The 288,358-nt window shown below is 37.1% G+C and overlaps 11 protein-coding genes, 2 long non-coding RNA genes, 1 other non-coding gene and 1 pseudogene across 30 annotated transcripts; 7 read left to right on the top strand and 8 right to left on the bottom strand.

Moving 5' to 3' along the window:
* The first annotated feature begins 5,764 nt into the window (after positions 1-5,764).
* LOC139967673 (anaphase-promoting complex subunit 4-like) lies at positions 5,765-49,418 on the top strand. Of its 6 annotated transcripts, none has more exons than XR_011793073.1 (22): positions 5,836-6,119; positions 8,037-8,203; positions 9,027-9,138; positions 15,334-15,571; positions 16,220-16,285; positions 18,243-18,351; positions 19,664-19,771; positions 23,622-23,705; positions 24,873-24,959; positions 28,052-28,236; positions 29,393-29,493; positions 30,168-30,219; positions 40,763-40,865; positions 41,653-41,709; positions 42,693-42,926; positions 43,697-43,800; positions 44,645-44,743; positions 45,544-45,630; positions 46,497-46,685; positions 47,760-47,862; positions 48,229-48,463; positions 48,624-49,418. XR_011793073.1 is itself a non-coding variant. In XM_071971664.1 (21 exons), the coding sequence occupies exons 2-21, from the start codon at positions 8,093-8,095 to the stop codon at positions 48,373-48,375; spliced, it is 2,376 nt and encodes a 791-aa protein (XP_071827765.1). In that variant the 5' UTR covers positions 5,765-5,917; positions 8,037-8,092; the 3' UTR covers positions 48,376-49,418. The 6 variants fall into 6 exon arrangements, 4 of the variants coding, with proteins under 4 accessions (XP_071827765.1, XP_071827767.1, XP_071827766.1 ...); XR_011793074.1 differs by having other exon boundaries at positions 48,229-48,728; positions 48,809-49,418; XM_071971664.1 differs by having other exon boundaries at positions 5,765-5,917; positions 48,229-49,418.
* Positions 49,419-77,620: 28,202 nt separating this feature from the next.
* On the top strand, positions 77,621-104,580 carry LOC139967671 (uncharacterized). The gene is made up of 3 exons (XM_071971660.1): positions 77,621-78,869; positions 92,248-92,429; positions 101,140-104,580. Exons 1-3 carry the CDS (start codon positions 78,128-78,130, stop codon positions 101,269-101,271), a joined length of 1,056 nt encoding a protein of 351 aa, XP_071827761.1. The 5' UTR covers positions 77,621-78,127; the 3' UTR covers positions 101,272-104,580.
* Positions 102,105-176,424, bottom strand: LOC139967669 (CCA tRNA nucleotidyltransferase 1, mitochondrial-like). Of its 4 annotated transcripts, none has more exons than XM_071971658.1 (9): positions 175,909-176,423; positions 174,052-174,334; positions 173,298-173,565; positions 172,221-172,347; positions 171,711-171,904; positions 170,567-170,808; positions 127,927-128,040; positions 124,087-124,139; positions 102,105-102,759 (listed from the first exon to the last, which is right to left on the bottom strand). In XM_071971658.1, exons 1-9 carry the CDS (start codon positions 175,911-175,913, stop codon positions 102,663-102,665), a joined length of 1,383 nt encoding a protein of 460 aa, XP_071827759.1. In that variant the 5' UTR covers positions 175,914-176,423; the 3' UTR covers positions 102,105-102,662. The 4 variants fall into 4 exon arrangements, with proteins under 4 accessions (XP_071827759.1, XP_071827760.1, XP_071827757.1 ...); XM_071971656.1 differs by lacking the exon at positions 102,105-102,759 and adding an exon at positions 119,126-119,270 and having other exon boundaries at positions 175,909-176,424; XM_071971659.1 differs by lacking the exon at positions 124,087-124,139.
* Positions 110,985-111,061, bottom strand: LOC139968273 (U2 spliceosomal RNA; annotated as a pseudogene).
* Trnac-aca (transfer RNA cysteine (anticodon ACA)) lies at positions 113,590-113,662 on the top strand. The gene has a single exon. It is a non-coding gene; the product is annotated as a tRNA-Cys (tRNA).
* On the top strand, positions 138,405-149,771 carry LOC139967663 (uncharacterized). Its single transcript, XM_071971647.1, has 3 exons — positions 138,405-139,625; positions 145,602-145,783; positions 147,248-149,771. Exons 1-3 carry the CDS (start codon positions 138,809-138,811, stop codon positions 147,410-147,412), a joined length of 1,164 nt encoding a protein of 387 aa, XP_071827748.1. The 5' UTR covers positions 138,405-138,808; the 3' UTR covers positions 147,413-149,771.
* A 4,847-nt stretch (positions 176,425-181,271) lies between the features above and the next one.
* LOC139967668 (uncharacterized) lies at positions 181,272-197,060 on the top strand. The gene is made up of 4 exons (XM_071971655.1): positions 181,272-182,049; positions 184,251-184,337; positions 195,175-195,227; positions 196,117-197,060. Exons 1-4 carry the CDS (start codon positions 181,944-181,946, stop codon positions 196,183-196,185), a joined length of 315 nt encoding a protein of 104 aa, XP_071827756.1. The 5' UTR covers positions 181,272-181,943; the 3' UTR covers positions 196,186-197,060.
* A 7,593-nt stretch (positions 197,061-204,653) lies between these two features.
* LOC139967664 (4-hydroxyphenylpyruvate dioxygenase-like protein) lies at positions 204,654-218,819 on the top strand. 2 transcript variants are annotated; one of them, XM_071971648.1, is made up of 6 exons: positions 204,654-204,804; positions 207,671-208,339; positions 211,337-211,506; positions 212,998-213,149; positions 214,027-214,148; positions 214,380-218,819. In XM_071971648.1, the coding sequence occupies exons 1-6, from the start codon at positions 204,794-204,796 to the stop codon at positions 214,546-214,548; spliced, it is 1,293 nt and encodes a 430-aa protein (XP_071827749.1). In that variant the 5' UTR covers positions 204,654-204,793; the 3' UTR covers positions 214,549-218,819. The 2 variants fall into 2 exon arrangements, with proteins under 2 accessions (XP_071827749.1, XP_071827750.1); XM_071971649.1 differs by lacking the exon at positions 204,654-204,804 and adding an exon at positions 204,840-204,997.
* Positions 218,365-236,730, bottom strand: LOC139967667 (ras-related protein Rab-24-like). Of its 4 annotated transcripts, none has more exons than XM_071971652.1 (9): positions 236,579-236,730; positions 234,283-234,499; positions 232,785-232,853; positions 231,757-231,835; positions 230,405-230,475; positions 227,433-227,532; positions 224,518-224,568; positions 222,830-222,892; positions 218,365-221,923 (listed from the first exon to the last, which is right to left on the bottom strand). In XM_071971652.1, the coding sequence occupies exons 2-9, from the start codon at positions 234,412-234,414 to the stop codon at positions 221,811-221,813; spliced, it is 678 nt and encodes a 225-aa protein (XP_071827753.1). In that variant the 5' UTR covers positions 234,415-234,499; positions 236,579-236,730; the 3' UTR covers positions 218,365-221,810. The 4 variants fall into 4 exon arrangements, with proteins under 4 accessions (XP_071827753.1, XP_071827754.1, XP_071827752.1 ...); XM_071971653.1 differs by having other exon boundaries at positions 236,570-236,722; XM_071971651.1 differs by having other exon boundaries at positions 236,546-236,693.
* Positions 236,731-237,505: 775 nt separating this feature from the next.
* Positions 237,506-245,343, bottom strand: LOC139967666 (DDRGK domain-containing protein 1-like). The gene is made up of 7 exons (XM_071971650.1): positions 245,120-245,343; positions 242,435-242,569; positions 242,228-242,331; positions 241,819-241,920; positions 240,231-240,353; positions 239,675-239,770; positions 237,506-238,663 (listed from the first exon to the last, which is right to left on the bottom strand). Exons 1-7 carry the CDS (start codon positions 245,226-245,228, stop codon positions 238,439-238,441), a joined length of 894 nt encoding a protein of 297 aa, XP_071827751.1. The 5' UTR covers positions 245,229-245,343; the 3' UTR covers positions 237,506-238,438.
* Positions 245,344-249,688: 4,345 nt separating this feature from the next.
* LOC139967660 (uncharacterized) lies at positions 249,689-269,383 on the top strand. Of its 3 annotated transcripts, none has more exons than XM_071971644.1 (6): positions 249,689-250,957; positions 264,383-264,529; positions 265,156-265,255; positions 266,196-266,481; positions 267,202-267,444; positions 268,260-269,383. In XM_071971644.1, exons 1-6 carry the CDS (start codon positions 250,801-250,803, stop codon positions 268,377-268,379), a joined length of 1,053 nt encoding a protein of 350 aa, XP_071827745.1. In that variant the 5' UTR covers positions 249,689-250,800; the 3' UTR covers positions 268,380-269,383. The 3 variants fall into 3 exon arrangements, with proteins under 3 accessions (XP_071827745.1, XP_071827747.1, XP_071827746.1); XM_071971646.1 differs by lacking the exon at positions 249,689-250,957 and adding an exon at positions 263,143-263,591; XM_071971645.1 differs by lacking the exon at positions 249,689-250,957 and adding an exon at positions 263,143-263,600.
* Positions 253,890-256,107, bottom strand: LOC139967662 (uncharacterized). The gene is made up of 2 exons (XR_011793070.1): positions 255,368-256,107; positions 253,890-254,944 (listed from the first exon to the last, which is right to left on the bottom strand). It is a non-coding gene; the product is annotated as an uncharacterized lncRNA (long non-coding RNA).
* LOC139967661 (uncharacterized) lies at positions 257,234-262,093 on the bottom strand. Its single transcript, XR_011793069.1, has 4 exons — positions 261,126-262,093; positions 258,902-259,020; positions 258,278-258,439; positions 257,234-257,452 (listed from the first exon to the last, which is right to left on the bottom strand). It is a non-coding gene; the product is annotated as an uncharacterized lncRNA (long non-coding RNA).
* Positions 269,384-273,967: 4,584 nt separating the features above from the next.
* LOC139968207 (G2/M phase-specific E3 ubiquitin-protein ligase-like) lies at positions 273,968-275,535 on the bottom strand. Its single transcript, XM_071972600.1, has 3 exons — positions 275,405-275,535; positions 274,544-274,725; positions 273,968-274,303 (listed from the first exon to the last, which is right to left on the bottom strand). Exons 1-3 carry the CDS (start codon positions 275,481-275,483, stop codon positions 274,106-274,108), a joined length of 459 nt encoding a protein of 152 aa, XP_071828701.1. The 5' UTR covers positions 275,484-275,535; the 3' UTR covers positions 273,968-274,105.
* Positions 275,536-275,550: 15 nt separating this feature from the next.
* LOC139968206 (uncharacterized) lies at positions 275,551-280,601 on the bottom strand. 3 transcript variants are annotated; one of them, XM_071972599.1, is made up of 5 exons: positions 280,292-280,601; positions 279,414-279,538; positions 278,671-278,692; positions 278,264-278,336; positions 276,501-276,728 (listed from the first exon to the last, which is right to left on the bottom strand). In XM_071972599.1, the coding sequence occupies exons 1-4, from the start codon at positions 280,409-280,411 to the stop codon at positions 278,286-278,288; spliced, it is 318 nt and encodes a 105-aa protein (XP_071828700.1). In that variant the 5' UTR covers positions 280,412-280,601; the 3' UTR covers positions 276,501-276,728; positions 278,264-278,285. The 3 variants fall into 3 exon arrangements, with proteins under 3 accessions (XP_071828699.1, XP_071828700.1, XP_071828697.1); XM_071972598.1 differs by lacking the exons at positions 278,264-278,336; positions 278,671-278,692 and adding an exon at positions 275,551-275,609 and having other exon boundaries at positions 276,621-276,728; XM_071972596.1 differs by lacking the exon at positions 278,671-278,692.
* Positions 280,602-288,358: the final 7,757 nt, after the last annotated feature.

The following is a 288,358-nucleotide window of genomic DNA, read 5'->3' as shown; positions in this document are numbered from 1 at the left end:
TGCTTGTCCAGCATAAATGCGAGATTACTAAGAAATGTTACTGCCATTTTTAAATGGTGCAAGGCTTATAAAGTTTACATTTCATTAATGCTCTATATATAAACATAAGTCGTTGACCTATGGACTGTAGGAAACTGCATTATGTTTTGAGTGTTATAAACACTTGTGGTTTTATTGCTAAATGATATTGGTTTGCTAATGCCTTGGGATTGCAGAGATAATACCCGAAATAATACTTGAACGGAAAATCAAATTTATTGATGATGCTATCATAACTCATTACCGCACTATCGTTAGACTAAGAAGGCTTTTATTTCTTGTCTCAAGATATTATACTGTTAGTGACTTTGTGTCCAATTTTAATGAGGAGTTGTTTAAAACATAATGGTTACCATCATCTATTTTCGGGGTTAACCAAATTAAAACATGACCAGGCGTCACATACCTGTCTAATAAACGTATTGAAGTTTTGATGTCACCTTTTGCAAAATGACATTTAAACAGAAAGTTATCACCTAACTGTTTTAGAAAATACCCAACGAGAGCTTTCCATGGTCTTTATGATCTCCATGAAACATTTAAACCCTGCATGTCGTTTTGAGACTTACAGCGAACGTTACTACGTATATTATATACTCAAACCTCCATTACACTCTTACAGTCACATAACACAGTCCGTTTAACATTGTCACGCTTATTACTCCAGACAAGGGCGTAGGAACCGGGGGGGGGGGGGGGGGGGCTGGGGGGAGGGGGGCGCCAGCCCCCAGTGAAAAATGTGGAGGGGCGGAAGTATCATTCCGCCCCCCGGTTCGCAAGTCAGAAAACCCCTTTTTCATTTCCAAATGAGAAAAAAAAATCTCATTTGGAGCACCAAATTGCATCTAAGGCCAGGTGAAAATACAAAATTAAGTTTACAAAATACAGTGGGTGTTGAAGTGTGCTTTATTGCACCAAATTGCATCTGAGGCCACCTGGATATGCAAAAAATTCCAAAGGGGAGGGGGAAACCCCCTCCCCTTAGACCCCTCCCCAGGCCGGCCATTAGTCTTCAGCCCCCACTCAAAAGTACCTTCCTACGCCACTCACTCCAGATAAAATTGAAAAATAACATAATGAAATGTTTTAGAAAATTGTCGGGGGGGGGGGGGGGGGGGGTAATAGAGTATATAGAGGCTATACAAGTTGAGAGATTGCAAACTTGTCTTTGATTGTTAAAATTTTGCCTATATAAGAGGAGTTAGATCACGTCAAGATGAACTTTGAAGGATACCCCTTTGGTCTCGAGAGTTTTGGAGCATCATTAAAACAGAAAAAAAAATCATGTTTTATGATGTCACCAAAATACGCGTCAAATACTAAAAGTTAAAGTTAGGAAATTAATCTGGATAGATGAATACAATAAAGGGGTCATATCGGGGATAAAAACGATTTCAAACTTCACCTTCAGCCCTGACACCTGAAAGAACCTTTTCAATACTTTGACAACTTCCTGACTGGATATAATCACGGTGTCGTCTGCATACTGTTATGTGTTAAAAGTTTGTCGAACTATAGAGAAGGAAATCCATTCGAATATTGATAATAAAAGTAAACATTTTCGTACCAGGTTGCAAACTGCATATATGTAAATAGCTTACCGTATGACATACACACAGATAAACAACTATATAAATATTACAATTCAAGGGCGTAGGAACCGGGGGGGGGGGGGGCTGGGGGGGGGGGGGCGCCAGCCCCCCAGTGAAAAATGTGGAGGGGCGGAAGTATCATTCCGCCCCCCCCCCCCGGTTCGCAAGTCAGAAAACCCCTTTTTCATTTTCAAATGAGAAAAAAAATCTCATTTGGAGCACCAAATTGCATCTAAGGCCAGGTGAAAATACAAAATTAAGTTTACAAATTGGAGTGGGTGTTGAAGTGTGCTATATTGCACCAAATTGCATCTGAGGCCACCTGGAAATGCAAAAAAAATCCAAAGGGGAGGGGGACACCCGCTCCCCTTAGACCCCTCCCCCAGGCCGGTCATCAGTCTTCAGCCCCCCCCCCCCACTCAAAAGTACCTTCCTACGCCACTGTTACAATTAATGTGGTATAATGCAACGAAAGAATCGAGATAAGTTTTGTGAATTTTTCATCGATATCGTTCAGCAGAACAATGGGCACGTCTGTTAGGCCTAGGCCTATATGTCATTCATATCACACACAGGCTGATTGGGTTCACCCAACGGGCAAAAAACATGAATATAACATAATCATGACCTTCCCGATAACATACATGCAGGGAGAAACACCACCTGTCATGCATGTGTTTCTCCAATTACAGGTCCTCGGATATGAACGCGGTGGTGTGTGAATTCGTGGGAGTGTATACATAGTTGAATGATATCACTCTATTTATAAATATTTGATTTGTTTGGGGAAAGTTTTTACTTATACACTGGTTATAACATTCTGTTGTTTGTGTGTTTTTGATGGATGTCAAGAGAAATTCAAACAAACAGACATCAATCCGAGATGAATAATTTACCCTGGTTTCTGTCGGTGCACCATGAACTCAAACATGAAAATTGTTTTCTGGATTTTGTTTAAAAAGAAAATTCAGAGGTCATCGCTAGTCCTATAATAAGATGAATTCACGAAATATATACTTATAGGTAAGGTGACTATATCTTCTAAATAGGAATCTGGGACCAAATGTTGACGGTGGATTTGTTTTTTGAACAGAGGTCATCGATGGGCCTATAATAAAATGTTGACGGTGGATTTTTTTAACAGAGGTCATCTGTGGGCCTATAATAAAATGTTGACGGTGGATTTTTTTTTAACAGAACTCTTCGGTAGGTCTATTATAAAATGAATACTTTCTGAATTCACCAACTTAAAGGTAAGGTGACCATAGTTCTTAAATAGGAATCTTGGACAAAATGTTGACGGGGCCTGGGAAGGGGTCTAAGGGGAAAGGGATTCCTCTCCCCTTTGGGAGAAACGTGTTAGTCTGGTCGAGCACTAACATGACATAATAAGTAGTAGGCCTATATAGGTCAGTATTGCAGGAGTAACAGGACTAATTCTATGTCGTATGAAACACGACTAATTCCTATGTCGTATGAAACACTCCGGCTTGTACATCATTCCTCGTATATAGTAGGATAGGCCAACCTACATTATAGTAGGATAGGCCAATTACATCATAGTAGGATCGGCTTAACCCACATTATAGTACAATAGGCCTAACCTACATTATAGTAATTCATTATTCAATCTCTGCGATCGTCTGTGCGGGGTATTTGTGTAAATTTGTGGTGTTTTTAATGTGTTGTTAAATATAATGGGCAGGAAGGTTGACTCTTTTTTTTTGCAACAGTGCTCTGTCTGTTGCGAATAAAATGTCGTATTTTAACAATTTCAGGGACCTCTTGTAAAATCTGCATGGGACATTCTCGGGACACTTGTTAATCGTTGACGAAACATTGGAATCGGTTACTGTCGCCCCGAAACTTGGGGACGTCTGGTCACCTTACCTATAGGGCCTACCAAATTTGGGACGAGATTGAAATGTATCTGCACCCATTTATGCATTACTTCCGGGGTAAGTGACACAGCGACAAAAATTAAGTTCTATGAGTCATAAAAGCTGCTCTGAAATGTTCTATATATTAATTGATGCATTTTAATGTGTACATTTTATTGAGAAAGTATAATTGATATGACGTCATAACTTCGTGTCCCATTCTCCGCCTTATATTTTAATTCCTTGTTCGTTTTAGCGTCATGAATTATCAGCTTTCGTTTTAAGAAAAATTGCTCACATCCTTATCATTCTTAGTCATGAATTTATACTTTTAGCCACATTTATAAACATGGTTCAGTTTACCATTTCCTTTCAAATTCCAGCTAAAATAGCTCTTCTGTTATTGTTTACTGTATTACATCATGCAATGTTTATCTTAATTCGTATACTGTCTCTGAAAATGCACCGAAACTTTTCAGTCATTGGCATCGCCCTTTCATACCCCTGTTGAAAGCTTGAAATTCGATGCATTAGGGATCCTTAAAACCATCACTTGTCAAACATGTCATACATTCTCGGCAAATAACAATCCGATAAAACGTTGAACATATATTAAGAAACTTTCTCCTGTGCGGTTATTTTACCGAAGAGAAAGGGATGTTTGCCACCCTCAAAATATACAAATCATTTTAAAGCAGCGTGTACTGGGCTATACCATTTGTATATATCGGTTTTGCATTAGGCCTACTTGACACTTGGGCCATCGGACTTAAAATATCTGCATATTTAAAACATTATGGATTGATAAAAGAATTGTTACCCAGCAGCAAACATCGTGGTCAAGATTACGTTCGGGGTGAACAAATAAGCGGACGGTAAACTTCAGAAGTTATACTGATTCTAATTGCGCATGCGTGTCTGAGTTCCAATCAATTTACATAATGCAAACAGATAAGGTTTGGTGTTACTGGGTTAACAAAAAGCCAAAGCAAAAAGGTAGTGCATTATATACGAGTATGGATACATCCTATATACCTTTATATCGCTTTAAACAATTGAAAGAAAGACGTCCGTACATTTATATAACCGAATGTCTCACTTTCAATAGAAATCATTGTATTTTATAACCGAATGTCCCACCTTTAATAGAAATCATGAAATGTCGACACCAGCTGTATTAAATCGTCGTGTTTCGGAAGGAGAGAACTCTGAATTACATTTTATTAATTGTTCTTTTATTTTAGGTTGTATTGAATATTCGTTATGTAAAGGCATGCATGCACATAAAGCCAGTATTTAATCTATATTGTTTGTGACTCTCCATCCCCCACCCCCCCACTCCCCCTCGACTGCGTGTGACCTTTGACATGAGACTATACCAGTCACTATAATGACGTCATGGCCTTTTTTGGTAACATACTAACTGGTAAGGGGACTTGCCACCCCAGGTCAACAGTTTAACCTCAGAGGAGATGTTCACGGTATTCCACATCCCCCCGCCCGTTCCCCTCCCCTAGTACATGTGCAGATGTTTATCATTAAAACATGAATTATTCTGATTCTGCAAAGCTAGGTATTAATTATTTCATATTTACTCAGGTTTTGCAGTTTTTGACTATTTTACCACAAAATTTTCACTTCAATCTGGTTGAAAAACTACTTGTAAAATATTTACATCTCAAGGGGTGGGTTGGGGTTGGGGGAGGCTGAACCTTTAACACTGCCGAATGGAATTTCCCATGCACATTGTATAACTTTTATAACGTGGGTGATGTATGTTATTATTTGTCTCCTTCCTGCCCCTTACCTAACCTTGTCTTAACAAAAGCCATTTTTTCTGAATGATATAGTTTAACAAACCACTTTATCGGAGCCAGTGGGGTAGGAATTCGGTACTTTTGAGTGGGGGGGGGGGGCTGAAGACTGATGGCCGGGCCTGGGGGAGGGTTTAAGGGGAGGGGCTGTGGAACTTTTTGCATTTCCAGGTGGCCTCAGATGCAATTTGGTGCAATATAGCACACTTCAACCCACCCACTCCATTTTGTATATAATTTTGCATTTTCACCTGGCCTTAGATGCAATTTGGTGCTCCAAATGAGATTTTTTTTCTCTTCTCTTTTCTACATTTGGAAATGAAAAAGGGGTTTCTGACTTGCGAAGCGGGGGGGGGGGCGGAATGATACTTCCGCCCCTCCACATTTACGCCCTTGATCGGAGCAACATCGTATACGTTAGCCATCAAAACATGTGTGGTGTAAACTTAGGTTATAGTTACGCTTACCCCATGTCTATTTGTTGAAACATTGAAACGACTGAAGACTGAAGTCTATCCAATTGACATGGCGGCCTCCATGGTACGCGGGACTTCGAAAAACTTGTGCTGGAATGTGGTTTACTGCACCGATGGTTGAGTAAAATAATACGTGAAACTAGACTGCGTTACAAATTTTGATCAAAACCAATTACACCTCCCTTCTGTTACTCATAGTAGTAAATGTAACATCATCATACGGCTTAAGTGTAGCTAGGCTAGACCTACTGAATTCAGCCTACATTAGACAGGGCTAGTCAATAGCTGGGCCTACCGTACAGTTGCAGGATACAGTAGGTAACGCAAGCGAACTGCAGATACTGTGAACTGTCGTTGTTTGATCAAATTCTCAGTCAATCAGGAATTAATAAACTTATCCTTTAGAACAAACAAAATAAATAATAAGATTAAAATTTCCTGAAATTTTAATCAAACTCAATCCAAGAGAAGCAAAATCACAGATTATAGTCTGATATTTTTTAAATGGCCGTGGCTATTCTTACGACGAGTCGTAACAATTATTTATAAACTATTCTTACGACAAAGGCAAATTCAAGAGCAGTAAAGTAAATAAAGCAACTGCGCATGTAGTAGGGGTAACCCTAAACATAACCCTAAACCTCGATCCTAACCCTAACCGGAAATTATTGTTACTCCTCGTCGTAAAAATAGTACTCCTGGTCATGAAAACAGCAACTGCGCATGCGTAGTCGGAAATTATTCTTACGACTAGTCGTAACAATAGCCACTTTGTTTTTAAATAGGCCTCCTAGACATGAGTATGACTGAGTATGAACTGCAAATACTGCTGAAAGAATGGTAGTCAAATGCCTAAAACAATTCACAAGCAATTCAATGTCAAGTATAAACCAAGAAATTGTTCATTTCTTACTTGTGATTAAAATGATGTATGACATTTCAACCTCAGGTCACTTATTTCCCCCAAAATGAAAGAAAACAAAGTTAACAACATTAATTTTGCATGAAAGAATGTTTCATTGTGCTCATTTTTAACCATACACAGCAAGAACACTGAACGGTATTGACTTGTGGCAATGTTTCAGTGTTGTTAATTTTGGTTTGCTATATCTATCTTGCTATTGTAGCCTTTTGCTTAGTAACTAAGGCTACGTCATATGACAACTGTCATAACTAACCAAAGAATTAATCATCATTAGTCTCTCATATTAAGTGAGTAGGCCTAGTCAACGATGATGTTCTTCCATACAGTAGATAAAGTTGCATTAATGTGATTGAGTGTGTGGAACACTTACTAGGCCTAACGGTAACAGTTTAGTTTTTAGGTTAAACCCAAATCCTAAGCTAAAAGTAAAACTGAGGGAGTGAGGGATATGTGCCAGGCTTAAGTTGGTCTTTATGAACCACTTGCATCAAGAATGGGGGTAGGCTTTCCAACCCCAAACTATTCAAGCAATGTATGCACAGAGAGCATCCATCCAAATCATGCAAAAGTCAAATATGTGGCATACAAGTCTCTAGTTGAAGAAATAATATGCCCATTTAATATTCACCTTTGGTTATCCATGCAAAAAGTAACATTTGATTTATTTCTTTAAGCAAAGCAGGAAAGATACCCACACTTTCCTCTCCACAGTTATGAAGATTATCTCTGCTTTGCTTTGGCAGAGCTGAGTGTGCTATATATCAGAGAGCATTTTACCAATATCTTCCCCTAAGCTTCCCATTACCCTTGGTTCACCTTTACAAGCTCAGTAGGTAGAGTAGTAGCACAGGCAGGAAGTCCACCTATGTCACACTTCCCATAAAGATTACTAACAGTTTGTATTTACAAGCCATATATAACATTATATAACATAATCATAATAACATACATTTCCAACTTCTAAGTCCCAATAGATCACTTACAATTTGACCTCCACAATAACTCTCTACAACAGAAACCTTACACCTGTCTCTACTCAGATTCTCAAGAAAGTAATCTTCAGTTTCTCAATGATGTTTTCTATTACTTGGGCATTTATTTTGTGGAAACATCAATCTTATTGTCTGGCATTCAGTGACTTCTCTCTTTAGTTGACTATATAAATATTCATAAGGGGTCTTTCAACTTCAAAAACAGAACTGATTTTAAAACTGTTTAGTTTGCTTCTCTCTAAACTTGCATGGGTTCTATACTGTACGTGTAGACCGTGGACTGTTTTATTTTATATATGTTTCGCTGTGGTCTTGCAGATGAAACCCTGTAGATATATCTCAAGATACTGAAGTGTTCGTTAACTGTGTCCAAGATGCAACAAGCTTTCCGGCAGCTCGAAGAGCGATCTGTCTCTTCAGAGATTGTCCTCATGGAATGGTCTCCAAAGATGGACCTTATTGCTCTAGCCAATAAAAATGGAGAAGTAAGTACAGAAGGGCACAAATGTCATGTAAACGAAGAAGAATCAGCAGATTTTCAACTGAACTATTTGAACCATTGACAGATTCAAATGTATCAGAATTATACTGTAAGAGAGATTTCAGACAATTTATAGTTAGTCACTTAGTCAGTTTCACCTGTATTGGTGTACTTGACATCTCATCTATATTCATTCAAACATGATACATTAAATATATATTTCCTTTGGAGCTAGTGCTATTCTTGCTGGCATAGGCTCAACAACTGCCAAAGAGATGGTGTATGAGAGATGGCTGGAGCTATAACTGCATAATATGTTATAACTTGTCATAATATACGACTGGAGCTATAACTGCATAATATGTTATAAACTTTACATAATCTATGGCTGGAACTTTAAATAGTATGATAAAACTTGTAGTACAGTATTATATAAGAACACACAGATTATGTATATTAAACCACATATCCCATTACGTTGCTGTGTCCAATGATCAATAAACATAAAAGTCAGTGAAATAATTGTTTGCTCCCAAAGATCTTAGTCTATTCAACTGGGATTTTCTTTGAAAATATACCTCCAAGTGTCTATTATCATATTATGATATATGCAAATGTAATGATCTACCCAGGCACAATGTAGTATTAAATACGACTCAACCAATTAAAACTACAAGCAAACAGAGTAAAAAACTTCTGTGTCAATGATCATATTTATATTTTCATGGACTCCAGTACTTCTCTATACTTGGTTTTACTTTCAGAATGCTAGGTGAAGGCAGCATCTACTGTAAATATAATTCATTGTCATCAATTTCTCTGTAAAGGTTCTTCTCCAAAGGTTGACTTGGCAGAAACAGCCAATTTGGGTCCTTTCACCTTGCGTGGACGATGATGCAAAATCTGTGACAGCCCTGGCTTGGAGGCCTGATGGCAAAGGTAGGGTGAACATATGCCAAGGAACACACATTGGTAAACGGCACTGACTTCTATGTATTTTCCCTCCCCCCCCCCTTCTTTTATTCCCAACATTGCACACCTTATGAAACTACAAGACATTTAAAGGTCAAGCGACTTGTGTAACAAATTTTTTTAACACTGGAAGCATACATTCCTCTTCATGTCAGAAATTAAACAACTAAAAGCTCAAGCCTTCTATACAGTACTTTTATGCAAGTATTTATGAGCCATTAGCCTAGCATTCTTGCTTGGATTTGTGATGTCTTAATAGGTAAATAGATTCTTTACCATACATGTTATGTGCTACAAGTAAACAGTACGTCATTAACTTAAAGCCTTTGCCTCAGTCAGGTCTTCTGTAGGATTAATTTGTGTTTTAATTTCGGTCATAGGATCACATGTTTTTCCCAACCATGGTTTCTTCTATATTTTCATATCCACTCTGGTGTCAGTTCTGGTAATCCTAACCATTGTTGGTTGTAAGATCTCATGCCTCTGGTGTTAGTACTGGTAATCCTAACCATTGTTGGTTGTATTTCCTCTGGTGTCAGTACTGATATTCCTAACCATTGTTGGTAGTATGATCTCATGCCTCTAGTGTCAGAACTGGTAATCCTAACCATTGTTGGTTGTATGATCATAAGCCTCTTGTGTCAGTAATGGTAATCCTAACCATTGTTGGTTGTATGATCTCATGCCTCTGGTGTCAGTACTGATATTCCTAACCATTGTTGGTTGTATGATCTCATGCCTCTGGTGTCAGAACTGGTAATCCTAACCATTGTTGGTTGTATGATCTCATGCCTCTGGTGTCAGTACTGGTAATCCTAACCATTGTTGGTTGTATGATCATAAGCCTCTGGTGTCAGTACTGGTAATCCTAACCATTGTTGGTTGTATGATCTCATGCCTCTGGTGTCAGTACTGATATTCCTAACCATTGTTGGTTGTATGATCTCATGCCTCTGGTGTCAGAACTGGTAATCCTAACCATTGTTGGTTGTATGATCTCATGCCTCTGGTGTCAGTACTGATATTCCTAACCATTTTTGGTTGTATGATCTCATGCCTCTGGTGTCAGAACTGGTAATCCTAACCATTGTTGGTTGTATGATCTCATGCCTCTGGTGTCAGTACTGGTATTCCTAACCATTGTTGGTTGTATGATCATAAGCCTCTGGTGTCAGTACTGGTAATCTTAACCATTGTTGGTTGTATGATCTCATGCCTCTGGTGTCAGTACTGATATTCCTAACCATTGTTGGTTGTATGATCTCATGCCTCTGGTGTCAGAACTGGTAATCCTAACCATTGTTGGTTGTATGATCTCATGCCTCTGGTGTCAGTACTGATATTCCTAACCATTGTTGGTTGTATGATCTCATGCCTCTGGTGTCAGAACTGGTAATCCTAACCATTGTTGGTTGTATGATCTCATGCCTCTGGTGTCAGAACTGGTATTCCTAACCATTGTTGGTTGTATGATCTCATGCCTCTGGTGTCAGAACTGGTAATCCTAACCATTGTTGGTTGTATGATCATAAGCCTCTGGTGTCAGTACTGATATTCCTAACCATTGTTGGTTGTATGATCTCATGCCTCTGGTGTCAGAACTGGTAATCCTAACCATTGTTGGTTGTATGATCTCATGCCTCTGGTGTCAGTACTGGTATTCCTAACCATTGTTGGTTGTATGATCATAAGCCTCTGGTGTTAGTACTGCTATTCCTAACTATTGTTGGTTGTATGATCTCATGCCTCTGGTGTTAGTACTGATATTCCTAACCATTGTTGGTTGTAAGATCTCATGCCCCTGGTGTTAGTACTGGTATTCCTAATCATTGTTGGTTGTAAGATCTCATGCCTCTGGTGTCAGTACTGGTATTCCTAACGTATTGGATTTATTGCCTCTGGTGTTAGTACTGGTATTCCTAACCGTTATTGGTTGTATTGCCTCTGGTTTTAGTACTAGTATTCCTAGCCATTGTTGGTTGTATGATGCCATACCTCTGTTTTGTTGGCAGTGGTAATTCCCATCTGCTGATGTTTTATTTCTTAAATTATGATCATATTTGTCTCCTGTGTTGGGAATAGTAATTCCCAAACCCGGAAATTAGACTGTTGTTTACATGGCCAAATGCCAGTTGATTTTACTGTTTGCAAATAAAAAAAAAAAGAAAGAAAGAAGGAAAGAAAAGACACTGGCATTCTTCTGCCAGTAGATTGAGAACACAAACAAGTAAATCAGGAAATGATGGTTCATAGTCCAAAATTCACATGATATGAAAAACCTCACTTGGGGCCCATATTACTGTTTATATAAGGCAAAATATTATGGGACTGCTCCCATAAGTATCATGTGCAGAATTTAAACTGATGTGTGCTCTAATTCAAGAAAATGTCTCTGAGAATTTAATTTTACACCTGTGAGTTCATTGAAAACTCCCATGTAGGTAGGTCTGTTTCAGCGCTCCCCCAGAAGAAGGTGTTTTTTTTTTATAGACCTCAAATTTTATGCATTCGTAGGCATACAGCATTTAGACCAATAATTGGGTTAAGGTTATGCTAATACAAAATGAATTTTGGAGGAAAAAAATGCACCAACTGAATGTATTCCCCCCCCCAAATGACAATGGAAGTTGGGGCCTTATCCCCCCTCCCTCACCCTTTGCGCATGCCACTGCAAAAGCCCTCATCAAGTAGAACCCCTCAACTTGGTTAATGCACATGGAAAACATCCCCCAACTGAACGTTCCCCCCCCCTCCCAACTGACGATGGAAGTGGGTGCCTTACCCCCTCTCCTCCCTTTTGCAACTGCAAAAGCCCTCATCAAGTAGAACCTGTTAACTTGGTTAATGTATATGAGAAAAGATCCCCAACTGAATGTTCCCCCCCCCAACTGACGATGGAAGTGGGTGCCTAATCCCCTCTCCCCCCTTGTGCATGCCACTGCAAAAGCCCTCCTCAAGTAGAACCCTCAACTTGGTTAATGTACATGGAAAAAGATCCCCCAACTGAACGTTCCACCCCCCCCGTCTCCTATGGAAGTGGGTGCCTTATCCCCTCTCCTCCTTTGTGCAACTGCCAAAGCCCTCATCAAGCAGAACCCATTAACTTGGACAATGTACATGAAAAAAGATCCCCAACAGAATGTTCCCCCCCAACTGACGATGGAGGTGGGTGGGTGCCTTATCCCCTCTCCCCCCCCCCCCTTGTGCATGCCACTACCAAAATCCTCATCAAACTAGAACCCTTTAACTTGGTCAATGCACATGGAAAAAGATCCCCCAGCTGAAAGTTTCCTGCCCCCCCAACTGATGATGGAAGTGGGGGCCCTATCCCACCCCTTCCCCTTTGTGCATGCCACAAGTAGAACGCCTTAACTTGGTTAATATACATGGTTTAAGAATCTTGATGCTGTATTAGTATGTCTGTGTAACATATTCGTCAGTTGCCACTCTTACCTGAATGACAAACCCATACAGGTGTCTATCTAGGGTTTTATGACCACTACCGTGTATCAGTTTGTATGCTCTACCAACACAGACCTCTCTATATTTAGCCGGGTAAAGCTAGTTCAGAGAAAAGTCAAGTAAGAGAGGAAGGTTAATTACACAAAACAAGTGTTTGAAAGGGTTAAACTTGGTACCATTGACCTGTGAAACACCCTTCCTTGACAGTCAGATAACAAGATCAAAGTCCTGCTGTGCAAAACAGCTTGACAATTACACTCATCATCCAACATCCCCTGCCTTCCCATATGCCCTCTTTGGAAGCTTATTGCTTAATAGTTTAAAGCAGCTGCCTGTGTTTATAATCTCCCACTGCACAAAATGTATTCAAATGATTTGAGGCTCTAGCATCTATGACCAATTATGGTTGCAAAATTTTTTTTTTCTTGTGGGGTGTGTGTTCATGGGCGGGGGATTGGGGGAGGGGTGGTCATGGTAGCTTTAGGCAAGCTTGAGGTTAAATTTGCCACATGTTATATGAAAGGAATGTTAAAGTCTCTGAAAATCGAATATCGTTTCTTTAAGCCTTGTATTGTACTTATGGTTTGTTATGGTTTGATACACTGATGAAAATCTAGTTCTAGATATGCAGTAGACTAATTGTGTGTTTATAGACCTACTGTAAAAATGAACTTTACTGCTTCACACTCAAAGGTAATGTCAATGATACAGCGTGTTTACTAGCAGTCACAGAGACCTTCTTTGTCTGATTCTATGCCATTGTCATGGAGATATATTAACGAATTAGACCACCTTTTTGTAGAATGTTTGGTCTGTGTTTTTTTTTTTGTCGTCAACGTGTTTACAAAGAGCAAGTACATATTTAATTAATTTAAAGGATTGGTTCAGGTGTTTGACATGTCTATTTTGTAAGAAAGAGCACAACAAGACAAAAAGAACAGTGAAGAAACTACCATGATAGCATGCTCTGTTGAGGAGATATGACACTTTGAAGATATCAAAATTTATTTGAAAACGACTGGTGTAGAAAGACTTACCGTGAGGGTGTGACGTCACATCCTCACTTCCTTAACATTTGTGAATATATTTCTTTCAAAATTATTTACATTTTTTAACACATTTGAAAATAATATAATCACAACTTCTTCAGATGTTTAATCTCAAATACTTCGTTTGACAAATATGAGATCTCCTGACATATCTTTTGGTTGAAAGTCATGAAATCTCACAAAATATTTAGAGAAAAAAAACAAAGACTTTTTAGGAATGTGAGGATGTGACATCACAGCTAGTCAGATTTCAGTAGTTTCTACACAATCTGATAAAACTTTACACTTGAATATCTCTTTAACCGAAAAAGAAATTTGAACAGTTTTTTTCTCACCATTGTGTGTCTTTTATTGTCTTCTTTCATATAACATAAACATGTATGACAACTGAACCCAATCCTTTAAGCACAGATTTATAGGACAGTGCCCGTTGGTACAGTTCAGTAGATCCAAATGGATAGTTTGTGTCAGTATCAGGTTGGGGAAGGATTGAGAGGGGTGTAGTGAATATCCTTCAATGTTGTAGGCAAGCCCCTGATTGGTTCATATATATTATTCAATTGGATTAATTATTTTCTTTTTGTTCCTTTTTTTCCAATCACTGCCATAGTGGAAGGTTCCTTTTGTGAGAAAAGTTAGCTTTTGCCACATACTCTGAAAAACAACACGTGAAAGAAGTAGTGAGTTAAAAAAAAAAATAATAAAAAAATAGCCTTGTTCCATATATTTACTGTACATAGTAAAATATCAAAAGATTGGATTTACACTGTTAAGTGCAATGCTGTATGGGTACATTAGCATACTGCAACACAAATGTGAAACAGTTATACTTATAAAAAGAACCATATGTGGCCTTTTTGTGTGTATTTTTCTCCTTCTTTTATCAGAAATAAAAATCTCAAAGCTGCTTAGAACAATATTCTGACGGAAAGAACAATATTCTAACAAGTTAATGACTCGAAATGAGACACAAACCATCATCACTGATCTGTTTGGATAGAGAGAACTGCCATAAACCAAAGAGCTAAGGCAACATCTTCTTCCATGTGAGACATATCACGGACATTATTTTCCGTCACAAACAAGGCCGAAGACTTGATCAAGTTTAAATGTGTCATCAAACAAACAAACAGGGAAAGTCAAAAGTTCCAGATACTGGTGTTGATATGACATCACAGATTAACATACTGATAGCTCCCAGACACGAGCTTAAAACACTAAAGACATCTCCCATTACAGAACAGGATTTTTTTCTTCACTGTTTGGAAGGGGCTTATTCTTCGCAAAAATCTTGTAGTGATTTAAGCCAGATATGATGGTTGGGTTTGTGTACGCTTTAAATCTTCGTTCTTTATGAGAGTGAGAGTATCTTACTTTCAAGCCATTCCATTCACCATGTTAAAGGTGACATAAATGACACTACAGATTAACATAATGACAGCTCCCAAAGACAAGTTGGAAATTCAAATATGGACAGAAACCCAGGTGAGAATAGATGAGGTTTATATGAAAGGTTTTGGCTTTTGTATTCTTGTATTTGGTTATTCAACTCCGTCTTAATGATGTAGTCTAATTTTAAACCGTCTGCCTTTGAAACCTGAAGATATTTGACGATTGACATTCTCTCCTGTATGGTCTCATTCTTCTCTAGTCCTAGCTGTTGGTTACAGCAGTGGGAAGGTTGTATTATGCAGTGTTGAAGGAGCTGGTGTCATACATTCCTCTAACTTTCGCCACGGTGTCAGAAGCATGAAGTGGTCCTCGACGTCACTCTGTGAGAAGGAGGAGGAGGAGGATGAGGAGACTGCTCCTCAGGAAGATAAACACGGTGGAATCTTTCCGGATGCATCAGATCTCTACTTACCTAAGCTCCCTCCTCTTTCTAAACAGTTAGTCCTTTTCTTTCCGTTTTGTTTTCTTCGGTTTTTTTATGACAATCCTGCAGCCTACAGAATTCTTTCCATAAGGGTTTCTAAGTTAACCCTGTATGTATCTCTATGTTTCTAAGTTAACCTGTATGAATCTGTCGTAGAGGTGAAATTAAAGGTTCCAATACCAGTATAAACCACCATCTGTTTGGATAATATCACATGCAAACTATTAAACTTGGCTTTTAAATAGGGAATAATCTAAATTGAATTGAATTTGCTCAAATTTTGTGTAGCACTTGGATTTAATCTCAAGTTATGAAATACGGTATACACCGTTCCTGTGTAAAGAATTGCTATGCCATCCTTTGGACTTGTATAGCAAATTTAACCATTCTGCATAACATTTTGCAATGCGATACTGGATAAATGATTCCCCGATCATTACAGTGATGTCCAGTTTTTCTCAATGTTTCATCCTTGATTCCATAATCGTTCTGTATAAACTTTCTGTTTTTTTTTTTTTCTCTCTCTCCATCGACAAACAGTCTTCATGGTAGAGTCCCTTGCATAAATATTAATCTCTTATTTTCACATCACAATTAAATTTGGAAGTTTGCTAACAGGGATTTCTCTCTCTTTCTCTCCTATTTTGTTTTCTGTCGATAGTTCTTCCTTAAAAGATCAAGACGATGAAGGCCTGGAAGATCTGATGCAACTGAAAGACCAAATAGGGTAAGATTGCCAAATAAACTCGACACAGATTTGGGAATTTGACAGGGGTATAATTTTTTGCGTTTCGAGTTTGCCTTTACTGGTTTGAAGACTTGGAACTCTGTCTCTTTCATATATATCGTTGGTTGCCTGCGTACAAAAAACTGCTATACATCTTTGGACTTGTACAGCAGCAATTTTGCTCATTTTTCAAAGCCTTTTTGCAATAAGATACTGGATAAATTATTATTCCGTGTGAATACCGCCCCTCGAATACTATATTTAATTTTGAATGTGTGAGGCATATATATTTTAACAGACAAAGCTGCAAAATGTTTAATACTCCCTTTTTTTGGAATGGAATTGGCTTGAACTCCCAAGTTTTTTTAAGACCATACAGCGAACTCTTCATGAACTACTGCATTCATAGCAATTTTAAATAAAAAAAAATAAAAAAAAGTAACAGTTAAAACCAACCAAGCGATACATACTGCAAACGTTTGAACCTTTTCAAAATTTTTTTGAATCGTTATTGTGTGACTTATTGGAGGCAAATACTTTAAAACAGGAAGGACTTGAAACTGTGACTGTAGACCAAAAGATTGATCCTTGTACCAGGGTATTTGCTACAATCTTTTATACTGCCAGTATCAGTACATAGCAATATAATATTGCTAATATCAGAAAGTCATTTATCTGTGTTCTGGGTTATCAAGATTACCGACGTTCATTTTCAAGGTTGTAAATCAAGGACAGAGACACTACACAAACAAACAGATAAGCTCATTGTTAGGCAATGAAAACAACACCATTGTTTGTTTTAGTGTGTTTTGTTTTTATCCTATTCACAGCAATTTATATCTTATTTTCAATGATTGATGTAAGTTTCATTTCATCCCGATGGTCATAAACTTTAGTTGAACCCAACGATATAAGAAAGCTAATCCATTCAACTGTTCAGGCTTTGCGTTCCTTTGGTTTTAAATCATGCTGAAATTGCAAGACTTTTGAGAAATAATTGACTGTACTTTCTTTTCATTTCCTGAATGAATGAAAACCAAGGTTGAACCTGGGTTTTTCAAGTTCAATGTGGCTAACTTCACCAAGTTGAGAGTGACCAAATTATCGTAAACAAAAGAGTATATAAACCTGTGTTTATTTAAGGGTGTGATGAATTTGTTGCAAACATGATAAACATGATAGATTGGCTGAAGTTCATACTTTGTATGTGACAAGACTCATGTGGGTGTAACTGGGGAGTACAAGATAAATAATATTTTTTATGGTTGGGGGGGGGTAGGATGAGGTTTAAGATCAATTGAGTGAAACAGGAGTCAAGTGTCTTTAAACTTCAAGTTATATACATGTATATGTATATAAATATTGTATTTTTTTAATGGGGGGGGGGGAGTCACTTTGGGTTCAAGCTATAGTACACCTACAGTAGCAATAGATTTTTTAACCAAGCACAATCATTATTTTCAAATCAACCAGAATTTCTCTTGTTCCTCATGGTTTCTCATCCCAATGAAATATACATCATTTCACACTACCCTAACGAGTTACGACCATATCGGTTGATGATAATTGTTAAATTATCCTCATCCCAGACATATGTTTCTTATGGTTACAACGAAACTGAGTCTTTTCGAGAGTCCAACATTTCTCTCTATTTAAACTTTGGGTTCAACAGTCATCAGAACAGTGCGTAAAAAACACAGTAATTGCGGGAAAAAATAATCCCAGTTTCAGTAAAATACCGGAATGCTTAATTTATTATTTTGAGATCAATGTCACTACAGATCAATAGAGACCAAAATAAATTTAAAAAAAAACATTGTATAAACATAAAATTCAATGTCACAATTGCTGAGGGATCTTACTCTCTCTCCCTTCCCCACCGACCTTCTCCTCTCTCATCAAGGTTCTCTCCTAAGCAAAGGACTCATTAAGCGTCTTCTTTCTTGTTACCCAACAGGCTGAACCTCCTTGTAGTTTGCTTCGACAATGGCTTGCTGTACATCCTGGCATTTGGTATTGCTCCAATCGCAGAAGTTAACTTAAAGAGCCAAGAGAAGACAGCTGATGTAAGTTTTCTTTTGAAAGAAGTCTGGGATAAAATTTATCATTTTAAGTTCCTTATTGTACTGGGATTGCCACTCTGTCCCAGAAAGCCCATTATTCGACCCCCCTCCCCTCCCCTCCCAACAAACTTTTCTAATACGTGTGGTGCTCCTTTTAATAGGCACATGGCAGTATAGATCTGATTGAGTTTGGCAATGAATCACTGCATTGGCAACCCACTTGAAAGGTTTACTCAATAGACATGGACCATATGGGGTGTCAACTGGGAGAGTGTGAAAATGTACACAATAATTAGAAGTAAGGTCCATCGTTGGGGTTACTAGCAATTTAAAGAAAACAGGCAACACACGTTAGCCAAAAAATTAGAGTAATGTCATGATGGCACAAATCAGTGCACTACCTGATGTATTATCTCACAATGTGTGCAAAGATCAATGAAGACATACAAGTGGTCATTAGGGAAATTAAAACAATTAAATCTTGGGTGCCAAAACTAACATGTCAGGTGTGTACCAGCTGTCCCCATGATAAAAAAAGAGGGTCGTCCTTCTGGTATCGTTTATACAAGCTGGTTAACAAGAGCAATTAGTAATGCTTTTTTATTGGAACAAAATGTACTATTCAACAATTTTGATTCAGGTATTCAACAGAATGGGCATCAAAAGCAAAACGGCATTGCAGCAATTTTCTGCCATCGGTAGGGAGTCTTGAGGGGCATGACAAATGTACATTTTCACACACTTATTGCTTGAACAGAAAGGGCATTGGTAACACACACACAGAGGCATTGCAGCACTCAGTGCCTTAGAAACACTCAGTTTTTTGAGGGGCATTTTTCTGAAAGAGAGAAATACACTAATGTCAAAGGCCATTGGTGCCATCGCTCTGTCGGCATATGTATGTATGTACGTCAAGTAAGGGTGTGTCTGTATGTGTATTTACCTTGGCATAAAACCACGAGAACTTCAAAAGTACCCTGTGGTAAAACTTAGATTTGGGTGTACTTTTACTGTTACTCCCCAGCTGTATTCATAACTTTGTTGTCATGGAAATGTCTGGTATTTGGGTGTACTTTTACCACACGGCAGAATGTCTTGGGAGCAGATGTATATGAGTTATTGACAAAAGCCAACTTTGTGTTTATTCTTTAGTGTGGTGCCGTTCTAGGAGCTGTCGTTACTCCCCATCTACATTCATTACTTATGGTCATGGAAATGTCTGGTAATTGGGTGTACTTTTACTGCACGGCAGAATGTCTTGCGAGCAAATGTATATGAGATATTGACAAAAGCCATGTTTGTGTTTATTCTTTAGTGTGGTGCCGTTCTAGGAGCTGTTGTTACTCCCCGTCTGTATTCATTGCTTGTCGTCATGGAAGCGTCTAAAGACAAACCGGAGAGGAAGGAGGTAGTTTTAGTGAAGGTTAGTATATATATATGCTTATGTTAAACAAACGTTTTGACTTTCTTCAAGATGAAATCCTAAATAGGTGGTCAAATATCTGCCATCTGAATGTTGCAGTCAAATCCTTAGCTAACTTTCCTTCCAGCCGTCCAAATATTACAGTTTCCAAATGATACCCGATTAACAAAACAGTTATGAAATTTTCTGACAGACTGGTTAAAAACTTTTGATGCATGCAAGATAAGTTTCTGGTGCAGATAATGTAATGTTTACATATCTCGGTGTCTGTGTGTTAAATAAACTTATTGAGGAAACAAGTTAACTAATGAGGCTTAATAAAAGTGTGATGAAAGGAATCAATTTTCCATTTAAACCGTAGTGTTACCTTTCAGTCTACAAGGGGGAGGGGTTAATGTTTGGTGGGGTTTGAAGGAGGGTCTCAGAAAAGGACAGTAGGGAGGAGGAGGAGGAGGAGGAGGAGGAGGAGGAGGAGGAGGAGGAGGAGGAGGAGGATGTTTTGATTTCCAATTTACTGCAGTGATAACATTTGTACGTGCTCTTGTGTGTGAAAAAGGATAGTCCAATCAAATGTGTAGTTAACATGTAGCATTTGCATATCATAGTATAAAATGTTATATCTAACTATTCATAGGGTATGAAAGAATGTTAATTCTTAATAATGCATCAGTAATTATAGTAAAAGAAATAAACTTTGATCCAATCAACAACACAGTTAAAAAAAAAAAAGAGTAAGTCCCCTATTTAATAAAAATTACTCACTGGACTAGGACTAATTTAATTGTAGTGTTAAAACTCTCCTAGTTATGATTGTAATGATAATAAATACCATTATTCAGCATATAGCTGAGTCTTTGAGAATTAAAGTGAAACTAAACTATTGGCTAACAGCACTAAGTACGTCTGTGGCAGCCCAACCCTTACAAACAGACTTATTTCATGTAATATGTAAACCTCTGAATATCCATGGTAAACCTTAGTGTTTGCACGGGTTATCCGGTTACCAGGGTACCCGCCCGACGCAATACTACCTGGTTCCTAATTTATTACCTGAATCCTACGCAAAGTGTGATTTAAAAAAAAAAAAAATTGCAAATCTACAATTAGGCAGATTTCCCATTGACTTAGTGTAGTATTAGGCTAAAATATGTGGTCGAAGATAACAGCAATAACGAAGGTACCCGCCCGATGCTATACTACCCGGTTCCTTATTTATTACTCGAATCCTACGCAAAGTGTGATTTAAAAAAAATGCAAACCGATGGTTAGGCAGATTTCCCATTGACCAAGTTAGTGTGGTGTAAGGCTACCATGTGGTTGAAGATAACAGCAATAACGAAAGTATTCCATGGATATCTTATAACTGCGTCACAATTTCAGCTAATAAAAAAATGGCTATGCAACACTACCCCATTGACTTAGTGTGGTGTTAGGCAACCATGTGGTTGAACATAACAGCAATAATGAATGTGTTCCATGGATATCTTATAACTGCGTCACAATTTCAGCAAATAAACAGATGGTTAGGCTTTGCTAGATTTCACATGCATTGACTTAGTGTGGTGTAAGGCTACCATGTGGAAGAAATTATTATTTATTCATTCGTTTATTTCATAGAAGAAAAGGCTGACAAGGAATTTTACGACATGTTTATGGATTATAGACGGGATAATTAAAAAATAATAATCGCAAGTGAATTTTTACTAATCGTGTATTCCCATTGATCAAATTGCGCGAATCGCGTAATCTCGCGGCTAATGCGAACTCCGGGCCTGGATAATAGATAGTAGTAGTAACAACTGAGCTAGAGTAAAGGGATATTTTATGGTCTGATCCAATAGACGTGGAGAACAAGCATAAGCAGCGGCGGCAGTGCGATGTTAACAACATTACTACTAATTAGTAGTAATGTTAATTATATTAAGTAATTATCAAGTTTATGACAGAAAAAAAAGCAAATAGAAATTATTGAGGAATGTTTTATACATTTTAACATGAAAACATTGTCAGTAGAGAATATAATTCATTTATTATAGCATCTAATATGTAATTTCTTGAAAATCGTGATACACAAGGGTAAACAATTTTTTCCCCGGGTACCTGGATATCCGACGGGTAACGGCTCTCAGGTACCCGGTTCCCGATTTTTGGACCCGTGTCAACACTAGTAAACCCCCACCCCCCCCCCCCCATGGAACTGTGACTGAAAATGTGTGATTTTGAGAGAGATTTGCCAGTATTCACCCTAAATTTGTCACACATTAGCAAACTCAGATTATTTTGCTGGGAAGAAAGTGTGACAATGTCAGAACACAGGTTGAGGCAAGAAATGTAATGTGTGAAAATGTGTGAACTAGCAGGGTGTTACCAACTTGTGTACATGTCTGCAGACATGTTCACTTGTTTGAGGAACACGTGAATTCGCATGAAAACGAGTGTTCCAAACACCTGATATCTCAAAGTTACTGAAGGGGAACTGCTTTTGTCATTGTACCAAACACGGAACCTGTTTTATCGCGTCTGTGGTTCCCTCTAAAGAAACACAGCATTTAGTGGTCAACACGAGAGCAAACATACACCATTCAGTTCAAGACCAAGTTTTGCGTATTTGTATCAGTTTTGGCTTCCTTGAGGCTAAATAGTCCGGGAAACAAAACAATTTGTCTGACATCAGATCAGGAAATCCAGTCATTAGTTGTCATGCAATGTCAAAGATGTATAGTGAGTGTTTTACCACAGAAACCATAGTTCTACTTTGTTAAGTTCCTTTATATTTAACCAAATTCAGAGATACCTTGTCGACATGCAGAAGACATTTCCTTTTCAAAACCAATGCCCACTGTACACTCACTATACAAAGGTGTACAGTGAGTGTTTTACCACAGAAACCATAGTACTACTTCCGTTCCTTTATATTTAACCAAATTCAGAGATACCCTGTCAATTTGCAAAAGACATTTCCTTTTCAAAACCAACGCCCACCGTACCAAGTTCTTCCATTATTACTGATGATCATGTTGAGGTTTTAGAGTAGCCCCTATCTGATAGTAACGTGTTCAGCATTGTTTACTCGAGTTCTCTCGCAGTCTGTATGAACTCCAAATTCACCTTATAGCATTGAATGTCATATAACACCGTGCTGTTACTGTCTCGTACCTGTTTAAATGGTCTTCAAGCATTTGTTTTATCGTCTTCCTAAATTCAAGGTTCCACGTTTCTAAGACAGGTATATTTTCAAAATATTTGCCCTTCATGATGTATAGTTTTTTTTATTTGAATTCAGAAATTTATCTTTGTTGTCCTAACAAGCTGCAGTTAAGAAGTGCTCACACTAGGCTTTCCATTATACAAGAATTTTTTACGGGGGGGGGGGGGGGGGGGGCTGCGCAGGCAGATATAGTCTATCAATTTTGCCTGGTTGCTTTATTCAGTCCTGAATTAGTTTTGTTATAGTTCATTGAATCTCAACAATGAGAAGAAAGAACTATAGCAAAGCAAATATCCCACAAAGATTAAAAAACCTGTTTCTGTACCAACTTTTACACTTCAACGACAAAAGCATCTCCTGTTGTTTACCCGGGGGGCCATTAAAAGTTCTTAGAATAATATAGCTGTTGGGTCAAATTGAAATGAAAACAAACAAAACGAAAGCCGTCTGCAGGGAGTGGCATTTTGAAAAAATGGAGAGGGGAATACAAAAGCGTTTAAATAAGAGACGTGATTTTGTTTTGGAGTTGAGTGACCTGCGTGAACGGAATATGTTAGACATGTTTCTCTTATATGTCGGACTGGAAATTGGTTTTCAGTTTTAATTGTTCGTATTTTCTCCTTCTTTATGTTTCTTTTTTAGCTCAGTTCAGTCCTGCTTGCTTCTAGAAGTCGAGAAATAGCCAAATATGCCAAGAAATATGCCAAAATATCAGCGTTAATGGAGGTACGTCTTTATTAATAATGTACGTCTATGCTGCATCTTATTTTATATAGTTGTCTACAATATGTCGACGTCATGCTTTGGATGTTCAAGGAAGCGATGAAAGTCAGTGCAAAACAACGTTTCATTTATTGGTTGAAACTATTTAATAACTCATTATATTAGTCACTGTAAAAAAGTGATTATGACTACAATAGTCAAAATGATTGGCTTCCTATTGGGTAAATATTACCTAATATTGGTCGCTGAGTCCCACAGAATTACAAGCAAGATGCTGCACACATTTTGAACTTATGACCTCTAGTGACCAGATTGCCTTTGACCTTTAATTCTATCTAATCACTGAATGTCAATTTGTCCTAGATGTGAGTGTAACACTACCAGCAATTTTGTCATTCCCACATAATTTAGCCATTTTCTTTTTGGTTTTAATTTCCTTGAAAAAGCGCCTTGCTAAAATAAAGTTCATTCTCACTGGCATTTTCTTGAATACCTGTATGCAAGACACACATCAGCTTGTTGTGCAGGGCTCTGAGAGCAGTCCAATAATAAATATCTTTTGATAATATGCTTATGCTTGGATACGTAAATCATGCCAGTGCCTCGACTGTCTATCCGTAACGGACTGATCATGTGGTTAAAATTCTCAATGTCTGTTGGAAGAAACTTGTCGGTTTTGTTTACTGGCAAACGGCCAAATCCACTGGCATTTAGCCAGTAAATAGCCCAGAATTTTTAGGGCTGCGGTTATTGGCTGTGATGACTTTTGATGACCTCTATGATGTCATTACTCCCAGCGTCACCACAGCCTATTGCCCATGAATGGACCAGTAACTTGTATAGTCCATTTTGCATCGTTCAAAAGAGAATCCAAAGATTAATACCACCGTTGTAAAATAAGTGGCATTGAAACGTTAAATTTAATTGGTTTGGTTTAAAAGTCTTTTATCTGCCTCATGAGTCTCACCGTATCAAAGATAGAATTCATTTTGTGAAAATACGTAGCATTGAGCTCTGTTGAATTTGTCGGTTTGGGTTTAGTCCTGTGATTCTGGCTAATAAGTCTCACTGAATCAGGGATAGAATTCAATTTGTGTAACCCCTAGGTTGTTGCATTTACAGGGGTTGCAGTTTATAAAATGTGACCATTTTTGATCTGTTTTCTGACAGTATCTAGAAGGGACACTGAAGGCCATAACAGAAGCCAAAGAAGACATTTTACTGGAAATCGAAGCCAAGTTAACCAAATATGCCGAGGTACAGAATTATATATATTAAGGGGTTTTGACAGTACACCTTAAAGAGTTCTTTTAAGCTCCCTGGTTTGAATTTTTTTGCAATGTAGCCGAAACTCTTTAAAAAGTTTGTAGACAATTCCTAGTCAGCCTTTGAAAATTTTACTTAAAATAAAATGTATGGGAAAGCTGCAGTTATGATGGTATATGGTTATGGTCATGTCACTTCCCTTCCCTCACATCAGTGTCTTTATGCAGCAAACTTAGGGGCTCTCGTTGTTGCCACCGAATGCTCTATTAATTCATTGCAGCGCTTTGGTTTCCGAGACTAAAATAATCTGTTAGCTTTCGACAAAAAGATCGAGCTGGCGCCGCTCCAGAAAAATAAGCGAATCCATTGAGGTATGGATTGAAGATTTGATTGTGGAACCGACGGTTGGGCTCTTGGCAGAGATTCTGTGGTCACGCAATGCTATAAATAAATAAGTGTGAAATCAATCCACTACAAAGGTTTGCTGAATTTTTGGCTCTGGTCCCACTGAGAGCTGTGTTTTGAGATCATTTGTGCAAGATTTCATGGTTACCAAGCTATAGATTGTTGCCACAGTTCCTTGTTTTGATGCCATCTTGATGGCGGAAGAGATTCTACGTGGCGGTTTGTGATTGTATAGTGGGCATGCATTTCATATCCAGCTGCAGTGTCTCAAGAAATGTCAACTTTTTTAACAGAAGAAATCTGTCTGGCTTTTGGGTGTGATATCAAAGTGGTCAGGCAATAATCTTGATGTTCTTGATTTCCCAATATGAGCTTACCCGTTTGAGCACAGCATACTCGTATTCACATCTATATTAAAGAAACATACATCGCAAGGCCAGTGAGAATATTTTCTCTCACAATGCTTGTTGTTTTTTTTTGATGTTTTTTTCTTTCATTTTATGACACAACATTTGCAGAAACATAAGACCATATCTGCGGATGCAAGATTTTGTCAAGCAAGGAAAAATCTGTAAGCTAGTTTGCCACTTATTTGGGAACTTGCAAAACAGACAGTTTAAGTCTGTGAGTGGTCAGAAGGTTTCAAGTTTAACAACTTGCTGGCGCTATTCATGAATGTAGAGTAGCTTTAGTTTTGAACTGACTGCCTTACATGTGTGGTGATCCTTGTGCAAGTACTAAGTTACTCTCATAAGTTAAGTGTTACGAGGTAGTACTGAATACTATGTGCTGCGGCGTGACGTAGCATGTTATGCAAATAGGCAATCTATGTTGGAGTTTCATTGGAATAGTAAGCAGATACGAATATTTGTGAGTTTTATCATTTGGAATATAAAAAATAAAAAAAACTCGGTGAAAAGGTGGTAGACAGATTGCTGTTGTAGTTGTGGTATGTATCCCACATCTGTTACAGTAGTCATTGACTCATTGCCGTCTGTTCGGTGACTACTCTGAGCAAGAGAGAAAGAAAATTGTAAAGATTTTGGATCAAGTCGACTTACTCCAAACATCCTGTTCCTGAGGTAGTTTCCTCGTTCTTTGTTCCCCGTTTGTTTGCCGATCAATTCAACCAATCAGACAACCAGTATTACTATTGGTAACAAAAATACAGAAACTATAAACAGAAATAAGAACTTAAAACGTATGGTCACGAACAGTTCAAGGCTGTTTCAACGGAATTATATGAAACTAGCTTTGGTTCATTTTGTTTTAGTGACAAGAATTTTAATACCACAGTTTCAATGAAATCAACCGCAGTGCTTTGTATCAGTTTCCCCCTAAAGAAATATTACTGCTTAGTAATTGAGTACACACGTACACAATGACATTGTTAATAGCAAGGTATTGATATGGCTTGCTAAAAATAATAATATCGAAGGAGGATCTTAGACATGTATTATATGATTTCTTTTAAACCTATTTTCCAAAGATTTAAACTTCTTCGGTACACCCTCAAAAGTCTTTACAATTTTGTAGCATTGTTCTGCAATTGGTAAATATTTAAAATGCCTGTGGTGAATAAAAGTTGATAACAGGAAATGGGAACCTCATGAGTCTCATAACAACTAATATGGTGATTGCATTGCAATTGGGAAGTTTATTCAAGCTTATAAGTGAATAGGTATAAACAATTGCAATATCTCAACCCAGAATATGTAATGTTTCTAATTTCTAATCCCCAACACAAACTCTGTTCATTTGAATGATTTTTTTCCCATTTCAGTATTGGTCCAATCCTTCCCATCTCTTTAACCTCCTTTTCATCTCACCCTCTGTATACAAGAGAAGAAGAAATTACAGATGCTAAATATACTCTCCTTTGAAGGTCTACAAGCTAAGACCTTATCACACCTGGAATTGTTAAATGTATATGCTGCCATTATAAGCAAGCCATTGAGTTTCATCTTTAATCTGTCTATAGCTCAGAGGAAGCAGGGAATAGAATCGCAAGAGAAAACTGAGTTTGTATAAAAACCCAGTTGATAGAATCAGTATCTGTTGCAGTGTATCACAAAACAGAGAAACGGTGACCATATTATCTCCCGTAAATCCGAGGACGTGATACTGACGTTGAGTCGATCTTGTTGACATCGAGAGTTTAGTTTACCTGCAGGCTGTATGGTTAAAGGAAATGGTGGAAATTTTGAGGGCTGCTCAAGAGTTTTTGGTGGTTCTATGAAAGTCTTGAATAAATCTGTTCTGGGTTGCCTTTTTTTTTACATTTGTAAATTGTGCACAATCACAGCTTCACTTCATGCTCTTCCTACGAAACGAGAGGAGGAACAAGTTAAAATTGACACTTATTCACGGCCTTTCTACAAGTGCGGGGCTATTACCATAAAATCCAGGGACACTCATGTGATCCAGGGAAAGGCAAATGAAATCCGGTGAATGCCTGAAAATAGAAGACATCCCGTCACATTAATACAAATTTGCTTTATTTTGTTAAGTCTCTATGTTTCCAAAAATGTATATAAATTCAGTTGTGCTAGAGTTGGTCATTGTTTTCCCAGTACGGTTGAAGAGACTGTATTTGTCGAGTCAGTATCTGTGTCACAAAACAAGATGTCCTTTTTCAGTATTTACAGGAAGCGGTGTTTAAATTTGCTTGATTTCAGCAAAAAGGCACGGAAGGTACAGTCGGGGATGAGTTTCTAGATCTCTTAGTCTGGGGCAAAGCTAGCTTAGAGCTGCAGACGTTCCTCTTACAAGAACTGACCGCTAAGGGTTTGAAGAAGCTCGGCCACAGCGTGGAGAGTTCCTACTCGAGCATACAGAAGCTCATCCTGAAACAAGTGCACAGGTAAAGAATCGCAGAATTTACTCGTTGACTTGACAACCGTAGTCTTTCAAAATATAGTCTATGAAGCTGCACGCAATCATATCATGAGAATTGCAAAGACTATTAATTACTGTAGAAACCAGGCTAACCGCTCTGTGTAAATAACACAAAGTACAATGTAAAGAAATCCTACTTTCAATTTACATCTTTTAAAAAACTCATTTATATACCCAGTCGGCCCTCTTCATCCAATTTTGAGCATTAGAGCCTCTGTTAAAATCTTTGCACTCTGTTAACCTTGATGTTTTTCTTACAATTGTTTTTGCATAATTATGACCTTACTTTCTCATTAAATTGTTATTGCTTTATTTTCCTTTCTTTATTTTTCATTCTTTTGCTGATTAAAAGGAATCTATGCGATGGTGATGGCGTGCGAGTGTGTGACTGCGTGCGTACTTGTTTTGCATTCAGACTACACATGTACATTTACACGGATAACTCTTAGGAGCAAACAATGTGAATTGTTTCAACACTTTTGCGATTACTGTGTGTGTATGACACTGAAGCAATGTCACAATTAAAAGTAGCAGCTGGTCCTGTTTGCAGCTTAATTTCTCTTATCAATTAAACAAGGACTTACCTTCTTAGTTTTTGTTTTAATATCTTTGAGAAAGTCAAAATAAATCAGCAATTAATACCTAGATATACTACACTTAGAAGATGTACCAACCTGTTTAGATTACTTGTAGTAATGAAGACTGAACCTTGTTATTGACATGAACTTTTCATGCTCACTGACAGCTAAATGTGCCTTTGTTGGTGGGTGGGGGAGAAGGGGGGCAGGTGGGGGTAAAATCTAGGTAGACCTTTGCAGTAACATTGCTCAAGCAGCTTGAGTGAATCTGGTGTGGTGTGGATTATGGTTTATACTTAAGGCAACTAAGGAGGCCAAGTGTTTTCTTTCCATGGCTACATTTTTTTGCTTTATCGACGGTTACACATTGTAGAATTCTTCGCCTAGCCTTAACAAAACAGAAATTCTTCTATAATGATTGGGGAATTGAGGATAGGTTTAATACAAGGCTATTGGAGGTTGTGTCTAATGTATGCAATTATCCTGTCCTAGTTGGTTTTTTTGATACAATTTGGATGCTTCTTTTGTTGTTTTCTCTGGCAGAGTTGGCAAAACATTGCTATTTGAACTCAGTGAATTGTACGGCATGGCCAGATGGTATGATAAGTTTGGCATTCTGGGACTATCACCGGAGGCTATACAAGGTGAGGCAGGTCTATTCTTATAACACTTGGCACGGTGTCAGAATCCGCAGACAGCATTTATTTACTCTTCTCTTACAATTCGCTTGAGGCTTTTGTTTTGTCAGTCTTTGGAAGTGAGCCAAATATCTCATAAAAACCATATAATTTGTTACAATACTCAGTTCTGCTGTATACATGTAAGCTGTACTCAACTGTAAACTGATCATGCAGTTTATCAAAAGTATCAGCTTCTTGTTCTTTTTGTTGAGGCAAAGAGTAATATCATAGGTTCCCCATCCCCTCTCCTCTACCCCCTCCCCCCACCCTCTTTCTTCAGTCTATTGATTCTGGAATTATAAAAGGATTTGTTCAAAACTCAAATTGATTCTTTATTTTTCATATACATCTCTCATTTCACACATGAAGTCTGTTGTATGTTTATGTTTAAACTGTGCCATTGGTTCAGTAGTGCGCCCGTCGTAGCCAAAGGTCGGAAAATTTCCAGCTACCCATTCTCACCAAGGTTCCAGGTAAAAACTAAACAAATCTCACACATACCAATTCTTATCAGTGTTTCCAATCTGTTCTCAACACTTTTCCAGGACTCCCAGATACCCTAGTCTATACAGGGGCTGATACACGCTTTAGACTGTTTGCGAGATTATAACATTGTCTTTTCATTCTCTCTCCCACAGATGCGATGTCTTCCGTTGGCTCGTTCTTGCTCAAATCAAATGAATTGTTGCAGTAAGTGTTTTCAAGGGTAAAAATTGTCGTCAAAGCATTCACATATAATAAAGTAACTACAAGTTTCTCTCAAAGCTGATGTGTGAACAGCATAGCAGTCAGTTCACATATTGAGAATCCATACAGATGTGTGAACAGCATAACAGTCAGTTCACATATTGAGAATCCATACAGATGTGTGAACAGCTAAGCAGTCAGTTCACATATTGGGAATCGATACAGATGTGTCAACAGCATAACAGTCAGTTCACATATTGAGAATCCATACAGATGTGTGAACAGCATAACAGTCAGTTCACATATTGAGAATCCATACAGATGTGTGAACAGCTAAGCAGTCAGTTCACATATTGGGAATCGATACAGATGTGTGAACAGCATAGCAGTCAGTTCACATATTGAGAATCCATACAGATGTGTGAACAGCATAACAGTCAGTTCACATATTGAGAATCCATACAGATGTGTGAACAGCTAAGCAGTCAGTTCACATATTGGGAATCGATACAGATGTGTGAACAGCATAGAAGTCAGTTCACATATTGAGAATCCATACAGATGTGTGAACAGCATAACAGTCAGTTCACATATTGAGAATCCATACAGATGTGTGAACAGCATAGCAGTCAGTTCACATATTGGGAATCGATACAGATGTGTGAACAGCTAAGCAGTCAGTTCACATATTGGGAATCGATACAGATGTGTGAACAGCATAGAAGTCAGTTCACATATTGAGAATCCATACAGATGTGTGAACAGCATAACAGTCAGTTCACATATTGAGAATCCATACAGATGTGTGAACAGCATAGCAGTCAGTTCACATATTGAGAATCCATACAGATGTGTGAACAGCTAAGCAGTCAGTTCACATATTGGGAATCGATACAGATGTGTGAACAGCATAACAGTCAGTTCACATATTGAGAATCCATACAGATGTGTGAACAGCATAGCAGTAAGTTCACATATTGAGAATCCATACAGATGTGTCAACAGCTAAGCAGTCAGTTCACATATTGGGAATCCATACAGATGTGTGAACAGCATAGAAGTCAGTTCACATATTGAGAATCCATACAGATGTGTGAACAGCATAACAGTCAGTTCACATATTGGGAATCCATACAGATGTGTGAACAGCTTAGTAGTCAGTTCACATATTGGGAATCGATACAGATGTGTGAACAGCATAACAGTCAGTTCACATGTTGAGAATCCATACAGATGTGTGAACAGCATAGCAGTCAGTTCACATATTGAGAATCCATACAGATGTGTGAACAGCATAACAGTCAGTTCACATATTGAGAATCGATACAGATGTGTGAACAGCATAACAGTCAGTTCACATTTTGAGAATCCATACAGATGTGTGAACAGCATAGCAGTCAGTTCACATATTGAGAATCCATACAGATGTGTGAACAGCATAACAGTCAGTTCACATATTGAGAATCCATACAGATGTGTGAACAGCATAACAGTCAGTTCACATATTGAGAATCCATACAGATGTGTCAACAGCTAAGCAGTCAGTTCACATATTGGGAATCGATACAGATGTGGGAACAGCTTAGTAGTCAGTTCACATATTGGGAATCGATACAGATGTGTGAACAGCATAACAGTCAGTTCACATATTGAGAATCCATACAGATGTGTGAACAGCTAAGCAGTCAGTTCACATATTGGGAATCGATACAGATGTGTGAACAGCATAACAGTCAGTTCACATATTGAGAATCCATACAGATGTGTGAACAGCATAACAGTCAGTTCACATATTGAGAATCCATACAGATGTGTGAACAGCTAAGCAGTCAGTTCACATATTGAGAATCCATACAGATGTGTGAACAGCATAGCAGTCAGTTCACATATTGAGAATCCATACAGATGTGTGAACAGCTAAGCAGTCAGTTCACATATTGGGAATCGATACAGATGTGTGAACAGCATAACAGTCAGTTCACATATTGAGAATCGATACAGATGTGTGAACAGCATAACAGTCAGTTCACATATTGAGAATCCATACAGATGTGTGAACAGCATAGCAGTCAGTTCACATATTGAGAATCCATACAGATGTGTGAACAGCTAAGCAGTCAGTTCACATATTGGGAATCGATACAGATGTGTGAACAGCATAGAAGTCAGTTCACATATTGAGAATCCATACAGATGTGTGAACAGCATAACAGTCAGTTCACATATTGAGAATCCATACAGATGTGTGAACAGCATAGCAGGCAGTTCACATATTGAGAATCCATACAGATGTGTGAACAGCTAAGCAGTCAGTTCACATATTGGGAATCGATACAGATGTGTGAACAGCATAGAAGTCAGTTCACATATTGAGAATCCATACAGATGTGTGAACAGCATAGCAGTCAGTTCACATATTAAGAATCCATACAGATGTGTGAACAGCATAACAGTCAGTTCACATATTGAGAATCCATACAGATGTGTGAACAGCTAAGCAGTCAGTTCACATATTGGGAATCCATACAGATGTGTGAACAGCATAGAAGTCAGTTCACATATTGAGAATCCATACAGATGTGTGAACAGCATAACAGTCAGTTCACATATTGGGAATCCATACAGATGTGTGAACAGCTTAGTAGTCAGTTCACATATTGGGAATCGATACAGATGTGTGAACAGCATAACAGTCAGTTCACATATTGAGAATCCATACAGATGTGTGAACAGCATAACAGTCAGTTCACATATTGAGAATCGATACAGATGTGTGAACAGCATAGCAGTCAGTTCACATATTGGGAATCCATACAGATGTGTGAACAGCTAAGCAGTCAGTTCACATATTGGGAATCGATACAGATGTGTGAACAGCATAGAAGTCAGTTCACATATTGAGAATCCATACAGATGTGTGAACAGCTAAGCAGTCAGTTCACATATTGAGAATCCATACAGATGTGTGAACAGCATAACAGTCAGTTCACATATTGAGAATCCATACAGATGTGTGAACAGCATAGCAGTAAGTTCACATATTGAGAATCCATACAGATGTGTCAACAGCTAAGCAGTCAGTTCACATATTGGGAATCCATACAGATGTGTGAACAGCATAGAAGTCAGTTCACATATTGAGAATCCATACAGATGTGTGAACAGCATAACAGTCAGTTCACATATTGGGAATCCATACAGATGTGTGAACAGCTTAGTAGTCAGTTCACATATTGGGAATCGATACAGATGTGTGAACAGCATAACAGTCAGTTCACATATTGAGAATCCATACAGATGTGTGAACAGCTTAGCAGTCAGTTCACATATTGGGAATCGATACAGATGTGTGAACAGCTAAGCAGTCAGTTCACATATTGAGAATCCATACAGATGTGTGAACAGCATAGAAGTCAGTTCACATATTGGGAATCGATACAGATGTGTGAACAGCTAAGCAGTCAGTTCACATATTGGGAATCGATACAGATGTGTGAACAGCATAGAAGTCAGTTCACATATTGAGAATCCATACAGATGTGTGAACAGCATAACAGTCAGTTCACATATTGAGAATCCATACAGATGTGTGAACAGCATAGCAGTCAGTTCACATATTGAGAATCCATACAGATGTGTGAACAGCATAGCAGTCAGTTCACATATTGAGAATCCATACAGATGTGTGAACAGCATAACAGTCAGTTCACATATTGAGAATCCATACAGATGTGTGAACAGCATAACAGTCAGTTCACATTTTGAGAATCCATACAGATGTGTGAACAGCATAGCAGTCAGTTCACATATTGAGAATCCATACAGATGTGTGAACAGCATAACAGTCAGTTCACATATTGAGAATCCATACAGATGTGTGAACAGCATAGAAGTCAGTTCACATATTGAGAATCCATACAGATGTGTCAACAGCTAAGCAGTCAGTTCACATATTGGGAATCGATACAGATGTGGGAACAGCTTAGTAGTCAGTTCACATATTGGGAATCGATACAGATGTGTGAACAGCATAACAGTCAGTTCACATATTGAGAATCCATACAGATGTGTGAACAGCTAAGCAGTCAGTTCACATATTGGGAATCGATACAGATGTGTGAACAGCATAACAGTCAGTTCACATATTGAGAATCCATACAGATGTGTGAACAGCATAACAGTCAGTTCACATATTGAGAATCCATACAGATGTGTGAACAGCTAAGCAGTCAGTTCACATATTGGGAATCCATACAGATGTGTGAACAGCATAGCAGTCAGTTCACATATTGAGAATCCATACAGATGTGTGAACAGCATAACAGTCAGTTCACATATTGAGAATCCATACAGATGTGTGAACAGCTAATTATTTATTTATTATTTATTTATTATACAAAATTTCTATAGCGCCTTATCCAATCAGAAATTGCTCTAAGGCGCTTTACAGTAAAATACAAACAATCATGATATACAAATATATAAATCGATAATGTAAGGTACAAAAAGGGTAGAAAATTTGTTAAATACCAACTGACAATAAATTGTATAAAAACTGCAAATGTAAAAGCGAAAATGATACAAACAAATTCTTAAAATTTAAAATATATATAAATCTGACAACAATTTTAAATTTAAAAGCGCTATAAACGCAAAAACGCAAAATGGAAAATGCGTAGTAATAATGTGACAATAAATAGTATAGAAAACACAGTTAATGGAATGCAGATCTAAATAGAAAGGTTTTGACTAGTTTTTTAAATTCATCTATATTTTTGGCACACTTAGCTTCCTCCGATAAACTGTTCCATAATGTCGCAGATGAGTAATCGAAACGCCTGTTTCCGTATGTAGAAGTTTTAATGACAGGTTTGGTAAGTAAGGACTTGGATTCTGAGCGTAGAGATCGAGTAGGCTTGTATTTATGCATTAATTCAGAGAGGTAGATAGGGGCTAAACCATTAAGTGACTTATATGTATATAACAGAATCTTATAATTGAACCTGCAATGAATCGGCAACCAATGTAAGTCACGTAATACGGGTGTAATATGCTCATGTCTACGAGTGCGACTCACAAGCCGTGCAGCGCGATTCTGAACTCGCTGAAGGCGATCGGTTAGCTTGTGAGGCAGGCCATATAGCAGGGCATTGCAGTAGTCCAGTTTTGATGTCACAAGGGCATGGATTAAAGTCTTACATGCATCATCTGAGATATACCTTCTAATTTTGCCAATATTCCGGATCTGCCAATAACAGGACTTACAGATAGAGTCAACTTGATTATCCATGGTAAGATTGTGATCAAGATATACACCTAAATTCTTTACTTTAGGAACTGAACATATGGTGTTAGGTCCCATATTTATATACAAGTCTTGAATAGCATTACCCTGAAATTTTGGTGAAAATACAATGAACTCAGTTTTGTCCTGGTTAAGTTTCAAGCAATTAACCCGCATCCACCTGACTATATCTGAAAGGCATGCTTGGACCTTTAAAGATACATCATTCCAGGACTCAAGGGCACCAAAATTCAAATACAATTGTGTATCATCAGCATAACAGTGATGGTTGATGTTATGGCGCTGAATTATTTCTCCAACTGGACGGGTAAACATACAATATATCAAAGGACCAAGTACAGATCCTTGTGGCACCCCAAATCTTAGCTGTTTCTCGTCAGATATAACATTATCAATTTGTATACATTGCATTCTGTCCCTAAAATATGATTTAAACCATTTTAATGAGTTTGACGCAATTCCAAAAGTATGTTGGAGACGATTAAATAAGATCTCATGATCAATAAGATCGAAGGCTGCCGATAGGTCCAACATGACCATCATTGTTTGGGACCTCTTGTCAAGAGCTGCAGCAATATCGTTATGTACTCTTAGTAAAGCTGACTCAGTTGAATGGTACTGGCGATATGCAGATTGGAGATTATCATGCAAAGCATTGGCATTTAAGTGATGTTGAAGGCGTATTGCAACAACTTTTTCTAAAAGTTTGGATATAAAAGGTAAATTTGATACAGGTCGGTAGTTTTTAAACACTTCTTTATTCATACCAGGCTTTTTGAGCAGTGGTTTAACAATAGAACGCTTAAAACAAGACGGCACCTTTGATTCAATCAGTGATTGGTTTATGATGGCGGTTATAATTGGCAGGAGTGCATCGACACATTGCTTCAATAGCCAGGTAGGTATAGGATCCAAGTTGCAGGACTTTGTTGGGGAGCTTGTAATTAGCTTCCGTACCTCTTCTTCGGTGGCAGGAGAGAAAGATTCTAGAGGACAACCACCAAAAATACTATCGTCTGCCATTACGTCTACACTGGCCGTGGCATCACAAGTATCATATTCCTCACGAATAGCTGCTACCTTGTTTATAAAGAACTCACCAAATTGATTAGCAAGACTTTCAACACATGTGTCTGATGGCAATGTGGCATCATTTGGTTCACCCATTAAGTCTTTGGTTAGACTGAAAAGTCGTCTTTGATCACTGCCACATTCCGCAATTTTGTTGCAATAATAGTTCCGTTTTTCTTGAACTAGAAGTTTATTAACAACTTTACATTGGTTTCTATAAATTTGCCAGTGGACAGTAAGACGAGTCGTCCTCCATTTTCTTTCAGCCTTTCTTCGTTCATGTTTTGCATGTCTGAGTGTGTCTGTGTACCATGGGGTATTGGGTCGTAAAGTAATTGTCTTGGTACATTCTGGTGCATGGCGATCAACTAATTTGCTCAAATGATTAATGTAGGCAGCCACTAGCTCCTCAACCGACTGATTGACATTCATTAAGGTTTCACAATGTTTGATGTCATCGATAAAATCAGGAACATTGATATCACGAAACTTTCTGAACGTTGTAACTTTGCGAATGTGATCTGGTTTATGCGTATTGATGTTGAGACTTACAGCGTAATGATCACAAGTCAAATTTCCATTCATATTACCAAGACATGCGTCAACAATAGATGGTGAACCATACAGTATGTCACTGTGTTCTCGGGTTATCACTACATCCAGGGTATGTCCAGCACGATGAGTTGCACCAACGACATGTTGTTTTAAACCATGGACATTTAAAAGTCTAGAAAACTTCTGTGAATCAACATCATTAGGGTTATCCAGGTGAAAGTTCAAATCACCAACGATGGTCACACGATCTTTCATGGCTGTAATACTTTCTAGATAAAGTGCCCATTCATCAAAAAATATAGAATTCTTGAATCCATTTTTAGAAGAGGGAGGGGGTCGGTAGATAACACTTAATGCAAATTGTAAATCACCAGTGCTGATACAGCAATCCATATGCTCAAAATGCGTGTAGAGATTATCCTTAGTCGAGGTGTTAATCTTTAGTGATAATCCAGATTTAAACAGCAACCCAACCCCTCCTCCAGTCTTTCCGGTGGAACGGGGGACATGCTCAAATTCATAACCCGTAGGGACAAGGTTACCTATTACAGAGCTGTCAGTCACATTTCCCAGCCATGTTTCAGTTAGTGCTAAAATGTCAATATCATTCGATACAACAAAGTCAGAAACAGCTAAGCAGTCAGTTCACATATTGGGAATCGATACAGATGTGTGAACAGCATAACAGTCAGTTCACATATTGAGAATCGATACAGATGTGTCAACAGCATAACAGTCAGTTCACATATTGAGAATCCATACAGATGTGTGAACAGCATAGCAGTCAGTTCACATATTGAGAATCCATACAGATGTGTGAACAGCTAAGCAGTCAGTTCACATATTGGGAATCGATACAGATGTGTGAACAGCATAGAAGTCAGTTCACATATTGAGAATCCATACAGATGTGTGAACAGCATAACAGTCAGTTCACATATTGAGAATCCATACAGATGTGTGAACAGCATAGAAGTCAGTTCACATATTGAGAATCCATACAGATGTGTGAACAGCATAACAGTCAGTTCACATATTGAGAATCCATACAGATGTGTGAACAGCATAGCAGGCAGTTCACATATTGAGAATCCATACAGATGTGTGAACAGCTAAGCAGTCAGTTCACATATTGGGAATCGATACAGATGTGTGAACAGCATAGAAGTCAGTTCACATATTGAGAATCCATACAGATGTGTGAACAGCATAGCAGTCAGTTCACATATTAAGAATCCATACAGATGTGTGAACAGCATAACAGTCAGTTCACATATTGAGAATCCATACAGATGTGTGAACAGCATAGCAGTCAGTTCACATATTGAGAATCCATACAGATGTGTGAACAGCTAAGCAGTCAGTTCACATATTGGGAATCGATACAGATGTGTGAACAGCATAGAAGTCAGTTCACATATTGAGAATCCATACAGATGTGTGAACAGCATAACAGTCAGTTCACATATTGAGAATCCATACAGATGTGTCAACAGCTAAGCAGTCAGTTCACATATTGGGAATCCATACTGATGTGTGAACAGCATAGAAGTCAGTTCACATATTGAGAATCCATACAGATGTGTGAACAGCATAACAGTCAGTTCACATATTGGGAATCCATACAGATGTGTGAACAGCTTAGTAGTCAGTTCACATATTGGGAATCGATACAGATGTGTGAACAGCATAACAGTCAGTTCACATATTGAGAATCCATACAGATGTGTGAACAGCATAGCAGTCAGTTCACATATTGAGAATCCATACAGATGTGTGAACAGCATAACAGTCAGTTCACATATTGAGAATCGATACAGATGTGTGAACAGCATAACAGTCAGTTCACATATTGAGAATCCATACAGATGTGTGAACAGCATAGCAGTCAGTTCACATATTGAGAATCCATACAGATGTGTGAACAGCTAAGCAGTCAGTTCAGATATTGGGAGTCAATACAGATGTGTGAACAGCATAGAAGTCAGTTCACATATTGAGAATCCATACAGATGTGTGAACAGCATAACAGTCAGTTCACATATTGAGAATCCATACAGATGTGTCAACAGCTAAGCAGTCAGTTCACATATTGGGAATCCATACAGATGTGTGAACAGCATAGAAGTCAGTTCACATATTGAGAATCCATACAGATGTGTGAACAGCATAACAGTCAGTTCACATATTGGGAATCCATACAGATGTGTGAACAGCTTAGTAGTCAGTTCACATATTGGGAATCGATACAGATGTGTGAACAGCATAACAGTCAGTTCACATATTGAGAATCCATACAGATGTGTGAACAGCATAGCAGTCAGTTCACATATTGAGAATCCATACAGATGTGTGAACAGCATAACAGTCAGTTCACATATTGAGAATCGATACAGATGTGTGAACAGCATAACAGTCAGTTCACATATTGAGAATCCATACAGATGTGTGAACAGCATAGCAGTCAGTTCACATATTGAGAATCCATACAGATGTGTGAACAGCTAAGCAGTCAGTTCAGATATTGGGAGTCAATACAGATGTGTGAACAGCATAGCAGTCAGTTCACATATTGAGAATCCATACAGATGTGTGAACAGCATAGCAGTCAGTTCACATATTGAGAATCCATACAGATAGGTGAACAGCATAATAGTCAGTTCACATATTGAGAATCCATACAGATGTGTGAACAGCTAAGCAGTTAGTTCACATATCAACTCAAGGCAGGATGAGAGGTTAAGATCCTTGTTCAGATGTATTCACTGAACAGAACTCTCCAGCATTTGTACAGAGGGTTTCGTCGTATCAGTCCTGATGTGCCCAATATGTAACGTTTTACTGGTCTCTAATTCAAAGTAACCGCAATCGCATGAAACAGCTCACAAGCATGCAAACACGCCGGATGAAAAGGCGTACAGACACCCTGGGTGATTGGCTAGTTCAAGTTTCCACTTGAGCAGAAGGAAAAGAGTTGCCTCCTAAAACATAAGCTAAGGTGCCTATATACAAATTTGTTTGACTCAAAACCTCGAGGACATGTCTCATAGGATCCCTTCTTCAATAATCACAAACGAAATTGTAGGTGCGATCAACTCACAGTACCGTATAATCTGGAGCCAGAGATTGCAATTTGACAAGTTTTGCAGAACTAGATAGGAGTGATATGACAGCAACCCTCTGTCTAAAATTGGGTGTAGCTGTGGAGCAACATTGGTAAGAGAGGTATTGGCACTGTCATTATTACCCCCCTCCCCCATTCCCCCTCCCCAACTCCTCCCCTCATCCCCAATGGAGTAGGCAAAGGGTTTGATTCTGGAGCAGATTCAACAGGTTTGGTCAAAACCACACAGCATCAAACTTAGCGGAATTAGCTGTGAGGTCATGCTTGGTATAGAATTTGTGGCAAATCATGTGAAAATACAGGATTATAAAGAACAATTGCTGCAGGATAAGCACTTTGAAACGTACCTTTCTATAACAACGGATTTTCATGGAAAAATGAGGGCAGTAGTTCATATTAACCTTGTATCATTTTTAAACTACTGGATGAAAAACAAACATACGAAACAGTTTTGATAAAATGAAAACTCATCATTTTTTTTTCTTCTTCAGAGTCATCGAAAATAGTCTGAAGAATTTTAAAGCGTTTTTCAGATGGTTATTTGTCCAGATGATGAGAATGATGGAAGAACCAGTTATCCCAGCAGTCAGTAAGGTTAGAAGATTTTATTTGGTGATCTGTGTTTTATATTTCTAAATTTTGTTGTATTTTGGGTAGGTAGCATAGGCGTAGGAGCTCAATTTGATTTGGGGGGCTGTAATGCCTGAAAAATATAACCAAACTTTTTCGGGCGGTTCGCATCGGTTCAACATCTTAATATACATATCATATAGGCATGCATCGGTTATTATATCGCATGCCAATTACATACAATCATATGCTGTGTTATTACCCTTCCATATTGGTTATAACTTTTGGGGAAGCAGGTACAATAATAATAATAATAAGTTTGACCATTGAAAAACACATTGCAATTTATTTTTCTTTCAGTAGGTGCCCAAAACATTCTCAGCATATTGCCCAAATTTTCACAATAATATTTGGTTGGGATGGCTGCAGCCCCCCCAGTCTCCCCGCCTCCTACGCCTATGGTAGGTAGGTAATTAGGTAGGTGGCCCCCAGCATGTCATTGGCTTTATAGGAATCGCTACCAACTAAGTGCTAGTTAGCTCAGGTGGTAGAGCACTGGGTCTGTAACCCAGAGGTCACTGGTTCAAATCCTTATTCTAGCCATAAATTTCTGTGCTCTTTTCCAAGTTTTAAAGTGATTTACAGTATTTTTAGGTGAGCCAGTTTCAAAAATGGGTGTGTGCTTTTTTTTGTAAAAGTGTCTTGAAAACACAACAGGAGTTTTTACACACTCGTCACGGAAACCTATTGACAAAACTAGGCTTTGTGAGAAGAAAAATTCATGTTTCGCTATTCGTTTGTTCGTTAACAGATGTATCAGAAAGACATTAACTTTGTGGCTGACTTCCTGGAAGAAAATTTTTCTCAGGTGATGAAACATTTTCAATTAATATAATGGTTGATACATTTAGAAACATAGCAGTGGGTATTATTGAAGATGTTTGTTAATGAACCGGCAAATATAACTTTATTAATTTCTCTTGTCTTTGGCAATGCTGTAAATCGTTTTTGTGTGATAGTCTATTCTATAGAGGGATATTCCGATGGCTAAGGTTGATTGATTAATTAACAAACACTGGTAATTTTCTGCATCTTTCGGTCAAAGACCACGTCCTGGTAGCAACTTTACGGCAAAGATGCAAATTTTCAGTTGCTGGTATTTTGTGAATGCATCTGGCAACAGTAGATTAAATGTTGTTATGAGTGAAATTCAGCTGAAAAAGGTTTTTGTTAATTTCTTCTTCAATACCTTTAGCCCACTTAATTTCACAGAGGCAAACAATATTTCCACAAGAAAGGTTGCTTTTTTGATCAAATTCCAAATACATGGACAGCTAAGAGCACATCCCAAATGTATCAAGTTTTCAATGGATAAATCAATAAGACAAGTTACAATAGGAAAGTCAAAGCTTTTGAAGCACATTTGCTGTAGGTACGTCATAGACAACCTACTGTGATAAACTCCAGAGAAGAATCGTGGGATTAGTCAGTTAAAATAGGTTCCATTCAGTTCCTTGAGTTAGAGACAAGCTTCTTGAGATTGGGTTTTTAACTAACCGTGTACAATATGTTTCTTCTCCATATTAGCATCACGTTCTCTGCCACCGAATATCCGTTTAACTTTGATCAAGAGCAGGAAAGGGATAATGTTTTAAGTAAAATAATTCTTAATAGTGGATGCTTCATTTGCTCCATAATTTATTCAGTAATTTTATTAATAATTCATTAATAAGAAGGTGAAGGTGTAGTGATGTAGCCCTTAAAATTGTTGTATTTTTGTTTTTAAATTTCATGATGTACTGTTTTTTCATAAAGATCTATAACTTACTCTTGCTTTTTGCAAATTTCTAGGATTTCTCAGAGACCAAGTCTGGTTTTACTCTTGAACATGTTGGTCAATATTTTAAGAAAGAGGACCTCTCTCACCCTTTCACTGGGTCTTCGAACCCCTGGCTGGACTTCCTAGAGGCACATCCAGAGGTCAAATCTAGCATGTTTATATTTCCCAACCATCGAGAGAAGTCCTTGCTTCAACTCCACGATGCTCTCATAGAAACTGTCAGTGAAGTCCTTATAAAGACAGGGGTGAGTATTTTTTTATATTTTTAATCGAATTTCTTATTTAGTATTTGTTTGTCTGTATTAGGCCGTATTAAACAAAAAGTAAGACTTCACGTCTGCCAATAGATGTTAATGGAGATATTGTTCGGTATGACTAGAACTACCAAATTTCATCTTGTGTTTAATCAAGGGTGGTAGATTCTTATGTTGCAATAAAGAGGTACCAACGAACATTTAAATATGTGTATGGAGACAAAACCAGAAATATTGCTACATGGGGTGAAATGATTTTATTCTTAGCTACAGTAATGTACCTTATTCTTTCAGCCCTGCATTGCACTATTTCATCTTCTCTTAGAACTCTAACATGTACATTTCGTGTTCCACATGGCTTCAAATTATTTTGAAAGTTTACAATCAATGTTGTAATATTTGGTCCAGCAATGGTTCCATATTAGTGATCACTGTTAGCAGGGGGTGGATTGGCAAGAAGAAGCTGGCTCCAATAGTTGAAGGGCTGGACAGCTCAGTTGGAAACACATGGCATGTCCATTAAGCACTGCTTTAGCCAAGCAAGTCCTCCACTCTTCAAAACTTGTTAATGATTTGCTTTAGTCAGATTGGTTTTGTTTTAATAAAAACAACAGAAGTAACAATTTGTTGTGACTGTAGAACCTTTGACTTTTAATTCTTTGTTTTTTATATTGTCTAGTTCTATTGTCCTTGAATGTTATTGTTTCATTGTTATTAATATTATTATGATTATTTTTGTGGATGGTATTTTGTTCTTCCAGCATATGTGTGGTCAGTCTGTCATTGTCAAGGACGTCTATCCACTTTATAAATCCGTGGAAACTCCAGAGAGCCTGAGCAGTAAATACCAGCAATTTATGGTCCAGTAAGAATATAAATTTAGTTATTACAAATATGCAATACATGCAAGGACCAACAATAGAAATTTAAGGAGTGGAAAGATATGTGTGGGGAAGACTATTGGTTGATGGGAGGGTAGGAGAGAAATAGGGGGGAGGGCAATGATGAGCTAGAATTAATGTAGAAATGTTTTAGAGAGTGCTGAATGAAATGACTAAGTAAGCAAATGTTAATATTGCAACTGTGTTCAAGTTTGGCTTACTACACAGAATGCTTAAATATTCTGTAACATGAACATGATGTGATGAAACACATTTATAGTGAAGTGTAACAACTAATACCCAAGTAATTTCACATAACTAGAGTAAACTTGCCATGGTGTTAAGCACAAACCTGAATTGGATTTCCAAATTATTCAGTGAATATTCTTGTCCATATTGCCAACTGAAATGACTTTTACTAACATTTTTCTACTTAACACTAGGAACAATTTTTACTCAGGAGGATCATTAAAACTTTTGGAGGAATAAAAACACTGTTGAAATTTTGTAAAGGATAGGAGTAAAATCTTGAACATATATTACTTCAAAAGTTGCAAAAGATAACACCATTTTGCTACTAAGCACCCTTATTCATATAATTCTCGTTTGTGAGGGGAATACCTCCTCCCCTTCCGTCCCTTCCCCAGGCCACAACATTCACCACTTGAAGGTCCCCAACATGATCAAGGTGGAAATTGGGTTCACCAAGCAAAAAAGTTTGAATATTAGGGAGCAAAGCCTAAACTGTGTTCATAGATAGGATTGGGTGGGAATCATTATTACGGCATTTTTTTTCATGTAAATGCTTGGTTTCCATTTTCTTTCCAGACACATTCCTTCTGATGGTAATCTAGTGTACACGGTATTCATCGATAGTAAACCTCCAGTTGATAGTCTGTACTTCATGAAGCATTCATTAACTCAAAGGTTTGTCAATAACATCTGGTTTTTCTGTAGTACTATTACAAGTGTCTCCAGATGCAGGATATTTAAAAAAGAAAAATTCATCGTTTAAAGTAGTGTATCGTCATGTTGCGATCAGGTTTGAAATCACCCATTTCTTCAACTTTCCATTGATATTTGTAATGCTGTAGAAGAAAATATGCCCCTGAATTTCACTAAAGCTTTTATGAATAAATCCCCCCCCCCCCAAAGAAAAGTTCCTGTTTCTGTAAAGAGGTTTAAAGCTGAAACCATTAAAAGACACTTAGCCAAAATCACCTGATTTACTTATCTTAATCAAGAAATATCCAATATCCTGAAATATTTGGTTTTGTTAACATTGTGTGTACGAGTTAAGAAAAGTGCAGTATAGTCTCGCCAGAATAATATATCGACTCGTTCAGCTGTTCCGGATGAAAAGTGTCAGAGGTTTGATTAACTATTGTTCAACGTTTCACACAAAACGTTATATAAGTTTGCTAAAAATACTGAGAAAGAATTATCACCGTCTTTTGAAATTCTGAAGAATAATATGGCGTGAATGAAGCTGTCAGTGTGTGTCAGAAAGTGAGCTTCAAATGGGATAAGTTTATCTAGGAACAAATAGCGTTGCATCTATAGTCTTAATCACAACATTTTTTTGCCTCTCCTCTTCCCCCCCTTGCCACCCCCCTCTCCTATCAAGTGCAGTGATTACCAGAAACGTTTGTGACAGCCTGTTTATGAGAAATGTTATCAGGTATTGTTATTTAATAGTTTTGTGTTGTTTTCTTTTACTTTTCTAGTCCAAATCTTCAGCTAGTCCGGTTACAATTTGGTGTACTTGGCAGTTCTCTGAACCAGTCGACTGTTTCGCAGTCATCAGTGAACAGGTAAAGCCTCTCTCTTTAATTTTTGTATTTTGTGATGTGTGGTTGGTTCTCCTTTTGCAATTTTCAATTTTACAATATTAAGGAACAGGTCCGTAGCCATTGGTGCCATGGTTGCACGTGCCCCCTCGTCCCCCCCCCTTCCCCATCACCCCAAGCTTCCTTCCAAATGGCTTACATTTTAAAAACACAAGCATGCAAAATGGGATACACAAGCAACAGTTTAAGTTGCACTACAAAACTTTAGTCAAAATGACATGACCATTTTCAACACAAATATGATCGATGGCCGCATATTTAGCCCCACAAGCTCGGCAAGAACAGCTGAATAGCCATTAAGAGTCCAAATTTTTCTTCAAATGCACAGGATACTTAACAAATCACATGAGTAACTTGTTTGACTAAAATCATGTTATTTACTGCTGCAGAGAAAGCAAATACAAACTTACAATAGCCGTAGCTGTGATAATTACTGTTGTCATTAATTATGCAATTACTCGTTTGTGAGTTAGTTGTCTTAACTGGCACAACAAATGTTTCGAATCATAATTGGACGGTGCTTGTCAATAGCAATATCCACACATAGCTAGACCTATCATACATCCATTGCAGATGTACCAACTATCACCCTACTTTGCATAAAAAGAATTAGGGCTGAATTTGCTCTTGGCGTTAAATCTTTTTGGGAAGAGAAAAGCCTTTCTAGAGCTTTATTCAGGATATCAGACTCCGATAGTCGAGTGTATCTCATGGTAGTGGAATATGGTTATCAAAAGTAATCAGCTGCATCAGGTATTGCTTAATTTTCTTTTGTAAAAATCTCTGTTTGAAATTGTTAGATAATATCAATTTTGTCTTTTTACCGGTAGATGTCAGAAGCACCGGGTACTGGACGCTGCTTTTTACGATGATACAACCTTGTCCATCCTTCTACAAGAGGCCGATGACACCGTTCAGGATTCTGTCCTCTGCCAACTCCCAATATGTAGTCTGGACGATAAAACTTCATCGTTACCAACGAATAGCCAAGGAACCGTCCTCACAGAAAGTCAAGACATGTGAGTGAACTTGAACTGGGGTAATTTACAGAGAGATTGGGTGGGGGCTAGGAGGTGTGGGGGAGGGGGGGGAAGGGGTTGAGGGAGTTGATTTAAAGGAACATGGACTGAGTAATGACATCGATGAGCAGGGGCATTGATTTAAAGGAGACATAAAGCCAACTATCATCATTAGCTTATGACGAGAGATCTTTGTGAGAACAACTCCCCCCAAACAGCTAGGAAGCATCTTGTATGTTTAAGGAGCTTGTGTGCTGCCCTCTGTAACATCACAAGAATGATTAGCTCTATGTTGGGTCCTTTCTGAGCCAAACTCTTCATTGATTTCTTGCTACTCTGTTGTTAGAGTTTGTGTAAAATGCAGAATCAAACCAATATAAAATAGAATATACATTCCATGCTAAAAACATGTTTTATTTCACATTTTGTCCCCCTGTGTACAAACATGGATGTTATCTATTAATTTTAATATTGAGTGCAGACATATTCACGGATAACGATGCTCAAGGAGCATCACAATATTACCCCGGTCAGCGATAACCTGTCAAAGATAGAGGCAATCCCTCCACATGGCAGCAGCTAAACAGCGCCCGGCTGACAGTTTTATCTCACAGGTCCCCATTTATACACCTGGGTGAAGAGAGACAATGGAGATAAAGTGTCTTACCCAAGGACACAATGTAATGATCTGGCCCGGACTCAAGCCTGCAAGCCTTAGACTAGAAGTCCACTGCCTTAACCACTTTTAAACACGATGCTCTCCATTGAATAAGTTCTGTCAGTATTACTAGCTTTACTCTACATTTTGAAATATTTTGAAGCATATAACATAAATTACTTAGGAATCTATTAACAATTATAATTTAAAAGCTCTTTAGGAGGCTAGGTACAACAATCAAGTAACTTCTTAAACCATTAACAGGGTAGTCGGTTCAGAGACGCAGAATTTCAATCACAACTCCCATTCGTTGCTAGATGATGCGATGAAAATGGCGTGGTACAGGTCTGTGTGGATAAGTTCTTTAATATTTGCTCTTTAAATTTGGTCACAGTTTCTTTTCTTTCTTTCGTCAGATTGACGGTAGATGCCGGAGAGTTGGTGAGTCACTATCACAGGCTGGAAAACTTGAGAGCTTTAAAGTTTGCTGTCAGTGGATCTAGGAAAGTGTCAAGCGTGGTAAGCATTCTTAAAAATCCTTGATTGGAAAAAAGTGGTTAAAAGTACAGCGTGCGATGAAGATGTTTTGTACCCATTGCCCGCGATTTTACTTTGGAGTGTGAACAGGACTTTTACAGTGTTGTGGTTTACAGAGAATCCCCTAGAAGTGCTATGTTTCTACATATCTATGGAATGCTAACTGGAATTATATATTACAAAATATGTATGAATCAATCAACAGATTTATGTGATCCTGGTAAAGTTTGTTGGGTAGGGACTGCTGACAATTCTTCAAGTTGAACGTATCATTTAGTAGTTGTCTGGAAGTCACCCTGATTAGTGTTGTCAATTTATCTGAGGTATCATCTTCTTTTTGTCATCTAGTTGTTCCTCAACGGTCGACGGATCCGTCTCTTCGATATGGACACAGAGGAGGAAGAAGACCCTTCAACAATGGACAGCTCCATGAATCTGACCCAATCAGAGAGTGACATTAGTCAGAACATTACCACTGAAAGCATTGATATATGAGAGACAGGCAGCTCCATGAATCTGACCCAATCAGAGAGTGACATTAGTCAGAACATTACCACTGAAAGCATTGATATATGAGAGACAGGCAGCTCCATGAATCTGACCCAATCAGAGGGTGACATTAGTCAGAACATTACCACTGAAAGCATTGATATATGAGAGACAGGCAGCTCCATGAATCTGACCCAATCAGAGGGTGACATTAGTCAGAACATTACCAATGCAAGCATTGATATGATACACAGCCTGATTGGACCATGATATCAGTAACAGCTGCATTAGCTCTGGAAGCATTGATATATGGAAGACAGGCAACATTGTGAATGTGACACTGTCAGAGAGTAAAATAGGTCAGAAAGTTACCATTGGAAGCATTGATCTATGAAGGAAGGTAGCTGTTTGAATGCGACCCAGTCAGATAGTACAATAGGTCAGAATGTTACCATTGGAAGCATTGATCTATGAAAGAAGGTAGCTGTTTGAATGCGACCCAGTCAGATAGTACAATAGGTCAGAATGTTACCATTGGAAGCATTGGTCTATGAAAGAAGGTAGCTGTTTGAATGCGACCCAGTCAGATAGTACAATAGGTCTGATCCTGTCAGATGTTAAAAGTCAAAATCGTTAACAAATGGAAGCGTTGATATATGACTACCAATTCCTAATCTAAGAAAACCTAGATATGTACTGTGGTCCCATATAAGTGAGCAGGCCTCACTTTGAAGACATTGAGTTAAATACCGATGTCACTGGAAGTTAACATAGTTTGTCGTTGTGGTCTCGATACATTTGCAAACAGAACATGGTATTACTTTGACTTGTGTAGTAATGTGATGAGGATTGTATTAGGAATATATGCTATATCTTGACAAAGCAGGCATATGTTGAGCATTGGCTCCCTTCAGAGGCAGCTTGGTGAGCTTCATGTAAATTTGAGGACAATTTGTGAGCATAATGTTTGCTTTAAAGCACTTTCTATCAGTCTCATAATGTAATGAAATAGAGTATGAAATACATAACTGTTTCTATTCAACAGTTTTCACACTGCCTTCCAGGGATTGTTCTTTGCCTGATGTGTAAATAGAAGAAATCATGTTGACTCTTGAGTCTTTAAACACATTTCTGTACAAATTGAAGAAGCAATATAGGTCTTAATTACTCATTCTCACCAAATTTGGACTGTTTTTATTAAAACCTTTATCAGATAAAAACATGCTATTCATACTGCTCGTACTGTCAGTATGAGTGCTTTGAAAAGGGAACATGAAAATCCAAATAGTAACAACTGGTTGTGACAAGAATAAGACACATTTTAAAGAATCATTCAACACTTACAAAAGTAAAGCGTTTCGTTGAAGGGAACGACACCATCATGTTGGTTCTGATCTGACAGTTTTGCCCGAGCAAGACTTTCTCGCTGTTTACTGCAAGAGGAGGTTCATCTATTTATGAAATTAGAGAAGAGACAAGACCATCTAGGAGGGCAGCCATTAACTCCAGAGTGGACACAGCTTTTATGTACCATTCATGATCACGTAACGTGTCTGATCTAATCTGGGGCTACAGATTGAAGGATGGAGAATCTTATGTCTCATACATAACAAAGAAAGTATCCCAGCAGTAACCAAAAGAGAGAGATCAGAGCCATGTCGACAGGGAAGACCCTCCCCAACCCCACCCCCCCTCCCACCCCCATCCGCTTATCGCGCAAAATCACTAGTACTAACCAGTTATAACGAACACAATGACAAACCAAATTGTTAGAGGAGACTTTTTGTGATGTTTGATTTGTACCACCGTTAACATCCCTACGGTAGTTTTGTAACCCTTGTCAAGGGGGGGGGTGCCGGCGAATTCCCTTGGCCGCTTGGGAACCTTGTCAGGGGAAGGGGTGCCGGGCAAAGACCGTTTCCAGCTATCACTCACCCTAGACTTGAACCGTGCCGATCAGAAATGTCTAATCGCATATGGAACTACCGATTACACCATTTTGGTTCCCAATGAATAAACTTTGTTTCTTACCATCATACTTCCCACGTCCTCCAAAGAACAGAAAATTAAAAGACTCTGGCTGGACTTGAACCATAGACATGCATTCTGTGGGAATTGAACCCTAGACAAGGAGTATAAGGCTATATATATATTGCCTTACCAAATTTGGGGATAAAGATCTAGAAGTTAGATCTTTATCCTCAAAATTGGTAAGGCAATACATATATAGCCTTGTGATTTCTTCAATCTTTGATCCAAACTCGATTCTTGCCAAAATCATGCATATGGATCAGGGGTTCCTTCTGATTCTACAGAAGGGATAAAATCGTTACTATTCATCCAGGCATGCTTTTGCCTCCGAAGGCCAATTTCTATGAGGTGCCTATAAAATTGTAACACTAAATCCTTGTTTTACAAAACTACGGGTAAGAGGTAAGCAAAATTTTACCCCCCCTATCTATATATAACGGCTTTTTGCCTCAGTTTATAGAGTTTCACGAAATATTTCGATGGTATTAATTCCATAACAATATAGCAAAGATAATTTACGATCGTTTTAGAGGCTAAAGGTGGAAATAATCGGATTTTCAAATTTCCGGGGAAAATGGGAAACTTGGTCAAAGCTGTCACTGGGCGTTTTATCAAACCTTGTAAAAGAGGGCGCTCGACGCATCTTGCCAGTGATACGTGATTTCAAAGCTGTAGTCAAATCAAACCTTTGTTGTTCATAAATGTATTCCGGTTTTGTATTGTTCCTCGGAAGTTGCATGCTAAGCGATAGAAGTGTTTAGAGAGGGCGCTCGACGCATCTTGCCAGTGATACGTGATTTCAAAGCATTCAAATCAAACCTTTGTTATTCATAAATGTTTTCCGGTTTTGTGTTGTTCCTCGGAAGATGTATGCTAAACGATAGAAGTGTTCAATGTTTAATCTTAATTTTTTCTTCAAAAATGGAACGGAGGGTGATAAAATACTGCCCGATACTGTTGTTTTAACTGGTTGTTGTATATTAATACTTTTCAACCGCGCAGCGAAATGAGCTAAGCAGATTCAGGAAACGTTGCCTTGAGTTACTTTAGCAACTAGGCAATCAAAGAATTTAGATCATTTATAAAAATAGTTACTCTACCCACTTCGGTACAGAAAATTGGTTATATTTTATCAAAACCGTTGGGTAATGACATCTTCAACTGTTGTGGAAATGAAAACGATATATTTCTCAACAGATACAGTGGTGCAGTGGTAGTGCTTTGTGCCTGAATAGCAAGACAAACTCCTTGTTTTGGGTTCAAACCCCAGTGAGGGCAATTTTCCTTTTTATATTCTTATACCTCTTTCCTTCCATTATGAACCTTAAATATTAGAATTGAGCATTATTTCTCAACAGTTACATTGGCGAAGTGGTTAGTTCTCAAGACAAACTCATGTCTAGGGTTCCAACCTTATTCATAGTCTTATGATATTAGAATTTTCAATTCTACCAAAAATCATACCAATGGGATAGAGCGCTTTTCTCTTTGTATATCAGGTATAATTATGCTCATATATTGTTTCCCGTTTAAAAGAAAATACCATAAAATCTTATTCATAGTCTTATGATATTAATAAGGCGAAATGAAGCTTAAAATTCCCTGGAAATCCACTTGACACTCGAGGAAAATTCATAACTATGCTGTAAGAATCCACATAAGCACACTGAAGGAAATTTGAGAAATTCCATATTTGGTCCAAATTTGACTATTTTGTAAGGCTATACCCTTATCATTTTTTCAAATTTTGGCCAAAATCGCGACTTTTTCAATTCTACCCAAAATCATACCAATGGGGTAGTGCGCTTTTCTCTTTGTATATCAGGTATAATTATGCTCATATATTGTTTCCCGTTTAAAAGAAAATACCATAAAATCTTATTCATAGTCTTATGATATTAATAAGGCGAAATGAAGCTTAAAATTCCATGGATATCCACTTGACACTCGAGGAAAATCCATAACTAAGCTGTAAGAATCCACATAAGCACCCTGAGGGAAATTTGAGAAATTCCATATTTGGTCCAAAATTTGACTATTTTGTAAGGCTATACTCTTATCATTTTTTCAAATTTTGGCCAAAATCGCGACTTTTTCAATTCTACCCAAAATCATACCAATGGGGTAGTGCGCTTTTCTCTTTGTATATCAGGTATAATTATGCTCATATTGTTTCCCGTTTAAAAGAAAATACCATAAAAATCTTATTCATAGTCTTATGATATTAATAAGGCGAAATGAAGCTTAAAATTCCATGGATATTCACTTGACACTCGAGGAAAATCCACAACTAAGCTGTAAGAATCCACATAAGCACCCTGAAGGAAATTTGAGATATTCCATTTTTGGTCCAAATTTGACTATTTTGTAAGGCAATATACCCTTATCATTTTTTCAAATTTTGGCCAAAATCGCGACTTTTTCAATTCTACCCAAAATCATACCAATGGGGTAGTGCGCTTTTCTCTTTGTATATCAGGTATAATTATGCTCATATATTGTTTCCCGTTTAAAAGAAAATACCATAAAATCTTATTCATAGTCTTATGATATTAATAAGGCGAAATGAAGCTTAAAATTCCATGGATATCCACTTGACACTCGAGGAAAATCCATAACTAAGCTGTAAGAATCCACATAAGCACCCTGAGGGAAATTTGAGAAATTCCATATTTGGTCCAAAATTTGACTATTTTGTAAGGCTATACTCTTATCATTTTTTCAAATTTTGGCCAAAATCGCGACTTTTTCAATTCTACCCAAAATCATACCAATGGGGTAGTGCGCTTTTCTCTTTGTATATCAGGTATAATTATGCTCATATTGTTTCCCGTTTAAAAGAAAATACCATAAAAATCTTATTCATAGTCTTATGATATTAATAAGGCGAAATGAAGCTTAAAATTCCATGGATATTCACTTGACACTCGAGGAAAATCCACAACTAAGCTGTAAGAATCCACATAAGCACCCTGAAGGAAATTTGAGATATTCCATTTTTGGTCCAAATTTGACTATTTTGTAAGGCAATATACCCTTATCATTTTTTCAAATTTTGGCCAAAATCGCGACTTTTTCAATTCTACCCAAAATCATACCAATGGGGTAGTGCGCTTTTCTCTTTGTATATCAGGTATTATTATGCTCATATTGTTTCCCGTTTAAAAGAAATTACCATAAAATCTTATTCATAGTCTTATGATATTAATAAGGCGAAATGAAGCTTAAAATTCCATGGATATTCACTTGACACTCGAGGAAAATCCACAACTAAGCTGTAAGAATCCACATAAGCACCCTGAAGGAAATTTGAGATATTCCATTTTTGGTCCAAATTTGACTATTTTGTAAGGCAATATACCCTTATCATTTTTTCAAATTTTGGCCAAAATCGCGACTTTTTCAATTCTACCCAAAATCATACCAATGGGGTAGTGCGCTTTTCTCTTTGTATATCAGGTATTATTATGCTCATATTGTTTCCCGTTTAAAAGAAATTACCATAAAATCTTATTCATAGTCTTATGATATTAATAAGGCGAAATGAAGCTTAAAATTCCATGGATATTCACTTGACACTCGAGGAAAATCCATAACTAAGCTGTAAGAATCCACATAAGCACACTGAAAGAAATTTGAGAAATTCCATATTTGGTCCAAATTTGACTATTTTGTAAGGCTATACCCTTATCATTTTTTCAAATTTTGGCCAAAATCGCGACTTTTTCAATTCTACCCAAAATCATACCAATGGGGGTAGAGCGCTTTTCTCTTTGTATATGAGGTATAATTATGTTCATTAACTCCAGATTGGACACAGCTTTTATATACCATTCATGATCACATAACGTATCTGATCTAATCTGGGTCTACATGCGTAACAAAGAAAATATCCCAAAAGTAACGAAAAGAAAAGAATCAGGGAAGACCCTCCCACCCCCATCCCCACCCCCATCCCCACCCCATCCTCTTATTGCGAAAATCACCAGTTCTAACCAGTTTTATCGAACACAAAGACAAAATCAAATTGTTAGGGGAAACTTTTTGTGATGTTTGATGTGTACTACCGTTAACATCCCTACGGTATTTTTGTAACAGGGCCTCATTCCCAGTTAAAATAATAGTCCAGAGGTTTCGCATAATATTAACTCGAAAAATACTAAACAACACTTCACCGAACCATATACATATCAATTTTACAGATTAGGAGAAAATGACATTTGAAACTTACTACAGGGCCCCCAAATGTCTCACAGTACAAACATGGCTGTTACGTCACATATTACTTTGTTCAGACAGCCAAAATTATTTCAAGGGGCCTTTATCGGTGGGTCTTGTTTCCAAGAAACCTCTTCTTATCCATTACAGTATTTCAGGCCAAATGCAACATAAGTCAAATATGTTGTATTTTGACTTAAAACGGAGGGTTTAGAGAGAAGTCGAGTAAATAATAATTAACTAAACGAAGAGAAATATCGATGCTAAAACTGAACTGTGAGGCCCACTCATCTTTACTTCAAGTTTTTGACCGCTAATCCGTGAAGAAGTCATCTTTCGGCATAAAGAGTAAATCGTAACAATACAATACATGATTTACATACAACGACTGAAATCCCTAACCTATGACAACCTATTATCCAATGATGGAAGTCCAAATTATAACACCCCCTGGTATGAGAGAGACTCGATCCCAGTACAACTTTTAATTAGTGTAATGAATTGAGAAATGGCAAAAAAATCTTTCTTAGGGTGTTTTAAAGTCTAATTTCAATACTTTTAGGCTACGTTTGGCAAATACGTATCAGGGCTCTGTGTGGTACGAGGTCTACTGAGGTTGGATGCAGTGATTCTGTGACGTCATAACTAGAAATAGTGGTTACGAAACTGGTTGCCAGCCTGTTTAATAGTATCGCTTGAAGTAGCATGGCCTTGGTTATAACGTGCTTAGGTTTGCTCGAAAAGAAGATATGAACTGTCGACTACAGACTAATTTTATTTTGTGACGTCATAACTAGAAATAGTGGTTACGAAACTCAATAGTATCGCTTGAAGTAGCATCGCCTTGGTTATAACGTGTTTAGGTTAGCTTGAAAATAAGTTATGAAATGTCGACTACAGACTAATTTTATTCTGTGACGTCATAACTAGAAATATTGGATACGAAACTGGTTGCCAGCCTGCTCAATAATATCGCTTGAAGTAGCATCGCCTTGGTTATAACATGTTTAGGTTTACTTGAAAAAAAACATATGAAATGTCGTCTACAGACTAGTTTTATTCCGCTAATAACATGTTAGTTTACGGTATGTCTGATGTCATTAGGCCAACACTTTTAGCAAGACGTCTCCACGTGCACAGTGCATATGTATGTATTCCACTACATTTCTTAAATTAGTATCGTGATTATGTGTGTCTCATGACATGAGATCAGGAAAACAAGTGTGTATAATCGTACTGATGAGAGGCAGTAACAACGTGCTGCCTAAAAACTAAGTGCAAGAAAATAAGAGTTTATTCAGTTAGAAACTAGGAAAAGACAAGGAATTTGTTCATGGTGTTCCCTAAACTGCTAAAGAACAGTACTAATGTTGCCCATATAGGCCTGAATGAACCATGACATCGTTATGGCGACAAATAACTCCTATAGCAATTACCTTCGTGATGTCATCGTAATGTAATAACGGTATCCCCCCCCCCCCCCCCGTAGCTATGCAACCCATGGACAGTTGTAAGCGATGCCTCCGTCTTATTTCGGAACGGTAACAATGTGAACTATAAAATGGTTTGCATTTTCTTTATTTCCTTTCTTTCTTTCTTTCCATTTGTTTATTTGTTTGTATGTTGTTGTTTTGTTCTTTTTTAACATATAATATCTCTGTACAGTGGTTTCTTATATGTACTTTGCTAGCAAGCTTCATTTTAAATGATACTGTTCGTATCAGAGGTTGCTACAGAATATGCCACAACCTCGCTGTCTAGTTTTGTCAAACTATTTTAACGATTGGATATTTCCGGATATTGTCTTCACAGAGGTAAGTTACGCCTCAGTTGATATAACAGTCAGAATAGCAACAAATGACTTCTTAATTCCGTCTGGTTGATTCCATTCACGAGTAGCCTTCCGTTCTTTTTGTACGTCGAACTATAAATGTCGATTTGAGTTACAATGACATGAGCATTAGCTACTGTATACTTTACTACGGAATATAAGCATTAAAACCTTGTCCATCTCAAGAGGGCTTAACATTTAGCGACAATCATGCAATTTTAAAGAAACAGTATACAGTGTGAGCTTAAAATTTTGACCTATATATGTTTGTCAAATATCGTTTGCTAACTCTGAATTCGTAACTTCACTATAAAGCCAACTTGGAAATAAAAAGTATATATGCTGCTGGAAATTACAGTCAAACGTTGAACTATTTCCTCCTTCTACCCCCCCCCCCAGCTCCGATCCCCTTACCCTCCCACCTCTCCCTCAGCGCCTTCTTGCCATTCTCAATAAATATCTGTCTACTCGAAATTATACTCATTATTAACAGATATAAATGTGCTACCGGCTTATATTTAAAGGCCAGATATCGTGATTTTTGGTGGGAGGCGTACAATTAATTCACTGCCCATGCGCGGTTATTGGACTACCAAGCTCGGAAAACCGTTGCCGAAAAGTTTACACATGTATGTTGCACACGGACCTGTGCATGGTTAAAATACGCAATGACAATTCATTTTGTGGGATTTCTAGCATGAAATGTTGATATTTTACTCTTCTAAGCACCGAAGACTATATATATAGGCAAACTTTAGAGCATTACACTGATCCATCGGCCATATAACACATCACCAGTAAGTTGCTTTAAGTTTGTACCAATTCACTAGGGCGAGGAGAAAATGACATAACCATTGAGACAAAAAGTAATTTGTTGTTCCCATTTACGCCGGCGTGAATAAGTCCAATGCGATGTTTGAATATGAACCCATTGATTCTATTCAAATTTGAAACGCGTAAGTAAAAGTAAACTAAGGCAAGGACTGAATGAGTTATTAGGCTAACTACCTATCAGTAAGATTGAATGTGTTAATACTTCTTATAGTCAAGGACACCAATGGTTCGCACTATCAGATCTGTTTTCCCCTCCTCTCTCTATGTTCACGGACTTTCAATATAGTTATCGAGCGGTAACTGGTACAGCGAATCTGGTTGCTAGGGTTGTTCCTGTCGGCCCACAAACAGGTCATGCAAAAAACAAACAACCGTAACATGTAACCATTCATGAGAAAGTGACTTATGTAACGGACCACATATCCATGTAGCAGGACTGCAGCATGACTGTAGCAGGTTTGTAGGATCGCTCTATATCAGTGCCTGAAGCAGCTTCCTGATCCACCTGTCCATTTGTTATACAACGAGACGTTAATAATGTTTTATTCTGTTTAATTAACGGATTTCGTTCATTCAAAAGAACACATGTTGCCAAACAGTATACTTTTGTTTCATTTCCACATAAAGTATATTCAGATAATAAGAGCGGTGGCGGAGTGAAGAAGGGAGGGTAAGATTTCGAACATGTATAGTAATTGTACCGGGGGTAAGATTGAATGCACCAATGATTATCTGGAATCATTAATACTCGGTGTTTATTCATGCTTATCATTAGGAAGGGGTCTCATGGATTAGCCGACATACGTAGTATATAGCTTTGTACCCAGCCTCCTCCCGTAGTATACGTGGTTGCGCCACAGCTTTCAATCCAAGTACATTGAATTCATTGAAAGTCAGTTACTAATAACTGAGTGACTGATATAGATTCATTGAAAAATTATCGACCAAACAGATTTGACAACATTTACCACAAAATTATACCTTCCGTTTCACACCCGGAACGTACTACACCGATTTAAAGAATTCGGATATTTCAAAACCTTCCCAGATTTAGTGACCATACACATTTTTGGAAAGGTTATCATTTCTATTATTTCATGTATTTAAGAAAGTTTAATATAACTTAAAAAATGTCATCACAAATGAGGAAAGCAAATAAATAATGCAGAGTCCTGTTTTAAAAAACAAAGCATTCCTTCAAATTAAAAAAAAGAAACGCACATTTAAACGATAAACCACATTCCGGATTTTGAGTCTCTTTTGCCCTCTTCCATTTCTTATATAATCGGAAAATGCACGGTGACGCACTCAACACGTGACATATCCGTATCACGTATGATGTCATTTACATGCGCACTGTGACTCGTCAATGAGGCGACGTACCACCTAACGCTTATGTAGGCATAATGCATGTGGGAATAAAATGTTCCATCTCTTTCTCTGTTATAGCACCGACCTCCTTCATACATGGGGTGGTGTACATATTGCCCTTATGTATGACCCATTTTGTAAGTGTCCCTTTGATAAAGACATACCCTCTTATCAAAGCCATTATCCCTGCTTTCCATCCCATGTCAAACGTTCTTTGAAAGTCAAATGTAACAACACAAAATGTACAAATATACACACCATAATCTTATATGCTATGTTGAATCAGAAATGATTTCACATATATTAAAGTATAATCAGACCAATAATTATTATTTAACCCCCCCCCCCTCTAAAGCAGGGTATATATATATTAGGTATTGTAAGCTGCAACTTTATTGTATCATGCATGTTTCACTTAGTCTAATTCTGATGACAACTCCAAGACGTTAACAGAGAGAAAAATTTTTAGATTCGACTGTTCCTCTCGTAAGGTCTGATTCGAACCGGTAAATGTCTTCTAAAATCTGTTAAATTTCTTAACGTGCAGACAATCTGGCGAATTGGTTGACTGATAATTAAAGGAAGAGAGATAAAGGTTTTGTTTTCCGCGGCCGTTCCATTCCCGCAATTAGTCTGTTTGTAAACCTCGAATGTTTTATATGATGTATTCCATGGTTATATATGTTTAAAAGATTTTTGGTTGTAAAAATTTTGGGAGGTAAAATATTCAACCATTTAATACGACGAACACACACACATACACATACACACAAAGTTTCCCTTTAGGTATGGATCAAAAGTACGGATATTCATAACGCATTAAATACAGTCACAGATACGATCCGAAGACAAAGAAGACCGTGTTGACGTAAAATAAACAGATATGTTATAATAAATCAGGGAGAAATTGAGAACGAGAAGGTTTGGACTCTGCCCTCTATTTTTTGGTTGTTGATGAAAGAAACGCAGAAAACAACCTTTTTCCTTTAACAAACTCGGATGAGGATTAATTTGATAAGACATGTGTCTTGTGACCTAAACGTGAGAGTTGTACCGATTGTAGTAAATAATTTACAATTTAATGTCTAAACTGGTTTCATTTTACAACAAAGAAAAATGACACCAAAATAGGAAAAAGTTTCTTTTTTTATCTAAACTGTTTGCAATATTAGTCTATGTCTGTTTGCCGATATACCCTGTGCTTGATTCTGAACAACGAAATAACATTTCAGTCGAACGGGGAGGGGGAGGGGGGGGGGGTTGACGGAAAGAAAAACGGAGGGATAGGAAGAGGTAACCAGGCGAACATCTTACACAAAATTGTCTTTTTTCACATAGCTGCAAGTAACCTTAGCAGGTTTGTGAAGTGTGAGTTAACCATTGATTAAGGGTGGGGGTGGGTTGGGGTGGGTTGGAGGATGAAATAATGTCCTGCTAACAACTGTCGTTTTAACGACATCGACATTACTTTTTTTCTTCATGCTTTTGTTTTCTTAACCAATCGCACAGATATTGAATGAACAAATCCATGTGGACAATGCGCTGATCGATGAGAGGAGGGGGACAATGGGATGATCGATGAGAGGGGGGAGGGGGTATCTTCAAATAACATAAAGAAAAGTTACCGATACCTGTCTGTAACAGAAAAGACGATCCACATCAAGAAGAAAAGTTACATCGCCACTGTTGTATATATGCAATCAAAGCATTGTCGGTGATTTTCAAGCTGGAGCGTACAAACTCAACGGCTCATTTTAAATATAATAAAAACAGCAAACTTTACTTCAGATACACAGCTATGGCGTGCGCAAAGGGTCTCGGGAAGGGGCATCCCCTATCCCCCTATCCTCCCTCTATCATCGGTCGCTGAAAAAAATATACAAGATGGGAATTTCCTTCTTTCATAATTCAAAAGTATTAATTAGCGCAACCTTGCGGTTAGAGCAAATTATAGACCTAATTTATAGTCTAAATACACCTCAAAATGCACGATCGGACGTTTAACCTTTCAGTATTTCTGGGGGAGGACCACTACCCAACCCCCCAGCCCCGTTACAAGGGAGCTGCATTCGACGACCCCACAGACATACCCCTAATTCCATAACATTTTGATCTACCTACAGTCCGTCCATAAAGGTTCGTACCCCTACCAAAAACCGGTATGGGGAATTCGATTTTGTTACCCCCCCCTCCACCCCCACACCCCACACACACACACCTTTGAAATCCAAAGGTCACGAAATATACGTTCCATAAGAACCCAACTTCTGAGAAAACAAACATTCATTCGTTAAAGAAAAACATAACATTTTGACACTCTCCGGCAATGAACAACCTTTGGACTTCTTTACTTTCTGTGAAAGTTGAGATTTGTCTTCACAACTTTCCTGAAAATTTATCCCTTTGAATATTTAAAAATGATATTAAATAATGAAAGAAAAATTTCCATATCTTAAAAAAAATCGCTTTCGTGAAGATATATTCCTCTGTATCTCAAGGACGGATGCTACTTTGATTTCGTCAATTCTTGTTCTTGCGCAATGTTTATAGAAAACTTATTTGAAAGTTATTAAAACTTTTAATCTTCTTCGTGAATAAAAGTTAGGACCATCGTAAACTCTTTAAGGTGAGATGAAAGCAATTTTCTTGCTATGATCTGTCCGACTGTTGAATCGAGATGTACGAACCCTTGATTTTTGTTTTTAAAATACTACACATTTATCCTCCAAACAGACTTACAGGCCAACATATTTCTATTCTTGTTAGAGTTTACAGTACAGGTCACAATTAAACGTGTCACTGTGGCATATTTTCAATTTCAAAAGAGTCTACCGATATTAAAGACAAATTTATGAAGGCTTGATCCTTCTTACTTTTCTTTTCTTTTTTGTCCTATTTCTTGCAGCATTAACAGGTCTCCTGCTTCTCCCATCATTTTTTCCCCTTTTCTTTCCATTTTTTTTTTTTTTTTTTTTTGTGGCTAAGATACTTTTTTTTTATGAACCATTTTACTCAAATGTCGCCAAAACACTTTTCGATCAAGGATCGAATTTCCAAACGTTTAACACGAGAACCAGAAAATTGCGTGCTGGTGCTTACTTCGTTGGCTATTAGTAAAATCGTAAAGCCTGCGTAACAGATTGCCGCGCAAATCATCAACGAAACTCCAGCTTTCAACAAATTAGGCACAATTTAAGGATTTCTCATGCGACCGTTTATGGCCAATATACATATCCGTCATTCGTGCCTTTTATGACCGCTCTCAATTCGTGGTTTAAAAGGCAAATTCACCGTTAAGTACTTTTTATGTGTTTATATTTTGGAGTAAAACACGGATGAATTTTTGGAGACGCATCATACCGACTTTACGCGCAATGTTTGGAATTGAGGCTTTAGTTACAAAAACCCAGGCAAGCAAGTAGTAAACCTGATAGCTTTTTAAGATGTTTACAAAAGACTTTCATGAGCCGGTGGCCTATTTGGCGCTCGAACGATTTTTCCCAATTTAAGTATTTTTTTCCCTTCTTTTTTTTTTGGCTTTTTTTTGAGAGACCATGTTCCACCAATTAGCCACCATCCAGGATAGGATAAACATGCCATTATTCATTTAATTGAATGATTTTTGTTGTTAAATTGTTAAATTTGTAACGTTATTCATTGTTTGTGGCAGAAATTACAAGAGGTGGTTGTAATGTTGGTGTAAATAAATAAACTGTAATTGATGGGGAATGCTTAAAAACGGAGAGGTTCATTTTAACCCTTAGTATCCGGAAATAACTTGATAGACAAAAAAAAAGAACCGTTTTAAGCTTGACGAAGTAAAGAATCTAATGGGTTGTACTCGTCAGAACGGGAGACTTAGTTACAACTAATACGTCAGCAGGATTCTGCTTTTAAATGATCTAGATAATTGATATAAATCTCTTCAAGTTTATAATCGCCTTTCCAAGAGGAGATGGTCAATCTGCTTATTATTTTCATCCTTTTGTTCTAATCTGTTTTCATTTGCGTCAATTGGTTAAAAGGGGCAAAGATTTCGAATTTGGGGGGTAAATTCACATCTTGGGCATACTACAGAAACGGTTACTAAGAATGACGTCAGAGAGGTTGCCTTTTTGTTTTTTTCTCTTAAGTTTCTGTACAGAGCGGTTCAGTAATTACATTAGAGAATAGTGGAAAGGGACATATTGGCTATACATTAGCACTGAAGAGGGTGTTATTTCCAAAGGGAAGATCAGGGAAGTATGTGTGGGGGAGGGGGGTTGCAGCGATGGAACCACAGTAGAGGAGAGAGCAGCAGAACTTTTACTAAACTCAAGGTCGTGTGTCATTTCTACGCCGTGACCTTAGACCTGTGTTACACATTTTTCTTGTTAAAGTATAATTTGTTAAAGTCTCTTTGAGCGACGTTTTTGTCTATGCCCTACACAGACTTACTAACATTAAGTCATTGAAAATTATTAACATAGATAGACCTGTGCAATGAATATGTCCTCTCCTCTGGGTTGCGGCATGCCTAGGGTGTCTGTATGTATTTACAGAGAGAGAGCAATACACTAAACAACAACACATCTTTGAAGATTAAAAGATTTAAAAAAAATTCCGAACAGAATCAGCAGTCTATACAAAGGCGTTGCATGTGGTGGTATACATTGTGATCTTTTATTGTTGTTGTTTTTGCTTTGTTTTTTCTCACTGAAACAATTGTTTGTAATTGAAGTATCGTTATTATTTTTGAAAGCTTTGGCGGAGATCCTCAGTGAATCCCCAGGTAACGGTACTTTTGAAACTTTAGGAAAACATTATTCCGACTTAAAGACTTGAGACCAGTACCGATTATCAATTTAAGATATATAATATATATTCCAAACATTCTTCGTTGACTATAATTCGACGTATTATTATTTTTCTGGGTTTTTAACACAAATGCGTAAGAAAATGACAGTTTCTAGTTAGGAGGGAGGTGGGAAGGGCGGGGGGGGGGTGGGGGGGGGGGCTGATGAATTGGAATATAGAGCGGACATCCTACTAAATGTCTCCTAGGGGTAAGCAATACTTGCTATCAAAAAATACGATGCTTCAAAAGATGTTACATGAAACCTGAAAAAAGGGGGAAGGGCGGGGAGTGGGGGTGGTGATGATTACAGTGACAGATGAGGTTGCAAACAACTCATTGTTCTTGCGTGCACGATATCTCAGGAATAATTTATGTTTTATCGAATTTACTAACGTTACGGTTGCTATCGATTTTACGTAAAAATGGTTGCAACTTTAACCCAAGAATATTTTAATTGGCAAACGATTTTACCGTTATGATAACTTCCAGCTCGTGAAAAGTCTTTACAAAGTCTATCAATTTTTTTAATTTCTTCAGCAATATTCTTCTGAGATAAAATATAGGCCTTTTTTCGTGACAGGAAGTAAACAAGTGTCCCGTATAATTGGGAACCCTAATTAATCACGCACTAGTATATACAGATTAAATAAGTGACGTGGTTGGTTAGTGTGAGAAGAGAAACCGTATACTACCAGGGAGTTCCATAACAACTCCCTGATACTACATACACAAATGAGTGAAAGGTATATAACACAACGAAGGGTTTTTTAATACAGGTAGAGTTACATAAACTAAAATGGTTTATAATACGCTTACCTGATGCCACGTGGTAAAATATAGATGGTAAAGAAACCGTATACAGACAAGCAGTAAAAAATCGCCTGCACACTCCTCCCACCCCCTCCCCTCTCCCTTTCTCTCTCTCTTAAAAAAGTAATCATAATAATAATTAAAAAACATGTACCCTGATGTCACGCAGTGTGATGTCATAAAATGAAACGACCAACCATCTTCAGTTATTTGTCAAGCTGTATATCATATCTTTTCTATATTTGAATATATGCATTCTGAATTTTAACTTAACTTTATAATGAGAAAGCGTAAGATGGACCAAACGGTGAAATCAAAATTATATGCAGCTGCTTGATATTATTGTGGATAGTTGCTCTAAGTTTTGTTTAATCATATAATCATAATCATATTTTTAATTAATATTATAATATATGTACATCTTTAATATTTATACCAATAATAACAATTATATAATATTATTATATTATAATTATAAATATTTATCATTTCAAAAAGGTGAATTAAGAAACGCCGAAATTTATAAGAGTTCTTTATTTTTAGCTTTCATTAATTATTATTATTATTGCTATTAACATTATTGTTGTTTTATTGGGATGGGAGGGGTCTTTTTAGAGACAGATAGAAGTTTCACATCCTTCCTAATTAAGATTAATTTTAAGTCATTTCTGACTTAATGACTTAATTATTAATTCATTTCTTGTTATCATTATAATCACCACATGCGGTTATACTATATATGCAGTTTATACGTTGTGTATATACATATACCTGTATATACAGTCGTTCATCGTGTTGCATATTATGTGTAACAGTTTTCATTGCTAAGTGACCGAGTAAAATGTATGCCATCTCACTTTAACCCATTTTTTATACCAAGCTACAGTATGTATTATACACTTTGACACCCTTTTCTTTGTATTTTGATGACCTATTATTTTCTTCTTCTTTTGCAATAAAAAGCCAACGTGAATTGAATGAAGTCTTCGGTTTCTTTGTAAACATTGATATGAAAGCATACAAAATTCATTAGATTCATCGCGCCGACCCAAACACCGCCATCAGCTTCACACAGGGTTGTCCGTATAAAGGAAAGATCGATGCCTTGCCAAAATCTTTCAAACAAGCGTATTTTTTTTCCGTTCGGTATAGCGTAACCAATCTTAGGGGTAAAGGGTGATGGGGTGATGGAAGGATAGGGTGGGGTTGGGTAGGGCAGTTGGAGAGTTTATGAACAGAATGAGATCACGTATTTTATCTCCCCACCCAGGGACGTACACAGGACTGCAAGGGGGTGGGAAAGTTCATATTTTCCTCGACTATAACTTTGGTAGGGGCATGATCCTTTATGGACGTGCTGCAGAGGATCTATTCTTTTTCAATCAGGGTTGTAGGTTTTGGGAGTGGGGTGGGGTCGTTGAATGCGGCTCCCTTTGAGGGGGGTTCTCCTCAAGACAAATTCCCCGACTAACAATGGAGGTGGAGGCCATGACTACCCTCTCCCCCTCCATTGTCACGCCATTGTTCCCATCCCATCACCATGGATAACTGCGTACGGTGGGCCTAATTCGGTATATGCCTATATGGTTGATGTTCTTGAAATTACAGAGATTTGGTTATGAATTAGTTTGAACTTGACTATATAGTTATGAGACTGACTTCGGTCAGCTTGCGGCTTTGATAAGCCAATGATGGCTTCTCGCGAGTTCCTGCTTGCAGGAGGTTTTAAAATACGTGCATGTAATGGTTTATGGTACTACTTTGAAAACGGCGCATGAACAATGAATCACACATGTTAGGTCTATAGAATTTCTTAATAGTAACATGAAGTAATCTCTAAAGCAAGAAAGTAAAACTACCTTCACCTTGAAAATTAAATGTTGACCTTTGACAGACGGAAAGGCCGATTCACTAGATGTATTCTTTCGTCAGACGTTTCTGCAAGACCTGTACCAAAAATATTGACTTACGGTAGGCCTTTTATTCTAAAGCAAACTGTGACCTAATTAACCATAATGGACTGCACCAATTCAATACCCTGATAGCCGGCTTTCGCGAGTTGGGGTCTTTACAACGGCCTACTTTAACACGACGTTTGTCGATTTGACAACAATTTGTCGATAAACTCACACTTTCTTGGTGTTAGTTAGGTTGGACCCGCTCATTTTGTAGGTGAATATGACACCGTACGTTTTAGTGAAAATCTAATAAATATCAAATCTTCAAGTTTACACTTCAGTTCAAAAGGAATATTGTTTTTTCTCACTTTTGCTTCAATGAGCGAGTTTTTAATTGACTGTTAGCTTAGATTTTTTTTTTATTGTCGTCGTTTGAAATCTCAAATCTTTGTTATATTTCATCCGAGTTCACACAGTGTTTCGAATGAATAACGAAGTCATTGAAAGTTAAATATTATTATTACGTCAAATATTTCAAAAAAAAATTACTTTCAGGCAGATCTCTGAGTCACAGAATGTAAACATCGAGTGGCATATTCAGTAGGGAGGGGCGGTATGGGCAGGTGGGTATAAGGGGTAATGAGTTTCACCAGCGTCCCACCCCAACAACAACGATCAGAATGTTTGTCCCAGTGAAAAGTCTTTAGATTGATTATACAGGCTTATGTATGTATATGATACTATTCTACGAAGGTTGGAGCGGTGTTTGGGAAGGAAAGATATATAGAGGCTCTATATATATATAATATATATATATATATATATTTATATATATATATATATATATATATATATATATATATATATATATATATATATATATTTATATATATATGTATATATGTATATGTATATATATATATTTATATATATATATATATATTTATATATATATATATATATATATAGCCTCCATAGTAGTAGTTATAAATAGTATGAAAATTCTTTCTGCGGACATTTTGGTCATATAAATACGAGATGATGGTCCTACTTCTTTGCTTCTATCCCATAATGATAGTTATGTAATAAATGTATACCACAGTTTTACACTAGGTGCGCAATGACGTAAACTTAGTGTGTACGTGTTGGGGGGGGGGGTGGATTTAGCTTAAGAATAAAATCAAGGTGGGCTGAAGTTCAATTCCCCCCCCCCCCACACACACCGGCAGACAGAATGTTACATAAAATAGTACGTAAAAGAACAATATCTACCGGAAAGTGCGGTAAACCCTAAGCAGTAGAACATTCTTCAACAATGCTATTTTTAAAAAGTTTGCATCACGTATTAAGCAGTCTCCATTTTAACAGAGTGGAATAGGCCCCTTCCCTTAGACCCTTCACCGGACGATATAAAATCTTCATCTCTCCCCCCACTACAAAAATGATGGTTGTGCCCCTGGTTTACACATACTTTTTTTCAGAAATGTATTACCTTTTTCTGCAAACCTTTTCAATTGGGGTTTTCACTTTCATCCAATAAATAAAGTTTTCGTCTCGACAGATCGTTTTTTTTTTAAATTTTAAGTGAACTTGATGCCGATCAATTAAAAAGCATTCTTCAAAAGCAATATGTCCACTTAACAGAAATTAACCTCGAACAAATAGAGAATTGGTTATTAGGTTAACGTGACAGCCGTCCTCTTTATTTTATGTATACAGGTAAGAATTAAACCGTCGAAGGTAAGAGGGTTGTATAGCCCATCGATATTTGTCGAAAACGTTTGGGATTGTTTGAGTTATAACACCTAATGACACAATTAGTTCAATCATAATGCCATTTAAAATACAGTCTGCTTACATCACAATACAGAATGGTGCAAAGACCCAATTTCTGTTCAAAAGGCACGCACGCGGTTAGCTATAGCATTGTTTCTTTGTTAGTCTGTTGCGGACTTTCTGAAATTTATTTGCCTTTCGTGTCTTTTTTTCAGCTGTTCTAACTAATATTTGCCAGTGATAACTGAGAAGGTTACATTTTGTATGTAAAGTATCCAATATAGAGGTCAAATATAGGCCTACAACTGACAAACAACAAGGCGTATTATAGCATTTTCTTAGGTGCTAAGGTAGTCTTTAATATATTTCGACCAAAAGTTAATTGAACTTTACAGCACATTTTATACAATATCAAATGTGACCCTTCTGTTGTTGTGGATTTTTTTAGCAATATTTTATCTGATATCTTATTGATATACAAAGAAATTAGCAACATGATATGTAACACATAGGCCATACATGTGTAATTCTAGCAGATGTACCACTTTCGCGAGACTGAGGCTTAGTTTGTTTTTCATATGTCACACCACGTATAAATAGTCCGTACAGGCTCACAAAATCATTACAAAGCTACACTTTAAAATCAGTGAAGTTAGCATTATGTACGTTGCTATAAGGAACAACATGTGTTTGCTCCCATGTGAAGATGATGTTGAAAAGAAAAACAAATTCTAGGGAAATTTAAAACTGAAGTAATGTCATCTCAAATTGCCAAAAAAAAAAAACATTGGGGGGGGGAGGCTTTTGTTACACCTCTCCCTTTTGACGTGCTTAAGTTGCACAACTGCTTGGCAGGCAAATAGTTGCCCATGTTCGACCCCTCTTTTTCTTTATGTTGTTTTTTTTTCTAATGTAATCCTTCTTACGTATGTATTTGTAAGCCATCACCAGATTTCACAATTTTACACATTCAACATTGACGGCATTTTTTTCAAGTAAGTAATATGACAGTAGTTTGATATCATCTCAAATTATAAAACAACAAGGAAAGCCTCGTTTACAACCTTGCCCCTTTGACGTGTTAGTAATATATAGGCACATCCCCGTTACAGGTAAATTATTGCCCATGCCCACACCCACCCACCCCCCCCCCCCTCCCCCAATAGAAAATTAATATGTTACAGTATCAATATTGTTCTGTAAGAGATTGCATGTGGTTGTAATCGTATAAATATTAATTTAACCTCTGAATATATCTGTTAAATCTAACTATGCTGGAAATATAACTATAACATCGGTTATCAACAAGATTTGCAGACTTCCATTAGGCCTACTGACATAGAATTGATATTTTACTCTCGCGTTGCCATTTATTATTCCTAAAAGTCGCCTCAAAATTATTTGGAAGTTTTTACATTTGAATTAAAAATTGCTGCAATTTCTGTTTTTCAGCCTACTAAATTTGAAGTCAACGCTAATATACAGGGGTTATGCCTGCTATAGAGTTGTACATAGTACATACATGGCACATCTCAATCAGACGCTGAAATGTAAAAAATAATAATAATAAAAAACAGATAGATTTAAAATATGGCAAGGCAAAACAAGTAAATTTCTTCAATTGGAACTTCGGTATATGAACAAAGCAAGAACCAATAGTCTAAGGTGACGACCTATGTGTATGCTAACTCCACCATAAGGGCAGTGCTAGACATGCTGGTTTTGCTGTTCACCACACATGTGGTGAGACCTTACAAGCACTCTATCGCCATCACAAGGTTCTACCTATAGGGGTCACCCCTACCCCTCTATCTGAGGCGCTACCTTCTCCCAGTTTACGAACAGTAACAAGTGGCGTGCACAGGAGGTGAAAAGTAGGGACTTTAAGTTTCCCCCGTCTGTTTTAGGTAAGGAACAATGAACCTTTGGAACTAGCCAGAAGCGAATCAATGATTTTCTAAGTTAGAGAGTGTCGTTGCGTGTCCCCCCCCACCCTCTCCCCTCCTCGAATAATAAGACTTTAATACGTCAAATGGTGCATTCTGAGGAATACTTAGACGATAAAGTAGGTCCACAATTATAGGTCTAAACGCAAGGTTGTGCTAACAGATACCCTTGAATGTTTGTGTGAGGCTGAAAAAAAGGGAGTTCACACCCGCCGGAGGAGTGGCTTAAATTCTTCTCCGACTGAATAGAAAAGATTCCCGAAAACTAAACGAATTTCTACGACTGAGGTTGGAAAGTGACCCCTCGCTTCGCACGTCACCAGATATGTAACATGCCAAGGGATATGAAATTATGTTTAACTAGCAGCCGGTCCAATTTAGGATTTTCGATTTCTGTATTAAGTTGTTGTTGTTGTTGCTTCTGTCTCTTTTCTTTTGTTAGATGTGTTTCTTTGTTCTTGTTGCTGCTGTTTTCTTACATATCTTCTTTTTCATTCTAACCTTAAACATAGATATGACACTCTTTCTAGTACCACTAACTTCTTTTATTTTTCAACGTACATTCTGGACTTATGACTACGATCGATCTCTACTGTGTAGGTGGGGGGGGGGGGGGTAATCATGCACACAACACTATAAATGCACATAATACCCGATACCGGAAAAGCTATAGTCACATTTAAAGGGGGGGGGGGTAGGGAATGTCCATCAACATAAAAGTGAATTTTCTGTTCATTAAGTCTATTCAAGTAACGTTTTTCTTAGAGGTGAAATTAACCAAAGGGCTTGCAATCAATTACATTAAGTGGCTACATTAAACCACAGAGGTATGAAAACAATAGGACTAAGGGTCCGGAACAGTTCCTGGGGCTACTAACTCCCGTCAATTTAAAACTCGAAATTTGCTTTGTTTGCCGTTAAGAGACCACTGTATACCTTTATGAACAATTGGTTTTAAGCTGACATTAAGGGTGTTTGAGAGGACCGGGCCCTTACACCCTTGCTCAACCGTGAGTAACCGTATCTGACAAGTTGGAACCCCCTAAAGTACACTTTTATTCTAGACGGTTTACTTAAATGTAAAGTACACCTCACTAATTCATTTTAATCCCATCAGTTAGGCCAACCGTGCCACTATTTAAGTTTATCTTTCTTTTCTCTTCTCTCTATTTTACCTCTTCGTTGCTTCACATACTCTTCAAAGACTGGGACTCTTGTCGGAAATCGATAATTGCCATACCAACTCTATTCATAGCGATTGTCCATCTGTAGAGACTGATCTAGGTAAATTAATGTTAAAGAGCTTTAAACTCGACTAAATGTAAAGTGACATCAAGAGATTTTGAATTGTGAATAAAAAAGCTCCAAGATTTTATACGATTTGCAATTTTCATCTTCGGAGGATTTTCGGTTTCTCAGTTCGTAGCCCAATCAAGAATGCAAACACACAAACCATTACAAAGAGGAAAAGAATTTAAGCAAGAAAATGAACGCATTACTGTACATTGTATGCATGTATGTATGTATATTATATGTTAAACTAAGCAGAGCTCGTTTTAACCGACGCAATTTGCTTCACCGCTCGCCGTAATTCACTAAAAATCGTCATAATTACCATCAAATTTCATATTATCAAAGCGAATCAAGGCTCAAAAGTTTATACCAAAGCTCCAGTGATATTTGCACGTGTACTATAACAGCAGCTTAACGGTTTCACAAACGTTGGTTGGCATGAATCGTTATATATGTCATTTCTGTACGTTAAAATTCTGTTTAAAATTGTCCTGGTGCCCTTTTGAAAGCTGAATAAAATGGTTTTCGGCCATTTCAAGGGAAGGTCGAGGCAATTTGTAAATTGCCCTCAAAATAAGTTGGTAAGGTCCTCTTTATCCTTAATTTAGAGCACTGGTTTGAAGGTACGTACAAGTGGCTGATCCAAAATTGTTATAAAGGAGAGGAGTGGCACTAGGGTTGTTCCCATGTAGGGTGTGTGTGTGTGGGGGGGGGGGCAAGAAAAGCAATAGACGTGAAATAGTGTATTCTGAGTCATATTATGTAGGCTATGAATTAGGTCTATAATTAGGTTTAAACGCAAGGTTGTACTAATAAATACTCTTCAATTTTTGGGCCAGGTTGATAGGGAAGGAGAACCCCATCCCCACCCCTGGATACACACCTGATGTTATCATACATCGTACTGAGAGAGGACCATGTAACCAATATAGTAAGAACACAATGTAAAGTACCCTGGTAAATCACAAGTCACATAGGCCTATAGGAAGAGCTCGTATCATTCACGTAACATTCACGAACATAATCCCAAGTGAATGTGGATCCTAACAGGCCTGTCGGGAGGGGGTCAGACCAGTCGGGAGGGGGTCAGGCCTGTCGGGAGGGGGATCAGGCCTGTCGGGAGGGGATCAGGCCTGTCGGGAGGAGGTAAGGCAAGGGGCCTGATGCCTCAAATAGCGGGGTCAATTAGGTGGCCCGGGGAGATATTGGATAAAGGCAAATGTAGTCTCATTTCATAGTATTAATTACAAAAACATAAAGACCGATCCGAAGAGATTTTTGCCTCCGTGGCCCAAACTGTCTTTCGGTGGACTCTATAGTAAACCATACCCGGTCGATCCCGACGTGTTATTTCTTGCGGTGTGCGGCAATTGCCACAGCGGTGATTGGAATACAACAAAAACTGAAATACGTTTACTCATTCAAAGGGACAACAGGAAACTTAATGTGTGGAAAGTTAATCAATTGTTCAATAAATGCAACAATGGAAATGTATGGAAGGGAAACTCTCTCATAATACGCCCGGCCGGAGCACAGCGGTACGCAGGTACGCATTACCCAACTGAACTGATAGTAGCTTTGAGGGGAGGGGGATACGTGTAAGGAAGAGCCCCAGTCCTTTTGTCAATACAAACAAATACTACAATGTTCTCATGTATTGTGTTACTTCCTTTGAGATACTTCTGTCATTAATTTCTTGATATATCAGGTGATTGCTGCGCATGCCCTTTTACTTACTAAATCATTTTCTTTTATTATTTTAATCAAAGCACTTTGTACTCAGCTGTTTTTTTCTATATTCAAAATAACAATTATTAATAAGTTGGTTATAAAATTAACCTAATGTCTACTCATATAGATACTTCTTGGTTTTAAAATATTGAGGAAAATTAATTAATTTTGGGAAAGGAAATAATTTAAATAAATATATAATAAAAATTCGAGTTTATTGAAAATTAATTTAGTTGAAAATTAGTTGGCTGATTCCATCAAGCTATACATCCACAGGTTAACTTGAAGTTAAATGAAACCAAGTAATTATTGAAACAGCTTTTATGGTTTACTTTTGATCAATTTACAATAACTGCAAATAGTATAAGAAAAAAATAATACTGAAAAAAATCAACAAATTTGAAGACATCCGATTTTGCATGACAATAGTACTAAAAGAAGAAAGAAGTGTCTGAGTGCTTCATCAATACTCGCTTATTGAATTTCTTTCGATGAAGACAAAACAAATGCAATTATATTATAAAACAGTGTTTTTGCTCGATCCTACAATATAAATTTATCAATACTCAGTTGGCATGGTAACATAGTCGACGAATCTAAAGAAGAAAATCGGTTCTTCAAAGTCAGGAATTAGGTCATTTCCATGCATCAACATAACATAATGGTTCCTGTTTACTTTTAGGAACAACAGGAGCTAAACAAGAATGCTGTTATTCTTTTCATCACTTGTAAAGAAAGTTCGTGTCAATGACAAAATCTGGGAACTTAACTAGCTCTCTGTATACAAGTCCTATGCACAGGTATATTATGAAAGTGTTCACAGTTCTGCTATATTTTTTATATACAACCATAGGCGTAGGAGGCGCGGGGGGGGGGGGCTGCAGCCCCCAACCAACATTTTTTTTGGTGAATATTCGGGCAATATGCTGAGAATTTTTTGGGCACCTACTGAAAGAAAAATAATTTGCAATGTGTTTTTCAATGGTATCATTATTGTCATTATTACAGTAACGATTTCCCCAATAATTATAACCAATATGGAAGGGGAAATGACTGTATGTATTGGCATGCGATGTAATAACCGATGAATGCCTATATGATATGCACATTAACATGTTGAAAAATTTTGGTTATATTTTTCGGGCAAGTCGTTACAGCCCCCCAAATCAAATTGGGCTCCTACGCCTATGTATACAATTAAGATTAAGCAAGCGTTGTCCCATTTTGGCAAAGATTTATCAAAGTTTAGTAGGCTTGTATAGGCATAGTTTCATCTTCACCCTACATAGGTTGTCTGTCAGATTTCTACTCCGTATACCGACCATAAAACATATTACATCACAAAAATGTATAACGCGCAATTGCAATGCTGAAATTATTCCCTGATATTGACCTACTTTGATACCGCGGAGGGATACATATAGCATGACTGCAATTCGTCTGGCATATGTGGATGTATAGATCTATACGCAGGTATAAGAAAGGGTATTGTTTTTCCCCTTCCCTTTGTTCTTTTGTTTTATGTTTATATATAACCCTTGTTCGGTTGACGTCATTGTGCTGAAGTGAAACGCATTTAGGAGTATCTCGGTAATTTGGTATCGCTTCGTAAAGTGCAGTTTGTTGTCGGCAGGGGCGCAGCCACGTATACTTGATGGGGTGGGGTAGCTTTATGCCCCAGATACAAAATCAAGGGGGGCGTCAGCCTCCCCTCACTGGCAGACAGAATAATATAATAATTCCTAGTGTACGGTAAAAAAGTATAACACTGTTTCAAGAGTTGCAACATATCAGGAGCACCTTTTTGTATCTTTAGACAGCTTTTATTTTACCAAAAACTCTCTAAGGGAAAGAAAACACCCTTACAACCATGTCAACCTAAAAATGTCAAATGTTCCGTTCCACCCACGATGATAATGCGCATGCATGATATTTTTCTCTACACTAACACCCCCTCTCCCCCCACCCCCTCCACACACACAATTTTAGCTTGACACAGAGAAGATAATTTGATCTTTCGTCAGACTGTCCTTTCCAAGAACAGTTGGATTATTCTCTTTAAACATTTCCTCACATCGCAATGACATTGACACATCTTTGAATAAATTAAAGTGAACCTCCAGATTCGCAAAGAAGATAAAACAGGAAAACAGGAACACAAAGTGAACAGAATAGTTACAAAGAGGAAGTGTTAAAATCATGAAAAAAAGTGTAAATAGATACAAAACTTAAAAAATTAAAGTCCCATAAACATACGTTATGTCAGATGAGAAGATTTGAGGGCGTCTTCTTACCGAGTGAATTCATCAGAATGTGAATGTTGATATGCTCCAGCTTTCCAATAGATCAACACGTTGATAGACATTGCAAAATGTTTAAAAGGCTTAGCGCCCTCAATATTATTCATCTCTGATTTTTCTCTGGCCTAAACTATTTGTTTACCTATAATGCATTTAAGATTTTCTTTTACGAACACTTATTATACCGTACGTCACTAACACAAACATTTGCAATACTGAAAACTGAAGCATTATGTTGCAATGGATGTGATCAATAAGAGGTCATCAATGGACAATTCATTAGCCCAATCAATTAAGGACTTCTTAGCCACACCTTATTGTTAGTTGACTTTAATCACAGGAATTAATCGTATTGTCAATGCAGGTTGTATGTATACACGTAGTACAGTGTTATCAGGACCCACTGTATGCTAATATGCGTATTTAAATTACACACCTGCTACTCTCGGCGGCAATAAATAAAATAGGAGTCTATGAGAGCTGGGGCGATAGTTAGACATATTTTAGGCTGCCCAATACTTGGATAGAGGCAGGCAGAGTCATATTCGAACCGTTGAAAAATTCATATCATTGTTATTTTTAAATCCTGATTTTCGCCATGCTCCAGAGGGGCCCGTTGACAATTACCGCAGAGAACTAACGATCCATCCGATGACGCCTTCGTAATACTAGGCCGGAGAGGCAGCTAGAATTACGGTACATATTAAACGTGTATTTTACACCAAAAGGACCCCATCACGTACTAAAAAGGGCCTAAAAACGCCACATGCGGACATCTGGAGTTCCCAGATAGAGATAGAACCTGTAGATGCTCATTTGGAATGAATCCTATATTGCTAAGACGGGGCCCCTCCTTACTACGTCAACGAAATATATTCGAGAAATGGTGGACTTGTACATGAGTACAGTTGTCATGCTTGGGTATATATACTTCTTAAGTTTCTACTTTTATTCACTTCCTTACATTAGAAAACGTTTTAAACTTACCGTATTAATGTCAGTACGGAAAATACACTATACAGTGTCAGTACGGATAATACATTATACAGTGTCAGTACGCATAATACACTATACAGTGTCAGTACGGAAAATACACTATACAGTGGTCCCATTGAAGGAAAGTCATAATGACACAAATCTCGTTCATATACTTCTGCTCCTCCAACTTATCCTACCCCTTCTTGTCTGCATCAATGACCCCCCACTAGTAACCTATGGGCCCCAGAAAAGACCACCTACTATCATCCATATTCTCGATTGAACGCGTTTGGTTTTTGTATTCCACTTGGAAGAGAAAATGAAAATTCAGCTATGTTGCAGCTTCAAATCAAAATGATAATGATAATTGGAAATACTGGGGTGAGGTGGGATGAGGCTGGGGATGAGGCTGGGGATGAGGCTGGGTATGTGGAGATTCCAAAGGGAAACCGGTATAGACTGAAGCACCCCCAATCCTCACATCATTGGTGGGGTGGGGTGGGGTGGTTCGGGGTATGTTTTACATTCTGACGGGACGAATTACACCAATAATATAGGGGTTCACCCCAACCCCCCCCCCCCTCCCCACCTCAGAACCTTGTTTGAGAGCTAACTATGGACCTAATCTATATTCTAAATATGAATGTACCATTAGACGCGCTAACTTTACAAAGAATTTTACGGGGAGGACCCCCAGACCCTAGGTCCCCCTACATGGGAATCAGTCAGTTACAAGGGCCAGGCCCACACCCGCTCTTTTATAAATTCATTCCTTCTCCTCTGACCCTGTCATACAGGTTCAGGCTCTTCCACAGGATCAGTCATAAGAAATGTACAATTTTCTTCTTTTCCTCCTTCGCCCCCCCCCCACCCCTTCCCAGCTTTGAAATCCGGTGTACACCACTGCAAAAATATAGGCCTTTAAGCTCATGCATGTACTGAAGGTTAACCATCCTATGATTAGCTTGATTAGCACAAAAACGTAAACCATTGTTTTCATTATCGCCATTAAAGTATCAAGTGGTTTGACATTCTGGACAACTCAATCATCATTTTTCCCCAAAAAGTTTGCTATAGAGCAAGCAAGGTTAAATTTTTCTTTGGTTAGACCAAGCTAGTTTACCACGCTGTGCGATTATCAACACTATTCTTACTCCATATACACAACGCACAGTTACAAGTATATTGTATGTATGTATGCACGTGTTTGATTGACAGCTACCAGCAGACACGGCAGGTATCTTTACCGCAGTCACTGATTGGTCAAAGCATTTTCTGTTTAGATCTTACAGCCAATCAAAAACACAGAGAGGGAAAACATGACTTACTATTCAATTTCTGTGTGTATCAGTTTGACGTGGGGGAAAAACTTTTGTACAAAGTTTTCTTGTGTTGGTGAGTGAGGCGTTACATGCGGTTTTGAACTGGGTACTCTAGTCCTATGTTATGCTTAGATGACACAAGCACAGAGTCGTGTCAAAGAGGCCTTTGATAGCGACAAAATATATTCACATGGGAAAGAGGTGAATTGATTTGAAGCAAATCTCGAACCAAGCTTCGGGAAAACTTATTTAGCATATTACTCAAATATTTTTAGCGTCTTCTTGTTTCAAGCGGATGTATTACGGAACAGTCTTTTATTTTAAATAAGTTTAATATTTAACAGGAAAACTTTTTCATCTGGCTTGAAAATGTCTCTTGGGAACAAACTACAGAGAATTCCTATGGATGAAATAGAGTCACATCGGCGTTGATACTTGGTGTGTGTGTTTTTTGTGTGTTCATTACGTCATCGAAAAATTCATTGTGATATCTTTTCTTTTTCGACTATACTTCAAAACATTGAAGAGACAACGTTTGATTCCCACTCTTTTGTTTTAACTTCCGTCTGAATTGATAAAAGAATGAAGATGCAGACGAAACCGCCATCTCCACATCATCCTGCGTCTTCAAGTCCTCATAGGACGATGGAGAAACCATTCTCAAAGACTTCTAAATTTAGTATCGAATCCTTGGTATCGAAAGAGGAAACCAGGAGCCAACCTCATGATTTTTATCCTGTGGCTGACTCTCCGTCGTCAATGAATTCATCATCTCCGATTCATTCGAAATCGTCATCTCCGGAGATAACCCACCAACACTCCTCTGACCTTTCACCCAGTATGTCACCCTTCGGCCTCCCCTCGTGGCACGGACAGAGCATTCTAGCCAATAAACTGACCTCCCCGGGCTCTGAACCCATTATCTTGGGTTCGGGGGCTTTCCATTCACTCAAGCGACACCGTGGTGCTGGGGAAACCCGATTTTCATCCTCTTCTGTGGTTCCCCCTAGTCACACCCTCTCAGCCTCTCGTCTTGGTCTGTCAGCCTCCACCACTTCAGGGGTTGGGTTGTCCCCGCAAGCCCTAAACTCACATACTACCCAAACATTTTTATCGGGGCTGCACCAGCTACAGTCCACGGCACACGGTTCCCCTTTCCTAGCAATGCAATCACACGGGCTACACTCAGGCGCCGCTGCGGGTATGCTCGGTACCATAGTATCCCCAGGATCGGGTCAGCTTATCACGAGAGAACCCTTTGGTTCACTGTACCCATGGTTACTAGCAAGAAATAGGATGTTGGCTGCCGGACACCGGTTTCCTGGTGAGCATTTTTACATTATTTACATTTTTTTTGTTAGGGGGTGGGGGTGGGGGTGGTGGTGGGGTAGTTATGGTTTATATAAGTAGCCTATGTATATTAATATGTGAAAGTTACTCGTATGATTTTATAGTATGCATACACTACATCGTTGGTGTATCTAAAAGCTGGACCACGGAATTGGGAAAAGCCAAATGTAAGTTGATTTTTTCTGCTAGTGATATTTTGTATCAATTGTACAATTCAACATATAACCATTGTTGTTACAATGATACAGATTATTATCATATTAACAGTTAATATTTCATAAAACATAAATTTCCACAATATGCAAATAATATTTTAATTCGTTGAAGATGATCATGCAATTGGTTGATCGATTATCAACAACTTGTTTAATTCCTTGTTTCCTATTACAATATAACTCACTCATTCTACCACAAATACAATTAAAAAAGAAAAAAAACAAAGGAGAGAATTAAATTAATTAAACTTTTAAGTTGAACATACAATCAAGTTTTATCCATCCTAGACTGGCTTGAAAACTTATTGTAAAAATATATTGGAATATTTATATAAATGTTCAAATATTTACATAACAAAGGACTCAACGGACTATAAGCAATTCTGATTAAAATCGATACAAAGTAACAATACACGAATGCTGACAACAGTAACTTCAAACTTTATCACAACCGTGATTAGTTTTCAGAAATTCTGATTTCGTTTTCTCAACTTAAAGGATATATATGTTTGGTATAATGTCGTTAGTTTAACATAGGTGCTTTTTTTTTATTGATTTTGAATGCAGCGCATCGCCATGGGTGTCTTAGAAAACGGAAAAAACAGGTCTTTTTTATGTCAAACTTAAACACTTCTTGTATTCATTCTTTATACTACAAAGTTAAGATATACGTCGTGCCTTAGAAACGACACATACTCAGCCCTCAATGTGTACACAAAAGAGCGTACAGTTCACATGTAACAATTGGCTCGGTGCGCTATCCACTCGCACGGGATTTCGGGTCACTGTTCCGCAATTCAATTCTTTGATGGGATTTTGTGTAAAGAAAAGGATATAAGAAGAAATTACTAGTTTTACTTCCTTATTGTTTTGACCAGTTTGTTCTCTCTCATGTATTAATAATGAACTAATTAGACAGAAAGGCTCTAATTGACTTCTTATTATACTAGCCGCTGATGACTATGTTACAAATGTTCTCTGTTAATTGGATTTCTTTGCTTTTCCGTTATGTTATGTTATGTTCTTTTTTTTGAGTCGTTTTATTTTGCTTTTGGGGGGGGGGGGGTGCGGGGTAATCCAGTTTACCAAACCAAAATACTACAACTCAAAATAGGATCGCAATTTTCTCAAAAGTAAAACCCCTTTCTATATTTTTCCTTTTACATTATTCGAAGCTTAATAATTAAGTTATAGTTAATTAATCTAAGGCAGGTTCTCAACACACCATCGCCCAGACACTTTTTCATAATTAGTTTAATTTAATGATGTTTTTTAGCACTTTCCGAACGAAATTAAACAATTTTAAACTTTTAATTAAATATTTGAATGAAAATTCGACTAAAGGCAAACCAATAAATTACAATTATAACGGATTTTAATATGGAATAGAATGGAAATATTTTAACAACGATTAATGTAGAAAATAAGAAAGAGATTTTTTAATGTGATGATCAAAGCAAACGATAAAATAATACTGATAATGTAAGGGTCGTATAAAACAAGAGGGGCTGGGTTTTGTGTGATCAATAATACTATCATTATATTAAAACCTGAAATTTTATGTTATGTCATATTTTATTTCTTGAAATGATCAAAATTAACAATATTGATCGTGTTTCAAAACTTAATGAAATTAGGCTAAACACAGAAGATGTGTCGAATATACAATCAAGGGTAACCTGGATTATTATTATTATTATTATATTTGCCCAATTTTTTTTTAATTTGTAAATTTTATAGCAAGTATGAAAAGAAAATACAATTCATTTAAATAGCAAATGAGAAGAATTAATATTTGATTAGAAAGATTTCAATCCAATAGATTATTACAAAAACATTTTTTTGTAAGAAACAGTGTTTAGAAAATAAGGGGAAGGAAGATTTTTTTTACAATAAAATTGCTAAGCTTACACAATGATGGCAGTTCTTACAGCAAAGAGATATACTAACAACAACAAGTTTCTTTTCCAAGATGTATGTTTCTGTGTGTATTCCATGTGTGTATTGTATGTGTATATTATATGTGTGTATTCTATATGTATTTCCATGATGTGTATTTAACTTTGTAAGAATGTAATCTTGACCTACCCAGTAATTAAGACAAAGCATTGTACGAGTTGTTACTACAATAAGCGAGTATAATAGTGTGTTAAGAAAAATCGTGAACAGAAAACTACAACTCTTTTATTCAAAACTTTAAATATTTTCAGATAGTGTATTAAAGATTGATAATATATTCCGATTATTAGTTCCGATTTCTTGGTGGAACCCATGACTTTCAGTCATGAAGTGAGGGCATAATTAATCAAACTATTTTGGATGAAAAGAAAGTAATGTTTGAAGAGGAAGTACATATCGCGTATAATGGTTGCATCTTGTTGAGGGTGGGGTGGGGTATGGGGTGGAGGTGGATGTGGAGGAGGGGAGAAGGGAAAAGGTAGCATAGAATATTCATCCACTAGGTATAAAATAATAATAAAAGGTTTTATAATGTAAATAAGTTGCCAACGTTTAATAAGCTTAGCATCATGATAAGTACAAACAGATGATTCATGAAAGTTCACAAAATGATGTCCTTGTTGTGGATTGACATACATCGCATGGTAGACGGTACCGTATCATACACAATGACTATGGTTATGGAATAAACAGAAAGCAGCTTTTCACAGATTTAAGTCAAGATTTCGTTCATAATGACAGGCTTTTCGAGGAACTTCTCCAACCTGTTTACCAACTCTGTTTACAAAAGAGAAGCTAATACTGTCCAATAGATGTATGAGAAGAAAAGAAGGAAACTATTACTTTAGCAAATTTAATGATTTAACCTAGATTTAAAATGAAACTATTTCCGTATGTTTAAACCGTTTGTGTACTAAAGGCCTTTGTATATTGATACCGTTAACTAATAACCCCAGAAGCGTTTACTCAGGTTGAAGGAAATGACACGATTATGTGAGACTTAACCACATGAGAGGTCATTAGATATACCAATGTATATACAGAAACGGTACGGTATGTAGAGAGATATATTAACTGACAACCCCACCATTTCCCCTCCCTCGCCCCTCCCCTTGTTAAAGTGAAACTTATACCCATCATGCTCGTCCTCATTTCTTTCTTTTTTTCCTTTTTTTTTCGTTTTGTTTTGTGAACCCTTTCAAGATTTCTCAAATAAATTCATTTTGGACTTAAAGCAACATCTTGCAATGAAATATATATACAACACTATCCTTTCGCTCAAATTGTTCAATTGTCGTTTAATCAAATACTTAATGAAGAAACCCAATTAGGTCTAAGTGCGTCCTTTTTTTAGAACTTGCAGGTTCTAAGTTTAATTTACAAACAGTTGTTTGGGCAAAATTGATAATTTAAAAATCGAATGGATTCGTTAAAACAAAGCCTGCTGCTCTATAAAAGGGGACCTTTAATTTACCAATTGTATCAATCAATCAATGTTGGTCGACCTATTTGAAATTACTTACAAATTGTTAACAATTCAAGAAGTGCATAATTATTTTATTCCGTTATAATCATTTTGTTATGTACCTGTACTGCTTGATTCCGTTCTCAATTACGCGTAATGGACTAGAAGTTGTGTTTTTTTTGGGGGGGGGGGGGGGTAAGGGGTGCTAAAGCAGTTCTTGTAATTATTCCAAAATTGTCATTTTTAAGTTTGGGTCAAACGACATATCCGCGGGGGGGGGGGGGGGGCACGTATGGATAAAATGAAATCAGGGGTTGGGACTGCCCACCGTCGGACAGAATATCACAAGGTAAAATGTTCTACTGATCATGAGATAAACTTACAACATTTATATGTGGTGCAAAGTAAACACTTGAAAATTCTTCAAATTCTTCAAATTTGTTTCAAAAGTTACAAAATATAGCACAATGTTGCATCTAACCACCATCCATCTCACTACAAATTTCTCGAAGAGGAGATCCTTCCCCCTGAATGACATAACATCTTACCCCCTCCCCCACCCTCCCGTCCAAAAAAAAAGGTGGTTGCTCCCCATGACGCCGTATCGTACCCTACGAAAGACCCATCACTATCATTTATTTTGACTACTTCCGTAAAATACACCGCGTAAAGTGGCATTTTGAAACTGATAACCCTTATCGTTCACTATCGGCTATTCAAATTGGAACTTAAAAAATAACAAAAGCCTCCGTCAGATAAGCTAATGACACTATCCCCAAGTGTATATGTCATTCTCTCGTGTAAGGTTTAAGTCATATAAAATTGATAGCCTGCCTGTCGTATAGTTTCAATTAATTAAACTATAAAGAATATATATTCCCTAGCATCATGCCAGAATTTGTAGGCAATTTATTTTGGACTAATATATAAGCTGATAAATTCCTTTCAAATCTATGCGTGAAGGAAAGTTTAAGATATATCTGTTACTAAAAGGATGGTGGGGGGGGGGAGGGGAATATAGTAACCTTATAATTAAGGAATAATTGATTAGGAACTTTCAGCAGTAAGTAAAGCTTTGATTCAGATGAAGAGTATCAATGTATCATTTATCAAAGTTATTTGAAAGGAAAGTTGAAATTACGCTTATTGGAGATAGATTATTCACATCCATTGTTCATTTAATGAGCCATTGTGTACGGTATTCTTCCAATTCTCATATCATACCATTAATCAAGTTGACAGCACACAGGAACTTTTGTGTGTGTGTCCGAGCATCGGTTATACTTTAAACGAAGTCTTTTAATCTGTAATGTACTCTATTTTTTTTTGTTCTTTTTCCTTTTCTTGAATGACATGTTTAAAACCTCACTTTACACACACTGAAGGATAACTGTCTGCTAACCCTAGACTCTGCTTTAACAAAGGTCGATTAGTTTAATATAGTCTATAGTATAGATACCATACATTTATACTGCTATATCTGCCTGGACTCTCTCCCCCCCCCCCCCCTCCATTCCTTTTTTATTTGCCCATTCACTCTTTGGGTTCAATTGATGAAAGACACCTTATTACAACTCCCTTCAAATGTAGTCATTTATCACTTTTCCAATCATCTTATGAATAAAGATCCTAATTACCACCAAATTTTCCTTTTAAATTACCCACCATTTCTAAAGATGTTCCCTCGATTATCTATCACGGCTCTTATCCTTAACGTGATAAATGATGTGCTGGTTACAATAGGCACCCCCTCGTCTGTCTACATAAGCTCCTTTATGAACAGCGTTGATAACAATAGAGTGATAACAATGAAGTGTTTGTAGAACTGTAATGAGTTACAGGTCATTAGAAATCTCTCCATCTGTGTATAGGATAAGAGTCCGGAGGCCCTATAGATGTCCCCTTAGATCTGTGTATATATGATAAGAGTCCGGAGGCCCTATAGATGTCCCCTTAGATTGATAAATGACTCTTGGACACAGTCAAGTAAATGGTATTTAGTAAAGTACAATAATGGTGTTGATGTATAGAGGCTTAAACAAATTTAATTGATTAGTAAGACCAGGTAGGGAGGACGGGTTGAGGGTTAATTAATTATCGAAAATAATTGTTTACGTATTTGCTATTTTGGATTATGATAGTAAAACATTCATGAAAACACATGCTGTCTTAGCTAGCTGTTGCTGAAGTCAAACGCAGGCTTATGTACAAGCCATAATTATACATTAGTAAACTACCCCACCCCTCCCACCCCCCCCCCACCGAAAAAAAATCTGAAAATTGTTGAAAGGTTTCATTTTCAACAGGCTATCACCGCTCAAGTTATCCCCGCACTATATAGACAAAGAAAATGGCTTAGCACAACGAAAGGCCTCGATCAATGTTTGAACATAATTTGAGGATGGGTTAGTAAAATACTCTTGAAACATTTGTCTATATGAGTGACCTAAATTTGTTACTATTATATTACTTTTACCATATTTGGAAGGTTCTACTGTTGACCTTGAAGAAAAGCACAAAAAAAAAAAAAAATAAGTGAAACAAACCCTATAAGACCAGACAATTAGAATCACATTAGAATTATTCTCGGAGTAACTTTAAACTAACATGCAATGTTCAATGATAATTAAGTAATGAATTCAACACTGTGGATGGGGGTGGGGCGGGTGGGGGTTCCGGGGGTGCGGAGGGAGGATGGTCTGGTGGTAAGAATCTTCTCCAGACTGACAAAATGAGGTGCTTTACACATCTATATAGAGCGAAAGTCGTTTATGGTTCTAAATAACTATAACGTAAACTATAGTCATAATGTTGAATAGATAAATTTCCCCTCCCCCAACGCTCCCCCACTCACCCCACCCTTCACCCTTAAAAAATGTTAGGCACATATGTACATGTTTCCTTTCCTTTTTCTTTTTCCTCTTTCTATGCATTTTATCATATCTATTTTGTAGACAGTTAAACTGTAGCAGTGAAAGTTTGAAAAAATTTCCTTTTTTCACCTTAAACCTCGATATCAAGTCAAGGTCATCATCATTAGTGAGGACCGTTATTCGAATAAGAATAAATCATATTAAGTCAATTGAACAACCATGCATAGAAAGCAATAGGGAGATTCGGAAAACAGATAGTCCAAATTAAATATAGAAACATCATAACAATACAACGAATTTTGCATATTAGGCCTATATGAACAACAAAACATTAACCTATCTGTATTTTGTGCGTGTTTTTGTCCCTTCTGTTACTGTTACTTGTCATTTGGCCTCTGAAGAAGATCCTGCTAGGATCGAAACATCAGACCAACTTACTTAAATTACACATTCTCTTACACAGGCTCTCTAGTGGATAAGCAGTTTGCTAACAGTTTTATTTTATTTAAACAACAAAGGATCAGGTATTCACAAGGCAAACATTTACAAAAAATCTTTGAATACATTATGACAATTTTGTGATCATTTTACAATATTCTCTTAAAAGAAAAAATAAAATAGCAAATGTAACGATAGTCGTTGAACATTATCATTGAATGCAAAATATTTTTTTCTGAAAAGTTCATATAAAGCCACCGTAGAAAGTTTGAAACCGGTTCTTAAGGGGATTAGCAAGGGCTGTAACGTTATTCTGTACATATAGCGGGGCTCTTTACTCTGTTTGATTTTAACCTTTTCATTTCCCTTCTTTTCTTTTTTTGTTGTTGGTAGAGGGTTTTTAAAGAGTGTTAATTAGCTGGTATTGATATCAAGACAGGAACCTCCCGGCATTAAATCTCCATTATCATACCCCTATTATCCCTCTAAAGAGCTCAAAAAGGAGGAAAATGTGTGTTCACTGTCATAAATAGCAAGTTAGATTCTTTTTGCTTCGATTCAGCTTTACAACCCCATTGGGTCGATAAAGGGCTTAACGGTAACATGTCCACTCCGCAACGGTAACCGACCGTAAATGAGACAAGACTATTTACGCAAGGCTGGACGTAAATAAGGCAATGAGGACACGCTATTTGTATGGCAAGTAATGATGTCAGAATAGATATAGCCATTTAGATGTATTGGAGATAGATACTCCATTCAGGAGAGAGTTTTAATCCATCTTCCTAACGTCAGTTGCAGAGATGAGGTCAAAATGAAATGGGTAACTTGCTCGGGCGGAAAAAACATAAAGAGAAAGAAAGCAGGGATTTGGATTTATCATTATGCACAGAAAGGTGGCTTTCTTGTCATCAGGGGCATGACTGTGTACATACATAACTTGTATAGGATAGGATATAAGGCTAGGCTAGGATCTATCACAAACTAATATGCGAATCCATCAGTGAATAATTTAATAGTACTTAAAGAAAAGTATGAAAAGTAAACCGTTGATAGAGTGATGGATATTTACCCTTGAATGAAATTAAACTTGATTATGATGAGCTCGAAAAGCTCCCCGGTACATAGAAATGACAATTTGTAAACCCGACTTTTTCGACTGATATATAGCCTATATATATATTTATATATAATTGAAGTGAGTTGTCAAGTCCAGAACAGTGAAAAAACTTCCAGCCTACACAGGGATCTCCCGCTATATATGCAGACACCCTAACCAACTAGACTCTGGACGCTGATTGTGCATGTGTCCAGAGGTTTTAGGTGAGAAATCAGAATGTTGTAGGAGTGCTTTAGGCACAATTTGTACCCGAAATAAATATCTTGCTTTGAAAAAAAAATTGTTGACCAAGCACAGATTGTTCGACATCTAAAATAAATGACTTGCTTTCATAACAATCCCAAAATAAAATGATAAATAGTTTCTTCATCCTCCTCACAAAAGGTGCCACACATGAAATTATGTTTAATATTCATTTGATGAAGCAAAACGATTTGCGTTAGTAAAACAATACTGACAAATATTAATCTTTTTGTGACTTAATGACTGAAAAAGGATTAAGAAATACCATTCTCCACTGATCCTCACTCAACTGAAAAGAGGTTTCCCATAATTAAGACAAGCGGTCGGTTTGGTAGAGACATTCTTTACCACCTCCTTATAAAAGTCACGGGACATACGCGGAATATCAGATAACCTGTGATACAAAGTGTCATCTTCAAGGGGAACATTATTAACGTTTACCAATGTTTTCCAGTAAGAGGGGATATCGGCAACCAGACCAAAATAAAGGACATTTTACTTTATCCGGCTTTTCATCCCATATAAACTTGAGTACAATACTCTTCAGCTCGCTAGTAAAATGGTTAGGAGGGTCCGGAAGGACCTAGAAAAGAAAAACCAATTGAGACAGCCCAAACGTCTTAACAATAGTGCTTTTCCCTATAAAGGGGTTAAATTTCGATGCGGCCATAGATTGAGAAGGCTCTTAAGCATTGATGGCTTATAGGAGTATTATATAGTTGAGTTGGAAAAGGTTGTCCCTAAGGTGGTAACAGTAATACCAAGCATAGTAATTGGACCTAATGTCCAATTGAAAGAAAACTCCTCCAGAAAAATAGGTTTTTGGTAATTTCTAGGGCCAAGAGGGAAAATATTGGTCTTATCATAATTGATTTTCAAGCCTGCCACACTTTTTCTATATATATATATATATATATATATATATATATATATATATATATATATATATATATATATATATATATATATATACATATCTATATATATGTATATATATATGTATATATATATATATATATATGTATATATATATATATATATATATATATATATATATATATATATATATATATATATATATATATATATATATATATATATATATATATTGGAAACTTCTTAGCAAGTAACAGCCTGCTAAAATTTAGGTCCAATAACTCATGACCTTTAACCCCGTGTAATATCGGTGTAACAGAGAAAATTATTATTAAAATTAACCAATACCGATATTGTGGCATATCGGTTAACAGCTATGTAGGACACATCTCGTCTTCCCGTGCATTCTCCCTACTTCTTCTTCTTTCATTCTTTCTTGTTGTTACAATACCATTATAGGCCATAAATAGAATAGCAAAGTATAGAGCGAAGTGTATAGGCTTTGCATTATAGGCTTCATCTCCATAAACTCCATTACCAAGGATAATGCGAACCCCTATGACTATAGCATTTAATTAGGGAACAAGTAGGGGGTACATTGTACTGGAACAGAGGCTCGTTAGTAATGGATTTTTGTAAGCTTATAATAGGTAGATTGGCACCACCGCAATCAATGAGACACCTAAGTCCGGCCCAAGTACCTCAATAGAGACGTATTCGTAAGTGCTATTGTCAGCCGGTATTCTGGGTGGGTTGTTTCTACTGCTTATTATAGGTCAATGTTCGTATATATATACATTCACCTTTTAAAGAATATTAAATTATAAACCAATTTCCCTAGTAGGGGGTATTCGAACAAGGCACAATATAAAAAAAAAATTGATGTACAGCTTGAGCTTAACTCGGCCTAAACTGTCGGCATGGGCTGACACATTTTAGTTTTGTATTATTATACTGCTAAACACAAAAGTCAACCCATTGACTGTCCATTTACGTGGGCTACCGCAGAAGGCTATATGTATGAAAATGTCAAATGTGATAACTGGATAACCGCTGGCGTAGTCAGGAAATTTTGACAGGAATCTCTCTTTCACTCACCCCTCCCTCCCTCCCCACCATATTTTTGGTAGAATTTCCCCTACCCCCCCCCACCTCTTCCACTAACATGTAACGCCCATAAAAACGTGTTTGTGATTTATTTTCAAATGAAGAAAGTACAATAACTTCTTTCTAGTCAAATAATTCTCACGGATGCAGATTCGAGAATTTGTTATTATTAAAGATGCCTTATAGGCCTACGTCGATTGATAACTACCCTCCTATACGCGAGAACCTTATTCCTTTGTTGTTAAGTATAGGCTTACTCAACGTTCCAATTCCTTCTTAACTCACGATGGGGTATATTTGCTCGGTTGCTCATTCAGATGAGAAAAGCCGTAGATCGTTCCCGCAAGGAAAATCTCACTGTTCTTTATTTCTTACAATGATGTTTATCTATTGAATGGAATACCTATGTAAATGTTTGCATGATACTTTATATGTTTCATTATGTAATAACTGTCAATATCCTACATGACAATATTTCGTAGCCTTACAACTTGGTATCTATAGGTATTATATAAAGATCGTTGCAAACAGTCGTTACTTGCTTGTGGTGCCGACAGATCAACCGTTATATTTATCAGCTTATATACCTCCATGCTCGATAGGATCTATCACTGCATAAACTATTTTACCGCTTAGATGTAACTTAAAATATCAATCAGTGATTTATACCCTCTGTACCTGTCCGCAGTAAAGATGAAACAGAAAGAAAAGAAAACAAACAAATAAACCGCTGTTATTGTGGTTAATACCTAAACAGTCACATGACAACATCATTGGTTAATCAATGCATCATTTACATGTTTGTTTTGTTAGCTCTAGGTGGCGATATCGAAACCCTCCTGTCGGTCATTTCAAAACCGACCTTATCATCATGATCAACACACAAGCTTTAACTTTCCTTTTCTTTTCATGAATAGCGGTGTGCACATCTGTAAAGAGAGCCACTGGGGCAAGCTGGTCTTTCGATGTAATTGCACATAGCGCCCTCGCATTATGTTCCCTATATGCGTCTATCTTGCGTTGTTTGTTTGCCAGTGTACTTATATCTGTTAGTTTTATCATTTATTCGACGATGACGAATATTGACAAAAAACAAAATATGAAATCGCCACATGGGCGTAAAAGAAGGACTCGTAAATTTCATTAATATTGCTGCATAAGAGTCACGAACCCTTCTATGGCAAAGAAAGTTAATCATTACTAAAAAGCTAATTCTATGCACTGAGTACAGATCTATCACAAGATCCCGGCGCTTACATGGTTCGCCTCAACCCCCCCTCCCCACCCCCCATTAAAACAGCCCCTCCATAAATAAAAACAGGCATCAACTGAGCTTAATCGAGATGTAAGTATACTAGGTGGCCTTAAGAGTAAAAGATCAATTCACAGTGGTTTAACAAGTTTTTTATCCTATGTCATAGCGTAAGTTAATAACATAATATTATGCTTACTATATCGTTTTCCATCCTTTAATCACAATCCCAAAGCACTTCACAAAACAAAACGAAGTGAAAATAACAATGACCCAAAACAGAAAAACATTAGAAAGCAAGATAAGAAAAAAAAAGGATTAATTACCAACAAAAATATAATCCTAAAGCTTAAAATGACTATGAAACTTTTTAACATTGCTTACAGGCCAAAATGGTGGAGCTGTACAGAATTTACGATTCAAAGACTCCCTACAACTTATACGCATCATAAGTAAAAGCGCATGCGTCGGCTGTGACGTTTTTCTCAAGTTGTGAATATGCAACGATGTGGTAAAGTCTTATTGTGCTATTGAAGTATTGGTATGGAGTATACATATCTCTATGCTATTCTCTATAACTGCTAAGGTTGCAGCAGACAATGTGGGGATTATGTAGTTGGATTGAGACAACCTACAGGACTTATTTATTTGAGGCTGCTTCACCTATGAAAGATACCCTGCTATATGGTAGCACAGGAGGGACAGGAGAGATAAACTAAACCAGACTTTTGGAAGCGGAAGCTTCCAGTTTATGTCGAAGCTCTTTACATTTGATGTCAAAAGGTTTCATCTAAAAAATTTCAATTTTCCGAAAATTTCAACTTCTTATCTCTTATCTTATATATCTTATATTACCTCGAAAATTTTGGAATTGTTATAAATTTCGATTTTTTTTTAATTCGAAATTTCCAAGTTTTAAACTGCGCCCCTGCTCCTACACCTAATATGGGAACTGACTGGGGAGGTTAAACTTGATGGTCTAATCGATAAAGTTAAACGTGCGAGATTGTTTGCTGAAGTAAGAATAGTGGGCAACCATTATTGACCTCTTCAATAAATTAATTGTAAACAGTTACACAATTAATTTATTGTAAAATTCCATTGTCTATAGACATGAAGACACAGTGGAGGGATAATAGCGGGCCTCGAGGGAAACGTTCTCGAGAAAATCAGTTGCTTGTGTACCGTAGTACGTATTACAAACCAAGTGGTAACTTTGGTGACGTTGGGATAGGTTTGAGGATTGTTATCAGTTTTCAGACTATATTGCTGATCTTGGTTGATTAATTGACTCGGAAAAAGTGGCGTAGCCACAGGGTTCGGGGGGGGGGGGGTGGAGGAAAGTTCTCCGCACCCACAGAAATTTTCAGGGACGAAACGTGGAAAAACGTGCACACGTACGCAAAATAATATACACCGGCATTTGTAGTTAAAATAATGGAAGTGATAGCACCGTATTGCACATAAACCCCCTTACCGAAAACAGAAATTTCTCAAAGGCTGATATCCCTCATCGAAACAGAGGTCAGCAAATTCTTGTGCCCCCCCCCCCCGCGCCTCTCCTCTTCCTAAATTAGAATTATTAACAGAAGATAGAGCCTATATGGTGCCATGAAAGTCATATAGCAATTTAAAAGGTAACTAAACTTAAATTCTTAAATATGGTTTTTCACCTCATAACAAGGTGGTTGACAGTGCGCATGCTCGGAAAGAATGTCCATTAATCATTCTACATGATACCGTAACTATTAATGGTTGACACCCATAATGCAGTGTTTTTCTATTCTTTCTCCTTCATCCACAGGTTCAGAACTTGCTCATAATGGTTTCCTATTCCACTCTCCCTTCCGAAAGCCGAAGAGGATCAGAACAGCGTTCTCTCCATCCCAGCTTCTTCGGCTGGAGCAAGCGTTTGAGAAGAATCACTACGTAGTAGGGGCCGAGAGAAAACAACTTGCAGCAAGTTTAAATCTCACTGAGACACAAGTAAGTCAGTGTAGACAATTTAACTTATTCCGTATACACTTCACACTTACACTTTACACTTACACTTTTCCCGTATACACTTTACACTTACACTTTACACTTTTCCCGTATCCACTTAAAAAAAGACAACCCAGCTGAATTCGAAAATTTCAGAACTGCATGGGGGAAAATAAGTAACACGAACGCAATTTTTTGGGTAACAATATATATATGACATAAGGCTGGATAAACACACTAACCTAAATGCTAACCAAACTCATGGTCCAAAAATCTTTCCCATCAAGAAACTCCTCGCCAAGAAAATTGTTGGTTCCTTATCATGTAATCACCTTAAATGTCATCCAAAAACAAATATTAATGCCCCAGCCCCCCCCCCTCTCAGCCCTTCCATGCAGCTTCACCATCAACTTTTCCAAGTCAAAATTTACCTATAGATATAGATTTGGCTGCTATATTGTCGTAATAAAATTCAGGAGTTTTAGCTGTTGTGCAAAATAAGCCTAAACAACCCTAGATTACTCAGCAGCTTCTGATTCAACATGTATGAAAACACTTGCTGTGTTTTGATTTTTGTCGCAATCTGTTACAATTTTCTTCAAATAATAACATAGTAATTTGAAATGTTAATCTCAGGTGCAAATAACAAGTAGGAGAGGCGAAGGCGGTCAGGGGATGGGGGGGGGGGGTATGGGTAGGAGATGGACCCGTTATGTACATCTGCTAGAATATTACGAGTTGATTGAATTTCGTTAAGCAGCCACTTATATTAAACGCCTTCAAGACTATTACCACTGACATCGCTTCCTCACCCCACTCCACACCCCTCACCCATCAACCCCCCCACCCCCCGCAAAAAAAGCAGAAAAGGAATCTCGTTACAACAATTGTACACTGATGATAAATCCGCTCACATCTTCGTCGCTTTTAACCTCCTTTCAAATCTCTCTTTTTCACTAAGCCGTCACGAATACTCACGCCGCCGCCGTTGCAGCACTAGGAGTTGATATTGGTATATCGAATAATTTGTTTTAAGTGCGTCGTTTTAAATCAACATTAACTTCAGCTTGGCCCGTCAAAGAATCGATTTTATTGGCGGGTTGGAGTGTTGAGCTGTATACTCCCGTACACCCCCCAGCTAATCAGATTGATTTCTCGACTACTACACACTGCATTCACAGTCAGTTTCAATGAGATAGAAAGAAGAATGAAAAAGAGAGAGAGAGGGGGAAAAGCCTACATTTGACTGCCTTTCGACCAAATTTACGGGCTATAATTTAATGAAAGCTGACCCCATAATTAACAAAATTTACCCCCAATTAACCAAATTGGAATATTAGTGTTTATTCTGCTGATGAAATGCGTACTATCGAAGTAAATTAGGAAGTAACCTAATTTAATTTTAGGAGCATCATTAAAAAATAGATTCTGCCGTATTCTGGATTTACACGAGAGTTGATTATACATCGCAAATATATAGAGTGCTATACACAACCGTGAAACTTATTCTTTATTTTCGTTCTCGATCTGACAAAAAAAAACTTTCGCTGGCCAGGCTAATAAATCACTATTGAGGTGAGGTGAGGGGTGGGGGGGGGGTAGACTGAGCCGTTTCAATTTCTTTTAAAGGGTTGTTATAACTTGTCTAGGGGAGGATTGTTTGAACGTGACCTTCGACTTAAAACGTAAATTACCTACCGCACCATGCATACGAGGACTATATATAAACGATTGTGTTTAATAGTACCTTATATAACAACCTAAATATAAATATGTATATATATATATATACACACACACACACATATATATATATATATATATTTATATAAAATTTAAAAATTTAAAAACGTAAACATAAAAACAAACAAAGACAAATAATATTTGCAGTAGTGCTGATGTTTTCACAACTTGATGACAAAGGAATCGAAAATACGATTTGTGTGCATGTCGTCCAATTGAGTTGTATATTATACAAAATGCCGTAACACATTTTTCGATTTTCTACCTTGGAAGCAATAGGCATTTGCGCACCAGTTTTTGTCCCCACTCAAGCAAATATTTTATGGCCTATCTTAGCACCTAACTGAAGAAAAATTCAAAACGACATGTGTGTATGTTTGCGTTTGTATGGGGAGGGGTGTGAAGAAGGGAGGGGTGCGCTAGGAGAGTACAAGAGTAAGGAAGGTTCGCTTTTCTTTCCTCTTATTGAACTTCGAGACTCACAAGTTTCGTGCATGTCTAAACTTAGATGAAACTAACGCAATGTATCAACTAAATTTTACATTGCTTTGCCAAAGTTATATTATTGGAAGAAAGAATACATTCTTGTTTATTGGAATAGGCCTAGCAAATAATCAGTTTATTAAGTTTACAAAAGATTTTTAAAAAAAATCATATTTAGTTTATGATTAGAATGCTTACCATGTTATCACGTTAGGATATAACGTTAGGAGAATATATACAATACGGTAATTAAGAGAATCATAAAAAAGGAGCAGTTTGTGTTCCGCTCCTGCATGCTTGCTCGTTGGACTTCTGGTAACGTTTTTCGGATTAGCGCTTTGGAATATATAATTAAATTTACTTCCTGTTGTTTGATAACCACAGGCAATTCGTTAACTTAACTTACCTGCTGAAGTGTCTTTTCTAATAATAAAGCGATAAATACAATATTCGGCAATAAAAAATAAGTCATATTGCGCGCGGTTTGAATACGTTTAAGATGAAACTTCGGCAAACTGAGTAATTAAACTAATTACATTTGCATACGTAATTTAATGATCATTCGCTTAATTATGTTTATCGGACGAGAGACGGTTTTATTCAAGAAGAATTTTGAAGATGATGTGATGAACAAAATGCATTACTGACAAGATAGTTTTGAGGTCAATACTTTGGCAAAATAAATACCTCTGTCGACTGTTTAGCAACTTTTTTGGGCAGTACAAATACTACATTAGATTGATGTGATATACTGGAATGAGCTGAACGTCCATTTTAAGTAAACTGATATATTCTTACACGTCCTTGATTTGAACTGGTGCACATTTGGGAAGTACTGGATGTGGAATAACAGACTTATTTAAACCTGTGTCCGTCTTGAGCACCGTTATATATCTGCGCTTTATAAATCCTCAATATTACTATTTAAAATATAGCTGAAAACATCATATCCGGCAAGCCACTTCACACCACACCAATACAACACATCACACGACATCAAATCACGTCACGTAACCTAACACTACATATAACACCACGTCAAATCACACCACAAAACATCATACCACAAAGTACTTCCATGACGTCACCTCATATCACGTCACGTCAAATCATATCGCTTCACAGTATACCATATGTATTAAAAAACATGACTATACCTTTATACAGTTTGGTATATTCACTACCCTCACCATTGAATAACTTAATTTTCAATCTAATGCGTTGTCTCTCAGTCTTACTTTTTCCAAGTAAACTTAAAGCGAAAGTTCTCTATAGTTACTTGTTTTTTTTATTTTTTTTTTATCGGATTATTTATATCTTGCCCTAAACTTATTGTTTTTAATCAAAACCATTGCAATTTTCTTGAGCAAATCTTCGCCTGGAATCCATTACCCCGAGTAGAGTGACGTTAGCGGTCATTAGCATACCGAAATTCATTCGACAGTAGGATCGAACTGTTTAAACCTATAGAAAATTAAGAGGGGACTAGATTAGATTATTAGATTAGACGTTATCGATAAACCCATCAGCAAGTACAGTAATTAAACAGAATTCCAATTATCTATGTTAACCTACACGATGATTAATTGTATTAAGTCAAGCAGCCCGAGTTAACGACAATCACTTCGGGAATAGTTCTCTCCTCAGTATAGAACAGAGGGAAGACTCATCTATAGTTGTAAGAATCCAGGAAAACGATTTCTTGGAAGAAGCCAATTTGGCTCTCCGAGCTGCAGATCAAATAATGATTTCATGCCTCATGCCAACATTTAGCTCTAAAACCTAATTGTTTTCACTTTGCGTATATATAGCTTAGTTAAATATCAATTTATTGAAATGAAATGACTTGTTTTTGTTCTCTCCGATTGACGAAAACAAGTCATTTTACACTGAACTCTCTAAAGGAGTGAAATTTCACTCTTGAGAATTGAAGGCTATTCATAAAGCTCCAAATATGCTAGAACGTTAGGTACTGGTCAGTAGGTCTAATTTTCGAACGTTATGAAATATTTTATACCCAGTATTAGTATAGCCTTTCTCACATAAAAGACAGTAAATTGTCTGATGTGTTAAGTCCTCGATCCATAGGTTCCCTATAGGTTCTGAAACTTCTAGAGAGTATTTTTGACATTTCTAACAATTTTAGCGTGCTAACATTATATATTATACTTATCAACTGTAAACAAAGGCCTATATATATATATATATATATATATATTTATATATATATTACAATTGATAAAAGCTAAACCACTCCCACCAGGTATGGTTAATGATCCAGTGAAATTTTCATAAATGAACGATTTATGAATGTCATTCAATTCCCAACATTTTGTCGCCCCAGACACATTTACATACTACTATTAACAAACGGAAATTTGCCAAATTCAATATTTTTTTAAATTATTTGTATTGAAATTTGACAGTTCAAAGTATCACAATACATTATTTTAGGATGTTTATATCAAATATCATCACAACGTTATCAAAATCAACTAAAAAAAAACTTACAGTTTTTAAGCTATTTCTGCATTTTATTTTATTTAAAAAACATTTTTGGAAGGGAACAAAGCTATCTCCATCGACATTTTTTTGTTTGATAGGTTACTCTTGGCCGTGTCTTTTCCGGCTGTACTATATGGATATCGAGGATAAAGAGATATCAATTTATAATATACTTTGGAAACCAAATCACGCTTTCCTAAAGGATCACAATATTCCGGTCTCGTTAAAGCTGTCAGTAAATGAACGAGACCGCTATCAATTACAGAGATTATGTGAAATTTGTTTCACCCCCTAAGTCTGTAGCCTACTTCCTAGCCGTATTAGTAGCTACAGAATATGTTTCCAGGTACAAAACTTATTCTTTGTCGTTTGTCTTAATCAAATAGATTGGATAATATATTTATATATATATATATTTATAAAAAGAAGCCTTTCAATGACCTTCTGTTTTTTTTCTCGCTCATAAAAACCTTTGACACCCTTGTCATATTGAAAGATAACCTGTCAAGTAATGAATAGATAGATATACATATCTATATATATATATATACATTCGAGTCAAACCCTCCCGGAAATTCCCACGGAAGTACATTTCTATTATTGAACAAATTGAAATAGGCAATTTAGTTTCGAATGAAGGTCAAAATAAGCGAATTCTCTTCTTTGTTTATTTTTGTCTTTACGAGGGTTTTAATTCTGGCAGGGGAGGGGCGGGGGTGGGGGTGGTGGGTTCTGAGAATGAAAGCTTTAGTCAACAAATAACTGGTATTTCTGACGCTCACTGTTTCAACAACAAAAAACACATATATTTAAAAAAAAATATTATTGCTGGTAAGAACGTTTTTACTTCCTTCTGTTATCAAATATTGGCAAAAATTAAGTCGATAAAGAATAGACATAGAATTCATGAACAAAATATCATATTTTTATGGACGTTCAACTAGAATGTCTTTCGTAAATATGGGCTTATATAGAACCTTAATAAAACAAATTGTATTCAATTATATGTGTAAGGATATGGGGAATGTGGTTCAAGAGACGGGAAAGTGGTTCAAGACACGAATATAATTTTAAAAAATAATAAAAAATAAATTTTCTATATATCTGGGATCATTTTTCTTGCTGTTTTATGGAAATAGGTACTTTACTGTTTCCGGTTCAAGATGGAATAATTCCTTTAAGAGAAATAGAAAACACCGAGTTCATATTAGTTAGAATGGCATGACCTATTTTACTTTAACTTGATTTAGAGCAAAAAAATGGTCAGTTGAAAAAGAGATGCTGGTTTCGATTTGGGTAATTGAGAAGATATTGAAAATTTAACCTCATCGACCACCCCATTACTATCACTTCCCTCCCGCTCTACTCTTCACCACATTCGCCCCTCCTCTCCCCTCCCCACCACTCCCTTCCCCACAACTCCCGCTTCCTCACATCAATCGAACGAAGCAGGAATTCATTGTTTGTGTTACTTACAAACGATGCTCACTCTCGAGGCAAATGTTGCGAACTATAAAATTTACATTTAAAATATATAGGTTACGTTTTATTTTAACATTTTGAAAATTAAGAGTAAAAGAAGACCAGAATAATAGTTAAAAACGAATCTCAGTAATATCGTTTCTTTTTAACACTCACAAGACACATATAGGAATGAGGGGATTGAGGAAGAATGATTGGATTCGTCTCTTCATTTTCTCCTGTTTTTTTTTTATATATTTTTTTTTTATAAATATTTCTTTTTTTTTATCATTTTTATTTGCCCGTAAATGACTTGGTTTGATTATTTTTCAAAACATTTTGGTTTCTCACTTTGTGATGTACTCGATTGAAGTAAAAAAAAAACAGACAGGACAAGAATAAAATCTGCGGGTCATGAAAATGTTACGCCAACCTGATATCATAATTGTGTCAAAATATGGTAACTTTACCTTATTTTCTTGGGATTCCAGACCCTTCTGGGATCGATAAAGTTTTGTAATCAACACCAGTGTGACATTTATTAAATAGGTCGATAGGGGTTTATTATTAGCACAATGACGGCTTATGTATATGTGTGAGGGAGGTATCCAATGACGGTGTGTTCGCGTTGCCAAGATTTTATCTCGAACTATGTCGGGGTTATGCAGGAAATATCCCACCATTACATTTTTTGCTGGTGCATATGGAATTTATCATGTTTTGTCTCTTTTTATCAATCGAATGTTAAATATTTTACTACGACTTCACGCGAGAACTCAAACCAATAACATACATATGCTTTCTTCACTTTAATCGATTGAAAAATTAATCTATAACCGCTAACATTTTAAAAAGAAACTTTTTACTTAAATGTTTGAAATTAGTAGTTACCAAATATTACTAAATATAAATTGTAAATATATAAGATTAATATTTTGAGAGAAAACATGTCATCATCGTCGTCGTCGTCGTCGTCATCGTCGTCGTCGTCATCATCATCGTCGTCGTCGTCGTCATCGTCGTCGTCGTCATCGTCGTCGTCATCGTCATCGTCATCGTCATCATCATTATCATCATCATCATCACCATCATCATCACCATCACCATCATCATCACCATCATCATCACCATCACCATCATCATCACCATCACCATCACCACCATCATCATCATCACCATCACCATCATCATCATCATCATCATTACTAGTATTATCATGACTAAAACTCAGATGTTTTCGAAATGCTCTCTCAGTTGTGGGTGTCATTTTTGTAAGGTTTACACGCTTTTCCAGACAAATGTGGGTACGAATGTACTAATAATATCATATTTTAACAATTTAATTTGATAATAAATACATGTTAGTAGAGTTTTGTCTTTAGTCATTGGACAAATATTTACCTGTGTTTTGTTGGACGAACAATGATGCTTACATGGATAGACCCAACTGCTGGTGCAGAATGTTTGTCTATCAATAAAGATTTTGTGAGGTGAAAGGTCATGGAAATGTCATCCAGCAACGGGAATGGTTTTTCTTTGTCATTCCCGAGCAATTAACCATCACATTATAACATAGTTTTCACGACAGCTTGAAATTGATGGTTCGCCTATAACAAATCTTAGTTCAACTGGTCACAAATTTTGAAAGGTATTAGAAAATATAGTCACTTCTCCTATAAACAAAGAACTGAGGGTTAATCTATCAGAAATAATAAAACGATGGAAAGAGTAAAAAAGAAAAAAAGAGGAAAGCTGTTCTTCCTCGGAGAGAACACCAGGATAAATAAACAAGTCTACGAGGTTGGACGCGGGAGTTCTATCTTAAATGCTGACGTAAATGAAGATGTTAATATTACAACTCGAAGCAACTATAAACGAACCAAATGACGGGGGTTGAGGTTAAATGCTCAATAAATGTGTACTTAAATATGGCTTTGAAAATAAAAGTTAAAAGATGAGCCATTGTTTATGAGCTTAAAACAGTCAAAGTAAGAATATAGGTTATATGGTGGAAGAACTAGACACGAAATAAACGATACCAGAGTCATGCACAGAAATGTTGAAACTTGCTGACAAAAGCTGCTGGGCCAATAAAGAGAGGAATAAATTATATCCATTTTTTTCTTCAAACGGAAAGGAGTCTTGTTTCATTTCTTACGTATCACTCGATGTTTTTCCACCAAATTCAACATGACTTGTTTTTCGATTTAACTTTGTTTGACTTTGTTAGATACATGACATGTCTGTAATGATACAATCCACACAGACAGACACAACCACCCACACACACACACACACACACATATATATATATATATATATATATATATATATATATATATTCACTTATTAATTCTGCTATAATTGGTAACTTATGAAATCTAAGAGACTTTTTCGATAGAACTTTGGTGTGTATATGAGTGTGTGTGTGTGTGCATGGACGAGTTCGTTTAGCCTTGTTTTATCATTTTTCGATTTTGTTTTATGTATATATTTTATTCTTTTCTTTTCTCCATGTCAGGTGAAAGTTTGGTTTCAAAACAGAAGAACAAAGTATAAAAGGATCAAAGCGGAAGAAGACGGAGAAGAAGAGCCTAAGAAGAAAGGATCACATCACGTGACGAGATGGCAAATTGAAACACAACAATCATAAACTTGAATAACCATCCGCTAAGAGAAAATAGTCCCTGGAATCCAGAGACCTAAACATGCTACACGATCGAAGAAATAAAAAACACATTTATGTGATGTAGAACCTTTTCATTAGATTCTGTGGTCTGTACAGAAACAAAAACTTGAAGTTAGCAAAGAGAAACTGATTGATTCATGTGCTACTCGATTTCAGCAGATAAGAAAAATGCGAAAAGATCGTTACTAATTTAACCTCCATTTTCTTCAGTTTGCTGACGAATCTTGGGAATGGATGAAACATCAAACATTGTCGCAATGCGTTTTACTAAACGCAGCCGTGTGACCCGTCTCGGGTGTGATTTTCTCTCGTGGAACTAGTATTTTAACTACTTCAATGCACAAATCTATCAGGTTATCGCTGAGCCCTTCCGGAGAGAGCTTGGAAGCTGTTCCTATTTAGGCCTAGCAGCTGGTGAGTTACAGAAGAAGGAATAAATGACATTTCAGCTGGTAGAGAAACTTCTTAGCCAATATAGGGAATCATGGGTTCGAATTAAAGATTTCTGGGTAATTTCCCAAAAGTCTGTCACATATATAGTAAATGACGCTAATTAAATACATGTACCGTTATAAGTTACACTCTAATCGACGTATCAATATGCTACTACCAACAACATTTGTAAAAAAAAAACCTGGTAGTTTAGACAGACTTGTCTGATCCTAAATGTTGCCCTATAGAATCTTTGAAAGAATGAAGAGTGATTTCCGCAACCCTTCTTAGATTATCGATATTTTATAAGAAAGTTTTTGTGCAATCAAATTGAATCTAAACCAACATGTAGGTGAACTTGTAAATTGTTTTTTTTTCTTTTTTTCCTAATTAAAAGGTATATAGATGTATGCATGGAACTTAGTCCCAAAGATACACGTAAATAAATGATTACATCCTCTTTAAAACGTTTTATACGTATTCCACGCTGTCTGTTTCTCCCGTTATATTAAGCACATGAACATTTCACACGCAGACACATATTTTATCATTATACGTCAAAACATCGTAGGCACTTAAGCAGTAACTCTTTGCTTTCCAACCCAAAAGATTCAAGTTTTGTAACAGGATTTTTGGATAAAATAAAAGTGTATCGCACGTTTGCTGCTGTCTAAGATCTGTGTTATACATCATTCTTGCCCGTATATTATAATGTTTATAGTGGAACACAACCTTGAAAGGTAAGCAACAATCCATATCGAATTTATCCACACACGAAAAGAAATTATTAAATAAAGCTGACATTGATTGGGAGATGATTGTCAAAATAGGAGGATTTTTGTAAAATAAAAAAATAAGAGGTTATTGTGATCAGAAATAGACCCAAAACAGACATAAGAAGGCAGAAATGAATGAAGAGAAAATCATACATAGTAGAATATTAATTTGTTACCGTACTCGGTGCGTATCACATCGGGGATTGGTGACTTCTTAGGGCAGAAGTTTAAGCGTTGTACATGTCTGAGAAATTAAAAAACAAAAGAAATGTTAATTTTATATTTCTTTATTCTATATGTGTTTCAAAACATAGAAAAGAAGAAACGTTAACGTTACAAAATTGTAAACGTTTCTGGAATGCTACATAAAACAACTTTAAAGAAGAACGTCCGCTCAAGATCCTTACACTAATTGTTATGTAAATCTATTGTTTTATAAATATGAAATACCTCTTTCAGAAACAATGTTGTTATGTAAACAACTATATAGGTACCCACGGAGTGCCATATACAGCAGCATATGTCCTGAGCATAGTCCTTTTCGCAATGTATGTTAGATAGGGCTGGATCCAGCATATTTAAAATGTTGAGATGGGGGAGGGGGATGGGGGGATGGTTAAAAAGCCGATTCCCATGAAGTATTAAAAGCCTGAAACATTAATTGTGTAAATCAGAGTTCAACATCATCATCAATGTTGTACTATCAAGACATTGATTGTAAGGTTATAATTAAGATGCGGACGCCCTCATTTCCTAAAGTTTCGATCCACTTTGCATTCCAATATAAATATAATCAATTTAGTGGTATGCTAATGATTTGTTAATATGATCAGATGGACGCATTTCGTTAATCCAGTAATCTGTCATTGAGTAGCTACTTTTAGTGTTGCTGACGGGAGTTTTTCTTCAAAGGGATGCATTGGGTGGAGGGGTGGGGGGTTGTTCTGTAAGAGAAGGTGTCAGCCTCCAGTATTCAGCACAACAAACAATTAGGGTTTCCCGCTCAAGCAAAAATCGAACCATGGATATCTGCATATTTTTTGTATCGTTTTCTTTCACCTAGCAATGTTTATGACCTCTCACAAGTAATGATGCAACCGATGGATTTCACTGAAATTAAGTTAGCGATTATTTTTGCACGAAAGTTAGGTACCCTCGTGTCAATGATAATGCGTGAAATTTTATAAATCTCTTTAATCTTATTTATTATTTATGTTATAAACAGGCATTTTCATTCGCGATACATTTAACATGTAATGTATGACAAAGTGCGGGAAGAATCCTTATTAGGCTAGAAAACTCCTTTTTTTTCTAAAGAGCAGTTTATAAGCAATCGCGTCTTTTATATGAACGTTATATGACAGAAATGTGTTTCTGAATCAGTACGACATTTTAAAACTGATTTATTTAGAAAATTACTTTGTTCATCGTTGACTCTCCCACCCCGCCCCACCCCTCCCACTCTGAAGTGAATTCCCAAATACTGCATCCGTTACAGTGTCCATATCGATATTATACTATGTACCCTAGCTAACGGAGGCCTTCTTTCGAAGCTATAGGTTATTTAAGTGAAATGTCCTCAAATATATAAAACTAATCAGACACCGGTGAGAGAAGAACATTTATGACAATTACTCTGTATGTATAATATGTATAATAATTATAAAAAAAAAACTTTAAAAAACCCACCCTGTACCGGTACCTCATCATCCAGACTATCAATAGGAAACATTTGAATGACGCACATTTTTTTGTTATTGATATAAGACCAGTTTATACCATACTCTCTTAAGGGTACGTAATGTGCCATTTATCCAGGAAGTTGACATAGGTCTGTGATACTTTGTTTTCTTTATACTTTCTCAGTATACATTGACAGTATAACGTATGGGATATGATTTCATCTCAGTAGGCCTATATATATATTATTTTGATTACGTAGTATGTAATAATGTGATGATGAATATCCAACATTTTTACACTAAAGGCAAACTGTTTTAATAACTTAATGACGATAACTGTCAATAAATCAATTTTTTTTGTTATGTTTTATTTGAATTCAAATTTCAAGATATCAATGTAAATAAAAATGACGTACGAAATAATGAAAACATATTCCATTATTATTTTTTTTTAAAGTTTATGTTGTGTAAAGGGTATTGATTCATATGCAGGGTCCGCAGTTACGTATGTAATGTACTACTATAGACGGAAGAGATGTTTCGCCATGCGTGTATGCATATATACACATTCCGGTAGATATATCATAGCCAGGTTGTGAGGGGGATACGTTAACCTTAATCACATCTTGTCTGCACCATCATCATCATACCAATTCTCTACATGCAGCTTTTAAAATTAATGGCGCTCGTCAGCAAAGATGTCATTGGAACGACTGTCAAAGTTAACTAGAACGAGATAAAAAGAGAGACAGAGAAAGAGAGACGTGGAGAGAGAAACAGAAAAAAAAAGCAAAACAAGAAATGACAAATTGATGGTAAAGAGTCGGGTATAAGTTATACCCAGAGAGATCTTAACGAACCATTGAGTTTTTCTGATAATAAACACTTGAAGACGCGGTCAAGCGCTTACTCCAAGCATAGCTACTGATTCATTAACCGTTCGCAACTTAATGCTGTTTTAAGAACATCAATCATACGCCATACTTGTAATTCCTAAAATTATTCCGCCGCAAGTTTGTAATGAAACTAAAGAGTCCATGAATATAAACAGTCAGTTGAAAAGAGAAGAAAAGAAAAGAGAGGGTGAAAAAAACTGATTGAGTTTAAAATAACGATAAAGAGATGTGAAGAATTGAAATTATCGCCAAACAGGATCAACAAAATTGTAAAGCGTGACCTCATAAATTGAATAAAAACTAACTCATCAATCCTCTGATTACGACATCAATTAAACCACGCCGAAGAAAGCTTCTTTTTTTTTAAATCAAATTATTCTTTTACATTCATCCGACGTTGAGCGTCACGCTTAAGCACGGCGGAGAGGGGAGATGGGAGGAAAGACGGGAGATGGAGGAGGAAGATGGGGGGGGGGGTGGGAGAAACGGGTTAGGAGCCTTCGTGCACCGACCTGTCTGGTAGCCCCCTTCTTAAGTGGTAGGGTTATAACTGTATCGAAAGCAGTGGAGCCTGTTTGACTATTCAAAGAAAATTTTCATTCAAAATAATGAATTTATAATTTGGATTCTTGACTTGATACTACTTTACTCTGGGAACAAATGGGGGAGGTGGGGAGGGGGGGGGGGGGGGTCCCGGACACATCCACACAGCTCTCTGCGAGAGCGTTGCCACTTATATATACACACAAGTCACATGTAACTTTAATTCATAGTCCAAAGTAGCAGGGCATACATTAAGTTATCGATCTTATCAACTTAAACATGTTGTCAGAGGAACGGAGGGCAACGGAAGGAGGTCCAACATTCCTAATTCTTCAAGAGCCATTAGGCCAACAATTATATATACATATATATATATATATGAAATATTTAAACAGGTATAACAATCGTATTCGTTACATACGAATGCGGTGTATATAGGCTCTATGCTTTAATATTCAACCCGTATATATAACGACCGGGTTGATATGAAACAGCTTTTATGGCATCTCATAATTCATGATTAAATTTAAACATTTTGTCAGAGAGCATGGAGGTCCACCGGAGGTACAATAATTTAGAAACAATTAATCTGCTAATGTGTTCTAGATGACGGAACCAATCCCTCTGTTACAGGATACAATACAGATTAACAACGCTGAAGGTCACGATTCAGAGATAAACATTCATATAACATATACGTTTATATATTTATATAATATAGCAACACGATATGTTAACCTTGCTCAAGATGACAGCATCAAATGATTAACACATTTTTTTACAGTCATAATTTTTTTCTTAAAAGTATTAAGATTGAAAATCTGGAATATATTTCCAATCTAAATTTTAATTAAATTTTTTATATACCGGACGTCACAACTTGACATAAGCCTAACCGGCTATTGATTTTATTACTTGAGAGAGGTAATTTATTCGTGTATTCATTCTTGCCAATTATAAATTAAATGTTAGAGTTGTTTTGATAAATACATGCGTTGTTCATTAGCTTATTGATTCCCTAAATTTCCTTTCAAAAATTTCAGAAATTTGAAAAAGAAAAGCAAAAGTCCAATAGTGTGTAATACTACAATGCATTGTATCCAATCAAATTCATTAATTAAAGTCTTGTGAGCCTTAATTTTGGTGACATTGGTGTTCATTAGCTTATTGATTCCCTAAATTTCCTTTCAAAAATTTCAGAAATTTGAAAAAGAAAAGCAAAAGTCCAATAGTGTGTAATACTACAATGCATTGAATCCAATCAAATTCATTTAAAGTCTTGTGAGCCTTAATCTTGGTGACATTTTTTTTTGAGGAGGGCGTGGTAGTGTCATCAATTACGATATTATTTGTATTAATGCTCTTAAGATTTTTTAGAAATGTTTAACTGCTTGAATAACAATATAGTGATAACGTTTTTCTATAGATTCTGTATGCCTAACGAGATATGTATATGTATAAGTACATATCAATACCTAACATATGTGTATGTTTATACATACATGTGTATGTTTATACACGTGTGGCAAAGGACAAGCCTGTTAGAACTGTGCGTAGCATATATAGCCCCTTCATACATGATAGAATGCTGCGAATTGTGGGAACAGAATTACGAGTTACAAAACAGATGGCAAAAGAGACAAGTTTTCACGGATTGGAAGCGATGACAAAACGTTATGTTAACGGTGAATAAATATAGTTTTAAGGCATACCGGGTCATTCCATTACAAATTAGGGATCTAAATATGGAACCATTTGAGTGTTCTCTGTTTTTATACGGTTGCTATACGGTTGCTTTTCATAAATAACAATAATGTGACAATAACAGAAAATGCGTAAGAATACAATAGATACTACAGTAATCAATTGTCTATTATTAAAGTACAAAGGTCAAAGGTCAAACCTAGTTGATAATGATTGTAGGTAGCACGGTAACCGAGAATGTCACAGAGTTGGAACCCAGAGTTCTTGAAACGATATATAGGCTATAATGACATAGTGTAACAGGGTTAAGTATTGTACATCGCAGTGTAGGCCGATTTAGCAATTAATAGTCATTGGCTTATAAAATCAAACACATACTTCTTGTCCCTAACCAAACGCTTTCACCAAAACTGTATTCTAATTCTCTTTGTTGGGTCCCGAATAATTGAATCATAGGTAAATGGCCTCTCTTCTGCTGCAGAGAGGGTTCTTAAAGAGGACCACATCTCCCTCTCTCTCTCCACCTTTCTCTCACTTTTCGGTGAAGAGTTCTTTGAGAGCCTTTTCAAATCTATTGTCAACGAAAATGAACTATTCAGTCAGATAAAGACTTAATCGCTTTATATATTTAAACCTAAACACTTGTTATGAATGAAAGGTATGAAGCAATTTGCCGAAAGTAAATGAAACCGGGTGGAGTTTAGGAAATTGTTGGGATCATTTATCAAAATTCCCTTTTGTTACCGTTAACAATCTCCAACGGCTTACTTTGTTAAATTCTAACGGGTTTATTCTCTGTACCCGTAATTGAGTGTAATTGTGAGGTGTAAAAATCAATAAAAGTTCTCCCTAAGGGACGCCAATTAACCTGTTGAAATCATGTCAGTTTACCAGAACACTGTTCAAGGATTGGCCATTGTCAATGAAGTCTTAAGAGTGAAAGGTTTATTTTGAAAGAAGAAGAAGAAAAAATAAATGAAAGTATAAGAATAAAAACTGACACCGTTGGTTTATCTTCTGCAGGCCTATTGAGATTCGTTTTACCAGGTGAATGAGTTTCACGACATAAGTTCTTTAAAAAAAAAACAGAACAGGTAAAAAAACATGTGTGAGATTGAACGATCGTCCCTACTCGTTTATCTATGGATTCTTCAGATCCGAAAATAATCAAAAAAGAAAAATCGAAAGGGTTCGACTACCTATTGAACACAATTTTTGTTGCCTATTCTGGGATTTTAACACCTTACATCTAATTGGTAATTTAAAAAGCTAAAAATGATTTGAATGAAACGATGAAGAGAACCGTTTAATTGCTTTCTGTCATTTACGCAACTCGTCACACTCTGAGAAATAAAGTTTTGCCGGCCATTGGTTACGTTTTTCGTGTTCGGCGTGTCCTGTTTAAGGAGTACTGATGACGGTATATATATATATATATATATATATATATATATATATATATATATATATATATATATATATATATATATATATATATATATACATATATATATACACACATATATATATATATATTTCTTTTTATCTTTTTCTTTTTAATTTGTTCTGTAATATTATTTATATTTATAAATTGCGGAAAGTCTTTTCTGCGGGTTATAAATTCCATTTTAATTGGTTTGGAAGGGAATGGAGAAGTTCTGGGGGTAGGTTATAAAGACGAGATGAAGTAGTATGGGTGAGGGTATGGAGTAGGATGCAGTTGTGAAGACACTAGCAATGAAGTATGATCGCAACCAGGATGATGCATGCCAGAGAGACAAACATACACAGAGGCAGCTCACTGGGTGTGACGTATACTGATGAGTTCAGAGGGCAGGAAGAGTAGACCTCATTACATCATGCACCCTTCAATGACAATCGCTTACGAATCCTCCTCCCTCCCTCCCACCCTCCCTCCCTCCCTCCCACCCTCCCACCCTCCCACCTTCCCACCCTCCCACCCTCCCCTCCCATCCCGCAATCCCAGCCTCCATCGTCCTTTGTCATAATTTCTCGATACGATGACGTTTCATAAGCCTATACATACACGTGGTGTAATATTTATTTCACTCAGCCAACGATTTACCTAACAGATTTTCTCAATCCTATTAATATTATTAATGTATTAGTGGATTAATATGTCGGGGGGGGGGGGGGGCGGAGAGTCTATGTAATCTAATATACAATCAACTCAATTTCGGTATAATCGGAATGGAATTTTATCCTTCGCAGCACCCCCCACAACCTTCCCTACACCTTGTGGACTACCGTCAGAACGGAAACAGAGTAGAGCGATCTAACTGATGGAAATCGTTGTGTTATATAAATTACTAAAGGGAGAAAGAATGTCATATTTATTACTCTTTTCCAGATGCTGGGGTGGGGGGGGGAGGTGGAGGGTCCTGCTTTTCCAGCTTTGAACCCGGTCCAGTTGTGACTGTTTAATCATCTCTCCCCCCCACTCCCTCCTTCATCTGATCCCCTCTCATAGTCCCTTTTCGCTTATACAACAGTCTTGTATACTTATACTGTAGACCTATACTTAGAACTAACAACAATTTTCATATTAGTTATTATATAAGATGATACTTATATTAGTTATTTTATAGGATTATACAGGATACTTTGATCGTGGTCAGAATTAATTGTAAGGAAAACTATTGATTGAATAGTCTCAACAACCAGTCATTGTATGCAACAATATGTTATATAATTTCTCTCTCTATGAGAAATGGGACTCTCTATTCTTAAAGAAATTCACAAAAAAAAAACAAAACAAAAATTGATCTATAGATAATTTCCCTACCAATAAAATACGTTTCCTTCAAAACAAGACAATCAAATGAGTTTGGGAAAACCTATTGGCATGAAAATCAAAACATCGATTTTTCAACAAATGATAAACAATTTGGCATTTTACTTGATTTATTCTTTTTCCAAAAATATAGGCTAAATGGATCGATAGGCTGAATTAAAATCTCTTGCTATTGTGTTTGATTTTGAATATTCTTTGTAGAGGAGAGGGGCGTGTGACTTTGAATAACTCTGAATAACGATTCTAAGTAACTAAAAATTTTCGTTTTTTTTTTAATCAATCTGAAGTATGTGAATCCTAGCCCTGGCGTTCTGGAAGGGTTCGCTTTCTTTTTTAATTATCTAGAAGAGCTTAGAGGAATCATATACCAAGAAAGGAAACCATAATTAAACCCTTTATTGAGTATTCATAAAAATCATTAAGATCTAATATGATTCTTGTAAAGTCAATACCATCTCGGTCTACTTTTCACTGGCAAATAAATTAATATCCTAACTAGGCTTGTGGTTTTATATCAAATACTTTGTTTATGAATGAATGAATGAATGATGAAATATTGAGTGATGTTATAAATTATATGAGGCCGGTTATGAAATAGATAAAATTAAAGGTAAAAGGAGTAAAAATTCAAAACAGTTATGTCAAGGAAATATACGTGAAAACTATATATGTATACATTTGGTTGAAATGAGACGCGTTTTGGCAGAAATATACGTTTTAAGAAAAAGTCGCCCAGGAGAGAACCTGGGCACGAAAACCAAACTACCGAACGACTGATCCGCTCTCATCCACAGTCCCCTTGCATCGGGACTGTGACTGTGTGATCATCGTCAGGTGTGCATAACCATCCCCCTAGAAATGGAACAGATACTACACATGATCTTAGCCTAAAGGCCGAGAAGCGAATATAATATTAATAATATATGCATTTATATAGCGCTAATTTTGTACAAAACATTCAAAAGCGCTTAACAAGGAAAAAGCCAACCAGTCGGGTCAATCAAAATAAGCAAGCTTAAACAGATACGTTACAAAATATACAACAACAACAAATAAAACGCCGCCCTAAAAAAAATAAAAATAACAACAACAATAACAATAAATAATAATATCGACTAGTTTCAATTTATTCAAGCCATTAGTTTACACTGTGCATGTCCCATTTCTGTATTAGTTTCACACAACATTATATATATATATATTTATATATATGTATATATATATATATATATATATACATATATATATATATATATATATATATATATATATATATATATATATATATATATAATTGAAAACGTAATATATGTACACACACACACAAACATATACATATATATATATGTTAAAATATCCACGAGGTTAACCAAATGAATATTCATGAGTATAGAGATGGCAAATCTCTTTGATTGGATAACAAGATATATAGCTCATCTTAGGTAGATAGTCAGAACCATTTTATTACTCTCTTCGACAGCAGCAATGTAATCTTCATCAGCAAACCAACTCACATAGTCAGATTAACTGAAAGAAAATGCATTCCAAATTTTGTTAAATTGTCAATTTAGATCACATTAACTTCTCCAAAATGAAAACTAGTCTATCGCGATTTTAACGCTCAGATCTGAAAATGAAGTCGACGTTTTATTAAAAGACTCCCTCGGATTTAATCTTGCTAGGTTCCTCTTTGGTAAGGCGACGAGGCGAGGAAGAATTATCAGTAATTACCTCTCAACAACCGCAGAAAATTGTTCGTAAGAACTTCCTTCAAAATGTGGCGGGAGTATTATATGTCCCCTTAAATAACAAGCCAATTGTTGGCTCATTTTCCGTCAAAATAAGACGAAATGAGCCCAAAATCGCCCGCAGACGTAAGCGAGAAGGTTTCCGGTTGGGACTGAAGAAGCTAAAGAGAGCCACGTTTACTGAGACGGATATTGGTTTTTTGAAGCGGCCTGTTTGATTTCAAGATCACTTCGTGGTAACCAGAATCAATTGGTAGGCAATTTTGAGAGAAGGCTATTATCGAGAATTGCGCACAGGAAGGAAGAACAATCGGAAGCGAGGTATGGAGAACTCACCAATTTAGTCCCTTCATTTAAAGTGGTGGTAACCTGTTGAAACCCCCAAAATAGGTCAATAAAACCCCAATTAGTAACCCATGCAGAATATATATGAACAGTCATTTGAACGGCAGACAATCCTAACCGACTTTTTGCTGTTAATATTAGATATTACAATATCTGTAAGATATACATACGTACATCGTATAAGAACATATGAGACATGAGCCTATAACCTGTCTGGATAAACATCGTTTATAAATCATAATCTACAGTAGACGAAAACGTGACCTTTAGTGGGAATGAACAAATGGTCCTTAATTTGGATTGTACAAATTATCGACATAGTATACCGGTATCGAACGCACGCGCAAAGCACACGTATACATATTGCGGAGAGTTATTTTTCAGTACAGTACGTTTCGCAGGTTTTGTGTAGAGAAATCAACACAGTAGACTATAAAACAAATGTCTCTTTAAACAGAAATGTCTCATGAACTTATTTTAAATAAAACAAAAACAAAGACTATGAAATATTATTTTGAGGTATAAATGCTGTATTCTTGTTTCGTTTTTGTGTGGAGGATGTCAAATGATTTTTTTAAATCATTGTACACGCGTGCACATATATAGGTATATTGGGGACAGTATGTATGCACATATAGCTTCATTTGGGTACATACACATATAGTTGGGTTCGTACACATATATTCATTTTGTAAAAAGGTGTATTTATGACTGTAAATACATACACATATATTTCTATCGGGGACTATATATGTATGTATGCACATATAGCTTCATTGGTATACTATGTTCATACATATATATTCATTTTATAAAAAGGTGTATTGATGACTGTATAAACATACACACATATTTCTATCGGGGACTATATATGTATGTATGCACATATAGCTTCATTGGTTACTATGTTCATATTTGTACATATTTTCATGTACAAATGCATGCACATTATATTCATACACATAAAGTGATTTTGATGCCTATATGGATATGCACACATATTTACGCACATAAAGGTATACTTGATGACCTAATAAGCTATATGCACATACGTGCATGTTTATGTGGATGCCTGTATGCACATATATTCATGTACATATAGGTATATTGATGTCTAAGCATATATTCCATTAACATAAAGTCTGTTCAAGGTATCTCTTTCGAGATCCGGCTTTAGGAATCACAAATGATTTTCGAGTTGGTTAGCATCATGTTTGATCTCTAGAGTAAGGCAAAATATGTCACCAGGGACGGAACTGGTATTGTTCGATGCAGGTGTCAGGCGCCTACAGTAAAATTACGACCTTCCTTACCGGTTTCGAACCTCTGGACATACAGTCAGCGTCCATGGCCTAGTTGGTTAGGGTGTCCGCGTACAAAGCGGGAGGCCCGGGTTCGAGTCCCGGTGGAGGCGGGAAGTTTTTTTCACTGTTCTGGATTTTCCTTCTCATTACGTTTTCATTTATATATATATATATATATATATATATATATATATATATATATATATATATCCCCCCCCGCCCCTCGAAGGGGTGTCTGATTATGACACTGCGTTTATATACGGAAAAAAGAAGTTTGCCTTTCAAGGAAATCTTTACCTGAACTTTGTTGATCCGAGTAAGTTCAGTACACAGGGTCAACAAAAAACATGAAGAGAATACCTGTCAACGTTTAGAGAATATGAACAATTGCGCAACATGAACAATATTTTAAAAAGAAATACAAAATGTAAAGTTAAATTCCTGTTTGAAAATTAACTGGAAATATTGTACTTATAACCGTATGTCTAGCCTATAATAATTTCTTTTTTCTTTTTTATGTAACTTTTAAATCTGCCGTGATGAAATCATTAACAGTCTACTATATGCTGCTGCAAGATACGATCGCAAAAATAAGAATTGAAGCCAAGAGAAATCGTCGTAACAAAGGATTTGACGACTGGATTTTTTTCATCTATATATTGATGAAGCAGTCAGTAGATATTGATATTTCAAACGACTCTTTTATGCTACCAAGCTATCCCTTTAAAGGTAATAAGTTTTTCATATTGGCTTAAACGAGTGATTCAAAGACTATTTGGTTTGCCTCTTACCATTTACGGAAAGTGAGAAATGTAAATGGTGCTAATAATTGAAGAATTTCGTTTGTGTGTTCTTTATTAAACACATTTTGAAAATCTACCCTTTAAATTATTTATGCAAATAATATTGCGAAGTAATAACCGATGCCATTTTCCACATCAATATCGAACCGACCGGTACGTGACTGTATATTGCTCGTAAGGAATGATATGTAGTCTAAATCAATATATATATATACATATATATATATATACACACACACACACACACACACATATATATATATATATATATATATATATATATATATATATATATATATATATATATTTATATATATATATATATATACATATATATATATACGCTAGAAACTTTATCCAATAGTTTCTTACCACAGTCACGTGATGATGACGCCGTAAATAAAAGCAGGAATATTGCTAGACTTAAATTGAGAATGTCAGTTTTGATTCATAAAAGTAATTTAAATACGAATAAAACATTTTCTTCAAAGGCAAGGCACCACACTTTGTTTTCTCTAAACGATTTGAATTCATTTTCTTGGTCTGATGCAGACGATATCTTTTGGAAGAAAAACTAAGAAAATGTTTTAATTTACATAAATCGAAAGATGACCATCTGCAAAACAGCTGTTTAGGTCGATGGTAGATTTCATGTATAAGTTTAGACATTCAAAATGTGTTCTATGGTTTATTGGGTAGTTTTGGAAACTGTTTTATTAATGAGCAATATATTTCAAATCGTCTCATAGTCTCATGTAACCCAATTCAAGGCACGCATTATTGAAAGAAAGAAAGTAAGAAACAAATGTTTTCAAACTATACAGTCAAACTAACGCGGGAATAAGTTGAATAATAATTGTCCTATAATACAGTGGACATGCAGGGATTTCTGGCAGACCCAGTAAAACTACTTACCGTACCGTAACTGATATCAGGATGCAACCTTACAGCAGTTGGAATGTTGTCCAAAACAAATATTATATATATATATTAATATTAATAAGTCTATACACACACACACACACACACATATATATATATATATATATATATATATATATATATATATATATATATATATATATATATATATATATATATATACTTGTATTGATACAGAACCCCATGGGGGAAAAACATTAAGATGTCCATCGCAGCTAGCAAAAACGAACATTGGGAAAGCAAAAAAAAAAAATAATGGATAAGAATTAATTTAAAAAAATTAAAATTTCAAATTAAATGTTAACGGTACCGGCATAGGAAGAGAGAGAGAGGGAATAACAAAGACTTTAATTAGGTGTATAGTTACCATAAGATATGCCTTAAATTTAGTTGTAAAACCAACATGGTTATGTCCGGGTGCAGAATGGAGGTTTACCTCACTTATATTTGTTAACACAGTCAATAGCCAACTTATACATTTCACCATATGTAAGCAGCGTGGAGACATTACAGGACGAGACGACCTTTAACCAAAATCGCGATTGGATTCCAAGGAAACATTATGACTTCACGATGACTTAACTACGACCAATAACGGTAATGTAAAACAAAACAAAACCAATTTCTTCTGTCATGTAAATTATTCTCATCGAGTTTACCCAAATGCTTTAATTAATGCAACCAGGCCACCATATTTTGATAAAATCTCCGTTCACCCCCCCCCGCCCCCTCCCCCGAGACTTTAACATCACTTCACATCATTGAAGATTAACATTTAACATTTACTTCTATAAATTTAAAGGGGTTGGAACACTTGTTTTTACCTTTCTACTGTATATTTTCAGTTAAAATGTTTTAAAAAAAATACCCAAAAGGAAACGAACATGAAGAAGTAATTAATGATCGAAAAACCGTAAATATTACACAAATGTGTCTTCGGTTTGAAGTCTAGATGTGTAATGTAATAAGAGATTATTTCAGAGACTTGGAAAGGGAGCTTATTATTAACCTTAAAATACAAACTTCTTTTAATTTAATACGAAACACAGACACACACTACCGTATGAGCAGACACAACGCTTGGTAATACATTGTTGCATTCACGACAGTACTGGTGTAAGTATGTAGTTTTAAAAAACAATTAATTAACCAAATGTGTTTGGTTAAAGTTCTGTTCTTACTTTAATATTGTATAGTTTAAATATTTTTATACACATATAGCGTACCATATCTTATCACTTTTCTCTAATTCCCCCCCCCCCAACCCCATCTTTCCTTTTGCTAAATTTATGTCCATCAACCAGAAAAGAATATACCGACCAGTCACCAGTTTTGATGATATAAATCCTTCATCTTCAAAACTAGTCCCCCCCCCCCCGACCCCTCTTTTTGCTTGGTTAGTGATTGCTTTCGTTTGATATTAGAATATTCATCACCTTTTATGTAATATAGTAACACAGAGACCTCGTCTTCACGAATTCTTTTACGCAAGGCTCTGAAGAACCCACAGCCATCCTCTTCCTGATTCAGTATAGGGTATATATAAACATCGTTCGACAAAATTGCTAGCAACTGTCATTTCTTCTGACAAGTCTAAATTTTACCCATAGACGGTAGTATTTCTTGTGCTTTAAGGTAATTTTAGCAACCATTATATCAGTTTTCTCGATAATTTCCTCTTTTGCGAAATATTATTCTCTTTTTCCTTCTTCTGAAACCGCGTAATTCATTCGGGTTTTATTGAATTGAGTGGTAAAAGAGCTGCGCAAATGGCGGAATTAAGGCGAACTAATTGAAAGAACGGAGAGTTTGACTGCTCTCAAATTGATCGTAACGAACAGGTGGAACAACACGATAGGTTGAACAATCTCTCTCCCCCCTCTGCCATGTTTCGCTTACAGACAAAAAATATATCCAGCGTCGAACATGGCGGCGATACGCGTTGATCAGCTCAACTTGGTTAATGTCATATTTAAATATGTAATGGTCTGAAAAAAAGGGCTACAGTTTACGGTCTTGTTGTTACAGTCGGAGTTGCTTTGCATGATTGGCTCGCCATAAATATCGCCTTTTATTTTTGAGGAAGAATGTCGACCGTGAAATATATGTTTTAGTGGGTAAAGCGGATATGTATTTTGAGGTTGATAGTTTGTCTGTGTGAGTGTGTTAGTTTGTCTGTGTGAGTGTGTTTGCATTAAAGTATAGGGGCCTATATAATATGGTAGTTTTCAGTGGACACGTGAGGACTCATATCAGTGAAATTGTGACGTAATGAAATGTCCTCTCTTGCATGCACTTAATGCAACATAAATTGTATTGTCAATGTTGACCCTATATTTTGCATATAATATACCTTTCGCGGAAGTGGTTATTGTTTTTAATTGCCACTAATTACAAGTCAATGAAGCCATTTGGAGTGAGTGGTTACTACACTGATAGCCTCTTGTGTTAAACAAAACTTATTGAGTAATCAGGAAGGAATTGTTCAAGTTTTTAGACATCTTTTGGAAAATTTCAAAAACTTTTACTTCTCTTCATTACTTGAAATGAAACTTGACCATGAACTCCTACTTGTTTCTCAGTCTCTCTCTCTTTTTCAAGATAGAGATAGAGATAGAGAGGGGTGGGGGAGGGGGAGGTGGGGGAGGGGGGAGGTGGGGGAGAAAACCAAATAATATCGTACATGAAACAGATCTCCCTTACAGCAGTTGGTCAATAAATATGATTTACAACAATGGCCAATATGCCAATGCTATACCATCACTCAAGCACTACACATAGACAGTGCTGTTTACGATATCTTGACCCCATTATCCAGCTTGAAAAAAAAAAAATGAATGCCGTTTCCATGCTAGTGACTTCGATTCATGGAAGATTTATATCGAATATAGTATCAACGCAAAGTTAATGATTTGAGGTTAAATTCTTATACGAGGTTGGAGTCTGGTCTGGGTTTTAGAAATACATGTTACATGTTACAATTTATTTTAAAGCATGTAACCTTTGACTATTACCCGATACTCGCCCAACCCCTAACCGTTCAGAGATGGGGAGGGGGGAATTTGGTGTATTCAGGAAAACGTTTCATTGGACTAATATTTTATTTTTTCATACCGAAAGTAGTAGTCTAAACAATTTTAACCCTAACTCCCTCCCTCCCCAACCCCCCCCCCCCTTCAACATTGCCCATATATCTCCATAACAGGAGACCACAGCCCAGAATCTGCTTGCCCAGGCATCCGAATCCTTGGTATATCGTAGCCTACCCAGCGACGTCACTGAAAGAATGTGATGTTTGTGAGACATTATCACAATGTTTGGTGATGATACTGAGTGAGGTAAATCTTGTTCCTTCACTATCTCCATTCCCTCCTTTCCATGCAATTTGTTTCTATTTTTATTATAGTTTATAATATGCCCATCTATGCGTGTCCGATACCCCTGTTCCCCATGCATTAACCATGCAACTATCACTCAAGTTTAGACCTGTAACCGGAATTATTCTGCAAATCTACCTCCTCTGTCAAATTGTCTCTTAAGAGCCTCCGTATATCAAAACTAGCACTTTATACATGACATTTTTAGAATTCATTTAATTAATAATTACTCTAAGAATTATGAATCATCTATAAATAACGAGTATATCAAACTGTTCTTGTCTTACGCAGCAGTACTCTCAAATAACCACGGAAACGCAATACCGAATCATATACCCCGCGTATATACCTTCTCAGCACCCGTACAATTATTAGTGGTTATCGATTCCAATAGTTTGACACAAGAGCACCATTTATGCAATGTTAAAGCACATTATTAAATTATATACGGAGATTTCACAGTTGTTTAGTCTGCTATAGCATATATGCCCTTCAATTTAACCTTTTTCTCTTCAATTTGTTCTTGTTTTTTTTTTATTCTTTTCTCTTCTTCTTCTTCTTCATCTTCTTCTCCTATTTGTTTTCTTTGTAATACTCTTTCCGTTTTAGGTAAGAGAGGAAAAAAGAAAAGAAAAGAAAAAAAAATAAAGAAGGAAGAAATCCTTACCCTTTTAAACGATTGAAGTCTATCGTGTCTCAAATTGTCTAATTACTCCACATTGTATGTTTTTTAAAAATCTAAAACGGAACGTTACATATAGTCCCACCTGGCCAGGTGTCATCAAATTTTTTAGTAAGTATTGCCTTAGTAAATCGATTCCACAACCGTTCTCTGTTGCAACTCTTCAACAAAATGCGTGTCGTGGCAACAGCCAGAAAGAGAAAAAACTCTTAAACCATCCGCCTGCGTATTAATTTCGATTTAAATCACTGGAAATAGAATTATTTCTCTCACATTTGTTCAAGGAGACAGAAAGTTATCTCTGTTCTTGTATTTTTTCCACTACATTTCAAATAAAATCAGCATTTTTGTCTGAATAAATAGGACAGAAAATTCAACGATTTTGGAATGGATTATTTAAATTTTGGCTTTTAAGGGAAACGGCGAAGAACTAGTTAAATCATTGATGCTCCATAATTTTTAGATTTCTGGCGTCTTGTTATAACGGGTGTATGTTTATATATATATATATATATATATATATATATATATATATATATATATATATATATATATATATATGTATATGTATATATATATATATATATATATATATATATATATATATATATATATCGTCCTCGATACTGCAGATGGTCGTGTATGTAATATCTTCAAGTCAAATGATAAAAAACTTTCAATCAAATATTGACTATTTTACATTTTTTTCTGTTTTGTTCATGATGGAACAAAATTTTGAAAATGTAGCAATTTCAAATAACTGTCAAGTCAATGACTGCTTCCATGCATAATTTTTATTAAATTCGTAAATAAAGGCGTCATCAATAAATGGCTCGTTAATGGTTTACCAATAATATCCAATGAAGTGCATCATTACTATCCAGCTCACGGTTAACGTTCAACCTAAATTAAGAAATAATAATTTTTGTCATATTATTTCGTTGTGCTTGTAATTCTACGCAATCGAAACAATAATACCACACAGCTGGCGGCAAACATGTGTGACCCGTCCTGTCGTAAGGTCCTTTGCCTTTCTTAAACAATTACAAAATCTCCATTCTGATTGGACGAAAAAAATTCTCTGTAGGCAGATGCATGATCAATTGAGAAATATCGATTTTGGCGCCTTTTCTTGTGTCGTTGTGTGCACCATACGTCATACTCCTGCTGAAAAGGTGTGTATGGTTGGTGGAGGGTTCATCCTATAAATGGAAGTAACCTTATATGGGGGAAAGCCGTATACTGTTCGTTTATAGAATATAAGTATACATGTTGTTACTGCATATCGTAATTTAACACGAAACGCTCTTATTCTTCATGTTTAAAAGTTTCAAAAGAATCAAGAACTAATTCGTTCATTCTCTAAAAAAAAAAAAAAAGTCATGTTTCTTTTTATACCTTAAAATTGTTTGAGGCTTACACAAAATGTCCACTCTTGAGTGTTTGCATTAAACAGGAACACAAAAGTAAAACTTTTCCTGAATCTTAACTAGTTAATGTTGATTATGAACGGTTATGAAATGATCGTGTGTGTGGAGAACCCTAAACAGTCCTCTCTAGTGACAAACCCATGCCGAGGAAATAAATATCACTATGGAAAAAAAAGAAGACTAGTCCTATTTGTAAAATCCACAAGCGAGGAAAATAACGTGCAGATAGCCTAACATAGCATACATATTTGAGCCTATATGTATACGTTTATATGATCTACGAAGAGTGGATTGTGTTTACAACGAAATGAAACGAAAAGAGAAATTATTGTTTTTTTGATCTATGACAGCCAATTTAATTATCTGTCAGGTAAAGGTTTCCACGTAAAAGTATACAAGTCCTGGCAGTAGATTGCTTCTACGTGGCGTGGGTATAGGCCTATCTTTCATTTTATCTATTTGTTTGAGTAACGTGGAATCTTACGGTAGACACAATATACTTACAGCCTATAATACCCTCCTCCCTGCCTGTGTGCGACTTTCTTTTAACGTAGTAATAATGTCATCATTGAATTTCCGAGGGTTGTTAAAATAATACCAAGCAGTGATTTAAGGTTCATTTCAGGCGATAAAATGAAAGATGAATGATGTTTTTCTGGCGCTATTTCCGCAATTGTTTATAGTTTGGGTGAATCGCGACACGGCCAGGCCGTGTAAACACGCGTCAATCTCTTCGGTAGTCATGGGATCAAGCGGCAGGACAATTTGTTTTTATTTGCCCCGTATAAAACGCTAATTTGTCACCAGTTAACAGGGCTGAGGTAAACGCCGACTGGTGACGGAATAGCATGTATATGTATATATCGCGAACTGATTGATGAGCGTATAGTGCGCCCTCTCTTTAAAACCTAGTCAACTAGTTTTAAACTGGCATATACTTGTATATCAACGAGTGTAAAGGCTATAGCGTGTTTCTTGTAAACTTATTTGGAGAGAAACAAATTATTAATGGACTTAGTTTTAAAGGGTTAACGACAACTTAAGTTATGAAAGCGCCTGCAGATTTAAAAGACAAATGAAATTATCAGAAATGAAGCTAGAATATTTCATTAGAAAATGAAGTTAAATAGAACCACTGTTCACTTGCATTAATTATAGTATCTTCTTCTTTCCGTTTGATTATAGTTTTACCAAACCTTCAGAGTTTGACTCAATATAAAGTTATTATTAGTCAATCTATATCATGCGTTCCTACATTTATCATTAAGGTGATCACTAATGAGCACATAATAAAGATTTCAGTCGGTTCTTAACAATACGCCACCCAGACACTTTGCATAGTGGTATTAATCACATTAATCACATATACAAGAGCAAATATAAAAATTAAAAGATTTGTGCTGGAGTCTCTAAGTCGAGTCAAGAATATTCCATTATATTAAAAAAAAACATCGCCTAATCCAATGAATGGGAGGATCCAACCCATCACCATTCGTCTATACAAATAACTTATCGACCTATTTTCTTTTATGATGACCAGCTCTTACAAATAAATGTCGTTATTTTTAATAAATTGCTTCATACACAAGCACAATACACATAATATGATACATATAATATGATATGACGTGTCTATGCTTGTGTTTAAGTCACTAGCAAGACACTACAAAACCACTATACATATGTAGGTTCAGTTTCAAATCTTGATCGTTCATTCCCAGCATTTTCCCTTCTTTTTTATTCTTTAGAAGAGTTAGCATTGCAAATGTTGTCGAAAAGATGTTGCAGTCACCGCATTACATATAAGCCAAATACCAAAATTTGCTCCAGTCATAAAAAATAAGAAAAAAAGTAAGAAATATATTGGCTACTTTCACTTTGAAAATATGAAACGCAAACGACAGGAATGTAGGACTATTAATTTTAACCACCATGGCATCTCACAATGACAAAATGATATGTGATTTTGATATCTCTTTGATATAAACCAAACAGAATTCGAATATTTCATCACATTTTTAGATGGATTTGTTTCACCACAAGCAAAACCAATCACATTGGGTATACAGTAAAAAGGTAACCACTACGTGGGCAAAGTGTTCGTTTCCCTTTCGCACCCCCCCCCCCCCTAATTGTATCATGTCCACTGCACTCAAGTTGAGTCTTTAAAAGATTGGCCGTACGTTTCATTAATGTGTGTTGGTAATATTACAACAATCTTTAATCCCTCAATCCACAACCTTAACTATCCATTATCGAGTTTGTTTACATTCTGTCGGTATTGCTTCTCAAATATCAAATTGCTACCAACTGGTTTAAGGAACCCGAAAAGGAAAGTAGGCCTATATTTGGAGGATTTAGTCCTTTAAGTTATTCTTAGAAGATGAAGCGCATTTTTTTTTCAGGCTGTTATCGTGATTGAACTTGAAGTTCTCTGCATCATGATTCTTTTAATTTGATCCCATTTCATAAATTAAAATTGTCCAGTAAAAGATTCTTTAGTGGTGTCATGAATAATTTTCCACAAAATAGAGAGAGGGGGAGACAGACAGATAGAGAGGAAAGAACAAAAGTGCGCGCACCTCTTCCAAATAGCTTACGCAGTAAAATAGGACTAAGTTGTTTTAAGTGAGGCGTTAAATTTTGACATTTGATATATGTTTCTATATATACACGGCTTGATTTGGTACCATTCTTTGTACGATAGCCCACAAATGTTGTTTTAAACCCCTCCCTACCACCCACAATGACACACAAACAAAAAAACCATGCTAATCACCAAATTATTTGTGTTTGTACCCGGCGTGCGGCTCGTAATGCACAACATTATTGCAAAATGGCCCCGTAAATATATACCTCCAAAAAATAAGAGGGGGAACAGAAATGAATTATGGATTAGGGGACGATCGTTAAGCTGTCATCTAGATCACGCGAAAAATTCGTTGGGTCAAATCTGTTAATATTGTAAAATCCGTGTTGTGGTTCAGGTGCGCGGCGATACTTAAAATGACGGAAGCTTCGAACAGCCTGAATGGAGGTGTCGTCTGCAGCTCACCATGACACGCTTGCTTGATTAACAATTCCATCTATGGCAACTGTTTTTTCATCCTTTTTATACCAGTCGGTTTAATCTTTACCGGGGAAACACTTTAAGAGAGGGGCGAAAACAGGGAGATGCAACATACGTCATTGATATATATATATATGCGTGTGTGTGTGTGTGTGTATTAATACCAATTTGTTTTTGTATGTATAGGGTAACATTTCGAAAGGGAAAGAGACAGTAAAAAAATTGCTCACCTCCGGTTACCCGTTCTTTCAATAGTCATCGTCTTTCTACGTTTTTTGTGCATCTGTAATTAAGATAAGATATAAACGTCTGCATTATTCCTTCAAAAATTTTCATTTCATTTCAATTTTGTTTTGCTTTGATCTTGATAACTTGTTCTTTGTCATTCTATCTCATAAGTTCAATGTAGGTAATAGCTAAACTAGTTAAGCCTGAATGAAAACTTTTTAATAGTACTTTGTCTTTATAAAATTTTGGAGGTCTTGCATGATGAGCTATTCATGCTCAATATTGCACGGTATATGAGTGACCATATGTTGACATCCAATTAGGACCGTTAGAATCGTCCAGTGGTTAATGATAATTAACCCGCAAAATACAAAACAACACGTCACCAAATATTGTACATGCATGGATATACAAGTTCAGAGAAAATGACATTTGAAAACTTGCCGCAATTCTCCAAAAATTTTAAGCAGTACCAAGATGCTTGATACTGCCATTTGGTTAAAGAAAACAACTGATAGGGTAGGTTTATCGATTGTAATCTCATTTTGTGGAATAATTAGTAGATTTGCTAAGAATCCCGAAAAATGACATTTATTTTCTATAGACAAACCAAACTCGTTGTTCCGCAAAGTATAACCGTATTTTCTCACCACCCCCACCAAACCCCACCCCACATCCACCCGTTAATGGTTAAACCGACAATAACAGCCAGTATACTCCCCGATCCTTATATGCAAAATACAGGTTAAGCTTATAGGCATATACTGTTTGTTGTTATGTGTCATCTAGGGAAGTTATGCGAAGCGTTGTTGGATGTTGTTGTTGTTGTTTGTGTTTAAATAGACGATCTCTGTTTAGCTCATAAACCAATGGTGTACGTCCATGCTTAATTAAATAGTGGCTGTCATGAAATGCAACGATCTTAACCTTGTTTATGTGGCGGTATATGACTGCTTACAAACACACCCCAACCCACACCTGCTTTAAGTCAGTTTTAAACCGTTTTAACATGATAAATGAGAAGCATCACCAAGGCACACACAAGAGTCCGTATCGGTTTTTTTTTTATTCTGCCGTTATACTGAGACAGCCCCCTGTAGGTAGTTTATTGGTGTTGTTTCAACTCAGCTTCATTTAACCAAAAAATCGTAGAGCCATCTATAATCTACGACCCAGAAATATCGCTTGACAACCTTTGTTTTGAACCAATATCGCCGTTATTTATAAATTATCCATATTTGATGGCTTTTTAAATGGTGTGAGGTTCAATTTAGCGTAACCAAGTATTTACCTCCACCCAATATACAGATGACGCTGTGCGGGTGGTAAATACTAGTTGACCTCGTAATATCAGTTGTGAACTGCGAACGATCGTTTGTACCAAACATTGAGAAATGACGGGAAGTTTGGTATGAAATGTATATCTTACCAGTAACGTATTTATTTAGAAAGAAAAGGTAATTTGTGAGAAAACGAATGTCAAAGCGGCTTCATTGTTATGTTTCCTTTAGATATTAACCCCTAAATAGTTTTGACGATTTGTCATTTTGATTAATACGTGCCCTCTGTCTGCAGAAAAAAATTCTTTCTAGGAAGAGGCACAAGTTTATAAACCTAATTATTAAAGGTGATAGTTGGTGCTGCTTAGAAAGAGGGCTTTTGCTGGGAGGTTATATCGAAATAATATTACTAAAAGTACGCCATCATATATGGTTTTTGGGTCGATGCCAAGGTGACTAACTTATTCTTACCTGCCGACATGGATTTCAAGTACAACAACATGGGATTACATATAATAAAGAAAAACCTGCTTTCTTGCAACAAATTGACATGTTAATGACACTATCTTATGACGTCATACATAGAGAAAGCCTAACGACATTTTCTTCACATTTGACTCTAGGAAAAGAATATAAGACTTTATGATTAATATAATATATAAGAACTATATATATAACTATATATGTAAATATTATATATAACTATATATATAACTATATATAACACTATAGCAAAAACATAGCAAAACGGTGGTAACCAAAACAACAAATACACACGAGACCCAGCAACAGCAACAAACAGCAGCGAATAAAAAAGACCATTCTTACAGTGTCAGAACCAGCTAGAATTGAGAGCAGCAGAAACAACGGTACGAGTTGTACAACAAGAGTATACAACTGAAGCAACACCTAAGACATTGGCATTAAGCCCAATGCACCATCAGTAACACCATCAGTAAAACCAATACACCTACAGTAAAAGTGAAAACAATGCCACAGAAATATTACATGTCGACGTTTACTATACGTGTACAGAAATAACAGTACTGCACAATACCACAGCGGATAATATCAAGACCATTGATGATTACAAAGCCACTACACCAACCTCCGGTAACATTAACCAGAGACAGAAATGCAACGTCATATGTGTCAACATTAACCGCTAGAACAGGATCAACAGTTTTACAACAAGAACGCAACCAACGGAAGCAACGGAAACATTTTCTTAAAGCTGCCCTCTCTTTGCAGGAACGTGAGAAATGGTGACCAAACAACAAAGATTGCTACTGAGAGCGATAAAGAAACGTACTGCAGAGTGGTTACAACGATAAACAACAACAATTTAAAGCAAAAGCAATATTAACGTTGCAGTAATAGTACTAATATGTACAACAACACAGCAATAAAAAAAGTAGCATTGAAAACTACAAAGAAGAAAACAATGGCCGTTGTAGCATTTACAACAGTAATAGCTATAAAGTTAGCAACAACAGTAAACAACCGTAACAATATAATAACAATAAGTAACAGCAATACAACAACAGTAACATTAAACAGCGACACTAGTACCAAACTGTTGTTAAAGTTTGTCCGTGATATTATAGTAGAATATGACCGTAAATATTGTTGAAATTAAAAGCTATTGTTGTTGATTACAAATGTCATACTGTCTGATTGTGCTGGACGAAGACAATGGAAGTATGTCAATTGTAATCCATACATGGATATGCATATGCATATCAGGAAGTGACGTCAGTTGTGTTATTCATCGAATGGCAAGTATTTACCCCAAAAAGGTTTAACTATTCTTATTATATAGAATATAAATTACGCAAAAAATGGTGCTTATATAGATGCTCGAGAATTGAAGTTTCTCACGAACATAAGCACAAAATTTGAGAATAACCCGTAAATATTGCGATGACCTTTGCCCCTTGGTTGAAGACAGTGTAGCGAATTGTTCGTTGAACGTGCTATGTGTAGGCAGAGGTGACATTCAATCTTAATATACTGCCCAGTTTATATATTTGTGTTAAGGAATAATATTGATAACAAATGGCTTTTAACAACAAATAAAAGAAAATACCAAAAAGCAAAAAAAAAAAGCCGGGACTGAAAAAGAGGGCGAGAAGGTGAAAATAGGAGAAACGACCCCTTTTAGAAATGTTTGGGTGTCTTGATCGCATGCTATTAATCTCTGTCTGTCTGGACTCGCTTTTTGTCACAAAAGGAGAAAATCTTTGGATGGCATGTACGCATACATTGTGATCGGCAGACTTTTATGAGGACAAGAAGAATCGCAGTCCATTACCTATCAAAAATAAACTAAAAGCAAGTGAATACACATGACACGAGTTCAACATGCGTGGATATTCATATACAAGTTATTAGATCAACCATCGCTAAAAAAAAACGAAGTTAACATGACCCCATGCTATATCGTATCTGCTTGATGATGAACAGATAACGATCGGCACGAATTGAATGTATATTCATGTGGAGATTATTCATATGAAGGGTAACGAAACAGAAGTGACTATTTTATTCATAAAAATTTACCAAATGTAGTCTTCCGGTATAGGAGCCTGTAAACGGTATGTGGAACTTGATACACTGTTGTAATGACGTCATCGTTTCCATTGGCCAGTATGACGTCATACCCGGGATACGAAGCTGCAAGTGATATTGAAAAGCAACGTTAATTATATTGACGTTATTGTCCCGTTGATATATGACGTCACAACCGGTATGCGAATTTGCTAATGATCGAGGCAAAGCAAAGTTGTTCTGACGAGGCGATTATCTTCACACTGGAAGCCATTTACGGTTAATTGCACTGTCGGAATTTCGTCATAGCTACATTACCACACTAAGATACTCTAATTATATATCTTTGCGTATATGTCGAAAGAGATAGCGGCCCAGACACCCCCTTCCCTGCCCCTATCCCCAAACAAATCACCATTCAGCAATAGGCCTAGTTTCATTTATATAAATATAAGTAATATTATAATGTTGCAATTATGTCCATTTCACATTGTTGCATATATACACACGCTGAGAGACACGCATTCTACTATTTCATTATACAGGCGCGTATCCAGGATTTTCTAACCCGGGGGGCGCGAATTACTATCTAAGCGGAGCGCCACCATCGGTTGGCGCGGAGCGTACAAGAAAATTTCTGGTTTTGATACCCCCCAGATCACCGGAAATGACACTTCTCAGGCTTGAAAATGACCAACCAAATGTACACTTTTGCCTGAGAACCAAGTATTTCTCAATTTTTTTTCCATCCATAACCTTTTTGAAGATTGTCACCAGTCACACATCATGTTCGACCTCATTGCATGTCCTATGGATCATTGCTTTTGTAGGCGATTCTACGTCACGGCCCACAATATCCGAAAGCCCCACTTTTGAAGGTTTTAAGCCCATTATTTGTTGAGAATTTGAAAATTCACATTTCTCGTGAATAAAAATCACTTCAAAACATACCCATAATGTTGCACAAAATTCAATCTATGGACAACCAATAGGGAAAAACCTCCTTCAACCCCTAATAGACAGGTACAAATTGCACGAGTAGAGGAAAGTATGATGAAGAATGTTGGTCAGGAAATTTTCGAAAATTCAGACACAGTTAATTTATTGGTGTACAAATATTAAAACCTCTTATTATGGCTATTATAAAACTTGGTTGAAGGAAATGAAAAATAGCAGATATTTCCGATATCAGGTATATCGAAACCGAACACTACACACATAGGCGTAGGTCCCGTAGGAGGCGGGGCTGCAGCCTCCACCCCCCGCCCCGCAACCAATTTTTTTCCCATTTTTTTTCGGGCACCTACCGTACTGAGAGAAAAATAAATAGCAATGAATAGCTTAAAAATGATATCCTTGGTAATTAAAATAAAGTTCTAAGATTGGCCGACATTACTACTGTAAAAGAGAGTTTGACATAAATGGATCTGTATGCTTTTTCTCCATCTACATAAGACATTTGGTTGTTTACATTAGCATCCGGCGGTATACTGTGCTACTTTCACGGACCGTAAGGTACACGATGCCATGCAATGTAATGACCGATGCTTGCTTATATGATATTGGCATCGATATGTTGAACGCGCGCTTCTTGCGCGAAAAATTTTGGCTTTTTTTTTCGGGCAAGTCGTTACAGCCCCAAATCCAATTGGGCTACGCCTTCGACTACACACATAGACAGTTTTTGAGGCTGTTCATCGTGGAACAGGCATTTCAATGCTCACTGATATGATGTTATATCTGCTCTTTGCTTTACAAATTCGAACAGGCGTGTAGCGAGTAATTGCCAAGGGAGGGCGAAGCCTGTATGCAAACTATCTAAGCGAAGCGCCACCATGAGTTGGCGCGAAGCGTACAAGAAAAATTTTGGCCGAAAATGCCTCCCAGATCGCGGGAAATGACACTTCCCAGGCCTTGTAAGTTGCACCTAAGCATTGTCTATTTTGAAATTACTAGCGATGTCATAAAGAAAATTTGCTCGGGGGGGGGGGGGCGGTCGCCCCCTTCCCGAAATGCGTCATGTTCCCGACGACCCCGTCGAGTTCAAGACCAGCCACAGTTGGTTCCATATAGCACAATTGTACAATTGTTTAAGGTGTCCATACACACACACGCGTTATGATAGACCATATATAGTATTTATATAGATACATTAGTGAGAGAGGGAAAAAACGTCAAAAATGGAGTTGTTGGTGTAAGGGGTAGGGTGAGGCGCACACCCCCTCCGTAATCCTTGATCTGTCACTGGCTACCCTGTGTATATAATAGGGATCAGCGCTTTAACTATGACTGTTCCTCTTTCTCTTACCGAGGTCTTGGCTATCTTCTACTCCCTCCTTTCTCCTTTTTCTCTTTTTTTCTTCTTCTTCTTTTCCCTTCCTTTCTCTCCTCCTTTTCTTTTTTCCCCCTCCTTTTCCCTTTTTTCTTCTCTTTTTTTCTCTCCTCTTTTTCTTACCCGGGGGGCGCGCGCCCCCAACGCCCCCCCTGGATACGCACCTGTTATATGTATATACATATACACTAACCTGTATAATCCATTCATCATTGCTATCCTCTTTGAAACTTTATACGACAGACAGACTGGAAAACTAATAACAATGCACACATGCAACGTTCATATATCTGGCGAGTATTAACCTTTACCATTTTATGTATACAACCAACGTTAATCACACATCAGGAAGCCAACGAACCTAGCTTTCTTTACTTCCATTCACGTTAGTGATAGTTTGATTTCTAGAGTAATCCTACAGAAGCATAAGCAGAATGTTTCTCTTCTTGTCTCCGTTGACAACATCGCTTTTTTATTACTCTGCCCAATCTTGTCAGATCTATTTAGTAGCCATCCTTCAGATAAAGGGAGATAGTCTTTTACTTGCTATATATCCCTTAATATCTCGACCAATTATATTCATTTACAAGGCGCATAACCAGCCAGCATTATCCCTATCCGAAAAGCCAGTTAGCATTACTGGAGAAGGCCAAAACACCCCGTCAATTTTGGACGGAAAAGAAGGATTTTAATTTAAAATTGCAAAGTTTAGGTAACTTGGAGCTATTTACATTAAAGTCAGTCTGCCCGAGGTGGTTGTACGGGGAATCGTGCAAGTGATACGTTCTATCAATCCATCAATTAATTAGACAAAGATTGTCATTCCATTCCATATGAGAGTCATTATTTATGAGCAGTATATATCCATTGTTTAATCATACCATTGAAGGGCTTTGTGGGTTTTCGTGTTTCCGAATTCATTTGATTTTTTGAGCTTGTCTCTCAGGTCGGACAGTATATATGTGTGTGTGTTTTTATATATTTTTTATATAATTATTTATAAGGATGTAGAAGAGTAGACAGTATAAGTTAGCTTTTTTTCTCATTTTCTTGATTCACAACAGAGCCCTCGGGGTATTTTTTAAACTGTAACTATGGTTTTATTTTCGTTTTGGGGGATTTTTATTATCAAAGCAATATTTCATAAATAAGTTGTTCAATCAATTAACGCGATCGCGTGAGACTGATATTCCTGTTCAAGGACAAATACAATGTTCTCTTTTCTTTCCATTTATATATTTATTTATTTAAATATACTAACAATTTTATCCCCCCCCCCCCCTCCAAACCAAACAAAATGCAAACTTTGTTAAGATTGGGTTCTCTAATTTGATAAGAATCATGTCTGAAAAGAAATGAATCTATTCACTTCTCTGATATTAAATGTTATGAACTTGACTTTCAGTATCAACACAATTGAAACCAATATCAATCATTGTCAAATCACAAGCACATGAATCGCTGAATCGAAATTATGGTAAATATTTTCTTATTTGGATAAGATGCTATTTAACTCGTTTAGTTTACCATTTTACTTTTTGTTTGTTTTTGAATACGCTATACACACGCCAATAATTCTGCAATCCAAAATGACATACATTTGATATATGCAGTAGTGATAGAAAAGAGAAAGGAATTCCATCAACACCTTACGAATAGATGACAGCCACACACTTTACACAGAAGCATACCCCCCCATCAACTCCACTGCCCCCCCTCACCCCGCCACCCAACCCCTCCCGCTAATTTTTTTGTTGGATTGAATGCGGAAAAAGGGCAGAAGACTCGACACGTCCTGGTGTCACCTGCACCGATTGAACTCTTTAAAGGACTATATCTGATCGAGTCTAAAAAGTGCTACCACGTAAAAAGTACAGCTTGACTTCAAATGTATGTTGTTTTATTTTGCTTCAACATGGAGATAATTACAAGCGAAACTATTTTCTCCATTGTACTTTGTTAAGAAAACAGAAAATACGAGTCCGTTGCCTTGAGCAAAACTGTTTTAATGGACTATTCAGCAACTTAATAGTCGTAAAATATGATACTGTTGATTTGAAAATAGTTCAATAGGTGTCTATATATGATAAGTAAACATAACCTATACAAAAGTATAAACCAGAAGGAACTTAACAAAACAATAAAAGAGGTAAAAAAAAAAAACTTCTCTTCAAGTCTTTTATTCCTGAAAGGAAAAAAAGAATTCATTCTGTCTACAAGAAAGTATTTCAGCGGTGAATTCCGATGTTTTTAAACGGCGTCGCATAGCGAGTCAAGAAGTCGTTATTTGATATCAGTGGCACCGATCGATACGCTATTGAGCGCCGTATGGGTATTAACGCCCCAAATTCCGAGATTATCCGCCACCGTAGGGCATTTCAGAAGTATGGTGAATAAATGGAATGTCATTATCTTATTCATTGGTGTTTTACTAAGAATTCTTTTTTTGTGACTTTGATTTGACTTAAATAGAATAAAAAAAAGTCATATTTTGATAACATTTTAAAGTTGATCAAGTAAAGTTTACGTTGACAGTGATAGTGATAGTTTATCAAGATTAGGCCTATATCATACAAACTGGTTTGAGTATAGATTAACGGAGACCCCAAAGTACCTCGGCCCCTAGAACTCTTTTCGAAAATATTTTGCAAAATGAAAACAACAATTATAATCGTAAAAGGGGTACTTGTCGGTTTTTTATGTACATATAAATATATATATATATATATATATATATATATATATATATATATATATATATATATATATATATATAAATATTGGGACCTTCGTCCACTTGGCAGTCGAATGAAAAGTACGAAGTATAACACAATGAAAGTATGACTCTACAAAGGGCATTTTATAAGTTCTAATAACAACTAAAATTCTGTTTTTTTTTTCTCCAAACTTCATATAAATCCGCAGAACATCCTTGAAATGACATTCAACATTATTTGTAGGCCCATAAAACATCAAAAGAGACCATAAAATTCTGATGTTTTTCTATTGAGTTTTTTTCTCAAGAACTGACCTATTGCAGGACTGTTTGTTAGACTAAGTAGTCCAGCCACTTTTAGTGATAAGCCTACGATGTTTAAAAGGCAAAATGTCTCAAAAAATTGACAAGCGGTAAAGGAACATATGCTGGACTGCTGGTAACAGAGCTTAAAAACGGGGTACACAATTTATCAAAATTAATTTCTTGCCAAAACTTTATCCTTTAAATGACGAGAACTGATCATTCGAATCAAGGCAAAATTATCATGAATGAATTTGCTAGAAACTTTACATAATTCAAAAGGAATGCAACTATCATCAAGTTTGCCTTATGGAACTGGTTACTATTATTATGACACAGTACCGATATAGATCGATTGTTCTACATAACAGAACGAGGCCACTGAGGCGGCTAGTTTGTTCCGACGTCATGACTTTCCTGGTCCATTGCAATTATGACCTCAGGAAAATGAGCTTACAAAGCATTCGATTCAATATGAGGATAAATTATTTCACCTTAGTATTGGTCGTTACAATGTAGTCGTATAGGGCCAGTTAGTACAGATTGAAGGTTTGCGTGTGGGTGGGGGGGGTTCTGCTGTAATAGCATCTTTAAAATAATTCATTTCGATTATGTGTACAAAATATTAATTTAAAGACCATATTATTTACACAAACAAATACCCGCGTATTTAGTTACTGAGCAAATTTCAATATATATATATATATATATATATATATATATATGTATATATATATATATATGTATATAGATGAAATAATTTTAGCAAATCTATATCAAATTTAACTCAGATCAGCAAAACTACCACCACCCCATCCCATCTCCACCTCCTACTACCCATCTTGCTTTTTTGCTATGACATCATCATGATAATGGAATAATGATATAGGGCCTAGAATACAACCTATATCTTACTCTTGCACGGCAAAGGTCTGCATTCGAGAGCTTCCTTATTATTCAATTGACTGAAAGTGGAGAAAACCAAACAAGTCAGATATTTTCGCTTTTTTTTTGCGCCGAATAAACTTTTTTTATGACGCTTGACGTATTTTGCATTAATTATTGATGATGCATACAAAATCATCAAAAATAAAGCACACGCTCGACTAACCCTCCATTAATTACCACCAGTATCTTTACGGTCGCACCTCCTAACTATGAATCTTGTTCTCTTAAATTGAGCATGGTCTTAGTTATATTTGTCTCATTTTTACTCATTTTGTTCCAGCAATTCTCTTCCCATCCCGTTTGATGAGAATCCACAAGTTGTCCTAATGCGCCGCCATTCCTCTCTTAACCATGAAAGTGGAATTTTATTCGCCTTTAAAGTCATCGTTTTCGACGACACGCTTGGCTAACGTAATTGCGCTGGGTAATTTCGTTTTCTCCACTTCTTTAGCCCAAATTAAATCAGTGCTCACAAAATTCGATTTGCTTAATGTGTTCGATTCCCAACTTGAAAACCCAGTTTCTTATTCATTAATTTTCCAATGAACCTTTGATAGGTAAAATGGTGGAAAAGTCACGAATACAAGAAATCGGAAGGGCCAATTATAAATTGAAGGTTTGACATGTGAGAAGTGCTCTGTATATATTGTTTAAGCGAGATAGTAAGGTAAAAGCTTGTCATGCAGATATGACAATTGCCTAACGTGCATTCCTTCAGGGGAGAAGCGAAGCCTAAACATTATAGAAAACACGTAGCTTGCTTGTGTAGAATGTTTTATTGTTCACAGAACGGAAGCAAACAAAATGAAAGGAAAATTGAGAGGAATGAAAAGAATTTATTACAGAGTTTGCGCTAGCTTTAATAAATTTGGACCATTCTGTACATAAAGATGTCAAAAAAGAGTGAATTAATTAAGAAAACAAATTACTTATACTCATTATTTATAGGCCTATATAATACAAAAGCCTTTAGTAAAATAATATATCTGACAATCTGATTATATTTCAATCATAAATTTGCAAGTTGTGATCGATGTTATAATATTTTGTTTCATTAAACCTGTTTCCGACATGTTGTAATTAATTAATATGTTAATAATCAGGGAGCTGCTGTGACCTTTTACATTGATATCTGACCTTATATTTTGTGTTGTCATAGTGACCAGTGTCCAATTGTTCAATTGAACGAGGGGAGGTGGGAGGGAGATCGATATTGGTGCATTCATGTAGTTGAAAATATTATTAATATCATACAAACTTATAAATCTACAGATCCATGAAAACATGAAAGCCCATAAATCTCTTACGTTTCAAATGTATAAGTCTGTCTGTCTATCTGTCTATCTGTCCGTACAACATCTCAAAATTCTCTCTTATATTTTTTCCCCCTTTACATTATCTTTGATCGATAATGTTCACGTTTTCTACAGGTGGATGAGTTGTTTGATTCTCCTATTCTGTTTTGTCTTTAAGTTTTTCTTTTTTTATCTTCTTGTACTTCTCATTCTCTGTAGTTTAATTGAATGATTTCTTTCTTTACCTGCCTAACTGTCAGAGAAATAGGGCGTCCTGATACATAGCAAACCGCCGCCAAACGTTAATCAAATCTTTGCTGTTTTCCCCCCTTCAAACGTAGGTAAATAGGGCTCCTTATTTGGCGGGAAAGCGAGAACATTAAGGTCTAGTTTCAGAGCTAACTTAATTATACCACAGCCGAATAGACAATTCTTAATCGTGTCCTCTGTAAATTAGCTTCATAGCTTTCCATCATTTTTTTCTATTACATTTTATCTCAACATCATTATTTTTTAAGTTGTTGGATATTCATTGTATATATAAATATATACCAGGGCATATTTGCGAGCTTCATGTTTGTTATGTCGTAATGGCCAAATTTAGATTCTTACTAATTGGCAGGCTAGATTCATCAATCTCGTTTTGACTTTGGTGATTTATTTATTTATTATTTCCTTCTGTGACTTGTTTGAAACAATAATCACAATTGCTACGTGAATTCGATTTGAATAGACACAGAAAGGGATGGACTGTGAAAGGAGTAAGCGTGTTTTAAAGGCACGTTCTCGTTGGAGAAATAAATAATAAAGATGAGGTTTTAAACTGATGTGGAAGACATACCCATATATTTGTATATTACTCTTTAATCATAACATTTAATTTAACATATCGTTTACTACAAATATGTTTTAACTGACTGATCAGACGATGTTCTGACTATATTTTCCATTGTTTATATATATATATATAAATTTATATATATATATATACATAGCCGATATTAATCAATTTTGTTCAAGGTTCACAGTTCGACAGTGACTTTCCACGTTGTAACCCGTCTTTGGTCATCCGATGTAGAATGTTACATCTTTAACTTTATTGAAAGTTTAAAGTAATTACTTTCTGCCAAAAGCATTATTTTACACATTTGGTTTGGTAAATGCATATCAGTTTTGTCTTTCTTTCATTTTGTTTTTTTCTCCGGTTCTAGACAATTTCTGCTGGACCTATAGTATACCTCACTTTATCTTGTTCTCGTCATAGATAATTTGGTCTGAACTTGCAACTGGTTATGTATACAATTAGTAGAATAAGAAATATTGGTAGCATAGGCGCCACAGGTACTATAAGGGCACACTTCTCTAATATTTCACTAAACGTCTTAGTTTCCGACAGTTTCTCACGAAATACAAGAATAAAATAATTATAAAGTGTTTATAGAAATGCATTTTGCTCAAATTCATCTTATTGCAAAATACATAGGCATATCCTGTCCATACATGTGCAACCGTAGCAAATTGTATACTGTTAAGGGATCCAAAAACCTGCTCATATTACCCCCCCCCCCCCACCATCTTCCTCCACCGACCCAACCATCTTTTTAATGCAAATCTTTCTAATATATTTTACGATGTGAGGTATGCAGTCGTCATTTATTTCTGTCATGGCTAATTACTCAAGAAAGAGAATTTTGTTACCTGTTCGTGTGTGATTTGAAGTTTTGCCCAAAACCCTCTCAATTACTAACTTAGATCATTTTTTAATTGGGCTTATTCCAAGAACCATATTGAAGGTCTAACCTCCATATGGCAGGAAGGAAAATATCATAACAGCGACTCCACCGTGTTGATTTAACTGGGGGCGTAATTTCAGTCTTTAGTAAAAACAAAGACTAATTTGTTCGTATTGGATATTAATAACACCCCAACAGATATCACAACCAAGGTTAAACTATATAACACACGATATAAAAGTATCGATAATGATGACAACCGAAATATATTAAAATAATATATTTTTTGAAATATAAAATTATAGGTAATGGACATATTCCCGATATGAATTACAACGAGATAATCCTTTAATTGGTTTTACTTGCGAGGACTTTAGACGTTGTGAAAAGTCCTTCCTCCCCACCCCCCGACCCACCCCTAATTTATATATCTAGGCACTTTCTGACATCATCTTCATTTTTGCAGCTTTTCTTTGCACCTTTCTTTGCTGTAGTTATTACACACACACACGCACACACACATATAAATATATATACATATAAATATATATATATATATATATATATATTTATATATATATATATAAATATATATATATATTCATATATACATATATATATATATATATATATATATATATATATATATATATATATATATATATAATTCGGTAACTCATTAAGTTTACAGTTTACTAAAAATCGACCAAATATTCTAACATAACAGCTCCCGAAAAGTGTTCCCCTGAATTCTTCGCCCTAAATAAGTTAAAGCCGATCACACGTTCTTACTATTATAATATATTGTAGAATAAATAACCCGAATATCAAACTTTCTTCTACAAACTAATCGTAGCAAGTTATCAGATATCTACTGTATTCAAGGTTGAAACCATTATCACAACACACTCGGGGTTATTTTGTAACTGAATTGACATTTCTATGTTTAATATTTTTCAGCCATGCGACGGAGCAAAGTAGGACAACAATAATTAAGCCGTTGTATCATTGGTTGAGTGAAGCCAATCGAATCGCGTCTACGACAGATCGACATGACGTCACGACTTGATTGACCAATCAATCGTGTGTCATATTAACTTGTTCCCCTGCTACGTGTTAAATTATATTGGAGCGATATAATGAAAATTGCGAAAAAAAATGTTAAGAAGTTTGTATACCGACACAAACAGAACTTCTCGGATTTACAAAATAGTAATAAATGAGCATATTTACGCTCAGACTCTCATTACTGGCTAATAACTTTCCGTCGCTACAAGTGGCTGATATTACCGCGAAACTCGACGACAGAGAAACATGATTTTTTGAAATATTGTTCGGCGAACGGTTGGTCTAAGCAAAAATTGATTTTTGAATTTCTAATTGCAGAAAATAGAGAACTTCTTATCAGTAAGAAAAAATGCCTGTTTTTTCTTCTTTTAATCGGTGACTATTCGTTATGGAATAGTGTTAACGGCAGGTACACCAAACAACTGTTTGTAACCAGTATTTTTTAACTTTATGTGAAGTGTGGTATGGTATATAATCCAATTTTTTTTTATCTGATACAATGAGTACGACTATTGTAGAACGTGAGCCGGGGTCCCCTCCGCCGACTCCTAAACCGGTGAAATCGCGGCCTAGTTCCTTCAGCATTGAAAGTTTGGTTTCTAAAGATAAAGACGATAGACCAGAAAGATCCATCCCCGCAAGGATTAGATCACCATGTTCCGTGGGTTCTGTTTCACCGACCCGTGACCAAGCGCCATCAAGATCATCATCATCACCACAATCGATTCTGAATTCACCCAACGCCTCTCCGACCAGCACACCACCCTCCTTTTCTCTACCTATATTTTCAAGACCGGATCCCAGGACTGCGCTCTCCAGTCATATTTTCGCGAATCAACTCAGTACTTCGCATCTTCTTGGTGGTGGTGAACTTCGTAACCATGACAACGGACTCATCGGCCACTCTCTGAAGGATCCTTTCCCACTCGGTATGAACTTTTTGTCGAAAGGAGCAGAATTAATGAACCTAAGCTTGAAGCATCAGCTTGAAACAGTAGGTCAGTCAATCACTTTGGGTCACAGACACCCACACCCCGGCTTAGCCATCCCGCAACCTCTTACGCCATCCTCCCATCACGACGATCACCAAGAAATCCTACATAGGAGTGCAAGCGACACGGGGCGACTCTTCGCGACAGACCACGCTCATAGAGCCGCGACTTTTCTACCCCAAGGAGCCACCCACCTTGGAAGAGGCGCAATTTTCAACCCCATCAACGGGATACCACCAGGGCTCAAACGTGAACAGGGGTATGGGGTGTACCCGTGGTTGATGGCCAGGAACAGAATATTAGCTGGCCATGGGAGATACCCAGGTAAGAATCATCACCTGCATCGTTTATAAAGTAAACAAATCTAACCGAACGGGGCAGTGTACTTAACAAGGCATTATGCGACTTATATTGTGCCAGGCTTGTAATTTGACATTGCGTAAGTGCACAAACTGAATAGTTGAACATTGTCATGGCATTCCATTACCTGATAAATCAGCTGTATATAGACTATTGTAAAAGACTGAAATTTTGTTCTCTTTCTTTGCTTTATTCGAAAATAAAATTAAGGGGAAAAAATTCTTTTGGGTCTCGTAGCCTTAGGTAAGAATCGTAAGAAGTGTAGGAACAGGCGCTCCACTTTCCCACCCGGCCACCTCACAAAAAATGTCTTATAAATGTAGTAATTCCAGAACAGAATCGAATGAATTGGAAAGAAAGAAAAATAGCTGTTTAGATTAAAGATTGGTTAAGCAACTTTTGATTTTGATAACATTTCTCGAGTCCATTCCACATCAGCAATGCACCGTATAACTCGTTAGCTTGGCTACAGCCAAAAGTTGCATTTCAAGTCGTGAAGATGAAAAACGATAGCTAAAAATAATGTTTTGAACGTTTTTTCCCAATTTTCTTTTTGTTTTGTGATAAATGCTAATATTAAAAAGGGTTAGTGAGACAAAATATTGAAATTCCTTTATTCATTGCTTAACTTATTAATCTAGGCGAAATCTAAGAGAATTATTTTTCTTTGGCCAGTTTAAAATCTTATACTAAACAATACTAACAAATTTAATATTGTTGACCAAGCAACAACAACAACAGTAATAATACTTAGAACCATATAACTGCTTAATTACACCTTCAAAAACTGTGGGAATTTCCCAACGCAAGTTTTCGCTTGCTATGTTCTCTGTTTATTCTGATGGCTTTCTTTGAAGTTTCATCTGATTCCACTAAAGACTTACGGAGTTAATCCGACGGATTAAAAAACCTGGGTTATCAACCGATGCACGCAGAGAACTCAGTAACTACTGTTAATCTTAATACTATATTCTTTTGAATAAATAAAACCAAAATAAGTTTTGATGAAAGAGCTCGCCTCTTTATGATCTAATTCATTATATTTCTTTTATCCAAGTTATAAAAAAATCATTCCATCGAGTGCAATTGGAATACACAGATTGATCAAAAGCTTCTGCCCATAAGCTTTTTGATCTTTTAAAAAAAATCTGTAATTCTTAATTCTGTTTTGATATTGTACAATCGACAAACGGCGGAACGTATTCTTCGAACGTCATTCTTGTATGAGATATTTTTTTACTTTTTTTTACAAAATAGAAAACAAATTTTCAATGTAAAAATAAATCAATAAAATATTAACCAATATTTCCTTGCAGAATTGCATGCATTCTACAAAATGAAAAAAAAAAATTAAATAAATAAATAAAAGAATAATAATGATAAAGACCTGCTTGAGATAATATTAAACAAAGAGCCATTGTGTGGTATATGGTGCATGCAGAAAGCGAATTGAAAACCGTTCGATTTTCTTCGTCGCTATATTCTCCATTAGGATTTTCAAATATTATCTATATGTTTGGTTCATTAATCCTCTCCATTTAGCTCATATACATATTTGTGTACACTTACTGTATATTAGGTTAAGTACACGGTGTTGGAAAAGACGAAGATTATTTATACTCATAAGGAACAAAAATTTATATTAGGTTGACTGTTTTATATATGATAGTGTGTATGTATATATGTATATATTTGTATGTATTGTATATATATGTGTATGTATTTTTATATATGTATGAATGTATATGTGTTTGTAGGTATTTGTGTATATTTAGACCTACATTTATATATTTGAATATATATATACAAATACATACATACAAACATACATAAGAAGAGATGGAGAGAATAATTGCGGGCAAATAAAAGACTTAAATAGAACATTTAAAATTATTAAAAGCAGTCAGTATGTGACTGTTAATCCGATGTACACATACAATGGTTTAAAACAATGCACAATGGAACAAGATTGTTCTTACTTGATAAATACAACCACTTAATTTTTTACCATGCCTGCATCAATCTTAACTAATCGTTTTGCAGCTGTGCCACCTTATATGTATCAGTGGAGTTGGAGGGGCAGGGCGTATGCTACCTGTGTAAAGCAGTCTTTCAACCTCACAGTATTCATTAGCAGATTTAATAGCCTAAATATACCTCAGAATGCACCATTTGACGCCTAATCTTTTAACAAATTCCAGGGGAATTGATCTTCCCCTTCCGTTACATGGGAGTCGGCTTCAACGACAGCCAGGGCCAAACCCCCTCTTTCTTATAATGTCCTTCATTAGTCTCTGGCCCCTTCGTAAAGGTTCATGCTCCTACCTTTATAAGTTGGGGTAACTTATAATATCCATCCCCGTCCACCCCTGCTCCATCCCCCACCTATAGAATCCCATATGCGCCACTGTAAACTCATATCTTTACATTTTGAAAGCGGTGTCATACCATATGAAAAAGAATCCCATTCAACTTTCGTCTGTAAAATCCCGCAAAACAACAGCGGTGATTTTTTTTTTTTTAAATCTAAATATTACCTTCTATACATATATATGACTCTTATAAACACAGAAAATTCCCAGGAAACTAAAAATAATATTCGATAAGGTAAAAGAAAAACTTGGGCAAGAACGTTGGTCGAAATTAAAAACAAACCGACCTCACAAAGGAAAAGTGTTTTCTTCCACACGACTTCAAAAATTAATTCCAGTCATATAGTTTGTTCCCTACATGATTTGGCCTCTTAATTGTTCTTTAATTCGCGATACGGTTATGTGATGGAATCTATATCAACTTTATTAAAATGTTTACTAAAAAAAAAGGAGGATTTATGTAGTCAGATGAATGACTCAGAAAAACAAACATTACTTACCCAAACTAGATAACAGAATATATTTATCATAATGTAACCTCGAACCACTATAAGTAAATATTATTTTCCTTTTTTAAGAATGATCGAGTATGTTCTTTGTCCATTACTAAACATTGCCTTCTTCAATCGACTAAAGCAGGGGCGGGCAACGTTTTTATTACTTGGGTTCCAACATTTATGAAGTCTGGTGTCCTGACGGGCCGGACTAACCTTGAAACAGGTTCTCCCAATAAACAACCCCACCCCCTCCCCACAGCCCGCATATTAACTGTGAAATTTCAGTTATCAAATTAATGAATGAAAAAAGAAAGGAATTCCAAAATTCGTCAGGAATGCAAATGAGTGAAAGTCAGATTCTGATTGCTGGCATGAAAGTGCCATTAACAACTCATAAAAACACGAGTTTTCAAAACCTAACCTGAAAACCATACAGGAAGCGGAAAAAAAGAAAACGCCCAAAATGCGATGAATTTTTGGGAGACTTTGATTTTGAAGATTGTTTTTTTTTTATTTTCTAAAACTTTTTACCTTCTGTTTTGTATGTGTGCAATATTCCTAAAGGTCCGGGGCCAGTTAAAAGCTGCCAGATTTTGCCCCCCGGGTGGCGGGTATCCCCCTCCCCCCCTGGTGTAACGGATGATAAATGTGTACATAATAAAAGAAGACGTAGAAGAAGAAGAAAATACTAAGAAATAAATTGACGTTATACTGCTCTCCAAATAAACAAGTGTTTTAGTCTTTATTGGCGTAAAAACTACCACATTTAATAGTTTTGATAAATGGATCAGATATTAGAAAAATTGATCGCATTTTAAACACATATCATTTGAAAAGAAAATGGCCAAAGTAAAAAAAAAAAAAAATTTAAAGTACATTCGTGACAGTATCCTTGATTCAATAATTGATTTTTAAACCATAAGCGCAAAAGGATAATATTGAAAACATCAACCATTTATGATATTTACAGTAATATTTTGATTTCTTTTCCCTTCCTTGTTCTAGTTTTGCTGCTTTTATTTTCCGACCTTGTTTCATATTTTATCATTAAAGAAAAGGTCGGTCTTTTAGAGAGGCAAAATAAATAAATAACAAAATAATATAATAGTTTCGAGAAACACATAATGTAAATTGAGAGAGTAAGAGAAAAAAAAAAAAACGTTTTCAAAGAAAGTTCATTGTGTAATTCTATTTAGAAGAAAATTTTCATTTTGAATTTTTGTAAGACTAAGAATACTTAAACCAGTATATAGAATGTTTAAACTGTAACAATCCCACTACAAATTTGTTAACCCTTGAAAATTAGCAGACAACCGTTTCCAAATGTTGTTACCCCTAATTTGCATTCATCTTTTGATGACATCACCCCGTAAAACAAAACTAGTCAAGACTTTTCCAGGTTAGATGAGCACCTTTCTGACCTTGTCCTGATTTAAAAAAAAAAAAACTATCAATAAATTTGGTTACTTTCACCGAGAAACAAAAACAAAGATAAAATGATCTTCAAATAGAGATCTCCTTACATTTGTCTTAGAAATTTGATTTCTAATTTTCGTAAACTAATAAATTTCGATTGTTATTACGTCATAACAAGTCTTCCACATCTTATTCGATTCTTATATTCTTGTGGATCATAGAAACACACAGAGAGAGAAAAAGAGAGGCAGAAAAAAGAGTGACAATCTTAATTTCGACATTTTAAGGTTGGATCGTTGTGAAAAAATATATATTATTCGGTAAATGTAAGGACTAACTTCTGTATGTTCATTTGAAGGACGAATTATTAGCAAAGATAAGCACATGCATGGAAGAAAGATTTTTTTTTTATCGAGGGAAGAAAGAAAGTTTTTTTGTTGTTGAATGGAACGAGCACGGAATATATTCAGGACTTGTCCCCAATGATTCAACATAGTAACCCATCTCTGTATTGTATCGATCCGAGTGTCTCATTATTAGCGTTGTTTACCTGAAACGATGTAATTGTCTTAAGAGGAGACAGCTATTGAGCCAATTAAGTTCCCGAGAGAGCACAATTAGCCGGCAGGTGTAGGCTTGTGATTGAATTAAACTATCAGTTACCTTATGCTTCGAATAGCATCCAATGCATCACGATAAGAAACCGGTGCGCCTATCTGAATTAAATTGAACGCAAACTTGGGAGTTTTCTTTTCTCTAAAACACATCGTGCTAAGTAGGAGAGAAAGGTTCCCCAAAACGGTTAATTACTTACCATATATACTGGCTAGAAGCGTGAAATTTCAAATTTCGCAAGGAAAAAAAAAAAAAGAAGAAGCGAAAGAAAACTATAGATAGAGAGCAGCTACTGGGTAAATTTGTACCATGCTTTGTATATTGGAGAAATTTTCTGCGTTTTACTAAAATAGTAAAAAAAAAAAAAAAAAAAATGGCGAATTTACTCGCTTGGAGGACTCACAGAAATTAATGTCAAAATTTCAATCTTCCTAACATTTTTTTGAGGTAACTATAGGTAAGTATGTGTAAGTGCTGGAACCCAAGACAAAACATGGCAAATTAATACTCATTGTAGCTATATCAAATTAGAAAGCAATGTGTAGTCTCTAAAAATAACTCAAAGTTACGTCGCCCTGAAACTCAATATAGATTATAAAACAATGACTTATAGTTAATAGAATATACGAAAAGTAATAACTTGCAGAAATAAAATATATGAATATATAATTAAGTATATAAATATATCAGTTTTAACCCCCATCCCCCCCCCCCCTTCGAATAAAAGTAGAAGAAAAAGATGAAATTTGCTCAGATAACACCTTCCCACAAATAATGAAAATATGACACAACACAACGTCAGTGTATGGTATACAGAGAGAGAGAGAGAGAGAGTACCTTTGATATCAACTTTTGATATACCAAGAATGTCATACAAGTATGTTATGTTTGATATATAATTTATATACTTAACTACAGAAATATGAAACACAGACCTCTATATTCTAATTTTTATTAATTTTACATTTTTGATGTGTCTGATTGCTAAGAAAAGTGAAAATAGTTTGCAAGCATTTTTATTTTTTTTATTTTTATGACAGGTCCAGAATTTCCGCATGCGGCCTTTTTGTTCCATCCTCCGTTCAGAAAACCAAAACGAATCAGGACTGCTTTTTCACCCTCTCAGCTTCTTCGACTTGAGCAAGCCTTTGAGAAGAACCATTACGTAGTTGGAGCAGAACGAAAACAACTTGCAGCAAGTTTAAACCTCACAGAGACGCAGGTAAGAAACAACTGCAAAATAATCTCTTGTCACGATTCAGTGACTTTGACCGTGGAGAGGGGGTGGGGGAGGGGGAAAGATGGGAGTGTTACAATAAGTCACCATTTCCCTTCAAGAATCTCATAACGCCTCTGCTTCCTATTGTCTAAAAGGGCCTCCGAAGAGAATGATTGTCTGGGAGCAATTCCCTGCAAGAGATACCAAGTTTGCTGTTTTTGTGTTCTGCAAAACTGAATAATGGGACTATAGGAGATGCATGTGCTGCCCTATGCTACCCTAGGGCTCCAATTAGGGTGTGAATCGGGTACTGCAGACTCACGTCTAATATTTTAGCTGGTTTCGATCCGAAAAGGACGAAAGTGCGATTATTGGTTTGGCATTAAGTAACTATTGTGCGTTGATGTTATCAAAAACCTTTTGTGGTATTTTGGTTATAGAAGTTGGCAAAGTTAAATATATTCAAAAAGAAACTTCGCCGAGTTAGAACAGCTTGATTGGTATTCTTCTTCATTCAGATTTGTTCTTGTTTTCGACGAAAATAATTAAAATTTATTTATTTCAGCAATTTCTTAATTTGATAACCATCTTTGGTTTCTGTTCCTTCCATTCTATGACAACGTTCTTCTTGTCTGAAATTATAGAATGAAAATACCGCCCTCACTTCACGTTGACATTTAGTCACTACCATGTTCTATAGCAGAATAAGTAAAGAATAAAATGGTTACACGTGTTAATGTCATTCACTTGATCATAACATAAAATCGAAAGATGTCAATCAAACCTATAATTTTCTCTTAAAACCCTTTTTTTTTTTATTAACATGTAATGATTATGTTCATGTTTCCTTGTTTTTATAACATTCATGAAAATAGAAGGGGGATTTAATCCATATTAAAGTCATACCTTTGCCATGATATATTTGAAAACTAGTATGTTCCTTAAATGAAAGGGTTTCTTTTACGCATAGCTAATCCGTAGCATGCACATGTATAAGTGCAGCTGTATAGATCCTTCACTGTGAAATGGGAAATGACCCGAACTTATGTTGGAATTATGGGATATGAAGGATCCCTCTATAGACGTCTTGCCTTATTCAAAAATTGGTTCGAAAAGTGGCTTACTTATAATTAGGATCACGTCGAAGTTTTGGCAAAGAGTTTTAACACAATTTTAATGATTTTAAAGATTATCTCATGTATATATGTCTTTACACATATACTCAGATGTTACAGAAGCTTGTGGTCAAAATATCTTCTACATACGACGAAAAGGTAATTCGTTAGTGAATGCTACGTGTTTTATAGGAATTGGTTTGCAGGGGAAACAGTCACATAACCATGGAGATATTACGTAATAGCTCCATGATATAATCATGTCCTTGAAACTTACACCAAATATTGCACATTGAGATGTTATAATAAGCAGTACGAAACTAAAAAGATTCCTTTCTCTTTGACTTCACAGGTAAAAGTATGGTTTCAAAACAGAAGAACAAAATACAAACGTATAAAAGCGGAAGAAGAAGGAGAAAAAGAAGCTTCACGGGCACCTAGCAACAGCAAAGACTCTCATCATGTGGCAAAATGGCGCATGGAGACACAACAGGACTTATCAGACAGCTGTGAGTGATTGTCTGAGGTAGACGAGCAACGCCCTCTATTCCTGAAATGACAATTTGTTTTTTTATACGGAGATAAAGTCATGTAAAGTAAAGGCGATTTACCGTCTGTGTCGTCTGACAAGTAATCTTATAGTCCTATATTGCCGATGGAACTATTACGTCACGTTGAGCCATCGTTCATTATTTTCGATTGTGCACGACACTACTGACGACAAAGAGTACGTGGAAGCCGTGCAGCGTACTTATGCAGGATGAGGAGTTACATGTGTTACAAATATAATGTGCTTGTTCGGAAGGAACGTGTTCAAAACGTACTTAATTCACGACTCTCAAATAACATGACATATTTTTTTTTGTATGTGACAGATGCCGAAGTTACCGGTTTGATAATTGGTTGGAAATGTATGTTTAAATCAAATTGATGATAGGTTCTGTGTTATTCTCACAGCGTTTATCTACTTTATTGGTTACATGGGTCACGTGATAATATCAATTAATTGCAAACAACCACAATAATGGACACAGAAAGCTTTACATTTTACAGTAATGCATCGATGGTAACTTATCTTGATATAGATCATGTGACCTGGTTTTAACTAAGATCCTTATATAGTTATAATAAGTAGGTATTCCAATGCTACCTCGATACAAGGTGTCTCCCTTCCTCCCATCCCCCCCCCCCTCTCCATCTCGCGTCCAAACTCAGTATAATGTATATAAACCGTTGGTTCAAGATAAATATTTAGGCTACAGTACCCTTCCTTTTTCCTCGAAGGACCAACCCCCCTCTCGCTTCCCCCTCTCATTGACTAAAATCCTGTTCTTTAATATACAGTACCGTCTTGCATGCATTTTCAATGCACGGTGTTGAAACAAATCGTCTAAACACATTAATATGTGATACAGTGAATAATGTGAACTGAAATAAACATTGCACTATATTTCTGTTAACGTACTAACTGATGTCAGTTTAAAAAAAAAACGGAAAATGATGACTTTTGACAGATTGTTAGATTTTACGAGGAATAATTTCAAAGGTTTTATAATCACGTGTATTGTCGTTACGTAATGATTACATAACAGTTTTCATCTCATCACTATATTTTGTTTTCTCTCGATAAAGCAACCAGTTCACATGCTAATAATTTACGGAATTATTGTATTATAATATATATGTTAAACAATAACGATTATATAATGTTATAATACTGGTATTTATTCATACAGACTTGAAATACAATATAAGTGTACGCTAACTATATTTACCGACCGGAATATAATACGGTAGATAGTTACACGTGTACTACATAGGGTGGATATATATACCAAAGTGGGTAATAACGCAGTGGCACAAAATCTTTCTTTTCCACTTGGATAAAGCAATGAAACCCACCCCACCTCTCCCACCCCTTCCCTCGATCCCTTAATCCACCTCCCAATAGTAAACTGAAATAGTTCATTCCTCCAAAGCACTTTGTAACTTTTTGTTTCTGTTTTTGGAAGGTGTTTTATCATATATCGTAACTGGTATACTGTAAGGCGATGTGTCAACATTTTGTCTGTAGATAACATAACAATAAAATATGAAATGTTTTGCTCGCTAATTTCGTTAAATCCTTCTAAATGGTTCGTGAGATTAAATGCACCGTAACGAACCCATTTTGCTACATTTGCGTTCCAACATTTGGAATTTAAAAAAAAATCTCTACTCTCACATTTGATTCGTTCTTTTCCTTTTTTTTTATAGTTTTCATATCGCAATGAATGGATGAAACAGGTTTGGTGTTCTCTTGGCATGTATTCCCTATAGTCAGTTTATGGACCTATATTGATATATACACTCATATTAATATACATGTAGGATAATTTACAATAATGGTTTTTTAGTTATTTAATATTAAGGCAATTCTAGAGTTATACTTTGAAAACTATCTTCTGTGTAAGGAAAAAAAATATTTGAAGGGGGGAAAAAGTGTTTTCAATGATCATTATGAGTAGCAAAAGCATTTTGAATAATAATTCAAATTTGCCGTAAAAGATTAATTTCGAAAATAAGTAGATATTTTTTATTTTTTTTTTATATCAATTCATCAAACTTATGAAACTAGTTCTGTTCTGATTTCTTGAAATGATTTTTATTTGGGGTAATAAAAAAAAATATGAAAAACCTTTAAGACATAGTATGAATGAAGTTGAACTAAAAAATATTCTTGGCAAACTCGAGTACAAATCAGTGTACAAACGCTACACTAGTAGCAACCGTTTTCAATATTTCATGTCAATAAGTGATGAAGTAAATTTTATGTAATTTTTTAAAATGATTTTGTTGAAAATGTAATGTTAAAATATTTTGATCATTGTTATTACTATGGATATAACATTAGAACATGAATATCACAGAAATATTAAGGTATTGAAGAAATGGGTTGGGTTTAACATCAAATATTGTCTGGTAACATAGCAACGGTGATTTGTAAGATATTCATTATACTTGTATATATAATCTATCTGTAATATCGACAAAATATCTTGTTGAATATTTGGTAAGAAATTGATTAAAATAAATCTTTAATATAAAAAACAAATGCATAGTCCTTTTTTTAAAAGGCTGACTTTTGGCAGCATTTTAGTATTGATATGTTATATTCCAAGAAAATAGAAAACTCAAAGCTCTTGATGTGTTTTCACTAGCTTTTCCGGGTTTTCAAGATAACCACCTATATGCGTAGCTAGACTTCTGTTTCACTAACAAGGGGGATGGGGGTAGAGGGCAAGCATAACCTCATTTGTAAAATGGAAAAAAAAAACTTCTGACATTATTTTTGTTATCTTCTTAATAGCCAGTGACAATTCTGCAAATATATGTGAACGGCCGTTATTATTTTTAGTTTTTCCAGCTTATACATGTGAATCGGCTACATCGACCCCGGGGCTTCACCCCTCCTTATATAAATCCTAAATAGACTCGCCTCCGGCCCTTTCGTTAAGGTTCCTGCATCTGCCTTAATCAGTAGGGGGACATTTTGTAATCCCCTCCCCTCCCCTCCCTAACTTTGAAATTCTGCGCATGCAAATCGTGCAAATAAGTATTCTTAGATGAATAACGCGTCAGATCTGCGGCAAGGTGCGTTAATTATTTGCAACGTGAGTTCAGATATGTGGAGGAAAGTAATTGCAACGTGAGGAACGAAGCTTATGCAGAATATCGGCCTATGATGTTAACAGAAACATAGCTGTCTACTTTCACTCTGCAACAACACTAATTGAATACTAATCGGAAATGTTTTGTCGAAAAAGCAATAACAGGTCTTAAGCCAAAAATCTAAAGCATTTCTTACCAATATATATACAGTCATATATACCAATTGGCAATATATATACAATCAGGACATTATTTATGGCGAAGTATGTTTCTTTAACTAAAGATTAATTATAGATCTAAATAAAGCAAATTTTCTAAACACTACTGTATCCAAAGTTGGAGGGGAATAAAAAATCATAAATTATTGTTTTTCTCAAATAAATGGGTAAATTTCTTTATCAGGTTTAATGCATGATTTACCAATACTTTGCCTATCTATCTAACTGTGCTCAACACAACATAAAACGTTTAAGCAAACGGTCAGATTATATTTTTAACGTTTATCCATTTCCAGGTATAACAATTGATGAAAATTAAATTTTATTCTCGCAAAACTGCTGTGGAAGGATATTTCCGCGTGTATAATCACAGTTAAGTAAAAAAGTGGCTTAAAACTATCCCAAATAAGATAAAAGAAGGACCACATTAATCGATCAAAACGTGACACAGTTTAATTTCTTCTTGAATCTCTCTCTCTCTCTCTCTTTCTGTATGAAAACTTTACTTTCTTCCATGATATATATTAAGTCTGTATAATCAAACCTTAAGTACATATATATAAATATTCTGACTACAAAAAAAAAAAAAATACAGACAGAAAGCGAAAATATGCACACAAAAAATGCCATTATTAACTTGAGAAACTGTGAAATGAATTATGTTTTATATCAATATATATTCAATTCATTTCCTCCATCAAACGTCCATCATTAAATATGTGCATCAAGTAGGCATATTTTCTTTTTTCTCTTTTCAAACATTTTGTAAACTGTTGGCTATTCATCGCTAAATAGATGGTGTTTAAAGGACACCATACAACCCTGATCACGCTCAAAGTACAGGCCATCTGGATTGCAATATGTTGGGTTGGTTTTTATTTTATTTCTAGAACTATATCACCGAGTATTCTACTGTACTCAAGTAACGAAGGTTTAAGCAGTTTCGAACACGGGATTTCAAAGGTTGTGGGTGTGTGGGAAGGGTTAGGGGGGGGGGGGGTTGATTCTAACTTGCCAATCCCCTCTGATTTACATATGTAATAAAATAATATAAAACATCGGTGAGTACCCTCGCCCCCACCCCCCCCACCCACAAATAAATTCTTACATGTAAATATACGTGATGAGTGTAAACACTTATACATACGATATTCATATATATATATATATATATATATATATATATATATATATATATATATATATATATATATATATATATATATATATATATAAATCGCTATAGTTGTGATGATACCGTGTCCCATTGTGATCGTGACGTGTAATAATTGTGCTCACTTTCTGGCCGAAGGGCCCAATTAATCATGGGTGATAGAAGCTTTTGTCCAAAGTACATTACTGAATGGAAACTTTACCCTATGTTCACATGGTTAGTACAATGGTCCTATCAATTCACATGAATAGCAAACATTTGCTTATTATACGCATCTGTCTATGAAGAGTTTCGGCCTAAAAGTCACGAACATAGTATTCAATTCACTGAGACTTTCCTGTCAAAATGGACCGAAAGTTCGAGTATATTTGACATTCGAGTATATATATATATATATATATATAAATATATATATATATAGTTATATATATATATATATATATACCAATACACTTAACAGATAAATATAAACAGCTCGAAAATAAATTAACCATATAATAAAGCAATAAATAAAATTATAAATGTACCACGACTGTCAATCAATTCAGTCAAAACTGATTTACTCAAAGCTGTAAAGCTCACTGTAATGCTCAGAAAGTTTATGAAAATAATGTAAAATTTCACTAAAGTGTGTATATTTCGATTGTACTTAAACGTATCGAAATTTGAAGGGGAAAAATGGAAGCTAAATCTGCTCTTTTAAATGTGTGCCAAAACAACCTTTTTCATTGAGAATTAACCTAAATCCACCTGACCAGGTGACAATCATTTTATTGCGGTTTATTGCTCCAAATCTGCTAAAAAGAAGGTTATCCATGCCTTTGTAAACCCATCAATTGTAAAACCATGCCTAATTCCCCGTTAACGATTAGACTTCATAAACTGACGTACTCTTTATTCGTTAATTATTTTAAACGATTAATTGACCCGTGAATAAAGAACGAGCAAGTCTCTGGAAATGTTTGTCTTCTTTCTTGTAACTAAAATCATTAATATCGCTTCTTTAACCAACAACAGTACACGAAATATTTCACTATAGCGACCAATTGCACTTATTTAAAATCAAGGAGATGGAGAAGAAGAAGAAGAAGAAGAAGGAGGAGCAGAAGAATGAAGCGTTAAACTAAAATTAAAGGTGAAAGTAGAAGTATAAAGACGACACAAGATAAATGACAGACGTATAGGTGTATAGGTCAAACGTTTCCAAAGAACAAGGAGGTTTTTCTGTAGTCAATTCCTACATACCGTTTTCGATATAAGAATATAATAATAAAACACATTTCAAGTAAACACGGTTTGTACAGCATGTTTGTCTAAAGCCAGTTGGCCTTGAGGCAAGCTCATCGAGATGACTTATCTCCCACACCTCACCCCCATGATGATGATGATGATGATCATCATCATCATCATCATCATCATCATCATCATCATCATCATCGTCATCCTCCTCCTCCTCCTCCTCCTCCTCATCATCATCATCATCATCATCGTCATCATCATCACCACCACCACCATCATCATCATCATCATCATCATCATCATCATCATCAACATCATCATCATCAACATCATCATCATCATCATCATCATCATCATCATCATCATCATCATCATCATCATCATCATCATCATCATCATCATCATCATCATCATCATCATCATCATCATCATCATCATCATCATCATCATCATCATCATCACCATTTTCACCATTATCACCACCACCACCACCATCATCATCATCATCATCACCACCACCACCATCATCACCATCACCATCATCATCATCACCATTATCACCAATATCACCACCACCACCATCATTATTATCATCATCATCATCACCATCACCACCATCATCATCATCATCATCAGCATTATTATTATTATTATTCCAGATATTTTAAGCGCTCGATACAAAACAAGAAGTCTGTTCGCAGGCACATTACAAACAAAAGAAGTAGAAATAGAAATACATAAAGCTGAACCAAGTACTTCAGTAAATGCAGGAAAAAGCGAATTGATAGTATACGGATTGTTGTTGGAAGCTTGTTCCACAAATGAGGGGCAGCCCAGGAAATACTTTTTCGCCATGTGATGCTCTGATGAGCGGAACAGTCAACATCGCGGTATATCGAGACCTTAAATATCTTGTTGGACGGTGCTCACTAATGGAAATTGGTTCATATAGCGAGGGGACAAACTACGAAGTGTCCTAAGGGTGATCAAATTTGGATGTCCTGGTAATTTATGCGTGCCGCCATATTCTGTACACGGTGTAGTTACCGAGATTGGGTTTCTGACAGACAATACATTAGCGAATTACAGTAGTCCAGTTTTGAGGTAACAAGACCTTTAATAAGTGAGATAGTTGCACTCATGGTGAGGTAACGGCGAATGTGACCAATATTATGCCATAGACTATGCCTCATTGTGAAAGTGTTGTAGGTCTACATAATTATTTAAAGGTTTTCGTTCAAAGCATGGCGCTTCTGTTCTGACACAATTGATGCAACAAAGTATCATAATAATATTTACTACACTCTTCATTTCAAAGAGTGAAACTTCACTCTTTAAGAGTGTTCACTCTTTAATTGAGTGAGTTGCCCTGTTTCCGGGAGTGAAATCCTACAACTTTAGCTCCTAATATGGGCGAAAATATCCTCTGGTTTAAAGCTACTGTTTGTTAGAATATAGAAGCCACTCTCTTATGCTTCTAAAATGAGTCATCCATCATCCTTGATACTCTTAAAGAAAGAATTCTCATTAGAAATTTTTATAAAATTTATTCGCGGATTTGGGAACTCACTCCGTAGCTTTAAAGATTTTTCTCTTTGCAAAGTCTAGTATTGGCTTACTTCTTTCTTGTTTCAACTAGCCAGAGGAAACAACATCGAACGAAATTTTGGGGAAAGTTATGCTGTAATAGAATTGATTCAGTCAGCAGGTTTGTAAGTATAGTCCTTCGAGATTTCCGAAGGCGAACTACAAATTAGGTCCTCTTTGCCTATTTTTGATACCTTAATTCAACTTTAATCACAGACCTTTCGTCGTTATGTAAAGAATGCTTGGGGCATTTTCAAACGTGTTGAAGCTTAACAACTCTTTAATTGATAACAAGTAAAAGAACAGCTTGGTCCAACTTATTTAATTGGGCCAATTAAGTATCCATCAATCCGAAACACTATCTTGAAACCGAGGCTCTCTGAATTTTTTGTTTGGTCCATAATTTGTCTTAATTGTGACATAATTTTTTATCGTAAAAAATTGTGTACGACTGTACGAACAAATCTTAACGTATCCGCCTGGGGATTGCTACACGGCTGTTCAAATAAAATTGCGTCAGTGCATCGATCAAAAACAATACTTTGAAGATTATTTTGGCGGGAAATGGATTTGGGCGTGTAGCAGACGATAACACTGAGCTGGATAAATATTCCTGATCATGAAGGTGGAAGTGTATAAGTAGATTTCTCCCAGTCACTCCCTCAACCTAATAATGCTTCAATTACAGCCTTGAGGTTTCAGCGACAATGTCACGGCCAAGCAGGCGTATGAAGGGGCCAACGAAATAGGTGGCGACATTTTTTTAGCAGTTAATATTGAACAGGCACAGAAATCATATACGTATATATATATAACTTCATCGTATATACGTCTATATAAGGTTCTGACTACAGGAAGAGACGAAAAGCACACACGTGTTTTATTTGACACAAGCGGAAGTCCGTGTGAATAGATGGTTAATCCATGTAAGGATCAATTAAAATTGTGTATGGATCTAACTCACTAACTAAAACTACAGATAATTAATAGCGACAGCGCCTCAAATTAAAGATATATCACACAGGGATGATATGAAAACGACGAACGGATCCAGAAAGGATTATAGCACGGTGAGGGGTATAAGTGTTCACTTTTGAGTATAGGGTATACATATGGGGCAAATGCATGATCTGATTTAAAGAAGGACAAATGCTGTCGTAAAATTAGGCATTTGCGGGCCCGGCTCCTGAATCCGGCTACGTTAATGATAATGAGGGGTAAAGGAGACAAGGTTTACATGAGCGATACTCGAAACTACAAGCAGTTGGTTATGAAGAGGGGAATGTTGAATAACTCTGTTCAGGGAAAGAGAAATCCCATGATAATTCCTTCACTACATTCTGTATAAATAAAATCAACATTTATAAAATGATAAATTTATTGTACGCTCGTTGACTTTCTTAACCTGCGATTATTGGATGGTGAACACATGTCCCTCCCTCACCCCGTCCCAAAAGCCCGACCCTCCCCCCCCCCCTATTTGGTCAAGCCTCAGGTACGACAGCTGGCATGCGTACCGTATACTTTGGTGTTAGCTTTAACTGATATATCCCGCTAAATAACATAAAGACATCATTCAATGTACTAATCTTAACATATATATACCTTCAATATTACCCCCACAGTAATTCAAATATAAATGTTAAAAGTTGTTAGACATTACGTTTTATTTCTCTACGATATCCTATAGCTTATTATACACACCAGACGTGTAGTAGACTAATTGGCAATGAAAAAAGACCACGTGTTGGATTCACTTCAGTCTTAATTATAACGCTGATATTGGATCACGGTGCTAATATACGTATTGCCCAATATATAACTGGATTTTGTTTTTCATCGTGTATGCTCGTTTTGTTTAGTCGGAAGCCAGGCCACATATTGAAAAAACATTGCACATTTTTGACGATAAAATAGTTAAAGTTGTACAAAAAGGGGATCTGGGAGTTATTCTGACGCCTGTGATAATTTAAAAATTATCTGAAATCGGACTATGATCACGAATTACTCTATCTAAAATACCTCGAACAACCTAATAAGTATAGCCTAAAAATAATGAACTATCGTGACGGGAGAGCTTTCAGTTTTATTATCTAAATTGTCTTAAATTTTAGAACAAATTCTGAAGAGTCGACATTATAGCTGATATTTGTCTGTCTCTGTGCTTTTTTGGTTGTTTTTTTTGGGCAATTGATCGAAGATTCGTAGATAATATTCGTGATTTCTCCCGAGTGATTTTTCATACGTCCATGGTCTGTGGTAGATGAGTATGAAGACACCGTTAAATTACGCCACATATGTGAACGTAAATGTATAAATATATATATATATAAGACACGCACACACAGATGTGCTATTTCATTCACGAAATTGTATCAAAATACGAATGAATAAGTGTTTTCTCTAATGGAAAATTGATCTGCAATTGACCAACTACATTATTATCATTTTATCTTTTTATTATTATATTGTTTCTTAGCAATACTCAGTAGATTTGATTAAATGGCGACCAAGCGCAGAGAGGTAGAAAAGATAATTCGGAAATCAATTTTTTTCGGGTAAAAAAATGGAATAAATGGCTAAGACCTGCGCGATGCGTACTTCGTAGAAAGGGATGTTTTTTCTTTTATTTACTTAAAGTTAAAAGTTATTTCCAAGATATGGCATTTTATTTGACGCCTTTTCAATCAGATATATCATACCAATGATACAAATGTCACGCTTTCGTCTGATCAACTTCATTTAAAAAAAAATGCAACACTATCCCTGATAAACTTTGAAACGTCCTGCCAAACCTATAGCAACAAGATATCTTTACCATCAATTACTTATTTAATCCTTGAATATTAAACAGGAGGCTCTTCAAAGAGTTTTTAATTTAACCAGAAATGGGAATGGTATAATTTTATTAGATATTTTCTGGATGTTTCTCCTGACAAACGTTCGAAGAAATGAGAAATTATCCGTCCTAAATATGTCTTGAATGTATACAGAAATTTAAACGACGTAAGACTGAGGATATAGCGTCGACCATTTCTTCTTTTGAATCTTTTGTTTTAAATAGTCTTTCTTTTTTTTCCTTTGGAAGAATAATAAATAAACCATTTTTGAACTGCCAAATTAATTATATATATATATATATATATATATATATATATATATATATATATATATATATATATATATATATATATATATATATATATGTGTGTGTGTGTGTCACGACGTCCGCCAAGAATATAAAACAGAGCGATATGGGACACAAAGTATTGTTAACCAAAAATATGACACATCGCACATGGAATGACCCTTTGCATAATACGGTGCTTCATGGGTGACATGACTCTAGCACACGACGACCATATATCTCCATGGTAACAAAAATATCCATCCATTCGACCTCGAGAACCTTGCCGCAAGATAAACTTTCTCTCAGTTCTCGATGTGTCGAACGGGATGAAATAACCCCACGTTATTCCTGCAGTATAAAAGGTCGTCTCCGTGGAATTTTGTACTGCATTTTTTGTTCGAAATATGTTTATTTTTTGAAAAAAAAAATCATATTAACATCAGAGCATTCTGGATGACATTTCAACACCAATTTGTCCTTGGCAAATTTGTAGCATATTGTAAACATGTCGATTTGAGACCATACTAGTATCAATGTTTGCCAACTGAGTTTTGTGTTGCTCCCGCGGAATTGACCCACCATGGTCTGTGTATTAGAGTATATTCAGTCCAGTCACTCAAACTCATGAGCCCGAGCTGTTCAAACCGGTAATTTCTCATGAACTCAAAGTGATACATAAAAACAACGCCGTAAATTGATAGCAGTGGTTTTTTTTTTGGGGGGGGGAGGGGCTAGATTTTTTCAAAGGGCAACATTGCACATTTCTCTGTAGAAATGGTAGCGGTACTGATCGTCCCTATTCAAGACAACCCGAAACTTCATACCACCATTTAAAGGCTAATTTCCACAAACCCCCCCCCCCCCAGCTTTCGTAAACAAGAGTAATATCTGGAGTTGCCATGCATACCATACAATAGCACTCTAGTTTTCTTATACGATCTCCCATTTAATTTCCAATGACATTAAATGCTTTTGACGACGGAACAAAGTACAATTTGATAACATTCTTGTTTTGGACTCATCGTCATGGTAACACATCCCAGGTCTGTTTGTCGTACAAACTCATCACTACTCGTTTTATAAAAGGTTCTTTTTATTTCCCCCTTCGTATATCCATGAACTTCTCGTAAAAGTACAAAATCATGTACAACTGATTTTTTAATAATATAACCTTTTGTCATTTATTAATACAACCGTTGGCCAATTGTTGAAATGTTAGTTTCGGGGTGGCAATCTCATTATGTTGGTCTATTGTTGGTATAAATGTTGCGGTTACCCAAATCGTGTAAGTCCAAATACAATATAAAGAGCTCATAGAAAGATAAACAACGTCAGTTGGATTTATTGGTTTTTATTCGTCGTAATCCATCAATTTTCAAATCTACTACAAATTTAATGTGCTTTTATGTGAATAATTTCGAGATAAATGTGATGCAAAGTCAACTAAGGCTAGTGATCCTCGCTTGCTAATACCAATATGTAGGTCGCCATACCATCTGTTCCATTCGACTCAAGTGCTTTACAGGCCCTAACAGCTCCCTACATCGAAGTGAACAGAGTCACGTGGTCCCCTCAGGCTATACACGATCTTACAGAATTAAGAATGCTTCCACCAGGGCTGTAGCAAGCCAACGGTGAGAGGGTCGACGCCATGCGCCCAAACCCCTCCCCTCCCCACAGGGACCGTACGCAGGATTTTCTATGAGTGGTGCGTTTACTGAAGATGTGAACCTTTACATCGAACACCATCCTGGGAGAGAGGGGGAGGGGTGGTCTTTCCTTGTATAGTAATGGGAGCTTAGATGCAAAATGGTGTAACCATCAATCTGTTTTCAACCCAGGAAAGTATGGAACTTCGAAAAGGGGGGTGGGGGAGTGGGAGGGGGTTGCGTGCTCATCCGTTGAAACACCCTCCCCGCGCTTTCATACGGGCCTGTGAAATTAAGAAGGGGGGGGGGGAGTTAGTACGCCTTTTATAAACCCAGACGGTTTATTAATACATGCAGCTATAGGAACAACGTTCGCGGTGCAAACAAGACAATTTACTGATAAAGGTACTGCTAAATACATGTATATATAACATATGAAATGGTTAAAAGCTGGCCAAAAGGCATAATTCATAACCAATTTGATCAGAAAACCCTATAACTTATCCCCAACCCCCATAAAGTATAGATGACCAAAGCTATATTCTTAATGGCGTCAGACTAGTCTTTATCCTGCGGTCGTTTCTTTTGTATGGACAATGTCCATCTCTCTCTCTCTCTCTATTTATTTCTCTGCACTTCTTATTTTAATGTTTTAACCTATTTCTATACGATCTTCTGACATCTTTATCTCCATATCTTGCCAAATAAGGGCAAAGAGAGAACAAGAAGGTTCGTGCTATGTCGGTAAAGATCAAAGCTGACACGAACGCCCTCAAGTCAAGTTGGAGGCGGACAATGGCTGCATCTCATAACTGCACCCTATGTCCCTATACCTGAGGGTTAGTTTAAGTAATAGTATGATATTGAAATATGATCAAAGAGTGATTATCTACGCGTTACCAGTTATTTTAATCCTTATATAAAACCAGAAAGAAACGTGTTTTCTCAACCCCTTTGAAATTTAACTTCCCGTGAACGATATTATTATTAGTAGTCGTATAACTTTAACGGAAAGGACAACAACCAAAAAAAAAAGAAGGAAAATTTTTTCTAAAATTGGCGAACGAAAATAAGGATGATTGATGAATATCTTCGGCATAGTCAAGCCTAAGGGTGTAATCTCTGTTCATTATTTGAGTTAATGTGAGTATGAATGGGTTACTATGACACTCATTAACCTGCGTCTTCGGTATTGCTTTAGAAGTTTTGATATGAGTAACAGAGAAACTACAACTAAAATGGAGACAAGTTTTTCTATACCAAAACAAGGCTCTCTGTTCCACGTTAGACTCACTGTCGATACTACTGGATTAAAGCAGACAAAGGGAACAATAACTGCAAGTGTTCTCAAACATACAATGTGTCGCATTTTGTATATTACCAGACCACTAACAACCCCCCCCCCCCTCCACCCTTCCCCTCAAAGAAACAGGGGAGTGTTCTTTAACTTGTCATTATTGTACAGTTCCAAAATAAAAAGTTCATTTGACATTTGACAAACCTGTTGCAAAAAAACAACCAAAGTTTTGTATTGCATATGTCAGCGCAAAAAGGAGATCTCTCATCTCTAACGGATTTAACAGAAGAGTTACGTAATGGCATATTACGTGTGAGATTTTTGGCTTATGTAATCTCATAATTGAAATTTAAAATTCCATTATTTTGTTCAGTCATTCCTTTCCCTATCTCTCTCTTTTCACAATGGCCCCTTTGTTACTATTACTTTGCTTTCTTCTGCCAGAAATAAAATGAATGCCATAGATTTACATCTGAGAGATTGTTCTCTCACTGAGTCTCGAAAGACACGAAGTATACGAGGAGGAATTTAAATAAACGGGAGAATCTCGATGAATCGGGAAGTATGGTAAACCAACTTTCATTTGCTCAGTAGCTTTGTACACCCCTCTTGAACTTGTGATGATCATGCACCCCCCCCCTCTCCTCCAGTTCCCCACTGTCTCCATCCCCATCTCCATCCTCCGTCCACATCAAAATGGTGAAAATATGACTGAAACACACTCCGCTCATATGTTGTAATTTCGTGTATAAGACCATTTCATTACAAGAAGTTTAAACTGGAATTCATTTAAAAAGGTTTAAAGCAAAATACGATTTCACTTTCAATTAATTTATTATTTAATAATGATTCCATTTTAATGACTGCGGCACGTGAGTGCGAGATATTTTATGTAAATAATATGCTCAAACAAGTTGGTTTATCCTTTAGATGAACTTGATGAGGACATGTGACAATTTTCTTTTTTTCGAATTTGTCAATAATGGGATGTTTTAGATTCTATAACAATGCCGTTTCTGTAGCATATAGCTTCTCAAAAAAAAAATTGCCATGAATTGGCGACCTTGCACAAAACTTTAAACTGTGTAACGCGTTTACCGTCGTTATAATTGAACAAACTGATGAGAAACAAGAAATAACCGAAAACAAAAGTGAATCTATTTTGTCCTCGCGATCAAGCACATATTTATAAACCCTTAGTCTTTGCTTATGTGTTTACATGTTAATAACTTAATATACATTTGATGTATCGGTCTATCTACGATTCGCATCGTAAATATTTGCATTTTCCAACATTTTGGATGACGACCGAAGTACCAAAAAATCAAAATCAAATCAATAGTTGATGACTGTTGTGTTTATAGGCTGGAAAACTTTGGAAGTATGCTATGTTATTAATGACACATACCAGTCTCTACGTTACATGCGGTATATATATGAAATATATTGTAACTTGGTTACATCACAGTACTTCATGCTTTCTGTTTCATTTTTGCTTTTTAAGCAAAGTATAATGGCTTTCTATTTGTAACACACCAACCATCATGTAGAGACTAATTTTATTTTAATTAAAATATAAAAGCTACTCGGAAAGAGTGAGCAAACTAGACGAAAGTACACACTTTGTTGCGGTTGAACACAGCCTTGTCTATATAGTCTTTGCATGTACTACACGCTGTGATTGTCATCAATAATGTAATGTCTTAGTGGTTAGATATTCTAGTATTGCATCACAAAAACAGTTCATTTCAGCAATTCACCTTATTTTATCAAAGACTGGAAGAGTTGATGACGGGTGTGCGAGACAATTGCACGTATCTCATTGTAGTGCTTAGATGGAAAATGACGCTGTCTTTTTTTCAACTTTTGCAACAACGTTGAGAATTTTCCACTGTTTAGGTTGTTCCACACATACGTTTTGTATATCTATCTAATGATCTACACATGGATTTGTTTGTAAAATTCTGTCTACTGGTGGGAGGAGGGGGTAGGGGGCGGAACCACCCATGATTTCATTCTAAGGGGGACTAACCCCCACCCCCCGCACACACACACACCCGGAGGTATACGTGGTTGCGTCCCTGCATCTATGTCTGTCGTCAATATCCAAGACGTTGTGTACGCAGCTCTGACCTTGACTACCTGGGTTGTTTTGGGGGGGTTTCATTCTCTGCTGCAGGTTCCACCATATTCTTCGATGTGTAGTCCGTTTCAGACCCCCCCCCCTCCTCGTCGTCGAGAATAGTATTGTTCCACGACTTTTTGTTCACTTTGCAGGGTCAGTTTGTAGTTGAGGGACAAGTTTCAGCAAGTCTTCCTTTGATTGCTCATAGTCACTCTCAATCCAATTGTCCTTTAATGATTTCAGAATATAACCTAACCGCTTTCCCTTCGGAACTCCGAGGTTTAGTAAGTCTTTTCCGGAGATTGGAAATCTCGGAGGTTCCCAATTTTGTAACCGATCTAAAAGCTGATGGTCTCCTCTGTATTTTAATACTTCCATCACATACTGACGGCTATTCTTCACATTTCCCTGTGTGCAGACAAAAAAAGAGAACAGTTCTAGCAATCTTATACCAATATAGTTAACGAATGAGGATGGGATGGGGCGGACGTGTGCGAGACAGGAAGAGCCCCCTACCAATTAAGAGATAAGGGACATTGACTTTGCCCAATGAACTGATGTTGTATATGACGTTAGCTCCAAGTATCCCGGTTAAGAAGTTCCTCTGTATTTCACGAGTATATATACAGTCACAATATTATGCAAGCTTTCTTCAAAGAAGGCAAGGGTCACAAATATGACGTAACATATTTGCACATGAGAATCGAGGGCCAGGTCCATATATTATAAAAGTGAGGTATGGCTTTGGGGTCGTTGAACCCAACTCTGTGAGTATACTCCCCCTCCCCACCCGCACCCCGATAAGAAAAAATGACGTAAAATGGTGCATGTTGAGGATTTCGATTTTTTGGCTATAAATTAGGCTATGCATTAGCTCTACCATTAGGTCAACAGGCTATATAGGTTTTTATTGATAACTACTTTTTAATTTGTGTGTGTTGTTCAATCGCATTTATATCGCGCGTTTATATCGCACGTGAGTGGGGGTGAGGGGAAGGGTCATTATCTTTTTATTTTGGCACGTTGGTGTGATAACTGATGTTCTTGTTATTTGCATACGTCATGTATTTGTCATAACATGTATATATCCATACAAATACTTGATACAACTTACTAAATATGTATATACATTCATATTAAGTGTTGCGATTATGTTGCATCTCTATCACACCGCTGTGACCTCCTTGACAAGGAAGTTAATTTTCAACTATTGACGTATTACTCAAGATTATCGGCGGTTTGGCTTTTCCCCCCTCTCTTTTACCTCGGTTATACCGAGTATAACATCGCCTCAAGTGACGCTTTCCCAATCTCCCAAAGTCAACTTTTTAAAATATATTAATTTGTGCAAAATCCATAAATTTTGTTTTCAAGCAAACAATTTTGTAAATTAAATTATATAGCTAATCAATACGTATCTGATATTTGATATAAACTGAATTTACTTTGGATGCTTTTGAAAAAGAAATTGACAATTCATCTCCAAAGTAGGAGAAAGGAAAGACCGGGAAAGAGAGGTAGAGTTTATAGGTATTATCCCCCCATAAGGGACAGTAACAGAAGTTAAGCCCCGATCATCCGTATAAGGATGCCTCGGGGTGCCAGATAACTGAGACAGCTCTGTTCTTGCCACCAGCAAGATCGAGTGACATTTTCTATGATTGATTTACCTCACGAATAAGAACTACTCAAGAAAAGAAAGCAAAAATACTACACCTGGGGAAGATTCTTGAAGAGAGAAAAAAGGAAGAAGAAAAACTATCGCGGCCTTGATATTGATAAATTAAGCCTGGAGTTAAGCAACAATCTAATTTGTAAACTGTCTTTAATTACTTTCTCAAGTTATACCCCAGAGTAACAGATCAAAAACACAATCAATGATTTTATTTTTTCTTTACTCAGATTTAATAAATATTTGTGACACCACTTTCAATATGATGGGTAAACTGAAGAAGTCGAGCCGGGGAAAATATTTCTTGAAATTGAAAAAAGCAAAGACTCTCCCTCTTATTCAATTACTAATGATTTGAGGGGGACATCATTCCTGTCAAGAGTTGTCAATTTTTTTGCCCATTTTCCTTTTTTCCCCATAAAACTTCCAGTTTTATCTCTGACGAAATATGAAAAAAAAGTTTCAAATTCTATTCGCTTGATATATGTCACTGAATGACATTAAACAAGGAATTTGGATAGACATATTTTGAGATGGCTGTTAATTTTTCAGTAATGTATAAGTTCGTATTTGCTTTCCATTAATGGTTCAATTAAATAGCAGCTTCATCGGACGGACGGTATATGTAGCTAGTATTCCTTTGAACACATCTAGCGAGGAACAGAATGGGACTTGATGGATGGAAAAAAAAAAAATTGATATCGATCATAAAAATCAAAATATATTGAAACATCCTGGTGTAAGATACTCGCCTCTCTATAATCTAGAAATGCTCTCTTAAGGTTAAATCGATGATGGTGTCGGCTTCTCATTCCAGGTCTAAACATCTTCATTTAATCTATTGTTTACTTAATTTGACAAATCCATCCTAATACCCCGACACCCCCACCATTATTTAAAAAAATATTATTTCGTCAACTCGACGGGGCGCACAAAGCTATATTCCACTACCACATTTTGCGGAATAAAATTGTCAAGCCTTACAAACATATTGAATGTGGAAAGCTGTCTAAAACACCAACATTATCGCAATATTACACAAAGTTGAAGGATACTATTTAAAGCAAATCCTGACTTTTTATACCGGTGTTTTTTTTGCACCGCTATTTGGGTAGTAATATCAGTACCTGCAAATAATGTCTCCCCCCCCCCTCCCCCTTCGCACACATACACAATCCATACCCATCCATCGATCGGGAGCGTAGTCAAGCTTCGTGGTGTGAGGGGGAAAGTCAACTTTTTGTACCCATTTCCCCCAATTTTTCCTGTAAAGGTTAAAGCCCCCTGTTGTACCCCCAGTAACGCCTTCAAATGTTAGCGGGGTGGGGAGGAGAGGACACGAATTAGGCTTACATCTGTTCTGGGGAGAGGTTTCCCCTCCACTTTGAGTAACAATTTGTTTGGTAAGGAGCATGAATGAAAACGGTGCCACCAATTTCCCAAATTTTAACTACATTTTGTGTAGTACAACTCTTAATCTTGCCAATGTATACGACTTGACGTGCGTGGATTTTTTTTTGGCCGTCCCCGTTTCGTCAACGAAATTTCTGTGGGAAAGTGGGCACTCTCCCCCTGCCCCCTGTGGCTACGCCACCCCTTCCGAGAAATCATGGATCAGCCATTGCATTTAGAAACCCCATATTTACAGATTTGGATTCCCGCCCGGACACGAACACACCTTTTCTTTACGTTTTTTGCACACTACATCACAGTGACCTGTTTCTAAAATGTTTTGAAACTCCCCAAACAGTTTCGCGAGTTTGCGCGCCAACATTTCTTACCGAACTTCCGCGTGCGTGTTTCTAAATCTTTGTTCCTTCCAAATAATCATATTACATTACTTTGCTTGATTTTTAGTTTGTTAATTAAGAGAGCAACGCCAAACGATCATAAACGTATTTGTTGTATTGACCACCGTTCAAAGAAGATCGGGAATAGTAAACAACGATGGGTAATTGTTCATATGTTTCATCATTTATAGTCGGTTTTTAGTATCTATTTAAAGCATTCTGCAAATTTTCCCCTACTCTTTTTTTTCCATTCTTCCTTTTCTTTGCATAACTATTTATGAAATGTTTCACAAAGCTACCTAGACTCTGTGAAAGATACTTCAATATCATTGGGCGAGACAAATCACGTCATGTGACGTAGTAAACGCTGCATGCCCTTAAAGTTAGACAGATCAAACTACTGCAAATGTTTACAGTTATCAATCGTGAACGTATCCTTTATTCCTACACACTAAATTTAACCATTTCATTGTACTGCCTCCAATGAGGGCAGCACGCGACTATTTACATTCCTTACTTGATTTGAGATGAATGAGTTCTTATGTTACTATTTATGAATCATGGAAAACTGACGGGAAATTTTAGACAATGGAGAAGAGCAAGAAATTTAGGGCTAGAACAGGTGGTGGTGATCCCTACATGGCCATTTCTTTGCTGGGGTGGGGAGTGGTGGGGGCGCCAGTCAGAAACCACAGTACCTTGCATACAGTGTAACCAGGAATCACACCCCAGTTTTCATTCGATACAACCAAGAAAGCAGCATGGAATGGAATTCATGAGAAATTCGGCTTTTCATATGTACAGTTGAATGAGAGGTAAACAAGTCTTAACTATGTTTGAATACTACAGCTTTTTGCGATTTGTTGCCAATTTCGTGCCATTGTTCCCAATCCTACAGATGATAAATTTTTATAAGCTCGCAATTGACCACACTAAGACAACCTGTTACATTTTATCATCCTAAAATAACTCATTTTGGCGATTAGTAAAAGAAAATGTTTGATTCAAATAATTTTGTTTCCACTGCAATTTATCACCTACCAAATCCATTCAGATATCCTTCTTTTCTCTCTTCTTTACTTATGTCATCATGAAAAGAAGTTAGCTAAGACTACAAAATCAAGCTAAGTAACAGCAATGTTACAACATTTTACTATGGAACACACTTGAAACAAATGGTACCATAGAATTAAAACAAAAGAATAAAGCTGTTATAAGGAATGACAACTTAACACTTGAACCTTCATTGGCCTGTCTCCATTGTTTTACTTATGTAATCACATTCAAGAGAAAGATTGTTTTATGTTTCCAAAGAAGAGTAGACCATCTCCCCCCCCCCCCCCCCAAATAAAAAATCTATGAACCTATGTTTTTAATTCACTCATTATATTTCCTTCTTCATGAGGATTCTACAAAATTGTTTTTCTTTCAGTTGTAGAAAGTGCTTAACTCTAATGAAGGAATTTGATCAGATTGCTACATTTGTATGTATTGTATTTGAAATGTAACATACCTACTTCATATTTACTTTACTTTGCCTCCATTACTTACTTTTAATAATGAAATTTGTAAAAAGCCCAAAAGGTTTATGTCTTGAGTTTTAATCATAAGGAAAACTAAAACTATCCAGAAATCTATGATGTCATGTTTGTAGTTCACTCAGTACCTAATTATCTTTTCCCATCTTAAAGGAGTGTCATGATAACCTTACAGTTTCTTTTTTTTATTCATTAGTTGAACTGTTGAAGTCGCTGATATCATCATGCTGAAGGTTAACATATAACCCCTGTATGGTTTGTTTCAAGTACGGCAGTATGGTCAGACCATTTGAGATTTAATCACAAACTTGTCAAACTTTATACTTTAAATTACTAAGGCCCTTATCTATATGATTTCATTCTTTAGACTGTCATCAGAATGGATGAGATCTGATGACATGAGTATGAAAGATCTGTTGTTGCAAAGATTTCATTCTTTCCAGTGTAATCGGACTGAGCAGGGATCTGATCACAACAGTGTTAGTTTTATGTGACATGCTCACCAAAGATACCAAAAATATAAAGATCCTTGTACGGTTTTCAAGCTTTGCAATGTAACACTGATCTGATCACAACGGTATGAATTATTTGACCTACTTATCCAACATCATGAAATCCTTGCGTGGTTTTCAAGCTTTTCACTTTGATCGGACTGAGTGAGATCTGATTACAATGGTACACCTACTTATCAAACATTATGTAATCCTTGCATGGTTTCAAGCTTTTCACTTTGATTGAATTCAATTGAATTCAATTTATTGTCCACAATCGGAAATTTGGCTTACACAGGGCGTAAACGGCAAAAAACCCACAATACTATGAGTATCAAGAGACTGAGATACACCTACAGTACAACAAACATATACAGCAAATCCTACAAATAAGAAACTTATCTTCTCATTTGTGAATTAAATACATGGATAGAATTAGGCACAAATGAGTATCTGTCGCGGGCCCTAAATGTACGTGGTGGGCATAAACGCAGTCCAGAGCGATTGTGAATGTAGTGCTCAAACAACGGGTGTTTTGGTTTGTTTCACTTTAATGCAGACACTCTCATGATACACGCACTCTAACGAAGGTAAGTGAGCACCGATTACCCGCTGAACAACTTTCCTAAATTGCTCAAGCATCTTCACATCGATTCTTGTAACATTGGCAAAGAAACAAATTATGTTATATATCAAAACACTTTGAATGAGGGATTTATAGAACAAGGTCATGATTGTTTATCCACTCTAAGGTTCCTCAATTTTCTCAAGAAATACAGCCTCTGATTTGCTTTCTTATGTACAATTGTGGCATTACTAGACCGTCAATTTTGTTCCTCAGCATGTCCCTATGTACTTATATTTATCTACTCGTTCTACTTGTTCCCCATGAACATAGATGGGAGCGTAAGTTACTGGCTTGCGACGGAAATCTATAATCAGTTCCTTAGTTTTGGTCACATTAAGTTGTAACAAATGATCATCACACCACTGGACAAACCTTGCAATCGTAGTGGCGTATGAGTCAATGGTATCTGACAGGTAACCAGTAATGACAGTATCATCCGCATATTTGATATTTGCATGGTTTCAAGCTTTTCACTTTGTTAGGACTGATTGAGATCTGATCACAACGGTATGAACTATTTGACCTACTTCTCAAACATCATGAAATCTTAGCATGGTTTTCAAGCTTTTCACTTTGATCAGACTGAGTGTGATCTGATCACAACGGTATGAATTATTTCACCTACTTATCCCACGACAGTTTTTTAGATTTAGTTTGTGTTACAATTAAAATTACTTTCATATTTTTTGTACTGTAGATGGTTGAGCTGAGATCTGGTGAAGTGAGTATCGAGTATGAACGTTACTTGCTATGGTTTTCATTTCTTTACAGAGTAATCAGATTGAAAAGAGATCTGAACGCAACATCATGATCAATGTGACCTACCTACCAACAATATGAGATCACTGTGTGGTTTTCAAGCTTTACCCTGTCATCAGACTGGATGAGATTTGATCACATAAATTGGAATTACATGATCTACTTACCACATCTATGAGATCTTTCAATCTTTGTACTGCAATCGGACTGACAAGAGCAGCGGCACAACCACAAACACTTCTGTCCCGCCCCCCCTGGTATAAAATCAAGAGGGGCTCAGCCTCCCTCCGACTCCCCCCCCCCCCATCAGCAAGTAAAACATAACAAAATTTAAATATGATTGTACAATACATAAAATACAACATGTATTTGACATAGACCCTAGAAACTTGTAAAAATAAATTCAAGTTGAAAAAAATTTAGCACCATTGTGAATCTATACACCCTACAGTTTTACAAGCTTTCTCAAAGGACAAGATATACACCTTCACTTAGGCCAATCCTCTGTATGACATAAAATCTAAGCGCAACCACCCCCCCATATTTCCTCCCCCCCCCAGGAGCCCAAAACATGCCGGTGCTGACCCTGGACAAAAGATCAATCCTGTATGGAATACTGACATGTTTTACAAACAATATAAAGCAAACATACATAATCTCCAAGGTTTGCTCCACAAGTAAGCATGATCTGATAAAATTGAGATGATATACTGACAAACTTACCAACAAGATGAGATCCTTGTACGGTTTCAAGGGGTTGCTGTGTTCTTTGTCTTTCCTGTGAGCTAACACAAACAAGCCATTGGTTCGTTCTTCTCCAGATAGTTTTAACCTGTCATGCATTCGCATAAACTCCTCCTCCGTCTGAATCAACGAAACCAGAGAGGTCATCGGGTTGGGTTTCAACCCTCTGCTTCGCTCCCAAACCCTTCGAAATGTAGAAATGCTAGCTGCTGGAGGTAGACCTGAAATATTTAGAATATAATAAAGATACATCTACTGAAACCAGGCCTTGAAATTTGGGCTGTTTAATGGCTAAATGCCGGAGAAGTTTGCCGTTTGTAAGATGTAAGAAGAAAAACAAGCTCTTTTTCTGCCAGAGGACATAAAGGGCATAAACAAATGTTAAGTTGGTTAACAATCGTCAGTCAAAGAATCGTCATCCCTAACAATAGCCCTTGTATTACTTATTATTATCAGCAAATATTATTAGGCTGCTGCTCCCATAGGTATGTACAGTGACTGATGTGTGTTGTAATAAAGTGATATTCTAATGAGAACATGATTTTAGCCATTTGCATAAATTGCAGTTTTTCACAAGTGGCTATTTGTGAAATTCTAGCCCTGGAAATTCAGAATCATTTTTTTGTTTTAATACAATCTTTGATGTTCCCACTCACAGACAATCCAAACTGAGGATTCATTTCAGCAATTTTGAGAAGGTTCAATCAGTTAATACATCAAGTTACATCAAAAAGAGTTGAGACTAATTAGAAAAAAAATTAAACCAAATGAACAGATGTGTTTATTTGTTGATACACAGAATGTAATTGGATCTGATTGGACGGTCTCCTGTGATTAACATTTTTGAATGCTGTACCACAAGCATACAATACCTGCTCAACCTTCATTACGGTTGCTGCTAGAATTGCAATCAAAACACTGTCCGCCTTCAAACACAAACTACTGTTACCACTGACTTATTTATATAAAGTGTAAGATTACCTGAAATAGACGAGAAAATAATATTTGCTTCTGCTCAAATAATGTGAGTTTAGTGAGCTCCATTTCAGACCAGTTAGACATCTATCATATTGTATTTATTAATATAAATAATTAATTACAATATTAATCTGGGTACACTAACCTATATATGGGAATAATTCAATGTCATGCATAGTCTCAATCAGGCTAGCTGAATGATTTCCGGTCAATATCTTCTTCAGTTCTATCCATATTCTCTCTCCAGATATTTGAGCTAGTCCGGCCGAATGCTCACGGATAGCCTGCAGTGTCTTCTGGCAGTGGGCATTGGGCTCTTGGGCAATGCGGCCATAGAATCTTTTGTAAAATATTAGAAAAAGGAAAAAAATCTCGTACTTAATGAACTAGAGAAAATGAGGGAAGGATTTGGAGCAAAAGCTGTTTGGTTGTCAACATGGCAAGTGAAATATCACTGACCACAATCAATGTAACAATGTTTAGTTCTACAATACATCAAGCATCCTTGTCATATTTGGGTCATTATCCATGCTAGAATGTTGTTCCATACAGTCTGCAATTCAGACACAACTGCATTCTTTGGACTCATAGGTTTTACAGAGAAAAAATTTCTCATAATTTACAAAAAGAAGAAAAAAAAACTTGGTTGTCCTACCTAAAATATCGAAGGATACGAAGATAATCCTCGCAAATCCTGGATTCAGCGTTTCCAACAAAAGCAACTTTTCTCTGAGCCAGGTCCTCCCTGCCATGGAAATAGTCGTATAGAGTCCCTTCCAAACCTGAAAAATGTTGATAGAGATCAGACAGTTTGCAACAAGAGCAGGATTCAGTGAAAAGAGATACAGGATTCAAGCAAGGGAACAGTGATACAGGATTCAGGCAAGGGAACAGAGATACAGGATTGAAGCAAGTGAACAGAGATACAGTTTTCAGGTAAGTGAACAGAGATACAGGATTCAGGTAAGTGAACAGAGATACAGGATTCAGGCAAGTGAACAGAGATACAAGATTCAGGTAAGTGAACAGAGATACAGGATTCAGGTAAGTGAACAGAGATACAGGATTCAGGTAAGTGAACAGAGATACAGGATTCAGGTAAGTGAACAGAGATACAGGATTCAGATAAGTGAACAGAGATACAGGATTCAGGCAAGTGAACAGAGATACAGGATTCAGGTAAGTGAACAGAGATACAGGATTGAAGCAAAGGAACAGATACAGGATTCAGGCAAGGGAGCAGAGATACAGGATTCAAGTAAGTGAACAGAGATACAGGATTCAGGTAAGGAACAGAGATACAGGATTCAGGTAAGTGAACAGGGGTACAAGATTCAGGCAAGTGAACAGAGATACAGGATTCAGGTAAGTGAACAGAGATACAGGATTCAGGTAAGTGAACAGAGATAATAAGTACAGTAAATGCTGACAGATATCATCTGACTTGTGACGCTGTCCGGGTAGTACTGAATGGTACATGGACTGAATAACAGTTCAACAAAGAACACAAGGTTCTATGGCATCCTCCTGGCACCTCCTGCCCACCCACTTCCCCATCAGTAGTTCATGAGGGAACAGAGTTGGTAATTGTAGGACTTTCTTATTTCATCATCAGTCAATGGTCCAAAAGAACAATTATTTTTTTTCTCCAGGTTAGTGAAATATGGGATTGTAATAAGATTTGAGTGAAAAAAATAGAAAGAAAAAAAAAACACCCAGTACTCATCCTCACCAAGAAACATTGAATTGATGGTCAAATCTCTTCTTTCTGCATCCAGCTTCCAATCCTTTGTAAATTCAACTTCTGCATGTCTCCCGTCTGTGACCTTATCGATTCTCAAAGTTGTGATCTCATAGTTGATCTTGTTATTGATTCGCGCTGTCACCGTTCCATGCTCCTCTCCCTTTTTATTCAGCATCCGTATTCCTTCTCGGTTGAACATTTCTACCATCTGTACGGGAGTTGCGTTGGTCGCAAAGTCCAGATCATCGGGCTGTTTCTGCATAAAATGTGAAAAGATATATATATATATATATATGAAATTTGAAATAAATAAGTATATACAGTATATAAATAAAATTAAGGAACAATAGCTTTGGTAATGTAAGTTAAACATGTATGGTGTTCTGATATTACAAGTATACTGTAAGTATGGACAATACAGTTCAAAGGAGCATCTTAGCTTATTTAAAGCATAAAAAGAGTTAAACTTGACATGGTATATACATATGTTAACACCACCATCAATCATCAATTTTCCATATTTTAACAGGGTATTTGTAAATCAGATTTCTTCTCTTCAAATCATACGCAGTCTTTAAACTGTATGTAGCATGCAATGAAGAGTAGAAGGCAAACCCTCTGCCCACATCCTCCCCCTTCCCTGCCCATCTCCAACAGCATCCATTGTCTACATGGGTTTGCAAAATTTCTTCAACCACTGAAAATTGTGAAATATCATTATCGATGGTTTCATTCCTGTTACCTGTAATAATAAGTCTCTAACGGGACCACCAGCTAACCTCAGTTCATAGTTGTTTTGTTGGAAAACTTCTCTAAGCTGAGATAATTCTGGGGTAAACAAATTTCTAAATTCTGGCGTATCCAGCTTCATAGTTGAGACAGGTACTTCACTCTCTGTTGAACTCATTGGTCGCAGTAGTCTTACAGTCACGTGTTTTCCCGTAGAGTTGAGACTATGTCCTGTGATGATACTTGCAACTGTCTTGGAGGCTAGGAGACATCTAGCATAAAATGGAAACATAGGTCTAATGGAGAAACATAAAAAGAAATTGTATCAAATTGATAAAATCACACAATCATTTCTGCAGCTCGTCTATTAAATATAAAGACAATGTTTATGAACTTTAGAGAGCAAAAGTTTTCTTGATATACATAGGATAATACACGTAGGAAATGAAAGTTTTCTGAAGAATTACATTATAAAGTGACCTTAGTATTGAAGAAAATAGCAGAGGTGTTTTTGCTCCAGATGTTGGTTTTTTGTATGATTGAGATTTTCAAAGTCAAACAGATCAAGGATATAGAAAAATAGGCAAAAGTACCAAGAATTATCAGCACTTCATTCTGGAAAACAGGCAGTGGTGGTATAGTATAATTTGGGAGGTTTTATTCTTTCTGTAAAAAGCTGGCTTCCAGAATGAGAATAACAGAAGGTACTTGTTCTACTCCCATGTTACCAATGTTTTTGCTGAGGGGAGGGGGGTTAGAGGATTATCAATTTTGCAGTTTAAGGGAATGTTTCCTTCACATGTTGGGAAATACAATAGTCCATTTCTGCCTGTTCTGACAGATCGGAACTCTTCATTTGGCAGCAAGGCAAATGAGGAATTTGCTAGCTCTTACTTGCATTTCCTCACTCCTCTGGCAGCTGAAGCAGAAGATGGAAAACAACTTTGTTTTTGTTAATGTGCCCACAATCTCTCAGTCCGATCCTCCCACAACAATATTCCTCTTCCTGAAAGCTTTGACATTACAAGAGTAGGGGTTAATGAATTGTTATTGTGGTTGATCTTTATTTTCCTGACAACATGCAGTTTATTGCTTTGGATAGAAATCATGGTAAGTACTGTAATTTCAAGTTTCGAAATTCCTCATTGGGCTACCAGTTCTCAATCGTCTTTGCTTCCAAGAAAGCGCTCTTATAAATTGAAAAGCTAGAAAAATTAACCGAAACACTCATCTTATTGATCATATGTATTTTTATACATTATCAAGGGTACAAATTCTGTTCTCTGAACTCAGATCGTATATGTTACTGCTGTGCGAAAAGTGACTGGCACATAACTATTCACCTTGCTGTTATCCAAAGAGACCCCCATGGCCCTGTGTGATGATAAATGCACTACGTTTTGAGAGGGGGGGGGGGGTCATGATCTAAGCACAGAATATTTAACAGTACTGCGAGTTGCACACATTAAAATGCCACAGACTGTCACAAGTTTCTAACAGTAACAAACTGGTATGACTCAGCCTAACTATACAACTTGTTATGCTGTTGTCTGCGACTGCACAATATATTTTCTCGAAAATGGTTCAATCCAAACTAAGAGTTAAGTAGGCTAAACATATTGCTACCTAATCTTAGTCTAGCACATACATCGGCGTACACATAAATCTTTATCATCTATAATCGACTATAGATAGCATAAATCACGATGTACATAGGCCTATGTCGTTGAGTCTAGTACTAGTACTAATATTCGTATGTTGATATTAGTTCTGCGAAATAAGTTAATTTTGCTGTCCCTGTGCTCTTATTAGAGGCATCCAACAACATTTAACATTACACTCAAGATAATTAAGTCTAGTTGTAACATACCTCATTCCAACGTTAAAATCCGAGAGAATACCCTGTCCCTTGTCACTTTAGCATTATAGGCTAAGCTGTGCATTTCATTCAGTCTCATGTACAGTCGTCTGTAACTATGGAACGCCAAAAGGACCACAGGTGGCTCTACTACTCTAAACAGGAGGTGCTACTACCCTTAAAGGGTGTGAAGACTCGCGCAAAAAGAAACGTCTAATGCCGGCAATCCGACCTAGTTTCGAATGAGGTGTAACAGAAGTGTTAGACACCACCATCGATCCCAGAAAATACACACACATAGCTTGCTACCATCGGTAATTAGACACTAGTGTACAGTCAGTACATGCAGCTGCGGTCAATACCCACAGCACAGTGTACAAACAATACAGCGATGGACATCTCAGGTCCAGCTAAAGATAACAAGGTAGCACGTTTCATTACTGTGCTGTCTGCATTTTGTAGCGACACGAACAAAACGTCACTTGCAAGCAACGGAAAGTTAACTTTTTCAGAGATGGCTGCACGCGGTTTGGGGCGAGTCTTCAATGCCTTTAATAGGAGGTGCTAAACAGGGGATGCTACTACTCTTATTAGGAGGTGCTACGACTCTAATATGGAACGCCAAAAGGACCACAGGTGGCGATACTACTCTAAACAGGAGGTGCTACTACCATAAAGAGGAGGCGCTACTACTTACCCTAAACAGGGGGTGCTACTACTCTTATTAGGAGGTGCTACTACTCTAAACAGGAGGTGCTACTACTCTAAACAGGAGGTGCTACTACTCCTAAGTGACGATGCTACTGTAAAAAGGTAAATTAGTGGCGCTACTACCCTAAACGGAAGGTGCTACTACTCCAAATTTGAGTCGCTACTACTCAATAACCAAGGCGTGTGTCCAAAACAATATGCACAGAGGTGTCATCATGAAATTCAATCTCCGTGCCGCGTGTAGTTTTTGCATATGCAAACCACATCCCTTTCAGACAAGACCAACCAATAGCAAGTCATCTTTATGTGTTTCGAGGAGGACAGTTTTACTACAAGAGTCTTCAGCTTTCAATCTCTATGGTTTGGACACGTTTTACTCCTGATGCGCGCTTAAACGTAGGGAGTAGACTTAGGCTACGCGTCTAGGCACGATGCAGTATATATCTCGAGCGTACTCACGCACGCATTTACAAATTACAGGCTAGACCCGGCCCGGACGCGAAATTGAACCGCGTCAAAAAACTGCGACTTCCCCATCTCCGGCACCATTTTGAACACGCTATCATCGTGTCGCGCTTTACCGCCGTTCTAACCCTGTGTGGCACAGCCATTTTGGAAATTCAAAAGCCCGTCAATTAAGCCAAGTTTTTACACAGAACTGGACCAGGCCAGGCACAATATTGCACTTTGTAGCCTAGTTGTATAATTATTTGCTATCCCCATTTATAAAGGATTCCAATGAGATCCGACGATACTGGATTGGATGAGACGGTATACAAGGGAAGTATGGTCATATTACTGGAAGGAAAAGGACAAACTGACAATAGTTTATTGGAAGAGCGCCTCCCCTTAACTTGTCAGTTTATTACGCCTTTTGTGCGGTACGTGCGATACGTGAGTTGTAAGTTCTGCGTTTATGGTAGGCCGCATGGGAAATAATTGCTGAATTATGTCCGACATAAATACGAATTATGTACCACATAAATACGAATTATGTCGGACATAAATCGACCAATCAGGTGAGCGCATCTCGATGCTTATTTATGCGGTACATTCATCGTATTTATGTACCGCATAATTCCGAATTATGGACCGCATAAATACGATTTCGTTCGGTGGGTTGCAGTTTGTGTGTTGTGGGTTGCTTGTGCGTTCGGTGTGTTCAATGTGTTGTTGATGTTTGTTTTACCGGTTACAGAATTTATCAAGAGAGAGTAGTCTCGGCAAACGAGGCACGTAGGAAGCTCTTTTATCACCGTCCTGAGTAGTAGGTCTAAGGGATGGGTGTCGATATACTATAGGGCCTTATAATTAAAGATCATTAGATGTAATCTGTGCTATATTTTGCAACTGTTGAAGTAAACTTGTGTTCAATAATTTTTTTTTTTTTTTTTTTGGGGGGGGGGGGGTAGTTTGTCCGGTATTTACGTTTTAATTAGGATGGATAAAAAGTTAAGCTACAGGCTTACAAAATATGGAAATTAACCATTAACCCCCCCCCCCCCCCCCTCCCCTTTTAACCGTCCACCAACAACCTCGCCGGCATACTCACCCGACAAAACTGGACAGTGTGACGAGTTGACCTACGTAGCTTATGTCAAGTTGACCGTGTGTCGGGGTGACGGTTTGGTCGAGTTGGAATGTGTCGCAACTACCCATCACCGCCTTTCGTTCATGTGCATGGCAAGGTAATAGCCGTCCATTTGTTAGGGAGAATTGGTCTTTGCAATGTTACATTTTCAAATTGCAACTCTATGCCCGTAATATCTAACTAAACTTTCCAAACACCGTCATTGATGTGAATCTATATGTTGCAACTTTCTTAAAGGAGACACAAGCCCATAGATTTGCGGAGGCATGGCGTAACCCCCTTCCAAAAAGGTACACCCATATCAAAATCTGTCTTGGGTGGGGGGGGGGGGTAACAATAGTGTCCCCCTCCCACCTACCTTTGATATCCTATATGCACGCCAGTGATAACCATTCCGGTTAGGCGACAATGAGAGATACAGTACTGCATTAAAGTTACATAAAAATATTAATAAAGTCTTATGAGACTGAAAACTCATCTCTTTACCCAGTAATTCATTGTCTATATTTGTTAGTGCTTTTTTATCCATGGTTATTGCCTTTTGTGTGCTATTTTACTTTTTATCATTCGGTCATATGCTTCTTTAGCTGTGTGTTTGACTTGTATTCTTTTTGTATTTTTTGACCTTTTTATTTGTAAAGCGCCCTGAGACTTCTGTTACGGGCGCTTAATAAGAACTGTTTATTATTATTATTATTATGTGAACCATATATAAACGTATTTGACTTATATTAAACTAGACAAAATATTGAGTTGACTCAGTTGAACCTATAATGAATTCACTGGATCTGTAAGTTAAGACTATAACTCGACTTGATTGGAGAATCGAGCACTAACGGAAATGTTTAAGACCGTGATTCAGAAAACGTTTTCATTCAAGCAGTCAAGTTTATGCGTATATGGTCGATGATAAAGATTATAAGGCCTAAACCCAAACTAAGAGTGCAATTGACCTACGAAAGACACTAAAGTATATTATTTTTGTCACAAAATGAAGTTTACGTAGCAATTAATTAATGATTCCATAATGGTTCTATAATCTCCATATCTTGTCGCACGAACACATGCCTTATTAGTAGTATTAATCAAATGTAAAGGGCAACTTTACGGGGCAACAAATGGGAAGTTAAAAAATAATAAAGGTTACTTAATTATTTGAAATGAAACTTAACTATAGAGTTAAGCTTATAACAACATCGTTATGGATACGAAAAATCAAAAGAAAAGCAATAATGCAAACAAGTTTTGGGCAATTAATTTACATCATCAATTACACGTTCCGACTGCAAGAGAGAAGTGGAGTTGCTCCTTTAAAGATCTGACCAAAAAAGACTGGGACAGTTTTTTTTAAGATTCCATACTACACTGTATTAGATGCAAAGCTCCAATACTTTCAGTTTAAATTTTTACACCGTATTATTGCAACAAATAAACTTTTAGCGTTGATGGGTATAAATGATACGGAGGTTTGTTCCTTCTGTAACAGAGAAACTGAGAATATCGAGCATCTATTTTGGGACTGTAATGTTACTGGGTCTTTCATATTAGACGTAGAGAATCGGTTTTTAAAAGCAACAGTTCTTCTTTTCAAAACGAAATATTTTTTTCGGGTACGGAAATGAATATAGTCACCCATAGGATTTTCTTATAATACACATGAAGTATTATATTTATGATTGTAAGCGAAATAAGGACTATACCAAATATTTGCGATTTTTTTTCTATAAATTTAAGTTTGCAATTGATGTTGAACGTTATATCCATTCAAAATCAAGTAAGTGTAAGAAAGATAAAGTAAGTAATATTCAATTACAACATGCATTTTCTGAATGCCCAGAGTTGTTCCGTTCTTGAAATTTCATTAAAACATGTTCTATGCAAGAATTGTAAAAGGTGATTATAATTATAACAATATGTATATGCTATATTGTTTTAAAAGAAAATATGCTGAATAAATGGAGAAAAAAATCAATTACACGTTAATTAACGCTAATGTGACGTTGAATAGGTTGATTAAATATAATTTTATATTTTAAGTAATAATGTTTGGATGGGTTGGTAAAGTTAACATAACTTGCTACCGTGCAAAAAATTTAATTCAACGAACAACAAATTGCAAAAAATTTAATTCAACGAACAACAAATTGCAAAAAATTAATAAATAAATAATAAACAACAATAACAACAACAATAAAACAATAGATTCAGTATAGCACGCAATGACAAGACGACATAGTTAGCAAGTGCTGCATAGGCCAATAATACATTAATGCAATCATGACATATACTGAAAGTGTGAAAGTAAAACGAAAGTGTGAACTGGGAGGCACCATCACGTGTGAAACTTTATAAACAGGAAGTTAATTAAGTTGCCAAAATCAACTAGCAATCCCTTCGACAGTTTTATGAATAATTAATGTAAATTGCAATTAAAGACAATGAATCATCAAGAGTAATTTGGAAACCACCAGGAAAGAATGTACAGGTTTATGCCTAAAAGAAAGTTGCTTAATGTTTGGCATGAAGTCATACCAGAGATAATCCTATAACTCATGTTAAGTTATAGAATCCAGCTTAAGAAAAAACTTTTGACTTGAAGTTTTATGCCCATTCAAGTGCATAAATCGCGGTACTATAGTAAGCTTTTAACGCCTGTATAAACATATTTTCGATAGAGGTGAGGGGGGAAGTTTGGGGGAGGGGGAGAGGGCTGTATATATTTGCTGCGTGGTATGTCTATAAGTATACCAAACTTGATGGATATGATGTATGAATTAATATTTATAGTATAGTTCAGGCCATGTTTAGTTAATGAAAGGAACGTGAGCGGTATAGTGATCCTTGCAAGTTGTTTGGATAAGCAAAACCAATGAAGGATAATTTAAATTGAAGCAAATTAATCTTTACGCCGCACGTTGATTGTCCCCATCCGACTCTTGTATTTGTTAAATGACGTCACATGCTTTCTCGTCTTCTCTGTAACCCTAACTTCAAGTTCATTACAAGGAGCCTGATAAGAAAGTTTCGTTTTACCATTTTGGAATTTTCTAGTTAATGCAACTCGCGATTTCAGAAGTGACCGCAGAACTTCACTCACTATGCGTTTCCGCGTGAAACTATCACTCGATGTTTTCCACTAGATCCGCACCTCAAATATAGGACCAGTCAGAGCGATCATGCTAACAACAACATTTTCATCTGCAATGAATCCAGTTGGAAAGAGATGGCGCCTCCTACATAAGAGTAACGAGCGATTGAACTCCACCCTCTAACGGTGTCTTGGTCACGACAGTGATTATTAATGAAGTTGAACCGTTTCCCCACTGGGGTCGACATCATCAGCCATTGATATTGCGATTGGCTAATTGCAAACAGTTTAAATAAAACCGTTGAATTGATATACCTTTAACGTCATTTATGATCTGTTGTAACCGGGGCGAAGAAGACTTAGGCTTTCATGGTTGCACACGTGGATGTAGGCTGATTGCTTCCGGCTAAGGAGAAACTCAAAAGAGAGAGAGAGAGAGAGAGAGAGAAAGGAATAAGGAAAAGACAAAAAGACAAAACAAAAACAAGACAGAAGGAGGAAGGATTTTTTGTCTTCAGAAGTTGAATTATTACAGATTTCGCCAGATTTTCTATTCTTATAGTGTTTCGAAATTAAGCCGTGGGATATTGTGTATAAGTCACTCAAAACAGGAGAGCGTATTTAAACGGTTGATCGACGCTAGAGAAACTATTATAAATGCTCATAATGGCTTTGAACTTGTTAAGCATCTTTATATGCATTCACTTTCTTATCATTTCTCAAATTCACGCATATTTACGACACGAAGGCTTAACTAGCATCGGTGAGTACATTTTCTCTCTTTTCAATCAGTTCATTGACTTTTCTTCACTCCCCTCCCCTCCCCACGCCCTCCCCACCACCCAACTTTTAATCCTTGTATAAAGGATTCACTCATAACTGAAATTTTAAATTTATATAAATAAGAAAATAAACAACAGAAAACTAACTGGGAAATTATACATATAAACAATGGAAAACAAAGAGAAAAGATATTTACTGCTTGATCGGAACTCCTAACAATCTTCGCATCTCGGTCTAACCATAAATTTCTTTGCTGTTTTCCATCATAATTTATTTAAGTTAATATATTATATTCATTATATTTTTATTTATTTCATTCATATTTATTATAACAAATGGTCACGGGTGGTGGTAGACATTTGCATCATAACATTAGACAATTTTTTCCTTAATTTGTTAATATTATTGTATTATTGTAACAATTCCTGTTTGTTTTTATAATATTAGTTTTGTCTTGTGTTGAAAGCAAACAGACAAATATACACGGCAAAATATAATAATAAGTGAACGTACAAATAGGACACCAACTGAGAATTCGCATAATTGAGTATTTATTGAAATTGTCAATATTATTGGATAATGATTCGAACACTTTCAGTTCAATTCTTAGGTTGAGTACTATTTAACTTATCTTCTGATCCCTGATATTCCTTAACCATTCCTCTTTTCACATGCGCCAGGACCCCTTCTCCCCGGCCACCCACCCCCCCCCTCCCTCGCCTCATACAAAAACATGTAATGTAATAGTTAAATCTCATTTTTCTTGACTTGTTCATGTATTCACGGAGGCAAAAATCGACGCATATGGCAAAGAAATAGATTTTGGATAGAAAAACTTAAACTATATTTTTCAAACTTGAAAGAGAAAAAAAACAGTTTTCTCGGAAATAATATTATTAGTTACTGAGTAAATACTGAACAGTCTTAAACTTACCATGCAGACGCCTGAAGTAATTTGTCACTAGGTTCACTAAGGCCTTGTGCCTCGTTCACATGCATATGGGATATCCTTTACTTAACGAAAGCCAGAAGATATGATCACTTGATGGTTCAATGGTATATCAAGTAACGTTTTCATTTCATAGATCCACAATTGAATGGAAAATTATTGGAATAATTGAATAGGACGATTATTTGTCAGTTCAAAAATTTAATTAAAAACGTAATTGACCACCCAACACACAACATCCAACGCACCCCCTCGCCCATCCCCTCCCCACCCAAAGTGCCTAGACAGAAGTTTATTTCAGGAAGCTGTTATAGGACCACGTCTAATCTTATTAGTTTATTCTCATAAATTGAAATTAAGAGAACATCCAGTGGAGAATGAAACATTTTTGTCTTCGTGATGTTAAAAGTTCGCCCCTTTTTATGACATGTGCATGGTTATCCTACGAACTATGGCCTAAATTGTTACCATGCTGCATCAATGTCAGAAAAACTTATTGTATACTTTCGGAAAGTCATTTTACTTTGGAGCCGGGGAAAGGATTGCAGGTGAGCCCAGTTTTTGAAGGAAAAAAAACCCTGCTCATTTTCATCAATCAGAAGTACCTTTTTTCAAATAAAAAGTTTTCATTTTATTGTTCTTTTTAATGTTTAAAAAATGTCCTTTTGTTGAAAATAAAACAAACATAGTTACTAAAATGTGCCTTGTGTTGAACATTTTTGAAATACATAGGGTCGTCAGGCTCATTTTGTGGTTTGCTCCCTCAAATCAAAGTCACGTGTCCCACTGCCCTGCAAAGTTTGTGAACTCCAAATTGTATGAAATTGGTCACTGTTTGACAATAAAAATACTAAAACATTTCAACTATTTTCAGAAATGATAGTCAATCTGAAACATTCATTGTCTTAAAATTTTGTCGACCAGACAATCTTCCATATTCGTTTTAATTACAAGCAAACCCTGCCCCCCCCCCCCTCCACTCCTTCCCCTTCCAACTGTGATATGTGAAATGAATAAAAACAGTTAAGAAAGAAATCGTTTATCTACACTTAGTTGAAATGAAAATTTACATGACGAAGTGTAATGAAACCGTATTTGCATATGTTTCAATATTTCGCATAATTCAGAAAGAAACAAAGTTGCTACAAGTATACCCAAAGAGAGTGTGTTTTTATTACATTTGTAAAGTTTTCATATTCCTTTATGTTTATATATTTTTCTTGCTTAAACAGACAAACGTGCTTCAGCTTGTTCAAGATGTAATGCACTCACAAACGGTAATCAGAAATTCAGTTGCCTTCTGTCAAACAGATGCGAAAGTGAGTACTTATTTCTACATATTTCTTGATTTGAAAGATGATGGGGAGGAGGAAGAGGGGAGGGGGGCCTTGTAGGCTATCCGATTCTGGATAAATCATCGCCCGGACACTAATTAACATTTCATTGTTAATCACATGCAAACATCCCCCTTCCCCCACAAACAAAACTCTCTTATAATGTTCTCCTTTTCCACCTTTCTTGAAATGATAATTTAATAGTCAAGCTCATATAGTAATATAATGAAATGCGATTTTAGTGTAGCAGAAAAATAGTGGTTAATAGTTGGTGCTCTTAACACCATGTGGTGAAAGGTTGGTGCTCATCAAACAAGTGTGGTTCACGGTCGGTGACCGTAAAACAATGGGGGGAGGGGAGGGGAGGGGGAGGTTAAAGTTGGCGCTCTTAAAACTGTGTGGTGAGAGGTCGGTTTACTTTAATCAGTGTGGTGTACGGTCGGTGCCCTCAAAACAGTGTTGTGTAAGGTTGGTTCCATTAGAACAATGTGCATGGTGTACGGTCGGTGCACTTTAAACAGTACGGTATCTGGTATAAGGTTGGACCTTTAAAACAGTCTTGTGTCAGGTCGCTGCCCATATAATACAGACGGTTTACCATGTCTATGTATTAATACATGTACACATTTCTAAAACAAAATATTTTGAAAACGGCAACGTGGAAATTTCAAAGTCCTGGATTACGATTTGTCATGTTTATGTGAGAGTATATCAATAAACATTTACTAGTAAAGGTCAGGTGAAGATACCAAGTTAATTATACAAACTTCACACTAGCTCGTTAACGGAGTGGCATTGTGTAATTAATTAAAACAAGTGAGGCCTTGTTGGCTAAAAGGGTATCCTGTAGACAGGGGGTATATAGATGAATATATTTCATGGTATCAGCTTTTCACGGAGAGAATTTACAAGTACAGATGTCTCTATCTCTCTTTAACTTGAAAAATACGGTGTCATTCACGTTTCTATAGCTATGCAAAAAGTGGGATATGAAATGAATAAAATTGTATGAATATACATAACTATAAAACAAAGTGAAACATGGATGGTATAAAAGAATCAAGGGTCCCCAACTTTCGATCCATTTTCGATGTTGCTTGTTAGTATTCTTCTTAACGTTTGGCAGTAAATATACAGTTCCCCGTGATAGAAAACAAAACAAATGGCAAACATAATTATGAGGAAATGCACTACGTCATGTTGTAGGACACGCCCATAGGCTATATAGTAGTAGTTCATCCGACGGTGAAGTAACGACATTGAGCTATCACGTGGTATCCTCCCGGAAGTCACAGGTAGTCCGCTGTGAGTCTTGCTATTGAAACTAACATACTAATAATTCCCAAATCCCGTGGATTTTAATTATATTTTCACCGGGCGAGCATATTATATATCAGTGCAAATCACGCTTGGGAGGGATTCGAACACCTACCCAAAACTTTGGACCACGCAACTGCCCATTTGTTCATTGAGTTATATTGAATTGATATTCAGTTTGATGTGAAATATTCTTATTGTTTGTCAGTGACATAGAAGAAGTAAAAAAGAGTCCCAAATGGGACGATAACTGCATTATTTATAAAAGATGAGCATTGAAAAATTCAGGGAAAATTTGCTTAAACTGCACGAGTAAAAGAAAAAAGGAACTATATAACCTAAGGAAATTATGACAAGGTAGTTTTATTTATTTAAAAGAAAAGTGTGTCTGGTTAAAAATGAAATGATATTTATGTGTAATAAGATAAGTGTTTGGCTTCTTTCATTGCTTTTATTACCATTCGGATGGTCTGATAAATTGCAAAACTCAAATAAAACAAAGAAAACACCCTTGAGAATTTAGTTATTTCTTTCTTAGACATAGATACTTATTAATAATCATGTCGTTTCTTACTCGTGCAGTTTTCCAGTTTGTTTATATCTCTCTCTGTATTATTGTCGTATTCTCCGTATCATCAATGTAAAATAATATTGTCAATGTATCCATCTATTCATTCGTTTATATATATATATATATATATATATATATATATATATATATATACATATAAATATATATATATATATATATATATAAATATATATATATATATATATATATGTATATATGTATTTATATATATATATACATATACATATATATATATATATATATATATATATATATATATATATATATATATATATATATATATATTTATTTATATAACATCATGTTATAACGACAGAATTAGATAATGCCGATATTTTAAGAAATCGGACAAATTTTTGTGTGTGTTTTTTTATAAATATTTTTGGATAACTTTCCGATATACGGGCCTGCTTACACGTGGTCCGGATGAAAACTAGATAACCCCCCCCCCCCACTCCCCCACAAAAAAAAAAAACGAGAAAGAAAGAAAGGTCAATACAGAGTCGGAATTTCCATCCCTATGACGTTAATGAGACTTCCGTTTTTGGTGTAATTGGTCCTGATTTGCTGATGCAACGTTCTCAATGTATCTTGCAAAGCATTACGAAATACTTCATTGCGTAATAAAACTTGTCACTGTTTTCGATCCGGATCGGATCAGATCTATTGGCCTATACTGTAAACTTACATGTATTTTACCTCGGCGTCGATATATGAGGAATGGGAGCTGTCGAATATATATAGCCGATTCTATCCGTCGCAAGTGTTTTCTATATGTTGTAGACCGCTAACAAAAAAAGACTCCTATTCATTCAGGTCGGATTTCTTTATCGCGTTTATTTTTTTTAGAAAGTGACTGGACGATTAAGTCTAATACACAAACCGTTCGGTCAGATCATCAGATGACAAACGAAACTGAACTGAAAAACATCAGAGTTTTATAGTCTCAAACGACATGTTTACAATACATTACGATTTTGTTTTGAGAAACGAATTATGTTGAGTGTCATTCAAGGGTACTGTGTTGTTAATATGAACTTATAAGAACATCCTATGGTTGAAAGTACTACAATTTAACCAGTTCTAAAATTATATTAAAAGTTTTGTTCTGTCTTCTCTGTTCATAAAATATTGTAGGCTTAACATCAATGAAGTTAACAAGCTAACAGTTGTGTTTTCATATATGCTTGCAGAGGTATATTGAGTGACCAACACAAAGAACTGTAACAAAGATCATAGTTTGAGCAAGTGATGCTTGGTTTCATTATTTCGTGTTGGTTTTCTACATTTTTCGTTCGTTTTCCTTGCTTCAGGTCATATAATTTGACACTTAGTACAGTGTTTCATTTGCAAACATCCAATAAAATGTCGAAATTGATCTCCTCCGTGGCAAAATCATGTCGGTTCATCGACTTCATAATACAAACCAATGTTGGAAACAAGTTCGAACTAGTAGGCAATTATCTTGGTTAAGTTATACATGAATGTTACCAGTTGCCATAAATATGTCACAAACATGTTATAAGGTTGGTTATGCAGTACCACGAAGACTTGATAAATCAGCTTGGAATGATGGCATTGTTGTGTGGATGAGGGGTTAGGGGAGGGCGGGGGGGGGGGGGTGAGGGATTGATAAGCAAATAGAGGATGTTGAAGCCCATTGTGTGCTTTTAACGTTAGCATATCACTGAAATTATCAGTTATGTTAGTTGGAAATAATTTCCGAAAATCTTGTGATTTTGATGTGGAACCCGTAAATGCATACTTATTTCCTTTATTCAGTGGTCGATATATACATTAATCATTAAATAGTTCGATATACAACAAACTTAACTTTGATTTTCACTATTCACTAAATTAAATATGCTATTGTTTATAATTTCTAGCTGAGTGAGTGAGGGTTGGGTGGGGTTGGGGTAGGGGTGGGGGGTTCCATCTATCCCACCCTTTTCACCTGAAATGGAAAGGTAGGCTTACTACCTGGCGATTCATGATCTTATGCCCCCCCAATCCACTTCTTTCCTTTTTTGGGTTACACTTTATTCTATACACTCTGTAGTGGGCCCATAGAGTGTAAAGTTCATGATATTAGTATAACTAGCCAAGAACTAAAATGTTTCTGTCGATCATGCATGAACCGTTATGTCTTTTAAGTGCACAAACATAAATATTTAATTCAATTCGTGAAAAAACAACGTACTCCGATAGAATATGGATGCAAGCATGCATTATATGTATTGAGGGCGGTTATGAGGGTATGACCTCGAGCTCGTGAGTCGACTACAATGTAGGGGAGGAAGAGGGGAGGGGCCTGCAGCCAAAAAAAGTTAAATTTTAGACGCAAAATGATGAATTCTTCGGCATATTAAGGCTATAAATTACGTCTATAATATAGATATAAACGCAAGCTTGTGCTAATCAATACTTTCAATATTTCGTGAGACGAAGCAGGGAGGGGGGGGGGGGTGGGGGGTACACCTCTATAGCTCCCCTTAAGTTAATGATGGTTAAAATCACATGGCTCATAAAAAACCTTTCCATTCAAATATAGACCTATATTGTAAGTTATTACGTCATGACGTCATTGATCACAAAAATGAGAGAAGAAGCTAAAAGTTATAAGAAGTCAAATACATGTCATAGAAGACAATATCATTATTACCTTAATAATAATAATAATAATAATAATAATAATAATAATAATAATAATAATAATAATAATAATAATAATAATAATAATAATAATAATAATAATAATAATAATAATAATAATAATAATAATAATAATAATAATAATAATAATAATAATAATAATAATAATAATAATAACAATACACAGTTCTTATAAGGCGCAAATACACACTAAAGTCTCTATGCGCTGAAAGGCCGGAAAACTACAGAGTGAGAAAAGGTGAGTCTTTAAAAGCGTTTTGAACCTGGTTACAGACTGAACTTCTTTAATTACGATCGGAAGGCCATTTGTTTAAATGTCGAATACAGAACAAGTAATGTCCCACAAATTTAATGTGTAACTTTTTTTTTTGGTGGCATTTTCATAAGTTCTTAATAGCTTTTTAAATATTTCAGTAAACTCCTCGTTGATACTGGGATTTTGACGAACCAAACGTAACATAACATTTCTTTATTAATCTTTCCATAAAGGGTCGAATATTTCATATCATCAGATTATGGCACCGTTAACCTCCCCACCCCCTCCCCCCACTAAAGTAAACCGGTCTCCTCTTTACATAGTAATGATTTGGTCGAATCCGTTATAGTATTCAATAAAAGTTGTACAGAATGACATATAGTTTGCATGTAGTATTAAAGGTAGGCCTCTATATACGATACAATATCAAACTAAGAATTGTACGTCCCTGCTCTATATATTTATGAATATTCATTGCATGCGTCCAACTGCAGTAATGAGCAAGATCGCGCTGTTGTTTTGATAACGCTAATTAAATTTGCCCGGTTCCAATGCACATGAGACCTACTTTGCGGCACAATTAATATCAGCGTTATTGAATATCTTCAAAATATATATGCCTAAATGGATAAATGTTCACCTTCAACGGTTTAAGGCTAAATGTATCATTCATATATCGGCTCTACTATAATGATAATGCGTGTGAGCGTGGGTGTGTGTATGTGTGTTTATTATGTGTCGGTGTGCCCATTAATGCAAACTCCACAGAGCGAGTATATTAAATTGCCATTAAGGTTTTAACCTGCCTATTATATACAAAAGTACTATCCTTAAGATTATACGGATAGCCTAAAGGCCTAATTAGGTAAACATCCATCAGTGTGCAGTGTTATGTGATAGAAATAAAACATTGATGCAAAACGTCTTTTTTTTCTTTTTGTAACTCAAAAACTAAACAAAAAAATAACACAAAGGGGGATGAAGAGGGAGAAAATTACAGACTAAAAAGATTGTGCACAGAATAAATAATACGTATTTTTAATTTCCGAGAAAAGAACAAAGAAAGAAAGAAAACAGACGTTTGTTTTTATGATTTTTTCCCCAAAGCATTGAACTCCCCTGAAAACCAACTTATATATTTAACTAAGTGTTAAGTTTTTTTACTTCTCGAAAAAAAAAATGGTATCTTAGAGGGCCCCTTTACCTTTCTTAAAAATTCATTCGTCGAGGGCATGAAAAATATATCACCGATCGCATTCGGGGGTGGAACTCTAATTTCAACAGGTGATAACTCATTTTAAATAGCAACGAATGGAGGTGTTTCTTATTTTGTATTGCTTTCGATGACACACAACCGGCCATTACCCTCACAGTAACCAGAGAGGTGCTTTCATTAAGCGTGCACTTTACTCGGTAACATAATGCCGCTTTAGAAGAGCGTCACATTTTTGTACCCCTTTGTGGTTCCCTTCAGATGTAGTTAATCTACTCTGCTTTTGTAAATGTCAGAACGAAAACTGCCAATACAAAATGTAAGAGATAATATCAATGTGTACACCCGCATCGTCGGTGTGTAATCGTATGTAACCTGTACGCAACAGATCGCCCACCAACCTTTAACAGATGACTTTAGACAACGTTTAGTCTTGATTTATAGCCCGACTAAAAAGACCCCCCCCCCCAAAAAAAAAAAAAAAAAAAATCTCAATAATAATAATAATAGAAAATATTGAGTGCTAGTGATGTTTTTGCAGCTAGCCTGCTTTTCAATAAATTCACATTTAAAATATACTAAATCTCTGTAATGCTTCTTTGGGCTACCTTGATGATGACGTCAGCTCGTTAACTGTCAACGTTAATCCATTGTTTAATATCCATTTTAACAATAGATCACCCATGACGACATCCATCACCATTTGTCCTTGGAAGACTTGTAGGGCATTGTAAACATCTCATGTGAAGCCTAATGTTTTCCCGTTGAGCTTTGTGTTGCAAACGAGGAACTGACATAATGATCTGTGTATTAGACTGTATAATCCAGTCACTTTAATTGATGAACCTTGTTTGATGTTAGGGGCAGGTGAGGGTGGGGGAGGGGGGGGGGGTGTGAAAGCGGTGAAGGTGATATATATATATATATATATATGTATATATATATGAATGTATGATATATGAGGTAGCATCGTGTGACGTAGTCGACTTTGACTGTAGGCCGGCTATAAGTTGGCAATATCTACGACTGGTTACAAGCTTACTCTTTAAGAAACGATGTAGCTGTAACCATTTTAACAGAATGACATCACTGAATTTGGACAAGAGTTGGGAGAGGAATGGTTGGGATGGGGGGGGGGGGGGCGTATATGAATGGTTTGGTGTATTTAGGCACCGTATATAGCCTTGATAAAACCTATCCTTGAATAACAATTCCTGTGTGATGGGAATATATGGCAATACACGATTCATTAAAGCCATATACTGCAAACTGTTTCGGTTAGAGAAAAAAATTGTTTTTAAGTCTTTAGTTTCATCTTCCCATCTTATTTGCGACAGTGTTTGTGTATTATATCACTTCCTTCACATTTATTTATATTATAAATATTGATTTTTTATATTAATCATTTTTTCAATTTAATATTTCCTACATATTTACCCTTCATATAAGTTGCGGTTACTGAGGTCAATGGTTCTGTATGGATATATGATATTGCGTGTATTCTGCTCATATTGAATCAACATGAAAACCGAAATTAAAGAAAACAAAATGGTTCTATTCATATCAACTTGCTTCCACCATCCTTCTCTTCTTCTCTTTGTTTGTAATTCCCCAGCAGAGTTATATTTATAACGGTGATTTTATCGTTTTTAAGTTCAAACCTATAGCTTCTTTTATTATATATATATATATATATATATATATATATATATATATATATATATATATATATATATATATATATATATATATATATATATATATATATATATATATTTATATATATATATAAATATATATATATATATATATGTATATGTATATATATATGTATATATATATATATATATATATATATATATATATATATATATATATATATATATATATATATATATATATATATGTGTGTGTGTGTGTTGTTCACTTGTAATTGTTCTCTTCCGAGCAAACATCCCTGGTTTTAATTAAAAATCAGTTTTCAGCGAATTTCATCGAAGATTCATCGATTTGTTTGTTCTAAAGAAATCTCAGTTGGCGATTACAATGACGGGTTAGCCACTTCAAAATTCTTTATTACTATAAGAACAACAATAGAAGTCTTCATGTCAGTAAATGATATACTATACCTCCGTTTTTCCTTTCAAATATTTCATTAATAAAGACAGTTCGGCGCAAAAAGTCTCTTCGTAATTTGTAGTCTATCGTGCTGACTATATATGTACAATCAGCAATACAGTTCATATCCTTGTTGTACATAAGCAACAAATGTGTAAGTGCCCGACCAATCATATTTGTTCTAATGCGATGAACAGTTTGAGCGTGTTTCATTTAAAATGTTCTCTTAATGGATACTTGATAATTATTATACGTGCTACATATTGAGATAATGTTATCAAATAAGGCAATGCTAACCGATAAAGACAATACTATTCAATAAGACACGCGACCAATAGACGATGCTATCCAATCAGACAATACCAAAACAAGACAATGCTATCCAATACGACAATGCTATCCATTGCAAACAACCTTATGCAATAAGACATTGGTATCCACTACTACTATAAGCTATCCAATAAAACAATGCTATCCAATAAGACCACACTAAAACAATGCTATCCAATTAAGCAGTGCTATCCAATAATACAGTGCTATCCAATGATACAATGCTATCCAATATTACAATGCTATCCAATAATACAATGCTGTCCAATAATACAATGCTCTACATTTAAAGCAATGGTATAGCCATGAATACAGTATACCATGCAAATGATGGCGCTATCATATAAGACCATGCTATTCAATAATGCGGTGCTATCCAATAATACAATGCTATCCAAAATACAATGTTTTCCAATAAAACAATGGTATGCAATAATACAATGCTCTACATTTAAGGCAATGGTAGCCATAAATACACTGCGATGCAATATGATGGCGCTATCAGTTAAGACCATGCTATCCAATAATGCGGTGCTATCCGATAATACAATGCTATCCAATGAAGACAATGTGATCTTAGTCAAAAATATTATACATTCAGACAATGCTATCCACTGTAAGTTACCTAATAGGACAACGTTACATAATCGGTTGATTTTCATTACTGAAAATTAATGTATATTATTTTTTAAGGATAATATATTTAAACTATTTCATCACGTATATTATGCTTATTGAATGAATCATTAGTTCTTATTAACAATAACTTCCGTTATGAATTATATATGCAAATTAGGCTGGAGATTATACGTGCATAAGGATGTTTTTTTTATTATATATATTATCATCATAACATAGGCTATATTGGATGATGTGGTTATCATACACTCAAGCAGTACATAACTATATTTCCTAGCAGTCGTGTATTTCGCGTCCGTTTGTCAATTTGTATAAAACACAGATAACACTCGACTACAGGAATAAATGTATAAAATTTACGTTCTCTTTCTAATATTCACGTCTTGGAGTAACTTTAATTAAAATAATGCATGTGAGTAAAATACTTAGAAAGCTGGTAATCACACGGGGACAACGTACACCGTGTAAAGATATGAATACACGTTATTCAGTTGCTCTAACAATTAGTACAAAACACAAGAGTAAAAGAGTACACAACATTGTACTCTGATCAGTAGACTATTGACTAGAGTACCACAAGTCTGGTTAACAAATACATTAGTGTCTATAAGTTATGAACGTCTGAAGATTTCGAAGAACAATATTCCGAGTTGATATAGTACTGTTAATTAAGAAATTCAAACAGATATTGATTTTATCCTCTTCTTTATTTAAATTGTCTTTTACGGAAATAAAAAACAAAACAAAATATAAATCCTAAAATGTTTTTGTTTGAAGAAGCTGCACTATACCACCGTTTTCAATCATGATATCATGATATGTATGCAATTTCGTATAGTCTTTGTTTGTTCCATTACTTTAAAAAGAATTTCATTTCCCTTTCAATTCGTAGTTGATTTCGTTTTTTTTTCATAACTGAATACAAAGAATGAATTCATAAGAAATATTTCACATGCACGAAGCACATTGTGTTCAAGAATAGTCATAAATTTGCAATATCATTCACATAACAATCAGTTTCGCTCTCAAATATCCAACTCTCTCTATAGGAGATGTTCGTGAAGGATATATATTCGCAGGAAATACGTTCTATTATAGTTAACGGAAAGCATGTTCCTTCGAATATATGCATATATATATATATATATATATATATATATATATATATATATATAAATATATATATATATATATATGTATTTATTTACATATATATATAGGCCTATATATATATATATTTATATATATATATATATATATATATATATATATATATATATATATATATATATATGTGTGTGTATATATATATATATGTGTATATATATATATGATAACAACGTGGTAACACCTATGCCTCCCAAAAGTCATTTATAGTTCCATCAATTCGACGGTACAATATATTCATCTTTTCAGCAATAATTACCGGACTATACTAACCGTCAAAACACTTGAGATGTCATAAAGCAGTGTTATAATGTGGGCTGCGTCTATAAAATACAATGATATACGACTGATACAAGTGGCAGTTATATATATATATATATATATATATATATATATATATATAAATATATATATATATATGAGTGTGTGTGTGTGTATTTAGCCTATATATATATATTTCTTTTCATGATACACTTGATTATGATTTTGTCTCTTTAAAATTTTGTGTTCATTGCAGCTTTCATCGGAAAAAGAAACACGAAGCGTTTCCTGGGAATTGGAGATCGACGGGTCAGTTTCTCTTTCTTCATAAATTAAAATATCCTTAATGTTGTATATTCACTAGCACGCTAGTGATCTTATTTGTACTGCCGACACTGATCAAATGTATAAAATGTTATATACAATTGAATTTGACATAAATAAACATATCAAGACTGAACGCTATACATACATATATGCACGTGAAAATGAAGCATATGCTATATTCACACGTAGGTTTGCGACCATTGTAAGATGCAAGTATCGTTTCGCTCGCTTATTAAATATATTTTTGTCAGTGAACACAAAGGCAAGGAAAACAATACAAAGAATAGAGTATAATTTAAGTAGGAAATGGTGCAGGTACAAAAAAATCAGTTCTGGTTTGAAATCACGTATGGTAACCTACCCGTAAGCTTACGGAAAAGTATTATGGACTTTAAAATCTAGGAAAATTCCGTCCCTCCTAGCGATGTCTATCCCTTACAATTTGCAACCACGCCGCCGCCGCCATCACCACATCCAGTCCTGTAGTTCTTTACACAATTCATGCGGAAACTTAAAACTAATAAAATACAATACATAATAATGCGCTACCAAATAAAATAAAACTATAGCTGTCAAAATAGAGACATTATCAACTAGAGAAGTAAAATGGATCGATGAAAATAGCAGATCCATGATTTTAAAAAGAGCTGGGATGTGGCCCCTAGGGTCGTTGAAGCCGATTTTCATGAAGAGGGTCGGGGGGGGGTTGAAAAGGGGGAGGGGTAGTAAATTTCCTTTCGTCCACCCCAAGATGTTATAGCATAAGCTATATCATACTCATAGGAGCCAGGCTAAACGGAAAGATATATTTATTTGTGTGTGTGTCCGTGTAGTTTTTGTTTGTAACTTTTTCCCCTTCTTTTTGCTGTAGAAATCCTTCCTGCAATTTCTTCAAGATGAAGATGAGACTGTGGATAATGAATCGTTCTGGTACTTTTAAGAATTGCGCAAGAAATCTCATTTTGGATTCAAAGTTACTGACGAGACAACCATTTGATGCTATGCCTTGAGATTGAAATCATGAACGAGTGTGAGAAACTTGTTTAATCAACCTGCCCACGATTGGACTCTTTTTTCCTAAAGATTCTGCTCCTTTTTTTGACAAATGATATCTTTGATAAGTCAAAATTTATTTACTCAGCCTGAGGTGAAAGTTTCAATCTCTCATGGCTCATACTATGATGAGGTGTCTTCTCTACTTATCTGGTTCGCTAACTTTGTTAGTCATTGTCAATAATTCACCGATTAAAAACCATTTTTTTCTCTATTTACTGACGTAATAACTGGTACCATATGCGGGCATCACCTCACAAGCATCACTTAGAACGAAGGAAGCTTACACGCCCACCTCGTACGTATGGCAGATAACATCGGTGCCGTTATAATGCACCCGCCGCCAATGACGAAGAGCAGACATTTTGTTTTTAGGCCTGATGACGTCACCAGATGAAACCATAAAAAGAAGAACCATTTGAGAAGACGTTGGTTATTAAAGAAAAAAAACTTAAATAAAAAATACTTAACTTAAATGAAGGGGAAAAAATACAATGAAATAGAAAGAGCAGTATGTAAAAAAAAACAGTTAATAAATTTAAGGTAAAATGAGACAGAAGTCATCACTTCGATTGCGCATGTCAATAATTATTACTATTTTTGTTATGTTCACAGATGAAAAGTGTACGTCAATGTTTCTTTCTGTTGCATATAGTTATCATTGCATCGGTGAAATAATCAAGTACACGGAAATGGTATAAAGAAGGCGTGGTAGTTGTGTGTAGCGGTACTCAGAGGGGTGGGTGGGGGCAGGTGACGGGAGGGGAGGGTAGGAGAGATGGGAATATATATTTGAACACAATTTCACCCTTTCGTTATAAACTTGAATTAATTCTCACTTGTCCATATATTGCCTTGACTTCTTGACTTGTAATCCGATATGTTGTTGTTGTTGGTCTTCTAATAGATAAATAAATGTCAGAGAACTTCAGTTTACATTCCTTAATCCTCTCTGAATCCGTGACAAAGTGTGATATCATTGTTAGTTTCTTCTGGTCGATCAGATCTTTCGTCCCCCTTTTCTTCCTTATTTGGCGAATTTCAATAGAAATGACACAAAAATGCTATATAAGCTCAGACTGAAAAGTTTTACAAGAATCGTTTAGGTGTTTCTGTCTGGTGAAGAGAAACCATTATTTCTGGGAAGGAAATGTAGTAATTGCGCAGGTTTCATCACCAACCATGAAGTCTTATTTTTGTTCCGTGTTGATTATAAAAACGTGTATTAGGGTTAGAACACTGACCAATTAACACCTCGTTTTCCCTGATTATATAGACGGCACTTTGAAAGACGAGTAATATATACGCCACTATTGCGGGCATATTTTATGTATGTATAAAGCAGTATTTATATAGAATTATACATTTCAAATAGTGATGGTGATGTTAGCAAGGCGTTCATGTTTGTTGGGGAGTGAGGGGTGGGGTGGGGCAAGTTATCTGTCATATGACAGTGAATCAAATGTGTCAAGGGGCAGAATTAATTGCTTTGGAAGTATTGGTGAATAACGGGATAAAATTATCCTGATTGTGCAATAGAAAAAGAAACAAATTTAACCCGGCATCATTTGAGTGGCCGTATTTATATAGTTCAGTCTTTTGTCTTCCACCAGCTCCTTTCTCAAGTCAGAATAACTAACAAAGATTTGTGGGAACTGTCCTAAAACAGTATACAAGACGTTCAGCGACACATAGGCTATACCAGTTGAAAGTCAACGATACAGAGGCCACACCGAGTCATTCCCAACTCCTATACACATTGTAACTATACGTTAGACGTATATCAATGTTCAGTTTGAAATAGGAAACTTAGGAATGCTACAAGGAGGAAAAGACAATAAAATGAAAAAGAGAAAAGAGAAAGGAAGAAATAAACTAAGCAAAAACAAAAAACAACGTAAAGCTGGAAATTATCGACGTTAAATGAGTTCTCATGTGGATTTCTGTTTTTTTAATTTTTTTTTATAGTTATTCTATATGCGTTATGACTATTTGCACATTTTAGCACGTATACTGAATTGATTTGAACTGTTTTAACTTACCATCTAAAATGGTAATAGGACACATTCTGAGTCAAAAATTAATCAACATGGCATTCAGGAGATTTTTTTTATGAAGTCAGCTTGGCTTCATAAAAGTTCAGTTCTAAAACCGGTATATATCGTCTTTAAGCGATTACAATTTAATCTTAAGGAACTAAAAAAAAAATGGAAATGTTTGTACTTTCAGTTTATAAAAATCGATATGACATACACAAACGCTTTTCGATTTCTGTTGTCTCCGTAGATGGTATAAGTTCTTTCATGGAATATATCGGTCCAATATGATTGGCTTCCAAGCGTTAAATATAGTAAGGAAAAAAAAAGAGAAGGAAGTAAATAATGAAAAATCAAACAAAAAGATAGATTAAAAATTCGAATATTAAAATCGAAATGTTCTTGGTGTAAAGTTTCAATAACAAAACAATAAAACCCACGCACACACACCCATACACGCACATATATATATATATATATATATATATATATATATATATATATATATATATATATATATATATATATATATATATATATATATATACAGATACTGTGCACGTGTTATACAACGCTCTCGGTCTGATGCCTGTTAATACTGAGTTTCTGTTACCAAAAAAAGACAAAATACATATGAAACTGGCAAGGTTATCGTATTCTCTACACAAGTGTGACAACATCTTATTAACCAGTCACTGACGTAAATTAACAGTGGCGCACATTAAACTTGAATACCCAATAAGGCATAAATATCCTTTCATATTTCCAATTTTTGATTCTAATCTTATTTAAATGTGAATCTTCTATTACTTGAGCTATTTCGCTACATTCTCTGGGCATTAACTCTGTATCAGTTTAATAGGACGAATATAGACTAATTTTAACAAGTGCATACAACGCGGAATAAATCAGATTTTTTTCTTATAATGAAAAAGGGTTTCAAAACATTTCAACAAAAAAAAGTCGCAGAAATATATTGTACTGCGAAATTATTTTGTAGATTGTCAGCTTATGTTGAAGAAATGTTAAAAACCGGGGATGATAAGATCTTTATTGGGGACCAAAAAAGGGGTGTAACAAAGGTAGGAAGATTTGAACGTGTTGCACGTAGTTGTTAAAAATATATAATTTCAACTTTTTGTAATTTAAGGAACAAAATTCCATATACTCGTCAAAGCTAATGTGTTCTAAGATTCAAAAAAGCATTTAATTAAACTGTATATGATCATAGATAAATATCTTCTTTATTTTAAGAAAATTGTGCATTAGCGACGTTTTACCAAAACAAAAATCTTACTCCTAGTTATTTCGATTTTGTGTATGTGGGCGTTTCTTGTTTTGATTTGCTTTTTGTTTGATTTTTCATTATTTTCTTCCTTTTTTCCCCTTTCTTTTTTGAATGCTTGAAAGCCAATCCATTTGGACCGATATATTCCATGAAAGAACTTATACCATCTACGAAGAAGTATTTGTGAGGTATTTGCTTTACCTGCATTCAAGACTGTTTTCATTTAAAATTTGGACGCACGCATATACGTTTCGTTTAACAGGGGGCGGGGGGGGGGGGGTGGGTGCGAGTACTGCTTTGTGATCCTCACTCCCACGATCATCTCCCGGAGTGTAACTGCTGTAGAATTACAGCTATATGGGGGTAGGGGTTTGGCCCGGCAGGTACAAGGTTGTAACAGGCAGCATTCAGCACCGGCTATGAGGGGCAGGGGTTGTTCGAAGGAACAGGATGAAGCATGAATTCGATGATAATGGGAGGTAGCACTAGTGGATGTGAGGCATTCAAAGGCGTGACATGGACGCATTTTGAATTGGGCCAATGGGGAAATACTCCGTCTCGATAAGGGGGGGGGGGGTCTCAATTTCAACTGCAAAGACATTTTCAGCTCAAGGTGCCTGAGGACATCATCCATGTCTGTTGTTACCAGGTGTATTCATGAAATATCAACAAATTGGAAGAACTCATAGCTGCGCGATACAAAATGCTATGAAGATTTGATTTTGACCTAAATATGTAGATTATTTCAGCTTCAGCCACAAACGATCTTTTTAAGGACTTTAACGACTCTCAAAACGTAAAAAGAGATTATTTATGCCTCATCGAGATGTCACGTGGTTGCAATTCTGTCAATCTGTGATGTCTTAAAATCAGATTGCTTTTTGAAACTAAATCTCCTTCTTTCCATTTTGTTTTCCATTTGTGTTTTACTTTTTTATATTTTTTATGTTTCATTGTATCATAAAGTAAGTTTAAATAGTCTAAGTAAAAACTGTACTTGCACAAGAATATGATAAATGCTTCATTTCAACATTTACAAGTTCCTTCTTCATCAAGGAAAAATAAGTAAATTTAGTAAAAAAATGAAGGGGGGGGGGGGAGACATAAATTCGAGCACATTAGAATAGGTTATGTGATAATAGTTTGTCAACGTGCCGACGTCTTCATCTGTATGGTATTTTAAAGGACACTTTACAACGTGATGTGTTCCAGCTTGGAACACGTTTCATTGGCTAGTGGATCCTTAACTGTGGTTTCGTCCTCGTTTAGCAATCATGAAACATCCACATCCAAAGGTGACAACTTTAATGATTGGTTTCAAAGCGGATTTGTCTGCAGAGAGGGCGTGGGAGAAAATTCTCAGTAGATATCGAAGTCGCTACCGAAGTAGCGGTGCTTTTAGAAACACAGATAAGAGGTAAGAAATGCCCACGCTCGATTTTTTCCCACTTTAGTATACTTGTGTTGATCTTTTGCAACTAATTTTAAGTGCAAAAAAAAAAGGGGGGGTAGAGAGAAAAAAGAAAGGATAGGAAAAAATAAGAAAGGAAGGCCTTCAAATCCTTCCTAATGCGTACCAGGTATTGCAAAACAAAGTGCTTGAACCAGTGACCAATGTGTGGACGTTTATTCTTGTTTGTGTGGGGGTGTAGGTTATTAACAAAACATTGCATCAAACAAAAGAGAGAGAGGAAACCTCTTAACTGGGCCTTCCATTAAGAGCTCCAAATCCCCCAAACGTGAGGGGCGGGGGGGGGGGGGCAGGGGTGGGGCGAAGTGCATTAATGTCCCTCATCAAAACAAAATGAGGAGACCCCCTGCCCCCCCCCCCCCCCCCAAATCGACGTCCATACCAGATCCCGCATAGAGTTGTATTATTCAGAACAGAAATTATAGATAATATGAAAAGCTTGTTCAATGGTATTTTGAAGGTGCCTGACCATTCTTTGATTTTCTAGCATATATTGGGCTATACGTCATGATGAACTTTAAACGACACCATACTCGAAAAAGAAAGATAGAAGGGGGAACATACACACGTCGAATTTTAGTCGATTTTTCATCCTTCATAACATTTTCTATGGCGACAAGTCACGTTTAGTAAATTTAATAGGAAGAAAATCAAGAGGACGATGCACAACTTTCACTTGAAAAGGTGTCATATTTTCATTGGTTTGGTTGGAAGAAAAATAATTATATTGAGGAATATCATGTATTCCCTGACAAAACTACAAAATCGGCATACTCCATCATGTCCAATTAAGACCGATTTGAAGTTACAGAGCTCTCCCATGATATAATAATTTAGTTTCGCTAAGTGTGTAGAGAGAATCTCATCAGTTTAGATAAACATCGTTGACATCTTATATAAGCCATGTCTGTGGATGTGATAGCAGCCAACAGTACAGTTAGGGCAGAAGAGGATCCAATTTTGATGAGTGGGGGGGGGGGGGAGGGGTGAGAGGAGGGGAAAAAACCTCGAAGGGTAGTGCGATATGTGAATCTGATTTGAGGATGCAATCCGAAAGATCACCTCAAAACGCCCCACGACAAATTTGGCCCTCTGTTGCATTCTTTACCACAAATTCCATTATCTGAATGTTGTTCAGTATAGTGGTATTTTAATAGCAGTTAAATTAAAAAAGAAAAAAAAATAAAGGGATCGCAGATAAGTTCTTATCTCTCAAGAAAATGGTGACTTTTGTTATGAATGAAAATTGGCATTTCTCCATTACAAAAATAGAAACAAAATTGCACCATTCATTGACGAAAATGATAAGGCCTACTTCTAATTCATGATATGGGGCTCTGTTGATTTTGTTTTAAAAACAAAACATGTGAAGCACTTGACCGCCGCCCGCCCTCGGCTCGGCGGTCTCTGTTCGACCGTAACCTCCCACACCTGTTCGATTATTTGTGTTGTGTCATGTGAACGACTTGATGCAAACAAGATGCCCGCCCGTATTCCAACCATCAGGCCTCCCACGATTACATAAGCAAATCAAATTTGGAAACGAACGGTGACTGCATGAATGATCAATATCTCTATCAAGTACACGTTGCACTTCAACATACGAACTTATAGTTTTTTATCCAGATTTTTTTTAAAATTAGTACAATAAATCATTGCAATTTTCTCAGACTCTCGTGAACGAAACCATTTCTGCAGAATGAAGACTCGATTGACGCAAATATGTTTGCCTTTCAAAACCAGCATGACACATTAACGAAAGATCAAGTTTATCTGACCAATGTACTGGGGCTGAAGTCAAAGAAGTCCACGCCCCCCCCCCCCCCTCAATAAAAAAACAGGACAGAAAAATGCACTTCCATAGCAGATAGTGTCACACCGAGAGTATGTTTCAACAAAGAGTTAGAGAAGACTGCAGTTTGACATATGGGTACGAAACATTTAGTCGCTTTCATATCATACACAGCACCTCCTCTTCAACCGCTGCAGCCCTATATGGAACGCCGTTTTAACTTTCATCCGGTATTGCAGATATATCTTAATATGGGTTATATAAAATATTTGAAATTCTTATTGAGATATCTATACCGAATTAGAGTTATCTGAAATTGGATTCACGATGTATGAATTTAGAATTTCAGATATTTGAAAATATGAATTCAGGTACCTGCAGAGTTATGTGGTGTTTTTTATTTATCTGAAATTGAGTTTAAGGTATCTGGAGTTATTAGTAAAATTCACATATATCTCAAGATATCTCAAAATAATTTGAGTCACCCTGACATTTCGGACTAAATGTTAAAAATTACTTCACGACATCTCCCGCAAGAACAAACACATTAGTACATAGCCTTTCAGTAATCTTTCTCGATGTTAACAGGGAAGCAGGACACTTCGCCCAACAACCATTTCGCCCAACTGCCATTTCGCCCAACCTTACCATTTCGCCCAACCAGCCTGGTCATTTCGCCCAACCAGCCTGGTCATTTCGCCCAACCAGTCTGGTCATTTCGCCCAACCTTGATTAAATATGATATTTCAAAAGGAAACGTTCCGGAATTGTTAACGTTACAGGATACGAACCGAATATTAAGGAAACTTGAGGATTGATCAGTGTGTTAGGGGTTAGGTTTGATAGTAAACGTTCGAATATTAAGGAATTTTAAGGAAACTTGAAGTCCTTTACTTTGTATAACTTTAGTAAGGAAACGTTCAGGAATTTTTAACGTTACAGGATACGAACCGAATATTAAGGAATCTTGAGGATGGATCAGTGTTTTAGGGGTTAGGTTTGATATAGTAAACGTTCGGGAATTGTTAACGTTACGGGATACGAACCGAGTATTAAGGAAACTTGAAGTCGTGGTTAAATTGATTACATATGTGATTACTGTGGTTACATTGATAAAGTGGTTACATTGATTAAATATAGTAATTCAATTTTATATATATATTTTTAATTTAATAAGGAAACGTTCGGGAATTGTTAGTCAGTAGGATGGATCAGTGTTTTAGGGGTAAGGTTTGATAGGTTTTCATGAAGACCGATTCCCCTGTGTTTGTATAATAATATAACTTCCATTGTATGCGTAAACGCCTAAAGTAGTGTAATCCTCCCATTATACCCAAAATAACTGCTCAGACTCCGATCGATATCGAGCGGACCTTACTTTTTTATTTACCTATTACGAAGTAACCTAACCCAAAATAAATCAAATTGAACTAGTGGAATAGAAAAAGTAATATTATGCTGACTGAATATTAGTAAAAATAAGGTTGGGCGAAATGACCAACACGGTTGGGCGAAATGACCATGCTGGTTGGGCGAAATGACTATGATGGTTGGGCGAAATGACCATGCTGGTTGGGCGAAATGACCAGGCTGGTTGGGCGAAATGACCAGGCTGGTTGGGCGAAATGGCAGTTGGGCGAAATGGTTGTTGGGCGAAGTGACTAGAAAGCGTTAACAGCACTGTTTAAAGGAAATTGACTTGCCTGGGTACGGAAGTCAAACAACTTGATCCACATTCGTCCTCAGACGCCCGATATCGAGACTGTAACATTGTGAACATGACGATGTTACGAAAGCGATGGAATTGAATTTCTCTCTGACAGTCAAGGGCTTATAGAATGAGTAAAAAAGAAATCCAATTCTACCAGTACTCGCAGCATGTGATCGAACTTTCACCCAATCAGGAATATGACTTTCAGGTAGTGTACGAATATTATTCACCTATGCTGCCGACCTACTTACTTCGATGTACAGTTATTTTAGTTCTATGTGTACAGTATCGTACAGTACTTACATAATATTTCAAAATATTACATGCTTGAGCTATCATTGGAACTCTACCCAAATCAACGACAAAACTCAACCGCCAAGTAGTTGTCATTACTGATTTTGGTAAGAAATTAATTAGTGCAAGAAAGTTAGTATTATATAAAACTAACACCTGAGCTATATCACTTCTGTCTGACTAACGTTACTTCACATTTATGTTCTATTCACGACAGTATAGTAGGCGAGGCTATAGTACACATATAGCAGTTGTGCGAATAGCGTCTTGTTTTAGTAGTTATGATGGTGTACGGTAACTTCGCATACATGTCACCAAACTTTCCCTAAGGTGGTATACATATATGTAGGCTAAGGTGACCAAATATTTTCAGTAATTTCCAGGGACATGATATTGATGTTGACCCACACGATGACACTATAGTATATGTTTAAGGGACAGATTATTCAAAAACATATGGAAGGTGAAAATATCTTGATTCAAAAACATATGGAAGGTGAAAATATCAACTGATGTTCTAGGTTTGTTCTTTTGCTATGAAACATTAAAGTAAAGACATCCTCTTTACGTCTTTTTCACAATGTAATTTCATCAAATTAGGCTGCCAGGTTTGCACATTTTGCTTCCCTCGTGGTGAGTGACTTCAATGTTTCTCGGCACAGTTAGCCTAGTAACAATACCAATTTCGCGAATTAACGAATGTGCTGGATATATAAGGCCTATGTTGATTAGCTGAGTTATGTTTAGGCATGAAATGCTCTGTAGTGCAGTATTTGATGCACAAATTTATAATTTGATGTTCCTTTTTCTCAAAATTTGCAAAGGGCCATACAGTAACTTCCCTGCCCATCACCTCCCTTTTACCATGGAGCCTCTTATCTCCATTTTTTTCAACCGTTTGATGTTTGTCGCAATGCCCTCAAATATAATTTAATTTCGTCAGAAATGCTGATGGATGTGCCTCATATCCATAGCCGTTGCATTAGGCCTAACACTACAGTAGGTTGCTACATACAGTAGTAAACAGGTATCGGAATATGGTCTAGAATTTTGCTCAAATCAATTATGCACATGTAGGGAATGCAAATTTTTCATCTTGAAAAAACAATATTGGAGTAGTTTCTAGTTGTTATGATTTCTTAACATCAATCTGGTAACATTCTACAGTAATTATAAACAAGTTACGTTGGTACCATTTGCTGTTCAGTTTGATTGGCCTAAGCTTACATTTTCTAATTGAACTTGAATGGAGTTAAATAGGTAATGTTGTTTAACTTCAAGTTCTTAACATTTCTAATTGTTCATAAACAGAATAATACTGAAAATAAGTCCAAAATAATGTCTGAATGTAAGAATTATGCAATTAAAATATACACTTTAGTAAAGATTGAAGACGGATGGTTTGTCTGACATACTTTTTGAGATGGATATTTTGATGATAGTACCAGGGAGGAATACATACAAGTACACCCTTACAGTATATGAAACAGGCTAACAATGTATCCAACATTTTTTATAAAAAATTTAGGCTTGGACTAAGTTTAACTTAGGTTTAAGTTAGAACTTAGCAGATAGTAGTCCAAATGTTTGGCCTCAAAAGCTAAAGGAAAAGATAACATCCCAGTTAAAGTCAGAATTTTTATAACAAGCATACTGTAAATGTTGCTCATTGATGGTCAAAATATTTCACAAGTTTTGCAATGTCATGAATAAACCAAGGAGGTGAATTGGTGTGATAAGGAATTGTAATGATATTACACTTCTAATTCAACCTCGGATCCAGTGATCATATCTCCCTAAAAATACAATTTAAAAGGATTGAGAAGTTCTATATATATTTTCTTATTCATTCCAATTCCTTAAGATCAGTTCCCTAATTGCCTTTACTAATATGTTCAAATGCCTCATGCTCGATTGCAATGATAATCATAAGCTTTGCTGTCTTGATGGCTTGCATGCATACAGGTGTAGGTTGGAGTGTGTGTGGACAGTGCCATGTGTTTTTTGTGATGCCTTTGTGTGTGCCCCACAGTATCTCAAGAAGGGAAACCTTGGTTGACCTCAGGATGTCTTATATTGAATTCAAGCAGCCTAATGGTTTGTTATAGGTGAAAAGTCATTTAAGGTCAACAGAGGTCAAAATTTATGAATCTCTAAACTGGGATCAATTGTGTGTGTATGCCCTCTAGATGTAGATGGAGCTTATTGTTTTTCAGTCAAGGTCAAAGGTCATCTGAGCAAAACAAAGGAAACCTTGTAAATATGATGTATCAAGAAGGAAATCTCATTTCCATTTGGCCATAGGAATGAAAGTTAGATTGCTTCCACCACCTGCATGTTCCAAAGAATCCTGCCCAAATTTCCATTAATGACACAATAGCTAAAAAGCTAAAAACCTAAAAAATAAAATGGTATAATTATAACTTTATGACATTAATTACGCCAAGTTTTTACTTAGTAGTAGTACTAGTACTACCCACATGCAGTACCCTAGTCACCAAAACTGATCTCCCTCAGTGATAGGCCTACAGTACATCAGTTTATCAGTAGCAATAAAATTCATATAAGGTGGTACAGTAGGCCTGTATGTTATGAAAATCATGAAGGAAGCTTAAAACTGAATACAATAATAATGATAATAATGTAAAAAAAAGGAAAGAAGCATCATGCCAATTAAAAAAATGTTCGGATACAAATCAAAAACTTTCTTTCCATGGCCTTATAAAAGTTGCTTTTCATTTGCATTTTTGAGAATTTTTTGTTGCTTTGTCTCATTTAAGTCTTGAGATGGTTGGCCTTGCAGTACATCATATCCAGTTGGCTGTCACGCATGGTCCTGTCATTCTTGCTAAATTGAAACAAGCTGGTTTCAAGATATTTGCACAGAGTAGCTATTCGAATGTGAGACAATGGGCTATGCAAAGCGGGACCGCAAGGCTTCTGGTCACGGAGATGATGAACCCAGAGAACGGACAGTCTCATCAGAACGTGGACCGGAAGATCTTAAATGGTCAGCATCTACCTATACTTGACCCGTCAATTGCGCTACCTCAATCCGTCTGCAAAAATTCCATTTCCAGTCATTCTGTGTTCAACATTGCCTTTGAGCCATCAGATATCGAGAAGACATTAGATGTCGCCAGAGGGAACGGTGCCGACATTTTATACGATTTACGAACGATTGATGAGGGTGGTTCTGGATTTCTGAGGTATGCTGTGATCAAATCGGGCCTCGGTAACATGGTACACACGTTACTGGACACGTCGCAATACAGAGGTGCCTTTCTACCGGGCTTCACAAATGTGATTGATGATCAATTGGATCATTCCAAAGAATCTCACGTAACTCATTTTGACCATGTAACGCTCGCCTGTCGCGAAGGAACAATCAACGAGACCATGAGTTGGTACGAACGGTGTTTAGGAATGAAGAGATTCAGCATCAACAGGTGAGTTTGATGAGAGTATTTGTTATAGTGGACATTTTATTTTTGCAAGCTTTACTATCCAAAACCATATGTGTGATATCAGTTGCAAACAAACTGTGAGTGTGAATACCAGAAGATTTGCTTTTTCATATTTATAAACTAGTTTCAGGTTTCTAATGAAAGTCTAAGAATGGTCTTCTAGGATGGAGCACATGCCAGGTGGGAAGGGTGATGGGGAGGAAGGTGGAGGAGGGGATAGGTTGGGTAAGCTGGGATGTGGGGGAGAGAAGCTGAGGGAAGTGGGAGGTAGGTGGGAGAACTTGGAAAAGCAGCTTCTGGGAGGTAACACTGATAAGGAAAAGTAACCTTGATCAGAGGGAAATTCTTTCTCAGACTTCTGGGGATGGTTGGTGGGGGTAATTGGGTGGAACCAGAAAGGTGAGCATCCGGGGAGTAATAGAGTAACAAAATTATGATACATTTAACTCTTAAGGTTATGACTAGAGTCGTTTCTGCTGTGGAAAGAGGCATTCAGAGAATACAGTAGTTAATTTGGGGTTATGTAAGGAGGTTTTTATAAATTGAAGCTGTTTAGTAGATGGTGTCTGCGATCAAAACAAAGTATGTGAGTTGAAAGAATTACCACAGAAAATTGTTCTAAACTTGAGAGGAAAATTTTCTTTACATATACTACTTTAATGTGTGTGATCAGATAAATGTCACATAACGTTAGAACATGAAGTATCATCTAAAACTAAAGCCAAAAAACAAGGGGGGGGGGGGAGAAAATTGGGAATACATCGCAGATCACACACAGACACGAAACACAACTCTAAGTTATCTGACCAACTTCAGTTCAGCATGAATGAACAAAGAGGAAAATGGCTATCAAACTTGAGATAATATCATGGTTTGTAAAAATACAGCTACTGTAATTACATCACAAAAAAACTCAGTGCAGTTAATACTTGACTACTTTGGGTTAAAGTCTTCAACAACAACCCTGTTTGCACATAACTCTAGAAATGAAGCTCGAAATAACTGTGCACCTTGCATGCAGATCAACTGCAGTGAGTAAAGCAACTATATTTTTTTCTGTTGTGGTCATTGGTCAAAGGTAATTGGAGGTCAACTGAATTTCAGTCTGAAAAACCATGTGAACACAATAACTCAGAAAGTACAGCTTAGTTGAATACTTGGTTTGTAGATGCTCCTTGTTCAGTACATTCATGCCATTGCAATTGGTGGATGTCAAAGGTCACTAGAAGTCAAATTCAATTACTATTATGTAATTGTAATGTTTGATATCATAAGTATATACAGGCCATAGCCACTCGGGACATGTCCCTCCTCCACTCAGCCTCCCCTCCCCCAAAGTTGCTTCCAATTGGCTTACATTTTATAACACAGGTGTGCATAAATTATACTTACAAAAATTTTTACTAGAGGAATGTAGTTAAATGATGGATGTGATAGCACCATTTTGCATATAAGTTCCCTAATACCAGAACAAACATCTCCCCAGAATGAATGTCAGCCAAACTTGATCTTCTCCCTCCCACTCCCCCCTCCCTCTCCACTCAAACGTCATAAACAAGGGTTAGAGCTTATATGGTGCAACAATGAAAACTCATTAATATCAATTCAAGTGTTAATAAAACCTAAATTTTCTGACTCTTAAAATGGGAAAAAAATTGGCTCTGCCCCTTCAGATCACAAAGGCTAGTTTTACACAGCTCTCTTGTGATGTTTGTAACCACAAATTTAGAATTGGAGGGATGGACAACTGTTGCACGAGGGACAGATTTGTACACAATACCTAATGTACCATGCAATTCATGTACCAGCTAAATCTAGAAGTGCTGTACCTAAGTTGATGCTGTATGTGACAATTCCATGGAAAAGTTTAAGAACAAGCATGGTGGGGGTGGGGGTGGGGTGGGGGGTCTTTGTTGATTTGGTTAGTGTGACCTGACTACATACAGTAGGTTTCACTGCTTTTCTTTCCTTTCTTTGCAACCTCATTCCCAAAAATTTACTTAAATTTAAATGTTTAATTGAAAACATCAAAACCCAAATTGACGTGATTTCAATCCTATTGGGTGCCTTTTTATTAGTTAGTTTTTCTTCCAATTTTCGTTCTAGATTATTGTATTTAAAAATAAATCTTTTACTAAAATATTGGGTATTAATTTTAAACTAATTTAACCAATATGTTACCTTGTTTTGGATCACACTCAAAAGTAAAGCTTGGATGGTCTGATAGTCGATAGCTAGGGCTGCATTAGTACAAAAGAGATAGAAAGAGCGAGCAAGGCAGCAAGCCAGTGAGAGAGAGAGAGAGAGCCTTGATCACTTGAAGTCAAGTTTGATCAACACTTCAAAATCTTGTAACTTGCAGTATTACTGTTGAACTTTCTCACACAAAAATATTGCAAGGAATACCCTCGCCAGTCAACAGCTTTCTGTTTCTGTATGATATATAGTTGAAACATTTATCAGTGCAGATGAAAAATCTTATTTTTTTCCCAAAAATTTGCATTTTGAACTTTTTGGTGAACTTATAAAAATACAGGCAACATTGACATCTAAGTAAGCATTCAAAGTGTACAGTATCAGATTTCAAGAATAACTCAGCAAGAAAATTATAAAAGGAAAGTTTAAAACTTTTGAAGCACATCTGAGTCACTGAACAAATGAGTTCTACAGAAGATGATCAAGACGAAAGATTCATTCTAACATTTTCATCAAATTTAACCAAAACAAAAAGGTCATATCTGAAGGGACAAAAACATGTAAGGCTTTTATTCAGTGATGCAGACAATTTGACAGTAACTTTGACGCAATAGACTTCTATCGTATGAGTATGTGCGATTTACAGGTAGAGTGTCCAGTGTGAAGGAATAGGAGTTTGCGAATAATCTCTTTTCTAAATATTTTATCCGTGCATGAATCTGAATATCAGTACTCAGCAGTTTTACTGGGATTGTCTATTTTTTTCTTTTCTTTTTTCCGTAGAAACGATGATGAGGAACAGGGAATGGTGGTCAAGGAGACATCATCAGGTCTCCGCCTCAAAGCTCTTGAATATTGGAGATGCTCTGAACAAGGATTGTCACTCACCGAGTCCTCCCAAACAGATCCTGATAAGCCTGCGTTTGTTTTTGCCGAAGCTATCAGTGGGCCCGGTAACTCAAAAAACTTTAATAGTCCACAACTTACAGTAATACATGGAAGTGGATGAACGTGGTTGCCGTTTTTCCAGCAAGTGGCTCCAAAAAAATTGTGAAATTCTAGGCCTGCAATACTGTAGCCCCAGATGGAGGAAATAGTATAGCAAAGTCTTAAATAGATAAACTCGCGTAATCTGTATCAGCAGACGATAGGAAAAGGTCGCAAATGGGTACCGATGTCTCTCAAAGTTAAAGAAAAATACTTCCTACTGAAAAGAATTGTGCGGTCATACATGAAAGGGGACGTAATCCCAAACATTATCTTTCTAATACATGACAAAATAAAACTGTTTCCAAACTGCTTATCCACTAGATAGCCTGTGTAAGATAATGTGTAAAAGTAAGTTGGCCTGACGTTTCGATCCTAGCAGGATCTTCTTCAAAGGCTAAATGACTTGTCATTATAATAAAATATCTTGTCATAAAATATCTTATCATAACTTGTCATTTAGCCTTTGAAGAAGATCCTGCTAGGATGGAAACGTCAGGCCAACTTACTTTTACACTTTCTAATACAAGACAGAGATCATTGTGAAGAACAAACTCACCCAAACAGCTACGAAAACAATCTTGAAGAACTATGTTTGAGAGATACCTTAGTTTAAAAGTCATATCTGAGAGCTGTCTTAGAGCTGTAAATCTGTGATGTCATAGTGCTTCAAGGACCTGAATGCAATTTTGATGTATTCTTTGTTATTCTTTTCATATTTTCAAGGTGGTATGGTAAAGTACCATTGTGCAAACACTTAATACTGAACGATCCCTACCAAACACTCCAAACTTTTTGGTATTATTGAGTAGTAAAAAGTCACGCAATCAAGAGCGATGTACTTAATTCTCAGAATTTTGACCCATTAGCAGAGATAGAGGGGATGAAAACTTCAAACCCAAACAGGGCATCTGGTCTTGGGTTGTTGTTTTGATAGATATGAAATCATCAATTGGTCCCATATAATATAAAAGTGATAACTTGAGTTGTCATGGAAACCTAAGCTTTCAATGGTCAAAGCCAAAACTAGTGATCACCAAACCTAAAAATAAACATTGTCACTGGATTGCATTTTTTACTCTGTGTTAAAAAGACTTCTAACCAAGGTCATGGACTGGTTAAAGAAATAATGATAACTTGAGTTGTCATGGAAACCTAAGTGATCAAAGGGGAAAGTAGCACCCTCATAGTGTGGCAGGACGGATTGGGGACAAATTGACATAAAAACATGTAAAACAAAACATTTTGTCTCTCTCACATATGTAACAGCTCTTTGATAAGGATAATTCAGTATTCAGGCAAAGTGCTAACTTTGAAAAAAAAATAACAAATGCACCCCCTTGGAAATGCCACTGTTGCCGTCCAGAAAAATTATGCAGCCTGTGCAGATTGAATGGTTGCTTTCCAGGTTCATTCAAGAATTGAATATTTCTGTATTATTGCTTTGGCCCTTGCAGGTCCAAATCAGATTAAAACCTTCCTTAAGGAACATGGCTGTGAAGGGGTTCAACATGTGGGCTTGTATACACCAAACATTTGTAGTGCTGTGAGCTGTATGAAGTCAGCTGGTCTGAGTTTTATATCACCACCGGTAGAGTACTATAGAGAGGTATGTGGAACCACAGAGAGGCGTCTCAAATAGGTAGTAAACTGTCGAATTGGACTGTGATGCGAGGTCATACATATAATCGATATGTCATAAGTTTTGTTCTCCCCAAAAATGACATCACGATCTATGGCTCGACACACGCCGTGTTCATTGTTACATCAGAAAATTCCAGCATTGAGGAGTCCCCACCGCATGCAAGATGGTCAAACTAAGACATGTATTAGTCCTCAGTTTAATCTTTGGCAATCTGTTTTCCAACCAGTTTATAGGAAACGTAGGAAAAAAGCTGTCTTAAATGATGCAAATAGCATACAAAGTACTAATTCTCTATTCAATGCCAGAAAAATATGTGAATTATGGCAATTTTTTTCTGATTTTAAAGTTGCAAAATGTCTTGTTTTATGCTCTTGGTCATCAATTAAAATGTTACATATCCCTTAGGCTGATTTGGCAAATGATATTAAGACCAAGAAAACCCCCCTCTGTCTTGCTGCCAGTTAAAGAATGAGATCTTAACATCAGTGTCCTGATTTCAGTCAATGAATGAAACAGTATCTGTTTACAGCTAATGATTGAGTTGGTGTCCCGATTTCAGTTAATGCATGGGATGGTATCTGTTTCAGTGAATGAATGAAACGGTACGTACTGTCATTTTATGAATGAGTTGGTGTCCTGCTTCAGTTAATGCATGGGACGGTGTCCTGCTTTCAGTTAATGAATTTGACTGTATCCTGAAGCAAGAATTGGAAGAAAGTGTGGCCAACACCCAGCATGTACTGTTAGTCACTTGTTACAATTCTTTGCAAATAGTATTCTGCGTGCCGTACAGTAACACTTGATTCAAACTTATTTGTATCTGTCTTCTGATCAATTCTAGCTTGCTCAACAACAGGAGGTGAGGAAGCTGGGTGAAAGTCTGCAGCATTTACAGGAGCTCTCCATCCTCCTTGACACTGAAGAGGACTCTGATTGCAGAGACATTGAATCAGATAGAATTAGGTCAGTGAAAACCAGAGGTTGCATAGTTACTAGCCACATGGCTTCTCTTTAAATCCACATGTAGCTGCTTAGTGTGTCACAATAATTGCCTAATTCCGGGCCCCTATATCACATCTGCCCGAACTTGTACCAGTTCATCCAGTAGACGGTAAAGTCCCTTTTTGGTGAGCTAGTTCCTAAGGTGGCAATTTAATAGCCTGTCGCCATTTATATATGTATATTTCTTCACAGGTACCTGATGCAAGTTTTTGGTGAGCCTTTATTCAACAATGATACTTTCTTCTTGGAGCTAATCCAGAGGGAAGGTTTGGGGGGCTTTGGAGCAGGGAACATCAAAGCGCTATGGAGGGCCGTGGCAAGGCATATGGCCCAGAATAAAGCGATGATAAACAGTATGTAGTAGTCGGTTAGTTGCATTTGATATTTCATTAGCAATCAGATATGTTTATCATAGATGAGAAATAATTTTATGTTGCTATGTGCAATATAAGTGGTATGATGTACTAATAAACTGATGGCTTTATTGATAAATAATTTAAAAAATCAAAGCAACAGTTTTTATTTATGATAAGAATTCTAAGTAAGACAAACTTAATTTAGAATGATGGGTTGCTTTTAAATATAAAATCTTGACTATTAAAAATCTTTAAACTTTGACCTTGAAAATGTGGAAAGATATAAACAGAGAGGAAATAAAAGGTTTGAGATCCTGGTGACTCTTTGACGTCACAGATTTACCAAAAACTGACACAACTTTTTAAAAGTGGGATATTCTAAACAGAGCCAGATATTTCTTAGCTGTGTTTGGGGAAGTTGTTCTTCACAAAGATCTCTGTCGTTTGTACAAAACAAAAATATGATGGTTGAGTCTGTGTCCCATTAAGTACAGACTACATTTAAACAAGTGTAAAGTCTCTACAATATACAGAAAAAAACATCTCAGGTACATGTACTCTACAATAAAGAAAACATCTCAGGTATTCAAGCGTTGGCTATGTTAATTATGCTATACAATTTTGTATTCTGTACCTAGTACTGTACCTATCCAACATTGAGCAATAAGTTCATATCAGGGATTGTCGACAGGTATGTTTATCACACTCTTCATTATTAAAACTCGTTCATCAGTTTCTATGATTTTTTTTATGGTGTTTTCTTTGCGGTAAATGTTTTTCATTTTGTCTCTTTGTCTTTCTCTGTGCAATAGACTAGATTAAACGACATTCTACCGCAAAATCTGCCTGAATGTTTTGGTCCAATGGGATATTAATTTCACAGATATGTTTAATGGTCCTCCAGTGTGCTGCGTTATTAAAATAGGTGACTGTTTGCTTCTAAAAAAAAGAAAAAGAAAGTGGTCTATTGAGAGATGCATTGACACCAGTTTGAAAAGTCAGAGGTAGAAAAATTGTGCATCCTTTTCCAACAGTGCAGGAAGCAGCATTTGATACTGTACAAAATGAAAACCAAAGGTTAGCAACTATGTGTTATGTGCTAGTATCCAAATATATGCCGAGGGCAAATATTCAAACCATTTCCATTTTGCAGCTATGTCACAAAATTTATTCAGAGTTTCATATAGAGCTGGCAGAAGAGAATTTTAAACATGGGTGGGAAGGGGGGTGATGGTGAGGTAAGCGGAAGGTCACAAACATCAAATGGCAGTCAGAGAAATGGCTTTGCCATGAAAATGGGTACTTTTTTTAACAAATAAGGGCACTCAAAAAATTATAAAAGGGGAACTTGGTAGATTTCTCACAATATTGATGGTAGGTGGGGCAGTTGTGTGTGTGTGTGGGGGGGGGGGGGGTGCACATGCCTTGGGTCCAGCTCTCCCATATATTGCCTCAGGTTCTATACTGAAATATTTCACATATGTATACTCAGAATTCAAGTCTGGGAATAAACCAAACCATATTTGTCCCTTAATTTTACATATTTTTGTATCAATACTTATGCAATGCAATACTCTAGCAATATAAACCATGCTAAATTGGCAAGACACACGCTGTAAACAAGTTGCATATAGGAATAAGCATGCTAGTAATGGTCATTTGATAGATATACTTAAGTTTGATATAACAAAAATAAATTTTCAAATGGAAATAAAATTGCACCTTCACAAATGTAGAGACGTGCAGCAGCTTTGGACAGATAACTTTCAGTATTTTATGAGAAACAAAATTTTCTCGCAACTCCTGCATGTAATGTGAATGTTACAATTATTCTCTGCCAAGATGTAGTCTTCATGGAGATGCTGATTGAAAGTTTATCTAAGCTATTGGGCATATGCAATTGTCATTTGGTACATCTGTTCCTATCTGGAAATTCTGACTATTATATTAAAGAAAAGGGTAGTCAATTCTTTAATATTTTTGTCAATGATCCCTTGTTGTGTTGTGAACAACTTAAAAGTATTTTTCCATACCTAGCAAATATTCTATTGTGTTCATGATATGATTTTGTGTGCATGCATCCATAGCAAGTGGTACAGACACCAGCAGTATCTCAGCTAAAACCTATTGTAAACAAAAGAACATTCGGTAGTTTATTGAAGAGAGTGTCTTTAAGCCTTTGTTCAAGCTTATGACAAGTCAGTGGGTTCTGTTCTACAGTTCTTAGAAAAATGATTCATTTCATTTCATACATGTTCCTTTGTTCTTACATTAATACTGTCTATATCAGTTGTCCACTTTTAAAGTTCAATAAAGATACCTGTCTTAATTCATGAGTTCTCTCATATTTTGTATCTTTACCAAAGTTAAGATATACTGTATGTTCCATGCAACAGTATATGACACATTCCAATTGTTTTTTTTTTTAGTTTTTCTTTATTTGAATGTAAGTTAACAACCTCAAAGTCTCCAGTAGTTGTTGAGTAGCAGTGTGGAAGAGAATGCAACCCGTAAGGTCTGTTTGAACAGATAAATGATGAGTAAAACGTTATATTCTGATTTGACAGCCGTTGAAACTAACTCTCTTAAAAGCTAAACATATATTTCCCAATGTTACGAATGCTGCATAGCTGTGAGCATCTGTTTGATAACCTCGATCAAAAGGTCATAACAGTTAGTAGTAGAGAAGTGAAGATGCTTGCACCTCGAGTTACGCCCAAATAGAATCCATATTGTCTTATATATAGTGAACGATGGTACCATTAGGTTTATCATTCAGCTAAGTAGACATCACACCGGTGCCTTCCAATCATAAGGTCCCGGTTCGAGTCACTCCAAGATTAATGTATGTCGTCCAGTTACAGAGTTGACAATCGACATTCATAATCATGGACGTTAAATATGAATCTAAGAGACTGACTATGGACAGCTTGCGGCTTTGATAAGCCAATGATGGCTTCTTCACAAGTTCCTGCTTGCAGGAGATCTAAAATACATACATACATATACACTGTTGGTGGAATGTGCTAGAACTAGGTTGCATTCAAGTACCGTCAGGTTGTTATGGTACTGTATTTGTGCTTGTTTCTCTATATCCTTCAGTCATGTGGTCCTTTCAATCTGTGTGAGATCTTTATCACACATGTAACATTTGATGGACGTGCTTTTGCATTTGTGTTTGATGAGCTTGTCCAAGCCAAGCTCTAAAAGAGCACAAGTTATAGGTTTCATGCCTTGATTATTAAAGTTATAGCACTTTTAATTTGTACGAACATTATCTCTTGCTGAAAGAAGAACAGAAAGGGTTGCTAAGGACATTTGACAATGGAACTGTTTGTACAAGGAATACATGAGCCTATAAGTTTACCCCTTGGACCTGACGTGACACTTAAAATTTCCAGTTGGATTTATGAAGCAAATAAATAGATCTCTGCTTAATTCACCTGCAATGATTTTGTGAAGACCTGAATTTTTTCTACCCCATTACAAGTTCAACCTGGTTAGCCCTCGCTGGATTTATACCCCACCCCCCCAAAAACGGCTATTTTCCGGGTATCACATGATGTATGAAATAACCTGAGCTGCCTTCTTTATCTTACTCCTCAAGCTATATTGTGAGAATTGATTCCTGCTGCAGCTGCTTCATTAGCTATGATACCAGGTTGAATTCGTATTAATGTCACAGCATTAATTTGATGGGTCATCAGCAGTCAGTCAATCGTTGTTGTAGACGTTGTTATAGAGACCTACGTTGAAAATACTCAGAGTAACTATAAATTATAATAACAGGAAAGATTAGAAAGAAAAAGAAGAGAACAACATGCGGGCATGAATACTTTATTGAGCCACACCATCTTGTGCAATTTAATTTAAAAATCATATTGAAGTACTGGAGAAAGGCAACTTGTGGAATACAAAATCTGATGACTATAATTATGGTTTTTATATCATACAGTACATTGAAGGAAACATAATTTATTGATCATACAAATATGAGACATCTGGCGGGCATGATGAACAACTTGTACCAAACTTAACAAAATTTATGATAAAAACAAATACTTTCAGACTATGCATCAGCCTTAGAAGACTTGAACAAGTCTAAAATGATGATGATGATGATGATGATGATGATGATGATGATGATGATGATGATGATGATGATGATGATGATGATGATGATGATGATGATGATGATGATGATGATGATGATGATGATGATGATGATGATGATGATGATGATGATGATGATGATGATGATGATGATGATCATGATGATCATGTTATCGATATCAACAAAGAAACCTCCCTGCACAAGATCAAGATTAATCTAATTAATATTAGGAATGAATGTATGAAACCTTTGAAGAAGAAGAATAATATGAAGAGAAAGAGCAAATAGAAAGACCAGAAGGATATTACTGTACATGGTTGCTATAGTTACAAATATAAATTTATTCATGGAATTTCCCTAAAGCATGTGGCGGTTCCTAGCTGACAAATGCTGACCAACTGTGCACTACAGCATTGATTGTTTAAATCAATATGGTGACCATTTTTATGCAACGCATGAAAGAGTTCAATTTTATCTTCACTGAAAAACTTTGGGCTGTTTCCAACACCTCTCGGTTTTCAATGTCTTTTATCAGTGCAAGATTATAAGCCAGGCGCAGCGACACAGTGACTTATTAGTGATTGATAAAAAGTTCTCAAAGAATCAACAAACATGTAACTCTTGGGACAGTCAAAAGCAAACAATATCTTTACAATTCAGGGAATATTTTATCTGTTAATTCCACTGATGAAGGCCTATAGCAGCTTTTGTACCCAAAACCTAAACAGTAAGGTTTGCACTATAACGTAACTAAGACAAATTTAAGAGATGAAAATTGCTCTGCAAAATTTAATCACTAAATTAAAAATTAAAATTATGATACGATACATACACTGTTTAACAATAAACTGGCCTGATGTTTCGATCCTAGCAGGATCTTCAGAGGCTAAATTACAAGTGTACACTATTATAAAAGACATTTTCTTTGTTATTAAAAAAAAATGCATGATTTAAATATATAGTACAATTTCTTATTTCAGGAAAGAAGCTAGAATTTGATTATAAAAAAGAAGAAGAATAGATTGCCTAATATTTTCAGTATATACATGCTTATTTCAACAAACTCTCCGCATTTTCCACTGACTGCATACTTTCATGATCAGCAACTTACAAACTTCTCTTCACAATGCAAGTCCTTGGTCAGACATACATCATATCTGAACATTTAATTTTTAACATTCATATACTTTGGGAGAATTATTCAACGATCAAAATTAACCAACAAAAATGGCTTATTTTGTGTACTTTTAAGGAACTTTCACAAGTGACGCTAATTACATCGATCATGCATGGCAACTATTTACAACAGGTTAGATTCTCACCCCTGGCTGCTACCAACTGGTGGAATGGGGGGGGGGAGTGGTGCTCAAATCAAGCACCACACTTTGTTAAAAGTAGCACCTTTCCACCATCAAGCATCACAACTTGATGTTGTCATATTCAGCGATTCACCAGCTCTGAACTGGTAAATCGGTAGGCGAAACATCCCCTTTGTTCTAATTAAATACAACGATTAGTGGAAACAATCACATGGATCGAGCGTGGCAACCAGACTGATACAGCTGGATGGGTTCTAACTGAACACACTGAAGAGTAATGCGGAAAGTATTACTAGATACATGGTTACTACCAAGTACATCTGGATATCTTTTCCACCAGCTGCTATGACTAACTGTGACAGTATCAATCACTTGTAGACCACTGCTGTAGCTAGAGAGGTTGGGAAACACACCTCTCAAATATCGTGTGAGATACTCAAAAATTGAAGCTAAATGCAAGTATTGGTTAAAGCATTGTTACCAAAGATACATTCCAACGCTACTACTAGTTATAGTTAAACCAAGTATTAGCCAAGGCAAATCTCTCGCCATATATAAGAAAATTTTAAAAACACATCTTTTTAGTTTCTCAACATGATTTTGTCACTTTTATATACTCATGTTTTTATCTTGACTTTTATTTTTGTACAACTCTATTTTATGTGCTTATTCTTTGTCTTGTTTTTATAGGTTTTGGTCTGTTTTATAGTCTTCTCATGTTTTTAAATTTTTGTGTTCATATTTTACATACTGTTTAATTTTCGTTTATGTGTTTATAGACATTTTATTCCTTTGATTTCTCTGTCTTTTTATTTTTTTATATTTTTTTTAGGTTTTGTTAAGTGCCTAGAGGCCTTTTGGTATTTGGCGATTTATTAAAAACTTATTTATTATTATCTAATTGAGGGGCCTTAGAATGATTCCAATCTGATACTTATCAATCAGTATACATGATCATGACCAGGGGAAAAAAGACTGTCTGAGTGGAATACAAGAAAACTTCAAGATGTTAGACATAATCACACCCATCTTGACTGCAGAGTCTTATGAATTCACACAATGAAGTCACAATAATATAGCAAACAAGTTTTGACGGTCATTGGTTCAAATTGAAATTATTTGTGCTTATTAATTTTGAAGTAATTTCAGCCAAACTTTTGCCGTCTTATGGAAGTTGTAGTTGTTATAACTTGTCAGGGGACTTAAACATGTGAGCAAACTAAGGTTAGTGTCTGAATTATGATAACATTTGACAAGAAATGTCTACACAGTTTCAGGGCCTCCTACAAGAAAAAAAAAATACCACCCACATACTTCTTAATCTAAGCCATATTAGATGCCATCTGTGTATCTATTACCCTGAACTCCTTATGATGATGCTTCTCAAACCTTAGCACTTTAGGAAATGATACACATTTTGTTAGCTTATAAACAGGATCAACAACAACAGGGTTAACCAATAATGCCTTGCATAAAATTAAATGGGTTCATGGTAAAATTGAATGCTGCCTCTAAAGTAGTAAATTAGATTACAATTTTCCAGAATAGCCTTTTTGTGTGAATTGTGTGGGACAACCAATGATAAGTATTGAAAAAGAAAAACACTAAAAATCTAACTCGGGTATATAAAGTATATCTGCATATGACATAATCATCATTTTGGGACTAAGGTTCCAGTTGGAAACAGCTATGCAAATTTTTCTTTGCAGGTCTTTTGACTGAGACAGATTTTGATTTCAATGATTTGCATGGAAGGCAAGGGGGGTTGGTGGTGGGGGTGTGTAAAAGTAAGTGAAACAACTTTTCTAACTCTCACATTAAGTGTCACCACCAGCTACGAAGTTTCCGTTTTCTCTTTGTTTCCTCCTGTACATCTACATCCAGACTTCTTCGAGAGGCCTATGCTATCTTCTGTGGGTGTATTCTGATGTAACTTGATGCTTTTCACTGAAGAGATTGAAATGACAAACAATAATAACCAGCTAGTAATTCATAGGGCTACAACATTTTTGAGTATTTCCTGAAGCCAAAAATCCAGACACTGATGTCGTCACTGATGTACAACCTGTGCACAGATCTAAATCATTGCAGGTAGGCTTGCTAGTTGTAAACACCCGGTGAATACCAGATGGTCTTTTGTGCCAGTGGCAAGGGAGGGGTTCTTCCACCTCTTTTGACTTTTGGGTGAATATGGTACCACTCAGGGAATTTTTGCACTGTGCCGGGGAAGAATAATACCACTACTGCGGACTACCCTCCCCCCCCCCCCCTTTTCAACCTCACGCAAAGTATTTATTAGCAAAACCTTGCCATTTGGATCTACTTCTTTAGACCTAATGCATAGGTAAAATATGCCTAAGAATAAACCATTTGACATCAAATGTTTTTTATCTTCAAGGGAAGACACCAAACCCCCTATACATGAGACCTATGACCCCAGGGGAACACCCCCCTCATTTACAAAAAAAAATTCATGGCCCTTTTCACAAATGTTCAGCCCCCATACCTTAATCAGTCGGTTGAATATTAGCCCACCCCTCCTCCGCACCATTGAAATCCTGTGCAGGCCACTGCTTTGTGCATGGGTCTAAGAGCTATAGGGCTGTTAGTATATGGATGTGACAGCTACATAGATACCATGTTATATGAAACTGACATTATACTGTATACTATATAGCATTAAAGACAGCATTAAGACTCACAGTAGCAATATATTTATCTAGTAGGGCTAAAGTGATATCATACCAATATTGTAATTAAACCCTGCCTCATACCAAAGCATGTATTTTTCTCTACAGAAGTTCTTTAAACTTAACAGCCTTGAAATTTACAGTCCATAGTATTGCAAGTTACCTCTTTTCTTGCGATGTAAGCCCATGCTAACAAAATCTTCCGCAATTTTCTGAAACAGAGTTTCTGTTAAAATAAAAATAAATATAAATAAATAATAAATAAAATCAAGTTTTTGTAAATAATATCATAATCTACGCATTTAAAACTCACAAGTACATTTCAAGGTCATAAACAATGTTTTTATGATCTTCAATATCAAAGTACCTTCGCATTCAGCTTCTTTATCAGTTTATTTCTCAGTTTATTTTTAGTATGTCCGTTGGGCCGGCGACAAGCTCTTAATTTGTCTAAAACCTATCAATGTCATAGTGACCATTAAACATGACTTGAGAAGCTAACAAGATATGATAGGTATGCCGTGACCATTAAAAATGGCTTGAGAATCTAACAAGATATGTAAGGTATGCCGTGACCATTAAAAATGACTTGAGAAGCTAACAAGATATGTAAGGTATGCAGTGACCATTAACAATGGCTAGAGAAGCTAACAAAATATGTAATGTACAGTATGCTGTGACCAACTAGAGAAGCTAACAAGATATGTAATGTATGCCGTGACTATTAAAAATGGCTAGAGAAGCTAACAAAATATATAATGTATCTCACATATGTATATATTTAAAACAGAATTTTTAATCGTAAGTCTTTTTTAAGTCCATTTTTTTCAAAACTGTTCACTTGACATGTGAAGACACCGATTGTTTTAACTGTGTTTTTCTACCAAAACATGTGAAGTGACTATACACTTTCAGCTTTATGAGTGTGTTCTTTGAAGTATGGAGACAACACTCTGAGCAGTAAGACTTTAGATCTTGAGGCTACCGACAATCCATTTCTGTTAATAGGATAAAGTTCAACTTTATTCATATCCTCCTTACTGTCTGAACAATTAAGACTTGTATTCATCAGAGTAATCATCAACAATTAACATTTGAATATTATTAATTATTGAGGAGCATTGAGGAGCATTTGATGGGGTGGGGGAGGATGGGGGGTGGAAAGCTAATCCAGACATAAAGGCAACATTCTAAAGAAACATTCTAATGCCACATACTTGAATTATTGAATTATTAATGGGATCCAAGTTTTCTACTGGTAATGTTAAATCCTATATGGCCTCTATACTGTGAATAGTATAACAAAATATTGGATTGTGAAAGTGGTACCAACTATTATTGCATTAATTATTAAACGCAACGTAGATTTTCATTGTTCTTACACATTTCCTGTACTTTTTGATGACAAAGCGATCAAACTGACTTCCTTTGTTTGTTTGAACGCCTATTTATTGTTTTCCGGCAAATAACAAAACTTTAATAATTTACAGAATTATCATAGACAATATATATATATATATATATACATATATGTATATATATATATATATATATATATACTTATATATATATACCTATATATACCATAGTATTGGTGTGTCTTCTGCTTTTGCTAATAACTCAAATTTAGAAAGGAAGAGAGTCAAAGTTCTTTATGTGTTATGTAAAAAAATATGGGAGTTTGGTTATAACTTAACTAATGTAGCTTTCCATTAAACAAAGTTTCTGGTATTCGTACTGGTACTTGCAGAAACATTATTGTACTGTACGTGAGCTGGAATAAATTATTGACTCTCAGGTGCATGCGATTGAAGATTAACATATCTCATTTAGGCAAATTAAAGGACTTACTAATATTTTCACCAGTCTTACTGGAAGTCTCAAAGGTCACAGCACCAACATCTGAGAACAAAGCAATAAAAAGAAACGTTTGTTTAAAGTTGGACACGATTTTATGATGGGCGACGCATCTGCAAATCCATTGACCGAGCAAGGTAAACACCCACCCACACACACAGGCATACACAAACACACAGCAATCAAAAAGATGAATGCAAACAGCAGGCTATACTTGCTTTCCTATGTACAGAGTTGTTGAAATTTGTAACTTAGGGGTTCAAATCTCTGACATTTTGGTTTCCTTATATAAAAAAAAAACTATAAAAAAAACTATACATTTACAATTATATTTGAAAAATTTGATGATTTTATAAGAATAACCAACTCTATAATGAATTATCAAAACTATTTTATCTGCCTTGTCGTCTTATAATATTAAAGATACTATCATTATTCAGAAAATTACCTTATTTATGAAGTGTGTGACAAGAACACTTAACTGTCACAAGTTGGATACCTACCGAAATGACTATGTGTGACCTGTGCTACAAGGCTACGTGAACCCATATGTGGCACATACAGTATGTGTTATAAGACTATGTGTGCTCCTATATATGCTTTAAGACATTGTGTGACCCCATATGTGCTATAAGACTATGTGTGATCCTATATGCATTATAAGACTGTGTGACCCTGTATGTGATATCAAGACAGTGTGATCCATATGTGCTATAAGGCTGTGTGTAGCCCATATGTGTGATAAGCTATGTGTTACCAACTTGTGATACAGTCCTAACAAGGACACGACTACAATCTAGGCGATGACAGACAAGATGACAGTCTAGTCATGAAAGATCTTTCATATGATGTAAGGAAACCCTACAGCCTACCTATTTGGAGATGTTTATACTGATCAAATGTGCACAATAAAAAGTACTCTTCCAATACTGTTTATGTAATGCTGGAAAAGATCATATCAAATGAAACAAAATCGTATAAATAAATATTGTTTGAATGTATAAAAAATGTATAAATGTTGTATGACAAACTGAAACCCAGTACAGTATATACATACGTACAAGTAGAGTTTGAGACAATTTACAGCTGTACGATTCCGTAAATATCACAAATTGCTTGGTTTTTAGTAGCTTCAATTATTTTTGTGATCAGAAATGCTGGACATAAATGTGCCCTGCGAGGGATCATCCTGGGATGGAGGGCAGTGTACTGAATCATTAAAGCAAATTCCTAACTATTTACTACCGAGCTATGTGTTACAATGCTGAGGCTGGTCACATGATCCAGACACAAGACCATCCTCACATTTCTACATGTCATATTATATACACAGGCAAACAGCAGACAGGATTTGCTTTCGGTTTATTAATCATTCCCAGAAATAAACTCATCACTTAGAATAAAGGGTATGTTTTAAATGCTTGCTTCTATGTATGAAACAATAGAAATGTACCTTATTATATAATGTAAAGGCTATCTCAACGTGGACTTTGCATTCCTTGTATTAGATGTTAACTATTCATGGAATGACATCAGTATATCTTTGACCAAACAAACACTTTGTCAAAATAACAAGCAATGTTTGTGACTTACAAAAGTAAGGATTAATCATGTATGCTATTACGAGAGATATTACTAGCAACAATTGATAAGATTACGGAAATCATTTCTAGCACAGAACCCTTTACACTCTGTCGTCACGTAGCGATAACATTTAAGTCGCAGATGTGTTTACACAGCAAACATTTGCCAAACCGCTGAGGTAGTAACTGATAAGTATGAAATCATTCACCAACTGAGGTGTAAGCAATAACCCATTGAATTGATTAATAATAAACAATGGTACGGGTAGTCAAAAATACTGCAAGAAATGAATAAAAGAAAAAAATGATGAAAAAACACAAGTTTCCTAATTGGCTGTTGTTTACACTTTGAATCTGTCTACCGCTTAGCAACCACTCAGAAAGTAACACATTTGTTTAGACAGCTCATGTCCTAATGTGGAAATGTGATCTCAAGTGATGGATTAAAAAACAAATCACGTTTCCAGAATGAACAACCTCAGCCCAGAGAAATTTACAAATGAAGATAACTTGTAAATGAATAATACTGTGTTGTGTTATAAACTGTGAAACCAAAGCCAAAAATCAGTTAAAAAGAGCCCCAAAATTCTATACCTGAAACTTGGGAATTCATGTTTAATAATAATACTAGTGTGGTTCCTGTGAGATTTTAATTTCCAGGCAATATCTCAAAGTAGTTTCTTTCCGGGTCCTGCTGTTCGTTACGTTCATTAAATTCCATCGTTACATTTGCAATTTGCTCGATATTTAGTATTCACTACTACTTCCAGTTGCTACTGGATACGTAACTGAAAATTCAGTCTCCAATGGCTATCATTTTCTGATCATTTCTTCACTTATTTTTTTATTTTTTGGGGGCTGTAGCTGAAGAGTGTTATTTTCTTTCATTTACTAACTACAAGTCCATTATGCATTGAGTAGCTGATTTCCATGGCTATTGGAAAGTACAGTATGTAACCTATTTGTTTCAATTTTGTTTCAATTGCTATTTTCTTTATTTCCAACTTTAAGTTACCACCTAGGTAGACAGTCCCACAGACTGAAGACAAGTACAGGTATGTCCATCATCAACCAAAAGCAAAGCTTCCAACACAACATTATTAAGCAACTTTAGCAGACAGGACTTACATCTACAGTATGATGTTCTTGTTTGTGTTGCCAAGCCATTTTAAGTTTCAAATTTTCAACCAAATTTTTTTAAAATCAAATCCGGGCTTAAAAGTTACTGACAGAAATTGGGAGGCATGAGAAAAACTTGAGAAACAGTTGAATTAATTTCTTCCAAAGTTTGCTTTTTTCTCTTGTCAAATATAATTAATATATCACCTTTTGCTAATGCTTCTACTACGCTCAGTTCTACCGCCCTCTGTTTGATGTCCTTTTCTACTAAGTCAGCTTTGGTTCCCACCAAATATATTTGAGCTGCCTGAAAAGAAAATCAAATACATCGGCTGGAGAGATTTCTATGAAAATCTTGTATAGTACATCTGTCCTGTAGTTGTGGCTGAGTGTACAGATAACCTGATATGAAACACTAGACTAGAAAACCCTGGTCCCTTGCTGAATGGAAGCCCCCTGGTTGTGGTATGTTTTCTAACAAATCTCTTCCTTCAAGGAGACAGCAAAACCAGGCCCATAGCCAAGAATTCTGAGGATATGGTTTCCCCTTCAAGGAAAAGTAGTTGATACAAAGTGCCCCTCAAACCTCACCCAACCCCCCTGCCCAATACCTTTAAAGACATTAACATATCATACTATTCTTAATCCTTATTTGCATGACCAAGACTATGGCCTCCAAAGAAGGCAATTAATCCCTGTAATGAGTTCCAATCCCCCTCCCCCCTCTTGCTTCTTGTTATGACACGGGGGGGGGGGGACAAGCTTGATCCTTCAGGTTAGCACAAACAAAAACAAAGCAGATAAGTACATGATAGAGTAGGAAGAAGGGAGACCAGCAAATAATTACCAGACTGGAAGCATAAACAAAAGATAGACATTAAAGTAAAACTAGAGTCAGTCTGAGAATGGGGGAGGGGGAGGGGAGGGGGGAGGGGGAGCTGACCCCACTGGGAGGCTGCCCAATCCCTGGCAATTCCATCCTCCCCCTCTTGCTTCTCCAAGAGAACCACCCTTTTTTTTATAAGATTTAATCACATGGATTACACTGTCATAAAAGTATAAAGCTTCGAGGGAATAATTAATAGTCTACTCTCAATGATGAATATTGCTAAATTCTTAAACTGGTTACTGACTGTCTGAAAGGGTTAGCTTATTACGAATTTTCAGAGAATATCAATCATTTTTTGAAGTGAATTCACATCTATTCATACTAGTCAAGAGCGTCTGTGTTTATCTCATGGCACTTTCGGTCTATGAGTTTATACAAATAAACAATTGAGCTCAAAGCGAATGATATGAGTGAGTATTCAATAAATAATAAACTCATTGCACTGAACTCTTTGGTAAATTAGTGATTGAAATATATGTTTCCTGTTTGGGGAAATGGCTAGCCTAGGAACATATGAGTCAGACCTTGCTGTGCATACTCCAGAGTACTAATCAGCTGTAATGTACTGTGTGTAAAAAAATGTATTACATGTTTTATCAGGGGTAGAGCCAGACGGTATCCCTGCACCACTAAAAAGTTCAATTTCTGGGGGAAGGCACCCATAACCCACTCCATCCCTGGGAATTGGCTTTCGTGACCCCTACATCTGCCCCTGATAATACTGAGGAAGTAAATTAGCCCACTTCTCACCTCCATAGCATGCTCCGTGACTGAGACATAAAATACTGACATTAAATACTTTCAATACATTATGCAATGTCTGTCTGTGATGTCATATGTCTGTGATGTCATATGTCTGTGATGTCATATGTCTGTGATGTCATATGTCTGTGATGTCATATGTCTGTGATGTCATATGTCTGTGATGTCATATGTCTGTGATGTCATATGTCTGTGATATCATGTCTGTGATGTTATATGTCTGTGCTGTCATGTCTGTGATGTAATATGTCTGTGATGTAATATGTCTGTGACACCATATGCCTGTGATGTCATATGTCTGTGATGTCATATGTCTGTGATATAATGTCTGTGATGTTATATGTCTGTGATGTAATATGTCTGTGATGTCATGTCTGTGATGTAATATGTCTGTGACATCATATGCCTGTGATGTCATATGTCTGTGATGTCATGTCTGTGATGTCATATGTCTGTGATGTCGTATGCCAGTGATGTCATATGTCTGTAATGTCATGTCTGTGATGTCATATGTCTGTGATGTAATATGTCTGTGACATCATATGCGTGTGATGTCATATGTTCGTGATGTAATATGTCTGTGATGTCATATGTCTGTGATGTCATGTCTGTGATGTCGTATGCCAGTGATGTAATATGCCAGTGATGTAATATGTCTGTGATGTCATATGTCTGTGATGTGGTATGCCAGTGATGTCATGTCTGTAATGTCATGTCTGTGATGTCATGTCTGTGATGTCATATGTCTGTGATGTTATATGTCTGTTGTGTCATATGTCTGTGACGTCATATGTCTGTGATGTCGTATGCCAGTGATTTCATATGCCTATGATGTCATATGTCTGTTGTGTGATATGTCTGTGATGTCATATGTCTGTGATGTCATACGCTGTGATGTCATATGTCTGTGATGTCATATGTCTGTGATGTCATGTCTGTGATGTCATATGCCTGTGATGTCATATGTCTGTGATGATATATGTCTGTGATGTCATGTCTGTGATGTCATATTTCTGTTGTGTCATATGTCTGTGATGTCATGTCTGTGATGTCATATGTCTGTGATGTCGTATGCCAGTGTTGTCATATGCCTATGATGTCATGTCTGTGATGTCATATGTCTGTGATGTCATATGCCTGTGATGTCATATGTCTATGATGGCATATGTCTGTGATGGCATATGTCTGTGATGTCATCCAATTGCCTTTAACTATTAATTCTGAATAGATTACAAACTCTGGGGAATGAGACGACTACAGCAAAGCATTTTGATTGGTAAATGATGTTCAAGTATGATCCAGAATTAATTTTGAATATAAATTGTTAACAGTCCCAATAGCATGAAAAACACAAAGCCCTACAACATGTGCTAAATTGTTACAGAATGCACATCTCTTGTCACTGATATACTCATTGCTTTAATACACTTTAACATAATCATACTTTCTGCCTTGGCATACATTATACCCTACAACATACATTCAGCCCTGATTTATGTTCTTGCCAGACAAAATTATATTAAAATACCTCATTGTTGTATTCCTTCAGCTCATTAATCCAAAATGACGTCTTCTCAAAGGAAGCTAGGTCTGTTACATCTGAGGAAAAATAACGAGAAAGCCATAAAGGCGTAGTGAGTCCTCGCCCAAAGGAAATATTTTGTAAGTACTGTGGTTTCAAATTCACACGGTTTTCATCGTGAAGTTAATGTGTTTACTCTTAGATAGAGAATGTTTAAGATCTTTTGGCATTAACTAACAATTTTTGTGAACCATGAAATCACAGCATGGGTCATCAAAGGTTTATATCTGAGATATTATGATAACAAAACTTTCTCATTTTGACGTCTGATCTCCGCAATTGATAAAAGGGTTGCTGCACTCACCACATGTCTTTATTGATAATTTAAGAAAGAATAGGAGATCAAACTAATTTGATCTTGTCATGTTAACATGTTCATAAATCAGCTTCTTGCATTTAAGTTTGGGCATTACATGACCAATATATATAAAAGATCCAGACATGTTTTCCTGCTTGATATATCATGTATAAATAAAAATTATTCACAATTTGACCTCTTGTGACCCCAAATGACCTTTGACCTCCACCAAAAACAATAGGGTTCTCCTACTCAATATGGGGAGGGTTCTTCTACTCAATATAGGGCATCCACACGCCTAGTTTCAGATTCATTACGGTTTCCCTTTATGAGATATCATGTTTCACACAGTTTCAGTTTGACCTCTGGTGACCCCAAATGACTTTTGACCTCCACCAAAGACAATAGATTTGTTTCTACTAAATACGGGGCATCCTCATGCCAAGTATCAGATCCCTCAAGGGTACCCTTCTTGAGATATCGTGTTCACAAGCAGCATCACATACACAACACACAAGCCATCACCATCACCATCACATAGAATCCTTATGCCTTTGGCTAGGAACCAAATATGCATACAATTCAAAATCATGGAAATTCATAAGAGTTATCTAATTTCTAATATTAGATTACCTCTCCTATGCTTCCAAATGGCGATACCTTGTCTGTACCTTGCTATTAAAACATCATTTCAGTCAATGGTGTCATGTATATATAAATGTACAGTCTGGCAGAAAGCGAGAAGGTGTAAATGAGGGTGGGGAGATATAGAATAGGTGCTGGAACTTGTCAAGGTGTTAGCATTTGGTTCAAGCTTTTGAACCTGCGATGACAAACAATGGCTGTAGCTGCTGGTATTATAAGGATTGGGGAAAGAGAGAGAGAAAGAAGAAGGGGTGGGTGGGTATGTGGGAGGGGGGTAGGAGTGGGAGAGTTGAGAAGGCCGCTTGGTAGAAATTTCTTATGCTTTAGGCTCTTGGTTTAACCTTCATTAACCTACCGTAACAAACAATAGCAGCAGCTGCATTTTGATAGTAGATTCTTGTTAAAGCCTCATATCTTTCTTGCCCACAGGTATCCTGGACAAGAGAAAACAAAACAGAACGAAATACTAAAAAGATAAAAAAGCAAAGTGATTCCTAATCAAGATAATACAAAAACATTAAATAGTTACATTGTATGCAAAATTTCCATTCATGTCCCAATTTGAGTAATTCCATTTAAGTCCATTAACTTAAAACTAATTATCAAAAAGGTATGATATTACCATCTTGATATTAGTCTGAGAGTTGAAGATTAAAGCTTCAATCATTTATTATTACTACTACTGTACCTCAATATCGACTGACTGTAACTTACACTTGATACTATACTTAATGTTAGCTTCAACAATACTGTAACATCTGAGTATTACACTTGGTCAGGCTATTCTGTTACAGTAGTAAAGGACCTTAAAAGGGCTACACTCACCTTATACCTTACTCTGCTGACTTTACTAGATTATAAATGACTCCTTCCCTGATAGTCTTTTGTGAGTCAGAACACCTCACCTATACTCCTGAATTAGAACACTTACCCATACTCCTGAGCCAGAACACTACCCATATTCCTGGGTCAGAACACTACCCATATTCCTGAGTTAGAACACTTACCGATACTCCTGAGTTAAAACACTTATACCCATACTCCTGAGTCAGAACACTAACCCATACTACTGAGTGAGAACACTTACCAATAATCCTGAGTCAGAACACTTACCTATACTCCTGATTCAGAACACTAATTACCCATACTCCTGAGTCAGAACACTTACACCCATACTCCTGAGTCAGAACACTACCCATACTCCTGAGTCAGAACACTTATACACATACTCCTGATTCCAAACCCTAACCCATACTCCTGATTCAGAACACTTACCCATACTCCTGAGTCAGAACACTTATACACATACTCCTGAGTGAGAACACTTATACTCATACTCCTGAGTCAGAACACTTACCCATACTCCTGATTCAGAACACTTACCCATATTCCCAAGCATAATTCCACTGGGCCGACAATTATCGACCTTGCAGCAAAAGAACAACCGACACTCTGTAATATTAAAAAACAAAAGGTTATTTACTGGCAATTAAAATTCCAGTGGATTTTGTTGTTTACCAGTCGGAAAAAATGCCCCAGCATTTTGCTGCTTTAGAGCATTGATATTAAGAACATAAACAAATCGGGATGACATACTCATCTATCCTTCGGATAAAAATTACTGCCTACTATGAGCTTACAATTATTATGGGGCTGTTCTCTAAAGCCTGTATGTGCAGTAACTGATGTGTGTTGTTGTTCAGGACCATGTCAGCTAGAACTTGATGTTTAACCATTAGAGTGTTTAAGCACAAGTTTGCATCATTGCAAGTGGCTAAAATTGTACTTAAAACTTCTACACCCGATTGCTCAGTCCCAATTATCTCACATTGGCGAAGGCATATGTGAGGAGTATAGGAGGAGCAGGGTTGGAGAGCGGATGGAAACGGGAGCTTAAAAAGAGTGCTTAAAGGGCATCGATTCTGCCCCAAATATGCTAGAAAGTCTAATAATGGTCACACCTCCCTCAAACTTTTTTTCTTCCTTGCCTGAGACATTAAATTTTGTAATTTAATAATCCTCCATGTCTGTGAATCATTTTCAAGGGTCATAAGCTCTAGGTAAAACTTCTGCTAACTTTTAGTGTACTATCAATTTTAGGAAATACCTTTGATGGTTAATTAAGCCAATAAATATCTTTTTCTATATGAAAGTCTAGTCGTCAGACTGAGCATGTATCCCTTGAATAAGTATTTAAACAATTATGTAACAAACTGAATGTACTTCATGAATGTAAATCCTGATCTGGAGATAATCCCAAGCTTAAAGGCATTGAAAACTCGCCCCAAACAGTGTGCCGCCCTCTGAAAAAGTGAACTTTCTGTTGCTTGCAAGTTGCAACTGAAGTTTTTTTCTTGTCGCTACAAAGTGCAGACAGTAATAAACGTGATACCTTCTTATCTTTTATCTAGACCTGATACGTCCATCACTGCTATGTACACTGTGTTGTGGGTATTGACCATAGCTGCATGTATTGACTGTACACTAGTGTCTAATTACCCACGGTAGCAAGCTGCGTGTGTATTTTCTGGGATCGATGGTGGTGTCCAACACTTCTGTTACACCTCATTCGAAACTAGGTCAAATTACCCGCATCAGACGTTTCTTTGTGCGGGAGTCTTCACTCCCTTTAAGTGACCCTCACTGCATCCTGTTATTGTAACTGCAGAATTTCCTGGGTGTAACTAACTAATACTAATTCCCTCTGGCTCTTCCTCCCCTTGCACACATCTCTGTGGTGGTATATTAATATATTTCCACACTTGTTGTATGTATAATTGTCTAGCATGCAGTGACCAGACACCCTGCAGCTGTACCTCCTCTATTGAGTATTGGTATCGAGCTTATTACAAATAAGACCAAAGTATAAATACAGACTCACTGCCACTTGATCTCCATAAAAATTGTCATCTATGTACCGCTTCATCAAGCAACTTTTCCCTGCACGTGTCTGGCCAAGTAGAACTACTTTAACATGCACCCGTCGGTCCGTATCCAATTTGTCTTCAGACATTGCTGTTACTTATCAACAACCTTGACAGACTCTACAGTATGTCAATTAGTACAGGGAAAACCAATTCTCGGATCTTCAGAAAAATCTGAAAATGAATCAAATTTGAAGGTTATAAGGCCGGTCAAAAACATTTAACCAGTGGCGGAGCGTCCATACAGTCAGGGGGGCCAGATGCCCCCCTTGACGGACTCAAATGGACTGCTGAAGCCCTTTTCACCTCCTTTACTTATTCGTGATTATTGCCTATTTTATTGCGCTCTCATCTACCTAATTTGTCACATTTTGTTGGTGTAATTTGGCGATTAGACCTATTTATTCTTCGTTTATCTGCAAATTAGCTAGGCCTGGAAAGGGTCATTTCCGGTGATCTAGGGAGTATCTTTATTCAAAAAATTTCTGTACGCTACGCGCCAACCTGTGGTGGCGCTCCGCTTAGATGTCGAAAGCGCCCCTACAGACTATTCTCGCCCCTCCTGACCGATACCCCTAGCTTCGCCACTGCATTTAACCAACAAAAAAGTATATGGTCACCAGCTGCAACTAAATTGGATACAACTATAGAATGCAGGGCCACCTGAGAGATGTTTATCCTACCACCCTGATGCATGGATGTCCAGTTTGACTCTTTTGCCAAATCCCCATCCGAGCATCTGCGCATCCACTCCTAAATAATAGTCTAAATTCTTTCCTTCTCTGCATCCACCTGAGGATATTAGTCTTGGACTTAGATTCTTTCAAATATATACACATGAATGAAAAATTACAAAAGCACAATAGTGTTGGGCCATTCTCAAATAAATTTCTTGGCCTTTGAGTTCCCCACTATGCATCCGAGCATCAGCACATCCACTACCAGTCAAATATTAACTACTCCACCTCCAATAATATTTTCCAACTCCTCATCCGAGAATCAGTGCACCTTCGCTGCAGAATAAATAGACTTCTTGGACTTGCATTCTCTAAATATTATGGTTCTGCATCTATTAAAACATACTTCTAAATACTATGCATAGAATTTGATGGCAATATGGACTAGCAGAAAGCACTATTATATACTAGATCTGACAATCATTTGAGGTACAGTTCTGGTAACTTAATGAATCTGGATGCTAGGCTACCTAGTTCCCATAGTGGCCACTCATGTATCAGTATAAATTTATGATACATGAGAGGCTATGCACTTGAAACTGTACACTTTGGCCCCAAAGTGTTTGGTCTCATGAGTACAGTATATAGAAGATGCAAAAACATTTGCAAATATGTTACAGTACGCCTAGATCAAAAAAACAAAACGAAAATGCAACCACACTCAGGACAAAAAGCTAAAAAAGAACACAAAAAAGAACACTGTAGCTGCAAAGTTAAACAAGCTTTCAAGGAAAAGTTAACTGTTAACTTGTGATTTCTGTAGGCAATCCAGCATCACAGAGATCTTGAAGACTTTGAAGTGGGAACCCCTCACAGAAAGAAGGAAAAGGGCCAGACTTATTCTCTTTTAACAAATTATTAATGGCCTAATTGCAGTCCCAAATGAGACTAATCCCTTCTTGAAACCAGGGAGGCCTGGCTGCTATACACAAATTCCACATAATCATCGTGCTTTTCAGTATATAGTTTCTATCCTAGGACTAAAAAGACTGGAATACACAATCTTTGGCCGTTAAAGAGAGCCCTAGTCTTGAGGTGTTTAAGACAAGATTGCCCACGCATTATTATTAGCACTGCTGCGCTGCGCACCAACATCCTCGTTGTGATACCCGAGAGGGGTTTTTTAACAAGTATATAACAGAAGCAGAAGTTAAGTTACTCGAAATATGTCAATCCTTCAGTAGCCTACTGACTGTGACTAGGCAGCTGTCTTTAGGCCCAGGCTAGCATGTACAGTAAGTTTGCACAGGCGCTCGAAACGTACGACCCACAATATACACCGAAGAAAACCTAGCCTAAACCTTTGTTTGTGTGTGTGCTGGCCTGTTGGTCTACCTTCGTTACCTACACTCCGTAATCAGTTATTATGTAGATACCTGGAAGTTGACCTGAGGCTGAAGCCGGAAAACTAAAGCTATACCGACCGAATGGGACATGATCCTACGTGCGCAATAATAATGACTTGGTTGTCGCTATACTTTACCAGATATATGAAAGTTCGACCTACTTCAGTTACCTCTGTATGTGTAAGCCAAATGTTCCTCGAGTAATTAATAACTGAACAAGTGCATGTACATTTCTAGTACTATGACATGCATGACTATTCCATGGCACCTGTCATCGTTTCCGGAACGTTAGCGTTGGGGAATCCCCCCTAATAGATTGGTTAAAGGACGCCATCTATTTATACAGTGAGTACGGTATGCATATGCAGGTTGAAACTTTGTAGAGCGCAACTTAGACAGACGGAATTACAGCTTTGGGGCTGAAGTGAATCAGGGAGCTCAAGAACATATGGGGCCTGGCAAAATATGGGATACTGAATAGTGCACCCGTTTCTTCTTAAAATCCCTAAAGAAAATGAACAAAAATAAGAGGAATGAGGGGGTGAAACAAGTCATTACACATTCACTAGCCAGCCTGTAGCATATGAGATCTTGAAGCCTAAGGAAGTAGCCATGTGCCCATTCAATGCTGTGTCAAAATTTTTGTAGCATAGGCTTTATGTTGAATACCTATGGATCAATTGGGCTATCTTCCGACCCCTTGTTTGGAGGTTCCACCTGGCCAGGCAATAGAATACCATTTGTGAAACTTACAAAAAGCTTGGTTTTAAATACATCTCTGGATGTGTGCAATAGTTTGGTCAATTTCCATAGCATCTACTTTTGATTCCCCCTCCCCCTTATATTGAGGTAGGGGAAGGGTGTAGGAGAAATTAGGGAGGGGAACTTACATCAATGCACGTTGCAATACGATACTAAACTATGAAGTTGGAAAAAGTAAATTGGTTTCCACAACAAAATTTTGCATGAACAGATACCATCATGCAGTTGTCATGTAATTCCAAACACATACAGGAAACAATTGCAAATATAGGATCGTATAACTTAATAAGGACTGTAAGAGACGAGAGTACAAAAACCCCCAAAAACCTTGAAAGTTGTGATTTCCGTTACCATTTATATTTCACTCGTCTTATAATTGAATGCTTGAATATTCTCCGATCTTCCAAAGAGTAATGGTAGCTTGAAAATGTAGGAAAAATACAAATTTTGAACATTTCTGATTTTCTAATACCACTTTTTGCAATCTGAAAATCAGAATGACAACACTATTTGATTTGCTACAGTATGCACTACCTTGAAACAGACACCTGTGCAGCAATTGCAATACAGCGATTCCTTCAATGAACATTTGTCACAAATTGGGTGGATGTTTCATGTTTGTCTACAGACAATGAACCCCTTCCAGTAGTTAAGTCTACAACAAGCTGTCCCAATGGTTAGGAAGTTAAGAAGTCTTTCAGTAGTAATCACCCCTGCCCACCCACCCCCACAACACCCCTTCATCTGATGACCAACGGCTATGGCTTACATCAAACATTTTCTTTTTTATCATTTTTTTTAATGAATTCTATGAAGCTGTCCTGTAGATTTGTGCACATATTCTTGCTTTTACCAGCGAAAGATATGAAACCATACAAGGTTTCATGATTCACAAAAGGAGAATACCAATCCTCGGGGTGGTCAGTTCAACACCACTGCACATCAACAATTGTCGAATGGGTCAAGAGAATCTGGCTTCTTGTGGATCTTGAACTGGGAACTTCATGATTAAAGGGTGAACAACTTAATTGCTACACCAGAACACCTCCACCTTGATAAACATACTGCTGACCAGATTTGGGAGTATCGTAGATTCCAAGAAATTATGATAACTGGAAGCATTACATGGGTGCAGCAATTATCACCTTTTCAATTGGGACGAGATACTTATGAGGTACTTTGACAGAGCCTACAGCATCGTAACAGTTGCTTTTCAGCTTTCTATTTTTAAATAAGGCAAGTCTGCATGAACCTCAATGTAAGTTCTTTTAAGCAGTAGCTTCTATACTCGATTGTGTTCTCTCTGGGGTAAGATTAATGAGCGTGTTGCTTGCTTCCGCCAGTTCTGATATAGACACACGACCCCTCTGACGTATAAATTTGGCAACATCTTCCAACTCCTGAGGGGTGATGAAGATAAATTTCCCCCTGTCATCGATGACTCCGGTTAGCATCCCTTGTTCTTGAAGTTCCTGAACCCTTTTGATGGCCTCCTGCATGAAGCATAAAATTGATTATTCAATACAAAAAACACTGCATAATCATTTAATGTGGAAACATGTCACATATTGCCTTGGTAATTAAACTTTTTTGCTTGGTGATCACCTCCATGATCTTGGTGACACGTCACCCATTTGGCGGGTGAAGGGGTATACTATACTTGAAGGGGGAATTCCCACTCCCCTTTGAGAAATTTGTATATCTCAATGGGGTGCTTATTTGCAAGATGGTGTTAAAACTTTGGGGTGCTTGTTTGCAAAATGGTGTTAAACTGCACAAACTGTACAAGTAATTTATGGTCAAGGTGCTGCCACTTTCTTCCTAAAAATGTTGACAATTTCTATTTTCCTCCAAAGTTTTGGCAACCCTCCAAACCAAATGTTTGGACTACCAGGTAAGAAAAGGATAATGTTGTGGCCTAATTGTGGATTAATTCATTCATTAACCAAGAACACATGGATGGCACACTGTTGAGATCTATTCGTTTCCTGTTATCATGTTTATATGACAAAAGAAGAGAGATTTGACTAAGAGAGAGAGATCAATAAAAATTGGAAAAAGAGAAGAAAAAAGAAAAAAATGGTTTTCTGTTAGACTGTGGCTTTGATCAGAATGTCACAAACAGAAAGGGTCGTTGCTCTTTGTTGAGAAGCAAATGATTTTGACTTTTTTCTTTAAGCTCTTAGTGTCTTTTAACTGCTATTAACCCCAGAGAGCTGGTCCCCTAAGGGCTAGAATAACCTAGGCATGTGCTGAGGCTAAAATCATTCTTCACAAATAAAATCATAGAAACAACACAAATCTGTTTTGTGCTCATCAAGACTTTTGAGAGAACATTTCTCATTTATTGAGATATGACCTTTAAGTGTATCAAGTAATTTGCAAAGAAACTGCAACATATGTTTTATGATTTTTACCATGGGTTACGATGATAAACTTAAGGTAAAAGTATCTTTGATATATTTTTGTCGCTGTCTCTTTCAAAATGTTTTGCAAACTCTTACCTGAGTTCTAATATCAAAATGTGCCCCTAATTCTTCGAGAATCACAACCTTTTCTCTCTTGATGTAGTTAATGAACTCCTGTAATTTAGACTTTGTCTGAAAGAACGGATATTCAAAAGAGAAATTTAGTCACGGAAACATTTTGAAACAACTGAACAAAGACATCAGAGGATACCATTCTTTAGTTAGTACATGTGCTATTAGAAGAGTATAATAATCTTTACAAACCAGTGGATACCATTCTTTATGACCAGGAAGTAGGAAAAGAATTTTGCTATTAATGGTAGTAAATTGATAATTAAACCCATCAATTCTTGCAAAATATTGAAAACCTCTAGTAATACATGTCAGCACACTTAACATGCATTATTATTCAGCAGAAGCCGCTAGTGCATTTTGGGGACCATCCAAAGATGCAAAGCAAATACATTATGATTGCAGTTATTTCATAGTTCCAGCATCCTGGCTCAGTACATATTGCCAGTCATTAAAACAATGTAGAAATAAAACCATTATAATAAATGAAATGAATTTGTTTCTAAACAAAAACACTGACTTGTTCATCAGAAAGTATCTCCTCTTGTCCTTCTTCTTCAATTGTAAAAGTCTCCTTTAACTTCAGGTATTCTTCGTACTCTCTCTTCTCTTCTTCCTCTTTTCTTTTATTTTCTTCCTCTTCCTGTAAGATGGAGAAGGAGGGGGGGGGGGAGATAAACACACTTGTATTAGACAGCGAATAACTCTGTGTTCCAATTTACTTCAGTTGTTTTTCAGTTATAAAATTGTTTTCATAAACTATTGCTATGCACAAAAGCTCTGTAATAATAATTTAGGCAAAGAGGAAATGGTTTTGGCTACCCTACTTATATTAACCGGTATATTATATTATATATTATATCTTATATATAGAGTAGGTTGGCGTCTATCTTATCAACGCAGACAAACGGACCCTCCTGAACAAACGCCCAGAGCTCATATCGAAGTGTCGCCACGAAAACAAGTTCTACATAAACAACTCCAATCCAACCACCAAACACCGTCAAGTGAACCACACACACCTACGGAGCGAGCACCGAAGGAAGGCAAAAAACCCCAACAACAGAACGGACGCAAAAGAGAATACACCAACAGCCGAACACCGAAGAAAGTCTTACAAACCCACCAACAGAACGGACGCAAAAGAGAATACACCGGCAGAACAATACACCAACAACCGCATAATCCCCGGTAATCCCGACGAAGATCCTATATATTCATGGAGCATAACTTGAAGCTACCAGTTGTCTGAAGATCGCTATAACGCGTGAAACTCCGAGTAACAACTACTAGTGTTCCACTAGTCTCATCTAGTATCAACATATATTATATTATATATATATATATATATATATATATATATATATATATATTGTTACGTGACCGTTCTCAGACTTAATGTGGAGAACAGATCACGTGAAATAAAAAGGAGAACATGAGGATGAAAGTAAGTTTAAAGCATTTAATAAGCTATTTACATGGCAGAACAAAGTATAAATATGGACATAATACATAATTATAGTTTCTTAATTCAATTAACGTCTTTCTGGACTTGGAGAGCCGAGGGGAGAGTTTCTGCTTAGTTCTTGAGTTACCTTAGTGCTAGGCGGATAGTGTCCAGGTTTACTTTAGAAGTAGTTCGGCTGGATGTAGAAAAAGTTCAGGTAGAGCGACGAGAATCCCATAGAATGTAGTAGGTCGGAGTTCCGACAAAAGTATAGAGTTAAATATGTACTGTGTTTAAAATGGGCACAGTAATCAAGCCAAGGAACCATCAGAGGTGTGGCGACAACCTCTTAACGGAACGAACGGAGAAAACGGAGAGGGCACTCAATCGGGCGTCTGCAGCTTTTATACCCGGAGTGTAAAGGAATGTTCTAGTAGGCTATGAATATTCACGAAGTCTGCGAAACACTTTGTTAGCGAGTTCCAGTTATGTAGAATATATTATATTAATCAAACAAGTGACATGGAAATTAAGGGTGGAAATTAAACCGCTGTAAAGCAAATTGGCAGGACTTATCAATCATCTAAGAAACACCACCAGACTAACCTTGAAAACTTTGCTTATGAGCAAAAACAATTATCGATTTATTTTCAATCCATACCAGTTTCTTTTCCTTCTCCTCTTCTTCTAATTCTTTCTGTTTCCTCATTTCATCCAGCTCTGCTTGTCGGAGCTTTCTATCTTCTCTGTCTCTCTCCTCTTCCTGTTGTAAAAAATAAGGAAAATAAAGGCATATCAGAAGTGAGATCTCACAAATTTAATCATCAATTTAAGTATGCAATTTTCATTATTTTACGAATTCGATTCTCTTTAGTGCTGTAGTATATGAATTCAGATAGCACAAGACTGAAATAATCCCATGTCAACGTTGTATCAACCCAAACATTCAATTTCCCTTTTTCTTTTCAAATATATCTTAAATTTGGATCGCCTTTATTGATGATGAATAACAGACTGGCTTTAAAAGAGAAGAGACTTAATGGTAAATCAGAATGTGTTCCACTTTATACCTCTCTCATAGCTTTTTTCATGGCTTTCTCTTCTAGCTTTTTCTGTTTCTTGGCTCCAATTTTTTTGGTTTCTCCTTGGTCATCAAATTCATCATTAGCTGGCTCTGGAATGAAAGAGAAAATGTTCAATAACTCTTCATTGCACATTGTGAATCTTGATGACACTTGACTAATTGATAAGTAATTAATAAGTTGTTGTCTCTTTACCTTCATCACTATCATCCCTCTGTCTCTGCATTCTGGCCCTCGGAGCTCGCCTTCTTGCCCCTGCCACCCTTGGTCCATCCTCTCTGATACAAGGCTGAGTTCGTTGCCTAACTGTTGCTGCTTGTGTTCCGTCATCTACAGAAAGGAGAGAAGAAGGGAAAAGAAGGAAGAAAATAGGCATCACAAGTCAATTGACATAATTCTCTATGCAACTAGAGTTCCAGACTGCATTGACAATTCCAATTATTAATATGGCTGATTTTTTTAGTATTAATCTGACATGTGTACAGTAGTGACAATAAATAGTCAACTTAAAGTGAAATCAGGAACCAGAGTGAATGGCACGAGAGTGTCCTAAACTTTGCTAATCCGTCCTGTACTGCAACATCATAGAATTCTTTTTTTGGCTGTTATGATGCATATGCTGGGATTGTTTATTAAGTTCAACAAATGCAGGTACAAAGTGTCACCGGGTAGATTCTAAACTGTGTCTGAGTTAACTACCGTTCGAGCTAAGTCCCCTCAAACCAGCATTCCACAAATATTAAGATAAAATGACACTCCACCTCTACTTCAAACCCACCTACTGTATACCTCAGGCCAGGTCATAGCTTTATGCTCCTACTCTATACTGGAAGACATTGGAAATGAAACAAAATAGACTTGAAAGCTGGTATTAGAATAAAACTTTAAAAAGCTAAACCATTCAACTTTTCACCTCAATGTTATCTCAAGAATAATAATTCAAATTTGTATCCAAAGTTATCAACATTTTACTATTGTGTCAAACTTGATTACACATCTGTCAACATTTTTCAAAGTATTAAAAAGTGGTCATTATGAACTGCCTTTCACTCTTTTGCTATTGCAAAGGAAAGCGGCTGAATGATCCAGCAATACAGTGTAGAGTATCTCTAGTGATGTGGAAGAAGGGTGAGGGGAGACAAACATATTACTTCCCCCTCCATCCCTGACTGGTTATATACATCAATGACAGGGTCACCAAATAGCAAGGGCAACAGGCATCCATGTTAAGTTAGGACACTATGGTCAAGAGGGTACTATCTTGAACAGACAACACCCCTGGCCCCACCTATTTTGCAAATGTGTTTTCACACACTTTGAATTACTTCTGGGCATTGGGTATGTGTGTTTACTTGGGTAGATGTAGGCTAGCATATATAAATTGTCATTTTCATCGCAATCTATTTGCTACTCTCTACTGATGTAGAGAGTAGCCAGGCCATTTAACTTTGGTTTAGAACCAAATCTAATGCCATTCTACCATGTAGCAACATACCGCCATACCTTTCCGTCAGTTTTCGATACCTATGATGGAAAGGTACATTTTAGAAATGGATTTTACACTGGTGTACAAGAATATAGTAACTTTCTTTATATTGTGTGGAAGGATACGTACACCATCTTCAAATGATGGTCTGCTGGATAGACTGAATTGTAGTTAAGACAAGATTGGGGAATTGATACACAGTTCTTTAATGATATTGTAAAGGATGGTTAAATAGGTTTAGTTGTAAGTGAAGCGAACAGCGGATTGTGGGGGAAATTACCAGATTTAGGGTCCTTCGCTTCGAACTCACAAGTGATAAATGAGGATGCAAGAGTGTTCTTGCATTGAAACAATGGCTGACCATTTATTGCAAATTCTACAAAATAATATAATACATATGAATAAATGACTTAATGAACTTACTGTAAATGGCTTAATGAATTCCTTAACCTAATTAAAACTGTATTAACTCGAGGAAAACCTATACTCAAATATTCACTACTACGAAATATCCATCTCGCAATAACTCACCAAGGATATTCAGTGAAACTAAATTCAACAACAACAATATTAAATACACAGAAGAATAATATTAATACAACATAGCACCTGTACAATACTGTATAAAATGTTTAATGAACATAATGAAATAATCTGCACTTGAAATAATACAATACGTTTGCCAACAGGCGAGGACTTTTAGCACCTTCATAATAGCCAGGGCAACACATGCCAGCTGCAACTATTATAGGACTTTCCACCTAACTGTTCCTAGACAGTAGGAATTTTCACCTCCTGAACCCACAAACTCTCAAGTCTTGTCACTCTATAGCTGTCCAGAATGGCTGAGTTTCAAGGACAATCTCAGAGACAATAACTTTAATAAACAACAGTAACAAGTAATGTTCAGAACACAAAATATGAATACACTCTTTTAACAACTAGCAGTACAACACTCAGTACTGTCAATACACTTTACTGTCAATTACACTGAACGGTAACACTACAGTATAATTAATATGCAATACTAGCAACAACGTGCTTAACAATAAACAATACACGCTATGCACCCATAGGACCAAGGTCCAAAAACACAACCTAACTTACTGATTTCCTATCAATCATTAGAAATTTGATTGTAATTAAATTAAAGTTAACTCATGTCAAGATTAAAGCTTTCTGATATAAATCAGCAACTTTGAATTTGATATTTCGCTCACTCCATTTATCCTGTTAGTTACTGTTTCTGACCTTTTTTTCTAAGTTAGGCCTAGGCTAGGCAGTTCTGTCCTTGGCTCCATTGTTTATCGAAGTAAGCCTAGCCTACGTTAAAAGCGCATGTGAAGTAGCCTAACACTCAGTGGTACCGTAGTACAACATGGAATTAAGCTAACCTGGAACGTTTCCTCGTTTTGATATTAAATAGAGAACAATACAAATAACGACTGCCGCAGCTCCACAAATAGCAGCGAGGAGGATATTGGGATTAACAATATCCTGCATTATTACAAAGACTTTTGAGTGAACATATGCTTGCTAATGTTGTCTCCTGTCTTCGTATGATGCATGATATATTTCTGCGCTCCCAATTCACCAAACTGTTGTTATCCCTAGATTCTATGGAACGCCAAAAGGACCACAGGTGGCATTGCTATATGGAACGCCAAAAGGAAGACAGGTGGCGCTACTACTCTAAACAGGAGGTGCTACTACTCTTATTAGGAGGTGCTACTTCTCTACATTGAGGTAAATGAATCTGGAGGATTCATGTCAATTGGGTGCGCGCGTACCATGTATGGAGGGTCATGTGATGTGTTCCAGGGTGGTACCAAACTGATATTTCTCTGTAGCAGTTCGAGAATAGTGTTAGTGACTTCGTAAAAGATTTGCACCAAGACGGATCGGACATGGGAACTAACGGCATAAGGAGGTACTGGTACTTCAGGCCTACAAAATAGTGCTAATATGCTAACGTTTAACCTTATTCTCTTGAATGAAGGCAGGCCTTCTACATAATAGATCTTACTTATTAATACAGCTCCAGGGGCAAGCTTTGTCTCATATGGCCTAAAGTTACTACTACTTGCTATAAGTGAATGTAGAAATGGGAAATGTGGGGAAATGTTTAGTTCAGTGCAACCACGGAATTCTCCATGGAACAGAGCCTAATGCTGCTCGACGGGAATATAGCTATCACGTTAGGCTACAGACACGGTTATTGCTAGGTAACGGGTGTAGTCTGCTGTTCTAAGCACGCAAACACATGTGCGTACTAGTTGGGTGAAATCATCATGCGTAATAGGGAGAGTAGTATATTAGTACCACCCTGGAACACATCACATGACCCTCCCTACATGGTACGCGCGTACGCGCGTATTTACTGTGTGATAGTTTCTCCAGATTCATTAAACTCGTTGCTTCTCTAAATAGGAGGTGCTACTACTCTTATTAGGAGGTGCTACTACTCTAAACAGGAGGTGCTACTACTCTAAACAGGAGGTGCTACTACTCTAAACAGGAGGTGCTACTACTCCTAAGTGACGATGCTACTGTTAAAAAGGAGGCGCTACTACTCTAAATAGGCCAGAGCCGTATATAGAGAGAGTTTGGCCAACTGGCGATTTGTGACGTCACTCGCAAACCATGGGCATCAAAATAGGTCCAGTTGTCGTTACCAGTTGCGCGAAACACGAAAAACACCACACACAATATATAGCAGCTTTGCACACTGTGCTCGTTGCGAACAAACGAAGCGACTCAGAATGTCAGATTTTGACAGGCATACGAGGAACAAAATGGATATCAGGTAATGAATTAGAGTATGCGTTAGTTAATGACATATTACGTTTATCTTCACACCTGAAATGCATAGAAAACTAGCTGAAAACCTGTCATTACACTTGTTTTATTTTACGCCTCATACTACTAGTCCTACTTTAGTCACACAAACGAAAAGCACACATCACAGTCCTGGCTAGGCTAGATTACAGACGCACAACTATAGCATCAGGCCTACATTAATAGATCCTTCAATTAAATAAAGTAGGCCTACACATAAAATGACAATTTATGCTTCACTGATCATTTCAGGTTTGCCAAAGAGTAGTTGTACCAGAGGTCATTGTATTAAACTCCAGAAGTTACATAGTAGGATTAATATTCGGCATAACTTTTTCTCTAAAGTCTAATACAACTTATACAAGGGTTGTGAATGGATGGAATGGTTTGCCTGAGAAGGTTGAATTGCAAGTAGTGTGAATGGGTTTAAGAATACTTTGGATGAGTACATTAAGCATTGTAATTGGGTATGACATTTGATGTCCTCGGTTTTATTCCTCTCATATAGCCTTAGGGTCCTTAATGGGGACTTGAATGTCTCTCCTGGTCTTTTTTTCTACTAAACTAAACTATATACTTGAGTGTAGGAGTTAGCAATAGTTGGGAGTCTGTGGGCAAACCTAAGACTGATATTGTGGTGTTAATTTCTCAGGAATGTAGTACTAGGCTATAGTAGGTGCAACAGATTGAATGGGTCTGTCGAGAAAAAAAAAACCTGCAACTGAATACTGGTGTATGTTGTAGCTTATGTATTTTCCATTAACATATATATACGGTCATGTCCTTAATAAGGTTTCATGGATCACACTGACATACTGTAGTGTGCCTACTTGTCAGTGTTGTCAACTGAGCACAGGGCTGATGACATCATTCAGTTTGTTATTATGCAGACAGCAAATGGCCATAATGATAATTAAGTCGTTAGTCGTTAAGCTTTTCATTTAAGAATCGTTTCAGCCTGTCCTATTTCAAACATATGATTGGCAGGTTTCCATGTTACATAGCTTATCAAAATGGAGCTGTTCTGTAAAGCAAGAAAATCACACATATGCATGCATACAAACACACTCATATATAACAATTTCTGAATATCTTTTCAGCTGCCCAAAGGTACTGGAATGCAAGCTCTGTTGGGTGAATTAAAAAACCCTCATTGTACTCTTTTATCATGGTCAGCGTAGCTGGAACCAGCAATGATGGTGATGTGGATTTGACAGTACCTAGACAAGAATTCAATAGCTGCTTTGTGTTGAAGTGGGTTCAACTTGCTCAAGGCCATGACAGGATGACGACTAGACATTAGGATGAATTATCTGTTGCAGAGCTCTATAAACCAGGCAGTTGTTAAAACATCCATTGGGTGACCCTCACAGTCTACCAGGCACTGCATCGCAGAAGCAAAATGAAGTGTGTGTGATACCTTCATCTTATGAGAGTGGAATGGTATCAGTGTGGCCTCTGTCAATTTGGCTTCAAGTCTTTGTTTTCTTGAAAGCTGAGAAGATCTTTCAGTGGTTTCACACTGACCTCTGTACTTGACAATTCATGTGTATTTGCCAGCTCAGGAGCAAGCCAGGTTTTAATTACATTAACCAATGCTGACTTTTTTTTGGACATGTGGTACATCTGCAAGGAGGTGAAGGAAGCAGTTGAAGTTGCATGGATGTGGAATCTTGTTGATAGTCTGGCAGTCTTATCCACAGATTATCCCAAAGCTTCTCCACATTGCCACATTCAGAACTTATTACATTGATAAACTTGAAAATTGCAGGATTCTAACGAAGCACCCATCAAGGGAATTTGTTTGTATAATTATTGAAAGCTGTGACCTTCTGATGTGACAGACTAATGTGAAATAAAGGGCAGTAGATTACCTTGTAAATGAACCTTGTTATTGTTTGATTGTATCTAATGTTTGCAAAATTTTAAGTTGCATGCTACCAATTGAAACATAATTCTTTCTCTATTAATGGGATATTAATACTTCTCCTTAAAGGGTGTGGAGACTCCCGCACAAAGAAACGTCTCATGCTGGTTATCTGACCTAGTTTCGAATGCGGTGTAACAGAAGTGTTAGACACCACCATTGATCCCAGAAAATACACATACAGCTTGCTACCATCTGTAAATAGACGTTAGTGTACAGTCAATACAAACATCACAGTCAATACCCACAACACAGTGCACATAGCAGCGTGGACATCTCAGGTCTAGAAAAAGATAACAAGGTATCAGGTTTCATTACTGTCTGCATTTTGTAGCGACACAAAAAAAACTTCACTTGCAAGCAACGGAAAGTAAACTTTTTCAGAGCGCGGCATGCGGTTTAGGGCAAGTCTTCAATACCTTTAAATATACTGCATCGGTTGTTGTCACTTGATCATTTGCTTGTGTGTGAGCTAAACAGCTTAAAATAATATGTAAAAAAATAATACAAACTTTCAAATTGCCAGATATTTACTTGCTCAAAATCATTATCCAATCATGATTTGTTGCTATCCTTGAGTCCATTATTCAGATGATGAGGCAGATTCCCTTCAACTCTCCATGATGAAGGTAAAACCTTATATCTTAACCAACTGCCATTGAGTGTCCATTTGAAAGTTTCAAACACACAAGTGCATTGATTAAAACAAAGACTTTATTGCTGTGGTTGCAAGAACTGGATTTCAGTCTAGTAGTCACTCACCAGGTTTGTCATTATCACAGTCTGCTAACTGTGGCTTTTTATGTTAGGAGTTTTTCTTCAGAGCACATGTCACCTTTGATTTGTAAAAAAAGTCCTGAAATTCAGGGAGTTAAAATTTACTGTCTAATGATAATTTAAAAAGATTTTTTTTAACTTCAATCGTCAATGTGGGTGTCAATTAAGGGAATAAGGAGGTACTGATGCAACTTTGATAAATGATAGTTGACTGCATCCAAATTAAACCAAGGCCTAGGCTATACTTTTGAAGAAGAAAAAATTAGGCTGAATTCATGTTAGCCTGAAAAGGCTAGGCCAATGCTGACAATTAACACAAACCAAGATCATTTAACCATTTGGGCACTTGTTTATGGCATACTAAAAGGGTCTATATAATTAGGCCTGTATGTGTACACAACCCACAAGTTGCCAATGAGTATATAGACCTAGCCTAACTAGTTTAGGCCTAGGCTACTTTGTTTTCCTTAGACCTAGTTTAATTGGGCCTTATACTGTGCCATATTATGTAATGTGCTATAACAGTTGTAGTAATAGCAAGAATGGTCCAGGTCTAACTAAGCCCAGGCTTAACTTATGCTTCGGGCTTAACTAAGGATTAGGGCTTTACGTGATGCCTAGAGGCTAGCCCACCCTTTTACATTAAACTAAAAGTGATACTTTTTTAGGCTAGGCATAGCCTAGGCATACAATAACTAGGAATTAGGATAACTATATGTGCGACTGAAACTGCCATGCCTATGATTAGGAGAGCTGGCATAATGAAATCGAATTTGTGGATCGTAAAACGAGAGAGAATAGCCATGCATGTAATTACAGAAACCAGTCTGAACGTAAAATTCTCGAATTTCTTGTACATTACTCGTATTACACTAGGGCCTATGGCTAGTATGGGCCTAGGCTACACAGACTTTTTTTCATTAGATCTCCATCTTGTTCTTTCTACTTCCAAAAAATTCCTCTTCTTTTATGGTCAGTCGGATAATCGAACAACAATATCCATGTTCTGACCGATTGCAGCATCCCCAGCACCATTTCTTTCATAATTTCGTACTTTTTTCGTGTACACAAACGATAGTCTATACACTGTGAGTATGCGTGTCGTCTGCTATAAAGTTTTCAAGTGGACCTATTTTACCACCCTGTGTGGGCGTTTTCCCTCTCGACCAATCCAAATCGGTTACATGGTTGGCCAAACTCTCTCTATATACGGCTCTGAAATAGGCGATGCTGCTACTACTACAGGCGGCGATGCTACTGTAAATTAGTGGCGCTACTACCCTAAACGGAAGGTGCTACTGCCCTGTAACCAAGGCGTGTTTCCAAGGCGTGTTTCCAAAACAATATGCACACGGGGTCAACGAAGGTCACTCTTCAGTTTTCCTACATATACATATTAAGTTCATGTCTGTACAGATTGAGAGTATCAACGGTTACTACCATATGAAACGTTAGTTTCGATATTAACTTAATTGTGGGAAAATTCAAACAGTTTAGGCGAAAAAGAATCGATATTATAAATAATTACAAAGAATGTCGTTCAACGTGGACGAGAAGATACGCGAATACGTAGAGATGGGTTTTACAAATCAACAAATGGCTGAAATGTTGGACATAAGTGTAACAACGACTAAGAGGAGACGTCGCGATTTGCACCTACGAAAGAAAGATTTGAATGCCGAACTTAGTGGTCAGTGATTTTTTAATTCATTAAATGTAACTCAAACAGGCTCAGGACAGTTAATTCTAGATAGTATATGCTAAATAACCGTGTAGTAGGAATCAACCTATTATGCAATCACACCTAGTTATATATTAATCGTATTCTCATAGTTCAACTGTCAAAGTTGTGCAAAAAATGCATCGTTTTCAATCCAAAGATGCAAAGGTTTCCCGATTGATCGAACGAAATATGTTCTACATATGTATCTTAATGAGGGGGCGAGGCTGTGTTCGTTAGTATACAATAGTAACTAATGCGTCAAAGTAAATGGGCCTGACGTTTCGATCCTAGCAGGATCTTTCCAGAGGCTGGATAACAAGTGCATGATGTATTTATTTTTTACAATAGTAACTAATTATTCTTTTTTACGTATTAATAAAAAGGTATGTTCTCTCCTTGGTTCGCCCTCTTCAGATTATTATGAGAAAGTGATTAATGACTATTTCGGCGTAGAATACCATTTAAGGGCTGATCAATGGCGTATGAAAGGAGAGGGGGCAGGGTAACGCTATAGTCGTCGGGGGGGGGGGGGGCGGGGCTTTCGATGAAAGCGTTAAAACAAACAACTTTGAATTTTGTTTCTTCAAAATTTAAAGTTTCAACATACACAACTGTCGGTCAGCTTGCGAGTCTATAAGCCTCCATGGCTTCTTTCGCGAGTTCCTGCTTGCGGGAAGATCACATATACATGCATACATACATATATATAAACCTAAATATTTACCTAATTTGATTTAGGCTAAACATACATTGAAAGCCTGAACTGTGTAAATTTCTTCCGAGAGCACTCCGCAGAAAAATATACATTCATGAAACCCATAGTCACAGCCCGTCTGGTCTATACTATGATCTCAACAAATCATTCGGGAGAGCGATTGGAATTTAGTCCACAATTTTGGAATTATGTGCCCGTGACTTGGGCGTGGGTAGGCTATAAAGTTTCTTGAAGTTTAATGCCAGAGTTACCATGATTACAATTTACCTAACCCATACAATCTTGTAGGGTAGATTGTGTTTGAGGAACGTAATAAACTTGGCGTGGTGAAACCAAGGAGCTGTTACTTAGAGAGCTCCCTGCCCAAACATGATGACAGTATATAGGTACACTAAATGACACAATACAACATTTTTAAAGAGGCCATGACACGAAAAATCCAACTCATCGAGAGTAACTTCCTCTGAATCTATGAGAAAATCTATGTTCAAAACTATCCTCAACACCTTGAAAACCACAAGGACTAATTAGTAATTAACGTTTTAATATTCGCACCCGAAAATAGATATCTGAGAATGCGATTTCACAACAAGACAATGATGACGTCATGTTAGGAACACACGTGCAAAGCCCAGGCATGTATCGGATACGCGACGATCATACCGTTCCATATACACGCACATTTACACTGAGAGAACAACCACTGTATTACGCTATATCGTTAGAAATTTCAAGTTTGTTTTACAACTGTTGTAAACTATCCGAGAGAAATGCCGGTCCGTTGTGTTGTTGGGGGCTGCATAAATATCATTACCCATGCAATTAGCCTTCATCCATGGCTGAAGGACGAAAAAAACACGGCGATTATGACCAAGTTAGTGCACAACACCAGCGCCGATTTCACTGGGCCTAGCCAGTATGCAGCTCCGAATGAAGCGAACACTTCACGGAAGCATACTACGATCCCTCCTTTTTGTTATGAAATAAAACAAATGGACTTTAACGGTTCGACATAAAAGAGTCATTCTTCTGTCAAGTAATCCACAAAAAAACTACTCTGAAGACCAGATGGGGAACAGGAAACCTCCAATGGGGCAATTGGCGATCCTTAGGAGGTAGCGCGCCGAGCACTAGTAGTACTATAGTATTAGCGTTACTACACTGAAGTCGCAATAGACGATGAGATTTTACTGTATCATCTAAATTAACACCCCCTTCATTGCTCTATTGTATACTAATAAGCTATGAGGTTAGCTTCAGAAGCAAGGGCGGCGGAAGCACTTTTAATCTGGGGGGGCACCGACATCAAAGGGCACTTTGCAGAAATTCGATTGGAATGATGCAGCCTTATATTTAGTACCCTTTATAACTCTTATTGTATTATCTTATTTGCGTATACACATCACTCCATCAACGCCCCCCCCCCCCCTTCAAGAAAAATATGCATACTAGCACTGCAATATCCAATGTGCAAATTGGGAAACAAGGAACAAGTTTTCTTTTGAGACAAAATGAGGTGAAATCATGCTAGTTGCTAATGTAGGAATATTCCGAATTAGAGTTTATTTCTTGTTAATATCTTAACAATTTTTTTCCATTCGAAATAGCTTTGAGTTTGACCCACAGAAATTCATTTAAAGTCAAGGGCGTAGCCAGGATTGGCAAAGTTGTATGCACGACTATCTGAGCGGAGCGCCACCATCGGTTGGCGCGGAGCGTACAAGAAAATTTTTGGTTTTACAAACCCCTCAGATGGCCGGAAACGGCCCTTCCCGAGTGTTCATTCTGGTTCCCTGGCCTCTTGCTAACTTGAGACACCTCAATTTTTATGTAGAAAAAGGGCACATTTTTAACCTGAGGAAAAGTGGGGGGGCACGTGCCCCCTGTGCCCCCCCGGTTCCGCCGCCCTTGTTCAGAAGCAATGGGTTACATCTTCTTGTGAACAAATCTCAGTGCCCCAATTTATTTCTGGAATATGCTGGATCAGTTAGTTATAGCAATAATTTCTTATTCCTATTCCAGGAAAACCATTTTTTATGTTGTGGAGGGAGTGGGGGTAATGGGGATGGGTCAAAATAGGTTGGGTAAAAAGATTTTATTCCAAAGGGTGTTTAATTAAATCTCAAAGGGATTTATTTTAAAGTCACAGAGCCAAAAATTCACACAACAAGTGTTGTTCAAGTGTTAAATCATTGAACAAAATTTATTCAATATCAGTTCTAGACAGTCATTCTGGACAATCTGAACTAACATTAACAACAATCATTGTATTATATGACATAAAAGTAAAACTGTACTTTCCATAAACATTATCATTCTTAAATTACACTAATGTGATTTGTGACATCAAAGGAGGTTAAAAGAAAACAACTTACATGAATTTTTTTGCTTTAAGCCTACAAAGCAGTTGCATGTCCATCGCTATCAATCGTTGTTGTGACAAATTAATTAGAATAATCCAGAATCAAATACAATAAAGGGTTATTTAAACCAAGAAACACTGCACAAAGTAACTCACATGCAAAAATGTTACACAAACACGACGACACGTACAACACTGATGGGCAATGTGAAACACAGCATCACACGCATTAAAACAATCGAAGACCATTAACAGGGTGTACTGCTGAGTTTTTGAAGAAAGACTACAAAACAAGCCAACTGCTGCTGAAGAAACAAAGTCTAAACATTCAAGAGTTCTGCTGCCTCCATTGGTCTTTATTATGACTTTTCTGTCAAATATCATTGGTGATATGGATATTTTGGCTTCCAGATTAAAGGTACGAATCAAACGTCTGGGAGGTAAATGCCCCTAAAAAGGTCAATGCCCGTTCCCTTATGCACATATTATATGACATCACGGTCACGCCAATACTTGTGTCCAAATGCTTCAAAACATGCCTTTTCTTTCATTGTTGATGTTGGGTCTGGAAAGTAACCTTTTCATCCTGAATTAAAAGTCTTGAATTTCAATATATCAACACTGAGGGAACCCTGACGGATTGATAATCCAATACAATTGTAGTTTAGAAAAGGTGTTCCTGGAGGAATTTCTCAACCAAGGCTTCCTATACAATGAGTTTTCTCCTGGCAACTTGAATCCAGTGTAATGACCATTGGCTGGAAAATCACTTCTGATCCTTTGGACTGCACATGATGGTAGCACAACCCTGACGTGTCTTGCTAGGAACCCCAAGTATCATTGAACCTGTTGACCGTAGGCTATGTATCTGTACTGCCTGGGAAAAAATTTATGAAAGTTCAAAATGTATTAATGTTGGCCATGATGTCCACAATAACAAGCAGGCATACAATGTACAGTTATGGTTACATTTGTTGTGATACACCTTCCGTGTATCATGAAACATTCTTTTGTTTCAGAAAATTGATTTGCAAAACTCCAGGCCAAAGTACTAGCCAAGTAATAATGAGTATGAAATAACACATATGCCTACCTAGCATGGCTGCATAATGCAACTTACATCCCCGAGCCAAACTTTCAGTATGCAACCAACCCTACTAGTACTACACACTCTACATATGGGTTTGTAAGTTACCGTAACACAACGCACAATACGGTTTAGGGTGTTCCGCGAATTCCAACAACACATGCACAAAATGGACTGGATTTTGTTTTTAAATGCTTCGTTAAAAATTCTTACCACGTTGTATGTTCCTTGCAATGGTTTCGAACGGATTTCTTCTTCGATATGTTGTGGAGCTTCAATTTCGGCTCGTTTAACAGGCTCGAACTGATACGGTTCTAACACCTCCGCTCCACCCTCAACGTTCGGTTCAATATTGGAATGATCATCGCCTTCACTCTCTGCTTCGAATATGAGAAAGGGCACTCTAATTATAGCCCAATTTCACTGCCTAGTGAAGAACCATTATCACTTTGAACTTCGGTTGCCGCAATTGGTTCTGGATCCGCCATTTCACAGGAAATTTTGATTTGATATCGCACTTGTGATCGGTGTTTTGTTTAGTAACTACTAGTGGTATGTGTACTTGTCTACTGTGTACGTGAATGGTATATTCGGAGGATCGTAAATGTGTTCAAAACGTGACGTCACTTGACGTCATGCGAATCGGAAAATTTTCGAGTAAACAAAGTTTCAAACGCCGAAAAGGGTAAATTCATTCTCAATTTTCGACTTGAAAAATCAAGTTTTAAACTGGCAGAATGGTTGATACATGTTCTAGAGAACATTCTTTGATGGATCCCAAAAATATAGGACTGAAATTTTCGTGTCATGGCCACTTTAAGTATGACAGTCTTTCATATAGTTATTTTAGTAACATAGTTAATGGCTCATGCATATATTTAAACCTGAAACAAGAGTCACAGAGTAAAGGAACCCCACCCCAACACAAAATAAATCATACTAATGTTTACATGGTGATACACCTTTTCCTTAGGGACATGTTTGCAACCGTGCCACAATGAGTAACAATAATGGGTTGACAGACAAACGTTAGTTTTACCAGCTCCATGGTTTTACCAAGGAATTGAGACGTAACTCATTGGTTCTACCATAGAAGTCTGATCAATAGTTCCACCGATGACAGGTTTCTTTGAATAATAATAACTGCATCGAGGTCACCGAGCAATCAATTTTGTTTATGTTGTCACACAGAGATGACACTAACCTTCCTTGTCGCAAACCCGTACGTCCCCAAAACACATTAACTACTTCCCCAGATAACATCATGCTAGCGGTCCACCGGCGGCCCGCCAGCTGCACCACTGGCGGTCCACCGGCGGGGAAAGCCGGCGGAACGCCAGAGATTTGGCCGGCTTTAATCCGGCGGTCCGCCGGCGACTACGCCAGAAGACCGCCGGAGAAACGCCAGCGTACCGCCGGTGTACCGCCAGTGTTTCACAAGCAGACCGCCGAAGAAACGCCAGTGTACCGCCGGTGTACCGCCAGTGATCCACCAGTAGACCGCCAGAGAAACGCCAGCGTACCGCCGAAGAAACGCCAGCGTTCCGCCGGTGTACCGCCAGTGTTCCACCGGCAGACCGCCGAAGAAACTCCAGCGTACCGCCGGTGTTCCACCAGTAAACCGCCAAAGAAACGCCAGCGTACTGCTGGTGTACCGTCAGTGTTCCACCAGCAGACCGCCGAAGAAACGCCAGTTTTCCGCCGGTGTACTACCAGCAGACCGCCGGAGAAACGCAAGCTTACCACCGGAGTACCGCTGAATTTCTGTCAGAGAGAGCCACTGGCTATCCACTAGCTAATATCCAGTGTTCTGGCGACCTGCTAGCCCAAATCTGGTATTTCGCCAGCAACCCGCTAGGCAGAGATCTTCACATGAATTGCTAACCAAATATCTGTGTTCCGGTAGAAAACTGTCCGTCAAATATCTGGTTTTGTCCCAGCACATTGTCAAGGGAATGCTAGCAAGAGTGCCAGCTTGTTTGGGGTGTACTACTAGAACAGAGCTATTGGTCTACCTGCAGATTTTACTGAATTACACATGCGGTTACATATGAAGAAATAATGACTAACACAGTGAAATTAGTTGCTATCATTTTATTACGCCTATAAATTACAAAGCAAGAAAATGAGTTCCAGCGTTAAATATTGCAACAGCACTAAAGAAATTCACTCGTCAACTGTTTGTGGTGAAGTCCGAGATTTTCGCCCTCCCTGACAATCTGATGCATCCTTCAGAAATCTAACCACCGCCGCCTGAATATCAGATGAAGTCGATTGTGCAGTTCCTCCGTACAGCTTCTGTTAATACAAAACACATTACACAAAACATTACATAAAAGATTGCATTCTACACAAGCAGTAAAATGAAGCCAATAATGGGTTACCCGATACTCATAGCTAGGACAGTTACTACTGTTCATGTTCCACAACCATGCATCAGTTACTACTGTAACTGCTCGTAACACAGTAACATGTGTTACAGGTGGCAAGTTTTTTGTAAATGCAAATTTAAAAAAAAAAAAAAAATTAATTATAAAATTTAATATACTATTTTTTTTTTTTTAAATTACTGCAAATTTTCACCTGTCTGACTCTTAGTTCAACGTGTCACATCTTTTTGATAATTACTGTGCCAACTGTAACACTAGCTATGAGTATCGGCTGGGGTCTCACATTATGACAATTGGTTAAACTACATTATTCACATTTTCACACATTTACCATTTTTTCAGTGATATATGAAATATTTCCTTTGCATTTGACAGTCACCTTCTTTCATTTTATACTGAACACATGCATTACTGTTGCAAATCCAGGTCCCATCAATTGGGAAAGAAAGTGACAATGGACTGGTCAATAAAATCATATGGTGAACTAACTTTAAAATCAATGCTGAATGCTGCTTTTCAACTGCATCTGAAACAACACATCTTACATCAAAATATATTTGTAGTAACTTATTTAAATGACCAGAATTCAATGTATATTAAAGCAAGAATTCTCGTTGATGGGGTTTTGCATTGAAAAGCTGGCCGATCCATGAGTCAAATGCACAACCCCCTCCCCACAACTCAAGGTTCTCTTCACTGCTGCTGAAAACAAAAATGACACATATAAACTCACTTTCAATTATGTATTTCATACATGCAGCTTCGCAAAGGCTGTTTTCCCAGTGGTACATGTCCAGTTCAGTGTGGTAGCAACTGCATTTGCCAATAAATCACCCATGATTCTTTTAACGCACTCCTTCAACGTGTTGCCACCAAGAATTGATAGTCTTCTCTTCTTGAAACAACAAAAAGAAAGAAAAGTTAATCAGAAACCATTCAATAATTATTATACAAACAGAAATATTCAAGTAATTCTATTTCATCCAAACTTTGGCATCTTTTGCTAATTTCTTATCAATATTTTAAGAGGAACTAGCAATGCAGTGCTGCAATGTTCCTTTCTGGGTCCAGTCAAAAACAAGATTGATTTAACAGCCCACTTTTGTAGAATGCACCGCAATGTAAAATCATTTCTGGCCAAACTCTTGTTACCTAAATGCTTTCATGTCTGTTACTACCTTAGAGTTTTAATTTTCTCCCAGGAAAAGGAAATTAGCCCCTCAGGAAATATTTTATTTTGTACAGACCACTGACACAATAAAACCTGACTTGGCTTCAAATTTATAATGATAAACTAACATTACACTCTGGAAAACTGTTTTCTGATTACTTTCCTTACACTTTTAAACTGACTTACCAAATATCTTTCCAAAGCCTTGTTTGTTTCAATAGAGTCATCCAGGTTATTAAATTCCTCCAAAGATCCCACAGGAATAGTAACGCGCTGGCTTCTAACTTAGTTCCTGAAATCCTGATCTGGAAAAATTGATAAATTGTGATTTAATCTGCTGACTCCATCTTCCTCAAAAAAACAACAACAGCAGCATACTTTGGTGTTTCCATACTTCAAATTAAAGTTAACAGTAAATAAGTTCACAACAACATATTGTGCAGGAGAGGAATGGCTATCTGTCGCTCCTTTCACTCTTAACTTCAACTGTGTCATCATGCAGCTCAAGTTGTTATCATTATTGCATGTTTCTTGTAAAACAGTGTTGACATGCCCATCAACCTCATTTTGTATTTTCCTTGTTTAGTTCGCCAGGGATTTCACATGAGTCATTTTTTCCCTGTTAATCTACTGCAAAAAAAAAGAACCAAAAACAATAATCTAGAGCTCTTCATTCTGTATCCATTACTTACAATGGGCATTAACCCTTGGATTAATTTTTTTTTTTGGGGGGGGGGGGGGGGAGAACTATTATATAAGGTCAAATTTACATCATCAAATACAGACAAATCATGTTATTCGTTACTCTGTCTGCAGAGCTTTTTAAACAGAATAACATACCCTCCTGCTTGCCGAAAGTTGTATCTACTTTCATTGCCATTTAATTCATCTGGGAATACAATAGAGGGGCAAATTGAACCTAAACTACCTCCACTAACTATGCTTTCAATGATTTATTGCCAAGGAATTTAAACAGTTCTCCCCGCAGCACTTTAAACTTTTAACCCTTTAAAGTAACTTTCCATAGAGTTAAATAGTGGCACGCAGTACAGACATAGCACAGAGGCAGTTCAGCTATTGGGCAAATATACTTTACTTTAACTGAGGATCACTTCAATGTAGGCAGTTATTTTCTTGGAAATCATGTGCAGAATGATTCACCAGAAACTGAGCACATGGAATAGACCCAATGCAAATATTTCAAATTGACAGTAGCTAAGACAAAAAGCAACAAAAAGAGATAAGGCAGCCACAATTTTTTTAGAAGCCTAGAGGCTAGATATGAAATATTTTTCATTATCGTGTTGGTTGGTATCACCAAGAGCGTAGGAACCGGGGGGATGGGGGCGCCAGCCCCCAGTGAAAAATGTGGAGGGGCAGAAGTATCATTCCGCCCTCCCCCCCCCCTGGCTTCGCAAGTCAGAAAACCCCTTTTTCATTCCCAAATGAGAAAAAAATCTCACTTGGAGCACCAAATTGCATCTAAGGCCAGGTGACAATACAAAATTAAGTTTACAAAATTGAGTGGGTGTTGAAGTGTGCCATATTGCACCCTCCCCCCAGGCCGGCCATCAGTCTTCAGCCCCCCACTCAAAAGTACCTTCCTACGCTACTGGGTATCACTATACTCCACAGGAGTACTCATAAACTATGATGACGATGACCTATTGTTCTCCAAAATGCTTAATTTGTCACAAAAACTTTGAAGCCTAAGCACTAAACATGAAATCCAAAAAGATTTAACCACCAACCCATTCCTGATATTTAAAAACAACCATACTTATATTATTATTAATAAGGTTTTAACATTGAGTCTTTACCTTCTTAACTAGCCTAGGCCTAGGCCTAGCTATAAACAAATAAAACAGCACATTATTTCTTAAAAGTTATGGATGACCATGATTTTTCAATACTGTAACATACCAAATGATTTAAAACTAGGCCTAGGCCCCTAGTACTAGTGTACTACCACTACTAGTAGTAACTAGTAGTAGTACTGTACTACTAGTAAAGTAATATATATTTCAGAATATGATATTTAAAATTAGGAGGAAGCCTTCCATAGTCATCTAGTAATATTTACAGTATTAACCTTCTGCAGATAACAGTTTTCTTCTAATACAGTCAGCAAACAAATGTTTCGGCATAACATTGCATAACCTAGCTATTATACAAACAACGGTCATTAGTTTACCTTTATGTGTGATCGTTATTGCTCAGCCTAACACAATTAACACCTACAAATGTAGGCTAGGTGTAATTCATACACCGCGAAAGGCTTCTCATTAAGCGATACATTCTAGCCTAACGCTAGATTACGTCTAAGTTTATTTAAAAAATAGTCACTTCAAATACTTGCGAAATCAAATGTACAACTGTCAACCCTTAGTAAGAAAAAACAGGTACATACCTCTTAAGCAAATTTGTATCTGCAGACTGCAAGTACTTTCAAAACAATTGATCAGGATATCCAACATCGAAAGAGTTGTAACGGATTACGAAAGCGACCGCTTTTCAAACTAGCTGCTATATCTGAGTACACTGAGCATTGCGATTTAGCGATTGGATGCCAGTTATACTAGGCTCGTTCGATCAGTGAAAAATGTTTTCTGAACTGTTTTCTCTCAACTACGCTAAATTGTTGATTAATAAATACTTCTTGGGATAGTTGAAATTTATTAAAGTATTTGAATATCGCTTATAACGTTATTGCTAATATTTATTTCAGAATTTGAATTTGTTGAAAATATTATTTTGTAAGTGTTCCTGTGGTTAAGGGTATTACCCGCCCATTTTGCCCAAATGCTTGCCAAGATTTCTTCATGTGGTATCCGTCAGACTCGTTCGATCAGTATTTTTTTCCCCTTCAAATATTATGTAGTGTATGATAATATATATAACATTGGATGGTAAGCAAAATTTAACTACTTTGAGTTAGCTCAATCTTTAATTACCTTATAGTTATTGGCGAATATAGGTTTTAGGAAAATATTATTCTGTTAATTGTGCCAGTTTGGTAAGGTAACTTCCCGCCAATTCTGCACAAAAGCTATCCAATATTTCCTCCGGCGGTACTGCTGTCGGCATTCCGCTGGACTTACAAGCCAGCTGTAATATCTATCGGTCCGTTAGCGGACCACCAGCCGTTGCCTAATAACGTATAAGCCCATGCAGCCGCACCTAAACCTGGCCTATAATACTACACAAAATCCAAGTATTCTTAATTTTTCTCTCCACAGGAACAAATATATACAAAAAGCACGGGTAAAATAGTTTAATAGAAACTCATATTTAACTAAACTTTCACATAGAGACTTAAGATTTTGGACAGACCCGATGGTCAATGTGTATGTGAACTTGTGTAAATTGCTGAGTGACTTTCATAACATAATATTTGTGGGAAATTTTCTACGGCTGCTGTCGGAATTCTGCTAGGTTTTTCCAAGCAACAATGTCTATCGGTCCGTTGGCGGACCTCCAGCGTGAAACCACCGGCTTGTTTACGACGTTGATACGCTGTTGGTCCGCTGTCGGCAATACGCTGGGTTTTTTCCAAGCAGCAATGTCTATCGGTCCGTTGGCGGACCTCCAGCGTGTAACCGCCGGCTTTTTAACGACGTCGATACGCTGTTGGTCCGCTGTCGGCAATACGCTGGGTTTTTCCAAGCAGCAATGTCTATCGGTCCGTTGGCGGACCTCCGGCGTTTTACCGCCAGCGTTTTTACGCCAGCGGACCGCCAGTGTGATGCGTACTGGGTCGTGGGTCTATTTATGGCCGATTAACTCTTCGAGGCTATCACATGGAAACTTTTAGCAATTTGTCAAAGCAGAGAGATAGAGACACAATATGCCAACAATAAAGAACTTCATAAACCAGGATTATTACTCAGTATATGCACTTCGAACATTTCCATATTTTCTACAAAAACAGTATAAGGAAAGCTCGCTTTTTCAAGTTGATTACCGTCCCCTTCACCTCCTTTTTTTTAAATTGGTATATTGCAGCTGATATTCCTTAAAGATCAGTGCATATAATTTAGTATCCGCTTTCATGTCAATAAATGTATATCAGCGACAGAAACTTTCTACATTTAAAGGAGTTTAACCGCTGATCGACCTCGCGAGAGGTTCCTGTTGGGATAATAGCTTTTGTCACGAAAGACTGTATTAATTGTACGTGTATTCAGTATACGCTGGTCTGAGTGGTAAGTAGGTCACTCGTCGTGACTGATAACCATGTTGAATTTTTCTGGAAGCGACGAGACATGATGGCGTTATTCGATATTAGCGATTACAAATTTCCAGAACATACGGGAAGTTATTTTTAGCAGGTGACCGGATATCGTCGACCAATGAACGTTGAACTATCAGTCGTATCTTCGAGACATGGATGTTTATCGATGTTATTCCGTCAGGATTCATGGAAAAGAACTTTCGGGAGAGTAAACCCCGGCTATATATAAGAAGAGATATTTTCGGTGAATGGAAGTTTTTATCGATCTAATTATCCAGTCGAGTTAGAATTAGCATGTTTTCTCAATAAACCTATGGAGGAGAATTGTGAGAAGAAATTCATCTGAGATAAAAGATTAATTATCGAGGGGACGGAAAGAGGAACCGGTGGACTGTTTGTTTACCAGATTGGTGCGTCGTTTAACCGGGACAGGCGTGACTTCGGCAGAGTTTTTCGGAGTTCACCCAGGAGGAAGCCATCCTTGGGATACAAACGTTGAGTCGAATTGGACCAGCGGGGAACGGTTTTGCTCCTGACCAAGTCACGGGATACCAGCCTACGAGGGATACTCCCGACATCGTTGTTGGTGACGCAAGGAGGTCAGCACAGCTACGAAAGGAACCGAGAGCCGGCACGCGCCGCGTAAGATAAGTAAAGTAATCTTTAAAGAATTTAACGGCCGTTTAATATTGTAAAATCTGTCTGTGATATTCCAAATTTCTAGTACCAAGAATCCTCGTACATTGTTAATATATCGTTTTGTTAACTTTCAGAGACCTCTCAGTAGTCTTTTGGTCCTTTGAGCTTACTTCCCTGAATCTATCTAAAATTGTATTTCATCGGCTTTGAAGGCCAAAGGAAAACCCGGGGTCGCAACAGAGGGGGCGCTATAAGGTGCCATTTTTGTTTTACCCCACGGAAGTTGTGACAGCTTTCTTAAGAATAAACTACCCTTTTTGTTTTTTAGGATCAGACTTCTATGTTGAGCCAAGTAATGGAGTTAGTTGATGAACGACTTTTAATAATTTTGCATGAACCAACGACCACTTGATTTTAAAGGGAGCTGGGGCTTACCAAAATGAATTGCATATTATGCGAAGTTGTTACCATGAATTCGTACGGTCTCAGGCAAGAGCAGACTGTCCGAAACACATTCAAACTTACGGGAACATGCCATCGCAAGATGGACTACTTGTAGTCCATTTTTGCTCCTTTACACAATTTGTTTCCCTTCATATATCACCGTGACTGACGGGGCTTGGTAGAAGCCAAACAACAATACCAACAAACCCCCATTACAGTAACGTCGGTTCTGTAATTGTTAGGTTTTGCAGTAGAAATGGGTGGACAGTGTAATATACAGTACATACGACATCACAATAATATTGTAATACGTCAGTATGTTCTTTTATTATATTATTTTGCATATGCAGACACTCAGCTTGACGATGCCGTTTTAGCGGTTTTGCAGCAGAACGCCATGTACGGAGAAAAAATGGTCTCTGGGGCTTTGGAAAGCAAGGGAATATTCATGTCGAGAGAGAGAATACGCCAATCAATACACAGAGTTGATCCAGAGGGTAAGATAAGTGTGATCGAATTGAATAAGTGCGATTCAATTGCAATAATAATACAGTTCATTGAGGCTTCGTGAGCTCCTGCGTATTCAGATAACAACGAAGAGGGCAAATTCAAATTTCTTCTCTGTTTATCATTCATACGACACACGTGAAATATCACTATGCATAACTTGGATCCGAACGCCCATCTATCAAGTTAAAGATTAAGTTCAAAATTACACATGAAAATAGGAATTACACATATTCCTTGTTATATGTTTGTAACGCGAGGCTTGTCAAGTCTCTATCTTTGATATCTTTAGCAGAAGGCACGCGAAGATTAATTTTACTGGTGGGTAGTTTTCTTATGGGTGTTGGGAAATGTCTGCCGTCAACAAAGTCAACGAATCAACGATACCGTGATCACAAAACCCCCACAACCCTGTTATCCCACTGATGTCTTTATATTTATAAAATATTTATAATTCGGATATTACGCAACAATAAAGTTGCCATCACACTTCTTTCATTTGGCAACATTGCATTAGTAAGTTCAGATTTATTATTCCTATTTGGTAATGATCCCTAGCTGCAAACATACTATGATGTAAGACGATAAATCCAATGATATCCATATTACCTCACAGGCGTCGAGAAGAGGAAGAAATCAGCTCTGTCACGAAGGGAGTACCGAGTAGCTGGGCCAAATGCCCTCTGGCATATTGATGGGAACCACAAACTCATCAGGTGAATTACTCGAAGATATGTTGTTTATTGGATGCTGTTTCATTTATTTCATTTAAACTTATATATCTAAATGCGTGGTTAATGCGTGTCATAGTCACTTATTTGATTTCTGCGGATAACCTATACCTAAAACACATATAGTTAATGCTAACTTTGGAGGAGTAACTCGACAATTTTAGATAACAATACAACAATTTTTTTTATATAATAATTGGAATTTCAGTACAATTCGTTCTTTCGAAATGGAGACGAAACGAAAGTGTGAAATATATAGTGAAACTTTCTTTAAACAAACTGATGCTCCAAGCGACTGTTTTCAGTAACTTTCACCCCATGGACTCAAGGTATTCACCATATACAGAGGCATGATCTAGGGAAAGAATATTTCCATGATGTTGTTGAAGGAGATTCCAATATATGGCGATTGGGGGGGGGGTGTGGTTCGGGGGGGGGGTAAATGTGAAATAGTGTATCACGACGCAAACGTAGCCTAAATTTTAGATATATAATAAGATCTACACGCAAGTTTGTGCTAATAACTACTTTTGATTTTCTTGTTGCGAGATAGAAAAGGGTTTGTATACACGCCGTATATGCGGCTCTATATGTTGGTTCAAACGGATTGAGCATTTCGCGAGCAATTTTACGGAAATTTTTAGATTGTTTGCAAAAGACTTATAGCGAATATGAGCAAAGACTAGAATCACAGAGCAATTTGTCTAATAAACTTGACTTCGGGGATCAGATGGGGAAAATTACTATAAGTGAAGAGGGGAGGGGGAGGGGACACTTACAGGACCTATATAGTCAGAATTTTCCGGGGAGGGAGCAAAAATGCAAATATTACCCCAGCTATCAAAATGAACATTTTTGATGCTGCAAAACGATAAGATATAAAATATACAACAATAGATATTGTCTTGTAATTGTTATTTGGCAGGTGGAGATTTGTAATCCATGGTGGTATCAATGGATACAGCCGCATGCCAGTTTTTTTGGTTTGTTCTACCAACAACAAAGCTGACACGGTGCTGAAAGCCTTTTTAGGAGCTGTTGATGAGTTTGGTCTTCCTCAGCGTGTCCGATCAGATAAAGGAGGAGAAAACACGCTTGTGTGCAAATTCATGTTAGAACACCCCTTGAGAGGCACAGGGAGGGGATCTTTCATTGCTGGAAAATCAGTACATAACCAGCGAATAGAACGACTATGGCGAGATGTTTATAAGGTAAGAACTGTATTCGTTTCTTTCGCTACGTGCCTTTTGTTTATTGGTATGAGCTGAGAGTGTGAGATTGTCATGAGTTCTGACGCACAAACCTTGTCTGGTTACAGAAGCGCACACTACCAAATAGAAGTGTGATCACTAGGCTATGAACATCATCAGCGTGGAAGGGAAATCACATTGACGACATACAAACATTGAAAAACGGTAAAAAATTTATCGATATGCACACTCACTAAAAAGTACTATTTGTACAAAACAGTTATTTTCCACGCATCAAAAAAAAAAAAAAAAAACACACTTACAAGCACAGTCACACAATAGTTTCGTTTTTCAACATGCCAAAGTTTAATTGTCTTAATTATCGTTGGAAAAAATAAAATCATCCCGTGAAAACGGTAATCCAGTTCCGTAGATCAGCTTGTTTGGAAGCTGACCTACGTTTCCTATTTATTTCATTGTTTGTAAAAAACAAACAAAAAATGACCAGTCATCCCTTACGTCAGTCAAGCTTTCCCTAACTGTGACTTTCCTTCGGCCCAATCCCACCCATCTTGCCAGCACAAATGGGTTTTTCTCTCAAGGAATGTAAACATACAATTAACATTTTTGCAGCCAAATTAACACAGTTATATAGGCATATCCGTTTTCAAGGTTGGCTATCATATTAATTTTCATCATTCTTACTTTAGATTTGTTTGTTGTTGTACATTTACTCTTCAGTCATGCTTGAGTGGTTTCTATCATCTCTTCTACACTATGGAACAAGAAGGACGGCTGGATTGTGGATGTGATATTGACTTGTTTGCGCTTCATTACGTCTTCCAGCATGTCATAAACAATCAACTAAAGTCTTTTCAAGACACCTTCATTCACCATAAAATACGAACTGCCGGGAATCAAACTCCAATGCAAATGTGGGTTCAGGGTGCACACAATGGATATCAGATTGATTTTCTTGAAGAGGTTAGTATTTTCGAGGTGAGAATGGCCTGATGTTTCACGTACAGAATGGTAACATCGTGTCTGCAAATTGTAATTTAAAATCAACCGGCGTAAATATACCAGACTCGCTTCCAAATGACCAAATCATGTACCATTTCATGATAAGTGATTAAAGCCAGGCGTTGTCCCTCATATCTTCTGGGTTATTACATGATAAATAGAATATTTCCTGTCCCAAACATTCACAGATTGTATGCATTACATTGCTGTGCTTCATATCTTCCCAGACTCGGACAGGCTATAGAGAGCTAGGTAAATTTTCATTTTTGGTACAAAAAAACAATTTGCGCGCCTGAGCGGTCGAAAACCATCCGGTTATATCACATATTGAAAATACAACGTAGCCTATATGAATACAAATATATGACCACTCAGAGAGACACTGCCCGCGCTCAGCCTACATATCTTTTTATTATTATTTTTTTAGTGCTCCCTGTTTTTCACGGTCGCCCGTCGCGTCCCCAACAAATTATACCCTCCCCCCCGTTAACTAAGCCACTGATAGACAGACAACAATTTTTATGTCCAGGGAGTTAACTCCCTGGTCAGACACTGATAGACTGACGGTTAGGCGGAGCAGATACGGGAATAAATATAGACGGATGCATGGTCAGAACCAAAGAATAAAGTAAAACTGCCCTTGTGGAAATGTGTTCACATGCATGATTATCAGCAATATGGTAATGGCATTTAACCTGATTGTTGCCGTGTGTGATACATACAACTTAATTTGGAAGCCATTATAATAATGAAAATCTTAATCTTCTTTTAAACAGGAAGATGCTGTTCAATATGGGATTGAGTTAGACGACGTGGGTCATAGAGAATTGGATGACGAAGCTGAACACCGCGTAGCTGTTCCACACACAATGTCGCTTTACAACAAAGAACACTAACTACGAACTTCAGACGATATGAGAAACTAGCAAATAATGACGAACAGGTTGCTTATTACATTGCTGTGAGAGAATTTGTGCATAGCATGTCTATCCGGAATTAATTTATATATAATACGTTAGATAGGCCTCATTACCCCAGAAAAAAAAACACAGAAATATATTTCACAGAGGCCTTCGCTTTCCACGAAATGTAGGCCGAGAATTATTTGCCACACTTAACATCTGTTGTTATTACGCTAATTATGATCACCGTTACATATAGCGCTTTACTAGGAAGTTCTCTCTCAACATTCTGTCAATATTACCCTGTTCACGATACTATATGCGCGTCACTTATTGTCGTATCTCTTTGTTAAAAAGACTTCCTAATTCCGTTCTATCTATTGAATGACCCAACCATGTATTTCTATACTAAACATTTACTTATTTCTCTCAGATATCAGATCAAAATGTACGAAGGTTTCGTTTTACTTCATTTTTTTGGGAGGTGATGTGGTAGTGTCTTTAACATTTCCACTTCCCGTTCTTACTATACTGCATTCGTTACATGAAGAAACTAACAACTGAACACTATACAGGCTGTACCCTCTGTTACGAATTGGTGGGGTCCATAATTTTTCTGACGTCGTTTCAGGAAAGGCATCTAGTTTATTCATGTTTACAACTTGGCGTGCAATATAAAATGTAACCCGGTTGAAGAGTAGCTCCTGTGTTCTTAAGTTTCCATGGTATCATTGGCTATGGCTCTTTCAATCATTGACAATCCATATTAGGACATATCTTTGTCCATTACTTTGACCCGAATGGAGAAGTGTGTTTTATTCAATTAAGGACAGTACAGTCCCACACAATGACACTTTGACTAAAAGTATCAAGTAATGAACCAACTTGAGCTTAACTTGTTCAGTGAAATCTTGAACTAAGTGCTTTTCATGGCTAATGATGAAAACCTTCTGTAAAGCAGCTCACACCATGCAATACAAAAAAGGAGAAAAACAGTATTATAACTTTTTATTTTTATTTGGTATCCTGAGAATTGACGGGTGGGTGGTTGGCCTACTTAACTCCCTTGTGTATACTACCCTCACTAATCCGAACAATATGAAACATATTGCTAATGAGAAATTTCCAGTTTAACGAGGCTATAATAAGACTTAACTTTCCAAAAATGCTGTTGTAATGCAAACAATTGTAAAACAAATTTGTTTTACACACATAAAAAATATAGTTTCAAGCAGAACTCTGATGCCCCACCCCTACCAACAGCAAGGTATTTGGGCCCCTAAAAGAGATGTCTAACTGAGCCTCTTGTCTGCCATGAGCACTTGCTGAAGTCAGAAGGCACCATACCCCCTCCCCATCCCCATCTGTCCATTACATAAGCCAGCACTATGGATACAGTATAATGTATGGCACATTAAAACTGGTCGACAATGAGCCAACTTAGTTATTTGTCATTCAGGCCCACCAGACATATGCACAGCAAACAACCTATCAGTTGACACATGTCATTTATATTAGATATTCTTATCAAAGTTTTATGCAAAAAATACAGTATTTAAGTCGATGAACACTTACACACTTGCAAACATTAAAGTGTGCCAAATATTTTCCTCCTCCCCCTGGTGCACCTAAATGAAATTTGTCATGTCCAAACAAAAAACAATGCAAAAAGGCATTGTGGTTACAAAGATGTAACATAAGCAGTGTTCTTTATGAACCTGACATAATATACAGTGAGAGTGTACAACATACTCGATCTTAGTAAAGCTGTGTCATGTGACAAACAATAAATTCACAATGCACAGGCTGTTCCGAAATGATTTTTGACCTCTACAACAGTATTAACTGTGATACATCAACATACTAAATATGACATCTGTCCTTGTTGAAATATTGTGTAAAACATGGTTTTCACAATTTGACCACTGGTGAACTTAAACGACCATTGACCTCCGCCCACAACATTAGGGTTCTTGTACTCAATGTGGTACAATTACATACCAAAAATGCGATATGTTCATGGCTTCTCTTGCCATATTATGATAGGATGGTGTAGTGTAGAGGGACAGGTAAGAGGGGAGTGAATTAGTAACAGTTTGGCATTTGTTGACTTCAAATGACCTATTGGACCCCACCAAACACAATAGGTTTCTTTTACTCAAATGATATTCACCTTCTTACCTAGTATGAGATCTGCCCAAGCTCCAATATTGAGGTATCGTGTTTACAGGGTTCTCACAAATTGACATCCGATGAAACCAAATGACCAAATGACCAAATGACCAAATGACCAAATGACCAAATGAAACCAAGTGACTGATTGTGACCCAAAATGACATCTAACCTCTAACAAAACAATAGGCTTCTTGTACTCCTACACACAAAATATGAGATCTGTCTAAGCTTCTCTCATCATGTTAACTAGCTGGACATCATAGACACATACATACACACCAGCATGAATGCATAGATTATCATCAAAACTAAAAAATCATTTTGACTTCTTACTATAATTGATTTAGTTTTACCTCCAAAATTCTGCTGATATAACTTTTGGGAACGATGAAAACCTCAGAGCTTCAGTTTGCATTTCTGCAATTTGCATTCTGTGCCCCACCCAAACCATTTCTCCCATTTTGCTACACCCTACCCCAAACCAACCCCCCCCTCCTTTATCAACTAAAAGCAGTTGTATTTCTTAGTCTCCAATCAAACACCCATATACATGCAAATGAAAGCAACTGAATATATAGGCTCCTCATATGCATAGGAACAGAAACAAAAAGATGAACAAACATTTATGTCATGCTAAGGTTCACCGAATCCAGCAGCAGATAAAATTCCGAACTCCATCTTTTCTTTAAATAATTCATAGGAATTATGGATCGGGAGTTTTAAAATGCAGGCGCAGGTGTGGGCTTTTGGGAACTGATATCTGGCCTTCATTGATTTCTGCATTGTGAAGAAACTGCAGCTGAGGACTTGACTGAAATCCTATCGCTGGAACTGTGTCCAACCCAGTGGCGAAAATTAAGATGTCCCTATGAGATATCGTTGACTGTTTGTCTATTTAAATAGAACGTAAAATGAAAAAAAGAAATGTTTAACATTGGGATACACCAACCATAATTCTTTCTTGGAGTACAGTCGGAATAGGTTAAGGATTATTTTTACTATGGAAAGCTTAAGTTGGCGATTAGTGCAAAAAGCTGACATGAGCCCATTCAGTTTCATAGAGATTGTCAATGTGAATGTATGTTATCTACTGTCGTACTTTACAGTGTTCTTAGTTAGGAAAGGGTACCGGTTATGAGAACATTTTGGTAAATAGTGTGCACGGGGACAATGTATTAATTTCATGCATACAAATTGCATCCAAATATCTGAATAATCATCATTGACTATTTTTGCCTTTGGCAAGGAATCACAATTTTAAAGCAGATTGTTAAAGTAACCTGGCGGAATAGCAGTGGTTTTGGATGGTTTACTGACAGCAATGATTTATTTAAACATACTTTAAGTGTTTTGCATTCTTTAATGGTAGAAACATAGTTTTTAGGTTGCTATGTGTGTTTAATTAGCAAACATGTTTGACAGGGAGATTAAGGTAGAATTTAATTTGTAATCCTTTAGAGTACACTTGGATGTTTAATTGCTTTTTCCAGCAAATTTTTGATGAGTGCCATAGTAGCCTATGTATAGTTTTGTGAGCACTTTTGCAGAACCACTTGACGTAAGAAATAAATGGCCAAACAAATTGCTATGTATTTTGATTCATGAATGACATTGATTTAGTATGGATAATTTAGCAGATGTATCAAAGAAACAATGTTACTATGTTCTCCTTTACTAACAATTGTTCAGCTGATTTATATGGTAGATATTTAAAATGAAGGACTTAGGAACAAAAAAAAGATTGTTTTCTGTTAAATTTAACTGATGAAACACTGCCTGCAAAATATAAGTAATATATGTCATTCATTACGTTGCGTAGTATCAACATAAAATTATGTTTACTTTACCATCAATATCAATGAGCATGTCAAGCCAGTACGTCAACGTTCTGGCTTCTGGCCCTCTGGAGAGAGGGCCCTCTGGAGAGAGATCGTGACTAAAGAGTCTCTCCATTCTTGAGGCTGTTAGGATATCCTCCCTCTGCATGAAGCACTCTTCCATAACAAGTGGATGAGACCTAATAAGGTCCAGTAGTACCATCGTAGATAACCCTTCAAGGAAGCTGCAAAGTGAGTGAAACGTCAGAAAGCCAATTAATCATTCCTTGCCAGATTTTATTTAAGTCAAAAGGCAGTCACCTTCATGTCGTACTCCGCCCTGTGTATTTCGCGCGCTGCTGTAGCCTAGGTTGAAGCGTACATACAATACATACCACTGGATGCTTCAGATTTTCAGTGAGCAGGACACAATAATACACAACTATATGACTTTCAAGAACAAATCCAGATTTTGAAGAACAGTCTTGAGAAGTGAATTGTAATAATGTGGTACCTGTAAGTTTCAAGGCTTTCGGCAATTGCACGATTGAGTTGTGCATCTTCTTCCAAGTCTGCATCTGACATATCGTGCACATCGATGCAATCTTGGAGGACGTATGACCTTAAAAACATTGATAATGGAGAAGTATGAATTATAAATAGTTAATAATATTGTATCATAGTAATGATATCAATGCACAATCAAAACGAGCACCTTTGTAAAAAATAACCCGTCAATGCATAACCTGTACCTGTACATGCATTAAGGTTTCGATGATGTAATCAGCTGCATCTTTTAGGAATGTAGTAATAGCTGTGGTGTGCCTTCTTATTAAAGATATCATGCGTACACAAAAACCTCTGAAAAAAAGTACTTAAATTTTCCATTCTTATATAAGTATAGCACATGAACCTAATTTGCAGCTGATCTCAGACAGATTATAATACCTCTTTATTATATGTAAATGTCGAAAGGTTTTAAATGATCTGCCCACTCAAAATCGTGGCAAGCTAATTGTCCATTTTACATGCAAATGAAAGCAACTGAATACATAGGCTCCTCATATGCATAGGAACAGAAACAAAAAGATGAACAAACATTTATGTCATGCTAAGGTTCACCGAATCCAGCAGCAGATAAAATTCCGAACTCCATCTTTTCTTTAAATAATTCATAGGAATTATGGATCGGGAGTTTTAAAATGCAGGCGCAGGTGTGGGCTTTTGGGAACTGATATCTGGCCTTCATTGATTTCTGCATTGTGAAGAAACTGCAGCTGAGGACTTGACTGAAATCCTATCGCTGGAACTGTGTCCAACCCAGTGGCGAAAATTAGGATGTCCCTATGAGATATCGTGCACTTTGACTTCGGGTAATATGATGTTACCAAGCTGATATCAGCTTGCCACCCATGGTGACCACAAATCTCTATGATGTTAGACCCACAAAGATGAACCCACTAGCCAAGTATGAAATCCATCATGCACTGTTCTCATAGTTTTATTGCATCACATACACAAACTCTACCATAATCACCAAAACCCTCTTAATCAGTATTAAATGCAGCTAATATGTACTTCAGAATTGGTAGGGGCAAAATGTTCATCTGCGGACGATGACTTCTTAAACCAACCTTTTGGATGAGACCAAAACTCTATAGTGTATACTTATGTTTTCTTTTTTAATTGTCATATTTTAGAGTTTTGGACTAGATAATGGTTGAGTACTTAGAAATAAAGGGAGATGAAATACCTTTCATAAGCAGACCTGGCTCTGTCAATTACAAGAAATTGTATTAGTTCCTTAGCAATTGATTCTTTGTCAGGGAGTGATGGGTTGACTCTAATGATCCCTGCCAATCCCATCAGAATTGATGCAGATTCAACTGCATCATGTAACTCTTCTGTAGAAGTCGCATTCACGATCTGTCAAAAAGAATATGAATATAAACCTATATGTATATCTCATTTAATGTTTAATTTGTTATGTAAACTTCACTTTCCCTTCTCTTACGGTTTGGCTAGTTTTTGAAGTCTAGCTGTAAATCCTCTCTGGATCCTATAAACTACACATAAATTTAAAGATACTGTATGTATATAATAACATTGTTTATGAAGCAACAATCTGTGCCATAAACTGTAACACTGTCATCCTAAATCACTTACAGCTTCAATAAGCAACTTGGTTTCTGGATCAGAAACTTCTTCAACAAGTGGAGCTGCTGCTTCAAATCCATATGACACGACGTTGAATAAACTCCTCGAAAAGAAGTGTGGTGCTGGCCCTCCATGTATTAGTGACACAGCCACCATGGTACCAGCAACTTTGAATATTCCACCATTTAATGCTGGATGAATAAAAGGAATATAAAACTTGATAACATGCTGTTTTGAATAAGCATCATGCAATTATTATCTTTGATAGACAGCTAACTGAAGTATCAAATATTACTGTAAGTTTTATCAGTCATGCACATGTTAGGTAAAGGATCAGGCACTGCAACAATTCTTTAACTTAAAGCCAACATGGTAATCTATACAATGAAATGGCACCAAAGCATTTATTGCAAACTGAGAGAGACAGACACATAATTGACACAAAATGAGGAATGCGAACAGTAGGTGTACCCACAATTCTTTATGTTTCCCACCGTGCCTTAATACCTGCTTAATGGTGCAAAATTGTAATGTGAATGTGAAAATAATGTTCGATATAAGAATGCCCGCTACTATAAACTTGATATTTGAGTGACTCAAGCTATGGTTGGTTTGTAACAACACAGCTTTCTACAAATTAAATTACATGTGAAGGCCAGACTAAGAGAAGCTTGTTGCATGCATCTGTAAGAAAAGACAGAACAACAAATAAATGTGATCCAGCCAAAAAGTCACAAGGTTAGAAAATAAATGTTAATATTAACTGGATAACTTGAGACTGCACCTGAAAATTGATCTCAACTTACTTGCAATATTGCTAGTGCACTATATTTGAATAAGATCTAGCTATAAACGTAAAGAACATCCTACCATTTGTGTTCATCCTGAAAAATCTTCTGTCCAAAGGGCCATCAAACACGCTATTGTTTTTTTGTAAATTCTTCATCATAGGACGATGAAATTCTTGCAAAGGGACACCTTGGTCAACAGCTCCCTCTATATTGCCAATGCTGTCATTAAAATGGACCACTGATGTCGCAGAAGTTACGACGCAGAAGTTACATCGTCTCTTTTGCTGTTTTGGTAAGAGAAATAGAAATCTGACTTTTGTTGGCAGGTTTTGATAATTGTACACAACCTATTGAGTTACATTAGTTCATATAGAGTTGGTATTGATCCACGCCAGAAATCATAAAATACATTTCTCACCATGTTGATGCTGCAGTGAGTTGTTGATTTATTTCTGAATAATTTTTTTTATATGATTCATTTTCTAATTTTATCACAGTCATTTCAGCATTGGACAACATTATCAATGCATTGTCTATCAACAACAGAACAGAGTTTTATACATAGAATATTTAGTAGCAGAGATCAGGACAAAGGAAAGGTAATCACAATGATACAACAGAAACTGACATAGCCCATTATAGATGCAAGCTATTAAAATTCAATGTGAGGCATGGGCGGCAATCATAAGGGGGGGGGGGGGAGGAGTGGGGGGACATGTCCCCCAAATATTTTAGGTGGGGATCGATAGTTTTTTATTTATTTATGTATGTATATATATTTGTATATATATATATATATAAATGAAAATCGTAAAATATATATATATATATAAATATACAAAATATCACGAAGCGCGAACAATTTTTTGGATGAAAGTTGCTACGCGCCTGCACCCAAGCAAATGTTCCCCCAATATTTGAAACAAATCGCCCTGATGTGAGGGTATCAATAAAACTAGTACCTCGATCAGTGAAGCAAACTTTGTAATTAAGTCTCACTCACCCACTCAGTTTTCAGCACATTAGAAGTAGAATCACATGTATAAAATTGCCATTCAATGTTACAAACCTGAGTTAAATTTGCCAGAATCATGAAAGTCACCTTCATGTCGTACTCCGCCCTGTGTATTTCGCGCGCTGCTGTAGCCTAGGTTGAAGCGTACATACAATACATACCACTGGATGCTTCAGATTTTCAGTGAGCAGGACACAATAATACACAACTATATGACTTTCAAGAACAAATCCAGATTTTGAAGAACAGTCTTGAGAAGTGAATTGTAATAATGTGGTACCTGTAAGTTTCAAGGCTTTCGGCAATTGCACGATTGAGTTGTGCATCTTCTTCCAAGTCTGCATCTGACATATCGTGCACATCGATGCAATCTTGGAGGACGTATGACCTTAAAAACATTGATAATGGAGAAGTATGAATTATAAATAGTTAATAATATTGTATCATAGTAATGATATCAATGCACAATCAAAACGAGCACCTTTGTAAAAAATAACCCGTCAATGCATAACCTGTACCTGTACATGCATTAAGGTTTCGATGATGTAATCAGCTGCATCTTTTAGGAATGTAGTAATAGCTGTGGTGTGCCTTCTTATTAAAGATATCATGCGTACACAAAAACCTCTGAAAAAAAGTACTTAAATTTTCCATTCTTATATAAGTATAGCACATGAACCTAATTTGCAGCTGATCTCAGACAGATTATAATACCTCTTTATTATATGTAAATGTCGAAAGGTTTTAAATGATCTGCCCACTCAAAATCGTGGCAAGCTAATTGTCCATTTTCCAAAACTGTATGTTAGTAGTTGTTGTAAGGTGCTATAAAAGGGCCTCTCAAAGTTGCTCCCAAATATCACATTGGAATATTTACTTGAAGAAAATAACAGGTGTATACATCTTTATGGCAGCATAAATTAATCTCTTATTTGAAGAAGTATGAAAAGAGCAATGATAGTTGACTAGTAAATTACCAAGTTAAATTGAACATAGCATGTTACACTGAGCTTTTTTGGCAATGCAATCTTACAATGGACCTCCAGTGCATACTGTACCATATTGAACATGTAAAAGCAGGTTACAAAGTAGGCTTATATACTATACAGACAACAGAATGCAAAATCACCCAGAATGCAAAAAAAAAATAAGGATACCTTGTCACTACTTATATGGTAACATTAAATGTTAAACATTTACAAAAATTTTCAATTTTGACTGCAAACTTTCGTTGACATGCATCAATCCATAGAAACTAATACAGTTCTGGTATTATCTATTGTGATTGAACAAAAAATATGAGATTCAGCAATATTTCATTGATGAAATGGTGTTCACATGAGACTTCCTTCTAATGTAGCTAGGTTAACATATCACACATGAGGTTCACCCAAGCTGTTCTTTATAGCCATCAAGTTCAGACTTGAGCTATGGTGACCACAAATACTCTTTGGCATCTACAAATAACTATATAGGGTTGTCTTACCAATCCAGGTGGCTACACACATGCCTCAATGGCACACAAGCTTATTAATAGAAGTTTACAGGTTTTCAAGGTTTTATAGACTCCTAAATGAAGGCCCATAGCCAGAGTAACTGGTTTGTGGGGCATATAAATGCAGGAGGATATTTCCCTAGGGGAGGGGTGTAATAGGAGGGAGAATCACGGCCCTCTCCTTTCACAAATTTTTGCTAATGTAAGGGTGCATAGATGCCAAATTATGCAATCTCTTCCACCATATTTGTATTCTATTTTTCTGTTTGTATGCAACCAATACCTTTTTTTCTTCATTGAGCTGGAAATAAAAGTATGAAAATTAAGATTTTTTTTTTTTGGGGGGGGGGGGCTGTACTAAAAATTACAACATAAATCTGCAATTGCTGCTAAACTAAATGCCAATTGTAAATAATATTAAAATGTACCTCAGGAAAGTCACTGTCAGAGTCATCTGAAATAACAGGGATGGTGCTGGTTGTATCTGTAATGTCCTGCATCCTAGTGGTGGAATATGGAAACATCCATACAGTTGCATGTAAAATATTCTGAATGCAGACAAGTAATAGTGCAATTTGGTGCACAAGGATATAGTTTGTAGTATGTGTTTGTAATCGATAAACATTAACTATTTCACTATCACTGAATAAGCAAGTAACCTTTTCTTATCAAGTGTTGATTTATTTCTTTATGATACACTTACGGCAAGGTTCGAATCACAAAATTTTGTTTTGTAAACATGTTGGTTATGCCACATGCACTCAATGTTCACTGGATATAAACTAAAATTGTTACAAATTTTGAAATGTGCTAACACAGCAATATCAAAATTTACCTTATTTTTCATCCGAGTAATACTGTAGTGTGTCAAAAGGAAAACAAGAATTGAAAACTGCATTGTGGTTTCAAATGAGCAGTTTTCTTCATGAATCTGACATATATGTATGAATCTGACATATATGAAAAGCAGTGTGATGCAGCACAATAAATTCAATATGACACAGACTGTCCTGAAATGACCATTGACCTCTGCCCACAACTTAGGGTTCTTGTATTCAATGTGGTACAATTACAAACCAAATATGTTTAGGAAGGTGTGGTAGTGTAGAGAGAGGTGTAAGAGGGGAGCATATAAATGTATGGCATAAGTTGACTTCAAATGACCTCCACCAAAAGCAATAATAGGCTCCTTAAATTTGACATGGTACATCTACAAACCATGCAATATCATGTTTACAAGGCTTTCATGATTTGACCTGTTGTCCCCATATGACCTTTGACCTCAACCAAGCAGTATAGGCTTTTTGTACTCAATGTGGTACTTCTACACACTAAATATAAGGTATGCACAAGCTTCCCTTCTTGATTACAATGTTTTTACAATGTTACTCCTGGTGACCCCGAAAGACAGTCTTCTTAATTGTTGTGGTTCTTCCACACAACAAATATGAAATTAGTCCCACCTTCCCTACTTGAGATATCGTGTTCACAAGCTGGACGTCACAAACCAATCCACACGCAAATATACGCCATCCTGAATGCAATATGGTTACGATTGTTATTGAAACCAACAATTACCTCAGTTGTCGTCTACTCACACATGTCTTAACATGTTGTCGAAGCAAAGTTTGTGGCACGTCTGAATTGCAACTTTTACATTTTTCCCTCAAGTCCACCAGTGGGTTAGAAGATGAAGATCCAGCCTATAATAAAGTAAAAAAACTCAAACTGAATTACATAAAGAGCTTGCTTTTCGGAAGCACTCCTCTGATGACACGGGATATCAATACACGTGACTTACAGTGTAGATCACTGGGGTGTGTGAACCAACAGGGTTTGTGTGGGTCCATCTCAGGGGGTTCATGAGACGTTTCTGAAAGTCAAAACTAGAGTTACTCACACTCTGTTTTGGTCGTACTGTAGACCTTAACATTACCATCTGACATTTGGTTTGATACACAAGTTGACCAAACATATCAAGCATACTTCATGTAAGATTGCCATCGTCAGAAAACATTTTGGTTTCTTCCAAAGTATTCAATGTGCGAGTAACTAAAGTTGATTAATTCTACAATTTTCACGTTTTAATAATAATCATAGCCCTGCAACAAGTAATTGTCGCAATCATTTTGCTTTCAGTTCACAATTTGAATTGCCAACTTGACTAATCCTAAGGGTTCATTAATTGTTATGGCTCTAAACTATCCAATAGCATAAATAATTAATATGAAGCAATTCACACAGGTACTGCTTCCAGCGGGTATTATGCACATATGCAAGGATATTTTAAAAACCCAAATTATAGCTTCAAATTTTATTACACAACACAAGTGAGGAAGAATATCTGGTATTCTTTCAAATGGAACAAGTTGTGAGGTACACATTCAATGATTGCTGCATCATGGTATGAGCATTTTATTAACATGAACATTGAAAATTGTATGGTTAATGCTTACATGTGGAACATCCAAGTTAATATTGTTTTGGATAGGCCTTCTTGGCTGCTGCATGTAAACTGGTAGCACTGTATCCATCTCTCGGCAATGGTATTGGTACCAGGCATTTTGTGGTGCCATTGCCTGTCAGGCATTCAAATCCTCCTGCTCTCTCCAGTTTTGGAAAAGACTCATATAATGAGGTCCTCACCTCCAGAGGGGTTGCATTTGAGGACAGCAACACCTTTTTATTACCAAGGCCAGCTTCTGTAAGGCCAGCTTGTGTGAAGTTGGGTGGTATCTTCGTCTGCATTAGCAACAAAACAGTTAAATGTTAAACCATTTTCCAATAGACACTTACAATACAGCCATATGTTGATAGAGCTACAGTATATAAGTTGTCATGTGCACCATTTAAATCACAATTAAAAATCAGTGTCCATAAGGTCCGCAGGGCGGAGCAACCCTCCCCTCCTCCCCCTTCCCCCAAAAAGGTAATGGAAAAATTCTCCTGTGGGCAAATTATGAAAAACAAACCTTTTTGCGAATTATGAAAATCAAACTATTTTTTTACATTATGAATAACAAACCTTTTTTTCGATTATGAATAACGGACCTTTTTTCTAATTATGAATAACGACCTTTTTTTTTATTATAAATAACTTACCTTTTCTGCCCAAAAAATATTTACGCACCACAGGCAAGGAGCCTTTTCGAGATTCGGGTGGACTTGTTCTACCGGAAGGACACCTACCGGAGGGCACGGAGGGACACCTCTGCTCACGGGGGGGGGGGGGGCGGGGAGTGGATGAACCCCGTGAGAGCGCCGAGTTGCAGCACATGGTCGCGAAGAAACGACGGCCGACCCTACGAGAGGCCCGCAAGAGTCCAACCATGACATTTATACACACACGACAGATATTGAAAGCCTTCACGAATCTCGGATCGACTCGATTTCCCCTCCCGACTGCCCCCACGAGATCTCGAATTCTCGAACGAGATCCAGATCTCTGCGGGTGAATCGGGCCGGCCTGCCGTCGCCTTCGACTGCCGCCCTTTTCCTTTCTCTCATGACACTTGTGCCATCCACCAAACAACACGAGAGGTCTTCTCTCTTCTCCCTTCTCCTTTCTCTCTCATCTCTCTGCCGTCGCATCTCTCCCTTCTCCTTTCTCCTTTCTCTCATGACATTTGTGCCATCCATCAAACAACACTCTTTTGCGGATGAAAAAGCTCAATATCTGGGTTTGTAGATAATATGCACGAAAGAACCTTCTGCTCACGGGGCGAGTGGGTGAAAACCCCCGCTCTGAGCGCCGAGTTGCAACACATGGTCGCGATGAAACGACGGCTGACCCTACCGAGAAGGCCAGCAAGAGTCTAGACGTGCAAAAATATTTACGCACCACAGGCAAGGAGCCTTTTCGAGTCTCGGGTGGACTCCCGTCCGCGAAAGCTTCATATCTGAACGTTGATATATACGTGTGCACGGAGGGACACCTCTGCTCACGGGGGGGTGGGGAGTGAGGGAACCCCGTGAGAGCGCCGAGTTGCAACACATGGTCGCAAAGAAACGACGGCCGACCCTACGAGAGGGCCCGCAAGTGTCCAACCATGACATTTATACACCCACGACAGATATTAAAAGCCTTCTCGAGTCTTGGATCGACTCTACAACCCCCCTCCATATATAGAATCCGATTCACTCTGCCCACTCGTTCTGACCATTGGATCACACACTTAAGCCAATACCCGCTACACTAAAGAGATCTCAAAATCTCGAACGAGGGTCAGATCTTGCAGATGCATCGGGCCGGCCTGCCGTCGCCTTCGACCCGCCACTCTGCCAGGTCGCATGACACTCGTGCCATCCACCAAGCAACGCGAGAAGCCTACTCTCTTCTCCCTTCTCCTTTCTCTCTCATCTCTCATCTCTCCCTTCTCCTTTCTCTCATGACACTTGTGCCATCCACCGAACAACGCGAGAAGCCTTCTCTCTTCTCCCTTCTCCCCTCTCCTTTCTCTCTGATCTCTCATCTCTCCCTTCTCCTTTCTCTCTGATCGACTGCCCCTCCCGACTGCCCCCCACGAGATCTCGAATTCTCGAACGAGATCCAGATCTCTGCGGGTGAATCGGGCCGGCCTGCCGTCGCCTTCGGCCTGCCGCTCTACCCTCCGCCAGGTCGCATGACACTCGTGCCATCCACCAAGCAACGCGAGAAGCCTTCTCTCTTCTCCCTTTCATCTCTCCTCTCTCTTCTCTCTTCTCCACCGGGGGTTCTGCGGATGAAAAAGCTCAATATCTGGGTTTGTAGATAATATGCACGAAAGAATCTTCTGCTCACGGGGCGAGTGGGTGAAAACCCCCGTTCTGAGTGCCGAGTTGCAACACATGGTCGCGATGAAACGACGGCTGACCCTACCGAGAAGGCCAGCAAGAGTCTAGACGTGCAAAAATATTTACGCACCACAGGCAAGGAGCCTTTTCGAGTCTCGGGTGGACTCCCGTCCGCGAAAGCTTCATATCTGAACGTTGATATATACGTGTGCACGGAGGGACACCTCTGCTCACGGGGGGAGTGGATGAACCCCGTGAGAGCGCCGAGTTGCAACACATGGTCGCGAAGAAACGACGGCCGACCCTACGAGAGGGCCCGCAAGTGTCCAACCATGACATTTATACACACACGACAGATATTGAAAGCCTTCACGAGTCTCGGATCGACTCGAATGCCCCTCCCGACTGCCCCCACGAGATCTCGAATTCTCGAACGAGATCCAGATCTCTGCGGGTGAATCGGGCCGGCCTGCCGTCGCCTTCGGCCTGCCGCTCTGCCCTCCGCCCGATCGCATGACACTCGTGCCAGCCACCAAGCAACGCGAGAAGCCTTCTCTCTTCTCCTTCCTCTCTCATTCTTCATCTCTCCATTCTACTTTCTCTCTCATCTCTGCGGGTGGATCGGGCCGGCCTGCCGTCGCCTTCGGCCTACGACTCTGCCCTCCGCCCGGTCGCATGACACTCGTGCCATCCACCAAGCAACGCGAGAAGCCTTCTCTCTTCTCCCTTTTCCTTTCTCTCTCATTAGTATAAGCTCTAGAATTACCACAGTTATCCATGGTATAAGACTTTCTCCAATAAACCATAACTGATCTAATTAGCCATCTGCAGTTTCTCTTGTATGTTCAGGATTGTACTTAGCCGTGCATTGCTTAATCTTCGAGACAAGCATATGACTACTGGCAGGATCAACCAGGTAACGGTCGACGGAACCGGGCTAGGCCGTTCGCCATCCTGGAGTCGCTCTCGCACTCCCCTTTCTCTCTCAATCCTCAACCTTCGATGCCGTGCTATTACGGTACAGTGATCGAAGAACCGCCCGAAGGGATTCTCGAGGTGTATATCTCTACCCGAGTCGACTGGGTCGTTTCGAGAGGAGTCGCAGTGGTCCCGCCTTGGACACGGGACCGGTTCGAAGCGACGCGGGAGGGCGACGGCTCGTCCACTGTTATAGAGGAGAGCAATCGCACGCCTCGAGCGTGCATTCGTTGCTTGGATGAAAAAGCCCGTACAGAGCGCCGAGTGCAACACATGGTCGCAGCAACGGCAACAAGCCCGAACGGGTCCCGTTATGAAAGCTCGATATCTGACCGTTTCTCCATCGGGCGGCCTGCCGTCACCGTCGGCTAAATACTCGGCCCTCGCCCGGTCGCATGACACTCGTGCCATCGACCACACAATCGACCTTCTCACCTGGGAGCAACCCGTATTTTCAGAGGAGTGTCGGGGTTGCTCCCGGATATATCTTGCACGAGTCCAACCATGACATTTATACACGTACGACAGATATTGAAGGCCTTCTCGAGTATCGGATCGACTCGACTACCCCACCCGACTACCCCCCACGAGATCTCGAAACTTCGAACGAGACCGATGATCTCTGTGGGTGAATCGGGCCGGCCTGCCGTCGCCTTCGGCCTTCGGCCTGCGACTCTGCCCTCCGCCCGGTCGCATGACACTCGTGCCAATCACCAAGCAACGCGAGAAGCCTTCTCTCTTCTCCCTTCTCTATCATCTCTCTTCTCCCTTTCATCTCTCCTCTCTTCTCTTCTCTCTATCTCTTCTCTCTCTCTCCACCGGGGGTTCTGCGGATGAAAAAGCTCAATATCTGGGTTTGTAGATAATATGCACGAAAGAACCTTCTGCTCACGGGGCGAGTGGGTGAAAACCCCCGCTCTGAGCGCCGAGTTGCAACACATGGTCGCGATGAAACGACGGCTGACCCTACCGAGAAGGCCAGCAAGAGTCTAGACGTGCAAAAATATTTACGCACCACAGGCAAGGAGCCTTTTCGAGTCTCGGGTGGACTCCCGTCCGCGAAAGCTTCATATTTGAACGTTGATATATACGTGTGCACGGAGGGACACCTCTGCTCACGGGGGGAGTGGATGAACCCCGTGAGAGCGCCGAGTTGCAACACATGGTCGCGAAGAAACGACGGCCGACCCTACGAGAGGGCCCGCAAGTGTCCAACCATGACATTTATACACCCACGACAGATATGAAAAGCCTTCTCGAGTCTTGGATCGACTCTACAACCCCCCTCATATAAAGAATCCGATTCACTCTGCCCACTCGTTCTGACCATTGGATCACACACTTAAGCCAATACCCGCTACACTAAAGAGATCTCAAAATCTCGAACGAGGGTCAGATCTTGCAGATGCATCGGGCCGGCCTGCCGTCGCCTTCGACCCGCCACTCTGCCAGGTCGCATGACACTCGTGCCATCCACCAAGCAACGCGAGAAGCCTACTCTCTTCTCCCTTCTCCTTTCTCTCTCATCTCTCATCTCTCCCTTCTCCTTTCTCTCATGACACTTGTGCCATCCACCGAACAACGCGAGAAGCCTTCTCTCTTCTCCCTTCTCCCCTCTCCCATCTCTCATCTCTCATCTCTCCCTTCTCCTTTCTCTCTGATCGACTGCCCCTCCCGACTGCCCCCCACGAGATCTCGAATTCTCGAACGAGATCCAGATCTCTGCGGGTGAATCGGGCCGGCCTGCCGTCGCCTTCGGCCTGCCGCTCTACCCTCCGCCAGGTCGCATGACACTCGTGCCATCCCCACCAAGCAACGCGAGAAGCCTTCTCTCTTCTCCCTTTCATCTCTCCTCTCTCTCTCTTCTCTCTCTTCTCCACCGGGGGTTCTGCGGATGAAAAAGCTCAATATCTGGGTTTGTAGATAATATGCACGAAAGAATCTTCTGCTCACGGGGCGAGTGGGTGAAAACCCCCGTTCTGAGCGCCGAGTTGCAACACATGGTCGCGATGAAACGACGGCTGACCCTACCGAGAAGGCCAGCAAGAGTCTAGACGTGCAAAAATATTAACGCACCACAGGCAAGGAGCCTTTTCGAGTCTCGGGTGGACTCCCGTCCGCGAAAGCTTCATATCTGAACGTTGATATATACGTGTGCACGGAGGGACACCTCTGCTCACGGGGGGAGTGGATGAACCCCGTGAGAGCGCCGAGTTGCAACACATGGTCGCGAAGAAACGACGGCCGACCCTACGAGAGGGCCCGCAAGTGTCCAACCATGACATTTATACACACACGACAGATATTGAAAGCCTTCACGAGTCTCGGATCGACTCGAATGCCCCTCCCGACTGCCCCCACGAGATCTCGAATTCTCGAACGAGATCCAGATCTCTGCGGGTGAATCGGGCCGGCCTGCCGTCGCCTTCGGCCTGCCGCTCTACCCTCCGCCAGGTCGCATGACACTCGTGCCATCCACCAAGCAACGCGAGAAGCCTTCTCTCTTCTCCCTTTCATCTCTTCTCTCTATCTCTTCTCTCTCTCTCCACCGGGGGTTCTGCGGATGAAAAAGCTCAATATCTGGGTTTGTAGATAATATGCACGAAAGAACCTTCTGCTCACGGGGCGAGTGGGTGAAAACCCCCGCTCTGAGCGCCGAGTTGCAACACATGGTCGCGATGAAACGACGGCTGACCCTACCGAGAAGGCCAGCAAGAGTCTAGACGTGCAAAAATATTTACGCACCACAGGCAAGGAGCCTTTTCGAGTCTCGGGTGGACTCCCGTCCGCGAAAGCTTCATATTTGAACGTTGATATATACGTGTGCACGGAGGGACACCTCTGCTCACGGGGGGAGTGGATGAACCCCGTGAGAGCGCCGAGTTGCAACACATGGTCGCGAAGAAACGACGGCCGACCCTACGAGAGGGCCCGCAAGTGTCCAACCATGACATTTATACACCCACGACAGATATGAAAAGCCTTCTCGAGTCTTGGATCGACTCTACAACCCCCCTCATATAAAGAATCCGATTCACTCTGCCCACTCGTTCTGACCATTGGATCACACACTTAAGCCAATACCCGCTACACTAAAGAGATCTCAAAATCTCGAACGAGGGTCAGATCTTGCAGATGCATCGGGCCGGCCTGCCGTCGCCTTCGACCCGCCACTCTGCCAGGTCGCATGACACTCGTGCCATCCACCAAGCAACGCGAGAAGCCTACTCTCTTCTCCCTTCTCCTTTCTCTCTCATCTCTCATCTCTCCCTTCTCCTTTCTCTCATGACACTTGTGCCATCCACCGAACAACGCGAGAAGCCTTCTCTCTTCTCCCTTCTCCCCTCTCCCATCTCTCATCTCTCATCTCTCCCTTCTCCTTTCTCTCTGATCGACTGCCCCTCCCGACTGCCCCCCACGAGATCTCGAATTCTCGAACGAGATCCAGATCTCTGCGGGTGAATCGGGCCGGCCTGCCGTCGCCTTCGGCCTGCCGCTCTACCCTCCGCCAGGTCGCATGACACTCGTGCCATCCCCACCAAGCAACGCGAGAAGCCTTCTCTCTTCTCCCTTTCATCTCTCCTCTCTCTCTCTTCTCTCTCTTCTCCACCGGGGGTTCTGCGGATGAAAAAGCTCAATATCTGGGTTTGTAGATAATATGCACGAAAGAATCTTCTGCTCACGGGGCGAGTGGGTGAAAACCCCCGTTCTGAGCGCCGAGTTGCAACACATGGTCGCGATGAAACGACGGCTGACCCTACCGAGAAGGCCAGCAAGAGTCTAGACGTGCAAAAATATTTACGCACCACAGGCAAGGAGCCTTTTCGAGTCTCGGGTGGACTCCCGTCCGCGAAAGCTTCATATCTGAACGTTGATATATACGTGTGCACGGAGGGACACCTCTGCTCACGGGGGGAGTGGATGAACCCCGTGAGAGCGCCGAGTTGCAACACATGGTCGCGAAGAAACGACGGCCGACCCTACGAGAGGGCCCGCAAGTGTCCAACCATGACATTTATACACACACGACAGATATTGAAAGCCTTCACGAGTCTCGGATCGACTCGAATGCCCCTCCCGACTGCCCCCACGAGATCTCGAATTCTCGAACGAGATCCAGATCTCTGCGGGTGAATCGGGCCGGCCTGCCGTCGCCTTCGGCCTGCCGCTCTACCCTCCGCCAGGTCGCATGACACTCGTGCCATCCACCAAGCAACGCGAGAAGCCTTCTCTCTTCTCCCTTTCATCTCTCCTCTCTCTCTCTTCTCTCTCTTCTCTCTCTTCTCCACCGGGGGTTCTGCGGATGAAAAAGCTCAATATCTGGGTTTGTAGATAATATGCACGAAAGAACCTTCTGCTCACGGGGCGAGTGGGTGAAAACCCCCGCTCTGAGCGCCGAGTTGCAACACATGGTCGCGATGAAACGACGGCTGACCCTACCGAGAAGGCCAGCAAGAGTCTAGACGTGCAAAAATATTTACGCACCACAGGCAAGGAGCCTTTTCGAGTCTCGGGTGGACTCCCGTCCGCGAAAGCTTCATATTTGAACGTTGATATATACGTGTGCACGGAGGGACACCTCTGCTCACGGGGGGAGTGGATGAACCCCGTGAGAGCGCCGAGTTGCAACACATGGTCGCGAAGAAACGACGGCCGACCCTACGAGAGGGCCCGCAAGTGTCCAACCATGACATTTATACACCCACGACAGATATGAAAAGCCTTCTCGAGTCTTGGATCGACTCTACAACCCCCCTCATATAAAGAATCCG

This window comes from Apostichopus japonicus, chromosome 5 (assembly GCF_037975245.1).
Source record: "Apostichopus japonicus isolate 1M-3 chromosome 5, ASM3797524v1, whole genome shotgun sequence".
Taxonomy (NCBI): Eukaryota; Metazoa; Echinodermata; class Holothuroidea; order Aspidochirotida; family Stichopodidae; genus Apostichopus; species Apostichopus japonicus.
Note: the sequence above shows the minus strand (reverse complement) of the source record. Positions and strands in the feature narration are given on the sequence as shown.

Coding starts and splice junctions, on each gene's coding strand:
- LOC139967673 (XM_071971664.1), top strand. CDS start 8,093: ATGCAACAAGCTTTCCGGCAGCTCGAAGAGCGATCTGTCTCTTCAGAG. Junction 9,139..15,333: donor TTGGAGGCCTGATGGCAAAG/GTAGGGTGAACA, acceptor ATTCTTCTCTAG/TCCTAGCTGTTGGTTACAGC. Junction 40,866..41,652: donor TTATCCCAGCAGTCAGTAAG/GTTAGAAGATTT, acceptor GTTCGTTAACAG/ATGTATCAGAAAGACATTAA.
- LOC139967671 (XM_071971660.1), top strand. CDS start 78,128: ATGAAGATGCAGACGAAACCGCCATCTCCACATCATCCTGCGTCTTCA. Junction 78,870..92,247: donor TGCCGGACACCGGTTTCCTG/GTGAGCATTTTT, acceptor CTTCATCCACAG/GTTCAGAACTTGCTCATAAT. Junction 92,430..101,139: donor TAAATCTCACTGAGACACAA/GTAAGTCAGTGT, acceptor TCTCCATGTCAG/GTGAAAGTTTGGTTTCAAAA.
- LOC139967663 (XM_071971647.1), top strand. CDS start 138,809: ATGAGTACGACTATTGTAGAACGTGAGCCGGGGTCCCCTCCGCCGACT. Junction 139,626..145,601: donor TGGCCATGGGAGATACCCAG/GTAAGAATCATC, acceptor TTTTTATGACAG/GTCCAGAATTTCCGCATGCG. Junction 145,784..147,247: donor TAAACCTCACAGAGACGCAG/GTAAGAAACAAC, acceptor TTGACTTCACAG/GTAAAAGTATGGTTTCAAAA.
- LOC139967669 (XM_071971656.1), bottom strand. Junction 171,905..172,220: donor CGTATCCTTCGATATTTTAG/GTAGGACAACCA, acceptor ATTTTACAAAAG/ATTCTATGGCCGCATTGCCC. Junction 170,809..171,710: donor TGAATTATTCCCATATATAG/GTTAGTGTACCC, acceptor TAAATATTTCAG/GTCTACCTCCAGCAGCTAGC.
- LOC139967668 (XM_071971655.1), top strand. CDS start 181,944: ATGCTCATAATGGCTTTGAACTTGTTAAGCATCTTTATATGCATTCAC. Junction 182,050..184,250: donor CGAAGGCTTAACTAGCATCG/GTGAGTACATTT, acceptor TTGCTTAAACAG/ACAAACGTGCTTCAGCTTGT. Junction 184,338..195,174: donor TCTGTCAAACAGATGCGAAA/GTGAGTACTTAT, acceptor TGTTCATTGCAG/CTTTCATCGGAAAAAGAAAC.
- LOC139967664 (XM_071971648.1), top strand. Junction 211,507..212,997: donor CGAAGCTATCAGTGGGCCCG/GTAACTCAAAAA, acceptor TGGCCCTTGCAG/GTCCAAATCAGATTAAAACC. Junction 214,149..214,379: donor ATTGAATCAGATAGAATTAG/GTCAGTGAAAAC, acceptor ATTTCTTCACAG/GTACCTGATGCAAGTTTTTG.
- LOC139967667 (XM_071971652.1), bottom strand. CDS start 234,414: ATGTCTGAAGACAAATTGGATACGGACCGACGGGTGCATGTTAAAGTA. Junction 231,836..232,784: donor AATTATGCTTGGGAATATGG/GTAAGTGTTCTG, acceptor TCTCTTGTCCAG/GATACCTGTGGGCAAGAAAG. Junction 227,533..230,404: donor TGAAGGAATACAACAATGAG/GTATTTTAATAT, acceptor TTTTCTTTTCAG/GCAGCTCAAATATATTTGGT.
- LOC139967666 (XM_071971650.1), bottom strand. CDS start 245,228: ATGCAGGATATTGTTAATCCCAATATCCTCCTCGCTGCTATTTGTGGA. Junction 242,570..245,119: donor AAAACGAGGAAACGTTCCAG/GTTAGCTTAATT, acceptor TCCTTTCTGTAG/ATGACGGAACACAAGCAGCA. Junction 241,921..242,227: donor TGAAAAAAGCTATGAGAGAG/GTATAAAGTGGA, acceptor TTTTTACAACAG/GAAGAGGAGAGAGACAGAGA.
- LOC139967660 (XM_071971644.1), top strand. CDS start 250,801: ATGTCGTTCAACGTGGACGAGAAGATACGCGAATACGTAGAGATGGGT. Junction 265,256..266,195: donor GGGAACCACAAACTCATCAG/GTGAATTACTCG, acceptor GTTATTTGGCAG/GTGGAGATTTGTAATCCATG. Junction 267,445..268,259: donor AGATTGATTTTCTTGAAGAG/GTTAGTATTTTC, acceptor TCTTTTAAACAG/GAAGATGCTGTTCAATATGG.
- LOC139968207 (XM_071972600.1), bottom strand. CDS start 275,483: ATGATGAAGAATTTACAAAAAAACAATAGCGTGTTTGATGGCCCTTTG. Junction 274,726..275,404: donor TTTCAGGATGAACACAAATG/GTAGGATGTTCT, acceptor TTATTCATCCAG/CATTAAATGGTGGAATATTC. Junction 274,304..274,543: donor CCAAGTTGCTTATTGAAGCT/GTAAGTGATTTA, acceptor TCTTTTTGACAG/ATCGTGAATGCGACTTCTAC.
- LOC139968206 (XM_071972596.1), bottom strand. CDS start 280,411: ATGGCACCACAAAATGCCTGGTACCAATACCATTGCCGAGAGATGGAT. Junction 279,539..280,291: donor TTAACTTGGATGTTCCACAT/GTAAGCATTAAC, acceptor ACTTTATTATAG/GCTGGATCTTCATCTTCTAA. Junction 278,337..279,413: donor GTGAGTAGACGACAACTGAG/GTAATTGTTGGT, acceptor TTCCACCACTAG/GATGCAGGACATTACAGATA.